Consider the following 257,500-nt stretch of genomic DNA (forward strand, 5'->3'; position numbering starts at 1 on the left):
CGTTTATCCCATCAAGAACATTACATTTACATTTAGCAGACGCTCTTATCCAGAGCGACTTACAGTAAGTACAGGGACATTCCGCCCGAGGCAAGTAGGGTGAAGTGCCTGGCCTAAGGACACAACGTTATTATTGCGCAGCCAGGAATCAAACTGGCGACCTTCAGATTACGAGACCGATTCCCTAACCGCTCAGCCACTTGATTTCCAGAACAGCCTGTTCTTTCCCCAGCTTATGTAAATATGAATTGAGATTGTGTGACACATAAATAAAGAAGAACATAGTCCAATGACTCCCATGGATTAAAGAACAGAATCTTCATGAAAAACACTTTCCGGTTGTGATGCACCGTGAGGCAATACGTAATTGGCCTTTGAAGCTAACAGTTTTTTTTTGTCTTACTTGTGAAAACATTGCACTGACTTGCAACACAACCTTAACAAGAGCATTCTGGTGGTTGGGGATATTTTCTTAGTATAAAGTATAAAAAACAGACACGTTTCTACATTTGAGGAAATATTGTCTACTATTGTATGCAATCTAACAGATCACTTTTTTTCCATGACATGTCTATGCGTTTAAGCTTCAGTGCTAAACTGATCATCAGTTTAGAGAACATCAAACAGAAACACACACAACCTAACTCTCCTGTGTTCTCTTTGTCTGCATTTGAAACACATTTCGTTTTTTGTGCAAATTGGTTAAGCGCTTAATCGCTGGTTTCAGGAGGGTTAGTGAAGAGGAGGGGGTGTATGAAACAGAGAAGGGATGGTTAAAGTGGATTATTATTATTTTTGAAGCAAGGGAAAAAATTGGGGCAAAAAAAAAAGGAGGCAGCGCTGCAATCGATGCTTCTCCCCCGGCGTTCCACAGGGATTTACGCTGAGTGATCTGAAGTGGCGTCCCGCTGTGCGAACCTGAGTGCTTTGACTCCACATAAAACCGCTCAATCACAGAGCGCCATGTTCCACTAAAAAGCCCCTTATGAGATCATTACCAGGGATGAACAAACAGGCCCTAATGAGAAGAACCAGAGCCCACTTCCTCCTTTTCTGTGCGAGTAGTGTCGAGCTAGAGAGAGAGAGAGAGAGAGAGAGAGAGAGAGAGAGAGAGAGAGAGAGAGAGAGAGAGAGAGAGAGAGAGAGAGAGAGAGAGAGAGAGGAGGAGAACTGGAATCCGAGTTGAATCGCTAGCCAAGTGACATGATGCTCATGTTCTGTCTAAGAACTGACTGGTGAGAGCCAAAGCTATCTGCTGCTTTGGAGAAGAACTTCAAGAGTTTGGGTTGTTTGTGTCCTCTTGGAAAAAGCATTACAAGATATTAGTTTGTCAAGTGTACAGTTCATTACCTCATTAACATCTTATATACACCGCGCAGCTGACACTTGACTGAAACATGACTTCATGGTCAACATCTAGCATGGTTCATAAGACCTGGTGTTCTCTTTACTGTAGTGACAGCAAACACGCAACGCTCTCCCGGGATCCCATTCCAATCGTCACATCCATCTCCACGCTGGACTCGGCCTCGACCCCCCGTCCCAACATCAAACGAAACCCAGCGCCTCCGCAAACGAGCTCGACCTCGCCACTCTGCTAACGACTCTGCCCAACCAAAACAAAGGGGACGCGGGCCAGGGTGGGAACCCGGAGCGCCTGAAACGTGAGACCAGCCGTATCGGCGTTTTCCCCTCGCCTGTTAACGCTTAGAGAGAAACGAAGAGACGTTAATGACGGCCATCCGTCAAACGGGAAACGCTAACAACAGACAGCCCCCGATGCAAGGCGATACCGCGTCGCCGCGCAGTTACCCCCGGCACACCTGCTTGTTTCCACAACACCAGCCACTTCCCCTCTCACAAGGGAGGGTCACGACAAGCCGGAGAAAGGAGGATGTCGGCACGTTAACTCTAACCTTGTTATTGTTCATCTTCAGTTCTGGGTTTCTTTCAACCGCCATTATTTGTTTAGTGCGGATGTTCGCGGCATCGTGATTGATATTGTTAACAGCAAACATCAGGTTCATGGGGGAATAAACACAAAGCAAGGCTTTGGATCAAACAAAGAATACAGGAATGCTGTCGATATGAAAAGGCAGAACAGAACAGGTGCCGGACCAGTGATTTTCATAGCAGTTGTGGGGAGGAGAACCACGGCCAATGACTAAACCAGACATCAAATATCGGACGCTGAGGTGTGATTGACAGGTCACATTTGGGGGTTGGGGGGTTCCAATGAAGTCATCGTGCGATGTGACGGATGCCTCCGATTCTGGACACATCGGGTGTGACCACATCAAAAGCCCGGCTGATCCTGCAGCCTGCCACATCTCGCTCTCTGCCAGCCACGGAACCTTGGCTGCTTCATCCACATGGACCATTTTCTAGCCACACGAGCAGATTAAAAGCCCAGCCGCATTAAAGGGTTGACCACCTGTCTCCGTCCCCTCTCTCAGGGCTGAATCAGACCTCAGGGAGATCCTCTTCCCTCCAAACGAGCCACCTGCTCCCGCTACCTCCCCTTTAATGTCCGGCCACTCTTTAGAAACCCACAATGGCACTTTGTAACAGTGCCCAGTTAAGCATGGAGGCTAACACGACGAGGACAAAGGAAAAAGAAAGACGCGTCACACCGTACTGCGGCTTAATTTAGTCTGCAAAGTGATACACTGTTCTTGGAAGTTGAAAGACGGGCATTCGCAGACTCAAGAGACGGGACTCAGGAAGGTTGGTTTTCTTTACCAAACCGAACTTGAGGGTTGTTCTCTTAACTCGTTTGTAGTGGTGTGTTTTCTGCAAACACCGAGAAAACAAAACACAAGCGTGATCCTACCCCACTTGGAAAGGCTAAGTGTGGTTTTCTGGTAATAAGATGGCGGTCTCTTTGGTGCCGCATCCTCATTATGGGCTGAGATATCAAAGCTCCAACAAAGGTCTTTCATGCGGTGCACAAGGAAAACGCACATTTTGAAGTAAGGAAACATTCAACAAAAACCTCTTTGAAATGTTATGGAAATCATGTAGTCAAGTGTAAACTTCAGCCAAATACTCCTTTTGGGGATCCACAATGAATTATTGCTTGTCTTTTCGGTATTGCAGCCGATATCAATTTGAACACGGATCTATAACATGTGTTTCACTTCTGACTGGCTCACCAGTCTATTTGGACCGACAGTCTGACTCACTCTCTGTTGATCAGTTGACCCCGTTTTTGAATCAATTGACCACTTCTCATATGTACTAAAGGTGTGACTCATCTAGTCAGAGAAGCCACTGTTTGAGGATCGCAGTCACATTAGAGGCCTTGAGCGAAGCCACAGAGGGAAGAAAAAGCGAACTCCGAGAAAGTTGCAATCAACAAGATCTCCCCCTCCGTCCATCTCCCCCCCTTCCCCCCTCCGCCCGCCCTCTCATTTTCCATCTTTTCCTCGCTCAAGGCTAGCTGTTTCATCTTTTGTTGCCACCGAGAAAACATTCATCCGTGACATTTAGTGAGTCTGTTTAACTCGAATTGAATAATAACGAGTGCGAGCGGGACTGATGGCCCGGCTGTAACTGCGTCGCGGTAATGATGAGCGAGGCCGATCACCCGAGACACCCAACGGGTCAGCTCCAGCCCTTTGATGGGAGTTTATCACATCGAACACAGAGCATCGCCAGCGGGAAAGACCGTAGAGAGAGGGAGAGAGAGAGAGAGAGAGAGAGAGAGAGAGAGAGAGAGAGAGAGAGAGAGAGAGAGAGAGAGAGAGAGAGAGAGAGAGGGGGGGGGGGAACGGGGGGAAGAAAGAGTGAAAGAACGGATCGGAAAGACATTCTATGTGCGTGACACAGAGAAAGTGACAATGAGAAAAGAGAGAAAGAAAGTGAAAAGAGAGGTAGAGTCAGGGAGAGTTAGGGAGGAAAAGGAAGAAAGGGGGAGAGAGCCAGAGAGAGATGGAGAGAAAGAGAGAGGGTTACATGGATCCTTGCTTAGTGTTAGATTTAACAGTAGGAGTCAGAAAGGCAGTACCACATCAAAGGCTAGATTTTCAACAGTGGGATTTTCAATTTCATGAAAAGACAAACTGTCATTGTCGTTAAGCTCTGCACAGCTAGTTTTCTCTCAATTCCAGACCAACTAAAAGGTGGATTTCTCTGCTCTCTGTTTTCATGTAGATTAGTGTCAATAAATCAGACACGCTGTACGACTGCATGGGTAGTACCTTTGAGCAGTGAATGTTTGATTTATGTTACAGGTACAAGGCTGAGTCTCTTTCTCAAGAACATACACATGTAAACTGACATTTGACCATCAAAGAGGATTGTGCTCGTTCCCAAGCTTGCTTTCAGGTCTTGCCATCAAATATAAGAAGATCGGGTCAAATGATCAAAGAGTAACGGCTTTCCAGCACTTAAGTGTTGTTCTACTTCATCAAAGGCCAGTGTTGGTTTTTTTTTCCTCCCACAAAGTAACATGAAACCTCTTGGTAATGGAGGAAAGGGTACTTTTCCTGTAAATTTGTGAGTTTTTATCAACGGGAACAAAATGAAATTAGATCATGGCACAAAATGGCAGCTTTTATTCTATCCTGACAAGTTACCACACTTCCTGTCGCCGTCAACAACACCACCTGTCTCTTTTATCTGAGGTCAACAATGTAAACCAAACTACAAAGCATATCCGCTTTTTCCTCCATTTCTTGACGCAAAGTGTTTATCAAACACGCATACATGTGGTCCCCTCAGGGCACAGTTTGTACACCACTTCCTCTGTGTGTCCACCACTTTTGTTAGGACCCTGTCGTTATAAACCATAACTGGGATGCGACCAGTGGCTACTTCCTGCCGATATAGCCGCACATTTGAAAATCAGCACACTACAGGTCTTTCTTTAAATCCTGTGTATTTTAGTGTAATGCGCCATGTTTTGTCGTGCACTTTACCCTTAAACGATTTGATGTAAAGAAAAAATAATCATAATGATTTGCGCGGACAGGAGTGCCCAAAGTCTAAATCTTCACACATTTATTTCCAAAGTACTGCAATAAGGGCAAAGAGAATCTACAGATGGGAGGCGAAGAACTAACCAAAATATAATCAGATCCTTCACATCCTGTGGTGCCCTGACGCCTTTTCTAAAGTGAACCCTACTATGGGAAAAAGGATTGTTTCACTTAAGGTTTTTCTCTGGCTCTGGGTATTAGTCACTGCGCCAGCTAGATTTGGACCATATGGAAGCAATGTTTTTGTCTTGGTATGTTGGTGTGTGTGTGTGTGTGTGTGTGAGTGTGAGTGTGAGTGTGTGGAAGAGAAAGAAAGAGATAGAGGGATCAGTGGGCGAGGTAGGCATAAGGTGGGCATATGTGAGTCTCGTCTCTGCTGCCAGGTTTATCACATCTCAAAACAACAAAACGACGCCCTTTTCCACAGCTCTGAATGTTTACTGTTTATAAAAGATGGACATGGAATGACCCTCTGTTTATCATAAGTTAAAAAGTAAAAGTGAGCGCATAGCATTTTTTCTTTTGAACGTCAAAGTCTTGGTCTGTCTGTCTTGGTCCAAGCGACTCATTGCCTGTACTTTTCAAAACATTCTTTAGTAGTAATAGTTCTTATTTCAGATGAAACTTCTCATTCCCAACTCTTAGATATAGCATCAATGCTAAGCCGCTCCAATTTCCAAAGCCATGCCAGTTGGCTGGAAAGTCCCCTGTGCTCTGTTTGTAAGCGTATTTCTGTAAATATTCCATACCGCTCTGGTCTCAATGTCTATGTATCTAGTGACTTCAGAACGGCAACCAGATGCCCTTTGAAATCCTACTGATCCCACTTTGTAGCTGACAACAAATAACATGCACTTTTATAACACGGCAAACATCTGATGCTTTCACATTTTTCCTCCCACTAATCCTTTCAAGTTTGTCCTCGTCGAATGAAACCCTGGGTGCTCTCCATTGCGCTCTCTTCCTCCCTCTCTTTTCCCCACTCTGTCTCCCTCTTCTTCCCTCTCTTTCTATGGCTCCCTAATCCTAAACGAAAGGGACTTGGACACCACTTGAAAAGTTGGATTTTGAAATAGCCAGAACCACAACTGAGGGAAACACAGAGAATTAACTTCCAGACAACTCAAACTTAGGGCGAGGAGCTGGACTGAAACAGACAGAGAGAACGAGAGAGAGAGAGAGAGAGAGAGAGAGAGAGAGAGAGAGAGAGAGAGAGAGAGAGAGAGAGGGAGACTGACAGATGCTTTATATTGTTCACTAGTAAGACCCAAAACTATAATCCTGTAACAGGATTCATGTGAATCAGAGGAAACGGACACCAGAGCAATTTTTGGGACGAGTGGGAGGAATAGGTCATGTCTGGTGTTTGGGCCTTAGAAGTCACAATGCGTATCTGCTTCTCGTGATGCTCGGAGGCTTGTCTAGAAGGTGGACCATCAACAGTGACAAGCCGACAGAAAAAAAACCCAAATGTGTATACGTACGGACTAAACAGTGGCTGGAAATCAAGCAAACAGTGACCGAGATACACGTCGGCCATGTGTGTGACCGTCATCATGTTTGAACTTTTGACGGAACGTTCCCTTCCATGTGTGTGACGTGGTCTACAGAGATCTCCAGCCTGGTGCGGTGAGGTCCATTAGAGGAAGCCCTGGTGAAACAATGCCAGAACCGTCTGCCACCTCCCAGCTGCTTCCCGGCAACAGAACAAGTAATTGAAGTCAAGTCATTCATGTGTCCATCTCATCCCTCCGCATACAAGGACGGACATGAAAGCGTGTTTATATGTGTTTATTGTTCAAGTTTATTTCCCTCACAGGAACTGAGGAGGAAGGCTCTTCATGGGGAATCAAAGAGACAGGTGTTTCATGGGACCAAAGTAATGTAAACAACGGATCCATGTTGACCAAAAGTTGTGTTGTTTTTTTGGGTGCTATTTAGCCGTAATGTCCCTCGAAATGGCGCAAAACATCAAATTATTGGCATCCACCCAATAGTACCCACAGGTACAATGTGCCATGTAGCTTTTATCCTGTTGTTCCACCCCTCCTGTAGAGTCTGGTGAATATCCCAAGCTGCACTGCAGCGACTGCGAAGCCTCACGTCTTCAGACGATTAAGGGCAGAGATTACCCCTGCCAGGCAAAACCCTGCGGGAATGGTGGAGGTGTGGGTGTATGAGAGAAAGAGAGAGAGAGAAAGAGAGAGAGAGAGAGAGAGAGAGAGAGAGAGAGAGAGAGAGAGAGAGAGAGAGAGAGAGTAAATGAAATAAATAAAAAAGACACCAAATCTGGTCTGCCAGGCTTATCCACAGCCAACCGGAGAGGGTCTTTGGAGGAGATAATAGAAAGCAGGGAACCACATCAGTAAAACGCTGAACCCTTACGTTTACATAAGTCTCGCCCCTTCATCAACTGCCCCGGATCTTATCACCCCCCCCCCTATTTTTCTTCCCCTCCTCTCTCTTCATCCCACACCCCCTATGAGATTTGTCTTTGATTCCGGAATCATGCTGGTGCTAAGCTCCATCTTTCAAAGGTAGGCTTCAATCTGCTAGCCCGGCGGCATTTGGTTACACCGAATAGAATGTTGCTTCAGCCGAGGAGAGCTGTGCAGTGGTCAAGATTAGATTTTAAACTTTTGAATTTGACCTTGATAATCAGATCTCACTTGGATTGGTGGTGGAATGCTGTGGAGTCGAGTTATGTATCTGAAAGAGGTGACCTGCCTCAAACAACCGTGGCCGTGTTTTATATAAGAGTAGGCAACTAACAATGACTACACTTTTACTGCATGGCCGCACATTGTCCACCAGTCGGAGCTAGTGAGCAACCTGTGGCAGAACACAATTAGTTTTGATAGGACATTGCTCAACCAATGAGCCGCATGGGATTTTGAGGTGAAAGTAGCCTGCCTTGAGGTAATAAGACTGTTTGTTTTCAGATTTCTTCTAATGCAATGTACACAGTTTTGGAAGAAAGTGTCCATAATTTGTCCAAGTGCTTCTCTCCAACACCGCCCTCTGCTCACTAAACAGGTACATCTCCCCATCTAGTGTTCATGTTGGAGTCTACAACCCAAGAGACAAACACATCAAATGTAACCTTTTTTTCTCCATTATTGCAAATATCTTAAAGCGCATCATTTGAAGTTCATTCTCATTCTGCACTAATGATGTTTCCTTTTCTTGTGCACCAGCACACAGCAACACAATCTCCTTGAGACGCACGCACACACACACGCACACTCACCACCTCACTGGCGTGGATGTTAGCCACGGAAGGGCTTTACAACACTTTGAAAGGCTTGTTTCCCCCCACTTGAGATAAGAGGGAAGGCTACTGAGAGATGGAGCGAGAACCAGGCGAAGAATCGGAAAAAGAGTTGAAAACCCATTTCAAAGGGAGAGGTCCAAACAGCCTGCGAAATCTGAGATGAAACTAACTAACAAAATCTCTTCACAACAATAAATAATGCATCAAGAGGAAACAACATGAAATATTGTTTGATCTCCGCAGAAGAGAGGGGGGAAGGTTTTAATACAAGTCACGCTCCAGAACATTCATCTGCAACTCTTTTAAGTGTATGAAATAACATGTAAACTAAACTTTTGTCAAAAGTTAGTCGAAGAGGACCCTGTCGCCTCAAACGTGACGCAGGAAGGGCAGGTTTTAGACAAACACCCCTCGCTCATATTCTCTCTCTGTCCTGTATTCTTCTTCTCTCGCTCCGTACTTACTGGCACCTAATGCTACCTTGGAGTCTGCTTCCTTTCAAATCCCTGGTTCACCGCTGTAGAAGGAGCAACGGTTCTCATGGTTCTGTACATAGACCCCCCCCCCCTCCTTTCCCACCGCAAGTGGGGGTGGTGGTCCTGGCCACCAGCTGTAGTTCCAAGGAAGGAGATCAAACCAATCCCCAAGCGGGCTGAGAAACAATGGGGTTTCCCATTCTAATCTCTGTTAAATTGGAATCGACATGCAAGGGATGATGGGATTGCTCTATGACTGGAAGTGGACTGTATGGTTGTTGTTATTGTGTGTGTGTGTGTGTGTGTGTGTGTGTGTGTGTGTGTGTGTGTGTGCTTATCCACGCATGTGTCTGTGCTCGCAAAACTAGTTCAGTTATACAACACTGACCTCTTGTGACAATCTTTTCAAATTGACTGTATCTCTGTTATGGATAAAAGTTCAGTTTTTCTCCTATTCGTTATTGAAAGTGATACATACATTTTCACTGTTTATTGTTTCACAGAACAGCTTCACTGTTTCATTCTTTCATGTTTTTAGTCTTCCTCTTCTCAAATTAGGTATTTTTTTACTTGCATTTAGATGGTTCATTTTTGCAGTGGCAACTTGGTTCAGATGTCCATTGGCCTGATTGTGTACATTCAATTTCAAACACGCCCTCCAGTGTGTAGCCGGGATCACAGTCATAGCGGACTGTATCTTTAAAATAGTGCTTCTTGGGGTTGCTGGCAGACATGTAGCCGTTAGAGATGCTGGGTGGAGGAGGGCAGGAAACCACTAGATTGTAGAATAGAAAAAGTTAGAATATGCTACAGGTAATAGCCGACTGTATAAAACAGGTTGCAAAGGGATCACTAATATGATGACTGATACTAATGACAATAATGACACCACCAAATAATAAGGTTCGTCCAAATGCTACGATGCTATGAGTTGTTTATCGCCTACATCGACAGACGGGTGGCTCGCTCCAGACACCCCGGTGGGTGCAAGTGGCGGTCTTGTTGCCAAAGAGGGCGAGGGGTGGAAGACACTGGTAGTAGACGACATCGCCGTATACCGAGGGTTTATCCGTGAAGATCATTCCGTAGGTCAGTTGGGCATACTTTGGAATAGGAGCTAGCCCACAGGTCACCGCTGCGAGTGAGAGGGGGAAAAAAAGACGACACGAGCGTAACGTCAACGACTTGCCGGGTGTCATACTGATGTGTGTCGCAAATCGCCAATGCGGTTCACAGGAAATAGATTGAGTGAGAAACTATACGTGGGGGAGTGAGGTGTGAGCAGTGGCGGATCTAAGGGGTGGCAAGGGGTGGCAGCTGCCACCCCAATAAAAAGTACTGGCCCAACTGACCCCAATTTTTTTTTTTTATGCATTTAGCAGACGCTTTTATTCAAAGCGATTTTTTTAAGAAAGAGCTTTACAAAAAGTGCATAGGTCCCTGATCATAACAACGAGATAGCCCCTAACATTGTGGGTATCCAAAACATGAAGCATACATTGTGAAAAAACTGTCCCAAAGGGACGAACCATAAGAGCATGTAGTGACACAAGTTACAATTAAGCAACATGAACCTCAATCCTCCCATGGAAAAATATTATTTGTACATTACAGAACATTTCAATAAATAATATTAATGTTACTGTTTAATCTAAACTACAATATTCTAGCATAATCATTTTCCGTAGGGAGTTCTGTAGCCCCCTACTCTGGGTTTGATTTACCTCCAGGAGGCCACCCAACAACTTCCTTCTGCCACCCCATTGCCACCCCGAATGAAAATCTCTAGCTCCGCCCCTGGGTGTGAGGTCTTCCTGTGCGTGCGAGGGTTACTTGTTGGGTACCTACGCTTGCACATAGGGGCGGAGCCATTCCATCTTCCGTTGTATAAGCATTCGGAGCTGTTAGTTCCCTCCAGGGTATACCTGCGGAAACCACACTCAACTTACAGTCCCAATCGCAGGTCGGATGTCAAATGTTTTGTCACATCAAACAAGAATGATCGAGGTGTACGGGACCTTAGCCAGTTCTTACCCCTCATTACAGACATACTCCAATTTACTCATGTATTTGCGGTCTGTAAATATTGTCTCTCCGTTGAGTAGTATGCTGGGGATGGGGCAGTAGTTAGCTGTTCCAGGAACACACCACAGTCAGTCACCTGATCTGCTGACCTCTCAACTCACAGCCAAAGGTACATGTTAGCCAATATGAGTCTACTAACAAGAGGTAACCTACATCATGCAGACACCAGGGAAAGAATAAACACAAAATACATTTCATTTGGAGTTGTTGTTGAAATTAGACATGCGTGTTGTATATAGACTCACGTTTGCAGCTAAACATCGTCTTGCTCCACGACCCATTGTCACGGCATATAATGGTTCTGGCTCCATCTGTCGGTGAATATCCTTGTTCACACATGAGAGCCATCTCGTAGCCAGGGTTGAAGATCCGCTGGAGATCCTTTATCTGCATGTGCTCTTCCACAACCGGCCTGCCACACACTGGGAGGGCCACATGCACAACATTATAGACCCGTGCACGCGCAGGTTCACTGGGTCGCTAGCGATTGTGAAATGTCAAATCCAGATAAAGACGCAATGTTTCCAATCAATTCTGCCCGTTCAGTGTGCTAATGGCAGAGAATGTTTTTTTTCAACCAAAAATAGGGTAGAGCACTTACAAATCTCAATAGGCTACTCAAATATTAGATATCCAGGAGCCAGATATGACCTACTATTGCCACACATTCAGTCAAGTAACAAAAGCCCTGAAAACCAACCCCAAATACACATAAATATCAACAACATAACACAAGTAAACACAACTAAACGCTATTCTTATTACGTTACTTATGGCTTGAACAGGAAGTCTATCATACCGTTTGACGTAGCAGATTTGAATGCAAACTGAAACAGGAGCAGCAAAACAAACCGCAGGGCCTGCGCCATGGTGCTCTACAGTAGACACAGCTCTGTCAACGCTGCAGGTCTGAAACGACGACTGTGGACCTCCCTCTAATATTTCTCTTTCACCAAATCAACAAACAAACGAAAGAGAGTGATGATGTCAAAGCTATGTATTTATTTTTCGTTTCTTATCTTTTTACCGGAAAATTGCTTTTGACCGACAGCTGATTTAGATAAACTGCTGTATGATGACACTTCTTTTTTTTACCTTAAGTCTGAATGTTTTTATAAACATTTGGCAACCACATATTGCATCACTGGCTTTGAAATTCCTTTGTAAGTTATGTTAGGCTGTCTGTGACTCTATGGTCCTTTGGAATATATTGTAATATGTATAATCACGTAGTAACTGCATGAGTAGGAGAGACTGGGTAAAGTTGTAACACGGGAAGAGTTGTAACACTACCAAGTCCATGAATCAGGGATAAGATAGGAGTCATGTGACAGTTTCAGTTTCCTCAGGCTTCCTTTACGATCCCACATGGAGGTTTTCCAGTCTGTGTTGCTATTTCTCCTGAAGCTACAGCTAAAAATGTACTTTGGTACAAAAGTTAAAAAAAAGATTATTTTTTGATAGTACTTCTACCGTTGTAGATAATGTTGTATGAGTTATATCAGGTCAAACTGTAGTTTCTCTAGTATAGGAATGTATCAACCTCTTTCTAATTTCAAAGCACCTTGCCAATACAGCTAGCTAAACATTGGGTGACAGTGGCGGAAATGGTTGTAACAAAGTTTTTTAAAGTGTTACAACCAAAGAGACAAGAAGAGGCGCTCGGAAATCTTCACTGATACACCAGTGAAGCTGGCATTGGAAGAGGAGGAGCGTGGAAAAGGAAAAAACTTCAGATATATACATATAATTGTGCACATACGGACATGCACACACCAACGCACACGTGTGCATGCACAAACACACATAATATGCACATACACTCCCCATATACACATTTTATTGTTGCAGCCATTCATTTAAAATAAAACTGTTGTTGTGGCATGTCACTTGGTTTTTGTGCATTTCATCTACCTGTTACAACTTACTCCAATACGTGTTACAACCTACCCCGGTAGTGGGGTTGGTTGTAACAAAGGACCACCTTGTATTTGTCATCATCTCACTGTGATATGGTTGAAGACATCTAAAGTGTTGCCATTTGTAGGCTAGTAGACAAATAAGGGTACTTTGCCTAAAAGTTTCAGACATGTAGCTAAAAAAGAAAGGTAGTTTTAGGCGCTGAAAAAAGTGCTACAACCACACCCAGTCTCCCCTACATTTTACATATGATAATATAATGGTAGGTAGCTGGTGTTTGATAGCACAGTGCAGTGTCAGTATATTAAACTACTAGTTTGTTTTCCAGAACTAAGAGTTATTTCACGGAAATCAGGAGGGGGTAATGGCACTGTGGCTGCAGTCCAAAAGAGGCATATTTACTTATAGTTGAAATCTCTCCCTCTCTCTCTCTCTCTCTCTCTCTCTCTCTCTCTCTCTCTCTCTCTCTCTCTCTCTCTCTCTCTCTCTCTCTCTCTCTCTCTCTCTCTCTCTCTCTCTCTCTCTCTCTCTCTCTGTCTCTCTCTCTCTCCCTCTCTCTCTCTCTCTCTCTCTCTCTCTCTCTCTCTCTCTCTCTCTCTCTCTCTCTCTCTCTCTCTCTCTCTCTCTCTCTCTCTCTCTCCCTCTCTCTCTCTCTCTCCCTCCTCTCTCTCTCTCTCTCTCTCTCTCTCTCTCTCTCTCTCTCTCTCTCTCTCTCTCTCTCTCTCTCTCTCTCTCTCTCTCTCTCTCTCTCTCTCTCTCTCTCTCTCTCTCTCTCTCCTCTCTCTCTCTCTCTCTCTCTCTCTCTCTCTCTCTCTCTCTCCCTCTCTCCCTCCGTCTCTCTCCCTCTTTTTCTCTCCCTCCCTCCCTCCCTCTCTCTCTCCCTCTCTCTCTCCCTCTCTTTCTCCCTCTCTCCCTCTCTCTGTATCTTTGTCTCTTTCTGTCAATGGTATAATTGTGCACAAACACTAATGGTACTTTATGACATCAGAATTAAAGAGTTATGGAGCAGATGTACAGTAATTCAGACAATCAAACGGATACCTTGAGTTCGATCAAATAAAACAAACAATGGAGACTGTACATTTATTTGATTATAGTAGTACTCCAGACAGTGTACAGCCCTCCCCTCTTCAGCAAGGATAAGCTGTATTTCCTTTAGTTTAATTATGGTTTTGGGTCAGCTTTAGGGTCAGGGTTAAGGTTTGCAGGACACATTGAGATTTCTGATGGGAGGGATTTTGGTCTCAGGGTGTAGTCCAACTTTTTTGGTTCTACGAGAAAGAACACATTTCATTAGGCTTCTCAGTTACCAAACCTAAAATCTGAATACAAATAAAAATGCTATTCAACACATAGAAATCATACTTTCAGACTACCATAACATGTTATTATGGTATAGTAAGCCTCACCCTCAAAGCACTCGGGGACCTTGAGTGTGCCATCCTGGCACGTGCTTGCTACAGGATAGCCACACTTTTGCTCCTTATTTAGGCAGTAAAAGACAACGGGCTCCCCATGTAAGACTCTGTTGGGTTTGAAATCCCCAATCCACATTTTCTTGGCGTTGTAAAAGATACGTCCTCTTTTGATCCCGACAGTACAAGGGGCTGTGGAGGAAAAACCAAAGTGACCCTAGTAATTGTCATATGTTTCAACTGTGCATGTCTAGACCTTGATGCTCTGTGGCAACTACTACATGCATTATTTGCATGTTGCTTTGGATAGAGTGCTGCTAAATAGATTTATGTCAATATTAAGTCATCAAAAATAACTTTCCTATACCGTCATCAGTACTGAATTGAATGTGGGTTGCAAGTCTTGTCAGACTTACCCCTACAAACCGGCTTGTTTGACCAATTTCCAGTTTTATCACACTGTATCTCGGCATTCCCGTCCAGGACGTAGTGTTCGCTGCAGCCATACTTGACCTTTTCTTTGTAGCTGTGCTCCCTCTTCACAGCAAAGGTAATGAAGCCGTGGTCTATCCCTTTAGGGATGGGACAACTGACCTCTGGGTAGGCAATGAAAGCACAAAGATCATGGTTCATGAAAACACATCAGATCAGGAAGTCCATCTGTGTATATGTGTATACAATTTAATAAAGTGCATTGTCACTGTACCAAAGCCATAATCTACAAACTGCTAATTCTGCTAAGCCCTGCTTTTTTGCACACAGATGACGGAATGAAAAAAACGATCTGCGGCTGCAATAGAAAATTGTCAACAAACGGTTTGACTTACCGCGGCACACTGGTGGCTCAGTGACTGTCCCATTGGCCAGACATGACCCTCTCTCATTACCAATAGGGGCTCTAGGTGGGAAACACTCAAAAGTCCAACCTTGTCCATATATAGTTGTGTTGCCTTTAAACTCCTTGTTGTCATAGACAACTTTTCCATTTTGGGGAGCTTGAGGAAGACTACAACTCACAGCTACATGGAAAAAACAAAAACATATTGGAAAAAAAATGATTCTGTGTGCTTTGATAATTTATCCACATTCATTCATGAATTTAGTAGAGGTAGATACAGCACCTGTACAAAGCGGGGGCGGGTGACTCCAACTCCCATCATGCAAACACTGGCTCTTATTGGCTCCTATCAAGACATATCTGTGGAAGACCGAATGTCATGGGTCTGTTATGAACCAGAACCTGGAAGACAGATTCTAGTCTGCTGACAAACACACACGTCTTTAAAACATCCTTTGCATGGGTGAGCAGTGAGCACATCCTTTTGCTCACCCATCATCGCAGGTGTAGTTGAGAACACTCTTGTACGGTACTTCTTTCCTGCCAAACGTCAGAGACTGAAGAGGCTTGGGAATGGGGCACATCTTTGCTACGTCAGAGAGAGAATGCACATGATTGACTCAGACCAACCGTCCTGAACACAGTTACATGGTTCCCATGCAGTTTATGATGATAGAGCGGTAGATACTGTGACCCCTGACCCCAATGGGAAAAGACTATGGCTTCAATGGAAACTGGATGAAAGACACAACCAGCAGAACATTCTTCAGTTCATTTGTGTTACATTATAATACAGAGCAGTGAAGCCTCTAAACTGAACAATAAGAACCGAGTTTTAACAGGGAAAAAACATCCGATTTGAGGGCCAGAACCGACTTGAGGTCAAACCTATTATGCTTTAGTGTGACAGAAGTTTCAGGAAAGGCTAATGAACTCACGGGCGCACACGAGTTGTGGTTTGGTCCACTCTCCGGCGGCGGAGCAGACGATCTTGCCTGGCGAAGAGGAAGGAATGTACCCCCGCTCACACGTGATGATCTCCTCCTCGCCAATCTCGTACACGCGCTTGAAAGGCGTCACGTCCATGCCGTCCGTCCCTGGTGGCCTCCCGCACACTGGGGAGAGGGCGCAATCACAGACGGACAGACACGTTACACTAAACAACACCATGTTAAACTGTGCCACAGTATACATACTCTGTCGTCCACATGACAGAAGGATGTCACTCCAGCATACTGAGAGATGTGTTTGTTTGATTGTTAACATTGTTTGTTTCCAATTAAGTATCTCCGACTCTAGTTTTGAGTTTAATTAGAGGTTAGAGACTGTAGAGGTTAATTTAGAGCTAACCATAGATTCTCTCCATCGGGTGTTGGTTGTCTGGTACTGTACCTTTTACTGAGGCTGCTGTGGTAAATAAGGCCAGTGTGCAGAGCAAGAGCACGTTCAGGGCTGGGGCCATCTTCTTAGTTGGGGTGTTTCGTGTGTCTCTGTCCTCTTCTCTCCTTGGATGGGATTAGATGGAGCATGGGGATAGTTCCATCCAGTCATGTGACACTACAGTCACTGATTGGTAATGTGCAAAGGTCACAGCTCAAACATATTTGCTGTGGGTTGAAGGATAACTTAAGCAAAAAAAAGCAGATAGACTCACACATGCACACACAGACACGCATACACCCACGCACACACACACACACACCTACAGTGTGCAGAAACATACATATGCTCACATACAGTACACATACACACACACACATGCGTGCACACACAGGCAAGTCGATGGACAGGAACACAATTATATGGGGGGGAGGGGGGGGGGCAATTTTGGGACAGGAAAACCGTTATTATGGTGGGTATATTTTGTTGTTGTCATTTTATAATTCCAACTATCATAGCCTGTTATTCTCCCACTGCTCATTAAAATAGCAAGAGCATTAGAACGGAAATTTAGAATTCAGTTACGAATGCAACCGTCAGTTCAGTTCACCGTTGGGAATAGATGCCTCATAGAATTTGTCCTTTTCACCCCTTGGCATTGTTGCCTGAGTGAGTCAGACAGAATTACACAGGCTATGTTGGAATGGCGGTCTGCATTTGCCTTGCAATACAAGTACAATAGCAATTAGTAGTGTAAGATCCAAACAGTGACTACATTTATACACACACAGAAGTCTCTAATCCAACAGCGGCCAAAAACAAAACTAGAACTGTTTATCAATTATGCTATGTATTTTGATATGCATTTAATCACTAAACACGCATACTATGACAGACTCTGCGTAAAAACAGATAGTCATAGACTAGACATACAGATATACGAACGCTCACACACAAGCGCGCATGTGGGCGCTATTTTCTTTGCTCCACAAGATGACGCTCAAATCCTCCAAAACTCATCCAGACTGCAACCCTCCCACGAGGGCATGGATTGTACTGTGGTGACGTCAGTTCGAATAAAAAAAGGAAGCAGAGCGCTCAGTGAGCTGTCAGCGAAGTAGTTGTAGCTACAGCTAAGGAAAGCTTATAGATAGGACAGTGTTTAGTGTTACGACCTGACCACCAATCACCAGTTTACTGGCAAAATACAGTGCGCCTGAAAAGGCTAAACGTTGGATTTATTATACATTGCAAACGGAGCATTAACGCAGGTTTTTGGCCATGGCTGATGTTATAAGTGTCAACGAGTCGTCCACCTCGGATGTTGCAAATAGATTCGCTCGTAAAGGTGCTTTGAGGCAAAAAAACGTCCACGAAGTGAAGAACCACAAATTTATTGCAAGATTCTTCAAGCAGCCGACTTTCTGTAGCCACTGCACCGACTTCATCTGGTAAGGTTCTTTATTATGTGCAACTGCCTGTTGAATACAGGCAGTCTAGTGAAGTTGGGATTTCAGTCGAGTCTTGACGATGATGTAACACATTTAGGTTGTGGATAACTTTTCACTGGTCAGACACCCTTTTTAGATTTATGTGTTTCGAAAACCGATAGTGTATATGCCACTAGCGAACTTTATGCCATGACCATATCGTGTTGCCTAAAATGCACCCCAAGGCTCGTAACCAGTTCGCCCAAGAACAAGTATTTGCAACATTGTGTCCGTGCGTAAAAAGCGAAAAACGAACAGCTAGGCTTTAGGTTAGTGCTTAGAAATTAATACACTTCTGTCTTCCTTTACAAGTAACTTAATGTGGCCACCTCCAAGACTAAGATAACGCACTGAAACGTCTGAAGCAGCGCTATTCATACACGTCAAGGCAGACGCCTGATTACAGACGCACCCATGTTGACGACGTTCCTTTGGTCCCGGGTTGTGTGTCATTCCAGTGCTCCAGAGGTTTACTATATTGCGTACAATACAGTATTTGTCAAGGGCTTTCTCAAGCACCACCAACTAAAGATTTTGCAAACAAATTAACCCAACTTTGTTTTTACTAACTTCCCATTTTGACAGTAAGATAGGTATAGTCTAAGTACTACACAACCCAATAATATGGTTGTTTTGAATTATTATACAAGTACTGTATTATTATAGAAAGACACAGTATTGCAGTACAATATCAGTCATGCATTTTGTCGAACTTGCAGATTGTGAAAGCAGAGACAGGTTTCTTTTCCTTTCTATAAGTTCTCGATCCCTCTTTTCTTTCTCCTCTCCCCACTTCCCTATCTCTCTCTCTTTCTCTTTCGTTCTACTCGGTACGGAAATCATGATTGTCTACAGAATATCTGTGTATCTTACTGTATTTGATCCAATCATCTGCTCTGTGTTCACAGGGGATTTGGAAAACAAGGATTCCAGTGCCAAGGTAACAAGGATTTGACTGACATCCAGTCCCTGTACTGCTGCCCACTTCACACTGTTGACTCATTCACACTTTCAGTTTTCCTGTGTGTGTGTGTGTGTCTGTCTGTCTGTGTGTCTGTGTGTCTGTCTGTGTGTCTGTCTGTGTGTCTGTCTGTGTGTCTGTCTGTATGTCTGTCTGTATGTCTGTGCCCCACCTAATCATGATTCACTGTGTCCAAGCATGTTGAGGATCAGTGAGGATTATGGAAAAGGATCCCATGCAGACGTTATAGCGAGAACTGGATGCGTGAATACAAGGTATACAATGGTTCTTGTTGGTTCTAGTTCCCAGCAACAGCCCAGACAATGAGGATTAGAATAATTACATCATCCCGCAATTGATATTGATTAAACGCAGTCTCAGCTGGTTAGCCTCAGTATTATTCAATGTAATGTGGAAACTATTGTGCTTGCCAGAGTGTCCGATCACTGGTTAGTGTCCAGGTGAAGGCCTGGCTGCTTTACTGCACATTGTTGTGAAGCTGTGATCATGGTTCTAAGCCTTGGCTGGTGTCTGGGCCTGGGTCTTGGTGCTGAATGTCCTGGTCTGTATCTGGGTCTCATCTACGGTGCTACACTCGTAGAAGAACAAAACCGAGAAATACTGGGTCCTACAGTGATTTCCCTTTTCTTGATTGTGTTTCTGAGTGGGTCCCTGAACCAGATCAGTGTAGGATCTAGTATTGGGTCTTGTCATGGTGTGTTGACCCACTGGGTCTCTGTTTGAGGTTGGGTCTTGGTATGGCTCTTCAACGTTTGGGTTCCCCTGAAGTTGGGTTTCCAAGTCTTCAAGGTGTTCAGGCTTCCTACCTCGGTCATGGCCTGAATTTCATGTGTGGACCTGACTTTTCAGAGCACCCAGTTTAGTATGAGCCAAGAATGTAAGATAAACTGATAGGAGGCTTCTGATCTTAGTGGTGTAAAGCCGTTTCCTGGAGTAGGTCAGTTTGTATAGGTGTCAGAGAGAGTGAGAGAGTGAGAGAGTGAGAGAGTGAGAGAGAGACAGAGAGACAGAGAGACAGAGAGACAGAGAGACAGAGAGACAGAGAGACAGACAGACAGACAGACAGACAGACAGACAGACAGACAGAGAGAGAGAGAGAGAGAGAGAGACAGTATGACGAGAAGGAAGGAAGGACCGGCAGAGTGAAGGCAACAGACAGTAACACAAGAAAAACAAGACAGGGCAGACCAATTTCGATGGAATTATGTAAATAGACGGTGGCTCAATGGCCTTGGTACTCTGGTAACAGGCAGATGGCAGATGTACTGTATCACTGTGTCATTTATCAGTGGCTCTGCCGCTATCCACACACTCATCCTGCCCCGGCCTTGTTTAATCTCCGAGGTGTGATGCACTTTGCTCATAGACTTTGAAGGTTTGCTCTCGCTTGAATATTTGATGGGGGAGCCCCCGTGCATATTAGTGTGACACTGCCACTGGGACAGGTTCCTGGGCCGCCCTCACATGTTTGCTCGCACTTCCTTTGTCTTCTCCACCCAGCTCCTGTTCCACTCTCCCCTGTGGTGCATTGTCAGTCTGCTACGCTGCGAGGTGACTATCTTCTTCACTGCTTCACATGGGGAAGCCATGGCGAAAAGGAATTCTACCTCAACCGTTCATTAGAGCTCATTCGGAGGTGCAGTTGGGCTCTAAAGACACGTCCGTCACCCGCACAATCAAAGCTTTCCGGGTGCTTCTTTTTCAGCCTTAATGGAAGACCTTATTATTGTGTTTTTCTTTCCTCGCTACATACACGCTGAAAGCTTGGTGTTTTATCGCTTACTTGTGCACCCACTCCCCTACCGTCGAATAATACATCGTTTCTCGAGACTGTTAAATAAGTAATGCCTACCTTATCAAGACAGTGAGTGCTAACCAACATTCTTTTCAAAGCTGAAGGTTTCCCACTTAAAATATCTGTCTTTTGAATTCATTATTCAGCAATTCCGTTGCCCTTAAAGGCAACAGGCTGGAGACATTCAGAGGGGGTCCAATACTATTGGACAAGTGGCCTTGTGATTTGAATGACATTTTTGCGGTCCGCAATGGAATGACTGTCACACCCCTGTCACACAATGGTTCTCAATATGCGGGGGTTACTGCATGGCGTATACTGTAAGCTAACTGTTGCTTCCGTCTGGAAACAAGCCTACCTGTTAGTGTGGGAATGGTTGATTGCTTGAAAAACAGCACTGTATTGATAAGTATGTGTACTTTGATTTTGTACCAGTTATGTCAGATGTACCAGTTATGTCATACAGATATCTTTTGTGTTCATGTCATTTGAGATGACAAGCAGCATGTAACCTGAGGACTTCCGTGCCTTAATCGGCAGGGTTATCAGACGGTTGCTGCCGGGTCTCCGGTTCAGCTATCAAACACTTAACGCACGCGAAGCCCTCACCTTTCCAGTGGATTCCCGAGCTGTCATCGTCACCGTCGAGCAGCGCCGCGTCACCCCGTCTGCTCTTCTACGCCAATTATACGCTCGGCCGGGTAAAGGTGCAGCAAGGAAGAAGACCTCATCGTTCCCCCCCCCCCGGTGCCCGCCTTGCGAGATGGGAGTCTGTGTTGTGATCCTCTGCCAATTGTTCTCCTCCCTCCCGAGTGCCGTCTTGTTACCACGGAGTCCAATTTCCCAGGTTAACCCGGGGCATTTTTTCTCCGATGCTCCAATCACAATTAGCTGGCAGATATTGTATTGCGCCGTCACTTTTAACCTGGCCGGCTGGCATTCATTCAACCCCTTTCTTTCCTTCAAACCGCTGTCGTTGAAATGTGGTGTGTGCATGTTGTAGTTGATTAACCATAATATGGAGTCGGTCATTTTTATAGATTTCTTTGTGATGCCCAATGACAATTGTAGGCCCAGTCAGGTGAATCTAACATGTCCTGGTGCAACAGTGGAGATCTCTATGCAGAAGTCTGTTGCTGTTGAACCCTAACATTATGCACACTTGGAACGTCCATTGATATTTGGAACCATGAGTCAACCTATTGGCTTTGAAAACAATCTCTCCATAACCGTAATGACCGAGCCCTGTATTTCAATGAAACGTATTGGAAATGATTCATGATAAATGTTTCTTATTGCAGTACTTTTTCATTGTTGCACAGCGCTGGACATGGCATAATGGCAACACGACACTGCAGGGTAGCAACACTAACTATTTGTGTAACTATTAGTCACACACAAAAAAAAACTAAACGAGCAACAGCTTTTCTGTTTGCTAACATGCTTCACATATCAGCTCAATCATTTACACAGGGAGAAATGAACTCACACACACACACACACACACACACACGCATCACCTGTCTCCTGGACCCTGTGATCACCTTGTGGTGAGTACAAGTTCACTCCTGTGTTCGTGTTTAGACAGCAGTTCAGGCCATCCTTGTGTACATCCTGTAGGCCATGCCAGCCAATAAGAGTTGTGTTGACAGAGGACGGAAAGGTAAACTCTTCCTGTGTCCTTGACATGCCCTTGTGGCGTTGCCGTGCAGCGGGTGTGCGAGGTTGACAGCGTGAATGTCTTTGGATTGGTGGGACTGTGAGTTAAAGCTCTGGAGGGATTTACTTCTCCTTGTTCTTGCCTGTAGCGAGCAGTGGCACTTCAATACAGAAGTACTGTACATTTTTGATGGAAATTGGTTTGGACATGGTTGGATCCAGTGCTTTGTTGCTATGGACGGTGCAGTGGATTTGTTTTAATCGAATGCCGTTTGTTGTTCCATCCACTCAAACCTTTTCGACAGGGTCAATTTGTAAGGCCCGATTTAGTTAGATGCGCTTTCAGTTGTTGACGTCAGATACATTTTATGACCAAGGAAAATGGACCAACAGTAATGAGTCATAAAAATAAAAAAAAGTAAGGCAAAATGCTGATGCAACAAGCTAAAGTTTTGTTTACGTACACAGATATGTGGTTCTCAATATTTTTTTGCATAGCTGCCTACATTCTCTTTATCTCAGAAGAACAGTAGCAGTATTCAAATAATTTTAGCTTGTCTTGAGAGAGTCTTGTCTCGCTGCTTCCTTAGTCTTTCCTGGCTCTCAAACAGGCTCCGCCTCTTCCTGAAAAAATAATTCATCACAGGCAGAGAGGCTGATAAATTCCTATTGACAGACACCGTCTTCTAACCACAGTACAGAACCCTGGACTGGACTGCCAACCAAACGGCCTACGGGATTGCCTCCAGGCTAGTTACACAGCCTCACTCCCTTCAGCACTACTAAAGCTTCACTGGCAGGGTTCAATGGAGCTTCCCCGATCCCTCTTCCAAGCCCTGCCGCCGGTCTGTTGCCCGACACAATGCACTCTGTCTGGGGTGGATCCCCGGGGACCATACAACGACAGGGTTTGAGGCACAGGTTGAGAGTTGTTCGACGGGGGGGGGGGGGTTCTGACTCGTCGTATGGGGTGGAGGCACGTCGTTTTGGGTTTGAGGCGCAGTCGGGATTTCATAATGCTCGCTTCTGACTGTGTCTGTTTGCGTGCGTGCGTGATTGAAAGGGAGAACGAGTCCAAAAGGTATCGGCAGGCGGTCAGTGAGGGTTGAACGACTGTATTGGAGTCGTGACTGCCCATCCCTCCCGGATACGCATCTCCAGCACAGACCCTGGCTCCCTCCCTTCTTCAAGGATTCGATCAGTGCTGTGATCTGAACAAGCCCCCCGATGCTTGCAAGGGGGTTAAGGGGGAGGGGGGCCACTCAGATCAGAGATATGATGTGAATATAGTATTGGCCGGTGCCCATAATAACTAATGCTGCCCCAGCAAATCCCTGTGAGCAAAACCGCTTAGCCCCTTAAACCCCTTAAACTCTGGGTGCACCACACCGCCTCGGGATTCAGAATCACCATGTAGTCTGTCTGGGTAAATCTCCCCCCCCACACACACACAGACATGCTCACACACACACACACACACACACCTCTTGTCCCTTGAGAAAAGAGCAGAACATCGAGCGAAATCGCCATTAGGTGAGATTAGCAAGAGGAAGCGGACATCTGGGAGCGGCATCTCGGATCACTGATGCATTAAAAACACAAATGCGGTGTCTTCTAACACCATTATCGGCTGTTAGCGGACAGTGAGCGTCCCAGCAGAGCACCAGGCTCCACCCCCCCCCCCCCCCCCCCACATGACGGAGACGTTTGCACCCGGCGCCTCTGTGCTCGGAGGACAACCACCAAGCGCCAGCAACATCTGATGGTTTCCGACTCTGCGTAAGTGACTTCACCTCGGCCCTGATCCTGTCCATGTCAGCAGCCGTGTGTGGGAGGATTACGGCTTCAGGTCGCGGCGTCTTTGCGGATGTTGGGAGGGGCCGGAAACTTCTGGGCTGAAAGCCACCACAGCCCCCCCCCCCCCCCCGAGAAAGATGTGTCACTCACGGTCGCTGTGTGAGTGTGTCTCCGAGCAAGTCCTCTGGAGATGGTTCCAGCTTGAGCGATGTACCCCAAGCTGTTTACCCAGCAGGATTTGCGTCACAAGACGCACCACCGTGCTGGTTTTCCTGCTGATGAAACCAACTCTTTTTTTCTTAGGCCGCGTGGGTTGATCGATTCACTACTGCTACTGTAGCCACATTGATAATGGCAAGGTTTCTGTGTGTGTGTGTGTGTGTGTGTGTGTGTCGGATGCCATTCACAATGTGAAGGGTCTCTTGAGCGAGCAGAGACCACCAAACACCATGAACACTGCTGCTGGAAAGCCTAGTGAATAGAGACTGGCTTGCCGTATGACCAGGATATTAACATTCATTTGTGAACACACTTAGTTGGCCAATTTGTCAGATTAATAGAATGCATGCTTAGAACACCTTTCTGCGGTGCCTGCAGAGCTGCGAACAGGCCTCATTGTGGCCTTACGAGAGTCCAATTCACAAGTCTTTTAGCCTTGGTCCGTCAAAAATACTTTTACTGACACCCGCATGGCATGAGATAATAGTAGCTCTCGTTACTGAATGCAAGCTGTCAGGAGGTTTGTCAAACCTATTTCACAGGGTTTTTTTAATAACGGAAAGCAATTTCAGACATTTATCTCAGACATCGGGTACGGCCTCACTGATTGGATGATTCCATTCCTGAAGTGCGTGATGGAGGCTGACGGCGAAAGACAACGGAGGAAGCGAAAACCAATATAGAACGTGGGTGGGGAAGGGTGGAACCCTGTCCCAGCCATAACCCTCAGACCCTACATCACACATTCCAGATATACCCCTGACAGGACTGCGGGCAGTGACATAGATGACAAGCTACTATGGTGCTGGACAATATGTTCCACTGCCACAGGCCTGGAAGCTCTCCTCTCTCTCTCTCTCTCTCTCTCTCTCTCTCTCTCTCTCTCTCTCTCTCTCTCTCTCTCTCTCTCCCTAATCCTTAGGGTCTGTCCCTTTGAAGCGGTTGCTTGTCCGCGCGGCAGATATATCTGGACAGTGTAGCCCCAGAGGAAGGAGGCTTCTGTGTCTGCTCTGATTTGGCTTGGGGGATATTGAGGCCCTGTCATGGAGGAAAGGCTTGGCAGGTTGGCAGCCCTGGTCATAACATCATCAGGTTGACAACACACAGCTACGCAGCATAGAGAGAGAGAGAGGGAGAGGGAGAGGGAGAGGAAGAGGGAGAGGGAGAGGGGGAGGGGGAGGGGGAGGGGGAGGGGGAGGGGGAGGGGGAGAGGGAGAGGGAGAGGGAGAGGGAGAGGGAGAGGGAGAGGGAGAGGGAGAGGGAGAGGGAGAGGGAGATGACAGCAAGACAAGATGGAGAGCGTTGACTAAATAGTGTTTCCTGTTCACTCTGCCAAGAATAGTATTAAGCACTCGGCTAATAAGTCTGCTTGATGTCATGGCTTAGGCCTCACTGGAGCATGTGTGTGGTGTGTGTTGTCTTCTGTTTTGTGGAATGGAAGGCCTTCGTATGACTGAGCTTGACTCGTTTTTTAGTTGTTGATGGATTTACACAACGGGGTCATTTAAATAGTCCGTTTTCCAGGTGTTGTTTTGTCAGGTTAGTCTGGGTCTGTTATTCATAGAGGGGAAAAGTATTTGAAAAGATATCCCCTCAGCGATCAAAGAGGGCCCTGTGGCAGCGATTCATGTGATATTGAGCCGCATCCTGTGTCCATTCAACAGCACTTTAGCATAACGCCCATTGTGTCCAGCCAGACAAAGAAGCACATTGAAGACACCCTCCACTCGGACTGTCATGTTTACTTTAATGGCTCTGTGGCAAGTTGGTTTTTGGGGGTCTTTGCAGTGCAAAATCCCACTTTGGCTAAATAATGCAGTGGCACTTTCATAGCTTGTTGACTTGGGAGGCTCAGGCTGCGGTAATGCCAGCACCTCTTATCCCCCTGAATCCTTAGCCTCCCTCAAGGAAGCACTAATGCATGTTAGCTATTTGCCTAGCTGTTACCTGGTCATGACATGACATAACCCTCCCAGGCTGTGCACTCACTAGCCTGTATTAGCTTCTTGGTGCTCCAGCGTCTAATTGGACCGTAAGAATCAACCAGTTTCTTTTCTCTCCCAAATCTCAATTAAAGAAGAAATGTTTTAGAGTGAAGTGTAAGGGACGATTCATTTGTTAGGATTCAATTAATTTGTTTTGCTTGTTGATCTAATTGGTTCTTCCAGGACCAGGTCTTCCTGCACCATGTAACCCTTCACACCCTTGTGCTGAAACATCTTTGAAACATGAACATGTAAGCTGTACTATTATTACGTAACACTCCTCTAGACCTAATTGAAAAGTGCTTTTTTGTTGTTGTTGTTTGTTTCCAGAATTACTTGAATAATGAACGGAATACCTGACTACAGACATGGTAGTTTGGTAAAGGTATTTAGTCATTTGCGAGAATCTCGCTGGCCACCAAATTCCCAAGCGCCTGCCGCATCAGAGGAGGCAAGGGAATGAGGAAGTGGCCCGTATTCCCTTTTTTACAACACAAACTCAGCAATATGGAGGGCGGAGGAACGTAAAGTGGAAACAGATGGCCAGAGAGGAGGCATGGCCGCGGCCGAGGGAACAGACGAGGATGGAGCTGGTAATCTCTCCGCCAGCTCCGAACATCAAAAGGCTGAACTCTGCCATTGGCCACGGCAGAGCCCAGGATTTCATAAGATGTAGTGTGATGACGTTCATGTAGAGGGAGAGGCAGCCGGTCGGGCTGTGTGTTGATTTGTTTGTGTGTGTCCTACTCTAGAATTCAGGTCTGAGAGCAAACGCTTGGTCATTTTTAGCTCTGCTTAGCTCCGCTGTTCGTTCCGTTCTTGCAACACATTCTAACTGAAAGTGGCATAAAACTAGATTTTCGATTTTTTCGAGTAGTCTTTTCATGAATTTAGCTCTGTCAAGCATCTCCAGAAGCACTCAGCCTATGTAGTGTATCTTCAGTGGTCCAGCATTCTCCAGTGCCTCGGTGCCCTTTGTCATTTCAGGGAGTCAGGGGGCTGAACGGTTCGGGCTAGTAATCAGAAGGTCGTTTGTTCGATTCCCGGCCAGGCCAAAAATGACGTTGTGTCCTTGGGCAAGGCACTTCACCCTACTTGCCTCAGGGGGAATGTCCCTGTACTTACTGTAAGTCGCTCTGGATAAGAGCATCTGCTAAATGTCTAAATGTAAAAGTAAATTTCAGGCCGGTGTAATCAACCCACAGGAAGAAGAAAAAGTACAAATAAAAATGAAGGGAACTTTTTATTAGTGTGCCCAGACCATTTTGACCCTGTCATTCACCCTAGAGGTCAAGACAGGTCTTCTGCCCAGTCCATCAAAAAGCCTCAACTTGAGGTTAAGCCAGTCAGAGATTGAGTGTAGGCTTACTTACTAATTCTCACCACTGAGTTCGGTGGATTCTCGGATTCTATCCTCACTACTTAAAACTGTACGGCACACTCCCTTTAAGCTCTGGCATCCAAATCTCCTGGATACGATGCTATCCTATTGTTCAGATCAGAGCTTCTTTGGAGTTGGCTCTTATATATATATACTGTATAGCTGTGGCCGCATTTGACAGCTTAGTGGTGCAAATTGTTTTTTAAAGTGCAGTGCGGTCTCCACATCTGGTCTGTGTGGATTTAACTGTAGGCCGGAACTCATCGAAGCTCTGTGTATCTTTCCCGGCTGCATGTGTTTGGCAGTGGCTGAGGAACACAGCTAAGAGCCGTGCTGTAATGGAGATGCTCTCCCTAATAGCTTCTGACGGAAAGTATAGATACACTCGTACACATTTTCAGGTCATGTATGCCTTAATAGGACTTTTGGGTTGATGCGTTCTGAGGGGAAAATAACAAGGCATCGCTCGGAATCTCATTAGATCACGCTTGCATGCTCCCCGAACGCAGAGATAATGAGGATCACGAGTCCTGAGGTGAATGTGATTCCAAATGCAATTTGAAAATGTTGATGATAACAGCGTATGGGTTCTTTATAAACTGAATACTTAGCGTGTGAGTCTAGTCTACATGCTCAAAGCCAATTACTGTAAGTCCATATTCTTTGCCTGGAAAGTAAATATTTGTTAGCGGAGGCCCACCCTCTCTCTCTCTCTCTCTCTCTCTCTCTCTCTCTCTCTCTCTCTCTCTCTCTCTCTCTCTCTCTCTCTCTCTCTCTCTCTCTCTCTCTCTCTCTCTCTCTGTCTCCCCCTTCCTCTCTCTCTGTTTCCCTCTCTGTTTCTCTCTCTCTCTCTGTCTCTCTCCCTCCCAACGGCTGCGTCCAATGTGAAGAAAAAGGAATGTGACAGCAGAAAAGCTGACAGTTATGTGGCTGGGTCTAGCGTTAACATAACATACAGTAGTACTGGCGTCATCCCTCCACTTAAAGCTCCCTGTTTTAGCTTGTGGAGCCAAAAAAACATGGCGCTAATCTCAACTGATTCCCCCAAGCTCTCCGTTAATTACCTCAGAGCACTTGTCTGTGTGCAGCCAGGGGCCTTGGGGAATGATGCCATTGTTTGTGTTTAAGGCTAATGACTTTTAACTTTTAGCTCTTCATTTACACCCGTCAAACTGTTTCTCTCTCTCTCTTTCACTCTCTTTCACTCTCTCTCTCACTCTCTCTCTCCTCTGTTTAGACATGTTGACAACTCTGAAAGAGTTCCTACCCTGCCCAAAGGCACCCTTCCTACCCTGCCCATAGGAAGAACAAAATGTTCCCCTGCATACTGTACCCACACAGACCCTTCTCATTCATCTGTAGCCTCCCTTCCACTCTCCTGTCATCCATACACTATTCCATGCTTTGACACACCATTACATGGTTGCAGGTTTATCTAAGTGTTGCATTCCACAAGGACTAAATAAAAGGTGTGCCATACAGAAGCCCTCCTGGATTAAGGATCATGATTTTGTTAACAAGCAGTCTGCAGCAGTTATGTAATCCATATAGGGGGTACATTGCTGAACATGGATTAGAGGACAGGCCTTCACAGTATTAGTGTCTGAAAGCATTAGAGGTGTATTAGATAAATGATACAGTGCACACTAATGCTCCAGACCCAGCATTATAGTGTAATCTGGGTTTAATTGCCCTGAGTTTTGTTTGGATAATTTTATCATCTAATGGAAGAGGCAGGATTTATCAATGGGGAGGGGGGGGGGGCTTAGGGAATTGATGGGTGGAGCTACGGGTTCAAATGATCCGGTCCCATGTGACTATGATGATATAGGCTAATGGACTGATAAGAAGTGGTCTTATTCTGTCCTGCGACGGTCCTTTTCCCCGCTAATGCAGTGTTCTCAACCAACCGGGAGGAAAAGCAACGTCAAGAGAGAGGGCCTCACAAAATAAGACAACAAGGAGTCTCACCGTGTGTGTCACTACAGTGCTTCTTGTGCTCATGCAACAGGCCTGAGTATGAGAGCTCATTAGGGCTACTGTCCTATTTCTTTCCTTTAGAGTTTACTTTTGTTGTCAAAGGCTGAGATGGAAATCATTATATTTTCAGAGGAAGACAACCCCAAGGCTTCTTTTCTATTGTCTTAAACCATAAAGGCATAAAGTACTCCATTGTGGCATCTATTTAAAGCAAGAGGGGAAAATTAGAAAAATACATATGGCTGTTTTGAATTGCCTCATTGTTTTGAAAGCTTTTGGGATTCAAGGTTTTATGAAGTGGCAATTTTTTCATTTAGTTCCCTTCTTTCTCTCCATCTCTGTCACGTGGTCTGTCTCCCTCTCTAGCTTGCTGAAATGTGTGGTTTCCAAGGAATTTTAATTGAGCACTACTCCCTGACTCCCTCCAAGTCAGCACAGAGGTGTCAAGGATAGACCTATAGGGACACATCATTCTCCGGACACCCGGCCCACAGTGTCACACGGATGCCTTTCCCCCGGCTGGTACATGGTGATTCTACTGATTGTGAAAGGTAGTCTATCGAAAGCCTGTCAGCTTGAAATATTTGTTGCTAAAGATCCTTGTTTCCCTAAGACACTATGCTGCCTTCCTCGTTTGAATCGTTCTGGTGAAGGGATCCCAGTTTGTCTCCTCTAAAACGGAAGAACAAGAGAAGAAGTCGGTGCAGGTCAACATTACATTTCACATTAAATTAATTTCTTAAAAAAAAATGTTTTCCTCTGCTTGGAACAGCAGAGCCGTGCCTACAGGAGTTCAACCCTTGTGTTATCTTCGGGTCATTCGGACCCATCAGTCATTGTGATCCACCGTTGTATTGCGACAACTTTACCGCATACAAAAACAAAGTGAAGCATTTTCTTTTGACCATCAAGCTGTCTCAGACCCCCCACATCGTAAAGGTTAAAAGAAAATGCTTTTTATTTGTTTTTGTATAGGGTAAAGTTGTCGCAACGATGGTTTGTTGTGAACCTTCGGGTTGAGTCCCCTCTCTGGATGCAGGGAGAGGTGTGAAGTTTACATGTTCACTAGCTGACTTATTACTGAGAACCAGTATAGCAGCTACTGTGCAGACCTCTAAAGTAGACCCTTATTTTATTAAAAAGCATGATTTCTCACCTTATTTAACACCAAAATGTCTCAGACGGTGAGTTGTATACTGTAGATCATTATCTGATCCAGCAGGCTCAAAGTTTGCCAAATTGTTGCTTGCAGAGAACTGCAGCTTCCTGATATTGAGACGTTTCTTCTAGAAACCGGGCATTCACCCAAAACGCTTCTCCCTGTGCATGTTACTAAATAAACATTGATTTGCGGTCATTGTTCCTTGGAAATCCACCTCACTCCTCCTCGCCTGCTATCAAATGGCGAGACCAGCTCTACCTTGATTAAACTGCATCCATTATCACACGGAAGATTACATTTCAAACCAAACCCTTATTATCTAACGCTTACCCCCAAGGCATGATGATGGCTCCGTCTTGAACCACTGTCTCCTCAGGTTCAGGACAAAGCCTTTGTATTTGGGCTAGGGCTCAAGGGTCAGTATGGAATGTTCTTAGAAGATGTTCCGAGGATGGCTCTATTGTAGGTTGCTTGATTTAGATTCCTATTGAACTGTAGGAATTGTTACCCTTTTGTGATGGTGAGACCAGCCCTCCAATGAGCGTCAACCCTCAGAGGTAATGATTAGTGGTGGGGTTGACCCCTGTGTCAATACAACCGCGAGCGTTGCAATTGTCCCTGAGCCATGGAGCTTACATCCCTTCATAAGCTCTGTCACACGGGTTCGATAAATCTGTTTCGCGTAGATTACTTGAAAGGAGATCTACTCACACGGTAGCTCAAAATCTTTATTTAAAGAGTGTTTTTATAGAGCTCTCAGCCAAGAGTGCAATGGGGTGGAAGGCTGTATGTTCAAGAGAAAACAAAACGACCAGATTATCGCAGTGATTATGACCACTGAGTCTTCCCCTAGCTCAGACAGGACGGGATTTGCAGACGCCACATTACGGATGCTAGGTTATGGTCATGAGTAACACAAGTAGTTAATGATCTACGAACACAGCCAAACGAATACATTATGGAGATGAGGTGCTCGACTAACAGCTCTGGCCTTGATCTTGTTAACCTCAACATGTTAAATGGTGCATGTTATTGATTTATTCCGTCCACTCTGGGATTACTTCATTAGACTTTAGATCAGAGCCAGAGAGAGCAAGATGGATGGTCTCGATTTTTAATTGGAACATTGAAAAATCAAACGGATTCCACTTTATTGTCAATGCAGCCAGTCAACTCAAGTATAGTTTTGAATAGTAAAATTGCAATGAATTATAATAGTGAGCTATACATACGTAGCAGTTTTAATGGTTTGCCTGGAAGGAGCAGCTTTTGCATGAACGTCAATAACAACATCAACACCGCCTTGTGTCTCTTGTTATGTAAGAGTGACAGGCGCACGTTTTCGAGAACTCAAATGTTGTGTTCATCACCCGTTTCCTGACCACAGAGATCTCAGCAGACGCAGTATCTGCATCTCACACACCAGCAGGAGAGGAAGGGTGAAAATGATCGCGCTGAAGCTCCTTCTTGACAGTTGGTTTGTTTGTAGATGGGGTTTCCGGTATGAGTTCATTTCGGATTTTCTCTGAAGGACGTAAAACCCGATCCAGGATGCGTTCATAGTTTTAATTGTTACCTTTTTTTTTTTTTTTTTTTACATCTGCTTGCCATCTTTCCCTTGTTTCCGAGGTCCAATTGTCAGTTTGCAACAGAATGACAATAACAATCAGGGTATGACGACAAACATTTCCAATTTGGTTCCCACTTGATGAGGTTATAGCATCCAAGCTGTGAGTCCTTTTTCAGAAAGAACACGGTGAAAAACAAAACAACCCGCAGTCATCTGTGAGTCACTCTCAAGCACCACCGACGGCTCCTAGTACCTGGCCTAGGAAATGACTCACAAAGGAAGCGCCAGTGAACATTGGAGGTAGTTTTTTGGGGGGGCACATCCGAGATGTTTCCTCCTATCGTCCTGTGGTTCATCTGTAGGCGTTACAGATCATGCTCTGAAGAGTGCGTCTCCGCGGCGGCTCACTGTGTCCTGGCCTCTCTGGTGTTTCCTGTCTGTTGATTTGTATTCTTTTTTTTTGTTATTCATCCCAGCTTAATCTGTTCACCGGAGGCTTAAACTATATGGAGGGCATTACTGTAACCCCGGCACCATTAAGACTAGAGTTGATTTCACCTGGGGGAGGAGGGGCGTGTGTGTGTGTGTGTGTGTGTGTGAAAATGAAACAGGAATGAAAGGATTGTACATGAAGGTGTTAGTTGACTCCTACTACACACAGATTGGTACAGAGTTAAAAGACGTACTGATTGGCACGTTCATCTTTGGCCACACAGGAACACACAAACACTCACACACACAAACATACACACACACACTACGGTATCGCCACAGGCCTCTGGATGTAATTATGTTTGTTTTAACTTAATTAAAACTAGGTGTTAGGGTTTGTAATGCTGTCATAGCCTAACATGCCCCCAGCTCATTCGGAAACCCCAGACAGCCTGAGAAGTGCTAATAGATCCACGCATATTAAAACCTTCTCCACCATCCTGCCTACTCAACACCGCCCCTTTTGAAGTCCAGCTTGTAACCACATACTTCTGCTAGCTTAGCATAGCTGCTACATAGCATCACTCCATAAAAATGAGCATCACTCCCATACCCGCTAGCATTAGCTCAGTATAGTTAGCAGTACACCATAGCAGAGAGCAGCACCCCGTAGTTGCAAGTGTAGCATCTCTCCCTACCAGTTAGCAGGCTCACTGCTAACCATAGCATCTCTGCCTACCAGTTAGCAGGCTCACTGCTAACTATAGCATAATTTCCTACCAGTTAGCAGGCTCACTGCTAACCGTAGCATCTCTCCCTACCAGTTAGCAGGCTCACTGCTAACTATAGCATCATTTCCTACCAGTTAGCAGGCTCACTGCCAACTATAGCATCATTTCCTACCAGTTAGCAGGCTCACTGCTAACCATAGCATCTCTCCCTACCAGTTAGCAGGCTCACTGCTAACCATAGCATCTCTCCCTACCAGTCAGCAGGCTCACTGCTAACCATAGCAGCTCTTGTCACGCCGTCTCCTACTGTCTCACACCTTCTGCGGGCTAGCATGTTGACCCTCGAGGAAAGTGTGTATCATCTGGATCTTATTAGTGTGATCCACCGTGCTGGAAGTGTCTAACAGGCCGCAGTTTTGATGCTCGTTCCAGTCAGGTGGCTGCCCAAATGCTGTACGGAAGGTAGCAGGGGAGCTTACCTGGGTCTTACCTGCACACATCAGAGCCTGTGGACCCAACGTGCAGTTCAACAAAAGGTTATTCTATTCGGAACGGATCAGGTAAAACAGATTTAAGATCAGAAAGTCCAATGTGGATGTTATTTGAGGTGTTATCTGAGGTAGGTTCATATTTACGTAGCATGTCGTGGACCCGCGAACCGGTGGTTCTTGAGCATCTTTCCCTACCGACGCTTAAGTAAGAAATCCTCTGGAACTTAGTCATCACAAACATTCCTTGCTGTGTTCATTGGAATGAGCCCATGTCCCTCTTCTCCCCAACTCCCCACCCAGTGCTGACCTCATGGTCTGGCCTCACAGGCAGGGTATAAATAAGGCTGTCTCTTTGATGATGTCTCATGCTATTCCCCAAAGTGAATCCATTTATAAGTCTGGACCCCAGTTTGAGGATTCCCATGCATCGCGACGTCTATACCGTACAGGATGAGACTAGTCTTTAGAACCTCATCCACTTTGGGAATATTTGCCCCTCGCACGCAAACAGGCGGGGGGGGGGGATTGGGTTTGTCCTTTAGCTACGCCTGACCGGTCCAGTCTTTTGTTTGGAGACTAGACAAATCGTATCTCTTTTCCCCTCTCCTCCTCATTATGTTCCCCTCCCTCCAGCATCCGTGTCCTTCCCTGCCTTTATCTTCTTCCTGCTGGTTTGGGTACACTCCGTTTCAGGAAGGCTCGCTCTAAATCACCCTCTAATTTCATTGTCCGTTAGTTTGTTCCGCCGCGACTTCCAGCCGGAGGCCTGTTCCATGGATATTCATTTGCATCCCTCGCCATGAGAACATACAAGCCGGGGGAACGGGAGTGCTTTTTATTTTTTTGTTTTGTTTTTAGATCTGATGAAAACAAGGGCAAGCTCCAGGCCTGGCGACCCCTGACTCCTCCACCCGGCATGGGAGCTCCTAGTATCTCTCAATGCCATGGCAACGGCCTGAGCGAGAGAGCCTTAGCCTTCACCGGTCCCTTTTGCTACTCCTACTGCCATAGAAGTGACTCATGATATCAATGCTTTCGTTTCGCTAGAGTGCATCGAAGAGACTTGTGTTTGACCGCTTGTTCACCTTTTGGGATGAAGTCATGGACCGGATGATGATCTCAGTCCCTTGCCTCAGGTGGAGGTGATTTTTAAATGAGCAACCACAGTAGTTGTGGCCTGAGAGAGACAGAGGCAGAGAAAAGAGGGACGTAGAGAGTGAGTAAGAGGGGGGGGGGGGAGAAGGGAAGGAAACAGCAAGTGGAGATGAGAATACAGAGAGAGAGGATAGAGTGAGAGTGTCAGAGGGTTTCACTGTCTCAAATCTCTCGCTCCCCCATTTGGTGTCGTTCCTGACATTTGAACAGGATTCCATCCTAGCTGTGAAACCAATATGGTTGAAACCTCACCATAACCCATTGTTTTCACCCCAGCACACAATAATAAAACAGTTTTGCACTGAAAATCAATAGTGTTTTTGCCACTTCAGAACGTTTCCTAAATTGCATCATTATGTCAGTGTGGGGTTCCAGGTTCTTACTAGCTATCTCATCTTCCTCTTCATTCTGTCTGGCAGACTTGGATACCAGCCCAGTTATAGGATGTGTTTAAGTAGGCTATAGTGAGAGATTAGTTTGAAATGTGCTTCAAATCGGTTGGGTGTGACCTATTGCAATATCCGTTTAAGTATGTAATTGAAGAACAAATGTGTTTTTTAATTAGTTGTTGACATATAAATCCAACTGAAGCTAATGTGGTCGTAGCTCCTTATGCTACTTTGATGTAGATTAAGCCAACAGTGCTGGTGAGTATTAATTAACATTTTCAGTTAAACTGCCTCATGATGCCAAATTCAGACTCTTCGCATCTGTGAAAAGCACATATCAGAGAGTTGTTACATCTGTTGTTTTCTCAATTAGAGAGCTAACATATGACCTCCCTCCCTCCGTAAGAAGCACCGTCGGACCGTTCGGTGATGCCTGCTCACGGACTCTCCTCCTCCTGCATTAGCGCACCTCCGTCATTAGCCCCTACTGCACTCTGTGGCGGCAGCTCCTTCCCACTGTGAGCATTAGCTGGAGTGGCCGCAACGTCCTATTCATGGGTCGACGCTAACTCTGTGGGCGTGGACTAGTTGTTGTGGCCTCCTCCGTTGGGCAGGTAACGGATCCATTACCCTTAGCACTTAGCCCCGTGGGTCCATTAGCATCTCGCTGATGGAGAGACGCAACGGGGGCCTGGCCGTGCCACGGCATCTTCAGTGTCGAGCAGCCTCCTCCAGCCTCTGGAAGAGAGGAGTGGAGTGCACTCGGGAGGGGCTGGAGAGACGAACTTGTTGATTTGTGTTCCTTGTTGGAAGTCTGACTCGGTTTCGCGCCTTTGCTGTGTTAGTGCTAAGGGCACCCTTTTGGAACCTTCTGAAGTATCATCAGTGCCTGAGTGAGCAACATCTGCCTGAACTGTGGGTCGTTTACAGGCAGGGTCAGATCATCTACACCGTCCATGTGTGCAGTTGCACTCGCTGCCTTATCAACAGGTGTTGCTTCTCCTTTAAGCTTCAAGACTGTCAAAAAGCCTGACTTAGCAAAGCTGCCAGATCAACCCCACACCTCAGAGAACTTGTAGCATAAGGGATGTTTCTATCTTGCGGTTGCTGAATGTGTTTCCTCAGTTCCACTTGCATAACACCATGGTAATACAAGCCTCTCAGTTCTCCATGTCTACGGTTAGGCATATTGTGTTCATTTCGAGGCTAGTAAACAGATGGAAATAGAGAGCCAGTGCCTTAGGCTGCCACAGTAAGCCCCATGCCACTAATAACTGCTACTTAAACATTCATAGGCAGCTTTGTACATCTAAATGGAGAAACAGATTGTAAGGAACAAATACTATTACATATCTAAGCAAGTAGTTATAAGTGGTATCAAATAACAACCCTATTTCTGAAGGGGAAGTATGACTTTGGGAGTTTTGTTGGGTGGGTAAATTAACTTTTCAAAAATGTTCTGCAAGGAAACAAAGTATTTGCATGCCAGTGGTTTCCTCCTCGTCCATCGCTCTGGCAAAACAACAACCTTCATTGAACTTTGATTCGGAATCAGAATCAGAAGGGATTTTTTTCGCCATGAATGTTTGCACAAGCAAGGAAGGCAGGGAGGTGCATACATTAAACATATAGGAATATTGAAACTTAAATATGTAGACTAACTATACAAAAGGAGCAAAGTCAAGCTGATACTAAGGGGGTTCTAGCTAATACTAAGGGGAATAAAAAATAAAATATAAGTAGCCATAATTTACAATCTAACCTAAAAAACAGATGCAGTGCAAGAGAACGATACAATAGTGCAAATTGCAATGTGCAGGGTGTCATTGTGCAGCTTGTGATTTAAAGTCAGTGTGAGTCCTTGGCCTTATTAAAGTGGCCAATAGCGGATGGGAAGAAACTGTTTGTGTGGCGTGAGGTTTTGGTCTTGGTGGACCGCAGCCTTCTGCTGGAGGGGAGTAGCTGAAACAGGGAGTGTCCAGGGTGGGAGGGGTCAGCCACAATCTTCCTTGCTCGCCTCCGGGACCTTAAGGTGTGCAGGTCCTTGAGGGAAGATTGCACCCGATCACCGTCTCAGCAGTGCAGATGATACGCTGCAGTCTGCTGTTGTCCTTGGCAGTGGCTGCAGCGTACCAGATGGTGATAGAAGAAGTGAGGATGGACTCAATGACACACAAAGCACAGTTGTGGTCAGCTTGCGATTTGGCGGCTGCGAGTGTGCGTGGGAAACTAAACTAAACAAACCTGAATATACTGTTACACAACACCAGGAAACATCTTGAAAACGTTGTTTTCTCATAGGCTTCTCTTACATCAGAGTCTTCTTAATATCTTACTCCTTCCCGTTTGCCTCCCTCTTTCCCTCTCCCTCCCCCTTTCCCTCCCAGCCTGTCTGTCTGTCAGCTCCACTTACATTACATTTACAGAGCGGCAAGTAGGGTGAAGTGCCTTGCCCAAGAACACAACGTCATTTGGCACGGCGGGGAATCGATCCGGCAACCTTCTGATTACCAGCCCGATTCCCTCACCGCTCAGCTATCTGACTCCCACTCAGTTGTCTGATCCGCGTTATGACCCCGTCTGTCTATGAACCCCACTGCTGCACCAGCTCGACCGGCCCTGACTGAAACCCTCACCCGTGGATGAGAGGGCTATGCCCGCCCCCCCCCCCACCCTGCTGCACTCGTTGGGCGCCGAGCAACGGTTACCCTCATCCTTTCGTTCGACCATCTCACCCGAGATAGGAACATGCCCTCGGGGCGCGTGCAGCCTCGTCGACGTCACGCCGTCGCAGCAGCGTCCGTGGCTGCGGGCCTATCCCTGAGGTGTCTAGTGCGTTCGGCGTGTTTTTATGGAGCTCCCTCTGAACTTTGCGCTGGGTGGTGCAGGCTGATAATGATTCTAAGAGGATTAATACGGGGTCAGGGAGCACAGGGCCCATGGAAGGGACAGGTGGTGCCTGGTACGCAGTATTTACTGAGACCAGTTTCCTTGTCACGCCCGCGGGCTGTCATTACGGGGACAGCGTTCCCGGGGAAGATATAAAGATGGTTGTGTAAAAAAAAAAAAGAATTTAACTGGTGGGTGTAACGTGTCCGTCCTGCTAAGATCTGTTGCAGAGAGGAGAGAGAGTGAAGCCTGTTCAACACATCGGAGCATCTCCCTCCGTTTCCGTCACGCAGATTCTTCCAAATCCAGGCCTGACACAGAGTGACGTCACCACCCTCCATCGCCACGGGAGGCCGGACGGAATTTGTTTGTGGAGAATGAAGTGAGGACAAGCAGGGTGCTGCGAACAAAGGCTGTTCGTTGTCCGACGTTTGGCTTTCCGACGAGGGCTATTTTCTTTGAGGAGAGAGGAGGCAATGGATCCTTTTTTCCTCTCTTTCTTTTCTCCTTATGATTCAAGGCTCGTCAAGCGACCTGGTTTCTGTGGCGGGTGAGAGGTGACAGCCAGCATGAAGTCATCTGTCACTTTCTCAGTGAGCGCTAATTTTAGCCACCCACCCACCCACGCCCCGCTCCCCCCCCCCTCCCCCCACCCCACTTCCCCCGGGGCCACTGCTCCTCCGCCCTCACCGCACACAAGCACCCACCGCCCTCCCTCACGCAGTACAGTGTGTCCGCCGTGACATTGTAGTGACGCGTGTGCTTGTGTGCACGTGCGAATGAGATGAATGGCTGTTTAGGTTTGGGTTTGTGTGTGTGTGTGTGTGCGTATGACAGTGTGGACTAAGGCCACGCACTGTTTACACGCTTCACTGCTCGCAGCATCTTTCCAAGAGTTCTGTGCTTCTGACGTAGACTGACACACCTCGCTGGGCTGCTCACAGCCCGAGTCGCTCTCAATCATTTTAATGGCTTCGTAACAGTGTGAAATAACAGTACAGTGAGTGGCGCAAGTGTGTGATAGATAACGAAAATATGTAGCTACTGGAGAGAGAGACAGAGAGAGAGAGAGAGAGAGAGAGAGAGAGAGAGAGAGAGAGAGAGAGAGAGAGAGAGAGAGAGAGAGAGAGAGAGAGAGAGAGAGAGAGAGAGAGAGAGAGAGAGAGAGAGAGAGAGAGAGAGAGAGAGAGAGAGAGAGAGAGAGAGAGAGAGAGAGAGAGAGAGAGAGAGAGAGAGAGAGAGAGAGAGAGAGGGAGAAGAGGGGGAGGGAATGAGACAGAGACAGAGACAGAGACAGAGAGAGAGAGAGAGAGAGAGAGAGAGAGAGAGAGAGAGAGAGAGAGAGAGAGAGAGAGAGAGAGAGAGAAAGAGGGAGAGGGAGAAGAGGGGGAGGGAATGAGACAGAGCGAGAGAGAGAGAGAGAGAGAGAGAGAGAGAGAGAGAGAGAGAGAGAACATGTATCCACTGTAGACAGAAAGCGTGTGTGATAGAAAGATACAGGCAGAGGGGAGAAAGAGGGTAAGAGAGAGAGAGGGTGATAATTGATTTGCTCTTGTGTTTGAATAAGTAAGCTGACTCCTCTTTTAATGCTCATTTACCCAATTCTGGAAGATTCCCAGCCTGTGCGAGCGCGAGCACATGTGCGAGCTGCTCAAGTCATCAGTTGCGCAAATGTGCACCCAAAGACACGATGAAAACATTCGAATAAAGTCTTGAAACATCCGAGGTCTGTTCATCCTATAGTTTACAAAGTAGTAGATCTAGCACTCTTGCTAATCAAGGGAGCGTCGTGTACATGTCCCGCGCTCCAGTCGCTGCTAACTGGCTACTGCAATTGGAGAGTTAGATCACACGCTGACCTCGTTTCCTACAGGGTCAGCTGACTCGGCGGTTTAATGATGCTCACTGTTTTCTTCGCTTACAATTTTGTTCAGTGGAAGCCCAGCGGAGGAAGAAAACGAATGGTTGTGCCCCTCACCCTGACAGGCCTTTATAGGTTATGATGGACGATTGTTTCGTTTCTTTTTGATGATTGTGTATTTTTTTTGCTTCCTTGGGGGGTCTCAGAGCAGGGGGCTGCCGGAGTTGAGAAGCTCTCTACTGGTCGGGTGTGACCTCTCCCCAATTTGGCCCAGTTAGGGTGACACACCTTCTCTCCCCGCCCCCCCCCCCCCCCAAACCTAATGTCACCAGATGCATTTGTAAACACAACTGTCTGGGAAGTAAATCGCGGAAACTATTTTGAAAAAGGCAAGCACTTTCAAAAAATGCCTGGCGGGTGATTGGACGAACCGTCTGTCGATCACCGTATATCATGCCCGCAGCTGACAGTCGTTCCTCATAGTACGCTGATTTGTCAGAACCACTGTGGTTTGGGCGCCAGCGAATAACACGGAGCTTGGATTGTCATGTGGTCGTGATCTCACGAATGCAGCTGGCTTGCAAGGCACACCCACACCTCCCGACACACACACACACACACGCTTACTCTAAAGTGGATGTCTTCTTTATAAATGTATTTGTCTGACACATAAAGTGGTGGAGTGGTGACAGGAAGGCTGTTAGGGGTTCTTGTATGGCCTCTACTGATCTTGTTGATATTAGTCAGTATGCAGTCATCACAAGGAGAGAACACTGGGCAGACCTGTGAATGAGAGTTACTACCACCCTTGGGAAGCAAGGAACTGCAACCTCTCTACCACCACAAAGAATATTTGACATCTTAAGCTTTTTAATGGGCTGCCTCCACACGCGAAAGAAGATTGTTTGTTGATGTATTCGGTACAGCGGCTTCAATAAGATGTCATCGCCCAGACCCATTCTGAAATGGGTATTAGACTGGAGCCTCTCGGCTCATTTTCAAAATCAATGTTATCAACCAACGTGCAAGAGATGCTTTGCACGCGCTGACCTAATTTTGCACACCTTCCGTCAACGACAGCGTGCAGCATTCCAGACGGTCGCACAAAGGATGTGGTCGCTTTCACTCTGCCGCGCTAGTCTTCGCAATTCTTGCAAATTCAACCGGCGGTTGTAGACGCGCTCGTTGGCTCTGTGTTTTTTGCCCACATAGTTTTGTGAGGCCGACTTATGAGTTGGCTTGCCGCCCCTACCCAGTGTGTACAGTGAAGTTGATCCAGGGAGGTCATGCAGGAGCCTCTGTGTTAAACCCACTCCCAGTGTGTGGACAGAGGAGCGGGAGAGGGGAGGGGAGAGGGGGGTGGGGAGAGGGGGGAGAGGGGAGAGGGGAGGGTGGAGGGGGGAGGGGGGAGGGGGGAGGGGAGAGGGGGGAGAGGGGAGAGGGGAGGGTGGAGGGGGGAGGGGGAAGGGGGAAGGGGGAGAGGGGAGAGGGGAGAGGGGAGAGGGGAGGGGGGAGGGGGGAGGGGGAAGGGGGAAGGGGGGAGAGGGAAGGGGGGAGAGGGGAGGGGGGTGGGTTTAGAGGGGGACAGCGACTACCTGGCAGATCTCCAAGGAGTCAGACACGCACACACACACACACACACACACACTCATCTCGCTTCTCTCCGATACAGGTGGATGTGTGGGAGCAGCGACTGCAAGGAGATCTGAAGTGACATGATTTACCTCAGCCCCTCCGGGGCTCATCCTCGGGCCCTCCAAACCCTCCCTCTCCTTCTGGCTCTCTCTCTCTTCCTCTCTCTCTCTCTCTCTCTCTCTCTCTCTCTCTCTCTCTCTCTCTCTCTCTCTCTCTCTCTCTCTCTCTTTGGTCACCGTCATCCCTTCCCCCAGGCTCTCTCCACAGCCATAGGGAGCCCGGCCAGCATGTTCGTCCCTTTCCTCTCACCCTTCCTTACCCTTTGATCGGTTCCTTTCCCCCCTGCACTTTTCCATCCGCCCATCCCTTCATCTCCCCCCTCATCACAGCCTCCTGTCCTGCCTCTAGCCTCGCCGTGCGGGGCCGCACAGGCCTGGAGGCATATGGCCCTGCTGGTGGCATGTGTATTAATAGCAATAGAAGTCACACACACGCACACACACACACACACAGTATTCAGTGCGCGCGTCAGTATCAGTAACATTGGCACGTGTGACTCACTCTGAACCGAACGGATAATGTAGGCCATTACATCATCAAAACGAGTCCATGGTTTCACATATTTAATTGGAAGTTTAACGAATGCAGCCAGGCCATTCACGTGAGCTCACTCACTGCCTCTATCCCCCAAGGTCCTCCACTTAGGTCAGTAGTCCCATGTCACAGGAAGTGAGGTCACACATTTTGGAACATAAGCCTATTGTTGTCCTATATTCCAGGAAGCGAAACCAAGCAGTGTTTTACATAGCTGCTCCGTGAGAGACTGATGTGGCTTGTCCACTTCTCCTAACATCCCACCACCTGCCCTCCGCAGCCAGTCCTTGATGATTTGTTCTTTTATTTAATACGAGTAATCCCATTCAGATGAGGGATGTGATATTTTTTTCACTGACTGCTGTAGATGGATGTTACCTTTAAGTTTAGGCTCAATGCCTGATGAGGTTTTGCTAAGGGAGTCTGTCAGCAAACGAAAGAGTTCCTTTGTGCGGTACATTGAATCGTACATAATTGATAACCTATATTTTTGTTCCAAATAGGCAGGGTTTGTTTACGTGGAATCCATCAAAATGTGTCACATTGGGTCCTTAGGACATAGAATTTTGCATTGCACTGCTATTATAAGCAAATCTATCCGTCACATTCTGTCATTGTTGCCACCACCTTTTGCTGTGCCGAGCTGAAAAGGCCCCCGGGATATTCAAATTAGAGCGAGATCCGCAAACGCACACAGGTATTCACATTGTTATCTATATCCGCACGCTCACTGCCGGCATCATCCAGGAACGGCGACCTGGCGATGGCTGGTGTGCAAGCAAGTGAGGGTGCCATTTGTTTGGCGTGCGTGTGCATTGCATGCCTCTGTGTGGATGCGTGGATGACTGTGTGTGTGCTTTTGTCTGTTTTCTCTCTCTCTCTCCCTCTCTTCTCTCTCTCTCTCTCTCTCTCTCTCTCTCTCTCTCTCTCTCTCTCTCTCTCTCTCTCTCTCTCTCTCTCTCTCTCTCTCTCTCTCTCTCTCTCTCTCTCTCTCTCTCTCTCTCTCTCTCTCTCTCTCTCTCTCTCTCTCTCTCTCTCTCTCCTCTCCCTCCCTCCCTCCCTCCCTCCCTCTCTTCTCTCACTCACCCTCGCCTCATGCTGTTCTTTGCTTCGTTTTTATCGGGGGAAGCTAAATCACGTGACCCCCGTCACCTGTCAAGAAGAGGTCACGAGGTCGTCCGCTTTGCCAGACCTCTGGTTTTGAGACCTTGACCCCCACGGTCTTCCTATCAAAGTGAGGAACCATACCTCCTCCTCCTCCTCCTCCTCCCATCTCAACTCACGGCCGGTGTAGCAGTAGTCACCTCAGCCATGCACTGTATGACTTGGTATGTCATACACGTGTCATGTATTTCCTGCATGACTTTCCCCTCATTTCGCGCCCCCCCCCCCCCCCCCCCGTGTCCTTTGCCACCCTCGGTGACGACACATTGGAGGAACCTGAGTCTGTGTCGATGCCGTTGTGTACGCGTCAAGATGTGTGAGCGTCTGGGTCTATGTGCGCGCTTCTGTGTGTGTGTGTGTGTGTGTGTGTGTGTTGGAACCGGAGAGTAGCAGAGATGAGCTGTCTGGCTGTTGTTGTCTGATGCACCGCTCTCCTGGGTGGATGATGCAATCTCAGTAGGATTCAAACACACCACACATCTCCAGAGGCAGGCCAGCGGGACCCCCGAGACAGTCCCTCCTGTGGGGCCGTGGGCCGGTGTGAGTGTGTGTGTGTGTGTGTGGAGGAGGTGGGGGTGGAGAAAGAAATATATACAGAGTATGCTGTTCCAATGAATGATGAGTGTTTTCTTAGCACCAGATGAACAAACCATTCTGTCTCGCTCACGCAGACTGGACTATAGTTTCTTTCCAAAGGCCATCAGGCTTCTGAATGAACAGTGATATGGACACTGATACACTGTCGACACTCACACTAGTCTTTACACACTGTAACTTCAGCTACTCTTTGCTCCTTCAGCTACTGGTTGCACAATCGGCAATATTGCACTAATTGCACCCTACTTGTCTCTAGGTTAGTACAGGTTATAAGGTTAGTATAGGATATAATGTGTATTATAGGGTTAGTATACTGCATCGTTTATTATTTTGTATGTTTAGGAGGTTTATTATATTATATGTTAGCTTATCATAGGTGTTCTGAGTACTTATATGTCATCTTATGCCAGGTTGCTTTTGCTTTGTTCAAAGAATGTCAGTGCCCAGTCTGAACCCGTGTGGTTCTGTGTACCTGACAAAAATGTCTTCAACATGAACGTGATCTTCTTCAACCCATCAAATCCTGTCTCTCCCTCTCTGCCTGTCTCCCTGTCTCTCTATGTCTCTCTCCCTCTCTCTTTCTCTCTCTGTCTCTCTTCCTCTCCCCCGGTCTCTCTCTCACTCCCTCTCTCTATGTCTCTCTATGTGTCTCTCTCTCCTTTGTCATGCTGCCCGGCTGTGGATTATCGGTTTGACTGGGCCAGTCACTGAGGAATGCTCTTAAATATCAGAGACCACACACTGATCAAGGTCAATAGACTGGGCCAGCACACACACACACAGACACACACACACACACACACACACACACACAGAGCAGTGACATTTCTCTCTGCCCACTCTCTCCCCCCACTCGTTCTTTTTTCCTCTTCTCTCGCCCACCCTCTCCTCCGCACGCCACGCTGTCTCGCGCCACTCTCCGCGGCCATCAATCTTCCTCTCAGCCCCGGCGAAAGCCAGAGGAGAAATGAGCAGGGTTGTCAAGGGGGAAAGGACCCGCGTGGATCTCCCACCCAGGGGCCCCGTCCTCTAACCCTTTACTTATAGCAGCGCTCGCCATCCTGAGATCAATCCCTCAACACACCTGCGAGGCCGCGGCACTTCGGCGTGGGTGGAGAGTTGACGGGGGGGGGTTGGAAGGATGGGATGGAGAGGGGGGGGGAGAGGCGTTGTTAAGTTGGGGTCCCTGGTGTATTTGCGGTGATGAAAGTGTCTGGGATGCGGTCAATAAAAGGCTATTATTCGGCGAAATGGGGGCGTCCGCAAGGTCTGGGCCCATTTCTTTTGATGGGTTCGTTGCTGCCAAGGGTTGGGCAGGCCCAGGGAATAGGGGGGGGACGTAATGCGTGATGGATGATCCTGGGTTCCCGGGGCAGGACCACAATGCAGCCTGACTAGACGTCGTGTTCTTTGACATAGCACCCATAGCTATCACTGCAGCCAAGAAAATAATGGTCAGATAGAGAGAGAATAAAGGCCAACTTTAGGGGAAAAGTGTCCCTTGAATGTCTTCAAAGAACCAAATCTCCCCTGGCTTAATACAAGCGTTCATAGCGTATCGGACTTATATTGACTAGAATATATCTCATTTATTTTACCAAAGTGTGTTGTTCAAACTCGCAAGATTGTTTGAATGTGAAACTGATGAGTAATCGGTTGGATGATCATCAGACTTTGATTGGGTGTCTTTGGGTTAGATTCCCACTTTAAAACATTTCTTTCTCTTTCTCCATCCCCTTCTATTATTTACCCATTTATTACCTCCCCCCCCCACACACACACACACACACACACAGAGGAAGATTCACTTTATGAGTTTTCTTTGTGAAACGCCTACTTACATCTCTTGTTCCATGAGTTCTCCCATGATGCTAAATTCCTTTCGTTCAGCCAAAGAAAAGGTTCCCCTCGTCAGGTCACAGTCTCTAAATTCATTTTTCTGATGAGAGTTTCTCCCCATGACCATTTGCATACGAATTGGTTTCTTCTGTGAAATTCATTATATTTGGCTCTTGAGCACAATTGAACTGAACCACTGTTGAACTGAACCACTGTTGAACTGAACCACTGTTGAACTGAACCACTGTTGAACTGAACCACTGTTGAACTGAACCACTGTTGAACTGAACCACTGTTGAACTGAACCACTGTTGAACTGAACCACTGTTGAACTGAACCGCTGTTGAACTGAACCACTGTTGAACTGAACCACTGTTGAACTGAACCACTGTTGAACTGAACCACTGTTGAACTGAACCACTGTTGAACTGAACCACTGTTGAACTGAACCGCTGTTGAACTGAACCGCTGTTGAACTGAACCGCTGTTGAACTGAACCGCTGTTGAACTGAACCGCTGTTGAACTGAACCGCTGTTGAACTGAACCACTGTTGAACTGAACCACTGTTGAACTGAACCACTGTTGAACTGAACCGCTCGACTATCCCTGCATGAGTTTTAAATTGGGGGAGCCATACAATGGTGATGAAGACGTTTACTGACTTGCATCTTCCGAAGTCTTGCTTCCAAGTGCCATTTGCTGGATGGAGTTTTGGACTGGAGGCACCAACTGCAAGGCTGCGTCAGACTCTTCTTCTTTGTTATTGAGATTGAGTGACATACGACCGTTGGGTTAAGATGTCAGATACGTATTTCAGTATCATGCCTTATGGGCTTGAGATAGGAACCTGACCTCTTATCTCTCTCTCTCTTTTTCTCTCTCTTTTTCTCTCTCTCTTTTTCTCTCTCTATTTTTCTCTCTCTTTTTCTCTCTCTCTCTCTCTCTCTCTCTCTCTCTCTCTCTCTCTCTCTCTCTCTCTCTCTCTCTGACTGCTTCACTCACTATCTCTTTCCTTCTCTTTTCCTTCTCTCTCACTGACTCTCTCTGTCTCTCTTACTTGAATGATACTGAATGACATACAGTATATATCCTACCAATAAGGCTACCCTATGACTTCAGATGAATCTGGCCTTTAGCTGCTTTGCCGAGCGGTATCATCTGCTCCTTTCCCCTGGCGACCACCGTTCCTGAACTCTAATTGGACAAGCCAAAGACACGGGCGGTAATTGGAAAGACACATCATTTAGACCCCACACCCCCAGGCTGGTTACCGAGGTGATGCAGGTTACTGCTACTAGCCACATCAAGCGCTGCTGGAACCAACCAGAAGTACACGTTGGCCTCGGGGTACGTTCGTTTCGTTGGGAGTGTAATCCTTGCTGGGTTAGTGACCTGGGCTGAGTGATCTCAGGTGGTTTAGGCTCGGCAGCAAGTGCGGCGCAGAAAGGAAGACGTCATGTGATTGATTTTCGAAAGGCACGGCCTTGAATAATTGATAGGATATGCTTCAAAGATTTGATAAATGAACGAATGAATAAATGCATGAAAGGATGAGGTATGGTTTGCCTTGCTCGTTGAAATTCAAATGATATTGAATAACGTGTTTTTATTTCTGTTGCAATACCAACCGCTGAAGGTGTAACTTGTTGCTAAAGCTTGTCATTTAAAGCTTGAACTGTATAATTGACTACTTGGCTGGTTTGGTATCCTTACAATATGGAAAACCTCTTGATCTGGCTTTCGTGTACACATTTTTTTTGCCCTGCGAGGGTTCCCCTAGCCCTCTGTGGTATCTTTTTTCTTTGGCCCCAAGAGAGCTTAGCAGCAGTGTTTACGGTTTAGTGTAATCTTCTCAATCCCATTTAAGACTGCACCCTATCAATTCCCCCAAGTCACGGCTGGCCAAACGGTATACTCTACCCAGAGTGGGTCCTAGCTTCGCCCCCTAGCAACATTCACAGTATTGCATTTAAAACATCGGTCATTTCATGCTACTTTCTGAATGACTTTACTCCTTGAGAACCCTTTGAACTGCAAATGCATCGCAGTGGTATCTGCAATTAGCTAACTTTGATGTCGTATTTTTTTTGGGGGGGCATGTCATCATGCAGCCATTGTAAAGAAACCTGGACCTCCACCAAAAGCCAACATTCAGGTTTCCAGGAGGCAGCAGCGCGTCAGGCTTCTGACAGGCAGCCGCCATTACGATGCATATCCTCCTCAGACTCCCTCTCTCTCTCTCTTTGGCTCCCTCTCTCTCTCTTTGTCTCTCTCTCCCACCCTCCCTCTCCTGCGCCAGTTCTCCAGCTGTCTAAATGAAGACCAGCTGTGCTGAGCTCTCCCGGCGTTTGCCCGCAGCGCTAGCCTAACAGGAAGCCTGTCCCTGCCCCGTGTGTCTGCTGAGAGGCAGGCGGAGGAATGTTGTTTTGAGGTCCACGGGGGAGAGCCATTGCACATAATGGGGCTGGGGGAGTGGGGGCTGGGGGCTGGGGAGTGGGGGCTGGGGGAGTGGGGGCTGGGGGAGTGGGGGCTGGGGGAGTGGGGGCTGGGGAGTGGGGGCTGGGGGAGTGGGGAAAGGATGCTATCGGGGCTAGGCCTTGCCTCTGGAGTGGAGTGGGGTGGCCCAGTTGGAACTGTTCCAGCATGGTTCAGGGAGAGGCTAAGTGTGTAGGGTGTTCTGTTCTGCACTGGGAGCTGCCTTTTGATAGATCTGGTGTTGAGTAGACAATGCGTATCTGTGCAAGAGCATGTGCCTGTGGTGTGTGTGTGTGTGTGTGTGTGTGTGTAAGCCTGCTCTGTAAAAGCAGTAAAAAGGCCATGGCACCCTGCCGGGCCCATTTCTCTTGTATGAGTCTGAATGCAACACACCAACACACCAACCAAACAAACCAGCCGATTTCTTACCCAATTCACACTGTTTGGTTTCCTGCTCTAAGCCCCATCGCCTGTCACACAAACACTTGTTAACTTGTTACACGCATAGTAGAGCCAAAAGTCTAACCTGCAGCACATCCTACTCTGCGGATTTATACGAAACAAAATGGAGGATGGAAGAAGCCAGACGACACAAGCAGACTCCAACCGAGAACCTTCTCCTCTCCTTTCCGTCACCGTGTGATATGGTATTCGGGAGGGAAGGGGTCGTTGTCAAAGCTCACCTCCGCTCTAGCGCAAAGCAAAGAAATAACCCGATCATCGTCAAATCATGCTGATTTCCCTCTTGATTTCCTTGCAACGTGGAACATGCAGGGCTTGCGCACAACACCCATTACACACATTTAACCTTTTCTGAACCTTTCATTTTCATGTTTGCCCACATGTTGGTGTCGGAGAGGCACACACATACACACACACACACAGAAGCACACACACACACAGAAGCACACACGGTTGCACGCACGTGCGCTACTCTTGCAAGACTAGGTCCCCTTTCTTTCGATCGATTGAACGGGCTTGGCTGTGGGTAGTGACTTTCTGGTGTCACTCTGCGTCTGCGGTTGTAGAATCAATGGGACATTTTATTCTCATACAGTAATGTAATCCCAAACCAAAGAGACCCACTGTACGCTTCACTTGACATCTGGCCATGTAAACCTATTAGGTCAAGTCTGCTGAATGACGTGGGGGGAAAAAAAGCCTGGAATTTCTCCTGATTGAAACTTATTGGACATCTAAGAGAACCACGGGTACTGGTGTATCTTCAATTTTCTTTTGGTATCCTTGCCACTAGAGACCTGTAGCCAATCAGAGGGCTTTCTCCAGCCATGATGGAGCCAACTCAAACAGAAACCCGAACCTCCTGGCTTGGCTTCCCTTTCCCCCCACCTGAAGGCTTGTCTACTCCGTCAGTGATACGCGGGGTTGCATAACCTCCTGTGAACCAGGGGCGCGTCGAGTCTGTCGAACCAACCAAAACGCAATGTCCCCTTCTTCTGAGAGCATTCGTTATATGAGAAAATACAAGTGTTTTTTTTTTTTTTTTTTTTTTTTTGCTCCCCCTCCTTCATTGTATCCTTTGAATTTCCCCTCATTGGCCCGAAGGCCAAACATCTTTGCGATGACGAGCGAGAAGCGAACTCACAGAGTTAGCCTCGAGCGCCGCCGAGCGCGGGCAGCGTCCAAGGCGGCTGACACAAAGGTGCCGTAGAGGCTGTGAACCCCCCCACACACACACACACTCCCTCCTTCAAAGCCTTTGGTCGGGATCTGAGGAACATCACGAAAGAAGGGAAGCGTGGCCTTCAAGGAGTCACCACCTCCGGTGGAGCATCGTGGACTCGCCGATTGGACGCTTGTCCGGGGATCCCCCCCTACAGAACCCGTCTGGCCATGACAGTCGTTCTCCGCTGTGCCGCGCGGTTGACAGTCAAAAGAAAAGGCGCATGATAAAAAGGGGGCGGCAAATCAGGCCCCTTTCGAAAGAAAAACATCTTGCGGAAGGCTCGATGATGAGCTCAATTAAAAAGCAATGGCTAGGCTACCCCTCTGATTGCTCCAGTACGCGGCACTCGGTAGCAATCAGCGCCTAGCCATCTCTGGCTGTGACGTGACACAGTTTGTTGGCGCCTTGGAAGACGAGGCGATTCATGAGTCAGTGTGTGGATGTACGCTTGTGACCCCCTTCCCGTTCAGACTGAGTCGGTTCATACAAGACGGACCGGGAGGTTTTCCACTAAAGGCGGCTTTTCAGGATTCACTCTGACCCATGAACACAGAAGGGCACAAAAAAGGAGAAGGTTTTTGTTGCTACCACAGTTCGATGTGAATACTTCCACATCTCGGTTACAGGATACTAATGGTTTTTGCCACTGTTTGTAGCGCCAGACTGGACAAGGAATAACTGAATAGATTTCCCAATCGATGAAAAGTAATTTTGCCCGAAATCAATATGTTGTCATCAAGGAAGGTTTTAAAACATTTAACAGAGCAATCGTTCTATTCTCAGTCAGCCTTGATGGATAGCTGTTCTGACTGAAGCCGTGAGGGACTTTTAATGTTGTGCATAATTTGTTGATACTGACAAGGATAAGTCTCGATTTTGTGCTTCAAAGGTCAACAGTGTTTCAGCAAAGGTTGTGTGTTGTTTGGTCTGTGTGTGTGTGCATATCTGTGCGTTAAATTTTACATGGAATCATCTATCCAAACACTTTTATCATTCTGTCTCTTTTACTGTGTGTGAACTTGCAAGTGCATTTGAGAACATAGATAACGATGGCCAGAAGGTCATGGATCTTTTTTAGAATAAACATACAAAAGAGGGAAGTGGGAAAGACAACAAGAGTGTCTTTGTGGAAAATGTTTTTCTCAGGTTGGACAGTAACACGTTTTCTGCCTCCATTGTGACTGCAAAACTAGGCAGTCTATTCACCTAAATGAATGGTTCCAGTTTAAAGCTACGGCAAAAAACCCTGTGGGCAGTTCTTTCACGACATGTCCCTCCTGTTGTTCCTCACACATTGGTTAGGTTTCGCTTGGATGTGTCGTTTACAGCCCGAAGTATTGAAAAGAACTAATTTTGTTAAGGACACATAGGGTTTTGTCATTACAACAAACTAGACAGCAGCTCAGATTGGAGACGGGGGGGGGGGAGGGGTTAGCATTGCTAACAGGTTTTCATTATATTTTCAGATTTCCATTACCCGGGGACTAATGTAGCAAAAGCAAATTTATATTCATTTGTGTTTGAACTGTGTGTCGGAGATCTTCAAAAAGGACTCGGTCAGGTGTGCGAAAAGGTGTTCTGCACCTCAAAGGATCTACTGAAGCGTCTCTTGATGGAGGGAGAGCATGGCCTGGATCAGAGCATCTGCCCGGACACACACACACACACACACACACACACAGGCACAACTCAGCATGCAGACCCTGCTCCAGTACCGTCTTTCTGGTTTGTAAACAGCCCACTCAGCCCACATTTCAATCCTTGACAAGGACGACTTGGCACGATTGGCAGAAGCAGTGATGAATTGAAAACGACACTGAATAATTGCCCGAAGGAATTGGACGACACGGTGTCATTATTTGCGAATGCCGCCTTACAAGTCGCGCGATTGAATCCCAACCCGACGATCTGTTAAGAAAGTGAATCATGAAGGCGTGGCCGGGTAATACATTGACACAAAGAGTCATACACATCAGAATCACCCATACATTGATGATGGATACTGAGCATAGACACTTGTAAGTCAACATTTGTAAATCTTGGAAGTCGCTTTGGATAAAAGCGTCTGCTCAATGAATAAATGTAAGAAGTGCAGACTTGACACATCTAGAAACCGATGAGGACTATTGCGTCACCACACGCACCTCTCCTAATTGCATGGCAAGACCTCACACATATTTATCGATGATGGATGAACACCTCCCAAACTGCAACCAGCAACCTATTACAGCCCGCCACCTTGCCGCTATCGAGGGTGCAACCTTTGACGCCATAGGCTGCCACTTGAATGCAGGAAGAGAACGCTGGATGATGAATGTTCCTCAGGACCTGGCTCGTCCAACTGACTCCCCTCTCCACCACCCCCCCCCTCCCTGATCCCACCTTCTCATTGACTTCTGCCTTCCCTACATAAGGGGCCCTTTGATAACGAAAGCCACAATAGCGGGCTAACCATCGTTCTTTTTTGCTCAATGACCAAGTGGCGTACGTGAGATCTCATTAGACCAAGAGGGGACAGGACTCCGCAGTCCTTCATTGTTCTCTGAGTGCTGAGCTGCACAATAACCAATGGAACAGGAGGGCACCCTCAGTGTGACCTTCGACCTTTGGGTCAAACATGTGACCTCTTGACTTCATACCGCTGGAAACGTTTCACCACAGGCATGTCCTGTATCGACAAGTGTCCTGCTAATCTTGCTTATTAGCCTGAATAAACCCTCTGTTATCTCCTTGTTCTTATCGACTTTTATGCCTGTCCTTTGGATTCGGCGGCTGATATGGTTAATGGCACTTTTTATTGGTTCTCGGAAGGCAGTGTCACGGGGTGAAATCTACACCTCACCTGAAATGTTGAGCTTATTCGGGCAATCTAAACGATCTCAGGTTGACTGAGTAGAGTGGCGGAGACATCTCCAGTGATCCCGAAGAAAGTGAAAGAGAAAAGAGGCGAGGACTCCAACGAATGCGCCCCTCCGAACAAAAAACGTAAAACACGTGCACCGGAACACGGCGGGCGTGACGGCTCCATCGAAAGCACGCCTGCCCTCTGTTACTCTCTCCCCCCCAGGGTCTCAGACGAAAATGGTTTGGGAAAATGTTTTTATCTGGGGATCAATGGAGTTTCTTAAGCTTCCTGAGTCATCGTATCCCAGCGAGTGGAAAACCTTTTTCTGAATCACTGTTGTGCCTGGCTGTCAGGACGATCACGGGGAAGTAGATGAAAGGCAGCTTTAGCACTGACCTTCTCTACCAAACCCAGGCAGAGGAGCTTAAGTGTATTTACGCCTTTACTTGGGGCCCTTGTCCTTTTTCCTTATGGAGTGATGACGTAAACACGGAAGAAGATCTTATTATCCCCACACACACACACACACACGTCGTTCTTCCCTCCACCCCTGGGATCGGATGGGGATGTGCGATAAGCTGTTTAATTTCTTATGATTATGTCATTACTGCCTGGTGCTTGTTACCTTGGAAACAAACTGCAGATTCCCAGGCCAAGCAGGCCCCTCCCTCGCTCCCTGTGACTTGGTATTTATAAAGCAGACAGCGGCTGTGTAGGACAGAGCTGTTAAAACAGGATAGATTCAAACATGTTGTTGAAAAGTAACTCAGGTGTGATAAGCTTTGTATTTAGAACTCCAATACAGTGCTGCGAGACCCACCTGTTGATACAGTGTTTAGAGGGGCGTTTGTGTGTGCCTTTGCCTTTGTGTGTGTGTGTGTGTGTGTGTGTGATCCTTGGTGTGTTTTGATCCGTGAGCTATGGTTGTCCCAGATGTTACAGAACAGAGAAGCGCCCCACAGTGACAGAACCATGGCCATCTGTGTGTCTGCGTTTTCATTGGAGAAAAGTCTGTCGGCTGGAATGTAGGTGTGGGTTTGTGTGTATGTGTGTAACCAGACAGTACAAAAGTGACTCTAGGGAGGTCCCAGATCATCCAAGTGTGTCTAAAACCTAATCCTCCGGAATCGGATTAGGTTAACCGCCCCCCCCCCCCCCCCAAACAAAAATACAAAATAGAAAACACTCATCTCTCCACACTGAGAAATGTACACGCTTACCCGCTCTTCTGAGGAAGAGACGTTTTAGGGGGAGAAGCGGGGCCTAGTTTTCCAGCCCCTTCACCCATCCTACTTCTGTGACCTTTTTGACCTCTCTATGCCGGGTTTCCAGGGAACTGAGGACATTCAGAGTATCCATTTCCAACGTATTCCCTTTTAAAAGTTTCCCCTCAAGGTTCCTAGGACTTTTCCACTGCTCATCATATCCCACAGCTGCCATCCTTCTACACGAAGACAGCAGTGTCATCATACACCATCATAAGCCTGCAATGGCTAGTCCCAACCCTGTATGTCAAAGGAGTCAAATGACGTTGTGTCCTTGGGCAAGGCACTTCACCCCACTTCACCGCCTTGGGGGGAATGTCCCTGTACTTACTGTAAGTCGCTCTGGATAAGAGCGTCTGCTAAATGACTAAATGTAAATGTAAAACCTGATGAACATTGCATGAACCCAGCCAGCCGTAGCTTTTACTATGACAGCCCCATGTCATTAGCGCACATAAACTGCCGTGAATGCTCTTAATAAGAGGCATGACATGCCAGGGTTTATGTGGCATGTAGGATACCGCCCACATCTGAAGATGCCTTGCTGGGCTGTAAAAGGAAATCTATACTCTGTTCGCTGCTAGCATGCATGATCTCAGCTTTATGAGCTGGAGGCTGGGGTTTATTGCTTGTGAAGGCATTGGGAAAGCTGGAACACAGACACATATACACACACCTACACACACGCAAACACTCGTGACTGCAGAGCCTGGAGGAATCTTTTTGAATGTATGCATTGCATTCCTCAAGGTATTACATTATTGATCCTGCGTTGACGCGCCAGGTAAGCGGGCAACACAAATGCACGATGCCAGTGCACAGCCCAGCCCTGGGTATCGACAACATGCCATTACGGAGCGAGCCTCGTCTGCAAGCCATCGGAAGTTTCAGTTCATTACAGCTCATCACGGGGACCTTGATTTAAGAATCAAGCGGGGCCCCCGAAGACATCAATCCGGTTGATTTACGCGGCCGTAGCTGACAGAGGCCTCGTGATTAAACGGCACCGTCGAAGAGGACGCCATGCAAACACAGCTAAAAGCCGAGCTCCGCTATGGCTCCTTTCACTACCACCTCCACCATGTTCTACTCCGGGAGAAATATCGAAGCTGGCCAGACGGAAGCGGGGGGGGGGGGGATAAATCATTTCAGCACTGTAATGTCTGGATTCATTCCTTTGGCTTGATAAGCCCTCAGGCACCGCAGTACTTTATATGATGAATTTGGTGTGTGTGTGTGTGTGGGGGGGGGGGGGGGTATTGTTCCCTGGAGTGGACTGGCGGGCCACAGGCATTTATTATATTCCTCTTTGTTGTTATGTTCATCCTGTCCATCCGGTCATGACCGACATTATCTGCGTCAAATATGATCATCGGCGCGATCCTTTCCAGTCCTAGTCGTCCGTGTGTCATCATGCTGTTGACTCATCGCTATGGCGACTCGAGTTTCCATTCCCTTCTCGGTTTCGTCTGTTATCGAAACCCCAATAAGTCCCCCTGATAACCTCCCCACCTCCTCTTCTTCTCTCTCTCCCCCCTCCCCACCTCCTCCTGCTGTCTGTGGGGCGGGATCGGGGCTGCTCCCACCGTCACATCCATGAGCTCCAGCCCGGGGCCTTGGTCCTCGGGGGCCCGTCCCTGCACCGTGTCTCTGCAGGTCAGGGGGTCTCTGCCCCCCCCTCCCCTCTTCTGGGGCGTGATGGTGGAGACCTGATAATACCCTTTGGTCAGACCTCTGCTCTTAAACCCCGCCCTCACCTGGCTCCCTGGAGCCCTTCTCACCCTAGCAGAGAAACCTCAGCATCGCTGAAGTGTCTGTCAGAGTTCTCTCAGAAAACCTTATTTCAAAGTCGCGACGTCGTCAAGTCTCGTGTCGTACTTTTGGTGTCAGCGGTGGAATGTTGATGGCAAGTTGACATTGTTCTCTTATTGTGTGTTCGTCGAGACAGCCGAGACAGGTCAATTGACTGACAGCTCCTTTCAACAAACCTCGATTCCTTACTCCTGATTAGTTTTTGGGTGTCCTTGTTATGATTCTATTGTGATTATGACTGAACAATGAAAGATAATGATTTTCCGCATCCGCCATGTCATCGCCACGGTGCTTTTGTTCAGCGGGAAAGTGAAGTGCCTGCAGCACTATAGAAAACTACCGCCCCCCCATAAAGAAAAGAAGAAAACGAGCTGCAGTCTTTAATGACAATCCCACGTTGATGTGCGCCGACGACAGGCTTCGCCGTCTCGAAGGTCAACGCTAAAAGCTTCACCGTCGCTCCGCCGTCGCTCCAGCGAGGCGATGTCGCCGCGGGCTCGTTTGCGTACGGCGTGGCGACTGTCACTCATCTTTGAGCGCCAAGTACTTCTTCCCCTGCTTCCGCAACAAGTTGCTCCAAACAGAGCCGAAACATTGGGGTGGTAGGGGGGGGAGGGTGGGTGGGAGGGAGGGAGGGGCGCTAGGGGGCAGCGGGGGGAAGAGAATGCACCCTCGTCTTCCTTCCTGGAAGGCTCGAGGGGAGGGGGGATTTGATAGGTATTGATTACGTCGTGTTGAATTAATAGGCATTGAGTCCACATTATGTCGCCGCCCACAACCTAATCCCCCCCCCCTCCCCCCACGAGAGAGGGCCAGTGATAAGGTCAAAGCCAGACGCTTTCCATCCCCATTAGGAGTCACCGTGACACTTCCTGTTGTCTAATGGCCGCTAACGCTGTTTAGAGCCGACGCGCACCTGACTTGCCAGTCCAGACAGGAGCGTCTCAGCTTCACTCCTTTCTGAATGCTCTTCTTCCAGGGGCCGTCTCATCCCCAGTGTTCCACTACAGGCTTATGGGCATGGTGACCAACTGTCACTTTGGGATCCTGTTGTGGAACGGCGAGAGGGAGGAAAAAGGGTGGAAGCAACGATGGAAGGATGGATTTCCTCCTCCTCGACGAACGCGCTCATGAATCATTAAGCCTCCCGCCCTTTGCGGTTGCCTTCATGTGCCAATTCGAGGCCCCTGATATAGACCGGCGTGGGAGTGGCACGCCACCCTCCGCCGCCCTCTCCTAGCGCCTCTGCTCGCCTTCCACAACCGCTCGGGAAATTAATAAGGTCAAGTGATTAGCTGCTAATCTCCAGCCTGGCCTCTTCCCTGGTAAGTGGAGTGCATCACTATCTGCCTCTACTCTAGTTATACCAGGGAGGGGGGAGGTGGGTGGGGGGGGGGCTGAGCTGGATATGTGGGCTGGTTCGGAAGATCAGAACATCGGCGACCCACAATGGCGGAGGTGATGGATGGGTGGCGAGGGCCTTAGGGGCGTGCGACCTCGGGCTCAGACCGGGAGACAGCTCTCTCTGGGCGTTTCCGCCCAATCAGAAAACGGGGGAGACGTAGTCGTGGAGACCTTCGACAAGCCCCTCCTCCGTCTCTTGCCGCCCCCCTTTGACCTTCCTTCGCTCTGTCTCTCTCTCTCTCTCTCTCTCTCTCTCTCTCTCTCTCTCTCTCTCCGGCCCTCTCTTTCCCTCGCTCTCGTTCCCCCATCTGTTATTGAAGGCTTGCTTTAGACGTCTCCCGTGTGGAAAATAAAAGATGTCCCAGAATCACTTTTGGAACAGGTAGCGAAAAAAGGTGTTCTTTTTCGATTCCATTTGACAACAGCGTGTCTATTGTTCAGGCTGACCTAGTTACTTGACTGGGCTTGCGGTTTGTCCAATTTGCTCGAAAGACCACGGAATAAAGTTCACCCCCCTCAAAACATTTCGTCAATGTTCTGTCTATGACTCACTTACTAAGAATTCTAAACAAGTCCAGACCATCTAGACAGTGTTATGCCCCCCATCTTGGAAGTTTTGGGAAGTTGATCTCCATCCATCCTGCATCATACGTGAACGCAGATCTTTACTGGTTCATCAAACCGACCAATCATGGCATAACGGCATCTGTCAATCAATGATAAATCTCTACCTTCTCGGCCAATGGCGTGTGTTTCTGAGTGATCCATCACAAAGAAAATAAAGCTTTTGCAGCACGTTCCAGGCGACTGCTGGCTTATCATGGTTATTTATAAATCTTTTTGGGGGGCGGGGGTGATTTAGGGCCTGACTGGTTTCATGTGGGTGGTGATGAAAGATGAAAGTGATGGGTTGCCATAGTGCTGGGAAGGTATTGACCGGACCAGCTGGGGGGGGGGGGGGGGGGGGGAGGCTGCATGGTATTGATTGGGTCGTTCATGTCATCAAGATAAACCTGATCCAATGACAGATGACTGGTGTGACTGGTGTGTAGTTTATTGGACGAGGAGTCCTTTCCCATGTCCAAGGCCTGGCCACGGCTGACAAACTGAGGTGTGTGTGCTGCTGGTGATTGCTCCTCATTGCTGATGAGGAACAGGTGACGGTGATGAGTACTCGGGAGAGAGTGTGAGCGCTGGACTTGAATGACCGGGGAGCCGGGGGTGGGCGTGACCAATGGAAGCCTCAGACGTAGAACACAGAAGTGAAGTTGCTCGGAGTCGAAGTAAACTAGAAAGTTGCTCGAAACTTCCCGTGTTGTCTCTATAAAAGAGAGCTATATGCGCAAACACAATCCCCTCCTATTACCCATATATATATATATATACACACAGACACACAGCAAATGGGTTTGTGTGTGAAATGATGTTTGGGAGAGAGAAGATAGTAAGCCCGCCTTAATGCTGACACAGTTGTTTGAGACACAGCTAGCCACTCTCTGTGGTCACACTAAGATGAAACAATCACAGAGTGGATGCATTATTTAAGCAGCCTGCAGACCCCCTCCCTCCCTCCCCCCTTCCTCGCCCCCCTCCCTCCCTCCCTCCCTCCCCCCTCCCTCGCCCCCCTCCCTCCCTCCCCCCTCCCTCGCCCCCCTCCCTCCCTCCCCCCTCCCTCCCTCCCTCTCGCCCTCCCTCCCTCCCTCTCGCCCTCCCTCCCTCCCTCCCCCCTCCTTCGCCCCCCTCCCTCCCTCCCTCTCGCCCTCCCTCGCCCCCCTCCCTCCCCCCCTCCCCCCTCCCTCCCTCCCTCCCTCCCTCCCTCCATCCCTCCCTCCCTCTCCTCCTCCCTCCCTCCCCCCCTCCCTCCCTCCCTCAGTGTGTCTGATCTAACTCGCTGCCCGTGTCTCCTAGAAATGAGTGGTGCTGTCTTGGCCAGAGATTGCTGCCCTCAGTGACATGGCAGTCAGTCAGGGAGAATTGTGGAATTGTGTTTCTCGCCATCGAGTGCGTGTTTTGGGCGTGCACGTGTGTGTGCGTGTAATTGTGTAGGTCTATTGTGCATGTGACTGTCCATGTGTATGATTGTTTGTGTGTGTGTGTGTGTGAGAGAGAGAGAGCCAGTGAGGAGGAGGTGGTATTGTCCCGTACTGCGGTAAGGCTGCAGGCAGAACAGGGGCCATCTGGAGACATAATGATACTGTTTAGAGCTTAGCCAGACTGTTGTCTTCTCTTCTTCCTCTCGTGTCTCCTTATCCCTCATTCTCTTCCCGGCACGTGGCGTGTCGCGAGCGACAGACCTTTTCCTGGACTCTCACAAGGGCGATGGCACTGGGAGAGAATGTTGAGATAGTCCAATTGCCAGTGGTTAAATTCTTCTCTTTTCTTTCTTCCCTCTCTCTCCCTCTCTACAGTTTGCTGTTTCGTGGTCCACAAGAGGTGCCATGAGTTGGTCACGTTCTCCTGTCCCGGAGCGGACAAGGGCCCCGACTCAGACGTAAGTCAACAACCAGGCCGACCCCGAACGTCTCATCCTGACGGAGGCTTTCTGTCCAGCCCTCCTCCCGTCCTCCGGGTCCTCTGGGCCCCAATCAGGCACCCCGAGGACGCCCCCGATATCCAATCAGGCACCCCGAGGACGCCCCCGATATCCACCGGCCTAAAGGGAGGGGGTGGAGGGGGTCCTAAAGGGAGGAGATCCGTAGAGAAGTCCAGCAATGTCACTTGTGCAGCCAGTTCTCCCAGACCAGCAGAGCAGAAACACGAACAGATACCCCCTGATTGGTGGGACAGATACCCCCTGATTGGTGGGACAGATACCCCCTGATTGGTGGGACAGACACACCCTGCTTGGTGGGACAGATACCCCCTGATTGGTGGGACAGATACCCCCTGATTGGTGGGACAGATACCCCCTGATTGGTGGGACAGATACCCCCTGATTGGTGGGACAGATACACCCTGATTGGTGGGACAGATACCCCCTGATTGGTGGGACAGATACACCCTGATTGGTGGCTGTGAGGTCCAGCTGATCTCTCTCTTGCGCCCCCCCCCCCCCTTACTTCACTGACTTACAGTGCAGACTGGCATTCTGTCATAACCTTTAGAGGTTGTTAAAGCACACTTGACCTGACACACACACGGCTCGGTAACCCCCCACACACACACGCACACACACATGAACACAGACACACACCGTGCCCGGCTTGGCCCCGTAACTGGAGATATGTCACTGTCTTTTAATAGGGCAAGCCGTAACCCCAGCTCGAAAATAGTTCTGGGTGAGCGTTCAGAGAGAGGAACGAGAGGGTTCTGTTCAGGGAGAAGACAAGTACATGGAAAGAGGGGATGAGCGAACGAGGGAAGACGGGGATCATGGGAGGGCGGGGTCGGAAGGGGGTTCGGTCGCCCCCCTGCCGACGGTCACTGCGATTGGCGGCGAGGGTTGAGTTGCCTCTTGGGATGCCAGGAATGTGCCAAATAACGTTGCGATTAAGGAGCCTCCTATAACATAAACGTCACTTAGTTTAGGCCTTCGGCCATGTGTTTTCCATTTACAAAGAGTGCATGCGGAGTTTCAACAAAACAACCCCTTTCGGTGTGTCACAAACTAGTTCTATCTATTCTAGAACACATACGTCTGGGTGTTTCATCCAGTATAGTTATTTTGTTCTGGAACACAAAGCTCTCTGCTGTACAGCTCTCTAGAGTCAGAGCTCTAACAGTGATCATGAGCCAAAGCTATCTCTCTCCTACCAACTCTCTCTTTTGTTATTATCTCTGTCATTTAGTGTTTACCCACCTACTTCAGTTGCCAAGGGCGACTGTGCCCAGTGCACACATCTCTTTGGGGAATTCGTCCCCGGGGGCGACCGGGGGGAACTCAATAACTCCAGCCCCTGTCCCTGTGCAAACATCCCACATGGCCAAACAGAATTTGTCAGAAAAATTGCCATTTTATCAGGGAAAAAAACAAAACAAATACAGTTGAATTGCCTTTGCATGAAGCTACAGACGGCCATTGACCAATGAAAGCCTTGTGTTTTGTGTCAGGTGGTCCACATGACTCAGTCCTTAAGGCATGAACAATTCCCCCCTCCCCTGTGTGTTGGGCGCAGTTAGCTTGATTAACACAATGAATGTAACAAAGTGTTTTCATTTGGGCTGTTTGGCGCCAGACTCGCTGACTGGAGGGAACCACGCTGGTGTTTTACACTACAAGCTGCTTCAATAATGCAGAGGTCTCCTGTGCCTGTACACAGGAGCTGCAGATGAAGATGTGAGTGTGTGTAGGTGTGTGTGTGTGTGTGTGTAGGTGTGTGTGCGTGCGCTCACGTCTCGTGAATCATTGATGGCCACTTTCACATGTGAAACACATACGAGCGTGGGGAAACCGATGCCTGGAATGCACTGATTATTTTCTGCTCGTATACAGACACAGGACCACCTCCAATCATGCACACACGCAGTGTGGTGAACGTAGCCCGCTGGTGGAACCTACCCTCCCAAGGGCACGCCCCCCCCCCCCCCCCCATCACTGCCCAGACACACGACAGAAGACAAGGCACCACAGACGGCAGCCAGAAGGACTCCTCCCTCCCAGTCTATAAACCCCCCCCACCACCCCTGTGAGTAAGTCCCACTGAACGCCCGACTGGAAACGTGCCCCCCCCCCCCCCCCCCCCCCCACGACTAGTCGGCAGTGCCCATGTGATGTCATGGCTTCTCTGCATACCGTAGCTGTATCCATGGAGACCCCCCCCCCCCCCTCCCACAGGTCTGCTGGTGGGGGACACACAGGCACGCGGCGTTCCGAGCGCATGCCGCCTGCCAGGGGAAATCTGACGCTCCTCAACGGTGCTTAGCGTCGCCGTTTTTATTTTGGCTTTTGCCGTGTTGACATGTTCCCACAGGGAGATGGGGGGGGGGGAGAGAGAGAGAGAGAGACCCCTGAGGGCGAGAGAGAGAGAGACATAGAGAGGGTGTGCCCAAGAGAGAGGATGCCATTTTCAACAGCCGTACTCAAAGGTGACAGCTCATGAACCACTTTTCACACACAGCCGTGCCAGCTTGAACCCAATAGTGTCAACGGTGAACGTTCCCATTGCCCTACCCCTGTCACGGATACACAAGCAGGTTACCACAGGCACACACATATACTTTGCATTTTAGGCTGAAGAGATTCAATAATCATTGAAGAGATTATCTTAAGACTTAACATGTGGTGAGATGCGGCTCTGCTGTCGGTGGAACTTTCTAGCGTTCGTCTGACGAGCATCATCTACTTATGAAGAATAGGAGGGTTTCCTGCACTAGATTCAATTAAAAAAGGAGTGAAAATGAGATATCACAGTGAAATGAGGACGTTTGAATTGAAATAGAATTGGGATACTCAGTGGCACCAGAACTGCCCTTTAACTGCCCCAGAACTGTCCTCTAATAATGGTTGGAGGGGAAGAATTGGTTGGTTCTGTACGCGAGACTTTAAGGTCACTTCCTAAACAGATTAGGTTCCAGGTGTCCTAAAAGGAAAATACATCGACCCTTACTTTCGGACAGGAACCGGAGAGATGTTTATGAATGAGATACGAGCTTTGTTCCCACGCTCCTTTGTGAAAGGGACTTTAGGGGTAAAATCAAGGACAACCCGTTTATTTTTCTGTCTCGTCGATGTTTATAGCTTTAGGCCCTGAGTGCAACCAGGCCAAAACTCTCCATTACTAATTACATTTCATAACACGTCATTAGACACGGCTCACGGCGGTCTAACATGTTGGCCGATTCCTTAAATATTTACAGTGTTTGGCGTGTAAGAGCAAACAGGACCATGTTATGTCCTCGCCTAGCAACTTCTAAGCATTGCTACTGTATAGCGCAATCAATCTTTGTAATAATCCCGTTCACAAGTTCAAAGTAAAAGTATCCTACATCGAAACCAGTGAAAGCGTAAAGGGAGTCAGGTGACTCGGTGAGGGAATCGGACTAGTAATCATAAGGTTGCTGGATCGATTCCCGGTCGTGCCACATTGTGTCCTTGGGGAAGGCACTTCACCCTACTTGCCTCGGGGGGAATGTGCCTGTACTTACTGGAAGTCGCTCTGGATAAGAGTGCCTGCTAAATGAATAAATGTAACAGCCTAATAGCTCACACTCCTTCCGCTAAGCCACGTCCGTTGACAGGCTTATTTCACTCTAACAAAAGAACAGAGACAGAGAATAGCAAAGAAGAAGGGGGAAATATTGATAGAGCATGACTGGATGATGGACGAGTGGATAAAGGGTTAGATGAGACAACCGCTCCACCCCGGAGCTCTGTGCTCAGTGGAACGACAGAAGACAGCCCTGTATTCACGTCTTGTGTCCGTCACTCGTAAGCCAGCCGAAGACACTGCAGATCGATGTCCCGTTCACATCGACGGTCTGTTCTGTGTCTGAAATAATGGGGCGTATGAGGGAAAAACGATTCGACCGTTTACAAAAGGGTTTGTGTGGCCTCCCGTCAACCCCCTCTCTCTCTCTCTCTCTCTCTCTCTCTCTCTCTCTCTCTCTCTCTCTCTCTCTCTCTCTCTCTCTCTCTCTCTCTCTCTCTCTCTCTCTCTCTCTCTCTCTCTCTCTCTCTCTCTCTCTCTCATTCCCCCCCCATTCTCTCTCTGGGTGTCCCCAGAGTGTTTTAGCAGGGAGTTCAGTCCCGCCCCCCCCCCAGCCAGGGCTCCTTCTAATTGGGTTGTCTCCATGCCTCATTGATTATATTAGGGCTCCATTACGTCCACACATGCACGCACACGCACACATAATCTCTATCCAAAACATTGTCCATTTAACCATACAACACACACACACACACACAGTCCTAGCCTTATACCCTTCTAAATGATACATTGTGGATCTTGATGAAGTGGCTAATGTATGCAGGACTGGCTTGGTTCCCTCTGGTCTGTTCTACCTCTGTTCCCTTAGAACACACACACACACATTCCCACATACCCACACACACACACACACATACACACACACTGTAAGTGAGCAATAAAGGAACAAGGAACGTAATCTCTCTATTCATTGATGATTGATGTTACAACAGATAATCCCCAAAATGTATTTCCGGGGGCCCCATCGCAGCCGCTCAAACACCCCTGGCATATTACAAATCGCTTCTTTATTTGTCCTGATCATCTTTGTTTTCCTGAGCACTCTTTATCTTGAACTGATACATTTGGAGGAGAGAATATTCCCAGGTGATGTTTACCCACTGTGGGGTCCTAATAAGCACTAATGGATTTGGAGTCCATCTCGCTAATGCCTTGTGACATGCCTGTCCAAAACGAAACAGGATTGGACCAGTTCAGTTACGGGAGGGCACAGAGACTGGTGGAGATGGGTCCGCCTCGTGACTTTGAATGCCACTCTGTGCCACCCCAGGAAGTGCTGAATCACTTCCCAATTCACTTGTTGATGTCCTTTGTTATTCTACACATGGGGTTTTTAACAAGGGTTTTTTCAAGTGTGATGACATCGCATGATTTTTATTGTAGACTTTATAGGGCATCAGATTGCTTATCTATTTTACTCTTTTGTACTCTACGTTAAGAGCGGGTCATTCGAGAATCTTTCACTGGGTTCAAGTCTTATCTAACCAAGAAGTTTTGAACACACACGCCAAGCCAATGTGTATCCAGGCGCACACGGAAGCAAGGTTTAATTCATTGTCGAAGCAGGAGCACTGGCATATCAACGTCATGCTGTTCCTTCTGTATAATGGAGTGAATACGCTCTCAGGGTTGGTCTGTTACGCGCGCTCTCCTGGCGTCAGTGAAGATGCAACCTTGGAGAGAAACCCACCCAGCTGCAGATGCTGTCCGACTAATCAAACAGTCCTCGTCACCGGTGGGCGAGAGAAGGGAGAGAGAGAGAGAAGGAGAGAGAGAAGGAGAGAGAGAGAGAGAGAGAGAGAGAGAGAGAGAGAGAGAGAGAGAGAGAGAGAGAGAGAGAGAGAGAGAGAGAGAGAGAGAGAGAGAGAGAGAGAGAGAGAGAGAGAGAGAGAGAGAGAGAGAGAGAGAGAGGGAGGGAGGGAGGGAGGGAGGGAGGGAGGGAGGGAGGGAGGGAGGGAGGGAGGGAGGGAGGGAGGGAGGGAGGGAGGGAGGGAGGGAGAGGGAGAACAAAGGAGGAGAGAGAGGTGTGAAGGGAGGGCGAGGCGGTAAAGCCTTGTACAAGCAAGAGCCTCAGCCCCGTCCGCCCCCTCCTCCTCCTCTCGTCCTCATCATCCCCCCTCCTCCTCCTCTCGTCCTCATCATCCCTCCTCCTCTTCCTCTTCTCGCCCTCATCATCTCCCCTCCTCCTCCTCCTCCTCTCGTCCTCATCATCTCCCCTCCTCTTCCTCCTCTCGTCCTCATCATCCCCCCTCCTCTTCCTCCTCCTCTCGTCCTCATTATTCCTCCTCCTCCTCCTCTTGTCCTCATCATCCCCCCTCCTCCTCCTCCTCTCGTCCTCATTATTCCTCCTCCTCCTCCTCTTGTCCTCATCATCCCCCCTCCTCCTCCTCCTCTCGTCCTCATCATCCCCCCTCCGTTCCTGGTAGTCCTCACCGGAGGGTACCCCCCCCCCCCCCCGCCCCCCAAGTGTCAACTCACGGATATTAATTCCTGTCAACGTTAGACATTAATATCAATGACAGATAAATGGGGGTTACTCTCGGAACGTATGGATATAAATTCCTGCAAGTGGGAGTTGACATTAATATCAATATGAGATGAATGACGAGGCTTGGACCGTGCTTCTTTATCTCCTGTCGTATGTCGGTTCTGGCACGGCTGTGCGTACCGACAGCTGAAGCCCATACATGCTGCATAAAGTCCCCAAAGCTACGAGTGCGGTTGAAAGCGACGCTAAAAACGAAGGCTCCCATATCAAAGCCAAATATACAGGATGTGTCAAATATGGAGAGGCTGTGTTGACAGTGAGTTGATAAACAGATTCTTGCAGGTTGAGCTCTTCAGTAAGCACCAACACAGCGTCTGGCTGGGTATGTGTACTGTATCTGGGGGGTGAGCAAGCCAAGTCTCTGAGCAGGGATGTGGAGCTGGGGCTCTCCCTAGGCTCTCCCTAGATTTACCTATTTTTACCTTGTCTCTCTACACAATATATATATATATATATTAGCTCTGTGTGACCCCGGCCTGGCCCGCATCCCTCAACTCCATCCCTACCCTAACAACCACCCCAACTCCGTCCCTCCCCTAGCAACCACCCCAACTCCATCCCTCCCTTAACAACCACCCCAACTCCATCCCTACCCTAACAACCACCCCAACTCCATCCCTCCCCTAACAACCACCCCAACTCCATCCCTACCCTAACAACCACCCCAACTCCATCCCTACCCTAACAACCCCCAACCCCAACCACCACCAGAAGCACCCCCTTAGCCCCTCAACCACCAAGGGGTTGTAAGAAAGTGTGCTGGAATCCTTCAGTCAGGGCATGAATCGTAGCAACGTGTCATTGTTGGCAGAATACCTTTCATGACAGGAAACACGGAATATCAACACTGCATGTGCAGGGCTTCAGGAGCTCCTTTGCTGTCGCTGTCATTGGCGACGCGCCGAGGCTTTTGTTTGGGTTTGAGCGATCAACGTCGTGTCTGCTTGTGTCCAGGGGCGCGGATACTGGGGGGGGGGGGGGTCGCACGGCTACAGACATCAGTGTGGTTTTGACCATGTTTGGGCAGGAGCGCGTGACGTTTTCGAAAATGACGTCGCCGGCAGCGGGGTGCGGAGGGGCGTGTACGGTTCGTAGGGATGATCGCGGTGGCGGGAACGGCGCTCGGGCGAAATTCCCTCGGAGCGCGTGTGGGCTGATGAAGAGGGGCTGTCGCCGCCGCCGTGCCTCGCCGGCCGATTAGGGCTGCGTCTTCAAAACGGCCGCCGTAGCCGCCGCGCGTCCAAATGTAGGGGGCGAGCGAGGGGGGAGTTAGATAGGGAGAGCGGTGGAGCCGGAGATAAAAGGAGGAAGGAGCGAAAGAGATAACGATGGTCGTTTTACGAAGTGGAGGTAGACAGTGTGACAAGGATGAAAGGCGCGGGAAGGAAACAGATTGAGCAGGAGAGGGAGGGGTTGGCCTTTCGTGGGACGGAGTGAGAGTCGAAGAGAGAGAGAGATGGAGAGATTGAGGCAGGCGACACACCGTCATACTGTCACAACGTGAAAGCGTGTGACTCATATCCATTTGCTTCTCAAATCTCTGTGTCTAACCCGTTTCTCTCCCTCCATCACGACGCGTTCCCCCCCCTCCTTTATGTCAGCTGTAACTCTCCTGATACGTTCTACACGTCCTCCCTCTCTCTCTCTCTCTCTCTCTCTCTCTCTCTCTCTCTCTCTCTCTCTCTCTCTCTCTCTCTCTCTCTCTCTGTTTCCCTTTCTTTCTCTGTCACTCATTCGATTCCCTGCCAACACTCTTTTTTCCCCCTCTTTCACCCGTTCTCTCTCTGACACTTTCAAACTTGTCTCCCCAGTCTTCTTTTAGCAGTTCTGCTGTAGTAACACGATCCTATGTCATCCCCTGTTTGAGTCACAGTCAAATATTTACTTCTCGGCCCACCCAATCACTGCTCTGAAAGTATTAATAGATGCAATTAGCTGCCTGTTTTCACTCTCCATGAAGTAATTGTTATTTCCTCAAAGGTCAGTTTGCATTTTCGGCCGTGGCTTGTTTTTATTTGTTGGGACCAACACAGTTTTCTGAGCCTACTCACCTAACATCTTGTTAAGAGTGAGGCTTTCTGGAGGAAACAGTGACTGAAGGAGGAGAGAGGATGAAATGGGGAGGATGAAGAGGGGATTACAGAGGAGAAAGCTATTGTTTAGCTGTGGGGCTCCATTTCAACGTCAAAATAAATGAGTGGGGCGTGAAAAATAATTCAGTTCTTAACTCTTGTCCAAACCGAGGACTCTGAGCTGCCGTCAAATCTGACTTCCTTCTGACTTTTCATGTCCTCATTGTTTGGGTCCTGTCTACGAGTTGACTAAGACTAAAGGAGACAAGTGGTGGACTGTATGTTTTCCACAGCACACGCCACAATCATGCTGTTGGTCGCATCCATATCCACGTACGTGCACGTCCCCTCCCTCCCGTCCTGGCCGTCCAACACACTGAACGCGTGAACACACGCGCAGGCGGTGACTGTGTTGTTCTCCTCCTCCACGGGGCTCTTCTTTTAAGGCCCAGAGAGATCGGCCTTGTTCGGCGCAACCAGACATCTGTTCGCTGCACCCTCTCACCTGCATGCCTGTTGCTCCGCTGAAAGAAGAACAAAGACCAGCCAGCTGAAAGCACCCCCCCCACACACACACACACACACACATCCCCCCCTAAATGACATCCCTCCCTCCCCCCCCCATCCCTCTCTCCCTCCCCTCCAGTCCCTTAATTAGCAGTGCCAGAGTTTCTTCTGTGACATAACTGAACTTCGAGAGGCACTTCTAACTGAGCCGCCAGGCTTGTGGCCACGGCAACAATTAATAACCTTGCCAAACTGCCAGAGTCACCTGTTGTTAATTAACTCGACTTTGAAGAAAGACTTGGGGGGATGTGGTACAGTATCCATTAGTTACTTTTTGGGGTGAGGAGCCTGCCTTATCTTAATTATTGAAACACCTGCGTATGGTCTGAAACTCCAATTTATTCCTTGTTGGCTGACGGGGGTCAGATGGCGGAGCGGTTAGGGAGTCGGGCTATTAATCAGAAGGTTGCCAGTTTGATTCCCGGCTGTGCCAAATGACGTTGTGTCCTTGGGCAAGGCACTTCACCCCACTTGCCTCGGGGGGAATGTCCCTGTACTTACTGTAAGTCGCTCTGGATAAGAGCGTCTGATAAATGTAAATGTAGTCTATGATGCAACCTGTTCCTTCATTTAAGATTTGAGCCAGGAACTAAAAAAAAATTTAAAAAAAAAATACTCTCATGGCAATGGGATGGAACAGAGCGGGAACAAGGGTTGGCGAGCGAGACGGTAAACAGACCGGTCGTCCTTTCAGCCGGTGAGACTGGCATGACCAACAGCCACGTCCTCCATTGACCTCTCGCCAGTCACTCAGGCTCCCTGTTTACCTCTCCGCTATGCTAATCAGTTAGCCTCCCAGCCATGGTTATGCAAGTCCCGCCTGCTTGACTTTGAGCCTCATTAAATTGGTGGCTCTGGATTTCTTTTAAGACACAAACAAGCTGGGCAGGGAGTGTGTGTGTGTGGGGGGGGGGGAGGGGAGTGAGGGGAGTGAGGGGATTTGAGTTGGCCCTTTTTCTTCTGGACTTGAAAATGACTGGCTCTGGAAATGACTGTCTTCTCTGTTGACAGCCTGGCCTTGGTTAGTCTGAATGACTTTATAAGAAAGGTGTATTTGCCTACAATTGAAAGATTACCTTCAGGTCTGACTAATGCTAGTGCTTTATCAGAGAACCCATACTTAAGGTATACATATGCGGACTGCACTGTGTGCCCGGGGCTAGAACTCAAAAATATTTTTCTGTGTTTCTTCTTTGTGAATTTCACAAATAGAGAAATGGAATTGAACCTCAAGGTCAGCCTCTCCTATGTCTAAATAGCTAGAAACCTTTCCACGTACGCTGACGCATTATTTATCACAAAGCCAAGAACAAATGAACGCCACAGTGTCGTTTAGAAACAGACACAAAGTTTCAACTTTCCTCGCGTCTTTGTGAATCTGTACATGTGGGTGCTTTTGTAAAGATTCAGGGAGGCGGGTCACAGTTCCTGGAAGGGGGTTATGGGTCCACACCTGTCACCCATCAGTAGGGGAGGGGGGGGGGGAGGGGGGGGGGGTTCATTAGGGATCTGTTTTCAGGTGCGGGTACAGGTCATCAACACCCCTGTCCCTCTCACAATACACTCCAAGTGGAGCAGGGGGGAAACCTCTGACTCTTCTGTTGTTTTACAGGCTGGTTTACAGGCTGGTTTACAGGCTGGTTTACAGGCATGCTTACAGGCTGGTTTACAGGCTGGTTTACAGACATGCTTACAAGCTGGTTTACAGGCTGGTTTACAGGCATGCTTACAGGCTGGTTTACAGGCATGCTTACAGGCTGGTTTACTGGCTGGTTTACAGGCATGCTTACAGGCTGGTTTACAGACCAGCATAGGCCAGGCCTGTGAGTCGTTATGTGAATGCCTGGTGTCGAATGACGTAAAGATATTGGATGCATTCACATTTCAACTTTGGGTAGTCGCAGGTGCAGGCGGCAGGTGTGTGTGTGTGTGTGTTCCTCTGTCCTCTGTAGTTACAATGTGTATTATTAAGTCTATAAATGTCAACCAGAACCCACTCAGAGAGAAAAGCAAGCCGTTTGTTTGGGAATTGTTCCAGTATCACTGTTTATTTGACATTCATATACTTCTCAATCCGAACGTCTCGTCTCTTGAACATTGTGCTCATTTCAGAGTCCTCAGAACCCTAATATCTGGTTCACCGTTTGAACAGGATGATATATCTCAAATCCGCCTGCCCTTCCGGTCATGATAAAACAGTTATTATCAAAATGGCTGTATTCCCCCATATCTCTGGATAAACCCAACATGATAATCCCACACTTTGTTTTAATTCCTTCATAGTACATGCATGTTAGAAAAGCCCTTTGTTGAATTGATATCTGGGAGCAGAAGCCTGTCTGACGTGAAGCCAGGGGGAGAGATGATCTCGGGTGGTGATTCATGCTAAATATAGCTACCCAGCTAGCACTTCCTATCAAGATAAATGATTGCACCCTTTTGTGGGCTTGACTGCACATCTTCACCCCTACAACGGCTAGTACATGTTGCTTATATAGCTCGATGAAAAAGGGTATGTTGTAGGCCAGTTTGGAGAGGTGGGGCGGTTAGCAGAGTACGTGTATAGTGATTTACCCCTCTAGATAGCTGCTAAGCTGCCAGCCTCATTGAAACTGGAGAGGTCAAGTTAAAACTGGTGAGGTCACGTTAGCAAGTGCTAAATTCCACTCCACTGTTATTAATGGATGTTATTAGTCTAGCGTAGCATAGCGGGCTAACTTTGAATTGGCCTGAATGAAATAACAGTGAGGGCCGTACCCTGATTTTCATTGATGGCCCCTAACAGACAATGACCCCCCCCCCCCCCCCATTTCTTCTTTCTCAACTCACCTCCTCTCTCTCCCTCACCCCTCAACTTTCAGTCTCCAGCCCGATTTCCATCAAAGCCGTCTTCCTCCTTACCGTGTCTCCATATCCAGCCATCCCATCCCTCTATCGCTCCTCACATCACCACCGCCCCCCTCCACACACACCTTCTCTCTATCTCCCAGTGCGTCACTGTGTGTATTTGCGCAGCATAATTACCCCTGTCAGGAAGTGGCATTATTTTTTGTTATGGTTAGACTTGGCGGGCGCGACGGGGGCCCATGGTTACTGTCTCCGTGGGCTGCCAGACGGGAGGAAGTGACTTATACGCGAGGGGGGAGGGGCCCCAGGCGCCACCGTGCCAAATGTCACTTCCCAGTAAGGGGTGCTGAGAGGTGTGGCATGGAGGAGGGGGGGTTCAATGACGATCAATACCCCACGTGACTGACAAGAGAGAGGGGGGGGGGGGTGTTCTAATCTCGTGATTCCCATCCTCGCATGCGCATTCTTGATGTTTGCAGACCGTCTTGGAACAATATGTCGAACTTCCCCGTGCAAGTAACAGCTATGCATGGTCTGATACATCAACAGCTCGTGGATTCAACCAACCAGTTGCCAGCATCTCTCTCCTCGTTAGCAAACCTGCTGTCACTCTAGGACTGTGTGTGGCTAGCTGGTTTTCTGTTGTGTGTGTGTGTGTGTGTGTGTGTGCGTGTCTTCTCCAGGGCTGGTGTTAGCTGCTCAGGTTTGGCAGCTTGTTTCCCTTTGTGGAGATGTTGAGAGAGACAAATCTCCGCTGTAATAGCCACCCCCCCCCCTTCCTCCCCTCCCCCATTCCTCCATCCCCCTGCTTCTTTGGCTGACACACCGACAGACAGAGAGACAAGGAGGCTGCACGGTAGAGCCTGTATAATCAGCCGGGGAGCCAGGAGAGGAGGGGACCTATCTTTAGCCCCCCGCCCCTCCTCCTCCTTCCCTCTCTGTCTCCCTCCCTCCCTCCCACCCTCCGTCCTTTCAGCTCCCCAACCCCCCCCCCCACCACCCCCTCCACCCCCAGCCCCCCTCGCGGTGCATGATAGCGGGGACCACCTGCAGTGCCGCCCGCTCCTCTACCAGCCAGTCTGGACCTGTTTAACCTCCAGCACGCACACACACACACACACACACACACACACACACAGACATGCACACACGATATCCCTCACAGCAGGGTTTTGACTTTGTTTTCAAACGTGTGCTCGTGCATGTTTATACATCATTACGCGTGTGCCGCGTCCCTCCAATGTGAACGTGGACGTGAACTGAGCGGCTGGTGCGTGTGGCCGGCGCACGCACCTGTGGCCAAACGTTCAGGTCTGGTTACTAGGCTTTTATTCTGAAGGGTGGTGCCACTGCCACGTCGTGGCGGTCTCTGGAGTGATGCCCCCTGCTCCTATGGTGTTTCATGACTGCATGTCCTTGCCTATGCTTATTGACTCTGGGGTGAACTGCTGTGCCAGTGCTGCGGGGCCCCACAATGAGGAGGTGCCTGAGTTTACCTGGCAGAAGATTTGTTGGCTGAAAGGATGGATGAATGAATGGATGTGATGGAGATGGAAGAGATAGACTAGTGTGACTGATACAGATTTGGGGCAGGTGTGAAATCTTTAGCCATCCAATTTGACTCGTCCACAGAACAAGCAATGTCACACATCGCACTGTTCCAACAATGTCGTTAAACGTAATGCATGGCACCACGCATACAGGCGAGAATGTTATCTCCAACGCCTTGCTTGCACTGTAGCCGAGACAAGAGGAACACAACCTAAACAGACACACACACACACACTCACTCACACACACTCAGCTCTGGTAAGTCCTCTGTGACTTCCCTTGAAATTGCACTCCCCATCACATATCGTGACCTTTTCTTGACCTTTTGAAAGCATACATTGCGTCTTCATTTAAAGCTACTCCAGATTGTATTAGATATGAGAGCGGTTTCTTCTCCGTGGGTAGTTCTTACCCTGGTGGAAAATAGTGTGGGAGTGATTAGATTGTACAGCAGTACTGGGAGAGCTAGCTGCTGGCTAAAAGCAACCGTCTGACAGCCTCCTTAATTGCCTTAGAGAGGGGTGTGATCACCCCGGTGTTCCAGTGAGAGACCCAGTGATTGGCCGGGACTGCAGGGAAGGAGCCTGTGTGGCTTTTCCACCCCCCAAGTTTTCCAAGGTGATTATTATCTGATAGGGCTGTTGTGGCGATGACTGATATCACACGCTCTCAACCATAGAAGAGGACTGGGTTCAAAAACTCGCTCTCTTTGTTTATGACTTCCTTGCATTATGTATGGTTTTTTTTCTCTCTCGCTCTCCATTTCTCTCACACGTGCACAAACTCAAATCATGACAAGTCTTGGTCCGATCTAGTTCCATGGAAGATTTGCTTGTCATATAGCGACATAGAGAAGCCATTAATCTGTTAGCGCTTCGGCTAACAACCCACCCCCGCAAGTTTGTACAGCTGTGCCCCGGCGATTAGCATGCAATGCTAACCCCTCTTCTTCTGCCCGTTGGCAAGGATGTGGGACTTCAGAGGGCTCATCCTGGTCGAGGACAGCCGTCAGTCCCAACCGTTGCCCCGCTGATTGGCTGTTGCAGCCGAGTGTTAGCGAAAGGATCACAGTGTTGATATCAGGCTGTCAGAGTCGTGGCTAGGAATTCCGTGCCTTGCCTGACCATCAGCCATCAGATTTCAAAAGGTCGACCTCAATGTCTGTTGACTCGAACAGGATTTTATCCAGTGAACATTCCGGACCTGTTGGAGGTTGCTTGCTTGTTTGTACTCGTCTCCATGGGCAGATGTGTTTAGATGCAAACTGCTTCGCATTAAAGAGGCCGTTGGCTGCACCAACATACTACGTTTAAAAGATCTTGCATGTATGCAAGATTGTCCCTGTACTTACTGTAAGTCGCTCTGGATACGAGCATCTGCTAAATGACTAAATGTATGCTATAAACACACCAACCCGTGGACAGAAACACACACACCATACATATTATAAATATCCTGTAGCGTAGGCGTTGGAAGACCGCCGCCATGCGGCAAGGGATGCCCCTCCCGGCCCAGACTGGGTTGATAATTAAAGAGTGATAATTAATTATGCGGGCCTGGCGAGGAGGCTGGCTAATTAGCGCCTGCCTCTGACCAAGCGCACGTTTGTTTTCCATCCCTGCTCCCTCCTCCCTGGCCTCCGCCAGCCGTTTGATGCCTGGGCACCCTGCACCATGGCTGCCTTTGATCAGAGAACCACACCTGACATCCTGGACTCCTTTCAGATGCAATCGGATATGCAAAGTTCAGACCTATTCAACGTTCGGCGCACACTCAGCATTGCACGGCCATCTGCATAGTCTTATCCTTTTAACCTCGACTCCCATCTGTCCGACAGAAAGTTCAAAGCCAACATACATTCCATTTATTGACACGGAACATTTTCTCAGTCTTGCATCTATTGCCCTTTTGAAAGATCCAATATTTATCTGTGTCCCACCCCCCAAAAAAGGGGAGAGATTGAGAAAATGAGAACATGACTGTGCGCCCGCTCACAGAAGCTGAAGCCTCACGGAAACACAAAGAGGGGGACCGGCTTAAGACGGAGAAGGGAACATGGTCGTCCCCTAGGGAAATAAACATGACAAATACTCGACTGAACGCGTGTCGTCCGCCCTTTGCGTTCTTGCTTTGTCCAAACCACCTCCAGGACGAGCCAGAGCCTTACCCGCAACTCCCAGACGAACGGCTCCAGTCACCAGAAGCGTTCTGCCCGGCCTTTTTCCTTCCCCGTCCGAGTTTGTGCGAAAGGCGCACAGCTCTCCGCGTCCTTTCCGTCAAGGCGGAAAACATGAACGACTCCAGGTCTGGAGGCGGAACAACACGTGTGTCCTTGGGCTGGAGCGACGGGGGCCCACTTACCTCTCTGATTGCTGCAGAGATGTCTCTTCCAAACGTCAGCTTGCGCTCTGAGATGGCATGGTTGCTCCTGTTGGGCCAATCAAGCAATCAAGCAGGGGGACGTTTGAGTGACTCATGGCCAGTCATAACAGTGTTAAACATTAATGGTGCCTGCTTCTTCCAAGGTCCTAAATGTCCTTCTGATAACAGCCGGTTTATCTATGTAACTCTGGATCTTTATTAACCTCCTCACAGCAATTCCTGGACCAAATTGCTTTCAGTTGGCTTGTTTCTCTCTCTCTCCCTCCGAAGCTTAAGTGCACTTTCATTATTAGCTACGTTACAAGTCCACGTTCAACGTGCTCTGGTCTACTCCATCTGGGTAGGTAACAGGCTAGGTTGGACCATCCTGTAGCTAGCTTCCATTGTCAGGAACAAGCAGACAGATCACTGTTGTCGGTCCTGTATGGGACTTAAGTTGAGTGTGGCCATCTTGTAATGGGTTAACTAGGATTCTGCACTTGAGGGAGGGCCTACAGATCCTTGGCTCTAATGACAACCTCATGTTGTCACCTCCCCCACATACAGCACTTATTGGTGTAAATGGACCAGATCTCACATACGCACACACACACACACACACACACACACACTCACACACTGTATGCATTATTTCCCATGCTGGGTGGCTCAGTATCTTTTATACACGTGCACGTGCTCGCACACTTCCTGACGCAGAAGCCACACACACATACACCTCAGGGAGATATGACTTTAATGTCATCAAATGTTCAAGCAGTAAAAACAAACTCTCGGTTTTTCGACCAATCAGTCAATCTGAAAGCAGTGTTTCCTCATTGTCAACCAATCGGCACAGGAATCCTCAATGATGTCGTGTTTACCCACTCATTATTACATCCTGTAATTGTGTTTGTCTTGCAAAACAAGTTCGTCAGTGACAGCAGCTGGTCTGCTCTGGGCATCCAGTTAATGACCTATTAGGGTTTAATAGGCAATCTCATGTCCTTAGAAGTGGACCACAAATCCCACAATCCATGGACCGATGAATGGACAACTTCCAGCCAAACGGTTTGTCTTGTGGCAAGATGGTGCCTTGCTTGTGTTTATGTAGCACTTAAAAAGCATGACTGCACACACATTTAAAGCCCAGCCACTAAGATAGCTACTGAAACCATTTTTGTATTTTCTTTTTTTCTTTTTTTACTTTCATAAGAAGTTTTGTCTGCAAAAGCCAATTTCTGGGAATGATTCCAAAGTGTCGCCATCTCTCCCATTGCCTCGACTCGCCAAGTTTGTTGAACTGCTCACACTGAGTCACCTCTGCGTGTGTATAGCTTGATCTGCCTTTACAGACTTGATGCTGCTCTCGTTGAAATCTAATTTGACCGGAGCTATAAAAAGGTGCATTGGAGCATCTGCACCCAAACCCGATGGCTCCTTGTCCCTTCCACTTATTCATGTCCCGTATGGAAGGAGCAAGACCAAAGAGAGGGAAAAAAACTAGAGGATAATCCTTCAGAATCAGCTGTGCGTGGGTGGGCATGAGTAACTGCAGCTGGCTCAGCCTTGCACTCACTCTCTCTCTCTCTCTCTCTCACTCTCTCTCTCTCTCTCTCTCTCTCTCTCTCTCTCTCTCTCTCTCTCTCTCTCTCTCTCTCTCTCTCTCCGTCTTGCTCTCCCATCACCCTGCTCTCCCTTCAACCAACACGGTCTCCATGAAAACCCTGCAGACAGCTAATTGGAGGCTGCTTTGTCATGTGTGACTTTCGGTGTGTGTGTGTGCGCGCATCGACAGCGCAATTAAAAAACAAACACCCAGACACAGTTCGTGGTGACTTTGTATAGCAGTCGACAAGGCTGGAACAGCAGAGGGGAGGATGAGAAGCCATGTCCACACGTGGCAGCCATGTTTATCCTGACCCCGAGGTAAAACAGACAGAGACATAAGGCATCGAGGAAGCTCGCAGTCTCTCTCAAGTAAGAACCCCCTCCACCCCCCCCCCCCCACACACACACACACCGCCTTGTCAGTCTGACAGAGTGTGCTAAGTGACAGCACTGAGCAACTGTCACCTCACCTCAACATTTGATCAACCCACCACGCAAGACACTGTCGAGGGCTCTTCAAGCTTCACCGTCGGTGCCTTGTGTGAGGGCTCTGAGTGAGGGCACGTTCCACGCTACTGTATCGGCACCCTCGGTTAGCTTCTGTCCTCTCTCTGTCTCTCTCTGTCTCTCTCTCTCTCTCTCTCAGGAATTCTTCCTTTCCAGAAGGAGGAGTGAAACCTCCCAAGGGGTAGCTTTCCAGTTTAAATAAACAAGAATGTGTTCTCTTCAAACAGACCCATGGCTGAACGGGGTTGAACGACATCATTGATGGAGGGGGGGGGGGGGTGATGGTGGTGGGGGGTGGGGTTGGGGGAGGGGTTGAATAATTAAACTCAATGCAAATCCAGAAAAAAACAGGCTGATGAGGTAGAGAGAAAGACAGGAAAAAAAACTGAGTGCGGCACAGGAAGCTACCAGAAACTTGCTGCTCTCTCCGATGTTGTACATGGGTGTATCGCACATGGAGGTCTCATGCGTGGTGCAGAGGAATGTCTAATTCAGAACATTCAGTGGCTTTGTCCCAGCCATACATAACTGCATACTGTGACATATAGAAATTGCCGCTTTCAGGTGTGTGACTCATTGCGAGCAGTAAAGCTTCCATATGGATTTTCATTGCGGTGACTCGGTGAAGTATGAAGTGTGAATGGTGGGCTTTCTGTGGTGGGAGAACTGAAGGTTAAGACTGCCAAGGCTTTTTCCCTTTAAATCCTCTTTCTCTATGTTAAACACAGCGGATGTTTGTGTGCATGACTGTAGACGTACTCATATTTCTAAAGCCAATTGAAGGATCTGATTTCTAAAGGCGTCTGTGTTCATGACCAAGCTCCAAACAGAAGACAATACTGGGCTGTGGTGTTGCTACAGCGGGGATTGGTTGGAACTCTTCAAAAGCTTCCGGTATTTTCCGTTTCAGAATTCGACTTAGTTTACAAGCCTTCTTATTTACCCAAGGTAGAGTTTGTGCCAACACTTATTTGCTTTAGACTTGTCCCACATGGCTTTCCTTTGTGTATCTTGAAGGTGGGGGGAGGGCGTTGTGTCTCACATGATTTAAGGCTGATTAAGGGTTCCTTCGTCTACGTGGAACGCCCTCTCCGAACTCTCTGAGCTCTCCGAGAGCCCTTTCCTAACCATCCGTCCTAATTCCTGATAGTTAAGGATGCCCCCTTGGCTGTGATTGGTCCGCTAACGACATCATTACCGTTGCGCCTCCTACTCTTCTGGCGGCGAATTGTTTCCAGCACCCACAGCCTACGGAGAACCATGAATGGAAGAGAGTTAGTGAGAGAGAGAGAGAGAGAGAGAGAGAGAGAGAGAGAGAGAGTTAGGGAGTTAGTGACAGACAGAATGAGTGAGTGAGTAAGAAGCATAAAATAATTGCCATAATCATATGTAATCGCTGTGTAAATGTGACGTTCCAGGCTTTGGGAGGATCATTAGCTCCTATTTTTCCATGTCAGCCTTCAACCATGTCCCCACCTCGACCACCCCCCCCCGCCTTTCATCAGGAAGAACATCCAATGCTACAGGCAATGCTACATGGATGCCTTCAGTCTTATCTGCTTGCATCTGAAAGCTCAGGTGAAAGTTCAGCCTGTACAATTCTGCTTAATCTATCCAATCTCCCATTGATCCGTCTCATCAATATACATTACAATAAGTTGTTTTAGAGTCTGGTAGGACTGTAAATCCATAGTACTTGATCTCGTAAGTGGCTTTCTTCTCTGTAGCTATAGCGTAGATTTGCGTTCATACCGAGCTCACGCAACTCATCCTTCCTCGTTCCACTTCCTGCTTTCGACGCGCCTGCAAGTAGGCATGATGCTAATTTGCCTGGTTTGACTATGCACACTGGAGCTGGAACAAGGATCTTGATGGCCCAATGGCCTAGTCTTTAAAAAGCCTGTGCACGAGCAAGAGATGCAAATACCGCGAGCCGGATAGAACAGGATCGCACCAACCAAACAGAAGAGAGAGTCTTTCTCCCCAGCCTATTGATCTACTGTACTTCGAGTGCTTGAATAGCAGCAGAATTCGACCTCGTGCCCTTCGACCGGCAAGACTATGGCCTCCTTGTCTGGAGAAAAAATCTCCTCCTTTAAAGTTCCAAACGCAGGAATCCCAAGAGTTTCACGGATGCCCAGCAAAGAGGCATTGGAGCACACACACACACACACACACACTTACACACACAAGTTCAAACACACACACACACACGCACTTCGGTTTAGCCAGACAATGAAGCAGCAGACATGCTCGGAAGCGGGGCTCTTACTTGGACACCGCAGGCACCGTGGCACTATGAAAGGTCCTGCTGACCCAGGGCAGGGATTAACGGCCTGGAGGACCCGCCCAGGTGTTGGCTGGCCTGGGTGGACTCCTAATCTGCTGCACCAGTCCAGACAGACTCCTCTCTGATAAGCGAGAGAGAGAGAGAGAGAGAGGGGGAGAGGGAGAGAGGGAGAGGGAGAGGAGAGAGAGAGAGAGAGAGAGAGAGAGAGAGAGAGAGAGAGAGAGAGAGAGAGAGAGAGAGGGGGATAGAGACAGCAGTGGATGAGGGAGGGATAGAACACAACATAACAGAGCGACGTAGTACGACGGGGCTGTTCTTGCCGAGTTGAGTGGAGACGGCGGTATTGACACGTCGACACGTCGACGCGACTGCTCTCCCCTTCGCTCGCGATGATACACCCTCTCCTCTCTGCCCGGCAACCGACGGCTCCCTTGCCTGCTGTCCATGAAAGCGCTAATGGGTCGCATTAGGCTTTTCCATTAAAGCGTAATGCTTTTCATGTATAATGGATCACTTTCATTTAAAATGCACCAGTTGCTTTATGCCATGAGGACGTGCGCGTGTGTTCGCCGGGTATCGATCCATGGAGTTGCATGGTCGACTTGGCTTTCACACATGCACGCACGTGCAGAACAAACTCACATGTCAACACACACACACACACACACACAATCTGATCACTGACCAGCACATGCAACCCAATACTCATTAGTGTCTTAAGAAGCCTGCATGTGAGGCCATTCCACCTATGCACCATCTGTTGAATTCAGTGGTGTTTCATAGGAAAAGGAAGTCATAGATTTTACCCTCAAACTGAACAGTGGTTAATGCTAGTCAGTATCCATACCTGCTTGTCATCCAGAGGAGATCAAATAAACTCAGCCTGTTTTCTCAGCCTGTAAAAACCTATTGTTCTCCCAGACAATACCCGAACATTGGGACAAATTTGCACATTAGTGTTTGAACAATTGCGGTCAAAAGTCTAAACGTTTATACATTCTCTGCCTGTGAGTGTGTTTGCTAGTATTAGTTGTTTTTTTTTGTGTGTGACTGACAATCAAAGTATAGTGATTGTTCTGGACGGTGTATCTGAAGTGCTCTGATTGGACGATCACTCAAACTCTTAATCATGGCCGTTGGTTCCTACAGGGAGAGGTCAGAAGTCGGCTGCAATCATCACAGAATTACTCAAGGGATGTTTTGTGGGGGCTTTTGATCACAAAAAAAGGGTTGCTATGTTAATTGTGGTCGGTGTTCTGTGCTATGTGGCCGTAGTCCTTCCACCAAACAGAGGTGGAGTGAAGTGACCAGGTCATCTCTAATGGGAGTCAGGTGGCTGAGCGGTTAGGGAATCGGCCTTGTAATCTGAAGGTTTCCAGTTCGATTCCCGGCTGTGCAAAATGACGTTGTGTCCTTGGGCAAGGCACTTTACCCCACTTGCCTCGGGGGGAATGTCCCTGTGCTTACTGTAAGTCGCTCTAGATAAGAGCGTCTGCTAAATGACTAAATGAAATGTAATATGTCTGTTGTCTCCTGCAGGACCCCCGAGCCAAGCACAAGTTCAAGATCCACACCTATGGCAGCCCCACCTTCTGCGACCACTGTGGCTCCCTGCTCTACGGCCTCATCCACCAGGGGATGAAGTGTGACAGTGAGTATCACCCCGCCGACTTGACCGCCCGCCTCCACCCTCTCCCCCCCGCCCCTCTTCCCTCTCGCCCCCATCCCAACATCTTCACCTCTCCTCTGTCTCCAGTCGTCTTTCCACCCCTCAGGCTTCCCTTACCCCCTTCCCTCTCCACCCCTCTCCCCCACCTCCCCCACCTCCTCCCCCTCCATCCCCCTCACCCCCTCGCCCCGACCTCCACTGGGCACTCTCCATGACGTCACTTCATCCACGTCCGTCTGTGACACCAGATTGCCGCCGTCTCTCCTTATTAAAATAAAACAACTTCATTATTTAAAAAAAAAATGCATTTCCTCCTCCGGCTTCCATCTTTTTCTTCTTTTTTTTTAGTTTTACTCCAGACCCACCTCTCTTCCCAGGATCCATATTTCACACATACAGTGCTGGTGCTGTTGAAATATGCATTCACAAAGCTAGCTAGCGGCCAGGCTATTTTTATGAGACACATTCACATAAGCATCCCCCTCGGTGTGCTGCAGCCCAGCATTCCAGATGAACAAGATGACATTAATGAAGTATTAAATAAACTGTCCCTCTCTCCGCCATGTCTGGCATTTTAATCCTAATTATGACTCTGGGGTATACGTAAATAGAGATATTATGCTATGGACAGGAAATTGATTTGGCAGACGCTCCCTGCTCTCATGGCATGTCATTAGATTAAATTGTGTGTTTTTAATTGCCGGGGGCTTTATGCTAGGTGTTTTATTTCGAGGGATTGGAAGTGTAGGCTAGGCATCTGTTTGTTTTAGTTTGGGGAGCCGTGCACGGTACACAGATTATGTTTTCTAGGAATTGAAAGCACTGTGTGTCTTCTCAAAACTCATCCGGGTTGTTTTTGTGACAACATCAAGGAACAGTCCCACAGGTACAACAAGTTCCTAAACCAATGCTTTTATCGTTAACAAGTCTATGCTTTCTCTTTCTCTCCCTCCTCTATTCTCTCTCACTCTGTTTCCGTCTCCCTCTCCCCCTCTCTCCCTCTCTCTTTCCCTCTCTCTCTCTCTCCCTCCCCCCTTCTCTCTCTCTCTCTCTCCCCTATCCTGTGTGCAGCCTGCGACATGAACGTCCACAACCAGTGTGTGATGATGGTGCCCAGCCTGTGTGGAACGGACCACACCGAGAGGAGGGGACGCCTCTACCTCAAGTGTGAGGTCACCGGGGAGAAGCTTCAGGTCACAGGTAGGCCCCCGGACCCAACCATCTGTCAGCCCCCACCCCCCACCCCTTCTCTTTGACTCACAACTCCCAGTCGGCTCTCCCATGCCCATCTCCATCCCACATCCCTCCCAGTGTTATGAATGAGTCATTTCCATTGGGAATCGTATGAATCTTCCTAGTTGTGAACAGTGGAAGCGGCCCGGGCCTGATTTTGACCCCCCGCGTCCGTGAGCTCACGATTGCATACGTGATTCAAAGTCGCGGCTGGTTTTGAGGAATCAGGTGGATTCGGTCCTAAGCCATAGGAGGGGCCATTAGAATCGTCCTAACTTTCCCCCCTATACGGCGCCCCTGATACTGATACATGTTATCTGTTATTGTTCCCTCTGGACCCTGGACATAAGCGCTTCTTGTCAGGGGGTTTATGGTCAAATCTATTCTTTGTGGTGGTGGGGGGGGGGGGGGGACACTCTTTCCTCATTTTCAAAGGGGAAAGTCAAATGGTTTCCAGAGCTAGAAACAACAATCATTGGTACTTCAGCAGTCCGCCGTCTTTACAGCCCCAGGGACCATTCTTGGACGCCAACGGCACCCCGTCACACACAATGTGGATATTGCACTTGTTCTCAGTCCGACACAAGTTTGAACCTAAATCGACCTAAATCAACGTTACCGCCTTCGAGTCTCCTTCTTCTGGTTTGTCGAAGAGTGCAACACGTTAAGACACAGGGTGTTGAGGCAGCCCCCCCGCCCTCACACACACACACACACACACACACCCTCTCACTCATACCAACCAAGAGGGTCAATGCGGCTGGATAAACAGATCGATAGTGTGTCTCACAGTATCAGGCCAGCCTATTCATCAAGCAGAGCCATGCAGAGTCACAGCCCAGCCCTGGGGAACCCTGCCGGGACGCAGGGTGGGACCGGGTTCAGACCAGAGCGGAGGGGCCCCTTGTCTAACTTCAGGTTTTTTCCGGCTTCAGCTTGTTCCACGTTTTTTAACTCGGTACTAAAAGATGGTCAGTTTGAGCTTCACCAAGTCTGTTTTGGAGAATGACTCTATTGACTCTTCAGCCATAATCATGTTTAAGTATTTACCAGTTGTGTATATTGTCCTACAGACATTATGTAAAGCCTTTCTAACCTCACTTAAAACAAAAGTTTGTGTCTTTTCTTCAGTCAAATACCTGTTTGTACTGCGCGGTTGAACTCAGTAGCAACCCAATTGCTGAGCAATTACATTACAAGTGTAGCATGCAGTGTAGCTAGTCTCTAATAACAGAGAATCCTTTAGAACAATGAGCTGGGATGAAGTAGGCAGCAGGTGCACACTATCATTCAATTAGCCAGTTGAACCGGCATCACCACAGTCCCATTGTGGTCGCTCACCGCCGAATGATCAGATTATCACCTAGGAGATGTGTGGAGGGAGGAGAGGGGGCTGGGATTATCAGATCAACCCGGACAGGCGTCGCCAGGCCCACACAGACCAGAGCGTGAACTGACACCTGTGACCGTAGCTTTGCATTCAGAACAGAGGACCGAGTGTCAACTCAAACGTTGACGATGAGCTCAGATGGGGGTCTGTTAGCTCATGTCGGGGTGTGCCGTTTTCCTCCCTTGTGTGTCTTGAGCAAGGCATTGGTTTCGTGCTCTAAATCGGCGGTGCTGTCGGTTATCCTACTGAAGGAACACCAAGCTGCTGTTTCTTCAATCCCTGATTCCTCAGGTCTTCAACCCCACGGTGCCTGTTCCCCTTTGGGGAGCTGCCAGCTCACAAATCTGCCCTGTCACTCATCCCAAATGTAACGTTCACATTCCCTCCTCCAGGTCAGTCCAGGTCAGAATATTCTATTCTCCTCAATGGTCATGAACAACGAACAATCACTTGGCCAGCAACCAATTGGCATGACTGGTATGTTTATTATGAGGTTGGGAGCCCTATGGGTCAGTGCCGTGTGAAATTAAGAATGATTCAAATCCTGGAGGGGTTGGAAGGAACCGGGACAGGAAGAAGTAAGCTGTTTGAACCACAGGAATTCACTAGAGCCGTGGAGGGAAGCAAATCACATTTATTTCTGGGATCCTCGCTTTTTTCCGTGTTGACCCTCCAGTATTAATTTCAAGGCTCTTCTCCTTCAAGCAGAATGCTGGTGTCTGGCTGAAAGCACCAATTTTAATATCCCTATCGTGTCCCCTTTCCCACACACCCCCCCGCATGCAATCTCTCCCCCAAAAGCACAATTTCAGGTGAAAATGATGTTTTCCATTCCCAGTGCCGCGGTTTCAGTTCTCATTTAGCAGCAGAGTCACAGGTGTTTGTCCCCTCCGACTCAGTGACCGAGACGAGCCACGCTCTGATTGGACAGCCTGGTTGGAAACACCGGGACAGCCCTTCCAAACAGGAAGTGCGTGACGCAGGCCTCTCGTCTCGGTGTTTACTGATGTCTCCACTGAGGGCTGCTGCCCAGGAGAGAAGAACACTCTGGAACACGTGTTGTCGTCGTGGTTCCGAGAACACCTATCGAGGCGTTTCAGAAGTGCTAATATTTACATTGGTTCATTTAGCGCACGCTTTTATGCGGTGTGGCGTGTACAAATAGTGCGGGTGAAGTGCAAATCAACCGAGTGCAGATTGTTCCTACGAAATTTGGAATAAAAGCATCCGGTAAATGAATTGATGCGTTGAGGATTATAATGCATGCATTACATGCATGGCACGGTCACTACGGTAACGGGTTCACCTTTGTCTGTCTTACTACATTCCTTTCTCTGCCTCGCCCTTGGATCTTTCCATCCACCCACCCATCTCAGTGTGTCTGGGGGTGGGGGGGGAGGGGGCTGTGTCCACTTTCAACACAGGTCAGAGCTGCACACCTAAGATATACCGGCCTCCCTTATCTTGCACCTGTATGTAATGTCATTTTACGTTTATCGGACCGCGGAACATCTGAACACACAGAGATAGGGGCTGCTGAGAAGGTCTAGCTGTAGAGCTTGGCTTCCAGGCCGGAATTTGGCATTTCACAGAAGCCGAATACCAGTAATATGGGGTCAAAGGAGCTCTGGAAACGGTTATTCGAAACAAAACAAATGTGCTTAGTTGTCCTCTGCTGCTCATCCCCTCTTCTTGTCCTTCCTCCTCTCTTTCTTTTTTCCCCAAACTCTCCCTCCTTCTCTACGGAGTGTTTTGTCTTATCAGGCGGATGAGAGTCTGGACGGCAAACAGACCTGGCACACACCAAATCGCACACACACATGCACACACACACATACATAAACTAACACACACACATACATAAACTAACACACACACACACACACATGCACTAACACACACACACACATGCACTAACACACACATGCACTAACACACGCACACACACACATGCACTAACACACACACATGCACACACGCACAGGGCCACAGCTGGGCGCTGCCACCTCTCCCTGGTGATTCACAGGGGGCCGCCACAACGGTGACGTCACCTGTCACTAGGATGACCCCGCATCTAACAGGAAGTGACAGCTCTCGCACAGGAAGCAGGGCACCCCTGCTTGACTCTGGTGTGATGCCGAGAGAGAGAGAGCGAGAGAGAGAGAGATGGGGAGAGAGAGAGAGAGACAGAGATGGGGAGAGAGAGAGAGAGAGAGAGAGAGAGAGAGAGAGAGAGAGAGAGAGAGAGAGAGAAAGAGATGGGGAGAGAGAGAGAGATGGGGAGAGAGATGGTAAGAGAGAGAGAGAGAGAGAGATAGAGAGAGCAGATAGGCCAAGAGCGAGGATAATGTCATGCAGAGAAAGAGAGAGAGAGACAGAAGGACGGAGAGAAACAAACCACACACACACAAACAGCGCTCGAGAGAACGGGGGAACAGAACGGAGATGAGACGCACACACACCGACACACACACAGCGAGGGATTGACAGACAGATGAGGAGGAGATCAAGTCGTGCAGAGGGGAAGAGTGAGAGAGAGGTGGAATGGAAAAAAAGCACCCAAACAGAAAGAGGGGTGGAGAGAGAGATGCCATGGCTGACATACTTGCAGAAAGGCCACTGCAGAAGAAGGGGGTGCTTGTGGCTCGGGCAGGAATGGTGCTAAGGGGGAAGCTGTGTGGACTGAACAAGTGTTGTGTATCTACCCTGGCAAGGCGACTGACCTCTCGATCATTCCCTCCTCTTCCTCCTCCTCCTCCTCTTCTCACAGAGCCCCATTGTCTCTCTCTTTCTCTCTCGCCCGCTCTCTGTCTCTCCATCTTTCCTACTCTTATCTCTCTGTTTGTCCTCCCTTTCTTTCTCTCTCCCTCTCTCCCTTCCTCTCTCTCCCTCTGTGTCTGTCTGTGGTTCTCTTGTAGTCGTAAACATTGTTCTGTGTTGTTTGTCATTTGTCCATTGAGTCTTGTGTAAGGAAGGACATTCTGGTCTGCTGCTGTTTACTGCTGAATAGTTAACAGGGCAGCTGAGGAGAGAAGGACACACAGACACGGAAAAGACCCACACACAATCACTCACCGTGGTTACATGGATTCGAATTACTGGCTTATTTGGACTGAAATAGAATTATCCCTTTCGTGTAAACACCTTTGTTTGAATAATTGCGGTCCGACTACGATCCCATCGACACCCTGAGAAAACTCGGTCCGAGTCGGTTGATAATTCGGACATCGCATGCTTGTAAACGGTGAATTGGGCAATGAACTGGACTCTGCGTCTGCGCATGCTTGAGATCCCGCCGCCCTCCCTCCCAGGTCGTGACCTGGAAGTCAAAAGAGACAATAAGTTGTTGCTGCTGGGAGCCAGCCCGGCAGAAACAAACAACGCGAGCCAATAGCGCCAATAGCGCCGTTTGCATCCGCAGTACTCCTATTGTCATTATGCACAAAATGTAGAGGGACGTAGCTTCACCTTGCTTTTCGTTTGCTGTCTTTCTCGAAATGTTGATGTTGTCTCTTCACCGAGTGGTGAAGAGTTCAAGCGGAAAGGGCTGTATCACCACTAGTTGTAATGAAAACAGCGCCACGTATCGTACTGGGATGTGACATGCTTTCGGCCAATGATTGGTTTATCCACTGCCATACACATTAGGACAATAGCAGTTGCCACAAAAAATGGCATTGTCTGAATAAACCTAGATTCAAATTGATACCATCATGGAAACGTAGTGACAGGTACATTCGCACAAACACAAACACACACGCACACAAGCACACTCACACTATCACAAGCGCACACACACAAACACCCTCACACTATCACAAACACACTATCACGCAGCTGCACACTCCTTCCTTGCCACCCTCTAACCAGTCTTTTCTACGTTGCTGTCTCAACAGTCCGACGTGTGTGTGTGTGTGTTCCTCTGTCTGTGGAACCTACCAATGTGTTCTAGTTGGTGTGTATGTACGCATGTGTTGTTCCATGCACCAGTTTCTGTGTAATTATGGGCTGTTAGCCCTATGAGAGCGTCAGAGAGACTGTGGTATAATTACCCTGCCTTTGTGTTCCCCTCTGACTCACACAGAAAAACCCCAACATAACAGAGACGCTCTCTTCCTCCATTTATCACCCTCCTTTCCTCCTGTCTCTCACCTTTGTATCCAATTCCTTTTCCCTGGCTTTTTTTGTCTGCGTTTTTGTTCAGGTGCATCTACCCTTTTGATCGTTTGAGCTTTTTTTTGTGTTTCTTTTTTCTCTCAGTTATTTTCACCCTAGTCCATCTGGGTTGATGCCAGCTTAAACCGACCATAGGCTCTTTACTTTTTGGGGGAAGCAAAGATAAATGATAAACATTGCTAGCATTCCTGTACCCCTCTCTGCTTGAGGTACCCAACAAAATGTGTGAGTCAATTTTGTCGCTGAACGGTTAACCTGGAAAAGGCCTGCAGTCCTTGCCGCCTGTCGTTCCTTTTCAAACATTAATGAACATCTCCGTCTCGTTAATGACCTTAGCAGGCCACCGTACGTATTGAACGAGCGATGCCAGCCGGCTCTGATTGAAATAAAAACCGTGATTGATTTCTTTTTTCTTCCGTCCCGTGAATTGGTTTTGAGTATGTGAAGAGGCTTTGATTATTTTTTCAGAGGTTTTGGCGCCCGTGGAATTGCGCCGATAAGCAAATGAGAGACTCTGCGTGGCGGGGTAATTACCACGGCTGTGCAGATGACAATGGTGATGATGAGGGTGATGATGATGATGATGATGATGATGATGATGATGATGATGATGATGATGATGGCAGCACTGACAATAGGCCTGATGATGCAAGCTCGTTAACGCTGCTGGAGCAGCGACGAGGCTCCACCCCACACCGTGGAGGCGTCTCCACGGCCACAGGTGTGACCTCGACTCAAAGGACAGCTCGGCCTAAATGGCCGCCCTTGTTCTTTCACTGCGTTCAACCCTCCTCGAGCCTCTTAGCGTCGTAGACTCACGGAGTGCTGGAGAGCCTAAAAAGCTCTCTTCACCCGCGCCGCAGTGTCTGGATCGCGACGGAACCTTCCTTTTCCCGAGCCGGCTTAGAGAAGGTGTTTTCAGGTGTTCCCTCTGGGGCGGAGGAGCTGAATCACAGGGAGAGCTCCAGAGAGGAAGAGGTTCACGCTGCGGTATGTTTACCCAAGGTGGGGGAGGACTCGCACAGGCCTTCTGTGCCTGGAAGGGAGGGTGGCATTGTTTCACACTGGGAAGAGGGAAGCTTTGTCTTCTGTGTGTGTGTGTGTGTGTGTGTGTCACACTACCTGCTCGCACCTCCAAAACGTCTCCCAGACACACACACAAACACAGACACACCCACAGCAACTTCTCCAGACGCAGAGGTTGAGCCTCCCTGAGGGGGGGGGGGGCGGGGGGGGCGGGGGCAGGGGGGGGCAAGGGGGGGCGGGTTTAGGGGGGATCCCTGACAGGGAGCAGCAGTGGTGTGTGGGTCTCCTGCCAGCTCTCCAGCAGCTAGGTCATTGGTATTCACTGCCCGTCTCTGGCTGCCTCACCACTGAGCATGCCCCGGCTATCCCACAGGCCCCTCAGCCCCGGCATTAACTCCCAGGGACCTGTGGGCCTGCCTGTCTGTCTGTCTGTCTGTGTGCTTGGCCATCTCTCTCTCTCTCTCTCTCTCTCTCTCTCTCTCTCTCTCTCTCTCTCTCTCTCTCTCTCTCTCTCTCTCTCTCTCTCTCTCTCTCTCTCTCTCTCTCTCTCTCTCTCTCTCTCTCTCTCTCTCTCTCTCTCTCTCTCTCTGTCACACACACACAGAGTTCCTCCTCTCTCTTTCTCTCTCTCTCTATTTCCCCATACTGTGGTGAATTCGCACCCACCAGTGCGGATTCACACCCTTATGCAAGTAAACCGTAACCACTCGCACACATACGTGAGTACAAAAATCCACACACACACACGCACACTCACACAAACAACAATCGGCAAGCTCAAAGTCTCATGTACGAACTGTTATCCTAACAGACACACCCTTTCCTTCAACTCAAGCTAACAGGCCCCACTCCATGTTTGTTTATAGTGACACACAAATGCACACACGCATACCCTCCACCCATCTCCTCAAATAGGAATCTTCAGAATCTAGCGTACTCTGTTTGTCTTCAAGCCTTTAAACAGCTCTATCTTTCTTCTCCTTACCACACCTCTATACCCCCCCCCCCCCCCCCCCCCCCCCCGCAGGCCTGGACTGGGACTGAAAAACAGCCCGGGACTTTGAACCGGCCCACGACCGTGTAGTATTATTATATATGTATATATATATATTTTTTGCATTATGCCGCGGCCGTTTGACTGTCCGACCCTGACACCCCCCCCCCCCCACACACACACACACACCCAGAACATAATTTGTGTCGTGTACAAACCACATCGCATCTCCTGTGACCAAAGAAGGCCCTCCGCCGTTGGAAGCCTCTTCACAGCGGTCCAATTCAACGATCCCCGTCTGATTCAATGGCCGTCTGTCTTCCTCCTTATAAAGGCTTCCTCTCCGACAAGGTCACGAGCATTCATCGCTCAGTAGCCGAGGTTGCCTTTTTTTTAAGCCAGCGCCACCCCTCGAGGCTCTCGTATCCAGGCAACGGTGCCGTTAAGGCCCCCCTCGCACCGCCAATGTCCTGGCGTGTCGTGTAGAGAATGAGCTCTCTGTCTCTGGATACAAACAAACAAGCACGCACAAATACGCACTCACGACACGCACTCCGGGAGGTATCGCCACTTGAGAATTTATTCATAGGGGATATTGACTGCGTGAATGTAATTGTACTGAGATTTGATGTCCGCAAAGCTTCGGAGCATGCTTCAGTTTAGTACTGTCTACAGATGCGCGAGGTGCCTCGTTGACTTCTTGGATGTACATTATAGAAGCTGAACATGAGGGTGCTCAACAGAGATGGTCAGGTGGAAGTCTTCCGTTCCACTGAAATGACTGAGCAGCTCCAACAGAGAGTGATGGTGTGAGAGCCTTGGGCGCCTCATACTGGCGACTGCTGGGAATGCAGCTAAATGCTCCAATCGGATCGAATGTTTAATTCTGTAGAGAATGTTTAGTTTCCGAGACTTTTAGGAGCGTTGTGTGACATGGTCACTTTGCTTTTTGCGCGATGACTCATTTGTACCTCATACAACAGGCAGACACGCAACCTCATTCCCACACTCTTGAGACAGGGCAATATTATTCTTGCACTCCCCCATTAAAGGTTTTTCAAAGGTCAGTTGGATACTAGCGCTTTGCATGCGTGATTTTCGAAAGGAATTTTAAATATTCAAAGCATAACCTTTCCCTGTGACAGTTAAAAGAAGGGTTCCTTGAAGAAAGTGTGTGTTGTAAAGTGCAAGTTCACCTCAAACCTTCCGGCATTTTCACCAAAGACTAAACTGAACCATAATACAATAGTTACCATGCACCTAAGGAGGCTGGAGAAATGATATGTTTTGTCTGTGAAATGATAAACCTGTCTAGATATATGCAATGCACAGATTATCTGGATTTATTCTCCCTTTATCTGTTTATGGGTCATGCATTGTAGGTATTTTGGCTGTACAAAGACACTCAAACTGAGAACCTCCAAGAGAAATGGGGTTTTCAGAGCGTGCGAGTTGACATTACAGCAACATTTGTCTCTCTATCTCTCATTTCCTCACATTCTCTGTCTGCCTCCCTTTTTCCCTCTCTTCCTCTTTCTTTTCATCTCTCTCTCTCTCTCTTTTCACGACAGCATTCTCCATCACTCCCCACCCTAACTGAATTACCCACCAAACCCTCATCCGCAGGTGCAGACAACTAGGACCACATACAAGCAAGTTAAAAGCTTCTTTGCACATGGATTATTGAGTTGTCCCCCGCATTAGTCTGTTAGTGTACATAATGTCCTAGTGATGTATTGTCTATTAAATGTGCTGCAAGTCTTGTGTATAACGTATTTGTTGCCCATAGTCTGGTTTTAGAAACCTGTTCATTAGTTATGTTTCAAGTTCGTCTTACAGCTCCAAACCTTGATGTCTATAAATATAAAATGGTCGTTTTAGCCCTGTAGTCAATGAATACATTCCTATCGATTCCCCATTATTGTGAACTTTACCCCGCATGTAAGCAAAGAAAGATGTCAAAGAAACACTCATGTACTGTCCCACTATAGAAGCCTGTAGGATTAACTTCCAGGTCAGAGGTCCCCTGGAGCATTGTCACCCCAGCGCCTCATTTTCAGACGTAGTCAGTGTTTGATTGACAGGGTCGAACCAAAAGGGTCTAACCCAGGGGTTTAGGGAGGGCCTGTCTGGCAAGTCAGTTGCCGTGCGTGTGTATGTGTGTGTGTGTGTGTGTGAGAAAGTGTGTGTGAGAAAGTGTGTGTTCTCTGGCAGGGTTCCATGTGTCTTAGAGCCCAGAGTGCTAATGGAGTGCTAATGTCCCCTGTGTCTCTCCTCCGTTTACTAAGCAGAGCTAAATAGAGAGACAAGTGGAAAGGTGCTACTGCGGAAGAGCAGACGCTGTTTGTCTTCTTTAGCACGTTTTTTTATGTCACATCTTGAAGAGGATGTACGGACGGCAACATTTGCGCCCACGTGCCTTGTAACAGAAGTGTTTTCTCTAACAAACTCGTGAAAAAAAGCAGTTGTCTTTAGCAAAAAAAAAAAAAAAAAAGATCAGTTGGGTTAAAAAAAGCAATGCACTAATGTCTGTCTGTTGGTATAGTGGGCGAAGGGCGAAACATGATCCCCATGGACCCCAACGGACTGTCCGACCCTTACGTCAAGCTGAAGCTCATTCCCGACCCCAAGAACGAAACCAAGCAGAAGACCAAGACCATCCGCTCCTCGCTCAATCCCACCTGGAACGAGACGTTCACTTTGTGAGTACATATATGGTGTCCCCCAAGGGCCCCTTCTAGGTCCCTTTAGGAGTTTTTTTGTTGTTGTTTTTTTTTTGCATGACGGGAAACGTAATCCCCATTCTTTATCCCTGAAAACACCCCCTCCCTCCATCCCCCCCTTTGAACTCTTTGGTTACTCCTTTGCATTCTGGGTAATGTTGTTCTGGAGGTTGAACCCGTGTGCGTACGTGTCTTTGTTGTTCTCCAGCGAGCTGAGGGGCCACGGATAAAGCCAGCAGGCTACTTTGCATTCTGGGTAATGTAGTTCTGGAGGTTGAACCTCCTTTGTGTCTTTGTTTTTCTCCAGCAAGCTGAGGGCCACGGATAAAGACCGCAGGCTGTCGGTGGAGGTGTGGGACTGGGACCGCACCACCAGGAACGACTTCATGGGCTCCTTGTCTTTCGGGGTGTCCGAGCTCATCAAGTCTCCCGTGTGTGGCTGGTAAGGACGACAATCATCAGCTGCTTTACACCTGTAGCTCCGTTACGCCCCGGGTTCCCTGGCTCGGGAATACGGGGTGCTGTAACCCCCTCCGCAAGTATGAAGTATAGCATTTGACAAAAATGAACGTGTCTGTGTCTTTAAGAACACAGTCGGGGGCCAAAATGCTACGCTGACTTTTTATATTTAGTCTGCGTGCGTTTGACCTCGGCCTCCCTCACCGAGTCTCTCAGATCTTTAGTGTCTTGTAAGTACCTCAGTCTGGCACGGCGATCGTTAATCAGAACAAACAGCCCTGTGTCTGCCCAGGACCGCGTCCCATAAGGTGCCATCTAATGCCCCGTGGTGATAAATCGTGATGTGTTTCATGCCCAGTGCCAGGGGTAGGGCCTGGCATGCGGACTGGAGCCAGGAGGACTACTGCTTTGTAATGAACTGTGTCTGGGCCAAGAGGATATAAATCAGTCCGGGAGAAAGAGATGGAGGGAGGGTGAAGTCAATCCAAACCGATAGCCTCATCAGAGGAGAGACTGTTTAAAAGGCTTTCTGTTCCAACCTAGGAATTAGGAGAGCCGGTAGCTGTTAGCGACTAATGTTGATGTGTTTTGGAAAGCACAGAACGCTCCTACTTAGAATGCTCTCTCCCCATACAGACACACAGTGCTCTGTGTTGACCAGGGGCGTAGCCACACTAGGCCCGAGGGGGATTTCTGATTACCTTCAATAACACAGTTTGGAATTGAGGGGCTACGCCCCTGATGCTGACTTTAACCCCCCCCCCCCTCTCCCTCCCTCTCCATCCCCCCTCTCCCTCCCTCTCTCCCTCTCCCTCTCCCCCCCTCTCCCTCCCTCTCCCCCCTCTCCCTCCCTCTCCTTCCCTCTCCCTCCCCCCCTCTCCCTCCCTCTCCCTCTCCCTCCCTTCCTCCGTCCCTCCCTCTCCCCCCTCCCCCCCTCTCCCCCCTCTCCCTCCCTCTCCCTCCGTCCCTCTCCCTCCCTCTCCCTCTCCCTCCCTTCCTCCGTCCCTCCCTCTCCCTCCCTCCCTCCCTCCCTCCCTCCCTCCCTCCCTCCCTCCCTCCCTCCCTCCCTCCCTCCCTCCCTCCCTCCCTCCCTCCCTCCCTCCCTCCCTCCCTCCCTCCCTCCCTCCCTCCCTCCCTCCCTCCCTCCCTCCCTCCTCAGGTATAAGATGTTGAACCAGGAGGAGGGAGAGTACTACAACGTGCCCATCTCTGAGGAGAACGACGGCAACGAGGAGCTCCGTCAGAAGTTCGAGGTGAGGTTTCGCTCTCAGTGTGACATCTGCGTTCGCAAGGAGGCCGTCACTGGTGGCTCAGGCACTCGCTGAACACCCAACTGTCCAGGGTCCTGGGGTAGAGCTATAATTACTACCCATTCATCAAATTAAACTAAATTAACACTTTTGACATTTGTACGGTACCGTGTGGGATTGATTGACTTGTCGTCCCACTTCACTATGGTATAGCAGTCAAGCGTTATCTTGTTTAATATCACTAAGAATGACGTAGATTAAACACGTGCGTTAGGATTTGATGGATATGTTTGCAATGATACTTTTCCGAACTTGGTCGATTCATCGCTTTTAAGTCCTTGAAGGCAATCTCAGAGCCTCTCAAACCTCATTCATCTCGCTTAATTAAACCTCTCCCGCAAAACACACACGCACACACACGCACACTCTTCCCGTACGAAGGGACCCATTCGCGCATGCGCTCGGCGAGCGACTCTTTCCTCATCTCCAAAAGTGTTGTGTTTCACCTCGACCGCTGTCTCGACGTGTATCTGACAGCCTCGCGTCTGCTCGAGGTCAGGCCCTCTGCCGGAACACGTCAGCCCGGCTGGCCCTATGAGCCGGGCCTGAACACAGAGTGACACGGACGAGGCGTGAGAGAGAGAGCGAGGAGCAGCCTTTAGACGGTCTGTCAGAGCGTCTGTCGCCGGACTGGAAGAAGTCTGGCGCCTCGCTCTGACACTGTGCAGAACCCATTAGCACTCACTCACAGGGGGAGGGAGGGAGGGAGGGAGGGAGGGAGGGAGGGAGGGAGGGAGGGAGGGAGGGAGGGAGGGAGGGAGGGAGGGAGGGAGGGAGGGAGGGAGGGAGGGAGGGAGGGAGGGAGGGAGGGAGGGAGGGAGGGAGGGAGGGAGGGAGGGAGGGAGGGAGGGAGGGAGGGAGGGAGGGAGGGAGGGAGGGAGGGAGGGAGGGAGGGAGGGTATTAGGAGGTGACCTGTCGTTGTAAAGGCTCATCCAAGCAGCTCAAACGTGGATTCCCATCTGTTCAGAAACACACTGTGTATACACAGCAAAGCCTATGTGTGAGAACATCTTTAACATGACTAAATTAGCATCCAACTCGTGCCAAGATCTGTCCTCACTCTAACCAATCAAAGAAGACCTAATGTCGTACTTACTATACAAGAGATGTATCGAAAAAGTTGTTAGCTTACATGGTGAGGGACATCATTCGATGCTTTTTCAGTGTTTGAATTGTTTTGTCATGTCTGTTGCAGTAATGGCTTTGTATTTCAGTATCATTCTTTGCATGTGTGGTGGATCATTTTGCTTGTAACATTCTGTGTTTGATCATCTGTTTGATTAGTTATGTCTTGGATCTTCTGTTCTGTTCATTTCTGTCTCATGCATGTGGACGACTGAGGGATGCTAGCCACAGGAAGACAACCGGGGGGTTATTATTTGTTGACAGGCGATAAGAAGGAAGGCGTGGTTTTTACGACCATTATAGCCGGGATCCAAACATGAAAAATGTAGCTGTTCAACAGATGGATAATTACTTGAATCCATCTGGGGTATTTCAGAAGCCCATTTGAGACCGTTTGGTATCAGAAGCTTTGAGACGCTGTCTGGGCGTGCGCTGCTTCTGATCCCCATCTGATGAACCATCAGTGGTTTTATGTGTGTCTGTCATTGATTATTCTGTGTATTGTCTTGTGTTTGTGTAATAGTGTTTTTTGCTTAATAAATACTTGTTCGCCAGACATTGAACATGTTCTAGTGATTACTATTCACAGAAATTCCACCACACATCTTACTATGTATGTGGTTGATTTGCCATGGGAAACACGCTGGACAAGTGAATCAGTGCCAATTCAGACCAGTTTTTCAGTCTAGAAGGTCAACTGGCTACCGTGAAACATGAGAATCTCTCCTCACCTAAGTATTTCCCATCTATCTGTGTCTCTGCGCAACAGGCTTTAGTCTGGAATGGGTGACCTTTAAAACACGGGCAAGGTCAGCACAAAATGTATGGGATCCTTCCATGGTGTCATTCGGAGGACCGCGTGTCAAATGTTGATTTACCGTACTTGCCAAAGGTCAACCGTTAGGCGTCACTTTGTGTGAGGTCACTTTGTGGCCGTGCGTTGATCGTCTCTCGACATCGTCCGGTTGTGCTTCTCTGTGGTTCTCTCTCTGATCGCCCTCTTCTGAACCCTCCCCTCCGTCTGCTTTCGTCTCTCTCTCTTCCTTCCTCCCTGTCTTCCTCTGTCTCTCTGTTTTGGGTCTGCCTCTCCTCAGCCTCCGTCTATCTCTCTCTCTCTCTCTCTCTTTCCCTCCGTCCGTCCATGCCTCCGTCCTCTCCTGTCCTCTCTCTTCCTCCTCCGGTGGAAGACCTAACAGATGCCCTACACGTTGTCTTGCCGATCCCAACACCTGCCTTTCTCTCCCCCTTTTTCCCCTGCTATCGCTTCCCAGGACTGCCAAATTAATTATCACTTCCTAAAGGTAGTTCTCTTCTCCTGTCTTCCCCTTTACTTCCTTCCACCCCCCCTCCACCCTCCCCCCCTCTGTTGCTATGTTGCTCTATGTATGGTAACTATTGCCTCCCTTCTTTCACTGTCCCCTCACTGATCATTTGTAAGTGGTGAAGGCTACTGCAAATAGATCTCATTGACTAACAGTTTCTTCTGTATGTTGGGGTTGGGTTAGGTTGGAAACAGGAACTGTTAGACAGAGCGTGCTATCCCCATTAATCATTCTTTGGTTAAAAGCTGTCATGAGAAAACCAATTGTGTGGTCGGTTCCCAATTCCAGGTTGATCTATAAACCCAGATTGAAAGTGCTTCATAAATTGATTCTGCCTGGTTCTTCTTGACTTCCCCCCCCTCTCTAAGTCTGTCTGGATCGCCCGGGAAACAAGGAAGAGGGATTGTAGAACAGCTGTCATTGATTGTGAATTGATTGGGGTCAATAGGTGACACCCATAAGATTGAAGGGAATTGTTAGTGAAGCTTTTACACCCACCTCAACGTTCACCCATTAGCTCCTCCCTCTCTCCCTTTGTCCTCCTCTTTTTCCTTCATCCCGTTTCCACCCGACTTACTTTGCCCGTCCGACTTTTCAGTTGAACCTGTTCTGCTCTGACTTTGATGTGCAGTCTACTGGGGAGTTAAACAGAGAAGACTCTGAAGGCCTTCATGATGTTTCACCGTGGTTGAAGTGACTGGGAGCACTCCCTCATTATCATTCTGCATGCCCAGTACTACAATGTTATTCTCATGTTTTCATAACAGTCCACAAGGGGGCCAGCATCAACACAATCTTTGTGTCTATTTCTGTTAACGTACCCATGCATCTATTATGCGATCGGAAATAATACTTTGTGTTTACTTTGGTGTTTTTGACTCAGTTGTTGGTCACATATCAGAACCGTGGAAAATGTAAGGCCGTTTAATTTGGTGTTTGGCCACCAGGTGTCCCCACAGCACACCCACGCTCCTCCAGCCCTCACCCAAAAGACGAAGGCACTCGTGCTCCCAGAACCAGAGTTCTGTGTCTGTGAAAGTGTGTTTGCACGAGAGAGAGAGAGAGAGAGAGAGAGAGAGAGAGAGACCCCGGTTCAGTCAGCCATCTTGGCTCACCCCCTCCCCCTCCCCTGTGGTTGCAGGCCCAGGCAGTGGACCGCTCTGTTCAGGTGCGTCAGACAGGAAGTAAGACTGCTCGGCGAGGCTCGTTCATTGGCTATTAAGCTTCCAGGTGTGCTGTGGTGCTTCCTGCCCCCCCCCCCCCCCCCCCCCCCCGCCCCGCCTCTTAACTGTGACAAAGCTGACTTTGATGGGAGACACCGTTAACCACACTAAAGCTTCCTGCCATTGGCCAATGGCATGTCCCTCAGTGTTGAGGTGGGTCTGATGCCTTGTCCTGGAGATGCTTTTTGTAAAGGCGACAGGCAACTGCTTGATACTGCCAGCGTGTACGTGGATACACAGGGAATGTTTACTGTGTAGAATGAAGTGAATGGACCGGTACGCCGAGGAAGGTCCTAGCATGAGTTTGCCTTCTTTTTCAAGCTCATGTGTTTGGCTCGAGCTTCTGAGGTGTGTGTGTGTGTGTGTGTGTGTGTGTGCGTGCTGTGTGTGTGTGTGTGTGTGTGTGTGTGCGTTTCTGGGGGAAAAGAAGAGAGGTCTCTCTGACATTCGTGAATAAGACATAAGGAGAAATTGCACTTGAATTTTTTATGACGACCAACCAAGGGAGTGAGCTTCGACAATAGGCTGGAGACGGGAGAACGGTGCGTGCGTGCGTGTGTGTGCGCGCGCGTGTGTGTGTGTGCGCGCGTGACCGCTTGCACATCAGCTTTACGGAGCATCTTGCCGTCAGTGAAGCCAGCATGAGTTGCGACTCCCTGAGTTTTCCCTTTGATTGCCATGCTGTAATAAGAATCCTTGCCTTGCCTTGAAGTAGGTGGCACAATTCCCCATGATGCACACACCTAACTACAATAATTACATTTAATGACACATTATTCAATCACATTATGATCCCCAAGGGGTCAAACCAGACTGAAATGAGAAAGCCGCTTAACACATGTCAGACGATTGTCCCAGCTCACTTCCATACCCCTGAGAGTCGACAGCCGACAGCCGACAGGACCTCAGCCAAACAAGCTGTAGCGTGGCCCAGATAGGCCAACATCTGCTTCCCCCCCTTTGAGTTTCATGAACTGGAGCTGGCCTGACACACGGGGAAGAGGACCAGCAGGAGGTCATCCCCTACACCGCATGATCCTGGATCTGATCTCCTCTTCCTGGGCTCTCCATCCGTGTCTGTGCTCCCATCCTGCTCCGGGATGACCGCTCCATCGCTCCATTCATCGTCTTTAGTCCCGTGGACTGGGTCTGGTGAAACGGGGAGATCTGGGTGGGGGTCGTTCGGGGTGTGTGTGTCTGTCTGTGCGTCTGTCTGTGTGTTTGTATGGTTCTGAGTGTGTCTCACCCTCCGTCCCCTCCTCCTCCCTGCAGAAAGCCAAGCTCGGCCCCACCAAGAAGGTGATCAGCCCATCGGACGACGGCCGGTCCAGCCTGCCCTCCAACAACTTGGACCAGGTCAAACTGTCCGACTTCAACTTCCTGGCCGTGCTGGGGAAGGGCAGCTTTGGCAAGGTGAGGGGGCGGGTGGTCAGTGAGGGGTCAGTCCTATTGGAAATCATTACCAATCAGCCAGGCGGGGATTTTATCTGGCTGGGAGCCTCTTTTAGCCTGTCAGTTTAGCACAGAGAGCTTCCACTCAACTCAAACACAATCCGAACGCAGGCGAATCCCTCCCGACTCCCGACGAATCGAATCCCAAAGACCCCCATCCCCGACACAAACTCTTTTCCCGCGGCGCGCAGGTGATGCTGGCGGAGATGAAGGCCACGGAGGAGCTGTACGCCATCAAGATCCTGAAGAAAGACGTGGTGATCCAGGACGACGACGTGGAGTGCACCATGGTGGAGAAGAGGGTCCTCGCCCAGCAGGACAAGCCCCCCTTCCTCACACAGCTTCACTCCTGCTTCCAGACCGTGGTACGCACACACACACACACGCAAAAATACACACACACACACACACACATGAATACACGGGGGCATGCCGCGTATGTTTACATGCGCACACATGAATACATCCGGAAAAAAACGCAAGCGCACAAACGCGCGCAGGAGCGTACACAAATATGCACGCGCGCATCCGCACTCCCATTTTGCGCAGGCATTGTTTGAGCCGTCATGCATACTATACCACTATGATGGCACAGACAGGGCACACAACGTATTGTATAATGTCACACAGAGACACACACGCCCACACACACAGAAGGTTCAGTGGCTCGTTCTAAGTTTGAAGCCGTCCGTGCAACTTCTTTCCTCCTATCAGGTCCTCATTCATCTTTAATCCCTCAATCTCTCATGGGACCACAAAGGGCATGTGTCACAGTGTATTGAACACACACACACACTTACACACACGCTGAACGCACGTACACACAGTCGCACACATACTGTACACACACACACACACACTGTTAACACACACACACAGAGACATCTTCCAAATGGAAAGCACATTTTGGTCTCAAAGTAAAGCCCGTAGTGCTGTTATCACCCCTGTCTCCTATAGGGGGCCTGGACATGGTGAAGAGTCATTATTTCAGCACAGTCTTCTCAGTGTGACAAGCCGCTGGCCTGTGATTGGCTGAGCAGCAGAGGCACCAGGGAAGCTGTCCGAAAGACTTAGTCTGACATGACCACGCAAGGTCACACACCAGTTTAGAATGAGTCCGACCTCCGAGCTGTCAGCACCTTTGTCTGGCTGGTCCCTCAGAGCCAACTGTTGATTGCATCAGAGCAGCGTTGCCATGAGACAGCACCAGGAAGAAGGGGTCATGCGAGGCCTTTGTCCTCCCCGTCGTGGAGGGTGTCGGAGGGAGGCTTGGTGTGATTGACAGAGCGAGCTGGAGGAGGAGGAGGGCGGTCGGTCCGTGGTGAAGCAGAGAGGGTCATCCCAAGCGGCTCTTCCTTTAGCATCCTTGCTAGCAGCTCGCCATCCGGGAGCACCTGACCTCCACGCCGTCACAGGATAGGGAGTGTCCAGTACTCACGGCAACCATCAAGTGCTGTCGGAAAGAGGGTGTGGGTGTGTTGCTCTGTGTGGGTGTGTGTGTGTGAGAGAGAAAGAGAGAGAGAGAGAGAGAAAGCGAGAGAGGGAGAGAGACACATCTCTCAATGGGTAGGATTTCTTGCACCTAATTGGGAAATAACGCCTCTTCCCCTCCCTTCATTGTATCTGTCCTCCTCCCCCTTTCCTCCTCTCCCTCCTCCACCTCTCCCTCCCTCCTCCTCCCCCCTCTACCTCCATCCTCCCCCCCCTCTCCCTCCCTCCCTCCCTCCCTCCAGGACCGTCTGTATTTCGTGATGGAGTACGTGAACGGCGGAGACCTGATGTACCACATCCAGCAAGTGGGCAAGTTCAAGGAGCCGCAGGCCGTGTAAGGCTAATACTACACCAGGGAGAGAGAGAGAGAGAGAGAGAGAGAGAGAGAGGGGGGGGGGGGGGATCATGACAGAGTGAATGTGCAAGACGGACCCAGCAGTCTGAGAGTGAAAGAGATGAAAGAGAGAGAGCGTGTGTAAGGTATTGAGAGGGTTTCGAGTGAGATCATAAAAGAGAGAGAAAAAGATAAGCCTGTGTGTGTGTCTGTGTGTGAGAGAGAGAGTAAGAGACAGAGAGAGAGAGAGACAGAGAGACAGAGACAGAGAGAGAGCGAGAGAGAGAGAGAGAGAGAGAGAGAGAGAGAGAGAGAGAGAGAGAGAGAGAGGGGGGGGGGGTTGGGGGGGTGGTAAGGACTGGAGACATTGATCTGCTTGTCATTGCAGGTTCTATGCAGCAGAGATCGCCATCGGCCTGTTTTTCCTCCACAAGAAAGGAGTCATATACAGGTGCGTTCTGACTATCCCCTGGCCACACTGGAACCCGTCTCCCACGGAATCTCACAGAAGGGAAATCCACCTTCCATTAGAACTGTCATCGTTAGCATACTTTAGCACTGGTGCTAACTTCTGCATGGCATTGATATGAGAGAGGTTCGAGTCCCCCCACACTTGAATGCAGCCTCTGACGAGGTGTGGCTATCTCGTCACAGGGACTTGAAGCTTGACAACGTGATGCTGGACTCGGAGGGCCACATCAAGATCGCCGACTTCGGCATGTGCAAAGAGAACATGGTGGAAGGGGTGACCACGCGCACATTCTGTGGCACCCCCGACTACATCGCCCCTGAGGTAGGACGCCGTTTGTGTTTGTGGAGGTTGCGTGTGTGTGTGTGTTTGTTCACCGTCGTTTACTGAGCCCCCCGTCGCCCTGGTTCGGAGTCGACAGCTCAGGACACACACAGCCACACACTCACACACACACATCCACACTCACACACACACACACACACACACACACTCTATAACAACGTCTCAGACATCTCTGTAGCCCTTGGCCTGTCCAAACACATCCCAAACAAGGCCCAGACACCACGGACCACCGTGTCAAGCTGCAGCTCCCCTGATTTTGACTATGAGGAAAAAATGAGATCCAAAAGAGCCAAGCGGGTTTAAAAATACAATGTTATACACTAAAGAACAAACATCCTTATACTGTTCTCCTCGCTGTAACAGAGTTGATCCACCCTGTGTACCCTGTCCCCTTAAGAGAGACAGATACTTAATATCTCTTAGGAGAGAGATACTTAAGATCTCTTAAATCTTACATTTACATTACATTTAGCAGACACTCTTATCCAGAGCGACTTACAGTAAGTACAGGGACATTCCCCCCGAGGCAAGTAGGGTGAAGTGCCTTGCCCAAAGACCCAACGTCATATGGCACGGCGGGGAATCGATCCGGCAATATTCTGATTACAAGCCCAACTCCCTCACCGCTCAGCCATCTGACTCTTAGGAGAGAGAGACTTAAGGTCTATTAAGGAGAACTTGTAGAGAGACACGGTCAATATTTTCTGCTTTCCATCCATGCAGGTGTGTGTGTGTGTGTTGGGGGGTGGGTGGGTGTGAGCGCGTGTCTCTCCACACGTCCACACCTCTCTGCGTGCGTGAGCCCGTGCTGTTCTCCAGAGTGTATTCCCCTGTTCCCCCGCGTGGACGGCCAGTGTGTGCATGCCTATGCCTGCGTGTGTGTTTGGGGTGCAGGTGTGCGTGCGCGCCGCGCCCCGGTCCTGAATGAAGCCCAGGGGCCTGCGGCTGGTGCAGCATACCATTTTGCTCCAGCAGCTCCCCCCGCCCTTCCACCTCCCCACCCCCCCTATCTACGCCGCGCTGGGCCGGGCTTCACCCTGACCTACATGGCCAGTCACTGGAAGCTCCTGTCTGAGAGCCACGCTCACGTCCACTCATGTGAATTGATAGCGGTGTAACAGACCGGGGACGGAGCGGGGGGAGAGAGACATACTGAGACGGGAGAGGGACGGAGGATGTGAGAGAGCTGGCAAAAGACGGGGAGAGAGAGGGGAGAGAGAGGGGGAGAGAGAGAGAGAGAGAGAGAGAGAGAGAGAGAGAGGGAGAGGGAGAGGGAGAGGGAGAGGGAGAGGGGGAGGGAGGGAGGGAGGGAGGGAGGGAGGGAGGGAGGGAGGGAGGGAGGGAGGGAGAGAGAGAGAGAGAGAGAGAGAGAGAGAGAGAAAGAGAGAGAGAGAAACAAAGCAAAGTAGGGAGAGAAGCAGACAGAGTGAGGGTGATAAAGAGAGCGCAACAGATTAATCTGCCACTGTCACAGACTCAGGCCATCGCTCCTCCTCTCTCCTCCCCCTCTTACCTCCTCTCTCCTCCCCCTCTTACCTCCTCTCTCCTCCCCCTCTCACCTCCTCTCTCCTCCCCCTCTTACCTCCTCCACCTCCCCCTCTCCCTCCACCTCCTCCTCCTCCCTGCTCCACTTCCTACTGTGTGACACCATGGTAGAACCAGTCGGCTTCCCCACTCACATCTGTCTGGGTCATATCAGGTGATGTTGGCACTTTGTCATGATGACATGAGCTTTTCCTTATTCCCGGCACTAAAGAAGGCCAGGTGTGTTTTTCAGTGTGTGTGAGAGTGTGTGTGAGAGTGTGTGTGAGAGTGTGTATGAGAGTGTGTGTGAGAGTGTGTGTGAGAGTGTGTGTGAGTGTGTGTTTCTGTCTCTGAGCTTAGGAGCAAGCACCAAAAAGCAAAGTGTTTTAAAGGACACTTAAACCTGCTGTTTTTAGTTTTCACTCTAGTCACCATCAGGTCTATTTGGTGAGGAGTAAGTTACACCATTCGCTTTTCCTCATCAATACCAGTAATTAGACTCCCTCTCACGCCCCACAAAAAGTTAGACAACACCGAAAATAAAATCGTTAGAAAAAAACAATTGGAGCGATCACTGAATTGTCCTCTGGCTTGACGTTGCGGCTTCAGACAGCTCCACTTCCTTATTTTTAGCTCGGTTGCAATTAGCAAAGGCTGACAGATGTTTGCAGATCCGAGCAATTAGTGGCTGCGTTAGTTCTTCTGTGACATTGGAAGGAGAAGTCGTGAGGAGGAGAAGGAAATGGAATTCTACCAACAGTCAACTTCGGCACTCGACAGTCGACTTGTCCCACACATTGCCTCTCTCCTCCTGACCTCCCTCAGCGCTCGATAAAGCCCAGGTCTGTTTTCATCCTTGACGACGTGTTTCAATCCAGAGACGGAAGATGGCGGTTACGCGAGGCAGTTAATGCTCACATGCTAACCGCAGGAAGCAATCACATCACAACAATGTGACGCTCCGTACGCACGCTCTGTAGAAGAAGAACGTCGATTGATCATGCGGTGTGACACACACTGGCAAGGAGTGGCTACACCCAACACACACACACACATCCTCAAACATCCATCGATGAAACTCCTTCTCAGCTTTTTCTCCCAAACAACCTGACCCCCGCGTCACAGTGCTGCATCGAAACACGTGGGCCAGATCGAGACACCACACGCATCCACGACATGCCTCGCTCTACACCCTGAAGTCGACATCCAAGGAAAAAAATGCTAAAGACCTATGACAGGACATGGCTGTACTTTTAAATCCACTTATCCCTCACTGCAATGCCAACGTAAACCCCCCCAAAGGAGCAGAGCGGGCCTTAACGAACGAAACATCACGCACCGCCTAGAACACATCCACCGCAGGCTTCTCTTGGATCGTTCCTCTCTCTTATCTCTGAGAGACTTCCACGCGGACGTCGACATCAAAGTAACAGCCTGAGATTGTTTGTGTTGTGTGGCAGCCCCGGCAGTGTTTGTACTGTTTAGCTGCGACATGTTCCAGTCCTCCATAGAGTGCCAGTTATTGCTTCCCTACACGACGGGCGAGGGAGGCTATATTAGGAGCGTAGCTGGATGGGCTGGGGGTGGGCGCTTGAGAGTCTGTGAGCGCGATCCAGAACTGTCATGTGGCGTTAGGGATGACGGGAGACGTCCGCCGCCGCCGCATGCCACTTACACACACGCGCACACACACACACACGCGCCCTTGCGCACAAACACTCTTGAGACGCGTGCGTCTAAAACACATGCAGGACGACTCTCGCCGCATCTCCCCAGACATGCAGCGAGAGACCGAGAGACAGATAGACTCACAGACACACAGACTCACAGACACACAGAGTCACAGACACACAGAGTCACAGACACACAGAGTCACAGACTCACAGTCTCATAGACTCACAGTCACAGACACACAGAGTCACAGACACACAGACTCACAGTCTCACAGAGTCACAGACACACAGAGTCACAGACACACAGACACACAGTCACAGACACACAGACACACAGACACAGAGTCACCGACACACAGACACACAGAGTCACAGACACATACAGTCACAGACACACACAGTCACAGACACACAGAGTCACAGACTCACAGACACACAGTCACAGACACACAGACTCACCGACTCATAGAAACAGAGGGAACCATGACGAACTGACCGAGAGCGTTGCGTGGCGTGGATGGCCGAGGCCACGCTTTGTCCGTCTGGATCATGCTCATGACGACGGCAAAACAAGAGAGGCATCGCACACGCACACCAACACACGCACACACTGTCAGTACACATGCCTAGAACTTAAAGCATTTTCCAACTAGAAAACAGGACACAGAGCCTCCAAAATGCAAAGACTCACACACACTCACTCACTCCGACACACACACACACGCGTACACAAGGAGTTGGAAGGTCATGTGCTCCAAACTGTAACTGTCCAGTGGCATCCTGACTTGCCGACACTGGCAAGGACGGTCGTGTCACATTAGTGCCACTCGACGGGATGGCCCGAAAGAGATCTAAATGTCCTCTCCTGACACGTTCTAATTACCCTCTCCTTTGGCCTGTCCCCAGTATGAGCCTCTGCGTTCAGACAAAGTGGCTCCACGCGGAAAAACAGTAGTCATGCCAGTCTCCTCCGTTTACTGGTTGACAGCTCTGAGATCAAGGTCACAGACTCGTGCAACAGACATCCTCGCCTGTTTGCCAAGACCGCCCCGATCCGCCCGGGGATCGGGCCCCGGGGGGGGGGGGGGGGGGGGCGCTAAACAACAGAACAACAAGTGTTGAGGTTACGCCAATGCCCTTCAGCCCAGATCCACGAGGCCTGCTTTCAAGGCAGCCGGTGTGCATCCTCTCATCTCCAGACGCTGTAGAGCCGAGGGCGCGACCCGTCTGACCCCGATTGTAGACCAGGCGGACGCGTGTCCAACTCGGTAGGTTCGGAAGTGTCCGCGCGAAGTCAAGCCTCGCATTTGAACAGAACGGTTGACTTCATCAAGTCGACATTGACCTTCCTTTGCCTGGGATAGTCTTCTTAGTCTTTGATCAGAATCGTCTTCCACGAGATCAGGTCTCCCTCGGGGAGGAAATGGATACAGAGCGAGGAATAGCGAGGTGCTGGGTGCATGCTAAGTGACTCAGCAGGGTGTATTTTATCCTGTCATGCAGGATAAAGCTGTTGGATTTAGGCCTTGCATGTCATCCTCCATGAACATGCATCGGGGTCAGCCCCAGGGCCCGTTTGATAAACACGACCGTGCAGGGTTTGCGTTTGAATCCCTCGTCTTCAAACAGGGTAGACGTGTGTGTGTGTGTTCTTGTCTCCTTACGCTTACGTGTGTGCTTGTGGTGTTTACCTTCGTCGAAAGATGTTGCGCTGTATGCTGTACTGTAATTTGGTTTGTTGCTTAACATCGGACAAAACACACATACACACAGACAAAACACACACACACACAGACAAAACACACACACACACGGCTCCAATTATGCATGTGAAAAACAAAGGCCCTCAGCGCAGGGCTCTTTGCTTGGCTCGTTGCCTGGCGACATCATGGCCTCTTCCATGTTTTCCCCACCTCTTATTGACGACCCACCTGTCCTCTCCATCAGTCTCGCCCAGAGGTGTGAGGGTGAACGTACGAGTGCGGATCATCCATTAATACCCAGGCTCACTGCCGGTGTGGCGCCGGAACGTTCCTCCGGTGTCACACACCGTGTGCACGTATCAACACCCTGACATCTAAAAGGTTCATGGCTAATCGAGTGCAACGTTCTCTCTGTCTGTCTGTCTGTCTGTCTGTCTGTGTCTGTCAGATTATAGCATATCAACCCTACGGGATGTCAGTGGACTGGTGGGCCTATGGTGTGCTGCTCTACGAAATGCTGGCAGGACAGGTGAGTGTCACACACACACACACACTCACCCTACAAATTGTTACTCGTGAGCGTATATCAAGGGTCCCGTGCACACACTCACACATACACTCACACACACATACACTCACACACACATACACTCACACACACATACACACACTCACAAACACCCTGCCACATCACCACATCTGCTCCAGATGTGTAAGGCCCCGGGGGTCCCTGCGGTGTTGACCCCCCCCCTCACCGGCAGGACACGGATGCCCATTTGGATGCTACGTGGCTAATTGGTAACAGCAGTTGTTGCTAAGGGACTAAGCTAGCTCTGTGTCCTTACTCTATTCCAGGCCCTACTGTTTTAGACTAGCTGTACCTGCAGCCAGGGGAGGTCAGTCAAGTGGGAGAAAAAGGTTTATTGTAAGCTGTCAAAATACTGAGCTTGTGGTTGGCAATGATGAAGGTGTAGGCAGATAATGGTAGCAAGACCTTTCACTCCGCTTGCCTTAAGGTTGGCAATCTTAGTCTTAAACTCTTTTTTGCCCTCTCTTTCTCCCTCTTGCCTCCTGTTTCTTCATTGTATTTATTTTACTCCCTCCATCATGCCCCTCAGCTTTCTCTCTCTCCCTCTCTCGTGTTTTCTCCATTTCTTTCTCTCTCCCACAAACCATTTTTTATTGATTTTTTCACTTTCACCGCTTTCTCCTCTTCCTTTGTCTTTCTCCATTCCATCCCATTTTGGTCCTTCCTTTCTACCTTCATTTTCCGCTCCTTCCCTCTTCCTCTTTCTAAAAGCTGTCTTCTTGCCGGCAGTCTGCCTGACAGACAAGAGTAGCAGGCCTGTCAGGGTGCTGTCAGACAAGTCACTCTCTCTCTCTCTCTCTCTCTCTCTCTCTCTCTCTCTCTCTCTCTCTCTCTCTCTCTCTCTCTCTCTCTTCTCTCCCAACCTCTCTCTCTCTCTTTCCCACCCTCGGTCTCTCTCTTTCCCACCCTCTCTCGCTCCCACTCTCTCTTATTCTCTCTCTCTCTCTCTCTCCCACCTTCTCTCTCGCTCTCTTATTCTCTCTCTCCCACTCTTTTTTTCTTTGTCTCCCCGTCTGTCTCTCTCACACTCTTTCTCTCTGTCTGACTTTTTCGGTCTCTCACCCTACACGTCCCTGTGTCTGTCTCCCTCTCTTTTTGTCGGTGTTTGTCTCTGTCTCTCTCTTTCCCCTTTTTCGTAGATCTCAGAAAAAGTAGGTGTTGCTATGGTAACAGCTAATAGGGGGTGGGGGGGGGGGGGTTATCCACAGACGATAGTAGTTCAGGGTGTCTGTGGTCCTTACACTGGGCTGCATGGCACTAATGCCTCTTGTTCTGTTACCGGGTTTCGAAAATGGGGAAAAGTAGAAAGGGAAGCTGACAGCATAGTCAGCATACGCACCCGCTAACCCTGCTTGGTATTCTGACTCAGGTATTATTCTCACTGTTTCAATTTCCATCTATTTCCACTCGCACAGTCACGAGGGGCGAAATGGGCATAGAGCCTACAATTAAAAATAACCCAGAAGCGAATCCCAAATAAACATGGTGAAGAAAAAAAAAGTACCAATAAACGCCTCTGCTCTCGAGAGTGTCATCTTGGCGACACCGCAGGACGGTAAACATGTCTGGATCGCCGCGTGCCACTAACGTTTTCCCTCTGCCTCCGCCCGCCAGCCTCCGTTTGATGGGGAGGACGAGGATGAGCTGTTCCAGTCCATCATGGAGCACAACGTGTCCTACCCCAAGGCCATGTCCAAGGAGGCCGTCTCCATCTGCAAAGGGGTGAGTTCCACACCGCCACTGTAACCGCAGTGACCACCGCCTGCGTCCCTGTAGCCACAGTGACCACCGCCGCGTCCCTGTAGCCACAGTGACCACCGCCGCCTCCCTGTAACCACAGTAACCACCGCCACGCCACTGTCACAACCAGTAAACACCACCACGTCCCTGTCACAACCAGTCACCACCGCCACGCCACTGTGACCACAGTAACCACCGCCACCATGTCCCTGTCCCTGTCAGAACCAGAATACGCCTCCTTATCCCTGGTATGACCAGACCATGGGGATGAGAGCCATGGTGGGGTCCCTCATCCCAGGGGACGAACAGGAGTTCTAGTCTGACCCGTGTAGCTCCAGGCTTGTCATAGAAGGGACCACGGAGAGGAGCTGCTGCACATGGTCACTCAGAAGACCTAAGGGCACACGCACACGAGCGCACGCGTGGAGAGAGAACGCGTTGTCCTGTGTTTGTATGTGGCTTGTTTCAGGATCCAGACGATACATGCTAAATTCCCAACGAGTGGACGCACTGTGTGTGTGTGTGTGTGTGTGTGTGTGTGTGTGTGTGTGTGCGGGTGTGCACGTGTGAGGGCACCCAGGAAGAGAGCAGTAGGAGAGATGTGTGTCCTGGGGGCGGAGCAGAGTTGATGAGCTGTGTAATGACACGCTCGTGTCCCCTAGTCCCCCCCGTATCCTCCTCAAGCACCCCTCTCTTTCCTCCTCCTCCTCCCTTCTCCTCTTCCTCCTCCTCCCTCCTCCTCCTCCTTTCCCTCTTTCTCTCTCCTCCTCTTCCTCGGTATGGCCCAGTCCTGTCCATGCTCCGGGAGGGGTCTCTGTCATCCATGTTAGCCCCAAGCCTAATGGATACGTAGCGCCCGGCAGGATTCTGACCCAGAAAACAACAGAGGTGGGGAGAGAGGGAGAGAGAGAAGGGAGAGAGAGGTTGGGAGAGAGAGAGAGAGAGAGAGAGAGAGAGAAGAGGGAGGTTGGGAGAGAGAGAAGGAGAGAGAGAGAGAGAGAGAGAGAGAGAGAGAGAGAGAGAGAGAGAGAGAGAGAAGGGGAGAGGGAGAGGGAGAGAGAGGTTGGGAGAGAAGGGGAGAGAGAGAGAGAGACAGAGAGAGAGGGGGGGGGAGAGAGAGAGAAGGGAGAGGGAGAGAGAGAGAATGGGAGAGGTTAGGTGATAAAGAATGAAACAACGCTGAAGGCCAATGACTGCAGGAGGGACCGTCTCGCCACCTGAAAGTGGAGCACAGCTGGAAAGCCAATCGAGACAGAGAAAGGGCCTCGAGCATACAAGATGGATTCACCCCCCCCCCCCCCCAAAGAGCGTCTCCCAGTGAAGCCCTCTCAACTTGGCGTTCCACCCTCGTGACTCTGTGAACCATGGAGGACGGAGACCTCCGGAAGGCGTCGGCGGAGTCCTCAGACAGCTGCTGTCGAGCGTCGGCGCAGGGTGTGAAGCAAACAGCAGCCCCCTCATCGTCTCCACAGCTGTGGACGAGGCTTTGATCCAACACCGGGGCCTTTGTGGAGCGGGCTATCCTCTGAGGCCCCTGGGGGACTGAAAAGGGGAAATGGAAACGCGGTGCGTGTGCGCGTGCGTGTATTCAAAGCCCGCTCCCCTCCGTGTTAGCGGGCGATCTCCAGGCTTACCAGGAGCATCTACAGTATCTGCCCCACCCCATCACCCCAACCCCCACACTCCCTACTGTCGCTCAGCAACCATCTGCTCTCTCCTCTCCCTCTGCACCACATCAGAAGCTTGGATATCTCCAGCCAGCGCAGTGGGTGGTGATGGGGGGTGGGGGGGGGGGGGGGGGGCACAGGAGTCAGCAAGTCTCTTTCAAATAGCTCAAAATAGCCACACAAATACACGTTTGTCCAAAATACGTAACCCGCATGCGGGGAAAAAGCCACAGCACTGTGATGGAAATGCTTCTAACAGTTGGACACCAGACGCAGAGATTCGTGTTCTCATCTTGCACGGAAGGGGTTCAGTCGAATTCACTTCACATACATTGACACAGGCACATCATGTGCTGTGCTGTATACAGAAATGGAACTAGACGCAGCGTTCTGTATTACTTGGGGTCGTCGTCATCTGAGCGTCATTTACTGGGCGGATGACCTGCAAACACGCTTAACAGCTGGGTATTGCAGTCTTTAACATCTGAAACACTTGGCCTGTCAGAAAATGTGTTCTTTGCTAATTAGCATCCATGATACTGTTGGACTAAGGAGTGAGGGTGTTTTTGAAGGGTGTTTTTAGCCCCGGAGTTGAGGAGTGACAGGGTAGGAGAGGAGCAAGCCAGGGTGCTGACGGCAGGAAGTGTGTGAAGGGTTCTTTCGATTCAGCTGGTACAGGGAACACGAAGACCTGAGAACACCGAGCTGCAAATTACTTTTCACTCTCCAGCAGCTGCCACTATCAAGAGAATGGATATGTGTGTGCGTGTGTGTGTGTGCGTGTGTGTGTGTGTGTGTATGCGTGTGCGTGCGTGTGTGTGTGTGTGTGAGAGAGAGCCGGGGGGAGGTGCTGGTTTCTAGCTTCAGGTGGTTGGGTGTTATTTGGGATGTTTACATCACCGCGTTGCCTTTTACCGACCCACTGCTGTGTAGCTGTAATTTGAAGTCGTGATGGATGGTAGATGTGTGTGTGTCCGCACGCACGCACGCGTGTGTGTGTGTGTTTTGCGGCTCCCTGCCCGACAATTCTCATTTCTTTCCATGGCTCTTTCACTCGGAACTTGTGATGGGTTTTTCACACCTCGAGAGCTGTGGAGCTGTCACACACTCATACACTGCAGCTCGGACTCTCTGGATGAGACTCCCTGGATGGGACTCCCTGGATGAGACTCCGTGGAAGAGACTCCCTGGATGAGACTCCGTGGAAGAGACTCCCTGGATGAGACTCCGTGGAAGAGACTCCCTGGATGAGACTCCGTGGAAGAGACTCCCTGGATGAGACTCCGTGGAAGAGACTCCCTGGATGAGACTCCGTGGAAGAGACTCCGTGGATGAGACTCCCTGGATGAGACTCCGTGGAAGAGACTCCCTGGATGAGACTCCCTGGATGAGACTCCCTGGATGAGACTCCGTGGATGATGAGACATCACACTGGTCTACTGTCTCTAAAAACAACACACAACAACATCACAAAGACTATCTTACCTCACCGTTGTGTGCTACTGTGTGTGTGTGTGTGTGTGTCAAAGTGCACGTGTGCGTCGATCTGGGTAATGATGCCTGACCAACATTTTCTGGGATCCTTTCTGGGATTTTAATTATAAACTTGGTCTGCACAATAACCATCTTGAGCAGAACGCCTCAATAACTGCTACCTATTTAAATATCCAAGTGAAGATGCATTTATCAAATGTGCATTTAAAGTGTGTCCTTGCATTGCGCTTACACGTTTGTGTGTGTGTGTGTGTGTGTGTGTGTGTGTGTGTGTGTGTGTGTGAAAACAATATGGCAAGACGGGGAGACAATTGTATCACTTTTTAAAAACCCCATCTGCTCTGCTCCCAACCCCCTGACCTAGAAAAAGAGAGAATGAAAGACAACAACCAAACGCCACACGAGGGAGGGAGGGAGGGAGGGAGGGAGGGAGGGAGGGAGGGAGGGAGGGAGGGAGGGAGGGAGGGAGGGAGGGAGGGAGGGAGGGAGGGAGGGAGGGAGGGAGGGAGGGAGGGAGGGAGGGAGGGAGGGAGGGAGGGAGGGAGGGAGGGAGGGAGGGAGGGAGGGAGGGAGGGAGGGGAGTGTTTACTGGTTTATTTCCATGTCAGCCCATGTTCTCGTTTTCTGTCTCCTACTGTAGAGTATATATATAACAAACGAGTGTCACGCGCGACTGATCAGAAAAGAGATTTGACAGTGTCCTTTCTGACTCCCCCCCCCCCCCAGCTGATGACCAAGCACCCGTCCAAGCGCCTGGGCTGCGGGCCGGAGGGAGAGAGGGACGTCAGGGAGCACCACTTCTTCAGACGCATCGACTGGGAGCGCCTCAAAAACCGGGACATCCAGCCTCCCTTCAAGCCCAAAGTGGTGAGTCACCGTCGACTCATCCAGGACGCCCGGCAGAGGTGTTCACTGTTGACACAGCGCTCCCGCTGTTCTCGACGAGCGCGTTCTCAGCGCGTCCCTTACGATGCGACCTCGCACACACCCCAACGGAAGGGAAACCACACACTTTTCCTCACCTTCACCTGAGTCGTGTGTGATCTGCTACGTGAGACCGGGCAGAACCACCCTGGAGAGCTGGATGTGTTCTCTTGGTTTACTCTCTGAGACGTTAGCCTGGCGCTGTGAGTGCACACACACACACACCCAAAGGCTTGCACACACGCACACAGGCACACACATACATGCCCACACACACACACACACACACAGAAGCACACACAAACACAGAAGTGTACACCCTCGCATGCTCACACACTAGCATTCCCTTTACACCTTTACGACACGCGTGTGCAAACCCCCACACCTTCGAACAAAAATACACTCTCTACCCCCCCCCCCCACACACACACACCCCCCGAGGTGGCCTGTCAACACAGCAGACCCCCCTTTCCAGGTGGACCCTCGTCAGATCGGCCCCCCTCCAAAGCCCCCGGTCAGCCTGGAGTCTGTGAAAGGCAGCGCTCCACTCGGTGTTCCAACACCAGAGATTTCCCCCGGGGGCGCCTGCCGCCGTCTCCCTCGGTCAGACACAGCTACAGACAGCCTCTCCTCTGCCGACAGGGCGTCAACGCGACCGGGAGGCGGGCCGAGGGCGACGTCACACGGCTTTCTCTTTGTTTCCTGTTTACCGAGCAGTGTTGAAGGGGGGGGGGGGGGTCGTTTGTGGCGGGTAAAAAAAGACCAATCGTACTCATTTACATTTGAATCCTGTTGCTGCCTATGCGGCTGACTTTTGTCAATGGAGGACGAATCGTTAGGAGAAGGGTCCATCATGACACCGTTTGGTGTTGTGGCGATAGCACCTGACGCGTGTATTTATGGTGTGTTCACTTTATCTGTGTGGTTAACGTTTCGAGCTGCATGTCCATGGAGACCAGTCAGAGTGATCCCAGACGGACAGAGAGACAGACAGAGAGAGAGACAGAGAGAGAGACAAAGAGAGACAGAGAGAGACAGAGAGAGAGAGAGAGAGACAGAGAGAGAGAGAGACAGAGAGAGAGAGACAGAGAGATAGAGAGACAGAGAGACAGACAGAGAGAGAGAGAGACAGAGAGACAGACAGACAGACAGAGAGAAAGAGAGAGAGAGAGAGAGAGAGAGAGAGAGAGAGAGAGAGAGAGAGAGAGAGAGAGAGAGACAGACAGACAGACAGACAGACCATCCCTTCCGAACTCACATCCTCAAAGACAAATAACAAAACACGCAGCCACCGCATGTTTCACACACATCTCCCGTCCATCCATATTCCTCCCCCGGCAACACATCCAGCTACCAATACATCCAGCTACCAACACAGGCCAGCGCAGCAAGCCCACAGCTTGGACATGCATCGCAGCTGACGCAATTGACTGCAACCGTGTGTTGCGTGTTCCAGCACCTATGATGAGAGGCTTCTCCACAGCAGTGTGCCTTAATACGGGACCTGTCACCCCCTCATATAAAGCGTCACACTGACCCTCCTTGATGACAAGTACTTTTAATGTATCCGGCAAGAGTTGCAGATATTGTGTGGATCTTTGCTTGTTTATTTGGGGTCCTCAATGGACGAGTGTGCATAATTGATCACGTGTCCATGTATTATGAATGCTCCGTGTGTCTCTGTGACACGGTCGGCCGTTCGAGGCAAAGGAGTGTAACTGAATTCCCTGGCGTGGAATGAAAACGGAGGCTAAAGACACGAAGTAGGTCATTCGGGGTGCGTGTGTGCATCTCTGTGTTTTACGTGTTTGTGTATGTGTGTGTGTGTGTTTGTGGTTCATCTTCAGTTTAAATATGTAGCTCTCTTCTGTTTCAAACCCCAAGGGTTCCAGCTTCTCTCACAAGGTGTGTTTCTGTGTGGATGTGCATGCACCTGAGTGTGTGGACGTGTGCTCGTAGTTTCCGACATTTGTGTGTGCGCAATGGTATCACACAACTTCTGGGAAGTTGTGTGCATGTGTGTGCACGCTTACCGAACTGTGACTGCATGCGCATGTTTAGAGAGACCGTGTGTGTGCGTGAGTGAGAGGGTGAGAGAGTGAGTGACTGAGTGAGAGAGAGAGAGAGAGAGAGAGAGAGAGAGAGAGAGAGAGAGAGAGAGAGAATAAGAGAAACAGAGAGGCCAACCTGTCCCCTCTTGACCTACATATAATCCATCTGGATACCACCGAATCCTGATAACAGTCCATTACCACAAAACACCATCATTAAACCTGTCCTTTCACTTTTCTCCATGCCTCCCTCCATCTCCCTCCCCTGCTCTAACCCTGGCTCTCTAATCCCCCTCTCCTTTTCAATCTCACTCCCTCCCCATCAGCCAAGTCGGAAATTGCAATCAGTAGTCAGGTACTGTGCGGTCTGAAGTATCTAGCAGTGACTATTGGAAAAAGACTAAGCTGATAAAAGGACTTCTGCAGGTGTCCTGAAGGGTGAAATGCCTGATAGCCCGTCCAGACTCACACTGGACGCCCACTTGTCAATAGATGCAAAGCAAAGGCTTGTTTGGAGGGAAGGCGGGGCTTCGACAGGTGGGAGGGGCCTCAGGACAGAGCTAAAAAGGTCATGTCTGAAGACACACGTACGTTTACATTGAGCAGACACTCTTATCCAGAGCGACTGACAGTAAGTACTGGGACATTCTCCCCGAGGCAAGTAGGGTGAAGTGCCCTGCCAAAGGACACAACGTCATTTGGCATGGCCGGGAATCGAACCAACAACCGTCGGATTAATTGCCCGACTCCCTAACCGCTAAGCCATCTGACCCGTCTTACACACACACTCTCCACGGTCACACACACACTCTCCACGGTCACACACACACACATTTCCACATTTCCATTTTTTCTCATAGACATATGGTTCTGCACACACACACTGATTTGCGGGTTTTCTACACATATGTGAGGTTGTCTCTTAGACATGTTTCTCACTCATGCCCACCACTCTGCCTGCTGTGGTGACCTGATCCGAGCAGCTCGCTTTAATAAACAAAGTCAACTCTTTTTCATTGTGCTGCTTTCCTTGGCCCATCCTCCCTCCGACAGAAAATCATCTAACATACACACTCTTGCATATTTTGACGGCCAGTGACTCACTGAGAGTCAGGGACTCGTGTCAGAGTCACCCACCGTGTTTGGTTTTCGTTCATGCCGAGCGACTCCGTTTCCGTGTGAGAAGCGAGTCCAGCGAGTGGATTCACGCATCGAATGACGTCAACCACGACATGTCAACATGTTCATAACCCAAGTGGTTGCTACCCGCTCCGGTGCTCCTTCCTGCCTGGGACCCAGTCAGGGAGAGAGGCTAAAAGAGATCCCCAGGTCACCGAGTTGTTGGACCAAACAGAAAAAGTTCCCCCGCTGGAACTTCTAATGGCATCAGGCACAGTCATTTATCATACCCAATGAGGCCCTCAGAGTGCTTCTAATATGCTTGAGTGCAGGAGCTCGCGCGTGTGCATGTGCGCATGCTTGTATGCGTGTCTGAAAATGTGAGAGAGAGATACAGAGAGAGGGAGGACAAGAAAGAGAGAGAGAGAGGACGAGAGAGACAGCCAGACAGGAGAGAATCTAAATAGGTCAAGCTGCGTTGTGCGTTGTGTTTACAGAAGACAAAACAACCACAATGACACGCAGGCTGTTTCTGCAAGTGTCTTTTCTTTGGAGGGGGGGGGGGGGGTGACAGGGAAGGACAGAGGAGATTAGGAGGGAAGATGAAGAAATAAACATAGGGAGTTGGTGGAGCTTGTCCACCTCGTGACATCCCTCTGAATGTAGGGCAGAAGGAAGTGATGGGCGTCATTAGTCATAGAGGGTCTGAGGGGCTGACCGTCGGAGGGAGTCTGGGAAATGCAGTCTGGGACGACGTGGAGAATTAGGAGAAGTGTGTGTGTGTGGGAGTTGGGGACAGGGAGCACATGAGAACTCTACTGTCGTTTGTCACCGAGTCAAAGGTTCCCCCGACCTCTCTGTGACCTGACCGATCAGAGCTGCTCAGGTGTTCCTGCGCATGGCTCCGTCTACACGGCAGTGTACCACCAGAGAGCTGATCGATGGAGCTTTTCACCCGGAGCTTTCCACGCCATGAGTGGAGCGAGAGAGCCAGTAGAGCTGTTTGGGGTGGCGTGGCCAAGCGAATCCCCAGTCACTTTCACTGGAGAGGGATTCCTAATGTCTACACAGACACATCCTCTGCTCCATACTACCCCAGACGTCTCCTGGGTGATCTCAACTGTGACTGGGAAAGATTGCCTAACAGCTCTCAGGGGAAGTTTTGGGGTGAAAAATTACGGAAAAATATTGGGAGAATATATCTTTTGACAACGTTCGAGGTAAGCCAGTGGAGATAGTTCAAGGGTTTGTTCAAAAGTCAAGGGCATTTCTGCCGCAGGGTTTCTGTCAGCAGGGTGGAAAGGTATGCTGGGTAATGGAATGTCACCTATTTACCACAATGCCTGGATGGGAAATTGAGGCCCTGGCAGGTTCACGTCTGGATATTGCACACTTCGGAAGGCGGCTGGTGTCACACTGATTTCGTCTTTCTCCAATATACAGCAGTGCATGGTGTCTTACTGATGTGAGGCCATTTTCTTCCTTGGTTCATCTTTGGGTTAGGTGCAAGAAATGAATTATTTCTTTTTTTTTGTATCAGTCCATTAAGGAAATGAACTAATTGAAATTCCAATATTTCAATGACTCACTGGAATTTTCTGACCTTAAAGTGTCTTACATTAGATCACAAGAAAACACTAAGAATTGTGCAAACTGGCAAGATAATCATGTAACCCATGTCATTATCACATATGCCATTGTGCCTGCTTTCAACAACTCAAAGGAATGTATGGTCTAGAATGTACAGTAGATGACAGTGATGAGATGCCCTCCCCCCCCCCCCGGCCCCCACACACAGGTGACCTCGCCTTGTCAACACAGCTTTGAAGTGTTAATTAACACGATCCCGGATATGACAGGTCTCTCTGTCTTTGATAAATGATTGTCCGTCCTTCCTGAAAGGCCGCTTTCATGTTTCAAGTCCCAGAATGCATCCTCCGGCTGTGAATATACTGGTTAACCCCTTCGGAACATCATCGCCACTGCTGGTTCCTCTGATCTTGAGGCCCAGCCACTCATTTACATCATTTGAAGTGATGTTTTCTGTTGTTGAATAATCAGGTTTTGTGGTTAGTGTGAGCCCACCCACCCGTACCTAAATAAGCAAGTACCAAAAGAGTGAACAAATCGAGATGCTCTGTCTAAGAGGAGGGTTTCTGGGTAACCTGGCGCCCTCGATTGAAGAAGGTCTGACTCTGTGTTCAGCTGTTTGCCCTATGGCAGATGACTCACCCACAGCTGCGCCAGGGTTACTTTGCAAATCAGGCATCCGGTTGCATTATAATCCAGGTTAACACTGCAGCATGTAGAGCGTGTCATCAAATGGACTGGGATTGAGGACGGAGGCTGGACTAGGATTAGGAGGCCAGGGGGAATAGGCAGGATCAGGTGCAGAATACCTTTCATGCTCTGGAAAACAAAGAGAGGGAGTCTGGGATTTAGAGTAGCACATTTGAACCGCGTTTCAAATCGGCTCATGTACCGTCCTGGTCGCTCTGTCCAAAAGCGCTGCTGAAGGGATGATTATGTACAGAAGACTGCTTCAGGGCTACATGGATGGGCGGCTCGTTCTGCTGTTGTTTGTAGTGCAGTGAGCACAAGTGGACCCAAGTGTCTGGAGCTGCTGTTACAGTTATGATGTCGTGATCCAATCCTCCTTGGGTCATGCAACTGGAGAAAAAAAACACCTGCTTACCGGCCTGGAATGTTTCACATGGCGATGGGACATCTTATCCGATCGCTCTGATTGTTCTGCTCTGTGTGTGTGTCCCGTTTGCAAACGACGGACCTGCATAGCCCTCCACTCAGTAGCTCCACGCCTCTCTTCTTAACGCCTCTCAACCCTCTTTCTCTCTCTCTCTCTTTTCCCCCGCAGGGCGGCAAAGCGGCGGAGAACTTCGACAAGTTCTTCACGCGCACCCAGCCCCAGCTCACGCCGCCCGACCAGCTGGTCATCGCCAACATCGACCAGGCCGACTTCGCCGGGTTCTCCTTCATCAACCCTCAGTTTATCCACCCCTCCATCAACAACACAGTATGAGGAGAAGGGAGGGGATGGCTCCAGCCTGGACCCCCCCCCCACCACCAAACCCCCCACCCTGCACCACACACACACACACACACACACACCAATGTCCCCTCTACTCCCATTTAGCCAACACGGCAGAATCTGAAAACACACTCCTTAGCCACGGCTTCCCTGTTTACGTACCTCCGTTTGGGATTCTTGAAAGAATCTGTCCTTTTAAAGTTGTGCTCTGGAATGACTTGAATTGACTTGGCCAGTGCTGGTGTATCATGTGGGGCAGCATGGGGGAGTTCAGAGGTTACGTCTAAGATGTCTAGGATGCAACTGCTGCTTGGAGAGAGGACTAGGCAGGTATGAGACCAGCTACTGAACGGTGGAGGGAGAGTTCTCCATGAAGCAATGCCAGTTTGTGATTAGAGACTGATGGACACGCGACACCTAACAGTCTGTCGTTTGCAGACCACCTGACCGAAACCCATTGCTAGGCGATTTGATTGGTGATCACCACCACCTGTTAGCGAATTATACCTTTTTTTGCAATCCATGAAAGGACGGGAAAGGCAACAGGCCAAAGAGGAAGAACAGAGGGCGGGATCGATGTGGGCATTGCACATCAAGAGTAGTGCACACATGCTCTAGTCCTGTTTACAATGGGGTGTCTTTGGTAATGTGTACATTGACACCGGTGTACATCGATTTTCCAACAAAACAAGTCCCTTTATTAGATAGACAACATGGCATGCCCAACCAAAAACATACACAAACACACACACGCACATAGACTGGCAATATGTTGCCACTAACTTGTCTTGAATTGCAGGTAGTATTGTTCCTTGTGGTTAGGTTTACAGCCATTAGTAGACCGGCATAGCAGCAGTTAACAGTTGATATTTGTACAATGTCATAACTACGTTTTAGCAAAGCGAATATGACATTGTTTATTGTTTGACAAGACATCTGTAATGACTGCCATTAGCATCAAACACTAGTAAATGACAGTATGCTCACCATCCTAACATTACTGTTCTGCCGGGCGTCCCACTTATCAAACAAAGACTCTTATTGGTCGATGAATCTCTTTAAAAGGATGTCCTTCAATCGCTGAAGTTCCTAATTACGTATTCATGCGATTTTTGGAAGGAAACTACTTGTACTCCTGAGAATGTTTGTTGTTGTTGTTTTGGAGGATTTTGACTAGAAGAAATTGATGACAAGTTATTGTTTATAGTTGAATCATGCAGATGAATTAGATGACATGCCTGCTCCATATAGCTACAGTATCTTGGGCTTGTATAGAGACCCATACGAAGGCTAATCTTGGGTTCAAAACTGTGTTCCAATACCTTGCTAGAGGTTTCATTCAATCTGGCTCTGTGAAATTGGTAGAGATCATATAATTATTTAATTGTCTCCAATCATGTTTGTTTAATGTGATGTAATCATTTTTCCATAATTTCTCATTAACTTTAACACATACCAGTGTATTAACTCTTATGTAAATATTCATGAGTTATTTTGAAAAAATATATAGCAACTCACAGTTTTTATACCAACAACTGAATGTGCTTTTATTACGTTAGGGGTAAAACATATTTCTATGTAAAGGGGGGGGGGGGAACACACACAGAAATGATCAACTTTGTAACAATCTTGGTGTTCAAGTCTTTCATAAAGTCAGGTTGAGAAAATTGCAAGAAATATCTGTACAACATTTTTGCCGATGATCCCAAATGTCAATTTATTCAAGCAGTTTGTTTTTCCTGGTCTCACCACATATCCAAAGTATATGAATGTGAAGAGTTTGCTGACTGGATTCACGCTTAGGGGCTCATGATCCGGTGTCTAATAGCTATCCCTTCTGTGTCCGCATGTTGTTGGTAGGAATCAACAGTGCATGTGATAAACTTAAATGATGCATGAAACTAAGTACCGGGCCCCCTGGTCTTAGAAGTAATGTTTGACTCCCTCACAACACAGGTCTGGGGTCAGTTAAACATGCGCAGGCCCTGGCCACAAGCCGGCAGTTGTTTTGAAAGCTGACCCTGGAGCTGATTGAAATGGAAGCTCCATAAGTGTGGTCTTGGCCAGACCAGTGAGTCCACTTGCTCTCCAATGTCTCAAAGAAGGGGTTTTTGTTTGTTGTAAATGTTTGTGTTGTTTGTCCGTGAGATAAGTTGGTTTTTCGTCGTTGATTTTGTTCTTCCCGCTTTGCTCCAGTAATTCAAGAATGTTTAACGGAAATATCACTGTTGCAACTCATATCAGAATGATATATTGATAACTTTTAATAGATTTATATGCTACCCCCCCCCGGCTTTTTCTAAGGGTGTTGCTCTCCTAATGATTCCTCGCTAACCTTTCGTCTGTGCCAAACCAGAAACAGCCAGAACCCGACAATAGCAGTGTTGCACTAGCTTTAGTCTCGCCGATGACTGTGGCTGGCAGCTCTCTCGACAGGCCGAGAACCCTGCCAAGGCCACACTCACTCTGTCTGTCTCAACCCGACGCGCTCCGCGCTAAACATATGTAGCCGCGGGGGCGCTCATATATATCGATGTCAAGCAGTTCCGATGCCAGTCAACTAGCCAGTCAGTCTCACCACAGTGTTGTTTATGTACTCGCGTGCGTGTCTCACCCCCCGATCAGCACCTCTGCATGTGTTTGACATGTGTGCTTAATAGCCAGACAGCAGTAATGACGACTTCTCCTTCTGTTTTAACGCCGCTCTACTTTCCCCTCCTACCTCCCTGTGCCTGGCGATGAATAAGCATGTCCGTGAGCGTGTGTGCTTGCGGGGGAGCATTGAAATGCATTCTGAATACGTTTTTAAGGACGTGGCATAAACACGGAAGGATAACAGACAGGCGGTTGGGTGTCTGAATGCATGAACGAACGACAAATGTGTGGATCGAGTGAACTATATGTATTGATTAATGTATAAACCTTGTGCCTCCTCCTGGCCTTTCTCTAGCCCTGTCTGGGTAGCTCCACTCCAACTCACTCCCTCCCGACCCCTCCTTTCTCAGTGCCTGGGCAATACATCTCCTTATTGACGAAGCCCTCATCCTTTTCAGTTCCTATAGGTCGTTTTTTTTCCCCGTTCCAAATCCCGTTTGCTTTGACACCGCCCTCCCTCTCTTGATCATCTGTAGGAGATTTGACATGGGAAGGGGATTGGCCAAATGTATCTTTAACTTTTCCTTTGTTTACATCCCGCTTCGTACATATATTTTTCTTTTCAAACGTACACACGAGTCCACAGATTTAGAGTTCATGTAAACAAATGTTAATTGCTCTCGGTTCGTGTTTCCTGCTTTGGTTTGTAATGATTTTAGATAAATGTTGGCATTACCTGTATTTGTTTCTATGACTCTTTAGTGTTGAGTTGATACTCTCTCCTTCTGATGTTTCCAGACCTGGGTTGGAAAAAAATGTCTCCAATACTCTTGACTCGTTAGAGCTTGTCTGAACAGACAGGTGGCAGTGGGTTAACAAACATGGTTCCTAAAGGTCAGACAGGCTCAATGGAGCACAGTGAACGTATTTGACAGGATTTGAACATACTATTCAACCCAGGTTTGGCAGTATCCTGTTCCGTATGAAGAGAGGTAGAAGTGGGCCTTGTTGGTGTTCGTGTAGAACACAGTCTAAACCATGTGCTGATTCCCCTCTCTCATACGGTCTCTTAACCTCTCTCGTTTCTGTTCCTGTGTGAACCAAGCGCTTCTTATGTCTTTGTACATACATCATTTAGATATCTACGTACATGTCTGTAAAAGAAAGAATATATTGTATTTTGCAAATGGTGTATGTTCGTTCTAACTCCTAACCCCCAGGCCCCTATCCCTTAACCCCTTGAAATTAGTCTTGAGCTCCTTACCTTGTAATCAATTGTGTCATTTGTACCTACTGTATGATAATGCAAATTAAAAAGACAAAACTATAGGCACACAGCGTCTGTCTCTTGTTTGGTGATTCCTTTCATTGTGTACATGAAGCAAGATGTCCAAGTGTTTTGTACCATCTTTCCTTCTTCATACCGGGCAGAGTCATGGGAAGAAGGTTAACAAAACCTTTTCATGAAACAAATGGGAATGACAAAGGATGTCATCGATTTGACAGGTAGGTAAATCGCTAGTATAGGGAGTGGATGTGTGATAAGCGAACGTGGGTGTTGTAAGGTGCAGAGCAAGGACAAGGGTCGCCACAAAAGAATGCGCAAAATGTGCTCACAGAGAGAGGTATCCTCTGTCGTTGGAGGGGACCAGTTTTCCAAAGGCCAGGTCACAGGTGTGCCCCATCAGTAATCACGCCCTGCCTGCCGTCAAGCGACTGTAACAAACAGACACAGAAACAAGACAGGGCGAAGAAGTCTGAAAACAAGTCAAAGTGATTTTCCCTTCCCAATATGACAAGTGTGTTCATGTGAGTGTTTAGTCATAGCTCATCTGTTTTAGAGCCCAAGTTACAATTCCATCTCGTTGTCATAAGCCTAACTCAGCACACTAATATAGGACGTCCTAATCCTCCCTCAAATGTTTCTGCATCGGTCATGATTATTTGCAAGTTTACAGTTTGACACCAATGCGGAAGGATAAGTCACACGTTAGGTTGCCTATTTTACATGCAGGGATTGCAGACATGAACACGTTTGGCTCAAGCAGGATTACGATTGAAAGAATCCCATATTTTGGTGCGTACTTCTTTTTCCTCCTCATCACGAGGAGAAAGGCGGGGAGAACGCACACACAGATAGACACTTCATGACAGAGGAGCCCTGAAGATGCATTTATTGAAGTGTTGAATATTTCATTGCGGAGGCCACAATTCAATCCTTGTTGCGCTGGCAGCGCAGGCTCCGCTTCCTGTCTAAGGACTTGGCTGTTGGCACACTTCCTGTCAGAGGACTTGGCTGTTGGCACACAGCCTCGCTGGAGTTGGGATGCCAAAGTTTGAAGTCGGGTCCGGTCTGCTCGCCGTCCCACATGGATTCATATTGTTCAGCCTTTGGCAGGAGAACCAGACAAACAACAAAAGAGTTTCTGTTGACTGGAGCTACGGCACAAGTGCCAGGAGTTTGAGGGCCCTATAAAAAGATATTCTACTCAAATATGCAGGATCGAACTGGTGGCCATATAGACACAACCCATCAACATTTTTCAATGATTCCTCCTTTTCACCTAACCCTTTACGATGCCACAGTAACAGAGATAGTCGATTCTTGCTGGGAGGGGGGGATGTGTGTGATAGCCTGTATGCCTTGTGTCTGTGTGTGTGTCTGTGTGTGTGTCTGTGTGTGTGTGTGTGTGTGGTGCTCCTCTCCATCAGTATTCTTTATATCCAGCTGATGTAACATGTGCATGTCTGTGTCCATAATCACCATGTCAGAAAGAGAGGCCGGGGAGTGCAGCTCTCTCTCTCTCTCGTTCTATCACTTTCTCACTCCCTTTCCCGCTGTTGATGACTCCATATCGCCCTTCTTGATCACTATAATGCTGCAAACCCTCCTTTCCACACTCATGTCATCATATTTAGGCGTGTACCTTGGTCGCTCACTCGTCATTGATCTGATTAAAACACTATTACCTGTCCTTCTGTCCTCCTCTCTCCTCTCTCCTCCCCCTCACACCTTCATGTTATCTTGTTAGTATTGAAGCAATAGGACCCTCACAACATGCCAACTGTTCTAGAGACTTAACAGATGAACATGGTGTTCTTTAATGCTCTGGGTTTCATACTATCACAGAACGGTTCTGTCTAATGGTGGGTTCTTGTAAGAAAGGGTGGGTTAGGGAAGAGGTTCCCCACTAGATCGTTTGCCCAGGTGTTTTATTACTTTAAAATACTTTCTTTCGTATGATTTTTTCTTCATTCTTTTTTAATGATTTGACAAAAGTTCTGAAACTTTGTGTTTACACTGAACCCTGTAGCCAGCTGGTGTGCTGTCTTTTGCATCGCATCGTTTCAGTTCACTAGTTACACACCACAAATCCGCATCTGGTAAGGTATGGGAATCCAACGCTTATAAATAAGGTCTTATGGTCTAGACCGTCTGCAAAATATGCATGGTTTGTAGGTAAAGCACAAAAAGTGAAACGTGTTTTCATTCACACTGTAAAAGCACGACGTACAAATCTCAAACCTCCTGTTTTTGCTAATAGTTTGGCGCTGGCCTTGGTCCTGAATGTACTCTATCGCCAGCAGTCGGAACGTCAAAATTAAACGATTGGACGCTTAATCTTAATATACATTAAATTTAGGTGAAATTATAGCGTCATGGGACCATAGTGCTAACCAGTAGGTTACTGCATATGTTAGATTGACGTCTTGGAATGTAACCTTCTAGCCTCTTTATTATGCATTGTAGTGTGATGCGCCAGATGCTCATCAATAATTGAATGAATTATATGCGTCACGAGTGGTGATAGTCAGTGATGAATTTAGTAAGAAAGCCATTCAAATTATAATGTCATGCTCTAGCCTATTTATATTAGGGTCTGTGCACACGGGAAATGGCATAAGCAAAACAATTCGTTATAATCACAAATCAGACATAATCAGGGGGGAAAACACAAAACAAAATGCTCATGCCTGGGTATAGTTACATCCATCAGATTACCTGATAAGAATACATTAGGGCACATTTGGAGGGAGGGGGACAAGGTCAGACCCAATTGGTTAATTTACTTGCAGTCTGCACGCAGTCTTCGTGTGGCGCTCAAAGGAGAAATAGGGGAGGTTACCGAATTCCTCCTAGAACCCACTTTAATTCAAAATGAAGTCGATTAGATTGTAGCCAACTCAACCAAAATCAATACATTTTAAACCTGGAGTAAGAAACCATACTTTTGTTTTGAATATAGACTACGGACGGACCCTTTTCCTATCCAACTGCTGCCCACCTGCTGGAGCGAAGCTTCGTTGAGTGCGCACGTCGAGCCGATTCCAAAGCGCGCCACGCATCCCTTGCCCACAGCTTCTCCACTTGCCAACAGAAGACAAGTGTATACCGCGAGCATTACAAGAGAAGATAGGGAAGCATAGGGTAGAACTCCGTCCTCGACGAGAATTCTTCGAGAAGGTAAGTCACGTTCGTTTTTATTCACATGTTTCATATTCCTGGGTGTTGATTAGGTACAAGTGAGATCATCTCATAATCATGCCAAAGTAGTTCGACTAACCCGACGACCGGAATCCGTTTTGAATGCATATTTTACAGGCGCGCGTAAAAATAACTTAGTGTTTCCTAAATGTAATTAAACCGTTTAAAGTTAGCTATCAATTGACATTAGAAAAGTTACTATTAATATTCGATAAACGGTTTTGAGCATCACAAGACAGGTCACCAGAAGCGCACATATCTTTATGTCCAACTGTATTATCCTCTTATGGAACACTGTTTTGCAGGAATAAAACATTAAAAAGTTACACATAGATTTCAATAGTTTGTCCGAAAAGACAAGGTCGAAAACTGTCCCATTTTGACCTAATTCATTGGTGAGGGGTTCAGCAGAAGGAAAACGAGGTGGCTATAGATTTTTGTCTGTGTTTGTTATTTCACTTGGACCCAGCAAATGGGACTTTTGATGATCGACAATTTTGAGAGCGAACGCACGGTAGTTTGAGACCAAGATAAAGAAAGAGGACCTATATGTTTTAGGTGTAATAGCCCTTAGATTTCCAAAAGCGACACTAACAGTAGCAAAGACCGTTTTTAAATGTGCATATACGTTTTATATTTTATTAATTACCATTACACATGGGGTCATGCACGTCAATTACGTCGTCGCTATCAATTAACCTGTAACATAACATAAACTAATTATATCCCACTTCACAGCCCCCACCATTATCATTTTCAGACGGATTGAGTAAATTGTAACAGTTCAATGATACAGTTATATTGAAACAACTGCAGTGGTTAAGTTGGACTTGGCAACAAGCCACTTTCTTGATGCCAGCCTAAATGCCAGGGGGGGGGGGGGGGGGGGGGGGGGCAGACAGGCAGACAGACAGACAGACAGAGATTTTTATGAATGCATTCCCTACCCAGTGTTTCACAACAGAGAAATACGACCACAGGCACTGCTCCAATTGTCCACTCTTCCATAACAATGTACCTTTACTGGGGGAGTGGCAAGGTAAAGTAGCTTATTGTACCTATAGGGATTGTAAAAAAAAAAAAAACATGCCAGTTATAAGACCTTGCCAAGAACTGTGTTTAAGTGTTTGTTATCATTTAACAGGAGCTTTCATCCAAATGGACTTCCCTGTAATGTGTTCAGTGTATGCGTGGCCCACACACAGGGGTCAAACTCTCAGCCCGGATGTTGCAAACCCCTTATTAAACACCCAGTTGAATATAGCTTTATTGTATTCAAGTCATATCTAAAAAGCTATGTCATGAAGGACTGTTCACCTTTCTTTGTGGTCTGGCTGGTTCAAACTCCTGTCAACACAAGTTACAGGAGATGAAAACAGAGAAGCCAGATCAGAATAGGATAGAATTGGATGTTCCTGTTTAAGTCACTGTCAGACAGACCTTTGACACGTCAGGAACACCTCCTGCACATTCAACCGGGGGGGAAAACTTTGTCCGTTGTTTAATGATCCCGGCAGTGATAAATCACGAGGCGTTTGGTTGTTGGAAGTGTTTCGACTATGCCACTCACGACGCTGCATTTACAATACATTTAGTCATTTAGCAGATGTTCTTATCCAGAGTGACTTACAGTAAGTACAGGGACATTCCCCCCGAAGCAAGTAGGGTGAACGGCCCTTGCCCAAGGACACAGCATCATTTTTGCAGGGAGGGTTGCCAGGAATCGAACTGCCAACCTTCTGATGAATAGCCCGATTCCCTAACCGCTCAACCACCTGACCAGAGAGAAGGGAAGGGAGGACGTTGTGGCACTGTTTGGGTCACGGCCTTGACAGGCGTGGCCTGGCGATCGTTCGTGTCCTTGGGATCCTGCCGTCGACCCCTACCCCTACCCAACATATTGAGACCCTGTGGCTTAATAGCGTCACCATTGTTAGGAGCATGCACTCCCTTAACCAACAGCAGAAGCCCCTGGAGGTGGCCCAGATTAGAACCACATGACTAATGGCTTTTCGTTTACCCAGTCGGCTTGTTAGTAGGGGTTAAGCAGGGTTCATATGCAAACGCTATAGTCTCTCTACTGTCCACAGTTGAGTAGAAGCGATAGGCAGGGCGCACGGTATATTGGTGCACATATACACTGTATGTGTGTCTTAGTTACCGTTCATGGTAAAGAATGCATAGCAAGTAGGATACATATCCAGTTTAGAATCTCAATGGATTTTTAGAGAGCTGAATCAGAACGCTGTGGAACAAACTTATTCGAATGCATACTGTTCCAGGAGTTATGGTTTCATCCAGGGCACCGATCACCAGAGTTGAATTGAATGTGAATATTTTAAAGTCAGAGTGAAATTCAGTTAAATGAAGAGTTCGAAAGAGTAACAAAGAGTGTGTATGTGTGTGTATGGTATATTTTCTCTCTCTCTCTCCCTCTCTCTCTCTCTCTCTCTCTCTCTCTCTCTCTCTCTCTCTCTCTCTCTCTCTCTCTCTCTCTCTCTCTCTCTCTCTCTCTCTGGCTGTACAGATGGCTGACTGACAGCCATATTTCTTTCAGCTTGTGTCTGTCTCCTCTCCTCTGAGATAAAAATGTGCTCCTCTGGACGCGGCATCCGGCCAAGCATCCCTTTTCTGCTTCTCTCCCAACTTGTTCATCAGCTAGTCAGCTCTCTCTAACGGCGGGAACCAGGCCTTTGTGTGGTGCACAAAGGCCTCATTCCAAGTTTTGCACTTAAAGATGAAGAGGGCAGAAGGGACAAATATAGAAAATACACGTCATAGCCCATTGCTCTGGGTGTTAAAGTGCATTGTACTGTTTGTCCTTATTTGAATCAATGGAATCTCGGCAGCCATTTTGTTTCACCTGTTGTGCTTCTTCCACTGGAGAACAATACCGTTGTCGGCCATTTTGCACACTGCAATATGTCTGTATAAAATTATGAACCAGGTTATGAATGAGCAGAATACTGTAGTTTGTCCACTTTTATTCACTTAACTCTCATGTTTCAAGTGTATAGAAAAAGTCTATGAAGAAACTCAGTGTCCTTTGGTATCTCATTTCAGCTACACAAAGCTTATCTGACACTTTCAAATGAGAGAGTTTCCATGCTGCACTCAGGCACCTCTCATCATTAAACCCCATTCCCATTCTTAAACCCATTTTAAGTCTTCAGCTATTAACTCAAACGAAGCAGTTACAGCAAGTGATATAATTACAATACTCTGGCTGAAAGAGGAGGGGGAGATGAAGAAAGAGAGAGAGAGTGACGGAGTGAAGAAAGAGAGAGAGAGTGACGGAGTGAAAAAAGAGAGAGAGAGTGACGGAGTGAAAAAAGACAGAATAAACCAGGCAAGACAAAACACTTGCAAGGAGCCTTCCCTTAGGTGTATTGGTAACAGTATTTGGAACAGTAGAAAAGATGCATGGGCCTGGTCCAGATCTGCCCACGCTGGTTAGCATCAGATCAGACATTACACTCCTGACGTGATCTGACAGATGCCAGTAGAGGAGGAAACCTGCTCTGAGCGGTCGGATGGATGGAGAACGGTTTGAACACTCAAGCTATTTCTCCAACAGTTCTCTTTTGTTTTAAGGGGAGGTTTCTTGTAATGATGGTGATTAGGGGTTCCTGGTTTATTTTTGTATTATATTTACTTTAGATGGAACAACAGTGCTTGTATTTGATCAATAAAGTTATCCCTGTTCCGTAGCTCGTCCCTAATGTCAACGTTCACGATGGAAGACACGTTTATAATGGGAAAGTCAAACACATGCTGCATCCCATAATATCAGACATGACATCCCCCTCGACACACTCTTAATGCTCAAGAAAGCACGAGGCGTGCCCGGAGACCGGGAGCAGTTTGTAGGTCAGGGAGACAGTGCTTTGACGGCGACAGTGGTTGTCAAGTGTCTGTGTGTTTGTGTGGCGGAGCGTTGCCCTGTTAGTGCCTCAACTCAGAGTAGAAACAGAGGGCAAGGCAGGGGGAGGGTAGCCACGGCGCTCGTTGCGTAAGCTCTGTACCACAGCTGTGTCCAAGGCAGCCTGACGTGTCCGAGGCAGCCTGACGTGTCCGAGGCAGCCTGACGTGTCCGAGGCAGCCTGACGTGTCCGAGGCAGCCTGACGTGTCCGAGGCAGCCTGACGTGTCCCCGTCGTGTCCCAGGGTCAGGCGACTGTCCTCGGGGTCCCAGAGTCCTCTCTGAGGACCACGGACCACCAGACCCCCTCCCCCCATAAACTCGTGAGGCATGCCCAGTGCCTAGCGACCAATGACCAATCATATAAACTAGGTCAGTTGGCACTGACAAGTCCTCGACAGTGACAGGAAGAAAGCACATGCAAATGTGTTTGTTGTTTTTCTCTTGGATTTGTTGATTTTTCCTATTTTTTATTACTAGGGCTGATTGTTGCGTGTGTCTGAACTCAATGTTTTGATTAGAAATACAGTCTGGCAACCGCTTCTACATGCATTATCAGTCTACCTCACTTAAAAAGGGGCAACTTGGCTTCGACAATAGCCAATCCATGTGATCCCTTGACCCAGAAAAGCAAATCAATTAATTGATTCTTAATAGTATTTAATAGGCATACCTCTGTCTTGCTGCCCTCATCAAAGGGCCGCACAGCTGTTAAGTTACAATTGTTTTTTTTCCCATCATTTTCCCATCATTGACTTTCCAACTGTTGTGTGTGAGACCCAGTGTTGGTTTGAATCAAGGCTGAGGCAGGTTAGAGGCGCACTAATTGAGTGGGCGGAGTTAAATGACCTACTTTTAATGATGAAGCTCTCCTCTTCCAGTGGTGCTATGCATCTGCCACATCTGTTGTTGATGGCGCTTGGCCCTCTACTGGCTGGGGATGGAATATACCTGGATTTCTCAATTCGATTTCAATACAATCGAAATAACAAGAACGTTATTGATTGATACAGATATGTGACACTGTCAGTTGGACCAAAATAGAGAAATTCTCGACTAATTCTGTAAATATGGCCGTATAATGTAAAATAATGTCCTGTCATGACTAATGTGGTGAAAAGGGATGGCAACATAGAAATACATTACCCCTTGAGGTTCAACTGTCTGAACACATCAACAAGTTTGAGATTGACTTAATTTACACTTTACTCACATGTTTGCATGTTGGTTCAACATAATGTAGGCCTATTCATAAGGATTCAGAAGCCAATATGTTCAACCCCACTATATACTGGCTTGTATCCTTACAAACGAAAGACTCTGTTGTCTTATGAGCGTGAGGTGAATTAGAAGGACGCTTGCAGGCATGTGCGTATTCAAGTGGACCGTGTTTAGATCTGATGCCATGGAAGAGTAGTGGAAAGCAGGTGTTGTCTCAGCAAATGGTTCGAGAGACTGGTTGTGTTCACTCAATAGTTCACCTCCAGGTTACAAAACGTACATAGGGCTGTGTTTTTGTTGAGCTCATCTTTGTTGCCATGGTTTGAAACGTGTCCACACATCTGCCCAAGGGCGGATCTAGAGATTTTCATTCGGGGTGGCAACGGGGTGGCAGAAGGAAGTTGTTAGGTGGCCTCCTGGAGGTGAATCAAACCCAGAGTAGGGGGGTACAGTACTCCCTATGGTAAATGATTATGCTAGAATTTTGTAGTTTAGATTAAACAGTAACATTAATATTATTTATTGAAATGTTCTGTAATGTACAAATAATATTTGTCCATAGGAAGATTGAGGTTCATGTTGTTTAATTGTAACTTGTTTCATTACATGCTCTTATGGTTCTTCCCTTTGGGACTGTTTTTTCACAATGTATGCTTCATGTTTTGGATACCCGCAATGTTTGGGGCCATCTCGTTGTTATGATCAGTGACCTATGCACTTTTGTAAAGCTCTCTCTTGGAAGTCGCTTTGGATAAAATAAAAAATGTAAATAAAAACTTGGGGTGGCAGTATTTTTTATTGGGGTGGCAGCTGCCACCCCTTGCCACCCCTTAGATCCGCCACTGCATCTGCCGTTAGCCTCGAAGGCACTGGCTTCAGGGGCAGGTTGTGCCATTGTTCAGTCATTAGTTAGTTCAGTCATTAGGAATTAAAATGCTGTGTTTGTTCAATTGATTACATCTGCTCAGCAGAACTCAAATAAACACAAATGATAATCAGCTAATATGTTATTACACGTGTGCTGGAGAAGAAACAAAAACTTTTGTTAAAAGATTGATTTTTGGATTTTAAGTCGATATTGGATCACTCAAATAAAGATTTACCTGAGAATAAATATTTTTTACCAGCCCTACTTAAAAGTGCACTGCAAATATCATGGTCTCCATCTGAATCAGTTCATAGGACCGTTGTTTTGTGATATACGTTTGTTCTTATTGAGTATTTTTTAAGCATTGTGTTGGATTGTAAATAAGTAAATGTTGCTCTGTTGGCTTCTGGTCACAGACCCGATGTTTCTAGAGACTGTTGAGAAGGCATTTGAATGCATGCAAGACTGCAGGGCTTTCTGGAAGTCCCTGTCTAGGCCCTGAAAACTTCAAATGGGTAAATGTGGTCAATACACAAGCTTCTCTGATCCGTCTGTCTTTATAATCCTGTAGGCGGAAACCTGCCAGTGGAGTGAATTAGGATTCATGATGGATTGAAGTGTGTGTGTGTGTGTGTGTGTGTGTGTGTGTGTGTGTGTGTGTGTGCGCGTGCGGGGATCTAAATCTGTGTGTATGCCTACGCGTACGTTCATGTGTGTGCGTGCGGAGGGGGGATCTAAATCTGCGGGTATGCATGTGTGTGTGATTATCTGTTTCCTCCTAGACGTTTTCATTTCATACCAGTTCTAATTGCAAGGTGTGACATCATCACTGCTCTATTGGGACAACTAGGGATGGTAGAGACACACCAATGAGATGTGTTAACATGGACTAAATAACACATCGATTCTTTGCGCCACAAACTCTGTTTGAAAACTCCACAAGATTATTCTTATGACTCTGTGTAAAGGGATACTGTAAGTATATCTTTGGGTAGCACACAGTCTTCCCTCTGACCATCGAACTAAATACCTTGTATGATTGTAGGCTACTACGCCAGCCTACTCATTTTTACCTAAGACACAGGTCTCAAGTGCAAAGAGAGACCTGATTTTGTTCATTTTTGGGGTTATTTCCAAAGCTGAGTGTTGCTAGAAAAAAAACATTTACCGTTGCTGTGCTGTTGGAAAGAAATACTGACTGCTCAGGGGTGGCTAACTAGCCATAACTTAGCGGGCTAATGATGCCTCAGCAAGCGAATACTGCTACTTGGAAAACTCTATCAGAGAGAAGAAAAAAGAGCATCAATCTGTCAAAAAAGGTGGATGAATATTTTACCATTTCTTTTTTTAATGTTTCTTTCTCCATTATGTGTCAAGGGAATGCTCATGCCTAACAGCCATTATTTCAATGTGTCATCGTGGAACTTGGACTGGAGAATAAATGGAGGGAATTGCAGAGTTTTTTTCCATTATAGCCTAAAAGCAGAAACTTTTTTGTCTCCTCTTCCTCGATCTTTCCTCAACTTCACTACTTATTCATTCGAGTTGAGTGAATGCCAGAACATAACAGCTATACGCCCTTCAGGGAAGCTTGTTCCGCACCAAATTGGCCTTGCATGAAACACAAATATATTTCTTTTCTCTTTTCTGACCCATTTGACCTTTTTCTTTTTTTGGCTAAGAAAAATAACAGCCAGACTATTAAATCAATAGCTCTCTATTACAAAACATAACAGCAACCACATACTCTGTAAACAGACATAACAAATCACATTCCATGTCTTTATTGTACCTTAAATCATCCAGTATCTAATCCTGAAGTTTCCTTCATGCCCAGGGTATGAGACAAAACTGTAGGATTAGTCTAGAGGTTTGTTATGGCAACACTCTACCTTGTTCTATCTCTCTCCACACATCCTGGATCCTTGTCTCTCCATCCAAACACTATCTGGCTCCTCAGGATACCAACACCGTGATGCATCTGTGACACTGTCGTATCAAGTCTGGAAACCAAGATGGAGACCCATAGTCTTGACTCTCAATTTTATGTTACTTTGTCACCAATTTTGGTCACAAAAAATCTTTGTACCTTGTACAGCAAAATAGCAACCAGAAAAAGAAGGCCAAGCTATTTTAAACTATTCCCTGCAAATCCACAATCATCCACAGAGTAGGTTGAATACCTGCATCTATTTTTGCCTGATTGCCTGAAGGGCGGCCAATGACTACCCACATTTTGAAACCACGCAAAGTGATTGGCTCAGCTCCCTGAGCGGTTGACGGTGTGTACGAAAGGCCTTTGTATAATTTCAACAGCTGATTTCATTTCTGTCAAAAGGCGTGGGGGTTCAAACTGGCCTGGTATTTTTAGACGGCTGGGTAATGAGGTCTTAAACAGGCATTGAGTACACAGCCACACATTCAGTACGCTTGGCTCACTCAAGACACTGACAATGGTGCCCGATATCCAGAGTATAACATCCATACCACATTACATGCTAGCATTCAACATGCTAAAGAAGTTGCCGGTAGGCTATTGCCTGGCTGCCCAGTATAAGCCTAGGTTAGTGCTGTACAGAATGGTTTAAAGTACGGGAATTCTTCTTTTTCTTTAAATAACCTACTTGCTCCCTGTTCCTTCTTGTTTATGTACTAACCCTCTCCTCTGAGAATGGTTTGTGGGTTTGTCCCTACCCGCTCAGCATTATCATCAATGGGTCTAGTCAGACAAGCCCCGACTTGTGACTCAGTTTTGACGAGGAGTTTTGAAATTGTGACTTAAGGAACTAGATATAACTGCTTCCACTGTTCTCCTGCAACCCTGTCTCAAAGATTTCAAATACAACTTTTTTATATAGTCCTTTCTTACAAGCAACGTCAGACAGGGCTTTGCCAAAGCATAGATAAATGACTTTCAACTCTCACACAGGGAAAAAAAAGCTTCATAAAAAAGTATCATAAAGATTCCTATTTCTTTCTGTAATGTTAGCTGGACCACAGGGAATTATAGCATAGGTCATTGCTCATATAGCCTTACTTAGTTTCCTACTAAGTCAGCCACGTAATAGAGATTGCATGAGGTCAGGGAGTAACTGTCGCAACAAAATCTGTGAGTGAGCACATTAATGATATTTTCCTCAGCATAGAATACATACATTACATTATCTATCATGTTTACAACCACTGTTACTAGTATAGGAATGTTTTGAACCGTGAACTGTCAAAAGATGTTGAATTTATTGGGACGAATTAAGTCTAGTGGGGACTGAGAATCACTCACACGAACATACACACGCGCTTCGTGTTCCGAAACTCCCGCTAGGAACTAGTGACAGCAAACAGAGAAGTCATTATGTAAATGTGAATCCCTTTTCCAAACACATCCTATGCCAAGCCACCATGTTCTCCAGCTCTTGGCTAGAGTAGGCAGCCGTCACATACATGAAGTGAACTGTGTTATTGGCTGATGAGCAGAACAATCAGAGCGCTCACACCTAATTGGCTCTGATTTACATTTGTCTTGCCACACTGCCATATCAACTCTGAGGTGGGGTGGCTGTGTAAAAGGCAGTTATTTCTCTAAACGTCTCCGATTTAATGCAGCTCAGTGTTAGATTTCCGCATCACTTCACTCCCGCTCTTATTAAGTGCCAGTGTGTTGCACATAATTGACTGTCAAATGTTTTTCGGTTTTTGGAGCAATCGACTGTTAAAGGGGACTATTATGCACTCTATAACAAACCCTTTTTGCAGTTCTCACCAGAAAATGGTGAGTTTCTTTAGTCAAAATATTTGAGGTGGGGGAGGGGGCAGGGTGTAAGCAAGATGGAGGGCAGTCTGATGAGTCACAACATAGTTCAGTCGAGGGTAATTTAAGCACACGCTCTCAGAGCACTTGGCACGAGGCATAGCCTGGCTCTTTAGAAAATTCTAATTTGCGCTCGAGAGAGATTTTGACGTTTTTGATTGGTGTGGTCCAAAATTGTAATGACACTTTTCTTAAAAACTTTAATCAAAACTAAACTCAAAGTGCAAAGCAATTAAGGATTGAGGCTCTTGAAATCTAATTGATCTGGTTTGGGTCACAACAAGCGATGGAAGAAAAAAACGGCTATTGCTTGACAATAACAAACCATTCTACTGGAACCAAACAACATACAACCCATCCACCAAATTCATCCGACTCAAAATCAACTCCTTCAACTTCACCCTCCTTTTCCTCTTCCTCTCACAGCTCCCTCTTTCCGCCAGTGGCGCCCCCTGCTGTTACAGCCGTGGCATGACCCTATGCGGTCGGAAGGCGCTGACGTTGCTAAGCAGCGTGTTCGCCGTGTGTGGACTGGGCTTGCTGGGAGTGGCCGTCAGCACCGACTACTGGCTGTACCTGGAGGAAGGAGTCATCCTGCCCCTCAACCAGAGCACCGAGGTACGCATGTCCCTCCACTCAGGCCTCTGGAGGGTCTGCTTCCTGGCTGGTAAGACTTCTGACCGCGTGGGGGCGTTCTGTTGGCACACCTGGGCCGGGGGGGCTATTTGTTCCACTAACTGTTGTTCAACACCTGAGGTGGATTCAATGGGGACGTTCCAAAAGTGCAAATGTTTGACGTTAATCTAACGTGCCTAACTTGTCACGCCAAATGTTCTGGTGTTCCACGTGTGTCTAAACCCATATGATGGTTTTACCCTTTGTGTTCACCTCATGTAAACTCGGCCAAACGGATGCTTTGCTTGTTTGGAGTCCAACCCATTGGCCTGTGTTAGTAGTGGTGTCCATTCACATTCTGACAGTACTGCAAGGTCATCAGCCCCATAGATCACACTGCATGGTGAAGCTTCCCATCGACATCCCTGCACTGGCTGGTAATTAGATCACCAGATGTTGGTGTTCTGCGCAGAGCCTCGCCTCTAAAGGGACTAATGGGTCAGTGTGCGTTTTAGGGCAATTGAGTGGCCTTATTGGCGGCTTAACTGTTCTAGACGAACGGTTTGACCCAGAAACTGGCACCACCACCATTGGGTGAGCCTTAATCAAGCAAGGCAAATGTTGTTTCCCAGCTCTGCTCCGCTAACATTGTTAGCATCGGAGAGGATGAATGGGGTTGTGTTTGGACTATTATAGACGCAGCTGCAGTTCAGTGGGTGAATGCTAACAGCTATGTGAATGCTAACGGTTATGTGAATGTAAAAAGCTATGTGAATGCTAACAGCTATGTGAATGCTAACTGTTATGTGAATGTAAAAAGCTATGTGAATGCTAACAGCTATGTGAATGCTAACAGCTATGTGAATGCTAACAGCTATGTAAATGTGAGCAGCTACATCTATACGTAATTGTATAGTCTACTTGTGGATGAAAACACTCGGACTTCAACTTGATACATGTGGTTTTCACTGTGTGTGAGGCTGACAGAGAGCACTTAGCAGTCCGACTGAATTTCTAGAAACATATTTAGTAAGGGGAAACTAGCTGATGCATCGAGTGCATTAGAGCTTTTTGGATTTGGGCTTCTTTTCATTAAGAAAGAGAGAGGATTGAGTGCACACCGACTTTTTGTAATGTTATGTCACACAAAAATTATAGTCTAATAACGTACCAACGGAAAGTTGCAGCATAATTTGATTTTATCTCACATTCAATCAATTTCAGTGCAGCTCCAAGTATTGCTATTGAAATAGTTGTCTGGCAGAACCATTAAAAATCCATTTGCCTCTGTCTCAACACAGACTTGTGTGCCATTCATATTAATGGTGCTTTTTCAGTTTGCTTTTAATAAACGTTTCACATTAGCTAGCTCCAATAGGCATGTTATTGACAATTTCTCCAAACCCATTTAAGAGAAACAGGGAAAAGTTAACACATAAGAACTGCACAACAAGCACAAACCAAATTCAGACTGACTATTGTAACACACTATAAACCAAGTTTATTAAGGCCAAGCCAGTTCGGTAGTAGAAAAAGAAGTAATAAGATCCAGGAAAACTCTTCCCACAATGACAACAGGCTTAATAAAAGGGGCAAGCCTTCCTATGGCACCACAGACTTTACCTTAATAAAATTATTGCCAGACTGACAGCGAGGGTCGTCTGTATTCCAGTAGGGTTAATTACTGCCCAGACTCTGCCCAGAAGCATAATAAGAGGGAGATATAGAGTGAGAGTAAGTGTGTGTGGAGAGAGGGAGACAGAGAGACATCGTGCAGGAAGCTGAGAACAGATAGAGAGAGGTGACAGGTTTGACAACTCGAATGCTGTTCCCATCCCCTTTCCTTCTTCACCCCCCCCCCGCCCCCCGTCCTCCACATCCCCACCCGCTGACACCACCACCACAAACACATACAACCCCCACACACACACACTTTCTCATCCCCACACACACTCCCTCTCTCACACACACACACATTTTCCCCCACACAGACGCCTCTTGGTTTGTAAAGGTAGTGCAGGAAGTCCTGTGCTGGTGTTGTGGGGCTGTGTGAGGAGATGGAAGTGCAGGGTCACAGGGGAGTGACTGCTGGCGTCAGAACAGAATGCCCCCAAAGTAACAGGACAAGGTGCTCAAATGTAAAGCGGGCCTTTTTCCACAGGAAAAAAAGAACAACGTGTCAGAACAAAGGTTAGAGTACTATCCATGTACACTCATGTTTGCAACTGTGTTGCATTAGCCAGAACCTCCTCTCTCCCTCAAGACCTAATACATAGCTCTCTACCTTGTCTTAAAGTTAGGGTCTACTTTATACAGTCACAGTCGGCAGCATATTCCTGAACGAGAGAAAGCTCTCAGAGACAGACTGTCACTACCCCCTTCAGAAAAACATCCATGACACAATGAATGAACAACTCTCTACTCTCTGTAATATCGAACCTGCAAACTCTCCTATTGTACAATCTGCACTGGTAGTGAGTCTATTGTGGATTCTTATCCGACCACACAGGACATAACCAGCCCTTCCTGACACCAGCCAGTGTGGGCCCCCTATCCTTTGTGTGGTGGTGTGATGTGAGGAGCACACTGGCTGAATCTGCTACAGTCAGTACCGGGGCGGATTGAGAACATGACTAGGGAAGAGTGCATACATATCACATATGCACACATATCACAGGTGTTAAGGGAGTCAGGTGGCTGAGCGGTTAGGGAGTTGGGCTAGTAATCTGAATGTTGGCAGCTCGATTCCTGGCCATGTCAAATGACGATGTATCCTTGGGCAAGGCACTTCACCCTACTTGGCTCGGGGGGAATGTCCCTGTACTTACTGTACATTCTGTCGCTCTGGATAATAAGAGCGTCTGCTAAATGTAAATGTTATGATTGGCTGTAAGACGTGTTTTGAAAGTGTGTCTGTCTCTGTGTTCCAGGAGAGGAGAAGGGACGTTGTTTCACCATCGAGTACATGATGCCCACCAACGTCCAAATGACATCAGAGTCCACCGTTAGTGTGCTGAGTAAGTGGAAAACAACCATTAGCACTATTATTTTCGCAACTTCATCTGAGGACAACTAATAGCGAACATTGGAGCTGTGTTGTGTCTCTGTGGGGTGTATCTCTGTTTCTTCATTTACTATTTCGGGAGGGAGGGAGGAAGGGAGGGAGGGAGGGAGGCGTCGTGTTTGAGAGAGCGAAATCCACCTTTAGGCGTAAATAGGATTGCATCGGGTGAAATGAATGTGAGGCACAAAAAGTGATAACTATTGGATTCTCATGCCCTGAATGTTGGATTTGCGGTTTGAGGCCAAATTCACCTGAATTCCCAAGAGCTTGTCGGCGAAATCGATGTCAAACGTTTAAGAGTTTGCCTTCCAGCCTACAAATAAGGTTTTCATAAACAGGTTTTTCCTTCTCAAAGTGTGGCTGTTGAAAGATCTACGGTACAAACGAACATGCCACATGCACAAGTGCACCACACAACTTTAAAGATTACCGATAGGCTCCTACCATGGATTTCAAATATGACCTCTTGTGAGCCAACATATAGCCGGCTACACAGTTTAACCCCTCAATATCTCACATGATAGTTCATGACACAGGGCCTGGTCCACAACCCCACATGTGGCCCAGGGGGTCATGTGTTCCATATTCTCTGGAAGCATTGAGTAACCTACAATGGGACGGTGGAAAAGTGGGAATTCCATGTACTCTTTGAACTCAACCTGCAACCCCCTTTTTAGAACTTTTTCTGCTTCCAGTTGGAGTAAGAATTTCCTCAAATCCTCTCGCAAAAAAATCTTTTTCACTAATGAAAGGTTCTTTTTAAAGGGCCTAAAAACCTTTCAGAAATCATCATTTGAACGTTTCTCTTGGTTGACTGGGTGAACCCGCATGTCTCCATCGTTTCTCTATGCAGTGCTAATAGCTGCTCAGCACATACACCTCGCTCTCCTTGTTTGCCATCTGCTTGACTGTGGAGGTGGCTGTGCTAGGACTCAGTGTGCGTGGGGGAAGCAACATATGGTAGCTGTGCCTCCCTACCTATGGGAGCTACCACTCTCACCATGGGGGGGGAGGGGGGCAGACTTTCAGCCCACTCCCATGGTTCAGACCGGAGCTTAAAGCAGTCTTAAATCAGCAGAGAAGCCTGTTGGGACAGCTCGTCTTTCTTGCCCACACACTGGAACCACCCCTGATGTCTGCACAGCGGAGTGAAACCAGAAAAAGAGCGGAGCTGCTTCTTGTTTTGGTCCGACCGTGGGGATATGATTTCACTGTTGGAAGTTGAGGATGGTTACCGAACCAGTAAAGTAGACTTCATATGAGAACTTTTAAAGCCTGAATACAGTGACTCCGTTGTGAACGAGCTCGGCGGCAGAGCATGGCCACTGCGGATGAATCGTCGAAATAGATCCTCACGAAGGCGGTTGGTGGTGTTTTAACTGTGTGGTTCTTGTGTTGTGTTGTCCTATCAGAGATGATCCGGTCCGCCACGCCCTTCCCCCTGGTCAGCCTCTTCTTCATGTTCATCGGCTTCGTGCTCAGCAACATCGGCCACATCCGCCCACACCGCACCATCCTGGCCTTTGTTTCCGGAATCTTCTTCATCCTCTCAGGTACCACGATCATAGCAGCGAGCGAGCACGCGACTGTTCAAGAAACGCCTCGTTTGTTGTTTTTCCACTTCGAAATCCAAACGAACAACCTCCTTGAAGTGTCCGATGTTGAAAACCAATGTTTTCCTAAAGTTAAATGGAAGCCATTTTTCGTCGCACAGAATGAGGCTCTGTGTTAACATGTCTCCCTCCCTCACCTCCCACCCTCACCTCCCTCACCTCCCTCCCTCTCTACACTCCCTCCCTCCCCCCTTCCTCCAGGTCTGTCCCTAGTGGTGGGTCTGGTTCTCTACATCTCCAGCATCAACGACGAGATGCTGAACAGGACCAAGACCAACGACGCGTACTTCAGCTACAAGTACGGCTGGTCCTTCGCCTTCGCCGCCATCTCCTTTCTCCTCACCGAGGTACACTTCCTGTTGGGACGTTCAAGGTTTTTCAACACTCTGGCACTGTTTACCCGTTGCCTGGCAACAAACCCTCATCTTATATGAAACTTACAGCACTTTAAAGATTGAATGTCGTGCATAAAGCTTCCGTCTGAGATGGTGAAATATAACATGGGTGGTGGAACGCTTTGTTCTTCATAAAACTCCCAGTGCTCATGAAGAAAGCAGGGCTGCTCAGTCTGGTCATAAAAGTATGATTGATCTTTATTTCTGTATTCATGAGGCAGATGGTTAACTTGGTAATATCCGCTGTCCTCCTCGGTTCTGATTCAGATCACCATATCTTCCTTTATGAAGCCATTCACAGATGAATCCTCAAACTGAGGAGTATTTAAAGAGAGATTTAGAGGCGATGAATAATCATTATTGTGCGTTAGATGTGGAGATTAGCATAATATTAGGACTGCTCCCGCAGCTCTCCAGGACTAAAAAGTGTTGCATAATGTGTTTATCACTTGTGTGTGTATGTGTTTGTGTGTGTGTGTGCTCAGACTGCTGGCGTCATGTCTGTCTACCTGTTTATGAAGCGCTACACGGCCGAGGAGATGTACAGACCCCACCAGGGCTTCTACCGGCCTCGCCTCAGCAACTGCTCCGACTACTCTGGCCAGTTCCTCCACCCTGACGTCTGGGCCCGCGGACGCAGCCCATCCTCCATCTCCTCCGAGGCCTCCCTCCAGATGAACTCCAACTACCCGGCTCTGCTCAAGTGTCCCGAGTACGACCAGATGTCGTCCTCCCCCTGTTGAGATCCCTCCGGGCTCCAGGCCCCCTGTAGGCCGTAAAAGCCTGGGGAGCGGGTGAATCACACATCCCTTAAAATGGAAGGGTCTGGCGGGGTGGGGGAGTTAAGGCGATTGGCCTGTTGTTAGAGGCTATGGAAACTAGATTAGGGTAGGTTGAGTGGGAAAGCAGGGTATACCTTTTTCCTTAAGTGTGGCTACCTCTTTTGCCTCTTGCTCCCTTGTAGTGCCGTGTTCTGCGTTTTCAACACATTGAGAAATTATAAATCTCTTATTACTTTAATTCTCTCCACCTCGTCTTAGTAAAAGTGTGATTTTACACAAGAGGATCTCAACCTGTCAACAACATGCTTATCTTTTCTTGTTAGGCCGGCAGTATTCTTCATTTTCTTTGGTCAATCTGTAGAGACTAGTCTCTCAATTAAGAAACCTCAAAGACGTTGTGTAAAGGGTACAAGCTGTAAATATGAAGTGAAATGAGAGGATCATACATTCAGTGTTATCCGTTTTTATCTTATTGACGACCATGTAGGTGAATATAATGCTGTTTGCAGAATGTTTATCACAAATACTGTTGTTCTTCATTCGATTTTTGTTTGTCATTTGTCCATTTCACTCTCAGCACTTTAATGTTGTACTGTTATAAACAATTTACAGACATAAACTTTTCTGAGCAGTAACAGACCAGGAAGCTGCTGCGCTCGTGTTATTTCGATTTGTGACAGTGATCATATTGACCCATCATTTTTGTTCAAATAAAGGTGGAGGAGAGATAGGATAACTGACGGGGAGTAAAAGGAACGTGTTCATGGTCCCAGTGGTATGTACTGTGGTATTTACCATTTTGAATGTAAGGTTTGCCAATGGAAGATTTTTGCTGTGCACTGACCATTAGTTTTTATTTTTCTGTGATGAAAAGCTTATTTTCTCTGAGCTCTTCAACCAATGCAATATATTTCGAATGGAAAATTAAAATGCAGTGCTATATAACATCTTATACATGAATGCATCATTAGAGGTGAAAATAAATCTAAATAAACGATGCCAAACTAATTTCTGTTCCAATGCGGATTTTCCATATGTCCATAGTTACTAAAACTGTATTTTTTTACGTTCTATCTACACTGTATATATTTAATCATTAAGATGTACATAGACCGTCAACATTTTTGTATAGGCTACATGTTTAATTATATGGATGTTGATTTATATCCATATGTCATGTTAGAGGTAGAGCAATTTAAAAAGGTTTTGTAATAGCAGCTTACTACTCATTGCATATTCAGAATGTGAGCTTTTGCGTAGGTTCTATTTACATACTGTAAGTGTGCTATTTCAATCGTAGTAGACAACAGTGTCAAATGGAAATGTGTGTATTTCTACAAAGTATCATTTTCATGATGTTCAATGTGCAATGTACTGTACATCTCTGGCAGAAATAAAGCATCACTTCTGTATTTAATTGGTATACCTACATTTCCTGACCTCTCTTCTTTGTCTTCATTCTTACATAATGTTATGCTACTTTCACCTCTAAACTGGATACACGAGGAGGTTTATAAAAGGGACAATTTTAAGAAAATGCCCAGTCATTCATTTTGTGGTAGAAACTCAAAAGGATACCTGCCTGGATAATTTGGTATTTTAGATTCGAATCAACCATGCCGGTGCACAGCTCTTTGTCTCTCTCTAGTGGTGTAACGGATAATAAGCCATAACTGCCTGAATGAAAGAGAAACTGCTAGTTTTTTTTTTTTAAGCCTCCATTTCCCAATTAAGCACAACAAGGTATATATAATGCAATGCATTAGATTATAGTTAATATAAAAGCATAGTATAGAGTAGTAGAATCAGGGACATGTAATGTATTCAATACTCATGTTCAGGCCAGTTACTATTATTTCAAATGTTATTAATCAACAGATATTTTTATCAATCCCTTCACTGGTTATGAGTGTTGATATTTTAAACTGACCAGTCAGTCCCGCCTTAGGGGGCCGGGCCAGCTGTGCCCGCCCTGGGACAAGCAATTTATTTTGTTTTTAACTGACGACTGATGAAGCTGTCACCAATCCCACCTTTTGTTGGATTATCTAGAGAGAATAGGCTTTAAATATACGGCGTTTCCTTAATGTTAATCAGCGACTACCTAGATTGGTAGAAGAAAGTAACAAAGACGGCGAAACAGGATGTAACGTTAGTTCTGAAGAGGTTGTCACGACACTGCCGAAGCTAGGTACTGTACTGTACTGTAGCTATGCTAGTGCTTGTCAGCTGTAGAGCAAGCTAGCTAATACAAACAAAACAAACACGTAAACATCGCGGATGTAGCCAGGTAGCTACATTTTTCAATTTACAGTATATGTGAGATAACAATAGGTGCCTAACTAAGTGCACCCCTACGATGGTTATGGACAGTCACACTTGCTCATTGTGCAACACACCAATCAATCTTTTACGTCGATTCAACTACAGTGGCCCTGAAGTACAAAACACACGCTCCCCCAAATGCGAAACGACATTACATGAACTCAAAACGACATTACATGACCTGAAAACGATATTACATTAACTAAAAACTACATTACATTAATTCAAAATGACATTACATTAACTCTAAATGGAAAGGGTAGGTACAACACTTTCGTCGCGCAGTCTGCGACCAGGGCAGATTCTACATTAGATCGATGTAGCATGAAGTCCAAAGTGCCACTAGTGTGCCACCTAGTGGTCAAAAAATGGCATGACGTAAAGAATACACCGTTTTTAGATCAGAACAAGGCATCAGATAAACATTGAAACTTAAACCAATCAGATTCAGTTTTCACTTTCAAATTAAATTTCGGTGACACATAATACACATCAACATTTTCTCCATATTCTCATCTGCTGTGCTGTAAACTTTGCCTCTGGACAGCAAAAATAAACTGGACAGACTGTCCAACACACTCATGCCTAAAGGCACAAACACAGGCACATAAACATAAAATGGAGTGATATTTATAGCAACATGAATCTTAAGTCGAACATAGGTAAAGTAGAAAGTGAACCTAGCGGTGACGACAAGCATTTTTCTCAGGCGAACGCAAAATTGCATGGTCAGCAATGTAGGGCCACACTCCACACCTGCCATTGTCAGTGTGGCGACCCTCCGCGTGTGACTTTGGGCCCACACACATCTCCTCCCTACCACTGGGGATCCACCCCATCTGGATGGAATGGAGATTAGTGTTGGTGCATTCAGTTATTCATCCTAACCAGAAGGCCCAGCTGAGAGGTCTCATAACACCCTGTGGAAGGAACCAGGGAAGGAACTGGAGAGGGGGGAGGATAGGGAAGAGAGGAACCGAAGGATGACCGTCAAGTTTCGTCGATGCATTTATTCAATGTTACGTGGCTGCTCGAAATGTTTGGGGCTATCTCGCAATGTTTGGGGCGATCTCGTTGTTGTGATCAGTGACCGATGCGCTTTTGTAAAGCTCTCTCATGGAAGTCGCTTTGGGTAAAAGCGTCTGCTAAATGCATAAATGTAAATGTACTCTTTGGAGTTGGTGTCCAAGGATCTGAGTCCAGGCCAGATGTTTGTCAGTGGTGCTGAGGGAAGGCTGGAGAGAAGTGGAACGGCCACTCCCTTGTGAGGCTCTCACGAGCCTTCTGACTCAGCGTCTTTTGCACACACTCACATGCATAAGTGTGAGTCCACAAGTTCATGTCTCGCGTTAGATCATGCTCTAATTATTCGAGTTACATTTTGGAATTGAACTCTGGTACAGGCCAACCGGACTCTTGGCACAATGCTTTTGAGTTTGTGTCACCGATAACTTAGCTCACGATACCTGGAAGTACTATACTCATAGTGTCCTCGTTAGCATTGTCATGCGAAACCACAACCACACTGGATGCTAACAGAGAAGCTTCCCTGTCATATCTTTCACTGGAGAAGGTATAGCAAACTGGAATACAGATGTCTCAGTCTGAGATGAGGCTCTCATTAAACCTGGACAGAGATCTAGAAAGAAAGAGAGAGAGAGAGAGAGAGTGAGAGAAGAAGGAACAGAGAGAAGGCGAGAGAGAGAGAAAAAAGAAACCTGAGAGAGATAGAGAGCACAGATCTCACCTCGGGCCATTGTTTCAGACTACTGCCTCATACTCTAAAGCCTGGATGCAATGAGCGCAGGCCGACGGCAAATATCTCATCAGCGAAGCTAGGATGAATCATAATGTGTGGCCTACGCTTTCATGTTGAAGACAATGTACTGTAAATGCGCGACAAGAGACCTCTATTGACCTAGTCCTCAAGGCTTCCTTAGAACATTGCTTTGTCTCTATTTACTGTTCCTGTTTCCTGTGTGGATAGGACTCAGAGGAGTGACAGATCCCTGGAAAGCCGCTGTTAAAGAACCTGTTTGCTGTCTGCAGGATCACTTGCTGCAGGAACAGTAATTTCTGAGTAACCTGAATAATAATAGTCTTTGATATGGGCTTTGAGGATATAGTGGCGTTTGGGGGTGTTTGTAGTATGGCGCAATATATGTTTGTGCTTGTGTGTATGTGGGTGCTGTTGGTTAGGTGTTTTTTAAATGAAACATTTTTGTCCTTTTTATCACTGTTTTGGCCCTCTAAACACACTGCTGAAATTGTCGAGACGTTGAATATCAGACTCCCAGTTTTTCTCTCTACAACTAAATAAAAGCACGTCCCTCACACTACCTGTAACACACCATTCGTAAAATCTCAACTGGGGTTTCCTCTAAACCTAACCCAGCAGAATAATAACCGTGTAGTCTGATGAATACAATATCGATGGCACTCAGTGGTCGAAACACAGAATCTGTGTTTATCCAGGAACAGTCTAGAAAGCTGTTAAATGAACCCCTGTTGAAATGAGTTTCTCTCCACTTTCTCTCATCTTAGTCCAAAGCGCTCATCAATGTAAACAGGACACACTTCCCAGGCCTGGATGAAGGGTATACTGCATTTCAGACATATTTGTACAATGTTGCCCAACATCCAGACAGATATCTCCTCTGAGAAGTCAGTGTGTCTGGTCTTAAAAGCATGCAATCCAAACACCCCTTGGATCGTATGCAGACAAAGACAATAATACTGATGATTGTAGTACCACTGTGTGCTCAGTATTTCAAGTGCAACTGGAACTCTTGAACTTTTCAGGTCACTACGAGGAATCATACCGTCCTAATAAATTACGGTAAAGGAACATATTATTTTCAATGATTTCAAGTGTCATTTCCTCTCTTCTTCCCTCCACTCCATCACTCCCTCACATCCCTGCTTATTTCTCACACTGATAGGTGGAAATAGTCAATGAACGAACATACCCACAGCTGAAAAAGCACTCCACAGGCAACCATCTGATCATACAACTTGACCCACCCCCCCCCCCCTGCCCGTGCCTCTCCCCCCTGCGCCCCCCCCCCGCCATCTAATTAGAAGTCCCAGGCCTGCCTCTCCCTTCCTCCATTCCTCTTTTCATTCCACCCTCCTTTAAGTCTTTCTTTCTCTACCCTCTTTCTCTCTCTCTCTCTCTCTCTCTCTCTATCTCTCTCTATCTCTCTCTCGCTCTCTCTCTCTCTGTGTCTCTCTCTCCCTCACTTCTCCTTCTCTTTTACTGGACGGGTTCAGGATATGATTCACTGTCCAAAGGAGCCCTCACCCCCCTTCCCTCCCAGAGTGAGCTAGTTTCATTGGGACCAGGATGTGATTCATAGACTGGGCTGAGGGTCGGGGGGGGGGGGGGGGGGGGGATTTTTCTGTCAAAGGGATGGGATGTAAACCCAGGACTAGTCAGCCATCCAGTCAGCCAGTCAGTCAGCCAGTCAGCTAGCCAGCAGGAGCTCTGTGTCTCTGTGAAAGAGGAGCACTCTGTGGGAGAGGCTGGGAAGAACACAGCTGAACTGTGGCTCTTAAAGGGACAGGGAGATGAAGGGTCTGTCTGTCTGTCTGTCTGTCTGTCTGTTTGCCTGCTTTGCTTTCTTGCCTGTCTGTAAGCCTGACTGTCTGACTCGTTATCTGTCCACCACTCTTTACCTCTGCTTATTGAAAGGGATCACAAGTTTAAAATAATGTTAACTTTTATGGAGTAGTTGGGCGTTTCCAACAATATTTTGAGTGTTGCATCTGAGTGATATGATAAACATAGCTTACATTACTAGTTAAAACAAACTCACAAACACATAGTAACATAATATTTTTTTTATTGAAATAAAAACACAATATCTTATGCCAAAGCCTATAATATTATAATTGTATTCTCATAAAAAACAATGAACAACTTATCACTAAATACTTATGTCTAACTTATATGAAAATAATGATAGATATTTTCACTAAAACCATTTCTAAACATATATCACTGACTGAAAACCTAACCACAGCTAAGAATTAATTAGAGAATTTAGTTATTTGAAAACACTGAATGTGCCAGTTTGTGCAGTTTGTCCATATCGGAACCTCTTGAAGCAGGGGGAGGCCTCTTTGTCCTCGTCCGCCGCCCGGTACCTCTTTTGGGCTATGGGCTGGGCGTAGAGTCCCTGGTGGAGAAGGTTCTCTCTGGATGTCTCCACTCCCGACACCCTCTCCTCTCTCCCCCAGCGCCGGTCAAAAACCTGGCTGGGCGCGGTGCGACGGTTCCACCAGGGCTTTCTGGATCTCACCCTGGAGCGTCCACGGCTGGCCTGTCTCTGGTGGAGGTGGGACCGGAATCGGTGGAAGAAGCTGGGCCGGACATCCCTCTCTTTGCTTCTCCTTGTGGAGGAGGAGGAAGACGAGGAGGAGGAGGCACCATCGCTCTCAGACTCCCAGACGTCAAGCACCAGATATGAGCCAACATCACCCAGGTCGGTGGAGTCAAAGACCCTGAAAGGTGGGTCTCTGGTGCCGGAGAGGGGGTGGGGCTGTGCAGGTCGTTTCAAACCTGGCAACCGAGCAGCCTTCTTGCACTGCACCTTGTAGCCCACCTTGACATGGGAAGATGTGGCAGGTATGCAAATCTGGGAGGACAATTTCTGGTCCTTGGGTACAAGACCCTCAGCATATATACTTAGTTCAGAGCCTGAAAGGTGACCATGGAAACAAACAAACAAACTGTAAAATTGTTTTGAGGCCTTGATGGAACTACTACTGAATTGCCATTGAATTCATGTTAAAACATACATTTTAACATACATTTACATTTGGACACACTCTAAAACTAAAATGTAGGTCTACCTTTCGATCCCGTTTTGAATTTTCGTGGGAAAGGCTTGGTAAATTTAGTAGGAGCCATTGCGCGCACGTCTATTGCTTGTCAGTCAAATGTAGGATGTGAATGTGGTCGTGTGAAGAGACAGTGGCCTACATTTCGCGGCTTGTTTGGTTATGTTTCCCCGGAGACCCTATGAAAATTCTAAAACTTCACAACATTTTTCTTCTATATTCCAAAGCTACTTTATGATGTCGATGCGGCGCCGTCAAGTTAGAACCATAGAGTAGAAGGCTTTGATTTGAATATGGTGATGTTTAAATGATACTGATTTTTTTCAAGGTAACTATAGAAATATCATGTCTAATAATGACTGTTCAAATGACCTCATATTGCGAGACCAGACCCAATTTTCTGCGTTCGCGTGTGGTCCTTTTTACGCCCATGATAAAGTAAATGGATGTTTCTGTTTGAAAAGAGACAACACCAATGCTAAGTGGTTGTCATCAATATTAGTTTAGCTAGTTATGGTATTTCTTTATTGTTCTTCAAGCTACATCATGTCGTCTCTCATTGGTTAGCTGAATGGAAGGTGTGGTCTGTATGGAAGATATTGGGGTCTTTGTCAAAATCACTCATTGAGAGTCAGAAAGCAATTCAATACAGCACACGACAAACTCATCGTTCTATGAAACACTCACGTTTACTTTTACAAACAAACCTCGTTCGTTCGATTCCACTTGTAGCAGAATCCGAAATGTGGAACTTTAAAGAATAAAAACAGACGGAACATCAAAAATCAGCCACAGCAACATAAACTTGAAGTCAATTTGGCTTTACGGTTCCGGTAGAAGTTCTTTTTTCTCGCTTTCAAGAAAGAACAAAATTAACATGAAAGATTTGAGGTTTTACGCATACTTTGGACATATGGACACGCTGCGCGCTCCGGTGTTTATGTAGTAGCGGGTTATTATGAGGCGTCATGGCGTGTTGTGACCGTGGGGTTCAGGTACTGCTGGCCATCGTGGGGGCTTTTGCGGCTTTCAGCCTGATGACCATCGCCATCGGGACAGATTACTGGCTGTACTCCCGGGCGTACATATGCAACACCACAAATGCCACCACGGACGACATGCAAATGCAACCGAAGAAAACTAAAGGGGACATGACACACTCTGGTCTTTGGAGGATATGCTGCATTGAAGGTAGTTAAAAGATAAGCTACTCATCAGTTTTCATGTGAAACACTTCTTTTCTGATAAAGGGATCTCAGTAAGATGTCTTGGAACATTTTAAGTGCATACAAGTGGAGAAGCATATATATCTTTTTTAATAAAGTGATGATTGATTGCATCCAAATTGCCTACATGAAGCCAACAGTACCGACTTTGAACCACGCTGCGTGTCCATAAAAACTTATCTGGCTTTTCCCTCAGTCTTGGAACGCCAAGCACGGCTTCAGAGACGTTGGCTGCCGCGCACAGGAGGAGTCTGTGCCCATTGGGCCAATGTGAAGTGTTTGGTATTTTGTTTGGAGAATAATGTGATCTATCTGCCGAAAATTGTAATTGCAATTCATAAGAAGCTACATGAAGCATGTAATTAAACGGATAATTATTTGTCCTTGTAAGTGAGCTTAGGCTAACAACTTCAGATGTGTAGATGCGCTCCATCCGGTTGTGCCATTCTGTTGCTTGGCAACTACCCTCTGAATTTGCAATGGAAACATAAGGAAGGTTTGAAATCGACATTGATTCCTTAAAGCATTGTTTGTTGTTATTGTTTGTTAAAAACAGGTTGCCTAAATGTTTATTTGACTCTGGTTATTACACTGAAACTGATCTGAGCTTTTATCCGCCTAATTAGAGTTGACACAGGCTTCAGCTGTCAATCCTTCGATAGTCTAGACTCCGTATCTACAATCCTATGTATTGGTCACAGACTGAGAAGTTGAATTTATAAAAAAAAAAAAAAAAAAAGAAGATAAATCGTGGGAACCCCCATGCTTAGGCCTACTTTGTTTACTGGCTTCGAAAAGCAAATAAGTGATCAAAGCGAACATTTGCGCTGTCCAAAGTGGCGCTGTCCACTGCGCGTGGTACTGAAATGTAGCTCGAGAATAAGCGCAAACAGAAACAATCCCACTAGGCGGCATTTGTTTCTTATTAGTGTGTGTGTGTGTGTGTTTGTGTGTGTGTTTGTGTGTGTGTGTGTGTGCGCGCGTCCTCGTGTGAGGGTGTGTACGTGTGTGTGTGTGAAGAAGAGACAGAAAGAGAGAGTGTGCAGGGGAGGATGCTCACTGTGATGGGCAAAATCATAGAATGACTGATGGTTTGAGATGCTCTATAACACACATGGACAGATAAACACACACACAAGCCCTGACAGTTGACCCAGGGTAAGAAAACCCACAGCAATGAAGTGATGGGATTCAATCCTATTCCGTCTGTGTCCAACAAGAAACGGTCTGCACCCGTCTAAACCCACAACCCACCTCTCCATTCCCCCCCTCCCCCCCAACCATGCCTGCTGACTAACCCACTGTTTATTTGCACAGTTGGAGTGTGTGAAACAGCTTTGTTTGGGGCCGTGAAAACCAAATGAGAGTGTGCAATGTAGCCTTTTAAGCAGCACAGAAGCTTCTCAAAGTCTTGTTTCCCAATCATGCATGAGTCATAGAAGTCCCACTTTGACAGTGTTTTGCCTGTTTCCCCAGTGATACAACCTCTTGAGAAAGGAGTGCATTTGACATTTTCATGGACAACTATCTAAGAGGAGTTCCAGCTCTGCAATTGGTGCATCTGTGTGTTTCTGTAGCTTGTGTGTTGTGTGTGGATGGATTGGCTGTATGTATACTGATGTGTGTGTGTGTGTGAGAGAGAAAGTGTGTGTTTATGAATATGTGCATGTGTGTTTGTGTGTGAGAGAGAGGAGTTTTTGTTTATGACATGTGTATGTGTGTGTGTGTGTGTGTGTGTGTGTGTGCATTAGTAAGATGTCAAAGGCGCCCTCTGAGAAGCGGGTCTGAAATTTGATTCTTGGGCGAGAGAAGAGGGGGGGTGGTTGCCGTGGTGAGGCTATGCTGAGTAATAAAGAGCGTACTCTGGGGAGAGCTGGACCCTGCTCTCGCTCTCTATCTTTCTCTCTGTCTCTCTATCTCTCTCTCTCTGTCTCTCTCTCTCGTTCCCTATCTTTCTCTATGTCTCTCTATCTCTCTCTCTCTCTCTCTCGCTCCCTATCTTTTTCTCTGTCTCTCTGTCTCTCTGTCTCTCTCTGTCTCTCTGTCTAGACACAAAGTCATTTATGCTGGTAGTGGGTCAAAAGCCAATGCAATGTATCTTTTCATTTGTTAAAGTCAAGTTTTCTGCTGCAAGTGTGTGTTGCAAAGGGTGTTTTGCAACCTGCTTCTTTGGAGACACAGGCCCATTTGTCTGGCCCGCTAGGTCCTGCAGAGAGAGAGAGAGCGAGAGAAAGAGAGAAAGAGAGAGACGCGATAGAGAGACAGAGAAAGACAGCAGGAGAAAGAGAGCACGATTTAGAGAGAGAGGGGGAGGATCCTGCCTGGGCCCGAGGGATGGTGCAGATGGACTGTCTGGGTCACTGGGGTCACGTTTCCTATTGGTCAAGGGCCAGATTCTGTCTCTCTAGCCCTCAAGTGCTGGATAGGACTGAGCAGTGAGTGTCCTGCAGTCCTCATGCTGTGGTGTAATACTGGGGGTTGGCCAACAGGGGCAGCATTAGGAGGCTGAAGCTCATCTCGGTACCTGTTTGAACCATGTGTGATGTGCTCCCCTAGGAACCTGAATTACTAAGTAGATCTTTCAGTATCTTGGTAGAGATCCCTTTGGTGTAGGATTTTTCCTATTTCTTCTGTGTAGCTGGGACTAAAATATCAGTATGCATTTAACATGTTTGGAGAAAATACCCCTTAATTTGGCCATGAGGAACACATGTTTGTTTATCCGGAAGCATCAACCATATATTATTCAGGAGTTTGTGTCTTTAAACATCTTTTGCACAAGTGTTAATTCTGAAACTTTTAGGTGATGCTGCTAAATCAGTGTCAAAGTCTGCACTCACAGGCTCCATTTTTGTTAATATTCATACTTCAATGTTTTATTCTCTTAAAAGCTCATGGAGCATTCTCTAAGCAGCGAGTCTTGGTGTTTGAGTTCGGGTCGGGTGGAGGCTAGAGGCTGGAGGCTCCGAACTGGTGTGTGCGTTCAGAGCGCCTTGTCCTCCAATGGGCTTTTAACAATGCTGAGTAAAAAGTCAGTTCCAACCCCAATTCCACCCAATACGTTTTCAATGAGAATCTTCTCTTGAACATCAGACATCTGTTTGATCTGACATGATCCCATTTAAAAACCTTCATGTCTATTCTTGTCATATTTGCATAAGCGATTTAAAGTATCGCTTGATGTGTTTTATGTCTTCTCCACAGGTATCAACAAAGGCAGCTGTTTCAGGATCAATCATTTCCCAGGCGACAACGACTATGACACAGACAGCTCGGAGTACATCTTACGTAGGTTCCTTTCTTCCACCCCTCTGGTGTCTTTGACCCCTCCTGGTTGGCTGCAGAGAGCTACGGAGAGCCCTTTGACATGTCGTCGTCGATTTGTCTCGACTTCTGTGGCGTTCTCTCATAAAAACATGATGTCATGACAGTGCGTGGAGCTAAGCTGACGCTAATGGCAGATGAGTATTTGTGAGTCGAGTAAGTAGCCAGGGAAGTTCCTGTATGACGCGTAGCAAAATGACTGCGCTCATGCTTGTCCTTGTGCACATACTTTGCACTTTTAGCACGTTATGCTATTATAGCAAGTGTGTGCATTCCATTGGGAGGCACACATTATTGGTAACGCTAATGATGATAGCATGCCCCTACGAAGGCTGTATTTACAATCCACTTTGAGCTAACTGTGCTAGCATGCTATACTTTGTGTGCAGGAATTGTGAGGGCATCCAGCCTCTTTCCCATCCTTAGTACCATCCTGTTACTTCTCGGAGGCCTGTGTTTGGTAATAGGAAGAGTCTACAGCACCAAGAACAATATCCTGTTAAGTGGCGGAATACTATTTGTGGCTGCAGGTATGTGAAAGGACATCCAAACACACATACACATATTCCTTTGTATGAATGTACATGCACGCAAAACTACCAAATCAGCCCCACAAACAAATGATGTATTTCTTTCTCTCTCCCTCCCCCTCTTTTTCACCAGGCCTGAGCAACATTATCGGCATTATCGTCTACATCTCCAGCAACGCCGGCGACCCCAGCGACAAGCGCGACGAAGACAAGAAGAACACCTACTCCTACGGCTGGTCCTTCTACTTCGGCGCCCTGTCCTTCATCGTGGCCGAGTCGGTCGGCGTGCTCGCCGTCAACATCTACATCGAGAAGAACAAAGAGAAACGCTTCCGGGCGCGCCGCGAGTTCATCAAGTCCACTTCCTCGTCTTCGCCATACTCCCGCATCCCTAGTTACCGTTACCGTCGGAGACGCTCCCGCTCAAGCTCGCACTCCACCGACCCGTCACGCGAACCCTCGCCGGTGGGGATGAAAATGGCGATGTCTGGAGGCGCGGTCGGAGGGGGAGGGTTCGGGATGGGCTTGGCGATGGCAGACATGGGCATGTACTCCTTCGCTCGGGACCCCATGAAGGGCGGGGGTGCAACAGCTGGGCCTTACAGCCCCGAGCATGACCCGCGATTCCTGCAAGTCCACAACTGCTTCCAGAAAGATCTTAAGGATGGCGTCAATAGGAGGACAACGCCAGTATGAGTGTTGGCGTGTATCGTTGTGATAGAAAAACAATGGAACTGAATACAGTATCAGGAAAGGAGTAATAGTTGAACGTAATACAGAAGGTCACAGGACAATTGGAGTTTCTCCATGACTGACAGCCCAGAATGGTGTCCATCTTGAATGGTCAGATGTCATTTGATGGAGCGCACTATCCTCTTTGGCAAATTAGTCTTCATGAGGATAAATGGGTGGACTGGAACTCCGATTTATTGGCCGGCAACTTTATATGTTGACAAAAAGAAAACATAGTTACAAAAATAAGTAGCAATATTTTGTCAAATGCTGAAGTACTAGTCCCCAAAATGTTGCCATATCCTTTTATTAGATGTTTTAAATAGCTGAAATAGTTTCCAAGTTATTCAAATTGTTGGTGTGAGTGATTTTTGCAAATACAACTGGTGCTAACTGTGTAATATCCTTAGGCTTATCCCAACTACCATGCTACTACCTGGAACCTACCCAGGCTGCTTGGTAGGCTACTTGTTGAATGCTGATGTACCTGTATGTTTGCTGTGTAGGATTATCTGAACCGCTGCCACATTCTAATGAATGGCGCACATATCATACAGCACATCAATGCTTGTAGATAAGTAGAATACAGGACAATTACGATAGAAGAGTCTACAGTACAATATTCAATGTAATGTATGTTTACATCGATAACATTCCGACGGAGACAGTGATAGATTGATTTCTGTCAAACGTATTTAGGATACAGATGTCTTCAGTGTTCTATCAACAGGCTCAGGGACAATGAAACTAGACATTTAACACATTCATGTTGTAAAAGACTTTAATATTTGATGTTGTTTTATGATCTTCTCTAAAGCCTGACAGACTGTTAATTGTCTATATATCGAGCAGAGATCACTTCATGTGTAAATGTTTTTTCTTTCATATTTGGGGCTTGAGTTTGGAAAGTTATTACGTTTCCCTCCCGGACCAATTCCAGTTTCCATTCAAAGTTAACTGTTTTCGATTCACGTGTGATTTAACACATAACAATCCATTGAATTGGATACAACCATTCCCCCGCTCACCCAAAATCTGTGGCTTTCTGGCATAGTTGAAGTAGGCCTACCGAGGTAATTAAGCGTCTGTAGTCTGTTATGATATGCTCTGATGGCATGACCAGAATCCACTGGGTGTCAGAGATACTAGAATAAACACACTTCACGCATGAATCGTCAATGAACAGATTGGCAAATGTTCAAATATCTCCCGACTCAACCCAAAGCTTCAGCATACTACGCACTTAATCTTGGTGTTGCTTTTACAGATCATTTGATTGCGTGGTATTATTCGTATTCCATGTGATTCCTTTCATTAGCAGCAATCAAAAAATTGATTTCCATTGGTGTTGTATTTTTTTTACACGGTTGCACTTGTATTGCCATGTGAGTAGCCTGCTTACTAAACAGCATGGTTGCCAGACCTCGACAAGTTTCACTGGGAATGAGTGGAACAAGATATCTTAGTTACGCCAAAATGGTCCACTGAATAGCACTCTGTTCAAGCCATGTGCTTTGAGTAATTCCCCCACAAATCTCATTTTACACTTAACTGTCAGCCATGCCAATGCCAAACCATCCCTAACCCTTGCAGATATTTTCGGCCACGAGAAAGCTTAATGGTCTTGTCTGCCTGTGAGTTTCGTTCCCCGGTGTTGGAGAGGAATAACAGGATATGTGTTCCTCGTGGTCATAGAGCTGGCCACTGGTTAGATGAAAGGATCATGAAAAGGGAATAAGTTCTGATAATGTTTATTAACTTTAGTCAATCAGATTTGCATGGTGGCCTTCCCAGTAAAAAAAAAAAAAAAGTGTGTCTTGTGTTTGTTACTTTCAAGGTTGTACTCAATGTTGATGTTACTAGCTTCCTCCCCTACAGGCTCTTCTACCTTTCCAACTTCCTTCCAAACACCTTTCCAACTTCCTTCCAAACACCCTTTCCACCACATAGGGTCTCTTTGACCATGTATCTTGCTTTTTAAAATGGCCGACATTCCTGGCGGAGGTGGAAATCCTTGGCTCTTTGTTCCTCATCACCTCGCAGAGCCGGTTGCCAACAGCTAGAGCGAGATCACTCACCACAGTACTGGCATGACAGGCAATCAGGGCCCCTCTCAAGTGAGACATGAGTGCCTACTGGTGTGTGGTGATAACCCAATCAAGGAGCCATTGGAGTGGGACAGTGGACCAATCATAGTGTATAAGAAGGGGCACCAACCAACATAAATGGGACGGGGGACCAATCAAAGTGAAGAAATTGGACAAGGTACCGATCATTATAAGGATATTTTGGACTACAGGAAGAAGGAGGAGGCAGTCTACACTTTATAACCCTACCACTAAATCAATGGGGTATCATAATGTCATATGTTAGACTACCACTGAGCCATTCAACCAAATGAGGCTAAAGCATGTTCTATTTCTACGATGTCTTCTAGGGAACTGTGAGCAGTATTGTATTGAACGGCTTTGCCTCAAGTCCTGAGAAGTTCCTATTCATGGAGTGTGTCATCTGAACTCAAAGCTGTTACTTAACTGTGATATCAGCCAAGTCTTGAGTGTTTGAATGCTCCTGCTATGTGTCTTATGACTATGGAAATACACAGTGACAGTGGCAATTATAAACGACACGTCTACCCATATCCTTATTCCAAAAAGAGAAAATGTTCACAAGAACACTAAACTATGGAAAGATGATAACTGTTAAGGGTCTTGAAGAACAGCAAAAATAAAACTGTATCATACAGCCCATGAACGTATAGGCTCTTAGTTAAATTACCCGATTATAAATAGTAGATGATTATCAACATTTCCTTTTTTTTGTTTTTTTTTTGCATTTTGTGCTCGAGGTTGAGAACATACTAATAGTCTTCTACAATGTTTTATGTAGACCCATTACATGAGCTTGTGCTCTCTGTGTGTAACTAAGAACCCGTGAAATGTGTCATAAAAGCCTGTAAAATATAATGTATATTTACCTCACATAAATATTTATAGAAAAACCTACACACTGATTTTGTCTGCAATGTGTTTTGTTTTTATATTTTGGGGTTTGTTGTGTCATTTATCTCAAATAAACACCTTCAAATCATACATCCACGTGTTTTTTGCATTCTCCTGATTGTATCCTTGGCCATGATTCTCAGAAAAGCCTCTCGTTATCTTATTAGTATGCCATGAAGCCACGTTATTTTCTACTCGTATTGTAAATATGAGGGTGGAGATGTCAAAAGTCACAGCTTTGTTTGCAGTAACACACTAAGGTTGTCAATCATGACACCGCGCAGCCATTTGGGACGGCCAGAATCAATACCAATCAGCTTCTCTTGTCCAGTCACAATCAATGAAGTTTAGCTGTACTTTAATGTTTTAGCTCTTACAAATGATTTCAGTTGCCCTACCCTAATGGATCACCTAATTTCCCTAGTGGCTCATTAAACAGACCCCTGGACCTGGTCCTCCCACTTTACTCAGTGCTTCATCACCATCAAGATGGGAAAACCTAAGGACGAAGGTCAAACTTAGGTTAACCAAGAGGTCAGGGATCCCGACTTTAAGGGATGTCCTTTCGTTTGCACCTGTAGCTTTGTCTCGATAGAATCAGTCGAAATGAAGGACTAATTCAACTGTGTAACAAGCATGGATAATATGTGAAAACACCCGAAACGTAGATTGAGTTTTGTCTGCTATCACCCATTGATAATGGCCGGGTTTCCCAGATTAGTTAAGAAGCTCTTAATGCCAGAAACCTCTTAGGGACGTTCTAAGAGAGTTCTACAGCGCTCTTAGAACGTTAAGAGCTTCTTAACGAATCTGGGAAACCCGGCCAATCTGTGTCTGTGAGCAGGCTGGAGAGAGGGATTTGACACACAGCAGCACAAAAGTATACATTCGCATAAACTGTGCCCGTGCACATGAACACACACACAGACCACGCCTGTTCCCTCTCCGTTTGGCAGCTACAAACACACACACATGCATCTTCACAAACCGAGGAATGTGTCAAAGGGAATAATCCCTCCACAGAGATTTGGAGGCGATAAAACAGGAGAGCAAGGAGGTCAGTTGAACACTGGCCTAAACAGGGCCATCCAAAGTCAGAGATTTCCTTTAAACAATGTGCCTTGGATTCACAGCACCCAGAGACCATACCATTATTGTCCATATAGTCTAATATATAATACAACAAAGCTATGTGGAAGAAAAGAAAATGAACAAACGAAAAAAAAGAGAAGATCAATTGAGAGGTAAACTACCCTGGCATTTTGCCTCTAAGCACTGATGATGAAGTATTACAGTTTGTTTCAGGTCAGTCTGATGCTATGCAGGTCTATAAGCCAGGCATACCACTGCATATTGTACTGGAGGGAAGAGCTTAGGATACGTTGTGTACAGTTCAGCTGCCAGGAGACAAACTGTGTTTGCATACCTTCATGTGTGTGTGAGTGTGTGTGTGTGTGTGTGTGTGCGCGCGTGTGTGTGTGTGTGTGTGAAAGAGGTAGAGAAAAACAGAGAGGGCAAGATATAGTGTTGCTTTGAGCTGTGAGGATCCTCTGTGATCAAGTGTATGTGTACCCTTTTAGAGCAGCTTAACACCGTGGGTAAGTGGGTCAGAACAGAACAGAGTGGTCCAAAAGTGGACATGCACCAAAGACATTTCTTATGATACCGTTGTGTCGAGATGATTGCACGGTTTTTCTAAAGTTGCCTCCTGCTGCTTCAACCCGAAGGATTGTTGTTTCGATGAGGTTTCGATGGGGTCGTTTTCAGAAGTCACACCTATAGGAGTGCTAATGTTCTACATCGCAGCTCTACTCTGACAGACTAGCATAGGTGAGGAAGGCTAGCGCATTGTCTCAGTGTCAGATGTGCATACAGTACAGTAGTCTGGCATGCCGTGCTTCAACCGCCATCCCTCTGACAGCTGGAGGGAACGTCAAAGCCAGACTCAGGCCTGCAGCCAGACAGCTGCTGTTTATACACACATTTCTCCTTATAAATAGTTTACAGATTCAAATCCACACCGTGCAGTTGGAAAAGGGCTGGGCAGGGGAGAGGAGAAGCGAGAGGGGGGAAATCTCCTCTGGCATTCAGTGTGACCGATGCACTTTGAGAGGCAGGACGGGGAGCCCACTTCCCATCGCACGGACGCTGAGAAAACAGGCCCACAGACATCGGGGTCAGACTTTTTTCGTGTCGTGACCTGCCGTTTAGGGGAGCCACTCTTGTCCCCCCCTTGCCCACTCCGCCCACACAGATGTAACCTGATCAGCGGACAGTCTAAAGACTTGAGTCACATGCCACATTAATAGCAACAAACTGCCGTGCTCCACCCTAACCCCCGCCCCCCTCCTTCACTCCAACCCACTCCCCCACACGCCCGACCATGGCAGTTGGTTGGGTCATCAACTTTTCCTGATGTACCTCAACAGCTGTAGGTCTGAAGCAGCAATCCCCCCCTACTCCCCCCTCCACCCCCCCCCCCCCCCTCCGTCCCTTCCCCGGGCCCCCCCTGGCGCAACCACCATGCAGTCGGTGAGGAGAGGGGAGTTAAAACTAGGGCACAGACGACTGGCCTCCTTCCTTCCCCTGAAACCAGAGGCACAGTTCCATCCAAGAGACAGAGGAGAGAGCGCAGGCTGAGGTGGAGACAGAGAAGACCACTGTTTGGGGATTTTTGTTTGTGAGAAGACCGTAAACACCGCCAGGAAACCGCCGCCAGGAAACCTCCGTCCCCTCTCGTCGACCGTTTTTGGGCGCGCGCGCAAAGCAAAGGGACCTTGGGCGCTTTCCGTTTCGGTTTGTTTTTTCCACCCGCCAAAAGGAAGGAAACCCTTCACATCCACGTTTTTCATTCCACCCCCCCACCCCCCAAGCACCCGCCGCAGTCATGCTCAAGCGCACGAAGGTGAAGATCGCCATCTTTGTGCTGGTGGTGGGGATGGCGTCCATGTTCACGGCGGTGGTGACGGACCACTGGGCGGTTCTGAGTCCCAAAGTGGAGAGCGTCAACACCACCTGCGAGGCGGCCCACTTTGGCCTGTGGAGGCTTTGTAAGAAGCTCATCTACATGAGCGAGGAGAACTACAAGGGGAAGGGCTGCGGACCGATCAGTCTTCCCGGAGGTAAGACCTGGTCACGACAACCTAGGGTAGAACCTTAGTCTATCCCTGTCCATTGTACCAGGCTGTATGTCTCAGTTCCTCCTGGCTCTGTGTGCCAATGCAAAAACTCCTCCGTGTCCCAGGCTTTGCTTTGGTAGGTTCACCAACTAGACAGCAACAGTTGATCAGGTGATCCATAGGAGTCCATGTGATGTTGGTTATCAGTACAAACCGTCACAGTATTCGTATAGTGTACTGTGTATGTCAAGTATATACTCTGTATATCGAGTATTTCTCGATTTTACACAACAATAAAATCCTTCATGTCTAATAACTGGTCGTTAAGGTTTCCTATACAGTTCTCAGAGAGTCAGATAGATTAGTAGCAGGACTGAATCGAACCGCTTTTATGAGTATACATCTGTCAACGTTTTAAACATAGTTCAGTGTTGTGAAAGCGAGGTTGGCGGTCTACCATGTCAAACTGGGAGGGGCCACATGCTTTGCTAATGGTTTTCTACTGCCACCATGCTTCTGTCATGTGGGCAATGTGACCAGCGAGTGTTCCCTGTGGCTCACAACACTCATCACAATGCAGAAGGCCTCCTGTCAGTCCATTGTTAGCAAATCAATCAATCAAAATACAGTTTTTTTCCAACCTAGTGGACAACACACAATGGCCTGAACGAGAAAGCGTATGGTACTTGAATCGTGCTAGGTTCTTTAACCCTAACCCTGAACCTGACCTGTAGGTTTTGTCTTTTATTGTCTGTTTGATACTCACTCAAAGGCTGCAGTTATCAATTATAAGGAGAGTTGACACCCCATACTAAGATGTTTTTTTTAGCTTAGCAACTAAATCTTGTTAAACCTCTGATCTTTCCAGAGCCTAACCAAACATGGATTTATGCAGAGGCTCCAAAGGCCTTAAAATAAACTATTTAATGAGCGCTGAACATTGACCTTTACTACAATAATAGGAGAACGCCGACCTTTGAAAGGAAACAAATGCTTTGCTTAATCAATGACTCGAAGAACAAAACAGAGAAGTTGTACAATTGTCAGTTCACATTAGAGCACTAAGAAATAGATGCCAGCCATAAAGATTTGGTTAAAGTATGTTAGAAAGATGATGGTCCTTTTGCAATTTTCCTTTTTGGGCTTGAGAACACATACACACACATACACACACATACACACACATACACACACATACACAGAGAGACACATATGGCTGGATTCTACTCGACTGGCAGGTGAAGAAGAGTTATTTCCTTCAGTGTCAATCAGCAGAGGACTTCCTCAACTCAACAAATGTGCCCCACCCAGCCGCCCACCCAGCCAGCCAGCCAGCACAGTAGATCAGGGATTAGAGACTGGTGGGAGTCCCAGGCAACAGACAGAGACCACAGACAGATGTAAATACTTCACTGAGATCCATTTTCAAAGCATTTTTGACATGTGCTGAATTGACAGAAACAGGTTGGACATTAACCCAGAGTGCAGGGGTTCCGAGTACTCAATATAATGGGTGGGGTATTACCTCCAAACTGGCAGCACGGTCAGGTTTGTGAAGTTAGATGGATGGAAGGAGAATGGGGTTCATAGACGTTGTCTAAACAGGAGAAGCACAGGGCTGAAAATGTGGATTGTTGTCAGCATTTGTTCAGGTGCCTTTGGTGTAGCCTTCTTACTTATATTGTTAAATTATTAGAAATACGCGTGAAAAAGGCAGTAAAGTAGTAAACTTGTAGTAGTAAAATTATTTAAAAATAATTCAGGTACATCAGGTACTTGGTTCCTAACGACAAGCAATGCTGACACAATATTAAGTTATAACACGGACATAACATTGATGCCAAGTTGTAAATAATCCTTCCATCAGTTGCTAGGAGAGGCATTTATGCCCCTTCTCTGTATTTGCTAATGAACACACTTTGTATTTGGACCCTTCTAAATGACAGAAAAGCCAACAGCTACTCATGCAGTGCGTGGCATGTATCTGTTCAGCCTTTGGCACTTGCCATCTCCGATAAAACGGCGACTCATTACTGTGTAATCTCCATAAACAGACTGACTGTCGCGGACATATTATTTTGAGCATGTGCCTTATGTTTGGAACGATTCAATTATGTAGATTGGAAGACGTTCCACTGAAGCCTAAAGTGCAGAAGTGAATCAGTATTTTGACCCCATGGCATTGTGTTCTGTAAGGTTTCAGATCATTGGTGACCATGTCCCTTCAGTCAGAGATTACACCAAGTCATCAAAGCTCTAAAATGTCACTTATTCTTTAAACATCCACTGTCTGTTTGTGGATGAGTGCAGGCCAGGGATACAGTTACCTGATCTGCCAGTGTTGCAGAAACAAAGACACGAGGGCTCTTATCTGTCGAGCATGGCGTCGCCACAGACTCGTCACCGCAGGGGGATAAATATAGGCATCGCAAATACCCAGCTGTCCTGATCTCGAAGCTGATGGGGAGTCAAGTGTTTGCACAAGTTCCCGAGCACTTTTGATTGACAGGGCCACCTGCACAAGCCAGGCATAGTCATCCCCGTTCCCTCGGGGACTCGACAACCCCCGCCCCCAAGGGAGCCCCTAAATCCCACGCCCCATGCCTGCTCACTGGGCCCTTAATCATGTAGGCTCCCACAGGGACTGGGTAACTTACAGTGCATGGTGGACTGGGCAAGCAAAACCCCTGGAATCTGCCCCGTTGGTGCTTTAGGAACATGCCACTCTTGGGCTCGGCTGCAGCCTATGGAAGAACCAATTATATCTCAGTGTTGTGTGGTCTTCCTACCTAACTTTCTATAAAGACACCGGAAGATATTGCATCAGGAATCGCCTCATGACCATGTGTTGCTTTGCTTAATATAGACTTTTTACAGGCAGAGAGGCATTTGACTTAAGTGAGTTGTATTGAATTTGTATCCTCTGTCTTTGCATGGTACCGCCAACTAAATTCACAAGGACTTTGAAGTGTAGTAAAGTCATTCCAGTATGCGGCGCCGGCTCTCTCATGCGAGAGCCATGAAACACAGTCTGTTTCCAGCCCCACGACCAGCCCCACCAAGAGGAGGTGTGGCAGAGCCAAGTGTAAACGAGATGCTGACCTCGGACTGTGTCTTTTTCGAGGCAAGAAAGGGCTAGAAAATAACACAGTGACGCAAAGCCATCGAGGATATCATCATGCCCTTTGAATATGTCATACCTCCCGTCTCTCTCTCTCTCTCTCTCTCTCTCTCTCTCTCTCTCTCTCTCTCTCTCTCTCGCTCTCCATCTCACACGCACAATCTCCCATTCTCTTTCATTCATTCTTTTTTTCAATATCCCACCAGACCAAACATAGAAGTGTATGTTTGTGACAGGAGCATAGCTGGGTTCTCTCCCATGGCCCTGCCCGCCGTCCAATATAAAAAAGCGGACAGGCCTGTTGCTTAGTAACCACCTCAGTATTTCCCCTTGATGGCCAGTATGTCCTAATTGACCAAAACATCCTGTCAGCATGGGTCTACATATGTTCCAAAGTTACTCATATGGAAGAAAAAAATACATCACTGGTATTTCCAGTGTTTTTACTTGCTTAGATGAACATTGTTTTAATACTCACAACTTAACAAAGACAAAAACAACAATTGTTTACTGAACCATCTCAATCAGACACATTCAGAATTATTTTAGGATCACAATGGGTTGGAGAGGGGGGCTATCCCTCAAACCTGGCAACCCTTTAGCATACATTCATGACTTACTGTACCAATCAAGTGCAAATTATCTAAAAGCTTTAGTGCTGAAGCTGACTAGATCATTTACTCTACTTAGCTCCCATAATTAATTCCACATGAAAACCTGCCATTATCATTCCCCTGGCACCAGTGGTAGGGAATGAGGATTAGATTCACAAGAAATTACAAGGACTTGAATCACACATCTGTCAGGTCACCCCCTACAGATTAGCAATCTCATATTCAGCTTGGCCACCAGATATCAGAAAGGGAAACTAGCCCTCTTCTTACCTTGGTCTTGTATCCATTCAAACATTTATTCATTTAGCAAACGCTTCTTTTGACATTTGGCTCAGCATCAAAGGGTAATGTGATACTCCCTGTGCATATCCCCGAGATCACATTCAGTGGGTCAGCTTTTGCTAGTGCTTAGCACTGATCCCTACGGGTTAGCACATTGTGCGGGTCAAACTGAGTGAATGGGATGTGTGCTATTAGCATTAAAGTGCTGGAACAGCAGCAGACAAGCTGTCAATCAAACCGATCAGACAAGGGACAGAGCGTCTTACGTAACCTCAGTGCAAACAGTTTGATGAGACATTGTTCCGGTGGCATCCGTTGACCGTTTTGAGTAGTTGCGTCAGGACTAGAAGACGAAACCCCAATTGTAAAATAGACTTTGCTCAAAGATGAAGCAGAAGTTGATCCAAAGTTATGTGGAGTTGTAAGAACAAAGGCAATTTTGTTGCCTTTTGGTTGTGTAGATGTAGAGTTTAGAAGGTAGATTGTTCCTACATTAAAGTATGGGACTGCATTGTATAAAAAATGTTTGTGATGTTCATTGGATGCAATTAAATGGAATTGTAGACATATAGTTTGATATGTTGAAACCTCAGTTTCAATCTCTGATACAGTTTTCTTTTGTTTCCAGTGGAGAACTGTACATACTTCAAACATTTCACCCCAGGAGAAGAGGCAGAGATTTTTGAAGTCAAAACCCAGAAAGGTAGGTTTGTTTGTGCTTTGTCAAATCAAATCAAATATTGCTTGTACAGCCTTTTCTTACATGTAGTGTCATTGGAGCTTCACAGATGCCCACAGTTTTGCAACTAACCAACCTAAACCCTCAAAGAAGACAAAGAAAAACGGAGTAAACCGTAGGAGGAACATTTCAGAGGGATCCCCTCCTCCGGACATGAACATTTCAACAGGAAAAATCAATAAGACAATAAGCATACTGAACTTAAAAATATTTGTATTGAATGTAGAACGACACAGGGACACACTAACTGTTATATTATGTGGGGAACAGTACAAACCAACTCTGAAACCAGCTGGAGTGTACCTCAGATGTAGCAACTGTGGAAATGGAGAGAAGATTAAGATCTACTCTATACTATCCTTTGGGCTCACACAACCTCAGTGTACTAAACCAGTAGGCCTCAAAAACGTATTTTCTTCTGATTATGAGGCGAGAGAGAGAGAAAGAGAGAGAGACTGGCTTTCTGCTTCAGCGAGCAACACTGACTGAACTCGGGATGACAGCGCCAACGTCGGTCGGTCACTGCCTCCCACCCCAACCACAGAGACACATCGACAACAGTGTGCATGTCCAGCCCACTCTAAGCATGTTTCGGATCATATGAAGACAGACCCCCTCCCATGTCGAGTGGGCCGGGGGTTCCAAGCACACGCGGAGAGCTGTCTGAATATGTTATCACGGTATAAAAGGGAGCGGATTCGAGCCCGGATGCACGTGTTTCCTTCTGCATCACAACACATCATGCGACGCGCACACACAGCGCTCACACACAGGGAGTTACTGTGTGTGCTGAGCCCCATCTTGGACATCATCCACACAGACGCATCATCCACACACACACCAACATACAGTTGCACACATCAACCCACATACAGGCACATTTTACCCATCCCACAACACGCACATACAACCTAAACACACGCGCGCGCGTTCTGCCATTGCAATGCTAATGGTTAACCCTTGAGGCATAGCCCTTAACTGCAATTCAGCACTGACCCATTCCATACCCCCCTAGTGATCTTCCACTGCTCAATATATCATGAGATGATCGTAGAAGGTTCATGGATCTGGCCACAGGGACATCTATCCAAGCAAATGTACCAAAGCAAACACATTTAGAACCTCACTTGACGAACTCAATAACTAAAGCTGCAATCGAGCGTGAAAGAAATATTTCAATCCGATGTTATATGAAATGTAAAGACGGTGCGCTCGAGTTCCTTCCTATGGGCTGTTTCATGAGGACAAGAGAACTGGACTAGAAGGTTGGAGCTCCAAGGGAGTGAGCTACAGCTCGGCCCATCCCACTGTAGGCTCTACCCTGGGGAAGGGCTTTCCCCCTGGGCATGCTTTCTAAGCGAGCAGGCAGTAGATTAAAGGCCTAGCTAAAGATCCCTGCACTGACTTCAGCAGTGATGGCTGGCCAAGCGGCTTGGAATAATAACACGTGCTTTCTACCATTGAGTTTTTGTATCGGTAAACCTATTGTAGAATATGTCTTACTTTATTTGATTGATCTTTAATTTGTACCTGAAGTGGTTCTTAACAAAGACGTTACAAACTAAATTCAAATATGACCGAGAGCAATTTATTTTTCAATATCCATATTAATTGTTAGCCTAGCTTCGATAACATATAGAGATGACTCCCCAAATAACTATATGCCAAAATCTGTCTCTCCATGTGACATTTCAATTATGCCCAATCAATGTATTTTCCTGGGCAGAACTTAAAGATTAATTGAAAAATCTGCATGCATTCAGAAGCCCAATTAGTCTCTGTGCGGGAATGTAATGCCTGTAATTGATTTTGAAACAGAAGGATGCAAGTCTCAGATAAGTAACCCAATCATCCGTTTGAAGCTGTCCTCTAGGCTGTTTGTTGATAGCATGTGCAGAAAAATAATGACCAACAGTCACCACACCACATCCACACAGGAGTCCCCAGCCTCCAGGTTTGACTCTGGTTTAATAACTTTGTAAAGTCATAATTAGTGTTCACTCTTTATTCCAGCAGAGTCTTGCTGGGCTGTAGTTCAGTCAAACAAGCGCCACAACCTTACAGTATAACTGCCGAAAAGCAATTACAGAGTCATGCTGTTTGGGAAAAGGTTATTTTCCAGTGATTGCGCCACTGTTTGAAAAATTTACAATAATCTTCATTTATATAATTGATAACATGTATCATTATGTGCATAATAAATTACAAAATGTATTATTTGGACTACTTTCAGAGTACAACATATCTGCAGCCGCCATCTCCATCTTCAGCCTGGCCTTCATGATCCTGGGGACGTTGTGTGTGGTGGGGTCGTTCGTGGGCAAAGGGCGAGACTATCTCCTCAAGCCTGCTGGGATGTTCTTTGCATTTGCAGGTAGGCCTACGACTGAACAACAAAGACATAGAACTGTGTCCGACAGGGCTGCACACAGGGGTGGCAGTTGGAATGATTCGGGGCTAGTTCACTGTGCAAAAACGAGGCTTCTCTACGATTCAAAGGGTTGTCCGGTGTGGTCAACTGTACATTTGGCTGGGGTAATGCTCGACTCTACATTCGGTAGTGACGACTCCTAACCTCTTTTCTTACCCAATCCCAGGCCTCTGCTCCATTATCTCGGTGGAGGTGATGCGTCAGTCCGTCAAGCGCATGATTGAGAGCGAGGACACCATCTGGATCAACTACTCCTACGCCTGGTCCTTTGCGTGTGCCTGCGCTGGCTTTGTCCTCCTCTTCCTCACCGGCATCGCCCTTCTCCTCCTCTCGATGCCCCATATGCCTCAGAACCCCTGGGAGACCTGCATGGACGCCGAACCAGAACAGGCGGAGTGACGGAAGAGGAAGGACGCAAGGGAAGAGCAAACGCTTTTTCTAGGAGCGACACGAACGTCGAGATTCACAAGTCACATCCACTAACTGTTAGGCAAATGAGTTGGAGAGCTCTTATGGTTCAGGAGCACCACCCGAATGTTATCATGTACAAATACCTGCTCACAATTTTTTCTTCGTGAGATTTAAAGGAAGAAACTTAGATGTAGCTATCGACTGAAGTTTGATTTAAAAAAAAAATCTCCAGTGTCCTGTACATTTCTAATAATCAACATCATTTTAAACTGACCACTCCTAGGTGGATTCTTCACTTTGAGTAAGATCATGCATGGGTGTCAAAATGAGATGTCCATCCCAACCAATGGGCTGTCTGGAAGGAGATGAAGAAGACAGTGCAGGCTTGTTTGTATGGTGTGTGCCCCCCAAAGCCTATCCAGAATGTTAAATACTCCTTCTGTCTAAACCATTGAGTGCCATGCTGGAAAGGGTTCAGTTCTAGCAGGTGCACACACAACACAGTTCAAAGGATTTCTTAGAATTTTGGTAGCTTCATGTCTTATGGGGTAACCAAAGAAGTACTGAAAGTTCATCGTCTAGATGACTTATTCTGTTTCAATGTTTCAATCACTCAAGAACCTTTCAGTGTTGGATTGTGGGTGCCTGCAATTGAACAGTAGAGCTTTCATTACCTGAAATAACCCACTGCAATTATTTTTCTCAAAATTCTTACTGTGATAAAATGTATGAGGTTGTTATGTGTCTACAGTATGGATAACTAGCATCCTTTTCAAGATTGTATCAACTCAGATTACGTGCACTGGATGTCAATAAAGACTGAATGTTTGATACCGTATATTGTTCAAACTAGGTGCCTATGGATATACAACATGGAAAATTGATGTAATAACCTTTTGGGTACATTTATATGTTGTAATCTACAACCTTTTTGTATTTCTTAGTAGAACTATTAGTCTAGGAATCTTTTGATATACTGAAATGTACATTGCTTACATTTAAAATTAACCTCGCAAGTTCTTATGCCTCTTTCCTCACATGATTTGAAATGGAACTGATAAGGTGAATAAAACAGGTTTTGTCAATGTGATACTTGCACCACAGGATACTCACAGTCTTGAACTTGTTTCATCATCTATGTTCATAGACCAGAATTTGCCAGGCATTTTGTCATCATACGTCCCAGCTGTTTTCTAAGATGTTTGTGTGCATACACGCTGAATAAACGGTTTCTAATTCACAAAACGTCTTTACACTGAGTGTTAGCAAAGCTACTTTGAGTTTGTCCCCTGATTTAGCTTCCAACATTCTAAATTCAAAAATACTTTTCCATGCCCAGTCACAAGAGAAGGACACTACAGAGGAGTCTAGGGGAATGACTGTGAACGAAGACTGATGAAGCGTAACCATGTAAAACTCTCATCTCCCAGGTGTAGCATGAAAGCGTAAAACGGGTTGAATCATTTATGGAATATTCTTTTGGCTCTGGAACATGGTTACTGTTGCTGGGGCTTCGAGTGCCTGCCAGAACCAGCCATGTCCATAAGCAAGAATGACAGTATGGAGTCTACACAACCAGTCCCTACTGAAGGTGATCACATGACTGTGTTGGTATGTTTGTATGAGTGACATGGGCTGATGAAAGAGTACAAATTCTGTCTTTACAAACATTGTTGACGTGTTTTATGCAAGATAAATGTACCTATAAATGGAGAAGGGACAAATTAAGTTGAAACACTGAGGGTGTAGAAGGAAATGGGGAGAAAGAAGAAAAGGCTGATGTGACACGGAAACAGAGCTTTTTGTTTAACCCTTGTGCTGCCTTCGGGTCACATGACCCAAAGGTTCATAACGAACCATTGTTGTGTTTACCCAATACAAAAATAAATAATAATTTTATTTTAACCTTCGCAATGTGGGGGGTCTGAAACAGCCCAACGGTTGAAATAAAATGCTTCACTTTGTATTTGTATGCAGTAAATTTGTCGCAATACGACGGTGGGTCACAATGACTGATGAGTTAGAATGACTTGAAGATAACACAAGGGTTAAGCGACAGGTGGGACGCAGATTCAAAATAGAAGACCGTTTTAGATTTCACAGCCACATCTTCAGGGTTGTCTAAGGTGTGGGGAGAAAGAATTCACATTGCGGAGTATGTTTAGTATGTCTTAATGAAGACAGACAAAGACAGAGTAACCATTTCAATAAAAACACTTTAATAGAGAAACAAATTAAAAAAAAACAAAAAGAAAAGAAAAACCTTTGAAACACGAAGTCTAAATCCTTTATCATAACCACCACCGATTGAAATGAAAAGCGAAACAGAAATATTCATTATTATTAAGGACCCACACGTGTGGAACCTTTAGGATCTGTATCCAGGACAACAGGTGTGCCATGGATTTACTGTTGTACAGAGGGGAACAGAGGAGACTGAAGACAAAATGGACGACTATGACAAAAGATGTGGCTTTTACAAAAGGCTGAACACAGTGCTCTCTACTGGCTGGGCAAAAGGGTGCTCCCATACAAATCTGCCATTCAAGTTCGCTAGGCAAGGTGTACACAAAGGCAACGTGAAGGAACTTAAAAAAAAGAAAAAAAAAGAAAAAAGAAACCCACTTAGGTGTGTTGATATGCAAGTGGGGTCAGGTGTGGGTGCGCAAGCCATTCAAACCCACTGAATGAAATTTTTTTTTTTTTTTTTTTTTTTTAAGTGTTTTGTTTTATACCTTAAAGTCCCTCTCAGTGTCAGAAAGTCAGAACCATGCTGGAAACAAGTTTACCATACTTTTTTTGCCATATACACAAGGGACCAACATGTAGAATGGCTCAATCTCATTTCATTCTGAAATGGACATTTGAAAGACTGCGGAAATTAGGAGGAATAGGTATTGCCCCATTTACAACAACTAATTTGTGGGAAACAGATTGACGTTCTACACTTGTTTGCAATGTTCAAGACTAAACAATGTGGCATGTATTGGGAGCAACCTGCCCAGCAAAATAATTCCAGAAAAATTACATGACCATTACATAACTCATTGACATGTTAGTAAAATATTATAATAGTTTTGTTCATAATGTCACAAGTCATTGTACACATCAAATAATATATAAAAATTTGACTTTGTAGGGACAGAACAAAAGCATGATTTTGTTTCTCTTTTTACACAAATCAATACAAACCATTTGATAAAAACGGGGGAAAACTAGCCAGGTCATCTTGGCATGCACAAAATGAACGCACAGTCTTCACGAAAATCATTGTCGAACCACAAAGCACCGGTAAAATTAAAAGGATCTTGTTTAACGGTTTTGATTTAGTGATAAAATAGAAGGAAATACGGAAATATAAACTAAAAAATAGGTATTCTACAGAAGAAAAATAAAATTGCTATTAGCCTGCAACATAAAATGTAATCTTTGTCAAAACAGCCACAAGTGATCTTACAAAAATTAAATCAAACAAATTACATTATATACTATATATATGGATATATATTATACAACATTGTAACTGCCAACTGGGTCCTCCTTGTCCATTTCGGTAGTTTTAGTGAATTTGCATAATTAAAAAGGGCATACCTCTTCTTTAAACTGCTTCTACAAAATTGAGGCGATCCCAAAACCTTTTTTGTAAATACCTAGAAAATGCATATTTACAAGTTTGTGTACTTTGAGTGACAAGTCAAAAAAGCCCAACCTTTTTTATTTTGGACCTTGGAATACTTGTGAAATAAATAATTGAATATGATTGTTATCAAATTTGACCAAAAAATAAATTATTACTTGATGCTTTTTTAATGTGTTGGACTCAAGACAGTTGTGTTAGTTGATGGGCAGATAATTCAAAGCTAAAGAGTTAAATAAATGTAATTATAATCAGTCACATTTGCTGTGATTGTAAAAAAAATTGTGTTGTTGTTTGGGTGGGGCAAATAAAAACCGTAAAATAAAAGGTTACAAAAACTTCACACCATGAAACAATTTTACCAAACCTGTTACCAGTTTGCATTGGATAATCATTGGCATGATTATTTTGTTGTTGTTTTTTTATGTATATATGTATATAAGTAAATAGAGAGCACAAACTATAAAAAAATGTATGTTCAGCTTGATGAATCAACCCTAAACTGTTTAGTTCTTCAAATAATTGGTTTAGATGTGTTAGTTAAAAGTGCTCAAAATTGGCCTACACTGGAAGATATATTTTGTGTGGTCGATGACCCATGATGATTGTATTTACATACATTACAAATCAAAACATACTTGCCACGAAAACAGATATTCCTGCATTCTAAATTTGCCCGACAACAATAATAAAATGTCTCAAGAGTTCTGTAAATGTAACCTTTGTTAAAAAGAACCGAATGTAATGTAGTGCTATTGCTGTCATGAGTTTCGACAGAGGGAGTAAATTGTATTTTACTGGGTTAAAATTGGTCAAAACATCACCTGAAAGAATCACTTGTTTCTGGATCACCGTTACGCTTGAATCAAAAGACAAAGACGCATCAAATTTTGACTTCACATCCGCCAACCATCCTGCATGCCCACCAAGTCAGACCTGCTTGAGCCTATCCCCCCTTCTACACTTTCACATTCCTTTTGAGTCACCATCACATAAAAAAAAAAAAAAACATTCCAAAAGACAAACCATTAACATATACCTGAAGTAAAAAAAAAAAAATAATAAAAAAAATGAAATCACTGGAAAAAATTGTTGATTGGTAATGCAACAAGTTGAGATGGAATCCGCTAACAGCACAACCAACCTAGACAGACCTTTTAGTCAGGAAGGAGAGAAAACTGTCTCAAGCTATAAGCGGAAACAGAAGTAGCGGTATACTAGCAACATAACTACAACAGATAAACATAGCCTGCAAATTTCAGAAGACTGTACTTTAGAGCACATGCATTGGCTAGTCAAAGCACCGGTCCACAAAGATGGTATCGGACTTGGGTTCTTTCTGCCCTTCTTCAGATGGAATCACACAATGGTGGGGGCTACACCTCACTTCAAATGCAAATATGCATGCTTACGTGTTTCTATCGTTTTCCATATTTTCAAAGACACGAAGCCTGTGGAAAAGGGAAATGTACGTGCAACCGACATCTTGAAATCTATAAATGCATTTTTGTATGTTTTGCGGTGTGTGCGTTTATGCAAGAATCAATATGACAAAACGGATTAATCTTTGATGCTGTAGTTGATGTTAAAAGGTGAGGATTAGGTGTTTAAGGATTAAGGATCCAAAGCAAACCAAGGCTAAATGCTAACATGGTACAGGAAAATTTAGGTACATGTCTGTGGCATACAACTCAGTCATTTATTTTCTTTTATGTACAGATTAGAGGGAAATTTATCTACTTCTATACATTGTTCCATATAGTTCAATACATCAATTGACCACTTAGCTGTTCTGCCTGTTCTCACAACCAGGATGAAAATCAAGACGCTTAAAGTCCACTCACACAATTGAAAAAACAAACTAAACGAAGAAACCCCTTTAACAGACTTATTTAATGGCCAACATAACCAACTTCAAAAAGGGAAAAGCTAACAGGCAGCTAAGTGGTCAACCGAATCCTGTGTTTTTAAAATATTTTGTAAACTTTTTTTTTTTTTTTTTTTTTGCATTACGTACATATACAAGTGTACATATTATAAGTATATATTCATATATACACAATGAGTATGTATATATACCAGTAATGCATTCATTATATATACTTTTTTTTCTTTTCTTACTTTTTCACAGATATGTGAAACAGAAGAAACATTTGACTGTTACAAATAAAAGTTTGAAACAAAAGAAAAGCGGGAAACAATAACTATCAATAGAAACGATTTGTAAAAGCACTTGTACCATTTTTTTTCTTCCTTTTCCTTAATTTTTTCTATTTTTTTAAAGCTTTTTTTTCCTATATAAAGGGTAGGAGGAGAGGGGGGGACTCATTTAAAATAGGAATAATATCCATTGCTACCATTTGAACTTCCTATACTGAGCTCTTGAAGTAAGGAAAGTGGGTCGCTGTTCTTCTTGACCTGTTCGGGGCGTGCTCGGGGCTTGGGCGGGGCCCGCAGGGCGCTGGCGTAGGACATGGTGGGAGGTTTGCTGAGGCTTTGGGAGCCCCCAGGACTCTGACCTGGCTCTGAGGGGGGCTGGGGCTGCTGCTGCTGCTGCTTGCTGTTGGGCATGAGGGGGGGAACTGTCCAAGGTGCTGGAGGGAGTGGGGGGGTGGCTGGGTGGCAGCTGCCGCCGCCGCTGCCGCCTCTGCCTTCATCTGCTCCTCTGCCTGCCGCAAGGCCTTGGATGACGCTGCTGGGGACAGGGAGGAGAGGGAGACGGGGAGGAGAGGGAGACGGGGAGGAGAGGGAGACGGGGAGTAGAGGGAGACAGGGAGGAAGGCATCAGGACAAGGACGGAAGAAGTGGAATTCAGTAAACATCACAGTTGGGGTCATTCTAAAGATACTTCTAGATACCACATTGTGTTGCATAACCTTTTTTGGCACTGGACAAAACAACAAACTATACCGACTTCAAAATGTGTTCTCTCTGGTTTCTTTGTTGATGCTCTGCTTAGCATGAACAACTGTATCATTAACAACTGTATCATTAACAACGACAGCCAAATGACAGGCCCATCAGCAAGGCTATAGTTCACAACTCAGAGAGCAAACATCCTGGCAGCCTTCCCATCAGATTTGCCAACAGTGGGGAAACAAAGAATGCCAACTGTCAAACAGCTCAAAACTAAAAGATGGACTGAGAAGGCCAGCTGTCACTACAATGCCACTGTTGCAGCCCTACTGCGATTCACCTGCCAAACAGACTAGCTGGAGGTAGCAATCAAAATCTCATACCCTAGAGAAAGACATGGTCTTTCCAGTGAGGGAGAACAAGATATTAGAATGACATAACACTATGCACATGTATATATTTCATACTATTATTGCAGGAATCACTGTGTGCATGGTTTATCTTGAGAACCGGGCACTGTATGCAGTTGAAAATCAGTTGTTGTGTCGCTCAGGACCCAAGCACGTGTTAAAATCACCAGCTGCATCACAGGCAAGGGCATCACAGGCGCCGCACTACTCGACGCAGCGATAAGAAGCAGAAGGTCGGACTCCGGTCCCCTACCTATGAGGTCCCGGTGCTGAAGTGTGCTGGCTCCGTTGCATGGAATGTTGTGGAACGGGCCGGGGGGGCCTCCGCCATTGCCAGGCCACAGCTCGGGCGGGGGGTAGCCGTAGGGGGCGTGGGGGTGGCTGTGTGGGTGTGGGTGCTGATGGGGGTGGGGGTGCTCCTGGAGGTCGGCTGGACAGGGCGGGGGCGCCTGGGTGCTGGCGGTCTCGTCTGGGTAGCTTGAGGAGATGCGCCTCTGGTAAAGAGGCCGGCCGGGACCCCTGGGTTCATACTGGTGGAAGGAGAAGGGAGAGAGGTCAGGTGGGATTGAAGGCTAAGACGCGTGGGAGGTGACGTCACCCTCACACTGGGGAAAATCAACCCCGTCGTTAATCAACCACGTTGGTGAATCAACCAAATCATTATTTGGCAGACAGCCGCTGTTAGGTTGTACTTGATGTATTTCACAGCAAGTCTCAGGTCACTCAATGTGAGAAAGTGAGTTATTCAATATACTGTAATACATTTCGTATTCTCACATTTTGATATGCGAACTGTAAGAGCACTGGAGGTTGAAAGGTGTAAAAAAAAAAAAAATGTGTGGGGAAAAAAGACGGCTTCAAAAAACAACCTTGAAAATCCAAAGGTTTTAAGTTCCAAAGCAACAAAAAAAACTACAATTCTACCTCTATTTACAATGCTATTCAACTTGGAAGGTTCTGTTTGGCCTTACCTCTTCTACATTGTGAAGGGCAGTGGCTGCTGCTGTTCTGGGTGAGAGTGGATGATAGGATTCCTGGCCTGGACCTTGACCTTGCTGCTGCTGCTGCTGTTGTTGTTGTTGTTGTTGTTGTTGCTGCTGCTGTTGTTGTTGTTGGTGAAGCTGCATAAGGTGGACCTGCTCCTGCCTGCTGGGGTGAGCCATGACCGGAAGCCCGTAGGGAAAGCTTTGGCTTTGGCCCTGCCCCAGCATGTGGTTCTGGGCTACTCCCGCAGCTCCGCCGTGGGGCCACTGGGCCTCCTGGAGGAGGTATTTGACCTGCGCTGGAGGAGGGGTGGTGGAGTGGCCCTGCGGTTGGTGGGCCGAGTGTGGGTATGCGTTGGGGTTGTAGAGGGGGTTCCCTGGGTGCGACTGCAGAGCCGGGTTGCCGAGGAGGTCCAGCTCGCGGCTGGGGTCGAGGGGGTAGGGACATGGAGGGAAGGAGCTTGTGTGATTGGCTGTAGTGGCAGATGGAGAGGAAGGGTCCCCCGGGGAACGGGACTGGGATTGGACCTGGCGGTACTGGAGCAGGCGGGACTGGGGAGGGGGCTGCATCTCAGTCGGGTCCCTGGGGTCCATCTGCTCCTGGGGGGGCATCTCTCTCAGAAGGCCTGGGTACCTGAACACGCAAAACGAAAGTTAACCAACCCAGGGTCTTCTAAATGGCGTGACAGGTTTTCAGAGAGAGAAAGAGAGGGAGGCGTGCTCACAGAGAGCGAGGAGGAGAGAGAGACAGAGCGAGAGACAGAGTGAGGAGAAGATAGACACAAAGGAAAAGAGGAAGGTTAGGTTACCTGCTGAAGGGCGGGCCGGCGGCACCAGCCTCCTCCTCCATGCTGGCGCTCATTCTCCAGTTGGCCCGGAGCAGTTGTGGGGGGAAGCGGGCCAGGCCGGGCTGGGCCAGGTGGGCCAGCTGCTGGGGAAGGGGGAAGGCCACCCCGCCCTGGAGGAACGGCCCCGGGTCGCCCCACTGGCCCAGTCTGGCCTGCTGGGTCAGGGCCTCAAGAGCTAGAGGGTCTGGATGGGAAGAGGATCCGATGTTAGCCGTAAAAGGGTCTGCTATGTACTTCCAATTAGAGGCTATATATATATGAGAGACACAGCCAGTGAGTCAACACTCCCTGGAAAAACCCCTTTAGGAGTGCCGTCTTGCAATTAAATTTAGTTGAGTAATTGCCTTCGCTTTTGGTAATTATGAAAATAAAAACTTAATAAGTGGGCCAACTTATCAGAATATTCAGAGTGGAGGGGTAAAGGCAAGTTTTTTTATTCATTGCAGCGGATGATAGCACAGAAGACACCGAGTTCTGATGAGCCCGATACTCACCAAGTCCATCTCCCATTCCGCCATCTTGGCTCTCCTCCCCGAAGCTATTGACCCTGCCGGGCTGGGACAGGGCTGGGTGGTGACCTCCCTGGTGCCCAATGGGACCCCTTATCGAGTTGCCCATCTCCTCCGAGACCCCGGGGTCGCCTTCTAAGCCTGGAGACTGCACTCCTCTGTGGGGGGGCATGGGTCCGCTGAAGAAGGAAGGATTGTGACTGCTACTGGGGTAGGCGGGCGACAGCTGGGCCGAATGCTGTTGTTGGTTCTGTTGGGTCATGGAGGAGCCGGGATGCTGGGGGGGGACCCGGAAGGGGAGCCTGGAGACGGGGTACTGGAAGGCTCGGCCCCCTGGGTGGGGCCCAGGGGCGAATGCTGGATTGGGGGGAGCCAGGTGGTAGTTGAGGGGTCTTTGGCCTGAGGGGTCCTTGCGGTGGAGCAAAGCAGCATTGGGGAAGCCCATTCCATCTGTGCCAGGGTCCAGGCCTCGACCTGGTCCTCCGGGGTCCAGCTCCCCCTAGTGGAGACGCAAGCAGAAAGATGACTTAGCAACAACTTATGACCCATGATTCATATTCTTCATGCAAGCAAAAGTGCAGGTATGAGGGCTGTGGGAGGGAAGTCAGGTACGCACTTTGTCCTTCATGTCTGAAGATTTCCTCTCTGGTGTCTGAAGGCGGCTCTGCTCCGACTTCTGACAGCCCTCTATCTTACCTGCATGGATCACAAACACACCGAGTTACATCTTGTTTGGTTAACTAGTAGCGCCTCAATTAAGACATTGAATTAAGATTAAGGGATACATTAAGGTCTGTCCACTGACCCCCCCAACCTGAAAAATCAAATACATCCTAAATGTTTCGTACATAGGATACTCCCTTTATCCTATGTATTCAACGACTGGTACTTCTGGGAACCTTTGCCCCCCCCCCCCCCCCCCTAGGTCTTCCTGTAACCTGTATGTGCGTGTGTACGAACCGTTCCTGATGGGGTCGCCCTGCAGCTCCTTGTCGGGGCTGGTCTGCTGGCCCAGGCCCAGCGGGGAGGGGTGGGCCACGCCCCCGCTGCCGTAGGGGATTGGCGAGCCGCGGTTCTGGGCCAGCAGGTTCAGGTTGTAGGCCATGGCTGCCTGGTGGCTCATGATGCGTGGGTCCATGGGGAAGCGGTTCTGGTAGCCGGGCCAGGGTAACTAGGCAGGGCAGGAGGACGGTTTTTGAATCGTGCGTGATTGTGCAATTTTGTAGAATTGTGCAATTTTGTAGAATTGTGAAATCAAAATCAAGCTGAGGTTCAGGACAGGTTTTTAGGTATCATGATTAGCATAATCATGACATGAGAACGGATTCAGTGCAGCCATTCTAATCAAAATGACACAATAGCAATACAAATACGATCATATTTCGTAAACAGGTTTTTATATGGACAAATATCGCTCTACAGACGCTTCTCTACATGAAGAGGACTGGAGATAGAGGTGGTAGGGAGAGGCTACTATAAAATTCAGCTTGTTCTGGGAGAGAGCTGTTTGATGTTGCAATGGACTCTCCCACCCGTCAGTAGGGTGAGGCGAAAAAAAGTTCTTTGTTCACAAAGAAATCGGGACTAAATTGACTCCAGCTGTGAACAGAGCAAATCAACGCTTTCCAATGCCAAATGTTCCAATGGACATGGGCCTAACCCTTTTGGGGATGCTAGATGCTAGCGATGGTGAATAGTCCAACACCAGAACAGACTGCTGGTGTCAGATGTCAGTAACGAATGCACTATTACAGAAGGAACTCATGTCCCGTTTTTGAAATACTATTCATCTATAAATTAACCAACTAAAAATCAGCCTCAAATGAAGGCAAAACACCATCTGTCTGCACCCTGCATATGACGGACAAGGACCCAACAAGGTGTGTGTGCGTGCGTGCGTGTAGCTCCACAATCGGCGCTTGCATGCGACGGTCCTGCGATGTCACAGTGGGGGGGGTGGGGGTGGGGGGGGGGTGGGCACCACGGCGACGGGCTCACTCACAGGCAGAGGCATGGACATGACCATGTTGCCGCCGTAGACCGCTGGGACGTAGAGGATGCTGGCGCCCGTGTGGGGGTCGATCCGCTGCACGGGGCTGGGAGACTTGCCCATGCCCGCCGGCGTGCTGCCCGGGGGCGGGGAGAACGCCCGGATGGGGTTCCCCATCAGCACCGCTGGGTTGGGTTGGACTGGGGGGACACAGAACGGGGAGATTTAGAGAGATTGGCATTGGTAGTTCTGCGGAAATACAAAAATCACCCCCGTAAAACCCCTTTATGATGCGCCGACGTCAGAAAAACAACGTGTCATCAAATGAGCGGTCTCCAAAACAGCTTCCTGGGTTTATTTTCTGCGTGTTTCACATTTACTTTTGTCTGCACTACTACTACTACTACTACTACCACCACCACCGTTTTCCTGTACGCTTTAACAAAGCCCATATTCACGATGCAAGGCCCATCATTAGATCACAATCTAACAATTTTACCGAGTTGGTCTTCAAACCAGTGGAATGATGCAGAGTTATATTTATTTAAGCGTGATGTTATCTTGGGTTCTCTAATCAGTTGAAGAGGACAGCTAGGCTGACTGTGTCCTTTGCGATCACATCCTGGAATGATTCCTATCTTATTCTAGTTATTCTTGTCTAGGACGCCGAGGTAGCCCTAGGCCTTAACGCATCCATCTCCAACATGGAATTACTAGCTTATGAGGCTCCCGAGCCCTGTGTGTGTGTGTGTGTGTGTGTGTGTGTGTGTGTGTGTGTGTGTGTGTGTGTGTGTGGAGGAGAGAGGGCTTGATGGATAGATAATAGTAATCTTGCCTAATGATGATGATTATGTCCATAATAACACCTTCTGTTGGGGGGTGTTGGGTACACCTCAGTGCCCCTCTCCTCCGCTCATCATGCTAAAGCAACGGCCCAGAGTACACCTTTCCTTTTCCAGCCTCTCAATCACCATCCACACCACCCCCTGCCTTTTCCCCTCTCCTCCCCCCCGCCTTCTCCCCCTCCCCCCAACAAGCGCTCATGCGGTGCTGTACTGGCTGAGTGAACTCATGATGACAGTTGTGATGCGAAGGAAAGGGACATTCTGCTCGCCGCTGCTGTCCTTTACGAGCAGCATGCTCTGGGTTCACCCACTCAACTGAAACATATCGGGCTTTCATACGCGCGTGTCGTTAGGGTCTACTGAACCAGCTGTGTGTCTTGGTGCAAACAGATATTTCCAATTGTCTCAAATAGCTGCTTTTGAAAGTTCTTTGGGGTAAAAAATATACTTTGCAAAAAAGCGCTTGACAAGGAAACTTCAGTTCAAGCAGCAATATTTAATTCGATTAAACAATGACCCACCCACATTTCTCCGTCTGGGGGATTGATCCAAGTATTATCTTATAAGCACAAAGTACAGACAGAACCTTTAGCATTGTTTAGAGGTTGGGCCACAGTTCCCATGCCAGACAAAGGACCGGGACACTCACCAAACCCTTCAGGTGGAAAGAGCTCTGTGTGGTTCGCATGTTGTCCTTTCCCCTGTTCAAACACAAAGACAGAGAGGGTGTTAGGTAGCATGGGCACAACCGCTTGTAGGGGAAGGAAGTGTGTGTGTGTGTGTGTGTGGGGGGGGGGGGGAGAGAGAGGGGAAGAGCAGAAACAGCGAGCGGGCGTTCGGCCGGAATGTCAAGGGTGTCCCACGTGTCACTACGGCGACCGTGCGAGCAGAGCCTCGGGATCGCCAGGAGGAACGTGGAACCCGACCGGGGCCGGCTCGGTGAACACGCCTGAGGTGGAACCGAGTTTGAAACACACAGAAGGCGAAATTGATCTTGCGAAAAAAAATCATGTCACATCTTTTGTTGTTTGATATCTCCCCCCCCCACACACACATTGAAGTGATAGTGTAGCTATTGAAGCGTAAACGTTTGGCCTATTCTCTAGCTATGGGTGGTAGTAAGGATGAGTGTTCCCAACGATAAATTAACTATAACAGACGCACGCATAATGCAAACCCTCCATAAGGGACAGCTTCTTGACATACTTGTAATAATAATAATATAAATTACATGCTAGGGTACAGCCACCCTTATGTAATCCATCCATTGTATATTGCCATTAAATCGGATAAGGGATTATGTCAGGGACGAGATAGTTGGGGTGGACACCACCACAACACTAACGCAGCGCTACCTCACAGGCCTCCACTGCTAGCGCCAGAAAGCGGCAGAAAGAGCTAGACTAGCCGAAGACAGAAGCCACAACAGGCATATAAAATACATATTTTCAACCCCGTGTCTTTGCATTTGCATGGGGTTCCTCCCCTCTTCCTTCTCTGTTTCTGCTGGAGAAGAGCGACTTGACATCACTCTCTCGCTCAAGAACACGCACATAACGTGCGCCCGTGACGCTAATAAGACAAAACAGGCGCGGTGAAAGCCCTTTTACGGAGTTAGTCCACGTTTCCCCCTACCCAGTGCGATGTGCCGCGGATATGGCTGTCGCTCCGTGCCAATCCCCCATGACAAAGCAATGGAGGGAGCCACGGCGCATCTACGATGCTAACGTTGACGGTTATCGCTACGTGCCGAAACGCAACGCTGACAATCTCGATACGAGAGTGGGATTTGGGTAAATGTTGTATAATTGATAGTTGGAGGCATGGAACACAATAATCCACTTATGTTTGATCTTTAGATGCTCGGGAACGCAGTCTCCGGGTGGGGAGTTTAACTGATAGCACTTGACATTTACCTCGGTGAGCTAACCTACAACTTGATACAAGTTGAGTCTCCACATGCACTAGGACATTCAATGCTTCATGCATTTTGTTGCATCAATATCGCATTGACGTGTTCTGCTCTTGAATAATAGGATACCGTTTATTGAGATCAATAGATTTCAAATGTATTTATAGAGGCTATTGAAGGCATTTTTTGGGATTGGTAAATCCAAAATTGAGTTTCTCATTCATGGCTGTAGTATGATGGTCTGCCTGCATAAACATAAACAGCCCTGGCCTAAGTGCTCTAGTAATAAAATAACAAGATGGCCGTTTGCACATGATCCAATGGGGCATTTACATTTCACGTTCCAATGTTTCAGGGCTTTAGATGCACTGGTATGAGTCATCTAAGTTACTGTCTGTGTGAACACGTGCATTAACTGACAGTGTAGATGACGGTGATAAAAGGTTGTTGGCAAAATAGCCCTAAAGTCACCTTAAAACTAACTACATCTGGGCCCTGGTCTATTAAGAACACCCACAGCTTACAGTAACTGTAGCGTTAAGGACAACTTGTGCCAACCGCGCGACGTCGATTTGGGTCATATTGTGGACATCTGAAACAGAACCACCTCAATGTCGTTCAAGGTGTAACAGGGGCGGCCCGAGGGCACGACAAGAGGGTTTCCTGGGTCCGTGCCAGCCCAGATTACAGGCTCTCGGTGGGGTGGCAGTGCACCCACCACGGCAGGTGAGCTGGCACCCAACGAGTGTGACGAGAGAGAACAGGGGGGGGAAGAAAGAGAGAGACAATGATGGCAGGAATAATGGAAAAGCGCTCTGGTCCGACCCAGTCTCCAGGTTTCCCCAAGTAAAGCAAGCAGCACCAACATATGCCTCATTAGATGAAACACGCGGGTATGTCTAAAAGCAAGATGATGTGGATATCCAGCTCATTAGGCCCAGTGGGTAACCCTGGGCTTTGGCAGCTGGAGTGATTTAGTTAACCTTTACACTGAGCGCAGAGGCATTTCAACCCCAGCAAACAATGAAACACACACATCCCTTTCAAAATAAGACTCCTGCAAAGCCCTCTCTCCTGGTCTTATGTAAAGAAATATATTTGCTATATACACGCACCCAGTCTTCTCCTCTGCATCTGTATAGAAAGAAAGTAATTTCCTCCAACCGAGGAAACCCAAATCAAAACGGGTCTCCGGGTGCCGCCTGAGGAAATAGATCTTTCTAGTTCAACTGAACGACCGCCAAGCCGTTTCTCTCTGAAGGAGAGCTAGAGGGAGCAGAGCTCCCCCACCGCCCACTCCACCTCGTCTCAGATGGACCCCCCCCCCCAAGGGCCATCCCGGTCCCCGGCTGCCCAGGCCCCAGGCCCCAGCCCCGGAGCCCTTACCTTGGGGGGAGACTGCTGCTGCTGCTGCTGGGGTCCCTGTTTGCCCACGGAGGCCTGGGGGTGGGGGTGCTGGGGGTGGGCGTGCTGGGGGTGGGCGTGCTGGGGGTGGGCGTGGGGGTGCTGGGGGGCCCGCAGGGCGCGGGGGATGAACTCGGGGGCCAGGGGGTTGAGCACGTAGGTCTTCTTCAGCTCCAAGGCTTCCAGCTGGGCCTTGATCTGCTCGAAGGTGATGCCATGCAGGCTGGAGTTCTCGTGGCAGATCGAGATGAAGTGCTCCCAGAACTTCCTGGAAATGGGGGGGGGGGGGGGGGGGGGGGGAAGTGGGATGGGGGAGGGGACAAGTAAAGGGTAGGAAGAGAGAGAGGGGGGGGGGGGATTGAGACATGAAGTAGATGTGGCATGAGTAACATCTACTGGCAGGATTTGGGTGACATACACAGGCAAGATTAACTGTAATCTGATCACACTAAGGGACGCGCGCGCACACAAACTTATGTTCGCATGAGGAGAAACTTTCTGACAAAACACCAGCTATAACTGTAAATCACACATGAATAAATGATGAGCCCGTACGCTTCTACAGGCACGGCACACTCACTGGAGGACACAGCGGAAAATGCTTTGTCGTTCTAACGCCATACAAAAAGAGACGACAAATAAATGCCTTTATTGAAGGGGCCCCTTTTTCTTATTTTTTGTGTGTGTGTGTGTGTGTGTCTTACATGCATGTTGGGGATGGATGGAGTCCTGCTACATAAAGAGCGGATATGAGGCCCCGTCATCCTCGATACAACTTGTTCTAGGAAATGTATATATATATATATATATATATATATATATATATATATATTATATCCTGACAAAGGTTTTGACATGCATTTACACATGTAGGAAAATCCTATCCAGATTATCATAAATCCGTATGTATTTGATGTGAAGGAGGGGGCAGGGGGGGCTGAGAGAGGGGGGGCTGTCAGACCCCCCCCCCCCCCCCCCCCCTCCACAGGAAATGGCAGGCCCTCTATTCACATGTCCCTTCCACGGAAACACTCACGCAACTGACAAGCCCACCAGGAGAGCCAGGCTTTCAACTGACAAACACACACACTTTGCATCACTACAGGAGGAATCTTAAAGGCTAAAAATATTAATGAGAGTCAAAATATATGTAAAATAGGCTCTGCAACTACAGCAGTTTCCTATTTTAATGTTCTTGGTGAGAAGAGTCCAAACAACGAAGCAATGCGAGTCAAAGGACATTTTATTCCTTTGTCGTTGACGGCTGGGGGTAGATGGGTGTACAGTGTGCGTGCTCATGTACAGTGTGTGTGTGTGCCTTCAGGGGACATTAGCTGACCGCCTTACTAAAGGCTGATTAATTCGAAGGGACCAAAAATAGCCTGTGCAAGTCACTGCAGATCAATTATAACACACACACACACACACACACACACACACACACACACACACACACACACACACACACACACACACACACACACACACACACACACACACACACACACACACACACACGCGACTGGCTGCATTTAAAGCATGGTTCCCCTGACCCAGATCAGGCTTCCTTTAGCAGATAGAACCAGGACTGCCTCTCTCTCGCCATGCTGAAGGGGAGGCCTGACGGCCAGGATGGTATCGCCCGCTAAGCTGACATCCTCCATCACAAAGGGGCTGCCACTACTCTGGACTGGGCTTGGAAACAGTGATGTCCTGCAGGCTCCTGAACACACTGTGTGAGTGTGTGTGTGTGTGTGTGTGAGTACATGTGTGTGTGTGTCCAGCGCTGTCATCCCAACCCACAAAGGAGTCTGTATGCCGGAGGGGAAAAGCCACATCAGAAGAGGGGAACAATTCCCTTAATCTCTCTCTCTATTTCTCCATGTCTCTCCCATCGCCCACCTGCTGGGCCTGTAAACAAAAGGTAGCCAGGGTAGAGATGGGCAGGAGAGGGCTCTCAGCACACACACACAGACCTCCATCAAGGGCCATCTGATACCAGATTCAGGACCACAGACACACACGGCTTCAAAAACCACCTTGCTGTTTAAGTGGCTATTTTGATGTTGGGGGAGGGGGGGGGGGGGTACTTCCCTCCCTCTCCCTGCCCCTCCTCCTCTCCCTCCCCCTCTCCCCATATCCCTCCCTCCCTTCCTCCCCCTCCCCATATCCCTTCCTCCCTCCCCCCCTCTCTACCTCCCCCCCCCCCTCTCTCCCCCCCCCCCCTCTCTCCCTCTCCCCCCCCCCCCTCTCTCCCTCTCCCCCCCCCCTCTCTCCCTCCCTCCCTCTGGGCGGTCAGCTGAAGAGCCCAGGGAACAGAACTTCAGCTTTGGACGCATCGATTTAATTGCCGTCTCCCCAGGCTGACATTTCCACAACAACTCTGCTGCGGCCGGACATGCCACGATTGGCTGATGCGCAACAGTTGCCATGGTGACCAAAGAGACGGGAAGGGGGGGGGGGGGGGGGTTGCAGCTGGGGTCGCTTTGTAGGGTGTGTGTGTGTGTGTGTGTTTGTATGCATGTAAAGTAGGGGGGGGTATGAGACGCCCCTTGATTCGCAGCCCTCCCGTTAAACCCCCAAATCTAAATGAGACGAAGGAGTCTCGACCCGCGTCCGTCTGCGGATGTTTACGACCCGTAAAAACCTCCAGCGCTCGCCATCCCCGGAGCGCCGTGATGTCATCCTCAGCTGACCCACCACGGGGAAGACATATTGAAGAGGCTGGGGGAGGGGGAGACAGCCAGGAGTCCTGGCAGGTCGGGGGGGGGGGGGGGGCTTACCCCCACTGTGCCTCTTCCTGCACAGCTGGCACCCTGACTGTGCACCCTCCCCGCTCCCCTTCTATAGCTCCCCATCCCTCTCTCACACACACACAGCCACCAAATACTGGAGTGGAGAGAACACGATGACTAATCATTCGAAACGTGGGTCGAATCCCTCCTTTCTCCATCCACATGCACACAGACACGACCTACCTGCACCTGCCCACGGAGCAGAGGGCTATGGGGTCTCCCACCACGGCCACCAGGGACTGGGCGCGGGTGATGGCCGTGTTGAGCAGCTTGTAGTTGGACAGGAAGCCGTAGTCCAGGTCCTCGGTGGAGTCCTCCACCAGCTGCTCCTTGCGCTTGATGGCCGTCTGCTTGTGCTTGCAGGTGTGCCGCGTGCGCACCGTGCTGAGGAAGAGCACCCGGAACTGCTTACCTGGAGGAGGAGGAGGAGAGGGAGAGGAGGAAGAGAGTGGAGGAGGAGGAGGAGGAGGAGAGGGGAAGAGGAGGAGGAGAGGGGAGGAGAGGGAGGAGAGGGGAGGAGTGGGAGAGGAGGAAGAGAGTGAAGGAGAGGAAGAGGAGGAGGAGAGGGGAAGAGGAGGAGGAGGGGAAGAGGAGGAGGAGAGTGGAAGAGGAGGAGGAGAGTGGAAGAGGAGGAGGAGAGGGGAAGAGGAGTGGGAGAGGTTTGAGTGTAAGGGTTGTGTTTTTAGGGCTGTTCCCTGTTCGGTCTGGACTGAGAGGAGACAGGAGAGATGGCTATCAGGTGCAGTCTAATGCTGCCCACTGTCTGTAATGACCCTTTAGGCCAGGTGTCCTCCAGCCTTGTGTAAGCAGACTGGGGAATGGCTTGAGATGCTGGGGTAGGTCTGGAGTCTGAATTGGGATTCGCTTGTAGGTTCGATTCATCTGCTGGTAGACGTCAATGTTTGGCCGTGCGGTTGAGATTCCCCGAGGGATCATCTGCACTGGCGACGCTTGATTGCATTCTGTGATGATTACAGCGTGAAAAACAACGTTCCTTAATGCGTTTTGTTTGGTGGATAAGGGGACCCGGGCTGGCCGTTACCATAGCAACAGTCGCACTTCCTGGGGGGGGGGGGGGTATCTTCATCTCTAATATCAATATCAGAGAAGTGTGTGTCTCGTGTGTGTGTGTGTCTCGTGTGTCATTAACGAGCAAGGTAATGAGCTCCAGACAGCATCTGTGTGTGGTGCCGGTGGGAGATGTTCGATGTGGGTCCCTGGCTGCTGGTGGGAGAGGGGGCCGTCTCACTGGGGAGGCTGGAGCAGAGCAGAGCTGGAGCAGAGCTGGAGCAGAGCTGGAGCAGAGCTGGAGCAGAGCTGGAGCAGAGCTGGAGCAGAGCTGGAGCAGAGCAGAGCTAGAGCAAAGCAGAGCTGGAGCAGAGCAGAGCTAGAGCAAAGCAGAGCTGGAGCAGAGCTGGAGCAGAGCTGGAGCAGAGCTGGAGCAGAGCTGGAGCAGAGCTGGAGCAGAGCTGGAGCAGAGCTGGAGCAGAGCTGGAGCAGAGCTGGAGCAGAGCAGAGCTAGAGCAAAGCAGAGCTGGAGCAGAGCAGAGCTAGAGCAAAGCAGAGCTGGAGCAGAGCTGGAGCAGAGCTGGAGCAGAGCTGGAGCAGAGCTGGAGCAGAGCTGGAGCAGAGCTGGAGCAGAGCTGGAGCAGAGCTGGAGCGGAGCAAAGCAGAGCTGGAGCAGAGCAGAGCTGGAGCAGAGCAGAGCTGGAGCAGAGCAGAGCTGGAGCAGAGCAGAGCTGGAGCAGAGCAGAGCTGGAGCAGAGCAGAGCTGGAGCAGAGCAGAGCTGGAGCAGAGCAGAGCTGGAGCAGAGCAGAGCTGGAGCAGAGCAGAGCTGGAGCAGAGCAGAGCTGGAGCAGAGCAGAGCTGGAGCAAAGCAGAGCTGGAGCAAAGCAGAGCTGGAGCAAAGCAGAGCTGGAGCAAAGCAGAGCTGGAGCAAAGCAGAGCTGGAGCAAAGCAGAGCTGGAGCAAAGCAGAGCTGGAGCAAAGCAGAGCTGGAGCAAAGCAGAGCTGGAGCAAAGCAGAGCTGGAGCAAAGCAGAGCTGGAGCAAAGCAGAGCTGGAGCAAAGCAGAGCTGGAGCAAAGCAGAGCTGGAGCAAAGCAGAGCTGGAGCAAAGCAGAGCTGGAGCAAAGCAGAGCTGGAGCAAAGCAGAGCTGGAGCAAAGCAGAGCTGGAGCAAAGCAGAGCTGGAGCAAAGCAGAGCTGGAGCAAAGCAGAGCTGGAGCAAAGCAGAGCTGGAGCAAAGCAGAGCTGGAGCAAAGCAGAGCTGGAGCAAAGCAGAGCTGGAGCAAAGCAGAGCTGGAGCAAAGCAGAGCTGGAGCAAAGCAGAGCTGGAGCAAAGCAGAGCTGGAGCAAAGCAGAGCTGGAGCAAAGCAGAGCTGGAGCAAAGCAGAGCTGGAGCAAAGCAGAGCTGGAGCAAAGCAGAGCTGGAGCAAAGCAGAGCTGGAGCAAAGCAGAGCTGGAGCAAAGCAGAGCTGGAGCAAAGCAGAGCTGGAGCAAAGCAGAGCTGGAGCAAAGCAGAGCTGGAGCAAAGCAGAGCTGGAGCAAAGCAGAGCTGGAGCAAAGCAGAGCTGGAGCAAAGCAGAGCTGGAGCAAAGCAGAGCTGGAGCAAAGCAGAGCTGGAGCAAAGCAGAGCTGGAGCAAAGCAGAGCTGGAGCAAAGCAGAGCTGGAGCAAAGCAGAGCTGGAGCAAAGCAGAGCTGGAGCAAAGCAGAGCTGGAGCAAAGCAGAGCTGGAGCAAAGCAGAGCTGGAGCAAAGCAGAGCTGGAGCAAAGCAGAGCTGGAGCAAAGCAGAGCTGGAGCAAAGCAGAGCTGGAGCAAAGCAGAGCTGGAGCAAAGCAGAGCTGGAGCAGAGCTGGAGCAGAGCTGGAGCAGAGCTGGAGCAGAGCTGGAGCAGAGCTGGAGCAGAGCTGGAGCAGAGCTGGAGCAGAGCTGGAGCAGAGCTGGAGCAGAGCTGGAGCAGAGCTGGAGCAGAGCTGGAGCAGAGCTGGAGCAGAGCTGGAGCAGAGCTGGAGCAGAGCTGGAGCAGAGCTGGAGCAGAGCTGGAGCAGAGCTGGAGCAGAGCTGGAGCAGAGCTGGAGCAGAGCTGGAGCAGAGCTGGAGCAGAGCTGGAGCAGAGCTGGAGCAGAGCTGGAGCAGAGCTGGAGCAGAGCTGGAGCAGAGCTGGAGCAGAGCTGGAGCAGAGCTGGAGCAGAGCTGCTGCTGCAGCCTGGATGAGCAGCCCCGCGGCTGCAGCCGGGAGGGGAGTCCCACCACAGACAGTGCAAGACACAGACACACACACCCACTTCCTGGTCGTTCATCAATACCCTCACACACATACACATCCAGCATTGGTCTTGTGTCACTCTCTCTTCACACACACACACGCACACGCACGCAGCCCCTCACCTTGCACGTTGAGCACCCTCTCCACGCTGACCTCGTGCATCCTCTTCTTGCGCAGCTCGGCGCGGATGCGGAACACCTGGTCGGCGTAGGGCGACACCACGCCGATGCTGCCCTCGTCCAGCTTGCCCCACGCCACCGGCCACTTCTTGCGCATCTCCTCCACGCGCTCCACGATCTCAAACACCTGCAGGTGGACGGGACACACAAGCGAAGCAAAGGGACGTTTTCCTTTATGTTAATAGAGGTCGTCGGGGGCCCCACAACAATTGTCGTCTTCCTTCGCCATTTGAGCCGACAGAATCCGGCATGGCAACAAACCAATCAAACAGATAGTAATGTATTCTCATTTGCACGTTATTCGGGGTATTTTGATTCGAGGGGAATTATTAGATTATGCAAATGTCCCCGGGTGTTTGACACAGGTGCAACATCAAAGTGACGCGAGCTAATTCGCCTGGCGTCTCTGACAGGGGAAGGCAGAGCCAACGTGATTGGTCCAAATCTGTCAACGGAGTTCAGAGGTCACCTGAAGACCACGGAGGATGACTCCACTCCAGAGGGGGGTGGGGGGGGTCAACAAACAGGAAGTTGCATGTGTCATGCAGCGCCATGTCATTTCCAGTCATTTCATATGGAGTTTGACGGTTTGTTTTTCAACTACGGCGAACCAGCGAGCTTTAGAACTCCTTTGTATTGCGTTTCCAGGCTGTGCTTCCGGAGCAGACCTTGAACCCAGTCAGCCGCCTCGTCTCCCCCAGAGAGGCTGGGGGGCTGAGGGGCGTGTCCTCGGGGGGTGCACACGGGGGCGCTCACCTCGGCGTTGTTGTAGTAGGCCGTGCTGTTCTTCTCCTGGACGTCCTCGCCGCGGGCCGTGAAGAAGGTGAGGGGGTAGAAGTCCTTGTGGGACGGCTGCTTGCCGCTCGCCATCAGCTTGCCGTCGTAGAACAGCTCCGACGTGTAGCTGGGGGGGGGGGATTACAAATGACTTGGCACTCCCGTGACGTAATATTACTTAATTAATTATACTGTTTGTTTTTTGTTTTTTTTTGCTACTTCCAGCTGACCATCCAACCTAACTCTGAGTGCGTGTGTGTCCTTGTGGCGCCACAACACACACAATCACCTACTTGATGAAGGCTTCGTGGCGGCAGTAGTTGTAATTGTGTGTGCGTCATTGGCAGCTACTACGTGATGGCTAAATGGGACTAGCATGTGTGCTAGTTTCCTGGCCACCTACTTGATGATGGCCTCGTGGGAGCGGTAGTTCTCACACAGCAGGATGCGGCAGGGGAACTCTGGGGGATAGTGCTCGTACAGGCGGTCCAGCAGAGACACGTGCAGGTTGCGCTCCCGCGCAAACTCGCTGTACACAAACGGACTGAGCTGGAGGGGGGAGGGAAGGCGTGGAGGAGGGGGGTGGGGGGGGGAGAGAGAGACAGAGAGGGAACAACAGAGGCATGTGGGTGAGTCAATAATTCAGGAGGCTTCACTTCCCTCCCCCCCCACCCCCCCCTTGAACATCATTCCTTCAATCTTCAGCCCCACTCCACAGCATTGGGCCTCACTGAAAACAGGAGTGTGTGTACGTCTGCACTGAAGAGACATCCGTAGGGGCCCAAACTACAGTAGGCTTGCCTTGCCTTGCCTTGCCTTTCTCCTCACAGTATATCCACGAGACGCCCGTGGTTACCGCTTTGAAGAAGCCCAACATAGACTTCACCTGCAGTCTCTAGAACGTGGCGCGGCGGTGCCGCGATGTCTTTCCCTGTCGTCCTCGAAAATGTGGCGCGGCGTTTGCTGTGGAGCTGCAATTTGGATCCAGGCTTGAACTCTGACTCAGCCTCGCCCGGGGGGGGAGAAGTTGAGCTCAGCTTTAATGAGGGCTTTAGAGTGGTCAATAGGAAGCTATCTGTCAATAAGGGCCCGGGGCCCCTTGCATTCACTGTTCTCAGGGATCTGTGCTGTGTCGGAGCGAGGGAGCTGACAACGGGCTGTAATGAGACGGTAGCGGGGGGGAGAGGGCGTGGAGGAGGAGGGGGGGGGCAGAGGAGAAGTGGGGGATTTGAGAGGGGGAGAGAAAAAAAACACAATGTGCAACAGATCAAGATGGAGAGGGAGTGAGAGAGAGGAAAAAAAAAAACACAAAAATGGACGGGGGTGGGGGAGAACAGATGAAGAAACGAGACAAAAAGGCGATGAAGGACGCAGCCCACAGGGATGGTGCGTTAATTTGTCAGTGGTTCTCATTTTGGTGGAGGAACGGAAGGAGAAATAATGAAAATAATGACTGGATTCCCCGGGGCCTCACCGTCTCTACTGCCCACTCCCTAACCCTGTCTCACCCAATGAACGACGACAACCAGGACAGAGGCGAGAGGAACTAATGGGCTCCTAATTTCTGGCATGCTGGAGAGGGGGTGAGTGACAGCACACAAGAGTCGTACTTCCATGACCACACGAGTAAACATGCAAAGCTTCTGTACAGCTTGTTCCCCCAGCCCCAACGCGCTTCACTGAAACTCGGGTTCGCTGAACTTTCTGTATTGAGAGTATTCGAATTTCAGGAAGCTTCTGCACCGGCCTGGTCTTGGTCCAGCATGAGTGTCAACAGAACCAAGGGGAGTTTCCAGTTCTAGTGCAAACTAAAAGGCTGAACCACAGACAATCTCCCCCAAGTCTCACCCTGGAGGGGAGGAAATCATCTTCGAAAAAGGGTCAGAGGTTAACATTTACATGTTGTCATTTAGCAGACGCCCTTATCCAGAGTGATTTACAGTAAGTACAGGGACATCCCCCACGAAGCAAGTAGGGTGAAGTGCCTTGCCCAGGGACACAACGCCATTTTGACATGGCCGAGAATCAAACCGGCAACCTTCTGATCGGTAGCCCGATGACCTAACCGCTCAGCCGCCTGAGCCCCGTGTACGACAGCGACACCTACCTGCATGTGGTCTCCCGCCAGCACGATGCGGGTGCTCTTGCTGGCCAGGGCGAAAGGCATGATGGTCTCACACTCCATGGCCTGGGCCGCCTCGTCCAGCAGGATGTGAGAGAAGAGCCCTGGGGGGGGGGGGGAAACAGGAAGTAAGCATCAAGCCTTGTGGGAGGCCACGCCTACAATAACGTCATTCATTCGATTCCGTAGAAAGAAAGACAAGATAAAACGGAGGGCATGGGAAGGGTGGCGAGTTCACGGCAAACGCGCCAGGTTGTTGGCATGGATACAGGGGAATGGTGCTTGTGCTGGACGCTGCTGGTAACACCCATCTGTAAACACTGAAAACACTTTTGGTATTCGAGAAGCACGGTCCGTTTCACTTGCAATATGAGTTGCGTAGCAGAACGGAGAGCAGCTCCAAAACAGACTAGTATCACTACTAAGTAATGAGCCTGAACGGCTACGGCAACGTTTTCCTCCTCTTGCCCGTCGCTCTCTGAGCGCTGGGGCTGGAGAGCTGGGCTGGAGCACAGGGCTGGAGCACAGGGCTGGTGCGGAAGCCCTGATTTGAGAAGCTTAAACGCTGCTTGCCGTGTGAGGGGGGGGGGGGGGGGGTGAAAGAGAATGGGGTATGACTGGCAGGGAGAAGAGGGGAGGGAAGGAGACAGAGAGAGACACAGACAGACAGACAGACAGATACAGACAGAGAGACAGAGACAGACACAGAGAGACGATATCGGAGGTATGGACATTTACAAATGGTACAACAATGAACATTTGGGCCACAGGTAATGACCACGTATCCATGTCAATGTATTGGTGACACTGCGGTTAGTTGACAGACGAGTCAACCGCGACTGTCATGCATGACATATTAATGATTGACTGACCTCCTCTCCCCAACAGTCAACAGCCAAAGTTCATCCAGGACTACCTCCACATTCATGAGGAGGTCAAACACATGATGACATAGCCTTCTGTTTTCAGAGTCAGTCAAGTCCAACGGAAGTATTAAACAATGCACTGGGGGACCTGCTTGTGGGACAAACTGGGACACGACCCAGCCCTCCATAGGGCAAATGACATGTCCAAGGCTGCTGTCTGTTATATGACTGAAGACAGGTGGTGGAAGAGAGCGGGGGACGCAGAAATGGTGCGGGGGACGACGACAACTTGTAACTTAAAAATAATTTCTATTGCACACCAAGGCCTCATATAGTGCTTTTGTACACGATGACTGACAACACACACACCCACACACACACTCTCTCTTCCGTGTGGCAGATGCCAGGGCACGAACCGAGCAGAAGGAGACAGGGAGGGATAGCGGCACAAATTAGACAATGGAAATGATCAGATCCCAACGCACTTGTCTGTGGCGCCTTTGCAGGCTCAACAATTTGTTATCACTACAAAGCAGAGTCATTCGCCTCCCAATTGCCTCATTTGCGGATGATTTTCATCAGTGGCAAATGCGGGAGTTGGGGAAGATGAAACAGGGGAACAGGGAAGGGGGGGTTGTAATGATGTAAAGTGCGTTCGATACAGGCAGATGGTGTTCCTAAGCAACCGCCAAGTCCCTTTGCTGAGACTTTAGAGGCGGTTATTAGCTTGCGCTGACAAATTAGTTTGTTTTCAATGTCTTTCTCACACAACTTAAATGAGTAACCCCCCCCCACCCACCATCACCATCATGTCTGCCTCAAGCCGACAGCAATATGAGAAACTTCTGGGCTGATCAAAAGACAAGTGTCCTCTGGCGAGTACGAGAAATAAATTGTCATATTGGAACTAGATTGTTAGTCTGTGAAATAAAATATGCTGCAGCATCTTGTATGCGCAACAGCTGTTAAAAAAAAAAACAACAAAAATTGCTAACCCCGCTTGCGCTAGGTTAGCAATTAGCAACCCTCGCAGAAGTCTATGCAGATTTAGCACGTAGCCGTTAGCCCACTTACCGGGCTCAAGGTCGAGCTGGCAGAGGTACTGGGAGGTGCTGAGGGTGACGACCACCACGCGGTGCCTGAGGATGTCCTCCCTCCCGGGCATCTGGAACGTGTACTGTGTGTTGGAGATCAGACAGTACTGCTGCACCACCGGGTGGACCGTCTTCACCCAGCGGTTCCTGAAGTATACCCTGTGGGAGGAGGGACAGGATGGGGAGAGAAGGGAAGGAAAGGGGATCTGAGTGTTTTTGACCCATGGTCTGGTAAAGACTTCTACTCTAAATATGAAACTGTAAAGTGACTAAATCTATCACAGGGCAGACGGCCTGGATGCTTTAACAGTTGACTGACGATGTGGTGGTTCTTATGAACCCCTCGGTGTAGGCGCAAGCCCACACGATCACGGTTCATTTGGCTGTGTTGACGGAAACCCACTGAGCAGATCCCGTTCATTTGCACACAGAAGGACCTGCCTAATTGAACCCTCCCTGAAATCTGAAATCTTACACTTGGCGTTGTTAACCAGTCCATTGGTGGTTTTGCGCCTTGAGAATCACACAAGGATATATCTGACCTACAACTGAACGGCCAATGTTCCGCAACATGACACACACATTTACAACCTCCTCACTTGAGTGGGCCCACTAACCCTCGAGGGGTACACAGCCTAATAGAGCCATTACAGTGGGATTGACACAGAGATCCCGTGGAATCAGACCCCCGGTCATGTGACACAAGTCGTTTGTTCCCCCGGAGGCCCTGTCGGCTGCCACACGTGGTCAGAGAGGGGGTCAGGGGAAAATTGCTCTTGTCCTTTGTGGCAGTTATATTGGAGGGAACGAGAGCCAGTGACACGGCGCAGAGTGCTCACGAGGGAAGTGTGTGTGCGTGTGTGTGTGTCTGCTCATGGTGGGATTCTTACCTGAGAGGTCTAGCGTGCTCATTGCCTGCTTCCACATACGGATGTAGGTAGTCCTTTATGTACAGATCAGCCGCACTGTTGGAATGGGTGCAAATGAGGACTCTGGGAAGGAGAAAATAAAGATACATGTTAAAAACATTTTTTGAAAGGGTTTAAGCGGTTTGGGTTTGCTCCCTTCTCCATTTTCAACATTTAGAAAATACTACAACATTCCTCCCTCAAATCTAGTCTAATGAGATGGGCCTTTAAATAGAACGGCAGGAGTATAGGGGTGCAGTTGACCGTGGGGTCCTTATGTTCTCTTTGAACGCAACAGAACCACAGGCGACGGTCTACAGGGGTCATTTATCTTGTATTGGCTTTTAAAACATCAATTATTCATCCTCTCCCATAGAATATTCCAGAATATACAGAAGAAAGGGTTTCAGATTAATATTGTATTCCACGCAGACTACTTTATCATGTATAAACACACAAACCCATTTTAATACTTAACACTAAGTTGGAGGGAAGCGTCCAATGTCTTACATAAAACATTTATAAAACAGAAGAACTATTCTTATTTCCTTAAAAAAAAGGCACAATATATTTTACATTAAGTCATTTAGCAGACACTCTTATCCAGAGCGACTTACAGTAAGTACAGGGACATTCCCCCTGAGGCAAGTAGGGTGAAGTGCCTTGCCCAAGGACACAGTCATTTTTGCACAGCCAGGAATCGAACCGACAACCTTCTGATTAATAGCCCGATTCCCTAACCGCTCAGCCATCTGACTCCCCCTGACCCCATATATTCCTTTTATATAATAAAAAAACAGAAAGAAAGAGGAGAAATCTAATGGCCATCTTGCTACAAAACAATATCTGTTGCCGGAACAAAGCTCAACGGATGTGTCCACTTGAACGGTTGAGATTTTTGGATCACAACACTCAACGAATCAGCGCCGCGCCACTCAAACACGATCAAGCTAATCACACGCTTCAACCAACCGATGACTAGCGTTCACTACAACGGACAACCGCTCACAACGCCCACCCCTCTTCAAATGACTCACTCCTATTCTCTCATAACCACCAACTTTGCCACCGCCAAGTCCTACAAAATGGCTATTCTTCACTTGAAAATGTCAAACCCTGAGGCTGCCAAGAGGACCGGAGGGCAACCCCCCCCCCCCCCCCCCTCTCTCCCCTAACCCACCCATGCCCTTTCCCCCGGAAACCTTCTCTGGCGCGGTTAGCTCCAAATGCCCATACAACCCCCCCCCCCCCGCCCCGCCCCCCTCCTCACCTGCTGTCGTCCTGCCTGAGGATGTGCTTGACGGCCTGGGCCAGGGTGAAGGTCTTGCCCGTGCCGTAGGGCCCGATGATGAGCACGGGGGGCAGGGGGATGCTGAGGGGCGTGGTGATGGCCAGGATGGCCTCCTTCTGCTTGGCGTTGAGCCGCGGGTCCAGCTGCTCGTCCCACTGCCTGCGGGGGTGGACGAGGGGACAGGGGGGACAGGGAGGGTGAGAAGAGGGCAAGGAGGAGGGCGTGTCCGTGTGTGAGGTGCGGGGGGGGGGGGGGGGGGGGCGGGGGGCGAGCGTGTGCTCGGCTTGAAATAAACCGTCCGTGAGCCTGCACCGCAAGGACAGAGGAGGAAGGATAGAGGGGGTGTGTGTGGGTATATCTTAATATAAGTGTGTGTGTGTGTGGGTGGGGGTATATCTTAGTGTGTGTGTGTGTGTGCCGAGCTCCCAAGGCACAGTCTCCCATGACATAGGCTGAGCCTGGCCGAGCTGAGGTCCCAGCCCTGTGGACAGCGGTACGTACCGTTCAGGGCTGCAGATGGAGTTATGGGGGTGATGGGTCAAGGGGAGGGGGAGGGGGGGGGGGTGAGCGGGACAGGGGGGTGGGAGAGAGAAGGGTTAGGAGGGTTAAAACGGAGCTCTACGCCACAGTGCAATGAGTGTCTGTGGGTGGAGAGGGGCCGTCTTACAACGCAGCCCTGTGTATGGAGGATGAGGAGGGCCGAGTCCGGGAGGGTTGGTGAGAGACGGCAGGTGTGTGTACACACACACACACACTCTCTCTCTCTCTTCCAAACACATCACATTGGGGCACACACTAAGTTCCTACTTTAAAGCACACACACACACACACAGTGACAGGTGTCAGGTTTTAACGCCAAATTTCCACCGCAGAGTACCTCGCTTTTGGTACCAGGTACTTTGCTTTCCACTGCACGAGTCGACAAGAGCCAGTTCCATGCAGTGGAAAAGCACCATTACCGAGGCATACAAGCGGAACAGAGGCTCGGGCCAATTTCATCCCGTCTCCGGTATTTACGGCCAATCTGCACAGCAGTCCATATTCCAAACGCGGCTAAATGTGTCGGCTGCAAAAAACAAACAAGGAGGCTGATTAAGTCAATCCATTTAGTTGGCGGCGGTCCAAGCATTAAGATGCTATCGATACGGCGTCGTATTGGTTTGGAGAAGGTAGGAATGGGGCAAAAAAATCTGTGCTTCCTGAATTAGCATAGCTGTCATCTACACACAACACTTTCACGGACAACTATAGGTCAGCTGATTAAGAGTTCTGTGGAATGTACAAAACGTAACCCACTCTCTCCCCCCCCCCCCCCCCCCAAGTACATCATCAGGACACAAAGTATCCACACCAACCAAAAAACTCCTGGAGTCCTGGAGGCCCTGAATGGTGAGACAAGTTTGGGAATTATTCAAACTTCAATCACAGCAGGAGCGCTGGGGTAATCATATTCAGACACCAGCAGATAACGGGGCTGTCTGAACACCAAAGGGGGATTAGGCCCACCTTTTGGGGCCTTGTCAATAAAGATTACTCGCTAACCTTTGCGTACCTGTCCACCGATGGAGTGTATCGGAAGCAGACAGCTTTTCAAAATGGCCGCCCGTCAGAAAGGCCAAGGAGTAGTGGGGGTCGCCTCTCGCAAGTTTGTGCTGTCATTCCCGACACACACACACACACGCACACGCACACGCACTGGCTGTCTAGTGAGCTCCACCTCAACCCTCCTATAAAATCTAAAATAAACCAGCTTGCAGCTGAGCTATCTTTACTGTGTGTGTGTGTGTGTGTGTGTGTGTGTGTGTGAGAGATATGGTGTGTGTGTGTGTGTTGTGTACCTGTTGGGGCTCCAGGGGATGGTGGGGGTGAGGCTGGCGTCAGGGAACAGGATAGTGGTGTCTCTGATGCGGTCCAGAGCGTAGTGCATTTCACACAGTGGCAGGCGGTTCAACTGGAATTGCAGCTCCACCTGGGAATCAACACACACACACACACACACACACACACACACAGAGTCAGGCTCTAGTTTCAAACCCCCAATGGGGGAGGTTAATGACCACCTTTCAAAGCCTGAGATGAATGCAAATGCCTTATTGGAACATTTCATGCATGAGCCCTCATCCCTCCTCTTTGATAGGAGGACGCAGCCACAGCGCTAGGGGATAACTAGGAGGTGGGGGGGGGGGTACACTAGGGGGGCCAGGATCATTAACCTGAACCAGAAAAATCTCCATTTGATTTGTAACCAACTGTAATCTAATACAGGCACAATTATGCGATTGCGTTATAGGAAGATGAATGGTCAGAAACCTAACTGAAATGGGGTGGGGGTCATTTGTTCAGCCCAGTTCACACATTGACATGAACTACCCTGATTTACATATCCTTTTCTCTCCATAACCACTGAACCAATGTCGAGTGTCCCTGGGGCGCTAGCCGTACCTGTAGTTCCCGGTCGGGCAGCAGGCCCAGCTCCTCGCAGCAGTCCTTGCATATCCGCAGGAAGATGTAGTCCTTGGTCTTCTCCTCGATCACCGCCTCGTACACGCGCTCCTTGACCCCCGGGGGCTGCTGGTGGCCCCACTCCCTCACCAGGGGCAGGAGGAGGACCGAGTTGACCTTGGTCATGACCAGGCGGCCCGCCAGCGTGTCCTCCGACAGCGTCTCCGTCAGCTTGAAGCGGGCGAAGAGCTGGCCGTTCTGGGCGTACTTGGCCCCGCCGGAGATGCCCGTGAGCATGAAGCTGGTGACCAGCTGGAGGTTGACCTTGATGTTGAACCTGGGAGGAGAAGGAGGTGAGGAGGTGTGAGCAGGATAAAAACACTGGGGGGGGGGGGGGGGGGGGGCATTCTGCAGAGGTTTCACGTGGTCGTTTGACGCCGTTCGAAACAACTTTCAAGTGGGACCACACGACGAGTGTGGTTGTTTGTTCCAGCAACAACAAAACAGATGAATAAACAGGAAGAGCGGTCAAGTGGTTGCAAGTACTCGGGAGGACAATAACCACAAAAGGGCCAAAGCACGTTTTTGGGGTGCGTTTCGTTTCTTTCTTTTGTGGTGGTGCAGGAGGAGTGGAGCCGACCCCTAACGCCCTTCGTGACACTAATCGCCAGAAGCTCTGCTGTGGATTAATCATCTCCACCTTCTGGGAAACCACAGATGACTAATAGCAGAGATATCCCCCCCCCCTATTCTAGTCCACCCACAGACAAAGGAAGTGATGAAAAGTGAAGATAGGTGGGGGAGGGGGGGGGGGCAGGGTGAGAGGAGGCTTTTGGTTCCACTCGTTCTATGGAGCGAGGGACGCCGGGCAGGGGGTCTGTGCACGTCTTTGATTCGGAGGAAATCAGAGCTGAATCGCTGCAATACCCCCCCCCCCCATGTAAAACCCCCCTCCTCACTGCCTCCTTCCTTCAGCCTGGGAGCAGCAGGTGCCTGTGTAAAGTGGGGGCGGTGGATTGCGGAGCGCTTCCTGATTTTTAAACACAATGGAATGACTTTCTATTCTAAAACAAATTTCCTGCTCTGGGAATTCTCCCGAGACACCTCCTCCGAGATATGCATTATTAAAAGGGAGCGCGTGCTTGGCCTCTGGTGTGTGAGTGTAGAGAAGGACACACACACACACACACACACACCAGAAGAACTGTTCTGACACCTTGTGGTGGGGCTGTAGTCACACCAGACAATACTCAGGACATGATACTCATTACCAAGACTACCCTTAGTGGGCTTTCATGTACAAGAGTTAATATATATATTTTTTTTAAATAATAATAATAATAAGAATTCCCCCCCGCCTTTTTTGATGTCGTTTACAAAATGGCCACCCAACCCACAAAAGGTCAACAATACCTGCCTGTTCAAAAGAATGACCCCTACCCCTCAATCAATCATTCACCAAAACAAAAACACAAACAAACAAACAAACCCCCAGCCACGGCCGAGGACTCACTTGCTGACTTCCTTGTACTGGCCGATCTCCTCGATGTAGAGCAGGTCGTGGAGGCGGGCCTGGTAGTTGTCGCGGGTCAGGCTCTTGTCCAGGACCGACTGGGTGAACAGCTGGTCGGCCGACAGCGGGATCTGGTAGCGGACCAGCAGGCTGCGCTCAAGCTCCACCGTCTCGTTAGGGCCAAACTCCACGATGGTCTTGCAGGACGAGTCCCAGCGCTTGGCCGTCATCAGGAGCTGCTGCCTGGCCTGCATCAGGTGCTCCAGGTCTGGGGGAGGGAGGGAGGTGGAGGAGGTGGAGAGGGAGGGAGGTGGAGAGGAAAGGAGGTGGAGAAGGAGGGAGGTGGAGAGGGAGGGAGGTGGAGAGGGAGGGAGGTGGTTATGCACTCTGGTTCTCATCTCAACGCATTTGATTCGACGAGATGAAAAAGAGTTGAAGCAAGAGGGCCATTAGGATGAGCCTCCCTGCTGGAAAACCCGCTGTGTTGGTGCCAAGGTGGATTACAGGGCTACGAGTTGTCAGCTTGGCATGCGAGAGGTTCTGACAAGCAAGGAGGTGGAACTTTCCGGGCTGTAGGATTGCAAGAACTCAGCCCGAGTACACAGCCTGGCACCTACATTCCTTTTAGTCCTAATACACCATTTTGTAGTCTTTTTTTTTCTTTCCCCCCCCAGACATTTTTGTAGTTTTTCTCGTCAGCGTACCTTCTATGGAGGCGGCGTCCACCATAATGCGCTGCATGAGCACGGGCTCCGAGCCAAAGTCAAAGACGATGGTCTGGCGGAAGGTGCCGAAGATCTCGGTGCTGAAGCCCACCGCCACCGTGTACGTGCAGTGGTCCATGCCGTTGTCGCCCGGCGCCTCCTCGCCCGGCGTCCATTCCTGGCAGGCCTCGGGCGCCGCCCGCAGCCTGGGGCTCGGCCCCGAGGACGCCTCAGCGCCGGCCGACACGCCGGTGATGAAGAAGTGGGGCCGGTGGGCGTCGTAGAGGAGGGCGATGCGGTACAGCTTCCTGGCCGGCTGGGGGGGGGAGAGAGGGGAAAATAAGGGTGAGGGGAAGAGGGGATAGAGAGTTGAGTTTCGCCCGCCCTGAGCCAGTGTGGAACGCCATTTAGGGAACGGCAATGTTTGTGTTTACAGACCAAGGGCTCAGGGCCTCTCTCTCGGGACTGAGACAAGACTGGCTTCATGGACAAGTGGTTGACAGTCTGGTGTCCTACCTTGCAGAACAAGGAGAAGGTCCAGGAGTGGGAGGACTTCTTGGTGGTGACGGTCACCGACAGGCTAGAGCTGGTCTCCACGTTGACGCCGTCCAGATAGTCACTCAGCTGGGACAGGGAAAACCAGAGAGCGAGGTCAAGAGACTCAGCTGACCACAAGAACATTCTACACTGAAAGCCTAAATCACCATCTTGGTTAGCACGCTCACCACTTTCTCGGGCGAGAGGGAGTTCATCCACTTCTCGATGAGGGCCTCCATGTAGTTCTCGGTGAAGTGCTTGCTCTCCTGGTGCTGCTTGAGGCGGATGAGGCGCGAGGCGTAGCGCTTCTGCCACTCCATCAGCTCCCCCTGGGAGTGGGCGGAGGTGCACTGGGCCCCGTAGCGACACAGGCCCAGCTCCAGGAACCTGGGGAGGACCGGGGGTGGAGTAGAGGAGAAACAGGACAGGAGAGGAGGGGATGAAAAGGAGGAAGATGAGGGGCGAGGGAGAAAGAGAGTGAGTATAGAGAACAGACATAGCATTCTACCACAGGCCTGGTCGGTACGCATAACCAGCGTCGGTCGCGGTTTCAGACCCCCTTGGGCACAGCGTTACCTCTTGCACAGCGTGTACTCCTCACTGCTGGTCACTCCTCTGGGAGGGGGGCGGAACTGCCAGCCGTCCTGCACCTCTGTGGACACAAACCCCCCCCCGCCCCAAAATCAGAACAGCTTCCCTTAACCAAAGCGTCCATCACAAAACGACAACCAACGATCCAACCGACGCGGGTCGATCCATCAGCTCGGTAGAATCTACGAATGGCGCGGTTTAGTCTGACTAAGCAACCCCAAGGAATCTTTATTTGAACAAAAAATAAAAAAAACGACTAGCCCAACGTTGAGACTCTCGCCTTTCGGGCTGAAGCGAAAATGAAATGCGTGAGGGCTTGATCGGCATTTGTCAGCGCGCGCCGTTCACTTTCACCTTTGCACAAAGGCAAGTGGGGGAACTTTTGGGAGAACACAGGGACACTTTCGAGGTTAAAGCGACAAGACAAGGGTGTGAATGGAAGCTCACCTTCCTCCGTCTCTTCCGTGTACTCTGGCGCCATCTCCCCATTCACAGTCTGAGAGAGAGAGAGAGACGAGAGGAGAGTGTGAGCGAGGGAGAAAGAGAAGGAGGGGTTCATAGAGGCACGACGCTATGGCGTCAATGTATCGTGCCTGACTAGATGTTCATTCAGAGCCTGCAGGCCTGATACATGAAGTATTGACAGATAAAACATTTCTTCTTTTTCTTTTTTTAAGATACGGGACCACTTACTTCAATTTCGGAGAGAAGCATTTTTAATCTTGTCAGGTCCTTTGTGACGATCCCATTCTGTAAAGGCGGCACAGGAAATCGCATTACAACACCCGTTGCATGACGGCAGTGGCGCATTGAGGAACGTACGTTTGGAGTGTATTTCAAAAGGCTTGGAATAGAGGAAGCTGTTTGGGTTTCAAGGAACCACTCAACCCAGCCGTCTCCATGAAAAAAAAAACTCCAGCCTGACCTTAACCCAATTTCATTTGCCGGCAGGTCAAATCTGACAATGGGGCATAATATGATATCACATTCAATAGGCCTGATGGTATTACTGTTGCAGGCTGGAGGCTTAACCTCTTATTTTCATCACAGAGTAAGTGCAGCCTGTCCAATCATGTCCAACTTGATCAATTCCGAAACAGGAGTTTCCAATTACTTTTTTTCCAATTAAGCAAAATTCATAGCTTTGGCATTTGGGTTCCCGTGGAGTTCAGGCTTTTGAGCTTGGCTCCTAAATGTAATCTTTAATTGGAAGTTTGAATAAGACTCAAGAAATAAAGGACGAAAGGAGAGAAGATTTGATCGTTTTTTTGTAATTAGGTTTGTTTTCCGCCAGGCAAATCCATCAACACTCCAATCTGCACACATTGTTTGAAAGCTAATTGGGTGTATCTGACACAACCACATTTATTTGAACAACTGAAAAAGAAAAAAAAATAGCAAAGGGGGGGGGGGGGGGGGGGGTGGGGGGGGGGGGTTGGGGGGGGCAGCAACAACTGAGATGAAGGAAAAACACCCACAGGCAGAGGGGACAGTAAAAAGAGGAAGGAGCAGAGTCCGTTCAGAGCACACAGAATACACCAGTCCTACCATGGGCTCTCCAAACAGGGACTTGGAGAGAATGCTGGCCACTTCCTGCAGGCTACCGTCCAGCAGCATGAGGCGCAGGCTTGCCTGGAACGACCCGTCTGCCCTGGCCAGCTCCTCAACCAGCACTGCAACAACACAGCAGGGTCAGCAGGTTCACACACACGCTAGCTCGGAATAGAGCAGCTTAGCATGGCGTACCTTAGCATAGCATAGTCTAGCCAGTGGTGCTGTGTTCACTGGAGAGTTTAACTAGCTACTAGCTAATTTGCCGTGATAGTACAGGTTTTTACGTTGGTTGAGATTAACAATAGCCAATATAAGTAAACACTGCCGACGAAATAGAGGGCTAAACCGCAGGCACACCTGATTGAATTGACCGCTTTGAATTGACCGCTTTGAAGTCAACTTTGGCTCAGACACAAATTTCCATCATGATTTCAACCCATTCCTGGCAACGATGGTTATATTTGTCTGCTTGGTGGAAATAAGCTACCTGTACCGTTTAAAACAGCAACATTGTCAGCAAATGGGAACATGGAGTTGTTCTGCTCACCGTGTTTGCAGTCCTCATCAGCTTGATCATAGTTTTTCTGGAGGTACAAGACAGACAACACACAAGTCAGACCAGTAACATGGCCGCCACAACAAAGGAAGGATCTTATGTATATAAAGCTGTCAGTCTTAGGTAAGTGCCCAGAAAGGATATCTTTGCTTCTCAGTGGAGTCACTGGGAATATAATTATAGTACTTAAGTAGTCGCTATAATCTCTGGGCTTAAGCAGGGGGTATAATTTTAGTGCTCAACGGAGATAACTTGGTACAGTTGGAGCTGTAGAAAGGAGGGGGTGGGGGGCGGGTAATCTTTCCCTTTTTCATCTGTTCTTCAGAAAACACATATGGTCTTAGAGCTGAGTCAATAGTCAAATAAAAACATATTTTGCAATTAAAACAAACTGGCTGAACCCCAAATTAGTTTCAACCCAATGTTGGAATAACAGCACTTCCAGCCTTTTTATTTGGTCACTTCTGGAAAATTCCAGAATTCGTACTTTCAAAGCTTAATAATTTAGACGTTATTACCACAGTGACTCACACAGAACCTCCGCACACAGAACTTGCAGATTTATAGTTTTTTGAATTCCCCCCAAAATTGAGGAGATTCCTCACTTTGCTCAATAAACACTAATTACTACAGCCATGGTAAACAGCTAAATTACATATTTGTGTGGACTTTGACTGAACTGACTGACTGAGGAAGATTCACAGTATAGTCTCAAGAGTCAGTCCCACAGTCAAGTCAGTCCCAGGAACCGTGAGCGGCAGCCCAAGGAGGGTTGGCAGCGCCCTCCTCACCAGCTGCAGGAAGGCGGCGATCCTGAAGAGGAGGGCGCGGTTACGGAGGGGCGTGGTGGCATCGGGGGCAGCGCTGGGCGGGGCCGGGGGTCCGAGGGTCAACAGAACGTCGGTGCAGTGGCTGACGGCTGCCTCATACTCCCGCCTCGCTAGGGATCCGCTAGCTTCTTCACATGACTTTTCCGCTCTCCTGTCCGCCATGACTCAGGGACAGAATGTCTGTGTAGTGAGGGAGGGGGAAAGACAGACAGACAGACACACAGACAAACAGACAGAGGGTATTAATGCCATTTCAAATATGATACAATAAACCATTTGTTGACACATGGTTCCCTTAGCTGTTGAGTAAAGCCTCATTGTGGCTCTGCAACCAGATTCTGCAGATTTTTGGTCAGTTTCGCTTGGTAAATTACATTTTGGCTGTTAAGTTAGCTGATCTTAGTTAAGTTTCAGCAACAGCAAGACCTCATTCTCCCCAGGAGGTGAATATTGGGTTGAGGGAGAGAGGTGTGTGGGGATAGGCCACATGCTATTTCTGTAATGAGTTAGTAGGCCATTTGTTGACACATTTATAGATATCAGGACTGGGGCTGGGAATACAACACACTCCAAAAAACAAAACCAGAGCCACACAGGTCAAACCTTCAAATAACTCGCGTCTTCACAGGGTGGCTTACAACATTCCCAAAACGTCCCCTGCCCCCTTTTCAAAACCACCTTCCTCACACATGCCGCCGGTTGAACAAAACACTGGAGGGAAGAGCCAAGTGTCACATCCTCATTCGCCGGCCATGTCACCGCTCAGGCCCCATGTCACCGCTCAGCGCAGCCTTTACGGCTGTGCCCCTTGAGCATGTGGGGTTGGGCTAGCGACAACACCGGCGGCGGCGTCAGGAGAGACGTGCACGCTCGCGGGGCCCGGAGGACGATGACACTCGGCATCGACAAGAAGTTCCATGGTGACTTAAGTCAAATCGAAAATTGAGCTGACACTTTTCGAAGGGATTCTGCTCGTGTGAGAGGCACGTCGTAGCATACTGTAATCCGAGAACGCTAGCCCATGGGGGGTTAAATGCATTTTCCAAGTCAAATATTACGACTTCAAAACTGAAGTATGTTGACTGGGCTGGCGGCGGTGACAACAATCCTGGGTGTACACTGCAGAGTGCAGTGTCCTCTAGTGTTAATCACATCATAGAGCCTGACCATCCAGGGATTCAGAGGTAGACTGCCACAATTAGACACACACACACACACACACACAAAACTGAGTGTAGTGTAATTTACACTGATGAGAAATAGCCTTGAGCCGACAAGTGGGGCTTGTGTGTATGTATGTGAGATGATATGCTTGCGCGTTAGCCCAGCATGTGTGTTTGAGTGTGTGTGATGATACAGTGACTCTTTGTAGACCCGAGTGACTTTTGTTATCATTTTTCTCCAAGTCAACCCTGCCCCCTGGCCAGTGTGCCCCAGGAGGGAAAGTCAACTCGCCGTGGAAGGGCTTGAAGACCCACAACAGAAATGTAACAAATTCCCCCATTTTGTTATATCAGGGCTTCCGACAGTCCTTGACTGTGAACAAAGGCTGCTGTTCCACAGTTGGGTCTACTGTACAGTTTCTGAGAACATTCAGGCCTGGGCCAGTGGGCTTGCAAACTACAACAGTGTGTATGTAATCTGCTGGCCTGGCACCTTCTGAGTCAACAAGCTCTGTCTGAGAGCTCATTTCCACTGAGTAAATCACACAGATTTTGCTTCTACACCAACTTAGCATGGGGACAAATGGCCTATAATATTACCTGTGTGCTTGGCTACTAACCAGAAAATATACATTAAAATTTGGCAGCTTTGGGATAGTTATTGCATAAGCCCAAGTAACAAACAAAGTACTTCTGATAAAACCAAAGTGACTAACATGTTTTTTTGGCATTTGCTCAATCCTTTGCACATTGTGTCCACGCCATGTAGACAAGATGGAATCTGAGGACACACAATACATGACAATCTCATGGAACTTTATCAAACTATTATTGTGTTGGTAGTGCAGTATTAAAAACATTGGCAAAGGCCATATATCAGTGTCCAATATGGCTAGTAGGACAACATACCATGTCAGATTCTAGGCCGCGTTACAATGAGTTTAACTCAGGAGCATAGTAGTTTTAAGTACAACGGGGTCATGAGAGACATTGTCATATTAGTAAATGGTCACTCCAAAAAAGGTATGTGCTATATGGTGATAAAAATAAAAACAGTCTATTTTGAGATTCCGGGTCAGTTAAGAATAGATGTACCATGTCTGTTTGCGTGCCACTACTTGTCCATCATCGGTATTAAAACAACACTGTGTGGAAGCAACGCTGTGTAGCTTGCTGCGTTCGCTAGCTCAGATTGGGGCGATATTCGAACGGTGGGCTTTTCTGTGGTTTTCAGCAAGCTAACTAACCACTTCACGTAGGCTACCTGCAAACAGATTTTAGTCCGACACAATTATTTCAAGTATTGTGCTTGAAAATTAGAAGGTGCAATTGGTTTGAGTAAGGCATGTCGATGAAAATGTAAATAAACGTAATTTAAATCAATGTTACATTACTTATTTTAGCAAGTCTGGAGGGTGGAAAATGGATTGGCTAATTAGCTCATCTAGCAATATTTGTAGCTAGCAATGTACTGATAGCTAAGCTAACTAGCTCGCCAGCTTTCACGGCAATGCTGCGGGGATACACAAATATCTAAATGTCTTGCAGTTAACTTGATAATTTGTACATGGATAAGTAAACACTGAACTATCAAAAACACGAGTTTCCACAATAACGTTAGCTGAATAGCTTAAATATGGCCTTTTTTGGTATTGGCACCAATCTAGCAAGCATACCAGAATGGCAAGGATAGCAACGAGCTAACGTTAGCCAAGTTAGCTAAATGGTCCGGGCCTGTAATTTTGGCTCGGTTTTAATGCATCTACAATTGTCATGTCATCATGTTGTGGTATCAGCATGACTGTTATACCTTCATTAGTCTCATAATGTGTTACGGACGGATGTAATGTCAGTGTCTTTGCCTCTGAAAAAGACGATTGAAAGGACTGGAAATGGGAAGTCTACACTTACCTAGCTTTACTTTCTACGCCATCTTGGATCCACTTGTCAGCCCATCGCAAAGCATAGTGGGATGTACTCATCTGAAGGTTGAGGGGATTTGGGTGCGTTTGTGTAGTTAGGTAGCCTATTTGATACTAAACTCGTTCCTAGCGAAGCCAGTCCACATTAACACGACTAGTTTTCAAACACATCACCATTAACTGACGATCAAACCGGTAATTGTACCCTGTACTACAGTAAAGTGTAGCTACAGTAAAGAATTATATAACAGTCCTACAAACACCACACAGTACTTTAAAGTAGTCTACTTCATACATTGATTGGAATTCATGTTGCATGTCAGAAGTATATTTGGAATTATTAATCATGGCATGTTTTTAATAATAGAGTCGTAAAATAGTATTTTTTTTTGTTAAAAGTGTTATTTTCCACTACATTCTCTTTTAAATTCAACTTTAGAGTATCTGACACGTTTCTGTTCAAAGGAAATGAATGTTACAAACACACTCAACTCCTCGTAAACATCTTGCATAAGCTCACCAAATAAGTCTTCATTCAGCTTCAGTGTCAGCTGTGTTAACTGTAATATTTACTGTCATCACTAGATGGCTACACAGCTCCTGTATGCACCTTTCCAGGAGCACGACAGCTTGGTGCTCGTTTAATAAACAAAAAAAACAGACGTTTTCTCCAGATGAGAACGCTTTAATGTTACATTTTAAAGTAGACATAAAAAAGTTTTTTATTTCAGCAAGATATGATGCTGCTCTAAACTAAAATCCCAACAACAGTTACATGAAATAAAAGGTAGTTGGAACAAGAAAATGAATTTGTGATACAGAATCTTGAAAGGATATACACCCTTTTGTAGAAATGAGAACGCTTCATATAAAGGGCCATCATTTATGTTCAACTAGTACATGCAGATGGCATTGCATTCTGTCAGTAAAACAATGGTGACTTGTATACAGTAATGGTTCCAACTTTGCAGCTTTTAAGAACAAAAAAAGTAACAAAGTGTGGTGGTATTTAACACTCCAACAGTGATGGTTGAAGTTGCAGTGGGAATCATGTTTGATGCACAGTTCACTATTATTGTTTATTGAAAAAACAAAACAAATGAGAAAAAAAACTATGCTCTTGGTTTTGCGATTACTGCAGATTGTGGATCATCTCCTCTTTGGCGATGAGATGTGTGGTTTTGTTGACCAGGGACATGAGGGAGTTGAGTTTGTGAGACCAGTCATTCAGGAGGTCGTTGGGGTCCTTGGGTCTCTGGAAGTTGATAATGCCGGCTAGCCGGTCCACCTTTGCGTAAATGGTCTTGTTGACAACCAGGTTAGAGAGGAACTCTTCAGACTCCTGCATAAAATATTGCAATTACATAATTAGAATATTCTCAGCACTTCAAAATGTCTCCTTAAAAACAGTGATTGGTATTACCATAAAAGGTCATCACAAAACATGCATGCAACCACATTTTCCATTTCAGATCAATCTCTCTTCTCCACAGTCTGCATCCACAAGGGTGGAAGGCCACATTCATCATTTCTCTCTACTGTAACTGCCGGAGTGACTGATATTAAGATCAGATGAGCAGAGCTGCTTACATCGATGGAGAGGTCGAGAAGTCCTGCCATCCTCTTCATTGTGATCCTGGTGTAATACTTGGCCATAATTCTTATGTTCTGAGCAGGAGAGGGAAAAAAGGTTCATAAATATGCAACTCAGTGGCACAACGGCATTTGCATAAAATATTCTAATGAGAGGGAAATTATTCAACATGGATTTTTATTTTTTTATGTCACATTGTGTACCGGATGAAGGTCAAGCTACACGCCTTTCCCTGTTACAAGAACAGTGTGAGACCTGTAATCGATTCACTAATCAACATAAGGCCATACCATTGAAACATGCGCTCCCCACGTGTAACTTACATGTTCCACCACACGGTTCTTGAGGTCCTTCCACCTCTTCTCCCCGTCCTCTGTGCAGTCGAAGACGTCGGTGGCCGGGCTGTCGGGGGAGCCCTCCCTCAGCTCTTTCCCATAATCCTCCACCAAGGCGGCCCAGCGCATCAGCTCCATGGTGGTGAACTGCTTCAGGAGGTCCCTGGGGAAGGGAAGGGGAACAGCCGAAACCGTGAGCGACCGCTTTGAGCCCCACGAAAAACTCTGTCCAGCTACTACTCAATACTTCAGTCTGGAGGTATGGAACCTTGGACTGCCTTCCTCTAGATTGGGGCTGCGTGTTGGCAACAAATAGGTAAAGGGGACGTTTCACTCTTCCATTAAGCCGTTCGCACAACAACACATCACTTAACTCCTCTCGCTTCCATTAATGCCTTTTAACGAAACAACAAAGCCCATTAAAAGAGCTGGGTCCTGTATTCATTTTGCGCCGTTTTCTGAAATGGATTGCGGCTTTCAACTTTCTAGATTTGTCGAGGGGGAAATAAGAGCATGTGGTGGGATAACGTGGCTTACTTGTATTTGGGGATTTCTTCCAATTTCTTGTCAGCGTTGATTCTGTGCACCAGGTCGGACTGCTCGTTGTCGTAGGGAGCCAGGATCACGTACAGCACCACGCTCTTGAGAGCCTGTGGAGGAGACATGCTCACCGGTGAACCCTCCCATACCTCCTCAGCCTGTACACTGACATCACCATACCTCCTCAGCCTGTACACTGACATCAATATACCTCCTCAGCCTGTACACTGACATCAATATACCTCCTCAGCTTGTACACTGACATCAATATACCTCCTCAGCCTGTACACTGACATCACCATACCTCCTCAGCCTGTACACTGACATCACCATACCTCCTCAGCCTGTACACTGACATCACCATACCTCCTCAGCCTGTACACTGACATCACCATACCTCCTCAGCCTGTACACTGACATCACCATATCTCCTCAGCCTGTACACTGACATCCCCATACCTCCTCAGCCTGTACACTGACATCACCATACCTCCTCAGCCTGTACACTGACATCACCATACCTCCTCAGCCTGTACACTGACATCACCATATCTCCTCAGCCTGTACACTGACATCCCCATACCTCCTCAGCCTGTACACTGACATCAGCATAAGTGAAAGGTGATCACAACACTAAACACAGATTATTTCCTGATAAAAATCCTCTTCCCAATCCCGGCGGTTTTAATTAAAAACTTTTTTTTTTTTTTTAAAGATCCACGTTTACCTGTTGCCACTTGGAGTTGTCCTCCAGGATGCAGGGGGTGTCGTAAATGGCCCGGTAATGTTTGCAAATGGACACGTAGGAGCCTTCATGCAGGTCCACCTGGATCATCAGGTTGTAGTACTTCAGCTTGGACTCCTAGACAAGTGGAGGGAGCGGACACCAGTTAGGGTTAGCAGTGGGAGGGTTCACACGGCACTGCCTTCTTGAGTATTACAGTATTCCCAACCGCGTGCTCTCTCTGTTTCACCTCGGTGCCGTCCTCCGTGAAGAACTTGGTGTTGATCTTCTTGCTGATGATCTGGGTGCGGATGTAGTCCTTGACCGCGATGCACAGTCTCATCTGTTCCAGGATGAACTCCACCTTCTCCTTCTTCTCCATGGAGCCGTACGTCTCCACCTACGAACAGAAAGGACACCGTCGACCCAGTCAAGCTATTATTCACATGACCCCAGATTCTCTGCCGCCGGCAAATCGGTTATCCTGTTCAGTCCCGGTCATTTAGTCATACATTTAGTCATTTAGCAGACGCTCCTATCCAGAGCGACTTACAGTAAGTACAGGGACATTCTCCCTGAGGCAAGTAGGGTGAAGTGCCTTGCCCAAGGACACAACGTCATGTGCACCGGCCGGGAATCGAACTGGCAACCATCAGATTACTAGCCCGATGCTCTACCCGCTCAGCCACCTGACTCCCAGTGTGTGTTTGCGTGTGTTTGCAGGAAGTCGGCAGGTTAGGTGTGCGACAAAACAAACTTTCTGGTCAGACCGGACAAGGCTTGAAGGCTAACCTGCAGCTCCTGAAGAATGGCAGCTGCCTCTGTGACCTCCCCACTCTTCTCCTTGATGTTGGCTAAGGTACGTGTCAACCTGGCTCGCTCAATCTCCACATAGATCTGAGAAGAGCAAAGAACTGTTAAAAGTCCATAAAGAAAACAGACATTTGCCAAGTTGCCCAAAAAAAAGGTGCGATTTCGGTGGAAGCGTTTGTTTTGTTACGGAGTGGTAGCAGTGCATCTTTAGCAAGGAGATGTGTTACTGTTCGTTGAGATCACCTACCTTGCCAGCAGTCACAGTGCGTAGCGTGTCAATGAGCCTTAACTTGATTGGGAGATCAGTCACTTCGTCCACATACTTGTAACATTCCTGAACCATCTTTGCAACAGCCTGGCAGGGGAAGAGAGAAATAATTCAGTTTACAAAGATGTCTAAAATACCCAGTGGTTTCAACGTAATTTAACATTTCAACATAATTTAACATTTCAGCATTTCCATGACAAGAGATGTAGACTGAGGAGCTGAAAGGATAATTTACTCACTTTAAATTACAGTAACTATAGTAAATCCAAGCGTCTTTTTCCACATTGTTTTAAGTCAACTTGGTGTTCCTAAAGGCTGTTCGTCTCACCTGTTTGAGCTGACTCCTTCTCTTGGAGAGAAGCATAATGTTCTCGTTCAGAGCATCCCAGTCCTTGGCATCATGGCACATCTGCACCACTGTAACCAGGATTCTAGAAGTAGATACCATGTCCGACGCCTGTGTGCGTGGATTTATGTTATGGTTACTTCGCGTACGTGACGCGACGGTAAGGGGTGCGTGCATACTTTGTGTGTGTGTGTGTGTGTGTACATAGCACCTGAAAGATGCGTGAAATGGCTAAAGAAATAATCATTTTGCTGTTCAGGAAACGTCTACTGACCGTTCGTGTTTGCTTCTCCAGAGACAACAAGCTCTCAATGGCCTCCTGCAGTCTGCCCTCCTGTAAAACAATGTCAAGTCCGCATTGAAGATGGTGTTCGCAGCTAACTAAATGCAAGTTTCAGATAAGTCACACAAGTAAGCTACTGTGTAGTAATCTTATCGTAACTAATATTAGCTAGGCTACACTTACCGCATAAACATGGCTAGCACTAGCTAGCTACGGTAAAGAAACCACATGATAGTCATGTCGTTAGCAAACTAATACGTGAGACGTGTTATTAACGCCCTACTGCCTTGGTAAATTTGATTGAGGTACTAGCGCCAATGTTTTCCTTGATACCTGGTTGCTCGGCTAACCAACAAGCAAGTTAACGTTAAACTATCTAGCCTAGCTAGCCTATGCACCATGACTCAGCCAGCGCTGGCCTGATTCAATCTGGACTTACTTTTGCCATTTTCTCGCACTCGGGAATGCGTTGTTCTACAGTAGAACTGTAATCAACCTCCATTTTCACAATCTTTCCATCGGATCTCTCGGATCTCTCCAATTCAGCCATGTTTGCCATCGAAAAGGTTGAACGTCAACAATGAAATGTCAAATTTCTGCAGCTAGTGCTACCACTAACTAGCTCACCACTGTTACGCCTTGCTACAGGAAACAAATGAACACTAGCCAATCAAAAACGAAAGGCACAAATCACTTAGCGCGCCTGAAGGACCCAAAGAGGACCCCTCAAAATTATTATTTTTACAGACAGCAAACAGACTTACTAAAGCTATTTTTTTGCATTAAAAAAATAGTTTTCACTTCGTATCATAGAAGACCGTTCTGTACCCCTCATATTTATTGTATTGATTAATCATTATAAACAAAACAATTGCACTTTCTTATGGTTTTGACTATAATTATATTATTATTAAGATGCTCTTTTGGCTGCAACGATAGGGGTTATGTGATGACAACGGCAACGGCATTTAGTAGAATAGCGAACAGATGAATGAGGGTAGCCTATTCCACGCGAACCAATAGAGGAACATAATGTACTGACTAAAACAAACCAGCAGATGTCCGTATTCTATGATTGTTCACAATCACATTTCTTTTTCAAGGTTCAGAGATTAACATTTTCTCGTGTATATATATAACTGATATAGGTCAGTCATTTCATCTTCATCATAAGAGTAGCTGCATACAGGCATTAGTTCAATATCACAATGTATCCCACCAGTGCACAGTCATGGTCTTTAATACTTAAAAGTGATGCATGGTCTGAATTAGCTGTAGGCTAGAAATAAAAGAGACAACTCTTAACTCACTGTGGATGATTGTGTCATCATTTATCATCGTCATACGTATCCCCATTATACTAACCACAATCTCCATTATCAGCTACATCACTCAATGTCTTAGCTTAATTTATACTGATGACAAAAGACTATTGATTTTGAGGATGTGGCCTGCATTTCACCAATAAAGGCTATTTAGGATTCAATCGTAAAACAACATGGAGACCAAGGCACAGATATTAGGAAATACAAATGAGGAAATTCAAACTATGGCCTAACAATATGATTATTTGTACTAAAGGTCAGATCCCTTTCTAATAACATTTTTTTTTATTAAACTGCGAGGGTTATATAAGTGGCCAGATGGTTGAGAGGAGACAGTCACAGTTATGAAAATAATGTATTCTGACCAACAATTACATATGGTCTTGGGGTCGTCGGGGACCCAAGGACGAGGAATAAACTATTGTAATCCTATATTCATCATAAAATCACCTTGATTTAACCAAAATCAAATTATGTTAACACAAAGTCACCATCCCATTGTGGTCGATATTGTAGCCAAGGGGTGTGCTGTCCGACCAGCAAGTTTGAAAACAGCAAGATAAGTGTCCCAGACTATGCTTAAAAACTCTGCACGTCTCCCGGACCAGCTTCACATAATTTTGAGTTACCGAATTTGAAGCAATGTCAAAATGTACTTCGGGAAGGGAGCGAGTGCAGCAGTTACCTAAATGGCCTATTCCTACAGAATCAGAGATGGACTACGCTAAAATAACGAAGTAGCCTACATAACACAGGCTACGCTCTGACCAGCTGTGTTTCCTGTCCTCGTGGTTTGAGAATGTTTCCGTGGCTGCAACAAAGTGTCGCGTCGTTGCTCTGAGAGACGGAGTTCTTGACAGTCAAAGGAGGGGGCTTTAGCATTCGCATTATATTTTCCACATCCTGAAGACACCGCGCAATAGACTACTGTGAATTTCCTCAAAATCACGTCTATTTGCGGAGAAACAAAGAGAGAGAACGGTACTGCCGCTGTTTTTCATGATTTCTATTAGGCTACGATTTGGTCTCAGAAAGCTGCAGTTTCAACAATTTGACAGTTTTGATACCGCCCACTTCTGAAAATTGACATCTGCTTGGCAGATTTCCTTTGGCACGTTGAACGTAATGTAGACTACCGCGAAAGACATTTCCGAGTCACTGTTTTATGCTTGCGCCCTGTCCCGGAGAAGAGGGGATAGCAAACCGCTTGACTTGTTCCAAATCCTAACTGCGGTTCCTTTCGTTCCGATTCCGATGAGACAGGACAACTCACAGTGGTCATTCGTTTTATTGTGCCGTGTAGCGGAAGGCAGCACGTGCATAACCGAGATCAATATTTTTAAAATTAGTGTTGGTTGGCTTTTAACTTCAAACATTTTCTAGATTGGTTACGTTGTGCAAAACCCCAAGAGACATATCAAGATGCTGTTAAAGGAGTACAGGATATGCATGCCGCTGACAGTTGAGGAGGTAAGTGTACAATCTAATGATAACGTATGTCTTCTAGCCTATTTAGTGCAACTAAAGTATTTTTTTGCCATATTAAAAGAGATTGAAATGATTGCCGGATACATTGAACAACTTGTTAGTATGCTGAATCACGGAACAGAAGGATGAAACACGTAGCCTGATTGCATTTTAGACAAACATATAATGTAAAATAATTGATCTTCGTGAAAATATAACTTGGCCATGTATAAGATGGAAGGCTCCCCCCCCCCCCCCCCCCCCCGCCCCCCATCTCTTACACATAGCCACACACTATTCCATCACCCTTTCATACGCACACGAATACAGATGTTAACTTTCTCTCGTAGATCTTAGCCATACAGACTGACTCCTGGCCAGTTAATGTGGCCCTGAGCTTTCCACTGCAAGGGGCTACTGAACACCTTCTCACTCTCCTGGGAGGTAGCCAACTGCAGTGAACATCAGCCGGGAGTCTTGACGCCGTTGTACAATTGAACTGTAGCCAGCATGCAATCATGTGATTCGAATGTAATGGTATCATATGATCCATCGTACACACACACACACACATCTATTTATCCCACACATTTTTGGAAGTTATAATATGGTGGATGTTGGACTGGAAGTGCTGGGAATATGTTATCACATGATCCTGAAGGATGACCAGAATGGCCAGTATCCCACTACTGTAATTTATTAACATCCACTTCTTCATGCCAGTCATTTCATGCTCTTTGATCTTATGGTGAAAGAGGAAAACGGTCCAACTTTAGTGTGTTTTCATCGACCCAAAACTCGATTTGAAACCCTCCTGAGACGGAGCACACTAGAATATCACGATGGTACACAGTCTGTCGATTGACCCCTTCCAACACCCTTGTCTGCAATTATAGTTGTCATGCCCTGACATGCCCGGTAAAGACAACGCTTTTCCGGTGTCATCCAAATGGCTTCTATTTCTGGCACAGACCTCTTTCATGTTCACGCTAGGGCCTTTTGGTAAATGGATGATTGTTGTTTCTGGGAACGATGTCTGTGAAGTTTCTGTGTAGTGGTGTTTATTTGCCAAACCACTCTAATGCATTCTTAATTCAACAGAAGGCTTTCTTGAACATTCAAATTGACGACAAGCCAGAGGAAAAGAGGATTCATCCGAATTTCATGGGGGTTGGTCTATATGAGTGGCAATGGGATGGGAAATGATTGGTAATGACAAACAATGGAATGCCTTTGTGTTAGAAAGTCAGATTTTGTTCAAGAACTGGCCTCAAATGTAGTTGTGTGTGTGTGTGTGTGTGTGTGTGTGAGTGCATGTAGGCCTAGACGGAGCAACATTGAACTTCACATGAAGAGAGAGAAGATAGCAGACAATGTGACACACAGACACAGAACATGGAGCTAAATCACTTTGCATTAAGAGCCAGGCAGTAGGAGCGTGTCAGCTATTTTCTTCTTACTTACACACTGCAACTCTCCTGCAGGGAAACTGGCTTATTGAAATGGCGTTTCAGGAATCCTGAAGCAAAGGATACGTCCCCGTTAATCACACTGGTTGTAGTGTCTGCTTCCTCCAGCTGTTCACATTTGTTAATGGAGGATTTTACTTTTGACATATGGAGCCAAGGGACTGTTCCTAAAGCAACAGGAAAAGCAGACTGGCTCATTTCCACGCTTGTCCCAACTAATGAACAACATCGTTTTTCACGTAACAACTCAGACGGAAGGTCGCCGGATTGGTCCCTCCCCCGAATCTAGGCCGAGGTCTGTCATTGGTGGGTTTTCAGCTTTTAAGCTTGACCCTGCTGTGTCCATGGCGATGAGCCTCAGGAACCGGGGCGATGGTGTCTTATCATGACTGTGCACATTGGGTTGGGAGTTGTCTCATGTCTCTGAAAACGAGTGGTTGTTTCCTGCTAGGGGGAGTTGGGAGGGAGGGAGGGAGGGAGGGAGGGAGGGAGGGAGGGAGGGAGGGAGGGAGGGAGGGAGGGAGGGAGGGAGGGAGGGAGGGAGGGAGGGAGGGAGGGAGGGAGGGAGGGAGGGAGGGAGGGAGGGAGGGAGGGAGGGAGGGAGGGAGGGAGGGAGGGAGGGAGGGAGGGAGGGAGGGAGGGAGGGAGGGAGGGAGGTGTCCTCAGCCAGCCATCTTCTCTGCGGGCCAAGATTCTTCAGCTCCACTGAAGGGTGGTTGGAGGAAGGTGGAGGCCATGTTTTGGTCTGAAATCCCTCTGGGAGGCCGGATAATTCAGTGTGTGTGTGTTTGTGTGTGTTTGTGGATTAGGGAGTCATGGGGACATGCAAGGTCACTCCGTCTTTGCATTGTCTCTGGGAAGATATTTGACTGGCCGAGGCCTTGCGAGACACACGGTGTCTCATGTCACAACAGTGAATATGCTGTTGTTGGAAATGCGTCACCTTTTGCCACATTGTTGGGTACAACTTTTTACTGTCTGTTCAAGAAAGTGTGTGTAGTTCAGGAGTTAGTGTGCCTCTGCATGTTGTTCATTGTCAATTGCGCAAACAACTTTCCCACTCCTTTTGTTGTCACTGTGCTCCACGCCTTTTATTACTCAACATTCGAGACTCTTCCTTTTTTCCCTCACCTTTTGAAGTTCTGATCCAGTGACAGGCTTTCATTTCCATATGCAGACCCATAGCCACATAGAGGCCAAACCTCAGCCTGGTATTGGACAGAGTCTAAAGAAGAACTCCTCTTTTCTGTCCTTTTCACACAGCTGTCTGTCAGACACCACGCCCGCTTTACCTGGGAGAGACAGGTGGGAGGATGATTCATGGCGTAAGAGATAAAATCACCTGTCTTCCTTTGTTGGTCTCTACAGATGAGTTGGCATATAACTACCATGAGTCACAGTTTACGCTTCCCTAAGAAAGTGCACCTCCTCTCACTTCACAAACCACTTTGACCCGGGGAGCCACGATTCAATCCTTCAAACTCGAAGGTCCCGTCAACCAATTCAAATGATTGAAGTGGTCGTGGGCTGTACTTACTTGTGCAGCACTGTAAATGTTTTTTTTTATTTGTAATTTTATCCTCATTTAAATGAGTCTGTGCAGCCCTTTGGAATTCTCCGCTTTCCAGCTTTGATGATAACAGGGGGATTATGCCCCTGTGTTACGTCATAGTTCATAATCCACCCCCACCCCCGAAGTTTACACAAACGACAAAAATAAATAAATCCTATTCCTCATTTTTAAACTTTCGTTCTCAACCATCTGTGTGGAGTAGGCGGGAAGGTGTATTATTCTATATTTGCCTCTTGGCTTGTCGCCCTGCCAGTAAACTCACTTAATAGAGCTCTCGGAGGCAACGATGTTAGCGTGTGGGAACCTGGTGAAAGCGAATACGGACCTCCGCCCCGTGACCGACGCCCTAATCCGACCAATCAAGTCCATTCATTTTCCGTTTAGCAAATGGGTGAAAAGTGGTAATATTGCGGAGTGCTGTGACATTGGCAGCATCACTAGTAGACAAACAGCATCTGTGTCCGTCAAAGCACACGACCAGCGCTTTAATGGTCGGTTAATGGATCTGATGACCGTTGGATTGTGATACCGTCACCCCAGCATTCTAAGGGGGGTTGGCGGTTTCTCTAAGACTCAGTTCTGGGTGTTTTTTCACAACTCTGGTTCATTTGTTTGTCAGCAACTGCAGCCCCTTTTGGGGAGCGACCGGGTTGCTGGTAGAGGCCAATGGTTTTTCTTGTTTAGGGACATTCCAAACTTGATTTGGCAATGCTCATTTTTGGTGTGTTTGTTCGAATTTAGCTCTTTTTTTTCTCCCTTTTTAGTATCCAAAAGACTTGCTGTTCTTTCATAGACTGCTTCCTAGTCTTCATGCTGGCTTATGACTACCACCAAATGCATTCTTCACATGCATGAGAAATGAGAAAAAACATTCATGGCAGTTTTATGTGTGAATTGTGGCACACATTATTATATGTGTATGGAACATGACCATTACATTTTACAGTTCCCTGAGCATTCCCTGTTTATCTTAATTGGTTAAAACATTTAGTTGAAACGTTGAATAAAAGGGAACGGTACTTTTGCATCATTTTCATATTTGAATCATATTTGAATATGGAAATGTTGACTCGACTGTCCCAATACTTATGGAAGGCAATGTTAGTCTTTAGTCACCAAAAATTGGATGTTTAGATATGAGGACGAATAGGAATCTTTACTAGGTACATGTTGTTGCGAGCGATACATTAGAAGTGCAGGTCACTCTGAGTAAACTACACTTCATGGCCAAGATTCTCCACTCCATTCAGAAAGCAATCCCTCATTTGACCCACATCCCCACTCAACGGAATAACGTGAGGAGTGTGCAGCTCAGACAGATGCTTTGTCTCCCCCAACCACACACACACACACACACACACACACACACACCTCACACCAACCCCCATCTGCTGAGTGTGTCCAGATAATCAGCCTCCTCTTTCATCAGTCGCCGTCTGAATCGAGATTTAGACCCCCCCCCCCCTCTACACCAACCCTGCCAAGCTGTCTCTGCCTGATTATTGTCCCGTTTAGCTCCCCGCTTAAACCCCATCTCGCGTAACTCTCCCTCGTTCATCTACTCCCCCCCCCCCCCCCACACACACACACACACCTCACCAATTCTTACCCTCCTTCCCTCCCTCCCTCGTCACTCATCACAAACCCCCAACCCCCCCTGTGTCCCTCCTCCCAGCCTGGCATCCCCCTGGGCACTGCCCGTCAGGCCGGTGTTCCAGCAGAACGGCTGGTGTTGCGGAAATGAGAAACAGGTGGCGTAGACTAGACTGGCACAGCCAGTGAGGGGCAGCTAAAGGTTGTGTCAGCGAAACAAGGGGAATGAGGGGGAAAACATCCCTCTATCCCTGGCCCCCTATGTGGTCCGACTCGTGTAATAACTTAACCATCATTTTTCTTCCCGTGAACAGTTCCATGCAACATAAAACGTAAGTTGATCCCGTGTTTTTATGTAACGCTGAGACCGTTTCCGTGACTGCCACAGTTCATTCAACGGCTTGGCGGTCCCACAATGTTTTGGTTGAAGTGTATTGTTGAGGCTGAGACGAGACAATAGCAGCAACACTCTAGTTGCCCAGGGTCTGTGTGAATGAGTAGAAATTGTATCTATATATTAAAGGAATTGTGTGTGTTCTATATATATAATTTCTACTCATCCAAACAGTAACATCATGTGAACAAAGTGTCCACATCATGAGTGCTCGCTTTCCTTCCGAACGTGGATCCAAACATTGTCTTGCTAGTATCTTCTGGTTTATATCTTAACCCGAGCAGACACTTGCAGTTGTTTAAGGGACCGATTGGGGAAATGGGCCATTGTTGTCCCTTTGGTGGCCTGGTGTGATGCAGGGCCCGATTGCCATCTGTTGTACATGACAATGTTGTGATTTGATCAAGACACCATTTGCCACCATTTGCTCATCCAGAGAGGAGAACATCATGGGTTTTGATAGACCATTATCCATGGAAGAGACTCTATCCAATTTCCTAGATGGCTGTGATTGTGTGTGTGAGGGAGGGGGGAGGGGGGAGGGGGGAGGGGGGAGGGGGGAGGGGGGAGGGGGGAAGGGGGGAGGGGGGAGGGGGGAGGGGGGAGGGGGGAGGGGGGAGGGGGGAGGGGGAAGGGAAGGGGGACTATTTCAAAGCAGCACTGCGACATGATAACGTCACGTCTTGCTGAAACTCACTCTCCCTGTCTTGGAGGAAAGCCATTTCAATTATCTGGAGAGTCAACACACACACACACACACTGTCACTCCTCGAATGTACACTGGGTCAGATACACACTGGCATGGCACCGGCAAACAGACTTTGACCAATTATTGCAATACACAGTCAGACAGACGCAGGCACGCGTTCTCACAGTTGCATGTTGCGAAAGGTAACCTTTTCCGAGCTCAGTGGTTATTATGTACGGTGTTGCAACACACGATCCGTCTGGGCTGACTCCCACAGTGAGCGGCTCATCGGGGTTGAGGTGGTGGGTTGGGCTCCAGGTTCCCAAGCAGCAGTGTGTCTGGGCTGGGCAGCCTCTGGGGCCTGGGTCTGGGGCCATCAGGGAGCAGGGCCCGGCTTGATGAGTTCATTTGGAGTACTAGACTTCCCCCCCACCCCCGCCACCATTATTGCTTTTTCGTCCCTGTGATTTCAGTTCCTCTATTGTCCTCATCTCTCTCTCTCTCTCTCTCTCTCTCTCTCTCTCTCTCTCTCTCTCTCTCTCTCTCTCTCTCTCTCTCTCTCTCTCTCTCTCTCTCTCTCTCTCTCTCTCTCTCTCTCTCCCCCCCCCCCCATCGCTTCATAATCCACAGAATCCCCCTGGGTTTCGGGGATGTGAAGACTGACCCTTATGTTCCTCTTCACACCAAACAAATTGCAGTGCCCTCAAGACGGCTGAGGTTGGGGCTGGGGAGGGGGGGGATTTCAACCTGCATTCATCTTCTCCTGGTTCAGCCTTTCCACATGGTTGAGCTCCAAGACCCAAGGACAGTGGAGGGCTTTGTTCCCCGGATGTCGTGGAACTCTGCCCAGGCCAGCTCTCCATCTACCAGACTGTAAAGGGTCGAAAGACTCGACAACATGACCTGGGATACAGACCAGACTGTTGTTTATGGATGCCCCCCCTCCTATCTTCTCTAATTCTTCTCCACATCTCTAGAGGGTATTTGTCTTCTTAAGAACCCTTGGCTTATTGTGGGATAATCACAGCTTCTCTCTGTTTCCTAGCCGTCTGTTTCCCAACTAAGTGACCTTCAGCTGAAGAGTTTGAGAAAATGTTATCCATTGGCCCACTTGAAGTACGCAAATCGTTGCCCCACACGTTGCAGTATATCACAGCTTTTATTTCAGAAAATGTCAAATTGATAATGCTACAGCTTCAGTGTTGCCCTGGTATTGTACTATTGCCCAGCTAACCGGAGGATTAGCTAGGCTTGTATCTGGACAAGCTAGCAAACCTGGGTTATTTAGTTTCAATCCAAGTTGGTTGTCTATGTTGACTGTAGTTGCCAGTTAAAGGCTTCTGAATGACAGTGAGGGGGGGGGGGGTTCATAGTGAAATGGAATTAATGTCATTTTTCAAACTGCCGATGTTTATAACGCTGGTCCCGCTTTCTGTTAGCCGCGAGCACGGCCTGCTTGGAGAGGAGAGGACCAGCAGGAGCTTCCTTCTCTCCTCTGGGGCTCTCACTGCAGTGATTCTGCCTGTGATGTGAGCGGGTGGCGGGGGGAGCAGGGAGAGAGACGGGGGGGAGGGGAGGAGGGGGTGGGGGGAGAGAAAGGTCGAGAGAGGCGGGGCGGTGGGGACAGGGTGAGGAGGGGCGAGACGTGAGAAGTAAGGAGGTGGAGAAGGGTGGAGGACGAGCGAGAGAGAAAGGCGGAGAGAGACTGAGCAGATGCGATTTAAAAAAGAGGGGCGCGGAGAGAGGGGGAGGAAGAAAGGAGGGGAAGGAGATGTGGCGCGGATGCTTTCGTTCAGCGCGCTGCGTGTCGAGGTGGGAGAGAGAAAGGGAAAAGAAAGTGACGGCCTGTCTGCCAGCCTCAAATACGTCCTCAAACTCGTTGTTCAAAAACACGACGGAGCTGGACTTCAAATATTTGTTTCTCCCGGAAAGGATGTCAGTGGAGCTGAAGTGTGTGTTTAGGCCTCTATGCCAAATATGAGCTTGTCAGTCGCTTTTGAGCAGTTTGCTGATTCAATCATAACGTCTGCCTCCTTTTGAGTCATGTCCCGTAAGCAAACAGCCGAGTCCCTTCAGCATTCCCCCGTGTTGCCCTGCCACTGTCCCCTAAATGTCCTGACCTCACTGGAGTTTAAATTGCTCAAACCCCTGCTAGGGCTTTTGTACGAGTGCAAGGACACACACCCACGACAAACGCGCGTACACAAAGGACTTGACCCATAAATGTAGAACACACACCTGCACACTCTTGTTCGTGTTTCAATATGCCTAGAACTCACCGGTGGAATACATTTGGACAGGAACGTCAACTCAACCCACACCATAGACAGGCTATAGTTAGCCCCAGTATATGTTGACATGTCTTTTATCATCCTGGTTCCTAAGGCAACCAGAGCTGTTTGCAGCATTCCCTGAGTGGCTAAGATTACTGTGATTGGACTTTTCAAAACGTCTCTACTCAAACAGTCAAATAATGAGATATTCGATAGCCTTACCTTACCTAAAGGATTTACCAAGAATGTCTGCTCCCCGATGCGGTGAAGTATGTGCGCTCTGGACGAGAGAACAGTGCATATTAACACAGGAATGCCGCATGTCGCAGCGGTGCTTACTGAGAAAAAAAACGATCGTGAATTTCACACGCTTCTGGAAAATGTTCACACATCTTAATTACTGCTACTTTTCCAATCTCATTAATCCTGCACCTCGAGCCTCGTGGGTAATATGCAAATCGCGGTCTCGAAAAGTTTCTCATTGGTTGCTGCTGTTGCTATCTAGAGGGCACCGCTGATAGAAGTGCACACGGTCTAGGAGCCTGTTAGTGTGGACTCAGCAGTGGCTCTCCAGCGTCGCATCTCCTCTGTCCCTAGTGCCTCTGACAGGCCAGGTCTTGACAGGTGCTGCCGTCTCACTCTCTAGCCCCCAGACTCCATCTGAGATCACTGCTGGTGGATTATTAGAGGGTTCTGCAGCAGAACTAGGGCACCGCAGCCAGTCCGAGATACACAAATGTTCCTTTATGTACTGTCAGAAGGGTTAAGTGGCTTGTCTTTGACGAATGAATGCCAAACCAGTGGAAAAATGGGCACCGGATTTCAGTTGGCACGGCTCTGAATATGTTTGAGGAAACGTGGATCCCGTCATGTTCACGAGAGCTCTTCAAGCCCCCCCAGATCGCTGGCTCAGCAGCTCCATAGGAAAACAGTGTGGGACCACTTTGCTTTAAAATGATTCTCTCTGGACGCCTACGAAGAAAGCAAAGCAAAATGGACTGTTGCAATATCCTCAAAGGTGCAAAAGTGCGTGTTTTTTGTCCCTTTTTGTCCCCCCTACTGTGTAGCAATTAGCCTCACAGCGGTGGTAAATGTATTTGGCGCTCCGCTCCAAAGACGCCAAAAGCTCAATCTGTAAACGACAGCTTTGGGGGGCTGCATTATATGCAGACAGATGTTTTTTTGCTCAGGGTGGAGTTTCCACGCCAAATATTGCCATTACTACGCTTATAAAACGCAAAAGCTGCGAAACGCAAAAAAAAGATGAATTGATGAGTTGAATTTACACTAGCACTCCTACTAAACACTACCAAATAAGTTGGCTAAGACAACCACTGTTTAAGCCAAAATCATACAATATTATTGTTCGTTGAAGACCTATGCACACAAGCCTGTATATATAGTTTACAATACGATTCCCTGTCCATCATGAATTTGTTCCATGGTAGGCTACATAAAATGACCATATTCTACTTATCCATAAATGAAGTAGAAACAAAAATAAAAAAAATACACTCTTATCCAGAGCGACCTACAGTAAGTACAGGGACATTCTCCCCGAGGCAAGTAGGGTGAAGTGCCTTGCCCAAGGACACGTCATTTGGCACAGCTGGGAATCGAACCAGCGAGTCTCTGATTACTAGACCTGTTCCCTAACCGCTCAGCCACCTGACTCCCTAATCTTAATGAACTCACAGACTGGTGCAGAGCTCTGTTTATCTTGGCCAATGACAAACAAGTGGATGAGAGAGAGACAGAGATGGGGAGGGGGGAGAAAGTGAAGGGTAGAAAGAGATTATAATCATCAGAGCCCACAAATGACTGCTTCTCAATCGTGTGTGCGCGTGTGCGTGTCTATAACCCTGCAGTCGTGCTGTAGTGTTCTCCTGGGCTGACTCGGGCCGGGTCTGATTGCTGCTGTGATTTAAGGATTATGGAGTGAAAACGCAGTCTAAGATTTATCGACCATGAGAGAGAGAGGGTGAGCGTGAGAGAGAGGGAAGGTGAGAGAGGGAGAGTGAGAGAGACAGAGCGAGAACAGGACAGAGTTGGGTGTCCTGTATTTTCCTTCAGAATAAGAAGAAGTATGGATCTGACTTCACTCACGTTGACCCTGTCGAACAGACGAGATAAAGCACATTTTCTCTTGAAGGATTGCCTTTTAAACAACGTTTAACATATTGACCCTCCAAGGAAACTATTAATAAAGGATTTGCTTTGATAGAAATGGCAGTTGACTGATAAAATTCCTTTCAAACGCCGTGAGCTCTGGAAGGGTGTGTGTGTGTGTGTTGTCGGGTGTGTGTGTGTGTGTGCTGATTCTTAGGCATAAGAAGAGGCTTATGGTCATTCAACCAGATTCAGTGACGAGACAATTGTCGGCTCAGAAGGATCCCCCATCAGAGCCCAGTGGTTAAGGTTAGTTACTTCTCTAGCAGGGAATTGAAGCGAGGACAATTGAGAACGGATTTGGGGCCTTCATTGAAGCGGAGACTCGATCGGCTGGCAGAACACGTCATTAAAAGTGACTTCATTGTCCTCCAGGCCCATTCAGAGGGCACAGAGTTGGGGGAGGGGCACGGTGGTTTCGGCGTTGTGAGTTTGACAATGTAGTGGTTACAGAGTTTGACCGGTGACCTATCTGACCCAGGTTGACCTGTTTGACCAGGTGGGAACATTGTTGCGTTGGCGGCACCAAGGAAGAAAAGGACATGAGAAGAGATTGAAAGGGTTGGTGACAATAATGTCGCTAGGGAAAAACCCCATTTGTCAGTGAGGTTTTCTGCTTTAGCTGTAGGACGAGTTCAATATGGGAAGCACCAGGGTATAATTCCCGTCGTAGAAATGGATAAAGTAAGTGTTTGGTGGCACGGGTGGCAGGATGCCTCACACACACACACGCACACGCGCACACACACCGGAAGACCGACACGCATGCTACTTAATCTCTCTTACTCACCTGCTCACTCTCTCTCTCTCTCACACACACACACAAACACACAGGGGTATCTGACATTTGGCTCTGAGGAAAGGAAGGATTAGGGTCGTCATGGAGCTGCAGGTCGCCTGTTGTCTCCAGATGTGCTGAGAAGAAGGACAGTCATGCAGAGGCTCACGTCAGATCTCACATGGAGCCCCACCCCCCACAAACACACACACACACACCCCCCCGACCAACCGAGGGGGCCAGATCTTTATCCCACACCCCAGAGGGCAGGAATCACACAAGAGTGCTCGGAAAATGTACTTTTCGGGGAGAAATGGGCCGAGAGACTGCACAGAAGCCCATAGGGCGTGAATGTCCGTAGAGTCAGCTGTCACACGTTTGCGTCCGAGGATGATGGGATAGCTGATGAGTAGATGGCGGTCAGCAGTGTGGCACGCGAGACTGTGAGCAGTGTGCAGTGGGTGGGTGGGTGGGTGTGTGCAGTGCGCGTGTGCACTGCGCGTGTGCACTGCGCGTGTGCACTGCGCGTGTGCACTGCGTGTGTCCCTGCACGCCTCCTTCATATTTACGTCCGTAGAAGTGTGTCGTCACCCCCCCCCCCCCCCTCCCCAAAGACAACGTCCTGAATCCTGGCTGGGCCTGCCTATTCCCATTTTTTTCTGCCTTTACAACCACGGAAAGGTAAACAGGGGACAGATGCTGACCTCTGCTTCAATGGACGGCTGCTCCTCCAATGAGGAGGCTGCGTGGCTCTGGTGAGGTCGTGCTGGACCCTCGATCCACCCCGGCCCAGTGCAGCTGACCCACAGCAGAGGAGGGATGAGAGAACACACACACACACACGGTGACAGTCAAGCATACACATTTCTGCTGAGGCAACAGTTGTTTGTACATGCTGACAATAAAGAGTGGAACACCTGCACACACACACACACACTCCCTAACACTCACAGGTTTACAAGGTTGGTTCCGGGAACCAACACACGTAATGGATCTAATAGATGATGATAATGATGATGGTTGTTCCATTTCCCCTTATGAGTTGAACTGTCTGGTTGTTAGAGTTGAACTAAGCTTCTCATTCTGCATCCATCAGAGCCAGTCTAGGTTTCTCCAGTCCTAACCTTAAATATCTAATTGCAGGTGACTGAAAGCACACACTCACACGGATAAGACCCTTATCTTGCGAGCGTTTCAGAATCTGTAATCTCAATGCAAACAGTCACAGACCATGGGAAAGACCTTTTTAAGGTAGGTCAACGAGGACGGTCGACGCAAGACTCAACATGAGTTGTCGAGTTGTTTTTGCGCATCGCCGCTTGTTGCTACATTGCAGCAAGTTGTTAAGTTGACTCAAGGTGTTATGTAGGAGCCTGTTACTACATAGATTATATATTTGTTCAGCAACTGCACATTCTCACATGACTCGTAATAGGAGATTGTGTCGTTCTGTTGGTTAAAGTGACGTTCTATGGTTTCTTTACTGCAAACACTTCACTTCCATTGTACTCGCTAACCTCCAGACACAGGTATTTAAAGATTCAGACTCAATCTCCCAGCATCCCCTGAGGGCATAGGCCCCTCCCCTTCTGTTAATTAGACTTCTGATCTATATGAGTGTTGTCGTGACGACCATAGTGCAGGGCTCCTCTCTGGGCAGATGTCAGCTGTCTCGCCCACTGGCTCAGTAAAGCCCTCCTCGTCCACCCCCCCCCCCCCCCCCCTCTCTCTCCATCTCTCCCTCTCTTCTAACGGGGAGGTAGATGCATGGCATCATCAGTACACGACTGTGGAAAGACACACACACACACAGTGTGGCCATAGCCAGTTCTTCACTCTTTTGGCCTCTTCTTCTCGGGGGTGGGGGATGCAGAGGGCCATGCCAGAGTGTGGGATAAGAGACCTCATAGCACAGCGACATGGAACACATCCTCTGGTAAATCGATGGCAGGCTTTTAGAGCATCTCACCCTTTGTCAATATTTACTCCACTCTGATATTGTCTCTGTTCGTTGTATACAGGGGGGGTTGACAAAGAGAATGGAGAGAAGCCAGCAGAAGGAAACAGAGGAAGGATGGAAGGACAGATGGAAAGGAAAATCGAAAGTAAGGAAAGAAATGGGGGAAGAATCAAAAAAAAAAAAAAAAAAGTAGACAATCCGAGCTCCTTAGATTCAGCCAAGACGGCAGCCAGCCTCCTCTGACCTTCTCCCGAGCGAGGAATGTTTTCCCGGGTAATTAATAAGATCTGCCTGGCTTTCCAAACACCCACTCCCCCGCTTCCTTCCTCTGCGGACCCCCCTATGACGTCACCCCCCCCCCCCCCTCCAAGCCTGCCAGAAAGTCAACAATCCAAAGAGGTACCTAAATAGAAAGAGGAAAAAAAAAAGTGGGTTAAATGACTCGGCCCTCTTGGAGTTTTGCGTCAGAGGGCTGTGAAATCAGGAGGACGTGTGGATTTATTGAGCTTTTGGATTTAACTGCTTGGTTGCATTTTTTCCATTGTAACGTGTAGTTATGTTGGGGTTTATTTAAGGGCAGCACACAAGCATGTTTTTTTGGTGATGGGATGATGAAATATTCGGATGCATTTTTGAGCGGCGTGATTGAGTATCTCGCCAAATGCCAAGGCTGTAAGACCATCTGTTGTTTTGCGTACAAACTGGTTAGCATTAGCAGACGTTCGGAACACCTAACCTCATAAGAAGAGTGTGTGTGTGTGTGTGTGTGAACTTAACATTTGCACTATGTTTTTGCAAGTGCATGACGCAAGCCCTGGTTGGGGGAGCTGGCCCAGAAGAGAGGAACCGCAGGCTCGCGAACGTCACGTTCTGTGTTTGTTTTCGTTGCGGAGCATCATGGGGTGACCTCACTGGTCCAAAGGAGTTGCAACAACTAAACAAAAAAACACAGAGTATATTTCTTGCTCATTTGGATTATTATGTATGTACAGTGGACCGTGTTACAGTATTAAAACGTTGTTGATGAAGTATCGGAGAGGTGATCTTGTACGTCGTATTTATATATGGCCTTCAAAACAAACCCCCAATGTAGGCCTACAAGATGTGTGGATGCTAAACCCGAGCCTTGTCTGGCTGGAGTTTGCTTGACTTTGTAATGACCCATAAAAACTCGAAATTGGCTTTACATCATGGAAAATCAGCAGCCTGCCAAGTGCCTTTCATAAGTCTGGCTGCCTTCATTTCAGCTTATTCACTTCTTCATGCTTAGTCACAGTGCTGATGTGCTGCTTTGAGCTCCTCATATTCCTGGCAGCCATTTTGTTTCTTGTTGTTGCTCCTACAAAGACTATTTTATTTATAGGTAAAAAATAAAAAATAGTTATTTTTTATCAATGATAATTATCATTCACAAAGTCATGTTTTGCCAACTCAACCCTCAATTTTTGATTGTATGACTTTATTTATTAATAACAGCAGTGAGGCCTACATTTTGCTCCGTACAGGTAATGCTTGAATTCCAGAGGTGTAGTCCTTTTTCAAATCCTGTGGTGGCACACCTTGCTGCGTGTGTAAATAGCGGGAAATGCTAACTTGATATCTGTCGGAGCTCCGACGGTCTGCTTGTTTACCAAGCAGAACGTGGAAGGGAAATGGTCAGTGTGTGCGCTTAGCCTGGCATAAACAGACTTTTATCCCGCTCTGGTGGGCCCATTGTTTCAGCTAAGACGGAGATGAGAGGGTTCTGGCTTGGAGTGGCGTTGCTCTGGTGCTGGTGGACGTGGCCGTAAACACTTGGACGAAAATCACGAATCATCAAGCGATGTGGGACGGAGGGGAATTTGTTTGCAGTTGGATCTGTTGGTGGTTGCTGGATAATAACTTGAATGTTGGCAGCCTCAAAAAGGACAATTTGTGGTTTTGCCCTGTAGGCAAAGATACTCTGTGTCCCATGACATGTTGTGTCTGTTTTGAAAGCTAGAATCTCGCTCCCAGTTAGTGTTTTGCCAACACTTTTTTAGGCCTGTTTGGTGTGTCAACAAAGTAGGGGTGGGCAGGTATTTCAGTCTCGACCGTGAAGGACTTCTTGCTCAGTGATTATGTGCTTTTAGCACAAACACATCTCTGGACTGGCGGGAAAAAGTCGTGATGACAGCATCTTTCTGGCTTGTCAAGAGAATCCACCATTTCGCCTCACTGCATTAGACACATGAATTAGACATTCAGTTCAACATGCGTGGCGTAGCCACTGGCATTGTTTGGCTGTTTGTTTGGCCGTGCGGAGAGCAGCTCTGACTGACGCAGCGCTGTCGGTGCTCCTTCACGTAAGCTCACAGCCATAGATGTGGGTCGTGTCACAGCGGGCTTCAGTATTATTTATCGTGACCACAAACAGGAAGAGGAAACTGATGAAATATGTTGTTTGGACCTGTCACGCGACGACTGAAACCTTGGAGGGATTGAGGGTGTTTGTGTGTGTCAGTGTTTGGGTGGCACTAGGCACTTGTTTAGCCCCCTCACACACACACACACACACACACACACACCCTACCGCTGTGATCACAAAAGAACTGTGGTCGAGGGTGACGAAGTTTGAGCCAGAGTGTTTATTGTTCGGAGGTTTTGTACTTGTGCGTGGTCTCTCTCTCTATCTCTCTCTCTCTCTCTCTCTCTCTCTCTCTCTCTCTCTCTCTCTCTCTCACTCTCACACACACACACGCACACACAGCTGATGAAGGGACTGCGCCGGGTGCGCACACACACCCTTCCACCCCACAGACCCCTTGTCGTGTGCCAACTCTCTGCACCATGATTACTTTGGCACAATGCAATTACTGTCTAGGCTCTGGCGGGCAAACGGAAGCCAGATGTGTCTGGAGGAGGCGGTGGAGAAGGGCTTCAATGAAGTGAGAGATTCTTTGTGTCGCCGTCCTGTTCCAGGGTTCTCCAGGCATGTCGGACACACTGTAAATATGTGCCATGCACGTGTACACAACACTCGCAATCTCACTTAACTATCACAATGATGTCAATGAACTGACACGTTTCGGTAACATAGTTTAGGCTGCTGAACACAAGCTACACGCAGACACGCGCGCACAGACTCAAATGTGAAGTGTGTGTGTGTGTAATCATCGTGTCAATAATGGATACTGTCAGAGCATTTCTGTGTTCTCAGTTATACAATGGTTTGAATGTTTTGAATCAGTTTCCATTATTTCGGACAACTGAGACTCCACCCTCCCCCCTGCTAACCCACTCCAGGTTCATGAACCCCCCCCCCCCTGCTAACCCACCCCAGGTTCATGTACCCCCCCCCCTGCTAACCCACTCCAGGTTCATGAACCCCCCCCCCCCTGCTAACCCACCCCAGGTTCATGTACCCCCCCCCTGCTAACCCACTCCAGGTTCATGTACCCCCACCCCCCCTGCTAACCCACCCCAGGTTCATGTACCTCCTGTGTCAGCTCTCATCCCTGGTTACACGTCCCCATGGCGGGTACTGGACGCATCACATTAACTACATTGAAACGAAGGCCCTGCCAGAATGAATGACTCACCATTCTTAGACAGAGTAAACGGATCTCAAGGCAAGGTAGGAACACACACACGCTCGGCTTGTCACGGAAATCCTCGGAGACTAGTCTGTTCCAGCAGGAAAGTGGCGTGTGCGGTGTCAACTTCCTCTTTAGTCCAAGGGCTTCCCTGATTGAGTTGGACTGTGGTGTATCGATCTGTGCAGGAGGGCTGTATGACTCCCCTGAACAAGTCCCTCTTTAGCGCCAATTTGGCTCTGAGGGGCCTCCAAATGCACACCGTAGGTGGGAAATAACATTTGTGTGGGTGAGTCCAATTATAAAGAAATTGGCAAAGGGGAAAAGGCAGGAAGGAACCAAGGAAATAAGTGGGAAATTTGAATCTAGTTCATTGAACTTCTTGACACACCCAGCTCAAAGCCCTGTAACATTACTGAAAAGAGGCAAGTCATTAAGAAGCCATTCTTATTTACAATGGCAGACTGGGAAGAGGCAAATGTCACTTAAGGGGAAAAAGACCAGAAAAAAAGTTTGAATGGAAAGCTTTTGAATTAGCAACGTGTTATTTTTTCTTCTCATGGCATTAGGGTTTTTTGGAGAATTGTCAGTCCTGTGATTTTTTTATGTGGGTTATTAATCACGTGGGATTAACTGAAGCAGGTTCATCTGATATGCTTTGGCCTTGGTATTGTAAATGAGACTTGATTGATGTCTAGTATCTTCTTACAAACCTAGTTTACTAGAAAGGATAAGTAGGCTACATCAGAGTAGTCTGGAACCAGAAGATACACCACCAACGAGCACAGGTTCTCTCGCTCTTGCTCTCTCTCTTGCTCTCTCGCTTCTCTCTTGCTCACTCATTCGTGACATCTCTCTCTCTCTCTGCCCTTTTCTCGCCTTTCTTTAAGCATCTAGGGATATCACGTCTGAAGAGGGGGGGGGGGGGGGGGATAAAATAGATGAAGTAGGTTTTCTGGCTTCGGTCAGAAAGCAACGCTTTTGTCGTTCCTGCGCCAGTGGCATCTTCGGGTCATGTGTTCTGGAGCAAGGGTGACAGGGGTCTCAATAAGAAATCAATGTCTTGCATTTAAAACGGTATAGGTTGTCAGTCCTGACCGTGAGGCTTTGAAAAAAATGGTCTGGATCGCTGTCAATCGATAAACCTCCGTATTTTCACTCACCGGCAGTTGCAACTAGCCGTGCAACGCATGCTATGAGTCTAATGAAGCCCATATGCGCTAATTAGCGAGTTAGCCCAAGCCCCGTTGGACGGAGTGTTCTGATGAATTTGTTAATCTCTGGAGAGGAGCAAGTGAGGTTCGGGGACGTGATACACGTTTCACGGAGGACATCCGGACTAGGAGCAGTTCCAAACGACAGTCTGAACCTGACGTCAGCCAACTACTTTAAAGTCTGGGCCCGTAACCATTGTACTCAATCAGTGCTTTCTGGTTGTCATGCAAAACTTGTCTTTCTTTCTTATTGCGCCGCTCAAGGGGCGATTGTTAAGTTTCCTCGACAACTGTTGCTGTGGCGACCTCCTCCTGATGTCAGCCTAGGGAAGAGGTTGTGTTTCATTCTTGTTTAGCAGCTATGTCTTCATTAAACACTAACTGTTCACTGATAACACTGAAACTGTTAGACATAATCCAATCTTCGGTTTATGAGTAATGAGTTGTACAACACAGTTTAAAGATAGTAACCGTGCACAACTTTTACTGTAAATGCTTCTCAAGCCGAAGATACTCTAAGTTGGAGGGAAGGTTTCCAGCGCTTCCCAGCAGTGGAATGTGTGTGTGTGTGTGTGTCCTGAGTCCTCCTGACCCAGTGTCCCCCAATAAACGTCACCTATCTTTGGGTTTTCCGTCATGGTCTTTCCCCCTTCTCTAACCACCGGTAACTGCCTGCGCTTCCTGCCTTCCTCAGGGAATGTCTGAGGCTCTAAAGAAAGTCGGTTTTGTGATCCTCGTGGAAGGCCTATTTTTACCCACACACCACTCTCCCCCCCCCCCACACACACACTCTCTCACCTCCTTTTGGGTAGCACAGAGCCCCCAGTTAATCATCTGATGACAGGTGAAGTGAACCCCTTCTCCAGTGGAGTGTTCCTCCTTTCTGCGTCTCCAGTAAATGTCAATTGTGTGTGTGTGTGTGTGTGTGTGTGTGAAGAGGACATTCATTGTCCCTACCCCTCCTCTCCAGTTAATGGAAAGGATCTGCAAGGCACATGACACCAACACTCACCCTTGTGTATAGAAGCACTGGTATGCCTGTCTATTAACACACACATACACACACACGTCACCACACAAACTGTTGAGCACACCCATGGGAACATACAGGACAACCGCAACCAACAGTTTCCAGTCAGTTGTTTTGGTTTGAACTGTTCACTTTCGATTGCAAAAATGGCTGAACTTTTCATGCGTGTCAAACTCCTCTCCAGACGGTGAACTTATAATGCGCGTCTCGAAAACTCTTTATCGCCTCAAACCTTTCACGCTTTCAACTCATGGTCTTTCATCAGTGGCCCGCACGCTAGCAGAAATGACCATTGCTCCTAATTAAATATCCTTGCTTTTTCATTCCAAATCAGAGTCATAAAGAAGCAGGGTGCCAATAAAAAAAAGAGATGGGGGGGGGGGGGGGGAGAGGAATAATTGAGGATTTTTATGGTGCTTATCTTGGCCGTGGTCCACTGCCCATCCAACTCGGGCCCTGGCCATTTTACTGGAGTTGTAATGGCGCCTCGTAAAATGTCCGCCGGTGTTGCTGTTAGGTCTGTGTAGACCTTCGCGTTGGCACTGCCAACCGGAGGCCTGGTTTACCAGAACCACTGAGCTATTAAATATCACAGGGCTGGGACTGAGGAAATGGGGCTGGGAGTGAATGGGTGAGGAGAGAGTCCAGCGGAGGTAGAGGGAGCTTACCATAGAGGGTCACTAAGGGGGTTTGGAGGATAGAGAGAGAGCGAGAGCGAGAGCGAGAGCGAGAGCGAGAGCGAGAGTTGTGTAACAGAGCCCAGTGCAGCTCTTTCCACCAGGCCATGAGGGAGCCCAGGCTCTGTAATAATGAATGAACTCTTGAGTGTTCCATCAACACACACACATATACACACACACACACACACATATACACACACACAAAGTCAGATTGTCTTTCATTCACAGGCACACAGACTAATTCTCTTTCACACACACACACACTCACTACATTGTCCTTGTCCTACAAGAGAGCACCATGTTTGCCCAGGCTGACAGATCCATAACATTAGATGCACATTCCCTAATTACCTTGTCTGGCAAGACCAGTCGATGGGCATAGCAGTCAATCAGAATGATAGATGAATAGGATAAATAGTCTTCCTGTTTTAAAGCCAGTGGGTGTGTGTGTGTGTGTGTGAGGAAGAGGGAGAGAGGCTGCTTATCCTGACTAGAAAAGACCTGCACCTATAATTCGAGTTTGCACTTTGGTTGCCTTGGTAGCTGGTGTGAGTGTGCAAGTGAGTGTGTGTGTGTGATGCACGCTTGTGCTTTCATGCTTGCATGTCGGTCTCTGCATTCTCTCTCTCTCTCTCTCTCTCTGTCTCTGTCTCTGTCTCTCTCTCTCAGATCTGTCAGTAAGCACATCCCATGCTTTCCCTTAAGACATCTTGCTCTGTCATCGTCACAGCAGCATCGGGGCGTCATGGCGATCGAGGACGAGCGTCCAGGGGGTCGTCAGTGCAGCGTGGCGCATGTTTCCATGGCTGCGGCGTCGACCCAGGGTCGAGGGGTGACATCAGAGCGAGTGCGTGTGTATGTCTCTGTTGACTGTATGGGAGCAATGCTGATGTCAACACGTACTAAATCTCGGTCCCCCTGGCGTTAGAGGGTACTCTCTCCCTAGCTTTGTCTGGCACGTGGGAACACGTCCTCCACACCTGTCCAGAGTTCTAGTCCCCCCCCCCCCCTCACAGGGACAGGCGCAAGGGAACGTGGGAAATAGGAGGCGGGGTTTTGAGGGTTAGGGGGCGGGGTTGGGGGGAGGATCTGAGTGAGTTGTGGTCTTGTGACTGTCCTTGCCATGTTGTGATGGAGAGCTGGTCGGACGCGAGGGGGGTCAAATTAGCTTTGGCCCCCCCCTCGACCTCTTTTCGATTAATGCGGCTCTTTCAGTCCCGCGTGCACACACGGGCGCACACACACACACACACACACACACACACAGCTCTCCCTCATCCGACACCCAAGGGGATCCCCATCAAAGCTGCCTTTACTGCCTCTGACCTTTTCCTCTTAGGTATTCTGTCACGCAGCTACACCCACACACACACACACACACACACCCACACACACACACACACACACACACTCTCACTCTGGCGAGGTCAATCATACACTTACATAAACAACCTTGTAAACACAGAGTCTCATTCAAAGTCAAACAGGCACTCATTCAACACACGCACACACACAGCCGCAGCTTATCACAAACACACGCTCCATCTACACGAGTGTAAACACACTCTTCTCTCGGTGGTAGTATCCGTCACCGCCATGTAAGGGAAGCTAGCTTGGGAGAATCTTCACAAAAAGATATAATTCACCACATTATGTAATGTGTTTTCCATTGGCAGGCATGCCCCAAGGAGTAGCCTGAGTGTTCTGGGAACAGACGTCTCTTGAGTGAATGTCCCGCCCTGCCAGGCTTGATTGACATGAGGTGGAGACACTCTTAGGGGTTGTAAGGAGCCAATGAGAGCCTGTCTAGGTTGTGATGTGTCAACATTCTGACCAGTAAGCCGGAAAACCGGTACTGAAGTTCTGATCCATCTGGGAGTGTGTGTGTGTGTGTTGCATGCGAGTAGTTGTGTACAGACTTTCACCGAAGTTAAATGAATCAAGTTCTTGTCTCGGCTCACAGTGAACACATGGACGTTTGTTGGGCTCAGACATACACTTACCCGGCACTTAATTTAACGGGTGCATACACACACACACACAAATTCACTTTCTTTCGCTTTTTGCACACACGCATACTGTTTCTCTTTCATTCATTTGTCTAACATACACACACACACACACGCTCTTGTTTTTCCACAGGGAACGGAGAGTAGGACACATATGGTCTCCCTAGGTGTAGGTCATCTTTTGGGCAGAGAGCTGTGAGGCCTAGTCCTCCTACCTCCATCCCCCAGCCGGCCTAGATATCTCCCCCACCCCTGAGGGGCCTAAGCAGGGATAGGTCGGCCAGCTGGCCCGGGTGACGTCAGAGAGGCCCTGGAGCCAGATGTGCTGATGTGCATCACAGTAGGAGAGGGGGACTATGGCCCTACATGGTCAGCACACAAGAGAAGGAGGGAGATAGGGCAGAAGGGGGGGGGGAGCAAGAGAAGGTTTACAGTTTCAAGTGGAACTGTGACGTGACACACACCATGCACGTTGTTAAGTCTTAGTTTACTTCCATCCTGACTACTATCGGTCACATACAACTGCTTTGTAATGCAGATTGTGGAACTCGAAGGCTGCGGACAGCCGACAGAACACCTAACCCCAACCTAGACAGCCGACAGAACACCTAACCCTAACCTAGACAGCCGACAGAACACCTAACCCTAACCCTAACCTAGACAGCCGACAGGACCCCTAACCCTAACCTAGACAGCCGACAGGACCCCTAACCCTAACCTAGACAGCCGACAGGACCCCTAACCCTAACCTAGACAGCCGACAGAACACCTAACCCTAACCTAGACAGCCGACAGAACACCTAACCCTAACCTTGGCGATGAGTGTGAGTGCGAGCCCTGCCGCTGCTGCGGGGTCACGACCCGGAAATCTCTCTCTCTCTCTCTCTCTCTCTCTCTCTCTCTCTCTCTCTCTCTCTCGATCGAAAAAGGAGGACACTTTCCGCTTCCTGTGTGTGGACGGGGCCAGAGGCGTTACTCAAGGCACACCACTCGTATGGTTCTGAACGCCACTCGTAGGGTCTGATTGAACAAGGTCCTGTGAGGGCCGGCATGGCTTCCCCTGAGAGACGCACCACGTCGGGGAGATTGGGGCCATAATCCCCCCCCCTCCACACACACACACACACGTTCCGATGAGCCGTGAGCCTAGCTCTGATGATGATGATGATGATAATGATGGTAACCACTGGCAGGAGAGGATAAAGAGAGATGGGGAAAGGGAGGAAGAGGGAGATTAGGAAACGTATAGAGAGGGCACACACGGGGCAAAGGAGGGAGGGAGACGGACCAGGAGGAGGCGCAGGAAAGAAGTATGCGTAGAGAGAGGAGGGGGGAAAATGAGAGGGGGAGTGAGAGAGAGAGAGAGGGGGGGGGGGGAGCCAGGGTTTTAGCACGTTGCCATGTGATCCTCTGTAGCAGGTGGCAGGAGTGAACATGCTGACTGTGGACACACACTTGTCCCCCTCCGTGCTTTATGGCTCTTTAATGGGGCTTTGTGTCCCGCTAAGCTACGTCGCCGTGTCCTCATAAATCCTTCTCCTTTAAAGAGCCTTTCCTGGCCAGTATGTGACGGGCGAGTCATGTATGCGAGTCAGGGTGTCCTCTCGCAAGGAGAAGACGTTTCGGGTTTGGCATTCTGTCCATAGGGTGATGAGAAAGGAGAGAAGGAGGGAGAGAGGGGAGGGGGGGAGGGAGGGAGGGAAAATTGCGTGTGTGACGTGTGCGATGTGTCCCAAAACATCTTAAGGGATTATGTCATCGAAAGATGAGGACGTGTGACAGTGTTTTGTGACCCACTTGTGTTTGGCCCCCATTGGATTGAAAGTTCACTCCAGGGTCAAACTCACTAACTGTGCACATGTATATTTCATCCCAGCAAACAAGGTATGTTAGCCATTTATTTGTTATTGCTGCCATGCAAAGGCTCCATGTGCACTGGGCTGTATAAAACAACAATTGGCTGAATAGTACATGAGGTATTGTATTTATTTAGGCCCTTTTTACATAGTGATTGAATTTGAGTTGTGTCAGCCTATTCATGTGGGCTATATTTAGGCATGGTGTAGTCTGTGTATATGTGTGTGTGTGTGTGTGTGTGTGTGTGTGCGTGTGTGTGTGGGTGTAGATAGAGTAATGGATGAAGGTGGCAGTGGAAGAGCTAATGGTTTGTTTACCTCCTCTCATGTTTCTGACCAGGATTTACAGTCCCCGGCCGGCTCACTGGAGCTACCTGCCTAGGAACATCGTGCTCTCTCCACAATCCGTCTCTCTCTCTTCTCCTCCCCTCTCCCTCTCCGTCTCTCCCCCTCTCTCTCAATCTCTATATCTGTGTCCCTCCATCCCCCCCCTCTTTCTCAATCTATTTCTCCCATCCTCTCTCCACACCCTCCATTCTCCCTCACTCTGTTCCGCCCCTGCCTTTGTGACTCTCCTTCTCGCCTTTGCTCATGTTATCTCATTCTCTAGCGCCAGCCCTCCCCCCCACACACACACACTCACCCCCCCCCCCCCCCCCCACTGTATCTCTGTCCTTTCCACTCTAAGACGATGGAAGTTTTATTACGGCCGCCTCTCAACCCCCTCCAGTGCTCCGAGCGTACGTTATTCCTCTCCGGTCCCTCCACCTCCTCCTCTCTACATCTGCCGTTGTTCGCTCCGGCTCTCCTCCCTCGCTCCTCGTTCACCCTCCCTGGCCCCTCTGTTTCCGGCCCTTGTTCGCTCTCCTGCCATGTGATCAATCTTCCGCCTCGCCCTCACGTCGATCCACAGTTTTGGCTCATGCTTCTCCTTCGTGACGTCACGGCAGTCAACGTCGTGCGGTTCGATTTTGTCTCGTGGCGTTTGGGCCTGCGTGGGTTTCAAGGGTTCCTCTCTTTCTATGAGGATATGGGTACATTAAAAAAAACTACAAATCTAAACAGCATGATGAGGGCAATTTAGGAAAAAGAGAGGAAGGGGCGGGGGAGGGGAAGGGAACAACGGTTGAATGGGGCGTCCTTCGCAGGAGGGCACCCAAAACACTGCTCCGCCGAAGAGGTGCATTAGGGGTAATTGACTCTTACAAATTCACCACGGCGGAGGACAGGGGAGGAGGGCTGAGCCATGCCTGGGCATTGATGTACCTGGTTGCGTGTAGAGGAGGATGGTAATGTGGCCGTGTTCCATTTTGAAGGGGCCTCACAAAGAGCCCTTTTACTCTGGAGGGGGGGGGGGGGGAGACGCCATGAAAGAGACCATTCAAGGGGGGTGGGCACACATGAGCAGACACACACACACACGAGTCTCTCTCTCTCACATGCTGTACATGTCCACTCGTAAGCACAGATCCTTTCTCTCAAACACACACACACTCAGTCACCTTCCCCTCACAAACACACACCAACAGCCTCATTCTCGATTTCTGACACACACACACACACACACACAAACACAGGTTGAAAGCGTCACTGAAATGAGGCAGCAGGCATATGTCAGGGGCCTCTCGCGGGGCGCTGGTATGTTAGCGAGTGCTCTTCACACACCTCTCTCCCGGGCGCTCACACGGGACCCTGGCAGCTGTGGGCGGGAATTAGCAATTCATAACCCCCCCCCCCCCCCCCGCCGTGACCTTCTCCTCAATGTCGGGCAGGAGCGGCTCGCTGTGGCCGTTAAACCCGCGACGGCCTGGGCCCCGCGTGCTCCTTCAGCGTCTTTGAGTGTCCACTTGGCGACACTCAAGTCCGCACCCCTCTGTTTGAATCTCCCCTCTCCCTTCCCCTCGTTTGTCACGTCACGACGACAACGACAGGCGCCCCCGGAGGAAGTCATCCATCCCCCACAATGCATCGCTCCCCAGAACTCTGGCCCCTCTCCCCCCGGGCCACATGCGTGATGACAAATGGTCATCGCCGTGGCGATGAATAGTGATTGCCGTGACGAGGCGTGTTCCGGTCGTGAGACTCAGCTGTTGATGCCTGCTGACGCCTCTTTCATCTTCATTTAACCGTGGATGAAAGCCTTTAGGCCCGGCCTGAAGCCTGGGCTGCGGGTAGAGGCGTCTGCCTACTTTGTTTCACTCCAACCCTGACAAGGCACAGTGTGAATCCCACTCCTCTGTGATCCATATCATGGAGTCATCAACTTTAGCCGTGGTCCGTGTGCTGCTAAATGAAGATGGATGAGGGTGTGTTTCCCTGTCTGTGTGTGTGTGTGTGTGTGTGCTTGTGTGTGTGTGTGTGTGTGTTCAGGAGAATTGTCCAAATGAAGACACATGCTTGGGAGGAACACCCTTTGGCGTCACGTTGACCCCGAAAATAGTGGTGTGAATGGATGGCGGAGTCATCGCACCATTCATTAACACTGAGTCATGTGCCTTCTCTAACCTTGTGTCGGACTAACCGTGAAACGGCCAATCCTGTTTGTGTACGTTGATGCCGATGGCGGGCCTGGCTCTTAGCTAACCCTGCTATAGATGGCAAATTGGAATTCATTGAGATGCTAATCCGTAATAAAATATCAGCCATTTTGGTTGCTTTATTTGGTTACGGGTGAGGGTAATGGATATAGAATACCTGTTTGATTCTTAAGATGAATATAGCCCATTGTGATTGGCTGAACTGTGAGCAGAGATAAAGCCGGTGCTAGATCACCGCTTTATCAAATAAGAAGGAGCCTCATACCAGCTTTATACCAGCCTCATACCAGCTTTATACCAGCCTCATACCAGCTTTATACCAGCCTCATACCAGCTTTATACCAGCCTCATACCAGCTTTATACCTGCATCATTCTTGCTTTATACCAGCTTTATACCAGCTTTACCTGCATCATACCAGCTTTATATTACCTTTATACCAGCCTCATACCGGCCTCATACCAGCTTTATACCTGCATCATACCTGCTTTATATTACCTTTATACCAGCCTTATACCAGCCTCATACCTGCTTTATACCAGCCTCATACCGGCCTCATACCAGCTTTATACCTGCATCATTCCTGCTTTATATTACCTTTATACCAGCCTCATACCAGCTTTATCCCTGCATCATTCCTGCTTTATATTACCTTTATACCAGCCTCATACCAGCTTTATACCAGCCTCATACCTGCTTTATATTACCTTTATACCAGCCTCATACCAGCTTTATACCTGCATCATTCCTGCTTTATATTACCTTTATACCAGCCTCATACCGGCCTCATACCAGCTTTATACCAGCCTCATACCAGCTTTATACCTGCATCATTCCTGCTTTATATTACCTTTATACCAGCCTCATACCGGCCTCATACCAGCCTCATACCAGCTTTATACCTGCATCATTCCTGCTTTATATTACCTTTATACCAGCCTCATACCAGCTTTATACCTGCATCATTCCTGCTTTATATTACCTTTATACCAGCCTCATACCGGCCTCATACCAGCTTTATACCTGCATCATTCCTGCTTTATATTACCTTTATACCAGCCTCATACCAGCTTTATACCTGCATCATTCCTGCTTTATATTACCTTTATACCAGCCTCATACCGGCCTCATACCAGCTTTATACCTGCATCATTCCTGTTTTATATTACCTTTATACCAGCCTCATACCAGCTTTATACCTGCATCATTCCTGCTTTATATTACCTTTATACCAGCCTCATACCGGCCTCATACCTGCTTTACCTGCGCTGGCTGGGTAAAAGGAGACAAAAAGCCCATTAAGTCATTCTATTATTAATTCATGTTGGTTTCACAGCCCTGGCAGCCCCAGCGGTCCTCCCCCTCTCGATGACGCCACTCCACCATCTCTACTGTCCTCTCCTCTCCCTCTCCTCAGCCTCGTTCAGCGGATCTCTAGCCTCCACCCCACTCTTTCACGGGGTGCAAAGCCCCTGCAGAAAGGTTATCTCATTCGGCACTGCTCATCCATTTCCCCCTACCCATACAAACATCAACACACACATTCTGACACACACACGCGCGCGCACACACACACACACACACACACACACACACACACACACACACACACACACTAATTACACTCCCGTCACCTATTGACTCACTCCGCCCACAGGGATAATCTTATCTTGGGAGAGCACGACTGCAGCCCTCCCACAGTTGATTAAATGTGCACATCACTGGAGAAGCGTGTGGGGTATGTTGGCGGCTGGAGTGGATGGAGATGTGGCAGCGTGATGGGCCCCAGAGCTGAGGCAGCAGTATCTGGGGGCAAGGTGTGTGTGTGGTTGGGGGGGCCTATGTGTGTGTGTCTAGAGGGTTGCGTGCGTGCGTGCGTGTAAATATATCTGTGTACAAGTGTGTTTGTGTATGGATACTTGTACTGCATGTCCCTTTGTGGATAGAGTAAGGTAAGCTAGCAGTGTCATTTTAGCCATGCTCTGCGGGGAATCGTGTACATTCGATGGAGACGAAGATGCCACAGTTGTCAGCAATAGGTGGGGGGGGGGGGTGTCCCTGTGTGTGTGTGTGTCTGTATTTGTACTTGTGTGTAACTTTATTGTAAGAGATCAATTATACGATGGTACCCATTAATATTAAAAGTGTGTGTGTGTGTTTTCGCCTCTCTTGCAGTGGGTGAGCCCAGACCATATAGCAGTGTGTATCCCTGAGGCACTTGTATCAATCACACCTCCCATTAAGCCAGTCCGATCTCCCCTGGGCCAGCTGCACACTACGCTCTCTCCATGCCTTTTGTTTGCCGCGCAGGTACACACTATCTGATCCTAGCCGTGTGGCTCCTCCTACCCCCTGCTCTGGAACAATGGTGTCTTCCATTATGGTTTAGTTAATGCGTCAGTCTATCAATGGGCGATGCTAATTTTTTGCTGTTAGGGGTTTGAGAGGGGTAAAGTAAATAGGATGAACTGAATGTTTGTTTTACTCGCTTACTGAAGTGTGTTTCCATTGTTGGTTTGTACCAGTTCTCTCTTCAGCCTTTTGGTACAGTATATGCAATGCCCGACCATTATTTTGAGACTGTCAGGTCAATTGTGGTAACAACAAGTTTTTCCACATACAATTTCCTAACTCTTCTTGGCGGAATGTGTGTTGTGAGCAAGTCGATGGGAAACTTCAAGGAAAGCCTTCAGGTGTAAGCCATCATTTAACATGGCAGCCGGTTGGCTAACTCAATAAGCACACATGCACAGCCACCCAGCTCCTGCATCTTCTCCTGAGACTGATTCTCAGAGTACTTCAAACTAACAGTGCCTAGTTTTGAGATTAGTCCTAAAATTACCAATTCACGATGGAGAAATAGAGAGAGAGAGGGGGGGGGGGGGTTACCTTATGGTGTTCACTATAATAGTGAACTATTAATTCAAGAGGCGTTTTCGACATGTGAAGCCAGACTTTGCGATAATGGACTCCCCCTTGAGTTGCCATGGAGCTCACCTGAATGTGCAGCCGATGCCAACGAGCAGTGTGATTAGCATAGCAATTACAGCACAATGATGGGAAATGCACACGTTGGTGTGGGTGGCTCTTGATAATTGAGCATGTGTTTTTTTTATTTTTTGTATCCACCTTTTATTCCATTGATGACTTTCAGCACCGATAGACAGACCCAAAGCCAGAGGGATATTCAGCTTGTTTTTGAAGGCTCAATCGTTTTGTTTTTTTAATTGGGACACCCTGCAAACTTTTGATCGTTGATTGTAATGTCAGGGTAGGGAGTTGAGCTGTAACATCAGCAGCTGCCAGTTGATGAGCCGAACAACATTCAGAGCATGTAATTTTTCTCATCATCTGTATCATAAATCGCAGTCATGTTGACTTTTCTAACCTCAGTTGTTTAGACGGGTTGTGAGCGGGCGAGATCTTGGCTCTCGGCCAAGCGTCCATTTCCACAGCCAATTAAACGCATCGAGCAGTCGCCGGTGCTCCGTTCGCGCATTCAACACAGAGAGCGTTCGTGTGCTTAATGAACCACGTTCGAATAACGTTGAAATAACGAGGGAGATTATCTCGGGACTCTTCAGTTTCACCCTCCCTTACTTACTTCAATGCTTTTATCACCATATGCTCTGCCCTTCGAATTCCCCCGACGACCAACCAATGCGGATAGATGGACGCAGAGCCTGCAGCAGCACTGTAATATACATGCCTCTAGTCCAGCCGTAAATCCACCCTCCTCCTTCCACCACAACTCCCTCCTCCCTTCGACTCACTTGTTCTTCTTGGACCGGGCAGTAGCCGCTATCGACCGCAAGCGCGCAGGGCGAATTTCAATAGACCGCTATTGATCTGTCGCAACTTAATGCTACTGCTGTTTATTCATGTAATTTCTCTGGCCAGACCTTGGACTGGCTGACAGGCGTGTCGGCTCAGGGGTCTCGTGGGTGGCTAAAAGAAGTGTCTGCTCCGGGGCAGAGAGTGGTTAAGTTAGCCTACCTGCAGCGTGGGACCTTAGCATTTAATGGAGCACGATCAAAGAGAATTGTATAGCCTACAGTTTGAAGTGGCTTCTTTTTGAGGGGCCTGGAGTCTTGCCTGGCTACAACATAGGACATATTTGTAAAGATGTTGCACTTTACTGTATCACACATAGCTCAAACTAAACTAAAAGTCAGTCCTGCTGGGCGTAGTGCTGCCTTATTGCCCTCAGGTCATGACCTCTAATTGTATCGATCGAACATTGATCAAACTGTTGATGTGTTGATACGGCTGGTGTGCGTTTGGCATAACTAATGACTCGATCCCTGTATTGCATTGTCATCAGACCCATATTGCATACAATTTATGTTTGGATTCTCATCTGCAAGTGCCAATGAATGATTACTGTCGCCTTGATGAAAGACAGTCAAGATGCCGCAAAGCAGTCAACAAATCTAGGGTGTTTGGTCGATACCCAGATTTCAATTCCAGATCTCTTACTAGTATCTGTTTACTGGAATAGACCACATGAAAAGGTGTTATCCAAACGGCTGGCGCTAGATTGATCACGTGTTGTGAAGCACCCGGAATGTGGAGAGGCCTAATTTCCGTAGTTCACGGGTCACATGTTAATTTCCCCTGGGACCCTGTCTGTATTTTAACGAGTTGTCTGTGCAGTAGCGTCTGGGCAGTAGCGTCCGTACAGCGTCCGGCGTAGTGAGCACTCACAATGTACTTATCTGCCCTTTAACGGCCGCCTTGCCTCCGGGGCTCCTGAGTGAACCTGAAGAGACGACCCTAAACGCAGACGTCTAAAGGCGGCACCGCCGAGCGCCCTCGCCCCACTTTCCACAGCTGCTGCTCAGCCAATCAGACGCCCTCTACTAACCATCTCATTCATCCCTCCTCCCCCCCCCCCCCCCGGTTCCTCCATTACTAATTCCCCTCTCAACCAGTCCTCCACTCGTCCACCCGCTCTATCCGCCCCCTCTCATCCCTTTTCTCCTTGGCGGCGGGCGAGAAGGAGAGGGGGGGGGGGGAGTGAAAGAGAGAGAGAGGGGGGAGAGCTTGCATTATTTACCTCCACTTTAACCCGAGCCTCGTTCGGCGAGACGGTTGTTTTTAGACACGACACCTCTGCTTTCGAGGGGAGGTGCTTCAATGAGAGGAGAGCTTCTATTAATGGAGGAGACACTACCGGGGGGCCGGGGGGCAGGGGGGAGGGGGAGGGAGGGGTCGTCTGAGTAACACCCGGGAAGAGGAGGGATGATGTAACGCCGCTGTTGTGTCTGGTCGACATCATTTTTCTCATGGCCTGATGAAGTCGATTAGCATCACAGTCAAGGCACGGACAGACTCAAGGGCGAAAGCGACGGGCTCCACATCGAGGTTACGTTTGAATATGTTTGGTCCCCGGAACGTTCCGCAGCTCGTACATCACCAGGCCTTGCACATTAAATAAATACAGTTCAATAGAACCGACGACGTACAAACACACTCGTAACCACGGTATCTACTCAGCGCACCGAAGTGTGCCTCCATTAAGACTCTCCAACGTCCCCGCGCTCAAGATGGCCGCCGTGCCTCCAGCCTGTCACTTCCTGTTTAGGCGGCAAGCACGGGATTGGTTCAGCCCCGGAGGTGTCGGCCCTTGGGGACGTTCTTGGCCCGGCATGGCTTTGCAGAGTCGATGTGACAGGGACAAGTCTCTCCCGCGCCAGGGCGCCAGGGCGATGGGCAGGGGCAGCACAGTTGGCGACGTTAATAATTGATTGTCCCCATGCTGCAATGTGCTGCTCAAGCTTGTTTCCTGGGGGGCTTCTTTTTTTTTCCTGCTGAGGTGCCCTTTTTTTGACACCCACACCCCCGCTAACTTGCTCCACAGTCCAGGGAGGACTCATAAGCAACATGGCTGGAAGACGCATTCTGGTGCAGTTGCCCTTTTTTTTTTTATAAGGGTTTGGAAGCAAACTTATCGTGGAGGACACAGAATGGAGGGTGGTGTGCACTTGTGATGCCTCAGGATCATTGAGTTGGGTCATTTAACTATGCTCTGTCTCTGTCTGTCTGTCTGTCTAGCAGTCTGTTTCATGAGCTCATGGAAGGGGGGAGGAAGATAAGCGCTGCATTTCCTTGTTGCGCCAGCCCCACTCCCCCTCTCCGTTACTGGTGGGTCATGTGCGGAGGATGAGAGGAGGGAGGGATGCAGAATGACTCAGCGGGGAGAAAGAGGGCTTCACTCGTTCACAGCCGGCGAGGGATAAGAGGATTAGCGTCACTCCGCTTCATTGCAGCTTGTCCTCTGCACCTCTCTCTCCCCCTCCCTCGTATTTTAAATACTATCTTCGTCCATTTACTATACTGTACACTCCTCCTTTCCCTCGCTCCACCTCTCTCTCGCCAGCCCCTCGCCAGCCCCTCGCCAGCCTCTTTCTCAGTCTGCACCCTTCTTCTTTTGGCCTCGTAGCTCCCTCTTCTTCAAGTGCATCCTGTCGGCCGCCCCATCCCCTCACCCTTTATGCCCTCCCTTCTTCTTCTGTGGTTTCGGTCAGTACTTTCTAGTCCGATATCAGTCAGTCTGCGTGGCTCTGTAGTGCTTAACGACTCATTTTATGGCTCACTGATAAAGCTATCTTAATCACCAAAGACTTTGAGGAGACCTCAAACCAAATTGTGGTGATTGCTGGCCCTTTAGAACCCACTTTCATTGGATTATACGACAACTCCTAACTTTCGAAAACGATGCGCCGATGAATCCATAACCCTCGACCCCCCCCCCCCCCCCCCCCATTCCAGTCGGGTTTATCCGTGTCTGCCCCTGTCGCGGTCGCATCTAACCCCCTGTGTTCCCTCTGTGTCTCCCAGTACAGGATTGGTCAGCTGTACATGATCAGCAAGCACAGCCACGAGCAGAGTGACCGCGGCGAGGGGGTGGAGGTGGTGCAGAACGAGCCCTTTGAGGACCCCAACCACGGCCAGGGCCAGTTCACCGAGAAACGCGTCTACCTCAACAGGTGAGTGGGCCCCGTAGGCTCCTGACCTCCAGCCTTCCGTTTGACCTCTGGCAGCCCTTATGTGTATCTGTACCATTTGTGTTCATTTAAATATACTTTGCTTACTTGTTTGTTGCCCTAGTTGCTGATTTGTAGACATTTTAGGGAGGGGCGAGGGGGGGATAGTTTATGTGTGATGTTTTCAGGGTTCGTTATACCAACGCCTTCATTTGTATCGTGACGGCCCGCAAGGTTGATGTCAAACCGCCTGTCACAGTCCAGCCTCGACCGAGCCTTTTTTTTCCTTAATTACCCACCTGTGTGGAAAGCATAACACAAAGAAACCAAGCTTTGGAAAGGAACACAAAGGACGAGTTGTCAGCCCTCCATAGCTGGGTCTTACTCCATGCAAGTCCACCACGTGTGTGTGTGTGTATACAATGTCTCCCCATGCATTGGTAAACATCCAAGGACAAAAACATCCCAATTAGGCAAGATGGAAAGAGAGAGAGAGAGAGAGAGAGAGAGAGGAGACACAGGCTATTCATTCCAGCAGAAACACCTGTGTCAGCGATCAGGGTCCCTGGAACGTAATGGTGCTGACTCAGCACAACTCTGCCCTACGCCATGGCTCAAACTTCAGGGAGGGAGGGAGGAAGGTACAGTGTAGAGAGCAGGAGAGAGAGAGAGCAGCAGAGAGAGCAGGAGAGAGAGCAGGATAGAGAGCAGGAGAGAGAGCAGGAGAGAGAGAGAGAGCAGGAGAGAGAGCAGGAGAGAGAGCAGGAGAGAGAGAGAGAGAGAGAGAGAGAGAGAGAGAGAGAGAGAGAGAGAGAGAGAGAGAGAGAGAGAGAGAGAGAGAGAGAGAGAGAGAGAGAGAGAGAGAGAGAGAGAGAGAGAGAGAGAGAGAGAGAGAGAGAGAGAGAGAGAGAGAGAGAGAGAGAGAGAGAGAGAGAGAGAGAGAGAGAGAGAGAGAGGGAGAGAGAGAGCGGGAGAGAGAGAGCGGGAGAGAGAGAGCGGGAGAGAGAGAGCGGGAGAGAGAGAGCGAGAGAGAGAGAGAGAGAGAGAGAGAGAGAGAGAGAGCAGGAAAGAGAGAGCAGGAGAGAGAGCAGGAGAGAGGTGAAAATCCATTCAGGTAGGTGGTGAAGCAGGGGAATGAAGGGAAGGATCACAGAGAAACGCGAAAGCGCCTTCTAGCTGTTTGCTGTGGGGAGGTAAAGAGCGGGAGGGAGCGGAGGAGGAGGATTGGGAAACAATAGAAGAGAGAGAGTGGGAGGGAGAAACAAAGGTTTAGAGCGAGGGGAGAGAGAGGCAGAGAGAAAGAAGAGAGAGAGACACAATAGAAAACACAAAATGAAACAAGGGTAAAATCGTGAGCGAGAGCCCCAGGATCATTGAGACAGGCCTGGAGCTCAGGGGTGCTTTTGGAGACGAGTTAGCCTGGGGCTCATCCTCACCGTCCACCCCATGACCTCCCCCTGCCTCACCACATGATCACGTCAAACGCTGTCACGGCTCTTGCAAGGCGCCTGGATCCACGATTAAAACATAAGCATGGTAAGGACCCCAGCTCTCCTTCCCAATTTTGAAAACTGTCCAAAGTTATCACATCGACGTGTGGGAAGCGAAGACGGCACACAAACACTGACCCCCCCCCGCCCCCGCCACCACACACACACACACACACAGAGTAGCTTGTATCTCCCAGGCAGGTCACACAGGGGAACACGCGGCGAAGGCGAGGCGTGTCGTTAGGGTGAAGCGCAACAGCGGGGCGTCAAAATAGGCCAGAACCTGCCGTCGACCCAGCGTGTGCCCCCCCCCTCCCCTCACCTCTGTGCGCACTACAGCAGATGGACGCCCTGCTGGCCCTCACAGACCCCCCCTCACACGAAGCAGCTGCCGTGCCCCCCCCTCCCCCCTCCCTGACGGCCAGGTGACTGGCTTCCTGACTTCCTACAAGACCCGGGTGGAGGCAGGGGAGTGGGAGACGGCGGGGGAGTTGGGAGGGAGGGAGATGCGCTGACGCTCGGAAGAGGAGAGTGCTGGAGGGCGAGAGAGGTTGAGAGGATAGGAAAAAGGGGGGGTGTAAGTTAGAGGAGAGCGAGACGGTGCTCTGATTGAGTGCTTGAATTCCCAGTTTCCCTTAACCTTGAATGCAAACTGAAGCAAGCCTTACTCTTCCAGATAAAGGTTATGGTGACAACACACACAGCCAGAATAGGAATTCCAAGTTGGATGAGGGCTGTGAAGAGTGACCTTGCTTTGACCCTGCCAGAGGAAATACTCTATCTTGTGCCTACTTGGCTGGCGCTTGGCTGGCATGACATAGTCCTCGAGCCAGTTATGCATGTATATAATCTGTAAACGCATAATTGGGTTAGAAAGAGGGGCTCCAAAAACACAGACCAATTTGGATGATCTACCCTAAGCTGTAAGACAAGAGCAAGTTTAATCAACCAGACGCAAAGCCCTTTTACAAGGCGGCGTCCAAACCTAAAAAGTACTAAATGTAACGGGACAGAGTCCAAGAATCCGATTTACCCAACAACACGGCCGGGAAATTGGAATCCCGACTCCCAATTACCCACTGACAAATTCAGCCAAGCTTGCTAGCTCTCTGGCACGACAAATCACCAGACGGCAATTCACCGTAAACATCGATTTGAGGCTCGTTCTGTCGATGACGCTCATTACCGATGAGCCCTGGTTGGTTGATTTCGTGATTGAGTTAAGCTCTTTTTTAAACTTTGCGAAGGACAAATCCCTGGACGGAGGAGAACGGCTCTTTTTTTTGTCGAACCTCTTCGAATCCGGCTCGAACCCATTTGGTGTGAAAACCGGTGGGCGGGAGCCGCCATTCCTCCACCCACGGCCGTGATTGGCACTTTGGGGAGTGCCAGCGCCCGAGATTGGCAGGACGGGGTGTTTAAAAGAAGAGAGGAAGATGGAGAGAAGTGAACAGATGGAGTCATCTTGTTTTTTTGAATGCGTGTGAATGTCAGCTTGGCCACGTTGGTGGCACAATGCTGTTTTGGCGCTCTGCAGATATTTTCTGCTGTCGTCGCCCACACACACTCAATATAGTGGTCCAGTCACCCCCCCGCCCTGTTGTCCACCTGTCAATCAAGTGGAAATTCTGAAGATTTTTGTTTTTTTTCTTCGGTGACACACTCACCTTTACTCACTCTCTCTTTATTTCTCTTTCTCACACGGTCACACACACACACACACCAGAGAGATGAGAGATGTCTCTGTTCTTTTAGCAACACATTTCCAATGAGTCCATGCATGTTAACTCTGCCCACTTTCAGTCCCCAGGTCCCTGTTGGAGTGGGATGTTTAGGACTGGTGTTTGAAGCAATGGCACAGCCATTCAATCATTCATACACGATCCCAAACTGAAAGCATGTAGGCTGTTGTTGTGTAGACATGAAGAGACACTTAGAGGAACACACACACACCTAAGAACACTGGATTAGAGAGAGTTGCATTCTCTGAACCTAATATTGTTTATTCTCTCTCATCCTCTGTTTAAGTATCTCCACAACTCACTGCTGGGTACACAACAACATGTGTGCAGTGTTAACCTCTCAAGTGAAATGGTAATAGAAACCCATCAAGGCCTTACAAATCTAATAAGTAGCTTTTTTTTGTTTGTTTGTTTTTCTCATCCTATTCTTAATTTCCTCATTGATCTCTTTCACAGGGCCCTGCAGGTTGCAGACTCACCTAGAGGAACGGAATGACTTTCAATCTTTTTAAAAGGGTGATAGCAATAATGACGATATCAATTAATCAGTTCTCTCTCTCTCTCTCCCACATCTCTCTCTCTCTCTCTCTCCCACATCTCTCTCTCTCTCTCTCTCCCACATCTCTCTCTCTCTCTCTCTCCCACATCTCTCTCTCTCTCTCTCTCTCTCTCTCTCCCACATCTCTCTCTCTCTCTATCCCACATCTCTCTCTCTCTCTATCCCACATCTCTCTCTCAGTAAATTGCCCAGTTGGGCTCGTGCAGTGGTGCCCAAAATTTTCTACGTAACTGAAAAGGCTTGGAATTATTATCCCTATACCATCACAGGTGAGTACACACGAGCACACACTCTCTCTGTGACCCAAGCTCATGAATATTCTCTCGCTGGTGTCACAACTCACATTTGCTCTCTCACCTTTTCTTCTACACACACAGGCACCCGCACAGACACACACACACACAGACGCACACAGAGACTGCCCTGGGTCGGGTCAAAGTGTTATTTGAGAGCCAGGATGCATTGAGGCCAGCCACAGCTAATGGGGCCAGTGCATCCAGTAAAGAATCCCAACCGCTTATCGACCGTAACTCTAGCAGAGACACACATGGCTTACCCCATCTAATCTACTTAATGGCTAAAACACTGAGAACATAGAATTAGCCTCAGCCTTAGCCTCAGCCTTAGCCTTAGCCTCAGTATTAGCCTTAGCCTCAGTATTAGCCTTAGCTTTAGCCTCAGTCTTAGCTTTAGCTGTTCATGCTTGAACAGTTGCACCGTCACCAGAACCCAAACGGGTATTCTGCTCGCAGTTTCTCTCGTGGGTGTTCCCCGCGGTGTAGATCCGAGACAGCGGCAGCAGGGTCGGCCCCAAGGAAATGCTGCGCCCCCTCCAAAAATTGTTTTGTTGAAGTACAAATAAGAAATACTGGCATTGGCTATACATGAAATATCAAGGTGGCTCCGCTTTCCTGCAGAATATGCAGGTCTGCTCTTATTTTGACTCTCATAGCCTACCTGCTTTGTAAATGCGTGCCCCCCTTGTGCAAAAAAAAAAAAAGCCCCCCCCCCCCCTCATTTAATTCATTCTGGAGCCGAGTCTGAGCGGCGTGTCCCTAACTCTGTTGTGTTTTGTCTCCCCTGTTCGTCCCTGTTGGCCCTGGACCTCCAGAGTACACCGTGAGTATCTCCTCCATTCCCTCTGTCAATCGCCGGGCTGCGAGGAGAGCCGTACTGGGTTGTGATGCACTGCCCGTCACGACCAATCAGAACCAGGCCCATACCTCCAGCCTCGCAGTGGGAGGGAAAGAAAAGTGTCACTTGGTCCGCGGCCTATGTGTCCGGGCGGTTTCGGTTCGATTAGCTGTAGGGGTGACGGTGCCTCGCGTTGGGGCTCCTTTGAGTGTGTTCATGCCCAAGGTGGTTCGTTTAATATGGGTCCCTGTTTGGTTTTGCGAGTGTCGTTTTGGATGTGGTGTGCGAGGTTAAGCTTCTGCAGTACAGTGTGCTGCAAATGGACCCTGCAGGGATGTGTGTTTGTGTGTGGGAATCCCTAGCTGTGTGTGTGTGAGTGTGAATCCATAGCTCCAGCTTAAAGACTGTGTGTGTGTGTGTGTGTGTGTGTGTGTGTGTGTGTGTGTGTGTGTGAGTGAATGAACATAGTTTCAGTGTGAATTTGTGTGGGTTGGAAGAATTTATTTTGCACCCGTGTGGGCGGTGTGTGTTTGTGTGTGTGTGCACGCGTACGTGTGTTCTATATTCGGTCTAGCTCCATGGTGATGAGTTGTGTAGCCCCAGCTGAGCATGTGCTCTGGGCTGATAAAGACACATCAATTCTTCTTCCTTGCCTCCTCGGAAGGATCATTTAGCTTCACTGCTGATAGAATTCCACTGCTATTCACGTGTCAAATGATGCACAATTGCTCCCTGAATCTCTGATATGTCTTTTTGATGCGGGAGCATGATATTTCACACGTATAGTACGATGTCGTCAATTAACACGAAAAGGATGATGTTGGAAATTAACATGAAAAGTCAATGTAAGAGAGAAGGGGGGAAGAGAGAGGGAATGAGAGGGGAGGCGGGAGAGAGGAGGGGGAAGGGGGGGGGAAATGGAGGAAAAATGTCGAAGTCACGTGAGGAGCTCACACCAAAATGAAAGACTGCACACATACGAGATGAAGCCGTCTAACCCTCCTCTGGCTTCTGCTTGCCCCTGCAGTGCTCCTTCCTCCCCAAGTTCTCCATCCACATAGAGACCAAGTACGAGGACAACAAAGGCATCAATGACCATGTAAGTGAGTGCG

The 257,500-nt window shown here is 48.1% G+C and overlaps 10 protein-coding genes across 15 annotated transcripts in view; 5 read left to right on the forward strand and 5 right to left on the reverse strand.

Annotated features, from left to right (window-relative positions):
* Positions 1–9,207: 9,207 nt before the first annotated feature.
* LOC146237661 (beta-2-glycoprotein 1-like) lies at positions 9,208–11,723 on the reverse strand. Its single transcript, XM_084684799.1, has 6 exons — positions 11,617–11,723; positions 11,063–11,239; positions 10,767–10,863; positions 10,581–10,657; positions 9,679–9,867; positions 9,208–9,507 (listed from the first exon to the last, which is right to left on the reverse strand). Exons 1-6 carry the CDS (start codon positions 11,684–11,686, stop codon positions 9,299–9,301), a joined length of 819 nt encoding a protein of 272 aa, XP_084540925.1. The 5' UTR covers positions 11,687–11,723; the 3' UTR covers positions 9,208–9,298.
* Positions 11,724–13,806: 2,083 nt separating this feature from the next.
* Positions 13,807–16,490, reverse strand: LOC146237662 (beta-2-glycoprotein 1-like). The gene is made up of 8 exons (XM_084685442.1): positions 16,383–16,490; positions 15,929–16,105; positions 15,483–15,579; positions 15,274–15,350; positions 14,980–15,171; positions 14,569–14,748; positions 14,147–14,344; positions 13,807–14,008 (listed from the first exon to the last, which is right to left on the reverse strand). The coding sequence occupies exons 1-8, from the start codon at positions 16,450–16,452 to the stop codon at positions 13,902–13,904; spliced, it is 1,098 nt and encodes a 365-aa protein (XP_084541568.1). The 5' UTR covers positions 16,453–16,490; the 3' UTR covers positions 13,807–13,901.
* A 985-nt stretch (positions 16,491–17,475) lies between these two features.
* On the forward strand, positions 17,476–124,361 carry prkcaa (protein kinase C, alpha, a). 5 transcript variants are annotated; one of them, XM_084684786.1, is made up of 19 exons: positions 17,476–17,821; positions 18,769–18,800; positions 60,065–60,147; positions 81,693–81,804; positions 82,894–83,022; positions 93,187–93,343; positions 93,672–93,806; positions 94,983–95,076; positions 98,723–98,749; positions 100,077–100,217; positions 100,448–100,621; positions 101,990–102,081; positions 102,470–102,532; positions 102,736–102,874; positions 108,244–108,324; positions 109,999–110,106; positions 114,012–114,152; positions 116,094–116,114; positions 120,255–124,361. In XM_084684786.1, the coding sequence occupies exons 1-19, from the start codon at positions 17,652–17,654 to the stop codon at positions 120,417–120,419; spliced, it is 2,064 nt and encodes a 687-aa protein (XP_084540912.1). In that variant the 5' UTR covers positions 17,476–17,651; the 3' UTR covers positions 120,420–124,361. The 5 variants fall into 5 exon arrangements, with proteins under 5 accessions (XP_084540912.1, XP_084540913.1, XP_084540914.1 ...); XM_084684787.1 differs by lacking the exon at positions 116,094–116,114; XM_084684788.1 differs by lacking the exon at positions 98,723–98,749.
* Positions 124,362–127,258: 2,897 nt separating this feature from the next.
* Positions 127,259–145,179, forward strand: LOC146237664 (voltage-dependent calcium channel gamma-5 subunit). Its single transcript, XM_084685448.1, has 6 exons — positions 127,259–127,488; positions 137,754–137,994; positions 140,873–140,959; positions 142,419–142,559; positions 142,821–142,966; positions 143,500–145,179. The coding sequence occupies exons 2-6, from the start codon at positions 137,799–137,801 to the stop codon at positions 143,755–143,757; spliced, it is 828 nt and encodes a 275-aa protein (XP_084541574.1). The 5' UTR covers positions 127,259–127,488; positions 137,754–137,798; the 3' UTR covers positions 143,758–145,179.
* Positions 145,180–149,999: 4,820 nt separating this feature from the next.
* LOC146237665 (uncharacterized) lies at positions 150,000–151,188 on the reverse strand. The gene is made up of 2 exons (XM_084685739.1): positions 150,979–151,188; positions 150,000–150,823 (listed from the first exon to the last, which is right to left on the reverse strand). The coding sequence occupies exons 1-2, from the start codon at positions 151,034–151,036 to the stop codon at positions 150,171–150,173; spliced, it is 711 nt and encodes a 236-aa protein (XP_084541865.1). The 5' UTR covers positions 151,037–151,188; the 3' UTR covers positions 150,000–150,170.
* A 741-nt stretch (positions 151,189–151,929) lies between these two features.
* LOC146237666 (voltage-dependent calcium channel gamma-4 subunit-like) lies at positions 151,930–157,542 on the forward strand. 2 transcript variants are annotated; one of them, XM_084685738.1, is made up of 5 exons: positions 152,018–152,157; positions 152,389–152,688; positions 155,397–155,480; positions 155,906–156,046; positions 156,180–157,542. In XM_084685738.1, exons 2-5 carry the CDS (start codon positions 152,607–152,609, stop codon positions 156,740–156,742), a joined length of 870 nt encoding a protein of 289 aa, XP_084541864.1. In that variant the 5' UTR covers positions 152,018–152,157; positions 152,389–152,606; the 3' UTR covers positions 156,743–157,542. The 2 variants fall into 2 exon arrangements, with proteins under 2 accessions (XP_084541863.1, XP_084541864.1); XM_084685737.1 differs by lacking the exon at positions 152,389–152,688 and having other exon boundaries at positions 151,930–152,157.
* Positions 157,543–162,307: 4,765 nt separating this feature from the next.
* Positions 162,308–171,742, forward strand: LOC146237667 (voltage-dependent calcium channel gamma-1 subunit-like). The gene is made up of 4 exons (XM_084685848.1): positions 162,308–162,902; positions 167,545–167,619; positions 169,889–170,029; positions 170,253–171,742. Exons 1-4 carry the CDS (start codon positions 162,668–162,670, stop codon positions 170,483–170,485), a joined length of 684 nt encoding a protein of 227 aa, XP_084541974.1. The 5' UTR covers positions 162,308–162,667; the 3' UTR covers positions 170,486–171,742.
* Positions 171,743–172,693: 951 nt separating this feature from the next.
* helz (helicase with zinc finger) lies at positions 172,694–211,097 on the reverse strand. The gene is given in 33 exon segments (XM_084684997.1): positions 172,694–176,705; positions 176,708–176,826; positions 177,654–177,930; positions 178,372–179,017; positions 179,193–179,415; positions 179,726–180,239; positions 180,357–180,436; positions 180,701–180,911; positions 181,743–181,930; positions 183,225–183,276; positions 185,874–186,159; positions 188,870–189,098; positions 192,077–192,260; positions 192,890–193,037; positions 193,314–193,459; positions 195,018–195,136; positions 196,973–197,151; positions 197,883–197,984; positions 199,171–199,350; positions 201,030–201,160; positions 201,634–201,970; positions 203,147–203,414; positions 203,851–204,166; positions 204,367–204,474; positions 204,576–204,774; positions 204,964–205,039; positions 205,426–205,474; positions 205,672–205,728; positions 206,527–206,651; positions 207,080–207,116; positions 207,880–208,098; positions 209,798–209,862; positions 210,993–211,097. Coding segments are annotated over 31 exon segments (6,033 nt in total). The 5' UTR covers positions 208,081–208,098; positions 209,798–209,862; positions 210,993–211,097; the 3' UTR covers positions 172,694–176,459.
* Positions 211,098–211,667: 570 nt separating this feature from the next.
* psmd12 (proteasome 26S subunit, non-ATPase 12) lies at positions 211,668–216,564 on the reverse strand. The gene is made up of 11 exons (XM_084685144.1): positions 216,346–216,564; positions 215,898–215,957; positions 215,606–215,734; positions 215,257–215,364; positions 214,989–215,093; positions 214,447–214,596; positions 214,200–214,334; positions 213,470–213,582; positions 212,921–213,095; positions 212,594–212,671; positions 211,668–212,345 (listed from the first exon to the last, which is right to left on the reverse strand). Exons 1-11 carry the CDS (start codon positions 216,463–216,465, stop codon positions 212,136–212,138), a joined length of 1,383 nt encoding a protein of 460 aa, XP_084541270.1. The 5' UTR covers positions 216,466–216,564; the 3' UTR covers positions 211,668–212,135.
* A 1,451-nt stretch (positions 216,565–218,015) lies between these two features.
* Positions 218,016–257,500, forward strand: part of LOC146237670 (cytoplasmic phosphatidylinositol transfer protein 1-like) — a 46,329-nt gene continuing 6,844 nt past the window's right edge. Inside the window, exons 1-4 of the mRNA XM_084685145.1 lie at positions 218,016–218,701; positions 251,318–251,466; positions 255,435–255,534; positions 257,416–257,487. Coding sequence (XP_084541271.1) covers positions 218,654–218,701; positions 251,318–251,466; positions 255,435–255,534; positions 257,416–257,487 — 369 coding nt within the window. The 5' untranslated portion in view covers positions 218,016–218,653. The remainder of the gene's footprint in view (positions 218,702–251,317; positions 251,467–255,434; positions 255,535–257,415; positions 257,488–257,500) is intronic.

This window comes from Hypomesus nipponensis, chromosome 21 (assembly GCF_054491055.1).
Source record: "Hypomesus nipponensis isolate SF chromosome 21, ASM5449105v1, whole genome shotgun sequence".
Taxonomy (NCBI): Eukaryota; Metazoa; Chordata; class Actinopteri; order Osmeriformes; family Osmeridae; genus Hypomesus; species Hypomesus nipponensis.

What these genes read in the sequence shown, in the direction of transcription:
- LOC146237667 (XM_084685848.1), top strand. Translation starts at nt 162,668, where the DNA reads ATGCTCAAGCGCACGAAGGTGAAGATCGCCATCTTTGTGCTGGTGGTG. An exon ending in ACCGATCAGTCTTCCCGGAG is followed by an intron (nt 162,903 to 167,544) that starts GTAAGACCTGGT and finishes TTTTGTTTCCAG; the next exon opens with TGGAGAACTGTACATACTTC. An exon ending in TGAAGTCAAAACCCAGAAAG is followed by an intron (nt 167,620 to 169,888) that starts GTAGGTTTGTTT and finishes GACTACTTTCAG; the next exon opens with AGTACAACATATCTGCAGCC.
- psmd12 (XM_084685144.1), bottom strand. Translation starts at nt 216,465, where the DNA reads ATGGCAAACATGGCTGAATTGGAGAGATCCGAGAGATCCGATGGAAAG. An exon ending in AGTGCGAGAAAATGGCAAAA is followed by an intron (nt 215,958 to 216,345) that starts GTAAGTCCAGAT and finishes ATTGTTTTACAG; the next exon opens with GAGGGCAGACTGCAGGAGGC. An exon ending in GAAGGAGTCAGCTCAAACAG is followed by an intron (nt 215,365 to 215,605) that starts GTGAGACGAACA and finishes TTCCCCTGCCAG; the next exon opens with GCTGTTGCAAAGATGGTTCA.
- LOC146237666 (XM_084685737.1), top strand. Translation starts at nt 151,935, where the DNA reads ATGGCGTGTTGTGACCGTGGGGTTCAGGTACTGCTGGCCATCGTGGGG. An exon ending in GAGGATATGCTGCATTGAAG is followed by an intron (nt 152,158 to 155,396) that starts GTAGTTAAAAGA and finishes TCTTCTCCACAG; the next exon opens with GTATCAACAAAGGCAGCTGT. An exon ending in CAGCTCGGAGTACATCTTAC is followed by an intron (nt 155,481 to 155,905) that starts GTAGGTTCCTTT and finishes CTTTGTGTGCAG; the next exon opens with GAATTGTGAGGGCATCCAGC.
- prkcaa (XM_084684786.1), top strand. Translation starts at nt 17,652, where the DNA reads ATGGCTGATGTTATAAGTGTCAACGAGTCGTCCACCTCGGATGTTGCA. An exon ending in ACAAGGGCCCCGACTCAGAC is followed by an intron (nt 60,148 to 81,692) that starts GTAAGTCAACAA and finishes TGTCTCCTGCAG; the next exon opens with GACCCCCGAGCCAAGCACAA. An exon ending in AAGTCTCCCGTGTGTGGCTG is followed by an intron (nt 93,807 to 94,982) that starts GTAAGGACGACA and finishes CTCCCTCCTCAG; the next exon opens with GTATAAGATGTTGAACCAGG.
- LOC146237662 (XM_084685442.1), bottom strand. Translation starts at nt 16,452, where the DNA reads ATGGCCCCAGCCCTGAACGTGCTCTTGCTCTGCACACTGGCCTTATTT. An exon ending in AACTACACCTGCGATGATGG is followed by an intron (nt 15,351 to 15,482) that starts GTGAGCAAAAGG and finishes GGTCTTCCACAG; the next exon opens with ATATGTCTTGATAGGAGCCA. An exon ending in AAACAAGCCGGTTTGTAGGG is followed by an intron (nt 14,345 to 14,568) that starts GTAAGTCTGACA and finishes TTTCCTCCACAG; the next exon opens with CCCCTTGTACTGTCGGGATC.
- LOC146237664 (XM_084685448.1), top strand. Translation starts at nt 137,799, where the DNA reads ATGACCCTATGCGGTCGGAAGGCGCTGACGTTGCTAAGCAGCGTGTTC. An exon ending in GTCCACCGTTAGTGTGCTGA is followed by an intron (nt 140,960 to 142,418) that starts GTAAGTGGAAAA and finishes TTGTCCTATCAG; the next exon opens with AGATGATCCGGTCCGCCACG. An exon ending in AATCTTCTTCATCCTCTCAG is followed by an intron (nt 142,560 to 142,820) that starts GTACCACGATCA and finishes CCCTTCCTCCAG; the next exon opens with GTCTGTCCCTAGTGGTGGGT.
- LOC146237665 (XM_084685739.1), bottom strand. Translation starts at nt 151,036, where the DNA reads ATGGCTCCTACTAAATTTACCAAGCCTTTCCCACGAAAATTCAAAACG. An exon ending in ATTCAAAACGGGATCGAAAG is followed by an intron (nt 150,824 to 150,978) that starts GTAGACCTACAT and finishes GTCACCTTTCAG; the next exon opens with GCTCTGAACTAAGTATATAT.
- LOC146237661 (XM_084684799.1), bottom strand. Translation starts at nt 11,686, where the DNA reads ATGGCGCAGGCCCTGCGGTTTGTTTTGCTGCTCCTGTTTCAGTTTGCA. An exon ending in GACGATGTTTAGCTGCAAAC is followed by an intron (nt 10,864 to 11,062) that starts GTGAGTCTATAT and finishes TTCCTGGAACAG; the next exon opens with CTAACTACTGCCCCATCCCC. An exon ending in CGAGCCACCCGTCTGTCGAT is followed by an intron (nt 9,508 to 9,678) that starts GTAGGCGATAAA and finishes TCTACAATCTAG; the next exon opens with TGGTTTCCTGCCCTCCTCCA.